This window comes from Strigops habroptila, chromosome 2 (genome assembly GCF_004027225.2).
Source record: "Strigops habroptila isolate Jane chromosome 2, bStrHab1.2.pri, whole genome shotgun sequence".
NCBI classification, from domain to species: domain Eukaryota; kingdom Metazoa; phylum Chordata; class Aves; order Psittaciformes; family Psittacidae; genus Strigops; species Strigops habroptila.
Genome location: NC_044278.2, coordinates 48,579,976 through 48,868,333, shown reverse-complemented (window position 1 = coordinate 48,868,333; position 288,358 = coordinate 48,579,976). Strand labels below are relative to the sequence as shown.

Genomic DNA, 288,358 nt, shown 5'->3' with positions numbered 1-288,358 from the left:
GAAAATGTGAAAGAACATTTTGCTGAGTTTGCTGTGTTATTTCCTTTATACTTTTCACATATACAACAGTTCCCTGGACAAGACTACAGGTCCTAAAAGGAAAATAGCAAGAGATGCATTAAAAACAGACAGGACCAGAAACTTTTTGATTTTCCTGTAGTCAGTGAAAATGCCAAACCCATTAGTCTACATCACAGCATGCCAGCCTGGATGCTGAGGGGCAGACCCCATGGCCATTCACCACCTGGTTTCTCTGCTGAGAGTCATTACAGTCGCCTGCCAGTTGTAGCAGCAAGTTTGTTTGTGCCAGGAACACCTGCCCAGGATGAGCAGTGTGGTTATCCCCACTCTGGGAATTGACTGGCTTTCCAGCTGCTTCTCTGAGAAACTGGGGTCTTATCTGCTCAGTCCCTTTATGGTGGGACATTCATTTCCTAGTGTATCTGCAATAAACCTTACCCTATGGACGAGGTGGACGTAATAATGTAAAGTCCACCTGTGAGGCATGGCAACTACAGGAATCAGATCTGGTTGTGCAGTATAATGGGTTTTTGTCTGACATGATGGGTTTTTAAGGGATGCCCAGGCTCAGTGCTGGTAGCAACTAGAATGAGTTGGGGATTTTTTTAATTTTATTGGAAATGGAAACATGCATATTTCTCAGAAACAAAAAAAACCCCACAAAAAACAAACCAAACAGTACCCACCCCCCAAAAAGAAAAAAAAATCCACTGAAATAAAAATTTTATTGAAAAGTGTTTACCAGACTCCAGACAGACTCTTCCGTCAAATGAAAAAGCCAGCTGCTGGGTAGGGAATACAGACCTACAAGTCTGTTTCCATGTTATGCCCATCTCACGCTCCTCTGAAGAAGAATCTGTTGGCAAGCAGCAGCACAAGTTTGCTGTCGCTTGGGGTGTTCAGCACAGAGCAGGGCAGCAGGAGCAGCAGTGATGTGCTGGATGGGCTATGGGACTCTGCGGGAGCTGCCATTATGTGACTAAGCTCAACGAGAAGCTTCCACAGCATGACCTTGCATATGAGTGTGCACCTCTTATACCATCAGTTGCCTGCATTTCTCTGAGGGTTTGGTGTGGGAACCTCAGATCCAGCCTTGGGTTTTGTTAGATTTGAGAAGACTACAGAATAAGTACTGTGCTTGATAAGGTATAAATTACAGAAATTCTATACTTCAGTTCTCTACCAAATTCATACCCAGAGTATTCTGAATACAGGTAAGATTTCCCAAAGCTTACAACAGACAAAGTACCATTCACTGTGTTTTTACATAATGGTAAAGTGCACTGAAGTGTTGTTCCCCATTTTTATACTGAAGCGGAAAGGTCATCTGAGCGTCAGTTTATTTCTGTCTCACACTGGAGCTATATTCAAATATGCATGCAGAAATAAACCATCATTACTCAATTCTTTAAAATTCACAGAGTTCTTTGAAAAAAGACTCAAGATGTTGTAATGCTTCTTTTAAGCTTATCATACAGAAATTTACATAAAACAAGGAAAAAAATTGTGGAATTACTTGGAAATTTTTTACAATAATTAAGATTGCACACTGTGGACTAGGAAGAGAAGAAATGTAGCTTTCACAGTCTCAGACTAAACACTGGGTCTATGCATGTCTTTTTGGCTTCTGTTTAAAAAGGCTAATTAATTAGAAGAGAAAGATGGAAAGAAAAGATTTCATAATTTAGCAACCTCAGACCAGTGAGAAAACAGCCTTTTGATTACAAATGTAGGACTTTCATTTCCTAAATGTATAATCTTTTTAGCATAAATTTTGCTATTAGATGTGCAGCCTAATGTGTAAGGATGTGAGTGGATAACTCTCTAAGTGCAAAATTAAAGCAGAACAAAAAGTAGAAGAGGAAGACAGGCCTGCATGCCATTTTTAACCCTGAAAATCTATTCCAAAACCTTTTTTGCATGAAATAGAATGGAAAAGAGAAGCAAATTTTCTTTAAATTTTCTTACAAAAATAAGAACGTTGTCAGAGCAGTTAAATGACAGTAATGAAACAACTTACGGGGTAGTGGAAGACAACAAGGGAAGCATCAGCTGTTTCTAACAACCTTTTGTTCTCAAAAAGAGTGTGAACACTTATGAAGCCATTTCCTGACAGGACACATTCAGTCAGGAAGAAATCTGTAGGAATCACATAGTCACTAACATGCAAGTGAAATCCACAGCAGAAACAAGACAGAGTATTTTCAGTGACGTGCAAGTGCAAAAGCATCATTTCTGTGTTTTAGAGTTGCAGACCAATAGTCACAGATCTCATTAGAGCGGGCCAAGAGCTGAACTAGTCCTTGGCACCAGCTACTGCAGCCTCAGGACTAGGATTTCATTCTCATGGTTGGTGTTTGAGGTAGTCCACTTTTAGACCTGTGGGATCACACATAAGGTACACAGGAAGTAGATGTACTCTTGGAGATGTCTGCCTTTAACCAAGCCAGCTTGGGTGTGCAAGGTATGCATCAAGCAGTAGCAAGCTGAGCTGCCCAGTTATCAGGCTTTTTTGATGGGTTCTGCAATCCACATTGAGCTTGATAATGTCATAATGCCCTCGTATCTGCACTCAGGTTAGTTAGCTCTTCTTGCTGAGACAGCTCAAAGTAATGAGCTGTCATCATTTTGACTTCAATATATACTGTTGCCAGCCTATCCTTTGAAATATCACCTTTTTTATTGGCCTGGTACTTCACAGGTCACAGCTTCAAACGTACATCAAGTATTTAATGCATCATCCTATATGTCCCCTTCAAAAGGCAGCAACATTTGCATAGAGGCAAACTGCAGAATCCTGGTCTCCCACCAGTACAATAGCCCAGGATGCAATATTAGAGCTTAGTTTGTTTTACATATGGAAGACTTTATAGAGTTTAAAATGTACTATACATATCTCTGTGCTGTGGTTGGATTTTATGGAAAGACTGCAGTACTAGATGATAAAAAAAATAATGTGATTCTTGAGTGGTTCAGTATAGACTAAATGTTGGAAAAAATCTCTGTGTGTAAACGAGAGCACCAATAACCCTTGTAGAATGAAAAGAAGGGCATGAAAGTCATATACAAACAATAGCAAAAGCTGCCTACCTCAAGACACAGGATGAGAAATACTGCATTCTATAATGAAATACAAGAGTCATTTCAGCCTCTTTGCATTAGGCAGCACAATAATAGACCACTATTAGTTAGATGCCATTGAAAGGAGTTTTTTCCATCACCACATTCACACATTGCACATTCACTGCACATTCACTGCAGCATCTTGCTCACTGTCCTGCCACCTTCATGTCCAATAATGAAATCTCATAAAATAGAGCAGACACTGTTTCAGACCACAGTGCATAAAACAGTCTCACGCTACCTGTGAATAGAGTCACTGGTGTCTATGGGATACATGTACAGAACCAGTTAGGTCACTGTAGAAACAAAGAGCAACTTGGTCAAAGCCACTGAAGAACTACCAAGATAGCTGAGACAACCTGTGCCATCAGCTAAGTGCCAGCCACCACCAGCTTCCTTCAGGCAGTCCCTAGCATCCACGGAGCAGACAAGCAGCTCTTGCAGTGGGAACCATGGGTGTGAAACCTCCCCAGGGTGCTGAGAGCTAAAATCCTGCCACTGGCTCAGCCAGTGCCCCAGCCTGCTCTCTCAGTTCCCTGTCAGGTAGAACTAGTTAGAGATCTTTAAACCTGTTAACAGTAGTACTTCCTAACTGTCCAGTTGTGTATACTTTAATTTCTCCCCAAAATTACTTCACAGACTACACATCTGTTATTGGAATTTACACCTTGGTGGAAAACACGCCTGGGAAGGCCATGAGAAGCCATGTATGTACGCTTGCTTTCCACTGCAATCAACTTGCTCTTTCCTCATTTTTCCTCAGCCACCTTCTCTTTTTCTAGATTCATTTTGTGCTTAACAACTCACCTGTTTACACGAGGAAGGAGAAAGGCTACAACCAGATTATTAGATTTAAATTTGCCCCGCCCTATTCAGTGTTGCAACTGGATGAAAAAAGGACCTTTTTCCGGGACTTAGCTGTGTTTATTTTTCACCACCTGCAGCAGCAGAAACAACATCCCTTGGATCTCTTTGTTTTCCACCCCCATGGCTGCCCTGGAAAGCTGTGGCCCTGTCAGTCACATCCAGCATGATGCTCAGCTTCTTGGGGAGGATGTGAGCATGTTTACAGGTCGCACAGCAGAAGGTAACTGAGCCTTGAAAGGCCACAAGTGAGGCCCCAGGTAGCAGCTCAGGGAGGGACTGGAAGATATGAAAACTTGCTCCTCTTCCACAGCTTCTGCCTTTCTCCTTATGGGTTCTTTCAGTGAGGGGAGCCAGGCCATCCATGCTGCCCCCATGCATTAAAAATGAGCTCTGTGCCTCACATTTGTCTCCCTTGTGTCTCCGTGGCGCAATTATTCAAAGTTTTCTGAAGTGTTTCAGGTGGATCAATATTTTATTCCAAAAACGAAAAGGGAAAGTGCAATGCAACAGTTTGGCAAGAAAAAGGACTATTGCTATTAAATGTTTTGTTTCATGTTCCAGGAGAGCTCACTCTCTTTACGTACTTCCAACGAATCTTAGAGATACTAAGAGGAACGTCCGTGGCCTTGCAACAACTCTTTCCCAGAAGACCAGGTGTCTTTTTTCACTTGGAGTATACATGTCTCACTAGCATTTTCAGAGTGCCATTGCTGCTAACTTTTGGGCCTAGAAACATCACTTTGGTTTTCCCGTCTCACTATAGTCTTTGTTACTTGTGCAAGGCATTGTTGCAGGTTGCTCCTCTGATACAAAGCACCACAAATGGGTATTAGTAGTGCTGGATTAAATCTTTCAGCAAACGTGAATTGTAAGCCTTCCTGTATTTAAGAAGTCAGCTTTAGTGCTAGTCAGGCTTTCCTCATGACCATCTCTTCAAACATATACTCAAAAGTAAGTTGGTATTTGTTTCACATGGTTTAGGGAGTTTTCATCTGATACCTTCATGCTGTAATGTTACCATATAGTAATTCACTTGGGCTATATTTGCTTTGGGGAGTCAAACAATCCATTTTTCACTCTTGTCCTTTTGACTGAGTGATTTGCCAGATGTGACAAGGAGAACACAGAAGTGTATAACTAGCCTGAAAGAAAAATAGATGATGTATTTCTGGTTTAATCTCTCTTTCTATTATGCTGGAATATTTCAACCATGGCATAAAACAGTTAAAGAAACCACTCAATTTTTATCTTTGAATCTTCGATGCCATCCTTAACAATCTCCATGACAGCTTCGGTCCCTTGGAAACTACCTTCCAATGGGGAAGTAAAACTATCAACCACAAGAGGAACAGGTGTGCAAAAAAGGATTGGATGAGTAAGTAACCCACAGGTTTGGAAATCCCACATTTGAAGACTAGAGCAGCAGCAACTCGTGACAATGACAAGGAGAACTGCAAAACCAAATTTGAGTATCTAGTGAGGTTACTCAAGGCCCTGATCCAACACAAGTCTGCAGCATTGCCATGAAGGGGCGGTGTCTCCCTTGTGCTTATCTGGCATTAGAATCAGAACCCAAATGGCCTCTCAACAGGTGGAGTCAGGGAAGCTATACAGCTGGAAGATTCGTTTTCCTGGTTGAATTTGCTTTAGAAAGAACCATTCCTTGCTAGAGCAGTACACACACTGTTGGCACTGGCGCCAACGCAAAAGATGCAGTGGAAACAAGACCCACATCCCCTTCTTTCGGTAGCTGTATGGATTTACCCTAATGCAAATGACTGAACAAGCCAGTAATTGGCCTGAAGTTTCTGAAATTCCTTCTGCTCTTTGTAAACTTTGATACCAGTTGTGTGACAGAGAGCGAACAGGCAGATACATATACACATATAATTATGCATACACACACACAATCTTATTAAGGTTGTAGACCTAGGGAATCCCAAATATCTTCATTTTATAATACTTCATCTAGCTCATATCATTCCTGGAAAACACAGTATCAGCCTTCAGCTTAAAATTCCTTTTTCTCTCACTCAGTTTATACAACTACTGTAATCTCTGCAGACTTAGTCTCCCATAATGAATTTTACATGATATGAATCTTTGTGTTCTCTTGCTTTTCTTGAGGGTTAATGCTGATGAATAAATTACAACTAACAGTGAAGGTCTAACTGAAGACCTCAAAATATTATTTTCGTACTCTGCTAACAGAAATGGTTCTGATACCAACAGTTAACCTCAACCGTTCTCTTGGCACCCACTTCTGCTGGTCTGTAACCACAGTCATAGGAGAAGTATGTTACTAGGGAGGCCCAGCAGTATGTAGGTGCCAGGAGCAGTATCTGTGTAATTTTGCTCAGATAAAGTAGCATGCCAAGGAAGAGGACTATGTGGCACAGGAGCAGCACTGCACCCTCAGCCTGTGCAACTTCTCATGTGAGACTCTCCACGGGCAGGAACCCCAACATCTAAAGCCAGCTTTTACTTGCATACTAGTTTAAGAAATCCGGATTTCTTAGCCTGGCTGCTCTATTCTCAATATTTTGACATTCTTTATATCATCCATAAATTTTACTCAAACTGCTTTTATATTTACTTTTCCAGAACTTATAAAACCAGTATGTAATAGTGCTGACCTTTAACTGATCTCTGAAAAAAGACATTTGAAATGCATCTATTTAATGATAAATCTTCCATGACACCACTTTGATGTATACCAGCTACCAAGTGCCTAAATCCATTTAATTTGCACTTAATCAATATCAGACAGCGTTGACTTCTAATCAGAATAACATGCAGTTCAGTGCTTTACAAAAGGCAGTTTCTGTGGTACGTAAACCATTGCATTAATGAACCAAACTTATCAGGAAAGAAACCAGATCCACATGCCATAAAAGCTGGTCATATTCCCATCTTTTGAATTTAAAATAATTAAATCCCATATCAGCATTCTGATTTTCACCCTTCTGTCTAGGATTGATGTCAACCTAGTTAGTCTAATAGCTTCATTCATTCCACCTGCTGTTTATAGCTACTCATATGACCTTAGCACACACCCTCCTTCCTGGGCCCTCCTTGCCATCAGACAGATAACTCAGGTTTTCTGTCTGAATCATACAATATTTATAGATTCATCCAGTTATACTGAAAAGCTTTTCCAAATTGTTCACAAGATTGCTTGTTGAATATTTATAGCTATGTTATTAATTCAAGTAACAATATGGAAGGCAGAAAATGCTATGACTTTAGCACGTGCAGCTATCCCAATGTACATGGCTATTCAAAACCCACAGAAAGCTTTTATTGAAGATCCAGAAGAGTCCAGTATTTGCAGTTTTATAAGACATAGTGCTTGAATAATTCTATTTCTATACTATCAGCACTGACATGTGAGGCTTCTGACTTTGTAGACCTGTGAGCTCTTGACTGAATGCTCTTCAGGTTTCTTACCCAAAAAGCATCTTGTTGCTTTCTTGTTATAATCTCCGTCTCTCCCTTTTAAACATTGGCTAGTATGAATGCACTGCTTAAGAGTTATGCTACTGTTCTGATGGTTGGATAGACGAGGGAACTGTTATGACGAAAAAGAAAGAAAAACAAAATAGTGAAGACATCCTTACTGCCCAGTTGCCTACAACAGATCACAAAGTCAGTACTACCATCACATGAAGTCTTTTTTGTGGAGAAAAGTAACAGTGCAGGCAGGTCCCAAAAAAATGAGCATAGGAAAAGATCCATAGTTAATACCTTCCATGTTAAACATACTATGTTTCCTGGTATTTTGGGGGAAAATGTTATTTCTGAATTACAAAGTTGCTGCATTCAGCAGCTGTAGCTTAAGATGAATGGGAAATTCCTTTTTTTACTCCTTAGTGCTGATATAAATTTTTCTCTCTTCTTATAACTAGTTGTTCCAACAGCAACAGCCCTTAGTTATGTGGTTACTCAGGGGATTGGGACACCTGGGAGAATGTGTAATAAGTATCCATACCCAGTTTTCACAAACAGCCTCACTCAACTTCAAAATAGATGGCATAGAAATACTGCAAAGTATATGACATATAAGAAATGACAACAAAAATAAATCTTTTTTCTAAGTTGTTTTTGTCTTAACCACAAAAGTTCCATTGCACAAAAAGTCTAAATTCCAGCTTAACACGCTGGAGGACACAAGTACAATAAAAGAAGCTCTTATAGTGACAGACAGAAAATTAATTCCTCTCATCGATAGGTATGTATCTCCACAGCAGTGACAGAAAATGATTCAGGATGTTAGCACCTCATTTTCAGCTGTCATTTAAAAACAACCAGTCCATTTACTCTACCTGACCTCCAGTTACACCAGATGCATTCAGCTTGCTTTGGAAAGATCCACTGAACATTTTGCTTTAAAGGCACTGGAAGCCTGAAAAGAAAGAGTTCAAAACATCTGAGAAACATTTCTGTCATTTGGTTTTCACGGAAGAGTGATGCAATAGTTAAAATCTAGCAACATAATGTTTAGGCACATATACAATCTGGCCATAGCATTTTGAATTAACTGCAACCTATTCAAAATCTGGTATTTTCAATTAACTGGAGCTTATTCACATCTGCAAGCTAGCAAACAGAGCGGGAGAGTGTTACAGCAGCTTAGCGGAAGCCTGCCATGAATACACATTTGGACGGCCTGGGAGAGCGTCAGTGTCACTCTGGGAATGTTCCTGGCATGGTAAAAGAAAAACATCAAAGACATTACTGATTTAAAACTGCCTCCAAGAGTGCAATCTATAGTGAAAGGAAATGGAAAAATTATCCTCAAAGGAACTGCGAAGAAAGAGCTAGTCCAGCATGATAGCGAACCCAGGACAGTTCCACACATAAAGCTAATGTTTTGCAAAAAACTCACTATATCAAAATATCGTGCAGTTTCTGGCCCAAATTCAGAAACAATTCTTCAGGGCAGCTCAGAAATTGCAGGAACCAAACCAAGTTTGGAAGGGATAGCTTGAAAAGGAAGTCTTGTCATGTGCATGGTACATCTAGCATTTTAAAAGGCTACTGTAACCTAGATACCAGCATTTAACAAACGACAAAAGACTAATAAGGTTTGAAGATGGAACCCCAAAAAGCTATGACAAGAAAAAAAGATCCACTAGAATGACTATCAGAGAGCTCTGTCTGAGACTATTCCAAACATGCCAAAATTGTACTCATGATAACCCAGCAGTGCCTCTTTAAAGCTGACATTGCCTCAGTGTGATTGATGGAATCAAAAGTTGCCAATAATTATAGGGGGAGAAAAGGACACGACTTTGATCCCAGAGTAAGCTGAGGACTACTATAGTCTGTGAAATTACTATGCATAATTCCCATGCATAATGCACAAATGCAAATTTTCAGGGAGTATGAGTTATTGGCATAGTTAACTAGAAGAATTAATTGACATAGGCTTTTGCAGTAGGAAAATCTATTTATAGGATGTGGTTTTGTAAACCATGGAAACAGCCCCTTAAATTCCTTTTGCAGTTTTTGAATGGAACAATCTATCTGCTAAAATGTATTTAAAGGAAACTGTTTAAGTATTAAAGGACAATATAGAGAGTAAATTTCTTGTCATGGTCTGAATCCTATGGCTACACAGAGCTGTGCAAGAGCCCTTCAGGAAAATACATCATACTGAATAATTCTTAGCATTTGAATATTGCTCCACAAAAATGATTTTCATGTAGAGAGGGTAAGACATTGGTTACACTCCATCTCAATTTGGCTTTACGCTTTTGGGTCATTCCCCTTTACCCTAGGCCAACCAAAGTGTAAGTCCTTGACAAAGTTGGAGGTCACCCACTCCACTAAACTACATTCACTTCAATGAACTCCTCTACGCTCTAAGGATCATGAGAGTGGCACAAAAGAGCTACAGCAAGACTAAATTTTTTACTTACTGCTCATTGCTGATCTATTGAATAGATCAATAAAAACAAAGTGCAGGTCTGGAGCATTTGTGGATATGCCTTTGATTTGTTTGCCAAATTTAAACCCAGTCCCTAACACACTTGGGTTTCCCATGTGTCCAAAAGATCATTCAAACAGCTGCAGTGTTTGGCACAGGGGCACCTTATGAGGGTGACCACATCAAGAAACGCTGAGAAAGATAAAGAGCATATGCTACAAGATGGTGGTGGTGGAGGAGGAAGTGTACATTTGGGGTACAGAAACCTGGAAAAGCCAAACAGATTGTTCTTACTTCCTGCTGATAATCAGTCTGTGCCAATGATCAGGGCAAATGCACTCATAGTCTGAATGGCAGAGGGAGGAGAGCGGCTGTTTTAAGGGACGTGGGAGCCTGGGCCACATCTTGCTTGTATTTCCACCTGGAAAATCCCAGGCAGCCAAGGAAACTGCAGGCATGGATGACTACTGAGTGGCATAGGTAGCCAGCTCACATGTTTAACAAAATAAGCCTAGACAAAGCCAATTCTTTGCACATGTGCTGAGCAACCAATATGTAAATTTCTGCATTATTTAGATCTCTTGTGCAAATGGGTACCTAAAAATGTCTCCAGTCATAAAAAAGGGCAGAAGACATAAGAGGTAATACTAACAGAAAGACAAAAGCCCCTGGTTCCCACCAGTAAATCTGCGTCTATTATTACATCTTTTCTTGATGGCCTTCCTGAAGCAAAAGAAGGAAACCAGAAGCTGCTCAGAGCAAATGGTATAATATATATGCTTTTTAACAGCATTTCTTCCACAGTTTCTAGGGCAGAGATGCTGTACTTTGGATTTAAAAAGACCCTTTTTCTCACAGTGCAAATAATACAAAACAATGGACTACAATGTAAACACACCAAGTATATTCTGCTCTAACTCACATTAAGTCATTTTTTTCTAGTCAAACTGATCGGCAGTAAAGTCCTAGATTACTAATTAGTTCAGTTGGTCTTTTCAACTATCATCAGCTGCTGTGTTTTACCTGGTATGCATCTAAACCAAACTTAGATCTGAACTCATTGACTTTTTTAAGAAAGTTTGTGTATGAATCTAATTGTGTTATTAAATGCCACTTTTTGTTCCCCAGTGGGGAGTTTTTTACAGTGTTGGGGCATTTTAATATGGGATTACATAGAAAGCGTTGCCTGAATATGGTATTGTACTAGATCTTCAGACAAAAAACACATTGTGAAATCTTTATACACATCATTCCCACCAGAAAATATTTTCCATGGTAGATGCTGCTGTTCTCCCATTCCAAAGTCAAAACACTGTTTTTAACAACAAAAAAAAAATACATATTTTTCAAACAGGTGATGAAAAAGAATGAAGGACAATTGTGTTACACATATAAGACTCCAAAGCAAAAAGCTACCAAAATCTTTAAAATTTTCTTAGTGTTCCCAATACTGTACTTAGAAAAATATTCCACTACCAAAAATTCAGAGGAAATCAATTCAGAGAACTTTTGAGATCACAAGGGCCAGAGATGCTACAACAAGTAGAAATACATAAACTGATATAACTAGTATATTAATGGTAGGATATTACCATTTTTGTACCAGCCTAATCAATTTAAAAGTGTCGCAATCAGTGTAATTGAATTATGCGTCAATAAGGTGCAATAAAATACAAATTGAATTACTGCCCAGGCTATCCGAACACATCTGCATTTCAGCACTCCATAGGTTACACTCTGACATGTATCTCCATACTTGCAGAACTGCATTTCAGGAGTATGCGTCTTCATTCACCTTTAAGCCTGCCCTCAGCCGTACTAGTTGAGTAGTCCTTTTGGGTCCTTCACAGGTAAGCTCCAGTTATACAGCCAAGAAACCAAGAAGTCTACTATGTTCTAGTTAAGCACATTATTTCAGTTGCTGACTCCAAAGTAAGCATTTGAGGAGAATCGAAACATGCAAGTGCTAAAAAGCACAATGGGTGGTAATAACAGCAGGACCTCTTCTAAAATACTGCTGCTTCTATATTGACTGGGGACCCTCAGTTCCTGATAATTGTTGCTGTTGCTCAGAACATCCAAAGGTGAATGTAGGATTTACATTATTAATAGAAGTGACTGATGTCTTTGATAGACATTTGAGTCAAGATATTGTTTTATTTAGTTTACATGCTTTTTCACCCTATTAATTTAACATGAGAACTGCTTGCGCCTTTCATTAAAGCATGAAGATGGTTACAGCACTCCATCTTCCCTAACGAATCCAATTTTGGCCTACTGAAGATACACAAATGTTATCAAAGCACAATGTTTTAGTAAAGTGAAGTTTTAGTACAATGAAGTTTTAGTACAGTGAAGTTGGTTGTCTCTCTACTTTCTATGTCACAAGAACTCCCAAATAAGAAAATGACTGTCAGCAATCTAAACTGTGATGTAACATACTAAAAAAGTTATGAAGACCAAAATTTACTTTCAGACAGAGTACTGATTCTTTCAGGAATGAGATGAATTAAATTGGTAACTTGGAATCTCATCATATCATTTCCTATGCTGTGCCTACTGGGCATGTGATATACAAGTTTATTGTGCCATTTATGCACTAATATATGATGCATTCATTTTTTTAAAGGAAAAATAGATGTATATGTAGTATCCATGGTTTCATAATATTTTCCCTTCTTTACCACATATGGAAGAGAAACCATGAGACAAAACTTACTAAACATGGCAGGGAATCCGATTCAGGCATGGGACATAAAAGAAAAGTTGCCAACAGTTGCCAGTGTTTGAGCTTTTTAGCTTATTCCCACCAAAGGGAATGCAGCGGAAGATGAGGACAAAGTGGCTGAATTCATTTGCTACATGAAGCAGACATACTGACTCCAAGCCGAAGGAGGCTGAGCGAAGACAAGAAGATAGCGATTTTCTCATATGTCTCAAACAGACAAATTGCTTATTGGCAAGAACTTGTGGATATTTGTACTGCTTCAAAAATGAAGAACATAAAGCTAGGAACCATTGCCAGTGTTGTTAACTAAAGGGACCAGGACACATGGGCAAAACATAGTTAACCCCTTTCCCAACTCTACCATCTTATCCTGGATTTCTTTAAGTCTTTCTCTGCCCCAGTTCATGAAGATGAATGCAGACAATATTGAGTCAGACAAAACCCCTTGTTACATCCCTGGTGGTTGCAGAATGGTAGAGGTGTGCACATTTGGAAAGTTGGAGTCAAGAAGCTGCTACCACTACCATCATCTGGATGCCAACAATGTTCAGCTGGATTGCAACCCCTTCCATAACACCTGCATGATGAAAGCAAGGAATTTTTTAAAGAATAGATCCTGCACGGGCAATGATCTATTAGTCATATTACAAAAATTTTAAGTGCCTTTCTAAGCACTTGGAGAAATCACAAATAAATAAACACTGGAAAATTTTATGAGTAACTAACTGCTTTTACAGAAGGGATTTCCCCCCAACCAAGATTGCTAAATACTGTGGGTCATGTTACAATAGTGCTATAGTACAGACTTTCACAGTTACGCTTCTTTCAATGATTCTTTCTATGTTTTTATGCTAATTCCTGTTGGCCATCTTGGGTCTCATTGCTTTTGTAGATAAAAGTGGGTAAGAGTTTACTCAACAAATTAATGTTTAATTTTAACTCTCTTTTCATGGTAGTTTGGGCTTAGCAAAGGGGTGTCATTTTATTGGCTTCCCCAGGTTGCTTTCAGTTTTGTTATGCTTCAATAAAATGTCTAGATACAGATCTGGGGTTTTGCTCAGTTGTAGTAAATCAAGTGATTGAACATAGAATTTTAGTAAATCTACAAAGAGAACAGCAGGAAACTTCAGGGTGGTGCAGTCAGACCCCCTGACTGTTAGTAAAAATGTACCTTTCACAATTTTCTGTCCCTGTTGACACCTGGAAAGTTAGCATGCAAACCACAGTGCATCTTTAAAGAACTGAAAATCAACTCCCAATTCCCAAACCAAGCCTTCAAACAGGCTACCTCAATGACAATAGCATTTGACACCTGGGATTTCCCTCATTTCTTCCCTCTCTTTCTGTGTCTTCTTGTGCATGTGACAAACCAAACCAAGCGGATGATCTCCCTGACTGACACGGTTCACTGAGCTGCCCAAATCTAGGGAATCCCTAACAAATTCATGGCCTGACTGGTTGGCATGTTACAGCAACAGAATGAAGGATGACGTGGTAGGATTCATCTTGACCACGTTTTTTTTTTCCTTGCACTTAGCAGTTTATGCAATACACCATATTGCCTTCAAAATTTGTTGAGCTGTAAATAAACCCACTTGCTGGGAAATGATATAAAAGATGATCTATAGCAGGAATATTAGAATGTGGGAGTCACAATACTTCACTATTTCTAAATCCCAATAATTGCAATTTTCCTATAATTCATATAACATATTCAACATAAACTATCCAGTATAGTTAGATTAACATTTGTCTGCATGCTCAAAGTTCAGTAGAGTGGTTGTGTGTGCATTTACTCCAGCCGCATGACTGCTTGGTTCATGGCCATTTCCAGGTGCAGGGTGTGCTTCATCTCAGAAGTCAGAAGGAAAGTAGGCATCGCAAAATGGGAAAATTCACTGCAGATTACTCTACAGAAGCTCCATCCAATCAATCTTGTCTTAGTGTTAGGAATGCCTTTTTCCGAGCTCAGTAAACCAGCGGTTTGAAAGTAGCCTTTCATATCTTAGAGTTATAAAGCATAACACTCAGGCACGTACCCCATCAATAATATGAAACTGCCAAATGCTAAAAGCACTTAGCTGAAATTCATGGCAAAAAGTCAATTAAAGGAGTACATACCTGTTAAGAGCTCATATTCAACCTATTAATAGATCTCCTCACAGATGTCAATAAACCAAAACTTGTTACACTACATTTCTTTCCAGACGCCAGTTGACATTAATAAGAATCTGAAAAAAAATTTTAAAGGATTGAACCAATCAAGCAAACTCACTCAACTTTTGCCATGCTTGTGAAAATTATACGAAAATAGATCACAATATTACCACCAGTGAGAAGGAGAAATGTTCTGAATGAATGAGACCTGGAGGGAAAATGGAAATTTGGAGAAATCAAGTGAAATGCTTTCGCTAGAAATAACTAGCTATATGTCTTCTTATAGCAGTCTTACTAGACATACATCTATTAAATCACTTCTGTAGGGTTTTTTATCATGAGTACTTTGATAAAAGTATCCCTAATATTATCATAGCATATCAATCTCTAAATTAAATATATGCTGAGGACTCCACTGTTGACTTTCTCAGTAAAGCCACACTGTTCTTAGCAAAAGCTTTAAACACATTGCAAAAGTGGAGCAGAAATCAAGACTTACTAAGACTTCGTAAGAAAAGTAAGATATTGTCCTTGAACATGTCAACAGTAATTGTTCCAAGTTTGTGGTTCAGCAGCTCCTGCAAAATTTGTGGAGTAAGTACTCCATTAACTGTTTTTATGGTGAGTGCTTTTGCCCTGTACTCAAAAAAGAGAGTAGGATTCCTAAACCAGTCATTTTCTTTCTTATAAATGGGAACACATAAATGTAGTATTTGACCACATTTTTTGGCAATCTAAATGACACAATGTTTCTGAAGTGATAAAGCTATAATTTTTACTCACATACATAATACGCTTTATAGCGCATTTGAAATATTTTTTATCACTTTATGCAGTTATTCTTAAAAGCCTCCTATTTATTGCACAGGGCCTACCCAGGTAACTCTTCTTTCTCACCATTTACAATTATGGTACCAAAACTACGCTATTTCCCTCAGTCAGTCACAGAATGATACAAAACAAGTGAAGTGCTGCAAGCATTCCTTTGCAAAGAGCTTGACAACTCTATACACTGCTTGAAAGTTACTAGAGCTCAGTTTATTTTTAGGACAGCTCAGTTTTCCTTATTGGAATTCCATTTATTACAGTCAAAAGAATACAATTCTGATCGCTGCAACTAATTAGCAGCTTAAAGTAAACAGAAAAAGAAAAGCTGAAAGAGAGCACTTACTAACTTTATTTGCATGACTAGGGGAGGAAAGAATTATCTAATGGTTCATCCATTTTTCCATTAAGGCCTAATTTAAGACATTGACTCATGAACATATTTTAGGGGAACAATTTACAAGTAGAAACGTGTCTTCAAATGATTTGAAAAAGAAGTCAGTTGCAACGAATGACTAACTATCCAAAAGATATGCAATTCCCTTGTTTGTCACCACCTACCATGGCAATTCATACACTTGCAGGGAGATGACACAGAGACGTTACATATGATACTTCATATATGATTCAATTTTTATTTGCTTACAAAGTTATTTTCCTTCATATAAAGAATAATAGAAACAACAGACAACTTTGCAGATGGATGAAGGAGACAAGAGGGGAATTTCAGCAGAATATAAACACTATGTTCACCTCAATGAAACCACCAAACCCCAGCCCTAATTCTGGAGGTATATTGATGACAGTTCTCACCCACTCGGTTTCCTTTGATGCCTCTGATTTTCTTATTTACTGAATTAAAAGGTGCCCAAAACATTGCACTGTGGTGTTTCTTTTTAAGCTTGAACAGAAATAGGAAAAACAAAAATTCAAAGAGGTTTTGCACACTGAAGTATCTTGAAGATGCTCCTTTATACAATCTGCCAGAACACACAAATGCAACTAAATTGTGGCTTAAAGACTCTCACCTCAGCTTAAGCCCTGGCTTGAGTATCCAATCAGAACCCAGCAGGCATCTGAGCAAGCATACCAAGGAAAATTAACTTTCAATTTTCTATAGGGGGCCAAGCGTAAGTACAAACTGTTTAAGACTTTACCAAGCAGAAGTGTCCACTTCCATTGTTTCACTTGGAAGAAAAGAACAACGAAAGCTGGCACAATATAAGCTGGCATATACCCAGGTACCTGGCAACTTGAAATTAGGATAGGTGATTCTGACTCCATAGAAGTCTGAATTCCACTTTACATGAGGTGAATAACAAAATATAATCTCCAGACCAAATGGCACGACAATAATCTTCAATCGGAAGACAAAGTATAACATGTCAACTTCTGAAATGTTAATAGCTAAACAACCTTGATGTTTGCAGCTACAAGGAAAACTGTATCTTCTGCAAGTCAACCAGCAAAATTTTAACTCTTGCTCAGACATCTGTAATTCTTTATTAGACAGTAGGTGGATTAAGCAACTTCTCCTCATAGGTTCCCAATTCATTTAAACATCAGCTAATTAAAATATCTTAATTTGAACAAAGTTTATTGTTAGCCTCTTTCTTAGGTTATGAGATCAAAAAGAAGTATTTAGAAAACTGGTAAATGACCAGGAACTTAGCCCTACCTCTCTTAAGTCCAGTCATAACTTTAAATTACTTAAATTTAAAACTTTACAGATAAGTTATTTTAAATGCCTGAAAAGTTAGAAAGTACATACAGCTTCCACTCACCTAGCCAAAAGGAATGATGTTATTAATCTTGTATTTAATGTTGCACTTCTTTACTGGAATACTTCCATCATACTTTACAAACTATATTGAAAATGTATCAAGTAACACTCCAGAGACTCAGCAAAACCAGCTTGCATAATGGAGGTTCCTTTCTCATAAAGCTGGAGAGGACCTGAACTGTGCTGTACACCTAAAACAGGAGGAAGCCTAATAAGGCTGTATACATTTCAGTTACAGATGGATATACATACATCCATATCTGTATCTATAGTTCTGCCTAGATACACATAGATACACACATTTAGTCTGCATACGTAGCACAATATAAGTTAATATACATACACCTCATGGATTTGTATACATATCACGCACATTCCCACAAACACTTGGCATTTTAATACCATCCTTCATCCCTCAGTGTGATGCATAGATTTTCTTAACCAATTGACTTGTTCTTTTTACGTGTATAAAAAAAGCATGAAGTATCTTTATCTAGTGGAAAAACAATCTATTTGGAAAAAAAGAGCATAGAAGATAGTCTTTTCTTCATATTCTTCCTTCTCCAAAGGACTGATAATACCACAGCTGTGCAGCTTCTATCTGCCTCCAGTTTCTTCCTAATTTTGCTGAAAGTCTCGAAAGTAGAGATGTGTTTCAAAGTGAGATTACATTAAAGCAGCATTTACACTACTCAGCAAGTGCTACTAACCAGCCTTACCTATCAAACGTCCCTACCCGATTTCACCCCCTTTACCAGCTTCATTCAGTATAATCAATACTACCTTGCTTCATCACTTACCACCACTCTCACCTCACAAGTTTGTTGTTTTCTTTTTTTGCTTTCCTCTCTGTCAGCATCTCCTGCCCCCTCATCTCCAGCTACTACTACTTTTGCTCTTAGCTTAAAACCTGTGGGACCTCTAAAGCACACAGCTTCCAAAGCCACTTTCCCTTTCCCTGGCACTCACTTTCAGATCTACCTGTCAGTAGAGATCTCCTCAGTGACCAGTGCCCACCCTCCCCTTATGCCATTTCATCCACCAACACCCCTGTTCCACGATCCCTGTCCCATGAGACAATGCAGTATTGTATGCTACTATGTTTGCAACTTTGGTGCCTGCGACCCCAGCATTTAGTAAGTTTGGCACCTTGTGATAGACTGAGATAGACATCTGTCATGTAGGTACTTTACTCTGAGCCTTTCCACATAGAACCCACGTCCATGAATCCTCAAGCCTGTAACTCCAAGCAAGCTTCACTTCTCCCTTGACAATTAAGGAGATCACATTGCTAACGTATGTGGAAGAGTGCTGCCTCTCCAGTGATGAAACTGAACCAGGACAAAGAACATATATAATCTCCAGACATGAGAAACGGTGGTCTTGCTTTTGTCCTCCCCGTATGCTACTTACAATCTCCAGATGCCCATCTTAAGCTCTTATTGCATTCCACTAAGACCGTTCAGTTTGTCTTTTCACTGACTTGCTATTCTTACTACTTTGTAACTAATTAAAATGGCTTTATGAGATGTTTCTGGCAAATATGCCCAGGTCTCCCATGATTCCGCTGCACACCCAAACTGGCAAAGCATAGGAGTGTATGCAGAGAGGCAGGAGGAGGCAGGTCTGATACAAAATCCATTGATGATTACTCTCATTTTTTCTAATGGACTTATGTTCAAGATTATTTGGTTCATTAGAACAAGTGAGAATCTGCCACAGTATCACTGATCTTCGTTAGCAGATGTCTGCCTTTGGACCATATGTTGGGTATAATCACTTTCAGTTGCCATTTCTGCTGCATGGTGACCAATTTGGCAACTACCTCCTCTCATCTGAGAGGCATCTGGCACAGACAAAAGCAAGCCCTGTGGATTTTTCTAGCAAAAACTGAAAAAAATTATGAATATCAAAGACTGTATCTGGAGTGTGCTGATAGTGCTTCCACAGCTATTTGCATATTTTTATTCAATTATTTAGTTTCCTGTATGCACAATCATTGTAGAACGTTCATAATACAGAAACATGGAGATATGTGGCTACACAGAAAGTGAACAACATTTTCATTGTATCAAGATATCCATCTACGTTGTTCTGGGGTTCAAGACTCCCCCCACCTGTCGCACTGTGGGCACATATTTCATGCCGAAGTTTCCACTTCATCATCACCAGAGTTTGTTGGTCTTTCTGTATCTTCTGGTCATGAGAACTAAAGAACAGAAAAAGCACCGAGGGAAACTTAGTGGAAAATTAGTAAATAATCTGATGGCATTTTTAAGTCAACACTGTGAAGTGTTAAATGTTTGTGATTAAATACATCAGAATTGTGAAACTGCTCACAAATATTCTTCACAGCCTCTTTTGCCACTTTGCAATTAATTCTCAGAATTTATAGTTAAATTTCGTTCAGTTTTGACTAACTCTTTTGATAGATGAACATAAACCAAAACCAGTGTTATCCACACTGTTTCCTTCTACTTGATCCTTATGTTCCATGTCAGCTGTTATCATTGCTATTGCACTATAAAAGCCCTGATATGCTGTTTATTTCATCCAGCAATGATTAGTAGTAAAGTGCTCTTTAAGGCTTCTTTTTTATTCTAAAGTGCTTTATGGCTATAGGACTATTCCTTTCAGACATAATATATAACTGCATTTTGACACGTTATAAGGCAAAGCTCCAATTTGTAGCAATATAAATAAATCTTCCCCTTCACTCACACACTAAAAAACTACTGTGTTGCTGGCATAGCTGAGTTAATTAGGGACTTCTGCCAACACAGCTATGCCAGCAACACAACTTACTTCTGCGTATCTCTAACCAATATGATCATTCTTCTGAAAAAAACTGTGGTCTGTGGGAACAGCTTCTGGTTAAGTTTCATTTCCTGATTGAGGCTCAAATTCTGATTTCTGAGCACAGGGATACAAATCCAATATCATATCAAATGCCAGGATGATTCTAAATCTCATGGCTATAAAGGAAAGTCCCTCAGTAGATTGCACACAAACAAAAATGAGCAGAATCTGAACTGCTGACAAGAGAGCACCACAAAGATTCACTTGTTCAGAACCTCACAAATTGCAGGCAGACTTTACTTAGCATGAGTAAAGGTGGCAGACATGCGACAACATTTAAAACAAACACAATCACAGATGTTTTAATCAAATAGTGGTTCAAATTTAATTGAAATAAGCTTAAGAATTTTCAAAGTCAATTCTGTATGTACTGCATAGATGGGAAGCAAGAGACACAGGCTGACGAGGGGCATATTAGAGAAAGAGTCCCAGGAGCTTGTTTCCTTGGCAATTTACAAAGCAAATGAAGGTAATCTGAAACTTCAAATCTTACAATATCTGCTTTATTAGACTTTAGTTTCTTGTTTCTCTCTTCTCATTAGAAAACTCTTTAAACACTAAAACCTCTATATAGCTCCTTCACCTCTTTCAAATCCCTTTCTCTAAACTCTTAGGCATATATTAAACTTTAAGCTTGGTACATGAATTAGTTCCTTGTGATACTGTCCCGCAGTGAGTATTTTACTGATCTAATAAAACCACAATGAAATTACTGTATACAACTTAATATCGCAGCCCAATTATTGATTTTTAGGGCTTTATTTCCAACCCAAAAGTGGCAGCATGTTTGAAATCCATGCAACTAGATCCGTCTTTGGCAAAGAACCAGCCAGCCATAGAGACACACTGTTCAAACATTACATTTTCCTCCAATGCTCCAAGAGCCAGGAAATGATGTGTGCATGTGGGTACATATAGTATAGGTGTCACTCAATCATCCTCCACCTCTCTAATTATTTTTATTGAACCATTGCTTTTCAAACTCAGAGATGCCAGGAGTGTAAGAAGGATGATGGCATCTCAGTGGGGACATGACGATAAAGTAATTTAGTACTATAATTTGATGTCAGTCCCAAAGTGTCATTTCTCCAGATTTAAGGGCTTGGGAGAAAGCTTAAGCATCTGATACAACTAATAACACAACCCAAGTGGCCTTCTCTGTGCTCCAGTATTAATTTCTACATTAACCTTTCTTCAATGTAAGGAAATGTTTGAGAGTTAACCTGTGAATATTTGTTCATGAGGGAGTTCACACTGTAGCCACTGCACCCAGGACTGATCCAAAAAAAATTCCCTTCATTTCAATAAAGTTGGAAGGAAAGTGCAATAGTTCGTTCATACAACTAATTGGTGGAAAAATTCGTAATGTACTATTAGAGAATGTTTCAGTGCTCACATAAATTATAAAGCATACTGAAAACACGAAGTAGTAAAGTAAAAACAATGCTAAGGAAAAAAAAAATCCAAGAACTCAGATCCCATCCTGAAATGTATTCCCAAAGAAATAGCTTAAATGCTATAAGAAACTGAAGTACTTATTTCCCTTTCTTTTAACCTTTTAAAAACAATGGAATATGAGAAGAGAAAGAAAGAACAACAAAGCCTGTAATAGGAAATTATATAGAAGGAAGAAAGTAAAGTTAAAAAAATGGACAACTGTTGAACCTTTGTGGAACTCAGAGCTCTAACTTAATTTTCTTAATTTAGTTTTCTTCTTCATTTAAATTCTCTTATTTCCAGGAACCCTTTGCAAATTATTTGACACTTTTCCAACCACTCTTTTACTCATTACAACATATTAATGTCTCTAAAGAGGCTTAGTTTTTATGTGAAAACAATTTTTGAAAGTGGCTGGATTAGTAGAGAACTTCTCAATTCGCACAACAATTACATGCACATATCAAACCATGTCTGTACCACCTACTTACTACCTAGACACAGATTATTCACCATTATTTGGCAGCCTCATGAAGCAAGCAGCTGGACTACCTATGTGATACTCAAGATATTGAAAAATAACGTATATAAAATGAGTACATAAAAAGAGTGTTTCACAAATACTCATAAGAGTAGGGAAAAAAATAGCAGAAGAGGACATTTTGCAAAAGCGTTTCGAAACCATTAGCAAAACAGTCCTGTAATTAGGGTGTGCAGCCTAAAAGACATACATTCAGGGTATTCATCTAATTATTATAACGATTCAGAATGGATACGAAACAGGTCACATGTCTCTTCTGTCTGTAGGAGAACTTACCCCAGAAAATAGTTAAAACACAAGAATACATTTTGCACAGAAAGATGGGAGCTGTAATAGCAGAAGGAAGTGGTAAGCAGTAAGGTATGTTAACTATTACCTTTTATCAAATGATTCTTAACGTATATTCAGTGCATCCATTTGGTCTTAAGGCACCACTTGTTTGTCTTCTAAATACAAGAGCTGTCTGCAAACATATGAAAACAGTTTCAATAATGGTCCCATCACACTATGTTGTATGATTTTAAATAATTTCCCCTTCTCCCATTCTAGAGCCTGTGTTGCTATTTTAGTCAAATGATTACATTTTCATACATGAGGAAAAGATTAAAGAAAACTCATATCTCAAACACCTGTTCCCTCACTCTCATTCATAATATTATATACAAATCATTGCAAAGTGAATTCTGAGTCTGGAAACTCCCATATGTAATTCTTTGATTAAGACTGAGAGTCAGACATTCTGAAATGGTCTCCAGTTCAAATCTCCCTTTATTTTATAATGCTTACAACATTTCTTCATTACTTATAAGGAAATCAACTCAAGAACAGATATCTAAAATTGGAAATGGTAATCTGCTTTTGATGGAAAATCAGAGACCAGTAGACTGTCTTCCATAGGCAACAGTAATGTCAGTCCATCCATTCTGAAGATTTACAACAGCTAGAGTGAATTAACAGTATTCTAACTGTAGAAACTGCTTCTCAAGTTCACGTAATCAGTCTGAATTCAATATACAGTTCCATGTTGAGTAAGCAAAAATAAGCTAACAAATATGCAGCCTGTCAGTTCCAATGAACCCAGACTACAGAGAGTTGACAGCACATAGTCTCTCATACAGCTAAGAAAATTACAGATTGTAGCATGAAAGATTACACATTGTTAAGTAGTGTCAAACCACATTGGCAGTTTTCACATGTCAAATGTGTAATTACATAAGGATTATTGCTAGAAAAGCACAAGATCTGGGTGATGTGAGCTGAGTGCCAACTCAGCCATTCATCTGAAAACATTTATCGTCTATATGCACTTTGGATTAAAAAGAAACGGTGTTTCAGTGAATATGATTTTTTTGTTTTGGTTTGTTTTGCTTTGGTTTTTTTGTTTGGTTGGTTGGTTTTTGTCATTGTGGCTCTGGTGCTATCACTGATGCTATATTACAGCCTCTAAAAGATAGTCGTCCAGCCTGAGAGCATCATCTTGTGAACGTCCATGGTCAAAGGTATGCATGCACAGGACCTCACCGATTCTGGCATGCCACACCAGCAGCTGTACACTAGTAAGAAACAAGACAGACCCTGCGTTAAATTTCCTTGCCTTTATCCCTGTAAGTAGAGTTGTAATTCTATTTTGAATAAGATGCTTACATTTGAGGTTTTTTTCAGTGGTGCTATGAAGGAATACTATCCACATTCAGAGATACCACAAGTAGGGGAAAATAACAGGTTGGAGAAATGGAAAAGAAGATTGTAGAGAGGTGCAACTGGACCACTTGGGGATCAAGAAGAGAAACGACGCCTGACCTCACCACTATCTATTCAGCTTTGAAGTAAGAGGCATATTTCAGGTGCTGTGACTAGCTGTGACTTTACAGGGGCCAGTAAACTAATAGGTGACCTCAGGCTGAGTTTTAATAGTCACTTGCTATAAGCAGTTGCTATTAACTCTTTATTCAATTTTAAAAATTGTGAAAATTAACCCAAACAAATTGTTTAAGTATAAATTATATATATTAGTTAATAAATTATATATATAAATTAACTATAAATTATAGATGTTGCTTTTAGGGAAGATAGATGGCTATTTCTTCAAAGAAAGAACATTACATAAATCAGAAGTTAACACAAACCAAGCAGAACCCAAGTCTTCACAGGGGTTACCAAAAGAAAGAAAAAGAATCAGATTCTAAAGAACCCTTCTAAGAACAGAAATAAACAGATCAGGCCTAGAAAACCCTAATTTCAACATAAACAACATCTGGCAGAATTTTTCAATTTTGAGGAAGGGAAGAAATCCATATTTCTGCAAAATATTTCTAGCTATTTTTCTGCTAGTCTAGTGTTAGCCTTTGTTAATCCTACCTCAGTCCTGGCCAACAAACCAATAAATACTCCTGTGCATTCCAGTATGAAGCAAAGCAGAGACTATGCCATGTGAAAGTTACAGAGAGACAGGAAAAAAAACAAAAAATTAAAACCATGCTCTTGACTTTGTCCCAGTGCTCCAAGTTAAAACGTGCAGGCAGGACTTTTTTCTCCTGTTCATTCAGTAGCTGACTTACCTGACAACAGCTACATGCAGTGGAAATCCTGGGATATTTCAAACAGCATTTGCCAGCTAACTCAAAACAAGAACAGAGAGATAGAATTGTTCCATGATTGTTTTGAAAAAGAAGCCCGACTATTGCTTTAACATACCTGTAACTTGCTTCAGTTTATACAGCGAGTATACAGCTTGTTGCTTTCAGTAGAGGTTCCAAGACCACAAGCTTCTTTAAAAATAATGCTCTTCTAAAAGGTCATTTCAGTGATGTCTTCTGTTTCATGTTGTTCCTCTGTCTCTGGACCATCACAGACTATGTCACCAAAACAGAGTAAAACTCATTGATGATGCATGGATGAACAAGTTGCTCCTGGGCAAACTCCAATACAAAAAGGAAGCCTAGATAGGGTAGAAGCAAGGACAAGTAGCTTGGGAGGAATACAGAAATTGTCTGAACACCCAGGGATCAGATTCGGAAAGCTAAAGCCCTGATAGAATTAAATCTTACCAGGGATGTCAAGGGCAACAAGAAATGCTTCTCTAGATACATTAGTGATAAAAGGAAGACAAGCAAAATGTGGGTCCTCTTCAGAAGGAAATGGGAGACCTTGTTACCTGGGACATGGAGAGGGCTGAGGTACTCAAAGACTTTTTTGCCTTAGTCTTCACTGGCAAATGTTCCAGCCACACCACCTAAGTCATAGAAGGAAAAGGCAGGGACTGAGAGAACAGAGAAACACCTGCAGTAGAAGATCAGGTTTGAGGCTATCTAAGGAATCTGAAGGTACACACGTCTCCATGGGACCTGATGAGATGCATCTGTGTGTCCTGAGGAAACTCCGGGTGAAGTGGTTATAATCCATGATACTTGAGAAACTGTGGCAGTCTGTTGAAGTTCCCACTGTCTGGAAAAGAGGAAATCTAACTCCCACTTTTATAAAAGGGAAAAAAAGAAGACTCAAGGAACTCCAGGCCTGCCAGTCTCACCTCATGCCCAGCAAGATCATGGAGCAGACCCTCCTGTAAACTATGCTAAACCACATGGGAAAAAAGGAGGTGATCGGTGATAGCCAACATGAAATTCTTTACTGTGCGGATGGTGCGGCACTGAAACAGGTTGCCCAGAGAAGCTGTGGATGCCCCATCCCCGGCTGTGTTCCAGGCCAGGCTGGATGGGGCTTTGAGCAATCTCGTCTAGTGGAAGATGTCCCTGCCCATGGCATCTAGTTCACCATGGAACTAGATGATCTTTAAGGTCCCTTCCAACCCAAACCATTCTGATTCTATGATTCTATTAAACAAGCAGTTACATATTCTTAAAGATAAATTCAGTTTTGCATTGCTCAGTAGAAATTCAGCTTCTGGGAGCCACGTGTTAGGATGTAGGAGGCAGCAATTCTGCCTGTGGAGAATCACCTATGTAGCTCAAATTTAGAGCATCTTCGGAAAACGTGTGCTTAATAGATAGTGGTCAGGTCCATATACCAAACCTCTGAAGAGTCTGAGCTGTACACAACTGCCAGAATTAGATGTTTTGATATTTGAAGAAAGCACTCATTTAGTAAAATGGGAACAAAACCCTGAAGGCAATTTAGGACAGTGATTCTTCCTAAAAGAGAGACTCTAGAAGACTTAAACAATTTGTTACACTTTCTTCAGACAGACACTTTTAGCATTATTTTTTTTTTTTTAGAGAAAATTAGATCTTTGGGGTCTGGTAAAGTAATTTGCATTTCTCAGGACTAGACCAAAGGAACTGGGACAGAACATGATTTTAGAATATTAAATTGAAGATTACCTACAGACAGAGCTGATCAGAATGCAGTATTAATAATTATATTGTTTCCATCTGAATCAACTCCAAAAGGAAACAAAACAACAAAAAAACCCCAACCCAGGTTTACTACAAGTCAGAGTTTTACACAAATTTTCACATCAGGAGCAGTGAAACATGACATTTCAGAAGCAATCTAGACTTTAATATTTTGAACAGCTGCTCTGTGAAACCGGCTTTCTTGTTAAATCTGAAAATGCCTAAACTGTCTTAACTTTCCTCAGCAGCCTCTGAAGATGCCAGAACTTGCAGCTTCTTGGCAGAAAGACAGCACCAGTGGTATTATTCCAGTTTTCCCAAAGTCAATTTCACCAGTCTCAAGTCTATAAAAGGGGCGGGACAGGGCTAAAACTCTTATTTGTCTTCAGCCAGGATTTTCAATGGTTTTAGGCAGGGATGGAAGCTGTACCTAAGTTAACACCAGGAGTTTCAGGCTTCCCTGTTGGAGACTGGTATCTTGGAAGCACTGGCCAGGCACCTGCCACTGTTTGACCTTCTTTTAACCTGAATATTTAAATCCTTAGGTAAACATAGCAAATAAAACAAATAACATGGTCAACTTCCCATGATGTTTGTCAACTACTGTTCTGTTCAATCTACTCATGAGCCACAATTGCTCTTTTTCTCCACTGCTTTGAGTATGAGCAACTTTTAGCAGAGGCTTCCTTACTCGGTATTTATAGCCCATATAAAAGCACTATTGTTCCTTTACACATGATAAAAATATCTTAAGATTGGTAATTACATGCAATTTAATGGATATTCTCAACAGTCATTGTGACTTGATAGAGAAAATAATTGTCCCATACTTCTAGCCCAAACTTGTCTGACTTTTACAAAGATCAGCTCTCATTAGTTCATGATTCCACAAGCTTCTGTAAGACCTTGATGAGACTTTTTTAAATAAAGACCCTTTCCAAACTCAACACTTTTTTAAAAGCTTTAGCATTGATTGACTTCAAGAAGTCAAAGAATTATTATAACAAACAGCAAAATGTCAGCCGCAGGCTGTAATAAAGAATTACAGAATTACAACCACTACTGACTCCCATAAGATTATTTCAAGTCTTCACATATTCACATATTCTTCACATATTTTCAATTTTTCTATAAACACAAAAGCCAGTTAGTAGTTTCTATATCTCTGTCTGATTTCCAAATTTTAGACACAGAGTTCTGCCAACAAGCTGAATTAACAAATAACAAAAAACTCCAACTCTGAACCATTTAAAAATTAATTGCTTACTTTGTTGTTTCCAGATTTGCCATAGCATCAGGGAATAAGTTTTCAGCTTGATATTAGAGTTTAAAAGCCCAGGAATTTTCACTGAGTGTTGAGACGTCTCAGAGCATCAGATTTATAAGATCTTAAAGGGAAACAATATTCATATACATTCATTGCTTTGTTTCATTGGGAAAATAAAAAAGCCTAACAGGTATTTTATGTACAGCAACCAACACCACTTCATATTTGCAAAGTCGGACTGTTGGAAGGTGATGTAATATGAATTTCAATTTATATATGCTTATTAATTCAGACTTTACTTTCACATTCTTTGTTACTTGCCTTTTGCGTGCTTTGCACGGTAACACGATAAGTTACTTAGTGTTACTGAATAAAAAAAATACGTGTGTGCATATATGTGTGTGCTGCAGGGACGTGCGTAATTTTCCTATCCACCAGAGAGAGTGGATACTCTCTCTGAGAAGTTGCAGACAGTAATTCGTATCACTTACATTAAATGTCTATGTTCAAGATAGGATGTATAGCCCTTTAAAAACGCTTGTTTTTCCCATTTACCCAGAGAATGTACTTAAATGTGTAATTCAGGCTATTTTTGTAGACCAAAAATATAAATGATACGGTTTTTCAGATAATCAGCGTTCCTGCCTTTTTTACTTCACTGCATATGTATTCTGTGTTTTTCCACAAAGTTGTTAGCAAACCTTTCACAAACAATATGTTTCTCAGCTAAAGACTTTTGCAGTCTGATTAAAGAGCAGACTTCGCATTTTTTTCTAAATCTGTTCAAGTATACTAATACCAATTAATTCATTCTTTACTTCTTTTGATATTCCCTGTACAACACAAGAAACTTGGAATTATGTCTCTATGAAACCAACATTACTTTGATAAATGAAGCATTTTCTCATTAGCAAAAAGTACTCATGCATATGATAAAATCTCCAACATGGTTAGCAGCTGCTTATTAATGGCTGTTTACTTGTTGATACAGTCATTTATGTTTAAACATGAGCCAATATATTACTGCAATGGGTAGATCTGCTCCCATGTTTCCCATTTCATCCATGCATATCAGATCATACTCCTGTTTCTTTTACCATTTACACCATTGCAAACTGGGAGATACTCCTATTAAACTCAGGCAACCACACCAGCATACTAAAAGGTTAAAATGAAAAAAGAGACGAAGCCCATATTTTTCATGCACATACATTTGCAATACATTATGGGTGCTTTATGCTTTTCCTGTTCATATTCTACATGTATTTTCTGAGATCTGAAACACTAAAGTGTTCAAAATTATATTGATGAATTATTCAACAACTCTCTTAACTGTGATTTATCTGAAAGCAGAAAGAATTCATCACCAACAGAGCTAAAGTAAACAGGCTCTTATGACTTTAAGATTAAATTACTGACATAAACAAAATCTGAAATTCCTTCATATGGTGCTTTACATGTACATCAGCAGAGAAAGATGTGGAATATTTTATTGTAGGGCCTGTAAGAGTGCAGATACAGTTTGTCACCTAAGATCATACCTTTTCTTCTTTCAGAAGCATAGTAGAAGAACTATGTATTTAAAAATTCCCTCCAGTTGTATTTCTGACAGTAAATGGTGAAACAAATTGAAATTTACAGGTATTGCTAAATGTTTCATATAAAGCAGGTAATAAAAAGGGTAGTTTATCGAGGTTCTCTTGATGTCAGTTTCCAGCAATAAGTAAAATCCATAGTACACAGGAGTTATATATTTTTTTATTTAACTTTACCTGGAGTGCACTTAATTCGCCCCTGAGGAACAAGTTACCAAGCAGTGAATCCAGTCATCCCCTGGGTCCTGTAACCAGGGGTACACAGTTTGGCTTTAGTCCTGTGCTTCATAATTAAGCATCCATGATGAATACACACACGAGAGAGATTGAAACACAGGATTCCATTGTGCTTTCACTTATTTGCAAACACAAAAAGTTTATTTTTAAGCTCAGCATTGTATAGAGGGTCTTTTCTTTCCCTTCTGTCACATGAAACACCAGGGAGGGATGGCCATTTTTGTTACGTGTGAACAGCATGGAAATTAAGTCCCAGACCAAACATTTTAGGATTCACAACAGGAGGAATGACAAAAACAAAACCTAGACAAAATTCTTCTACTGCAGTAGGAGTCTCTAACAAATTAATTTAATTCTATTGGCTTACTTTATACTTATGAGAGCATAAGGGAGTGTAGGACTAGTGCATTTATTATGCACTTCTAACCCGGTGCACATCTTTATCTATTTTATATATTTTCCTGTATGTTTCAAGGAAAAAAATCTCACACCTACGTCTGCCAGATCTAGATCTGGTTTTCAGGCATTTGAGCTGTTTAGATCCTAAGTCAAACATCTAGTGACTAGTGAAAAGTTAGTTTAATAAACTATATAGTTGTTTTCTTTTTTCTTTTTTTATTTTTTTTTTCAGCTATCTTTCCAAAGATTTCAGAATATTCATCAAAGCTTGATTTATCAAAACACAACTACCAGTGGAAAAAACAAATATATATTTTAAATGTAATTATTTGAAAATAATTTTTGGTTATGAGTGCACATCCTCACAAAATAACTTTTAAAGTACATTTCTAGTTCAAAAAGTTTGTGTGAACTTCTTCTTCTCTGTTATATTCCTCAGCTATTTGCTGAAATAATCTTAACCACATGACTTCACGTCTGTTTTCATCTCATCTCAACTCTTCTCAGACTGCCTCACCCTATAAATTTGAATGGCCTCTAACAATGGTACTTTGATCTGGGATATAGTTTTAGATACAACTGAGATATTCATCATAATAGCAGTAAGTACTGTAAGCCTTTTAAAATCTTGTACAAAATTCCACTCTTTTAGTTTCAAGATGTTACTCCATTGCTTCTTTCATACCTTTCATCTCCAGTGCCTTGGGACACATAAGAAACACATAGTCACTTGAAGTGTTAGACTGGCACATGTCCTAGAACAGAAAATAAGCTACTTCAATTTCTGAAATAAGCAAAAAAGAGCGAGCAACCTACACATTTTAGACATTGCAAAATATGGGATTTTTGTGATCTTTCTCCTCTTCTGGAGTGCATATTGGTGCACACATTTTCCTTCCTGCCAAAGCACAGATTATTATACAACAGAGGGCTTCAGAAGCAATGAAAAACAGTTTCTTATGATATTAGCTGCTACAATAGCATGCCTTCCATGCAAATATTTTCTTTTAAAGTTATTACTACAAAATATTAAATGCACATTTAACTTTATATTCATCAGTAGTCCCATTGTCTTCATGCACAGTCTTTCTAGAACTACAGACTACATCTCTTTTCTTACAGTTTTCATAGCCAGATGCTTCTCCTTAGTAATATACCCGTATAAGGAGACACTAGGAAAAACAAACAAACAAACAGATTTCTTTCTAAATGGCTATGTATGTTCAAATGTAATGCCCAAATTGACAGAACCACCTATGTTTCAGAATTTAAAAAAAAAAAAAAAAAAAAAAAAAAGAAGGAGAAAGTGTGTTTATAAGAAGATCATTTCAGTAAAATGTATCTCCAAGCTTATATACTTGGTAAATATAAACCTGTGACAAAATCTTTTTCTAGAAAGTTGAGAGTCTATTTCTGGTTTAAGGGTCTAAAATTATATTTCATTGACTCTCAAATGTCTGATTATGCTGAATAATATTCCACCCTTCAAAAAGTTCCATCTGGTATCAGCAGAACAAAATATGGGAGAAAGAGCGCTCCTCAGTATGCAAGTAAATCTAACCAAATCAGAGGGCACTCCTCAGTAAATCTAACCAAATCAGACCTTTATTATGCACATTGGTATTTGAAAGTACCTTTTTATACGTACCTATGTAATTTCAATCCTTCCAAACTGTCAGACAAAATAATTTCAAAGGGGAAAAAGGAAACCTTTTGACACTAAACAGGAAAAGTGTTTTCTAAAGGTTTTGCTGACTTTCAAATTTTAGTATTTTCAAAAAGAAACCAAAAATCTAAACCCAATTTGGGTTCTTCTATTTTTTCAAGAACATAACAAGAAAGAGACAAAATAAAACCAGCAATAACCATAAAAAAACCATTAACCTGACCAGAAAGTATTTTTGCCTTCCCTAATTAAAATCCCTGAAAGCCATAGAAATCTTAATAACCATGCTATTATTAAGCTTTTGCTTTGGACCTATTCTGGAGCTTTAATAAAGGAGTTTATTGTTCTTCTAATTAAAATATTAAAATTAAACAAGAAGTAAGGAAAGGAAAGAAAGAATTTAAATCAAGAGTTTTCCAAAAAGATTTCTAAGGGCATTTATTTTAATGTATTGCTCTGTGACAACAACAACAAATAGGGTGAGGACAACAAACCAGGATCTGTAATAGAGAGAGACTATGCAACACAAGTTAAACATAAGACATTTTGTCATCCACATTTTATTGAAAAAAAAGTATGTCACATTTTCCTAAGTTCATTAGGTTTATTGTAAATTAGCAATCCTTACAGCTTGTAGCTTCCACTTTATTTTTTTCTCTTAAGCAGCAGTCACACACAGTAACATCATTTTAAGGTGTCTTTTTCCCAAAGCCCCTTTGAATTGGTATTTATCACTTGTAGATTTAACCAGAATTTAGAACACCAAAGCACTATAATTTATGCTGTAAAGCTTGAAAGTCTTAATTTTAGGAGCCTCTAAACAAAGATTCAATTTGAATATGAAGCTGTCATGGATTTTATATTGTCTTCACTGAAATTATCTTCTCTGGAGTCGCTGTTCAATAGCTCTGACAAGGATTCACAACGGTAAAAACATTTTAAATAATTGGAAAATGTGAATCTCATTGTATGTCATACATTAGAATGAAAAGCATGAAACATCTATATATAAAAAAGCTGGTTTTACTGTAACAGAAGTAAAACAAAACTCAAGAGTTTATGTAACAGCTGTGATGCATTTAATGCACTGTTCTATCCTGTTTAAACTTGTTTTGAAATAATGTGCAGGAGTAGATTACTGTTACTCATTATTTGCCTTAAGATAGTATAAAAGTTTTTTTGACTGAAAAATGTTTCCGTTATGGAATGATATCAAGGAAAAATACTAGAACCACCATCTTCCTGTATTAAACAAAGAAAACCACGTTGAAGGCTTAGGTTTTGGGGGGGGTTTTATTCCTGGAGGTTATTAGTAATAATATTTATTAAAAAAGAACTACATTTCAGAACTACAATTTCAGAAGTTTTATGGTCTTAATTAACAAGAGCTAAAAGAAAGCACTTCACAAAAGAATGTAGCAGAAGGGTATTTTTGCTCCATTCAGTTCAAGTCACTGCTGATTTGGAAGAGAGCTTGCTTGCTTTCTTGCATTCTCTAGCTAGGATTTGTGAAAGCAAATATGAATAACAGAGGAATGCCATTACTGCAGGTTTGGAAGAGGGCTGAAAGAAGCCAAAAACACTACAAAAGGAAGCAATGCAGATCAGATTTCTGAAAGAATTATTTTTCTAACCACAGCTAGAGAGTTAACATTGAAAGCAAATGTTAAAAGCTTTGAACGGTTGTGTATCTTTACCTGGATTAAATTATACCATTGTAACAGGAAAATTAGTCAAACAAATTAATCCTGTGTACCTAACCATCACTTAAAGCAGAAATAAAAGGAACAAAGATGCACTTATTTTTTAAATGAAATATTTACTTTTAAGCTGTTGTGGGCAGCAATTTTAAGATAGTTCTGCTGGAACTTTGTTAAGACTGGTTTTGGAGCCCACCCTGTTGCACACTTCCATCACTGAAAAATACGGTGTTAGTTTACTTGGGTCTGATCTTATGTTCTGGGCTGCTGGAAACAGAGTTTCAAATGGAGTGAGCCCAAATAGGCTGGCTCAGCCATAACCAGCATCTATCAGGATGCTACACAGTGACTTCAAAAGAGAACATCACCCAGTAAACTGGCTTTCACACCTACCAGTTAGGTACTGCAGACTCCTATCTTTCAGGGACTTCATCTCTACCGAGGAATCAAAAGTCCAAAGTTAGTATTTATGCTGTCCCTGACCTTAAAGTATCCCTGGAGCACAAGGATACTGGGCATCTCAGAGGCTGAGCCAAAAATGAGCCGTTTTCAGTAAGGAGCCAGCCATACATCACCATGCAAAAGTCATGACTGTAAGAGTATTTCTATAGTACTAGACTTATCCAGGGCATAAAGTTCATCCTGATAACCTATACAATGCCATGCAGAGCGGCCAAGTTCTTTCTAAATAAAGGACGCCAGACGTCAAAGGCAGGATAGGCACACAATTATCCTGCCATCACAGCCTCTTCTCTCTCTTCTGCCTCCAAGGAAATAGTCCTAAGCAAGGACTGACTGACTGTCCTACTTCCAAAATGTCACCCTGGCCATTCAGCTGACGAGTCAAGGCTGGCTTTCCTGCCTGCCCACGTGACTTTCCATGCAGTGTCACAGCAAGGTTATCCCAGCGACAGGACCGGGAGATGGGATACTCTTCCAGCAAAGGCAGGACTCCAGAGCACAGGTCCCTCATTTTCCAGCTGTATAATCTATCCACTACCTGAAATAGGCATTCCCCACCCTACCAGCCAAATGTTCAAAACATGGTTACAACTGCATTTTTTTGTGCAGTGCTCCACCCCCATCACAGTTGCAAGAGATTCTTAAAATACAGAAACTAAGCTGTGTGGCACCTGGGAGCCACCTGTTTTCACCTGCAGGCTCCCAGGTGCCACACAGCTTAGTTTCTGTATTTTAAGCAGGATTAGGTATGAAAGACTTAATTGAGTTGCTTAGGGGGAGATAGCAAGAGAAAAGGTGCATCATGTTTGGTACAAGCTAGGTTAGGCAGATACTGGATGGTGATTCTTCAGAGAATATCAGTTTCTATTGAGCACCAAGACTCAGTTCAAGCTCTACTTTGCAAGTGAGAACAAGAGACCCCTGAATTATTGGTTTAACTGAAGTAGTTGAACTGCTTTGCTAAGGTAATCCACTAGTAACAGGGACCTGCCATGCATATAAGTATACGTTGGCTGACAGATACCTAGTAAAGAGCAAGAAAAATAGGGGTCTTAAGTATTATATCCAGATCATAATGGTATTGTAAGATGAAGACTTCAGAGTATAAATTTATAGCTGTAAATTAGTTGAGAAAATGTATGGAGGGTATAGTGGGATGACACCTCTGTCATAACTTATCAGCTTGGGTACGCAGAGTCAGATGAATTGTCTGCTGTCCACTCTGGCTACTTGGGACTTAGCAGAATTATGTTCCTCTTGTTGCCTTTTCATGCTCTACACTGTGTGAACTAACACTACATACAATTCTCACATTTTAATTGCAACTGTGGTCTTTTCCATGGAAGCATCAAAATACTGTTTTGCTATGTAATGTACCCCCCTATAGGAAGTGTGGCAGACTCTATGCATCTCACAGCACAGGAAGAACAATTAAATGCTCCTTCAAATTCATGCTATAGCCTGATTCCAATAATTCAGGTTTAAAGGGAGCTTACTCATTCAAGCTGAGAGGTCAAGAGGGTCACGTGTGATCTTTGGTACGACATTTCTCTGCAAATCATGCTGTCCTGTAAATGATACTATATACTGGCTTTCAAAAACTAGCATGGCTTTACCACCTGGTCTAAGAGGCTCACAAAACTCAGGTGACCTTTTAATCCCCAGCAGGAGAGGGCAAGCAGTAGAGCTATTAGTGTTATCAATAACTATGCTCTTTTATAATGCCAGCAATAACAGTAAGGATACTATCTTATACACGCAGGGAATTCTGGCCTCTTGGATAATTTTGCAAGGAAATTCAATCTACTGTCTTCATTCAGCCTATTTACATCATAATTTTTTAATAAAATGACCAACATTTTAAAAGAAAGCATGCGTGAGTTAGACACTCCACATGATTTATCAGCTAGGAAAGCAGCTTTAATTTAATTTCACACAAGTAACTTGGTGTCTTTAAAGCTATAATTACCTATATATCTTAGTTGCTTAAATATGAAAAACATTAAAGAATTTTGGGTAATTTAAAGGAACCACTATCTCAGGATTTCTAACAAAATGCAAAACCAAAGGGAAATGCCAGACATTATAATCCACTGCTGCTCATCAATGACCTCACGTCAAAGAGACGTATATGACATAAATACTTGCTCTCATAGATGAGGTCTCAGGCTATATCTGATCAGGGAACTTGAGAATGTTTCCCTGCTTTGCATTTGGCTCCATGCCCCTGCCAACTCCCTATCAGGGCAAAACCCGAACACACAATGTCATTCCCCACTTTCCATAGAAAGGAAACCCAGATACACAGGTCAGGCAAGATCTGTAGCAATGCATGCACCAGAACCCCAGAGCATGCATGGTGTGTCCCAGCAGAAAAGTCTAGACACAGCTTTGAAAGATTAGTAGAAGGCTGAAGAAAACGTGTTCAGTTTGTAATGTCTGAGGTGCCTGTCAAAAATGAGTTTCCCCAATATCAGCTTGTCACAAAAATCAGCCTCTCAGAATAGGGCTCCATGTCAGAAATGTCATACAAGCAAAGATTTGGCCATCGACATTTGAAAACTTCTTCAATGTCGACTATATAGTCAATGAAAAAGAAAGCTAATAAAACTGGAACACTGACCTCATGATAGGTACATCCCCAAATTCAGTGAGTTAAGCTAATTTAATTTTACCCCTTCTTTCATGTATAAAGTGAATCTCTTAATCAGTGAAATATAATCTTGAAGAAAAATAGAAGCTCTCATAATAAGCCAGTATAGCGTATAGAACAACTTCAGAAACCACAATCTGAGTCCCCATGATTTCAACTTTCAAATCGTAATATTATTTCACTATGCTGAAATATTTAGAATGTTGCTACACCTCTTTTTCAATCTCAGAGACAGTGTAGAAGAAAAAAAAGGGAACTACCAGAGAGGCATGAGCAGGAAGTTTTATTACTCTGCACAACAAATAATAACGTGGCCATTTAATATTGGCTATTTTCTTTGCATGTCAAATGACACGATGCCTGCAAATTTAGAAATTAAAGCTTCTGTTGTCAGTTTTGTTTCATTTTTACTCCTTGTTTCTAGTTATATCCTTGGTCATTGTAACTCTATTACATCTCAAGTTATACAGTTACTATCAACGTCACTCCAACACATTAAGGAGAAAAAGGCTGTTTTCTCTTTGACAGGCCTCTGAAAGATTTTTTAATTTGTCTCTTATCTACGTGCATTATTTATTAATATGCATTATTCAGTACTTAATTTGGACCAAAAGAATTTTCATGGATCACATTTATAGCAGCTCAGAGAAAATGACTTTGTCAGAGACACCACTAGCAATATCGCTGAAAAAGTTATTTTCGCTGAGCAAATGGTTAAAAATCTCAAAAACATCTGCTCAAAATAGTGATGTGTGTATTCCCAGTACCCGGATAAAACTAACAGAAATCCAGGAATAATTTACTTAGAAATCTAAGGCACATTTACGGAGCTTTAGTCAAACCAATATTATTGCCAGAACAAATATTCTGGATACATTGGTTTAGAAATTTGTTTCACTGAAAAGCTCTCTTGGAAGATTTCTAGCTACAGGCTACCTCACTTATTTGCAGGAAAATATGAGTTTTTCCCCTGCTAAATTAGAACAGCGGATAATAAGGGTCTTTCCATTCAGAACAATCAGCAAATTGACTGACAGTTCCAAAGATGGGTGCCTTTGGAAATTTTATTTCCATTTTGCTTAATTTGGTATGGCTGGTATGAAATCTGAATAAAGCCATGAAAAGCTTCCAGGAAAATCTGTAATGCTTCATCAGGTGACACTTGCAAGTTTGTAAGCAACAGTTTTAAACCTCTTTTTTCTCTTTTTTACCCTTTTGTTAGCATACTGTTGTCAAAAACACAGGGGAATGTATCCATCTCCTAAAACCCCTAAGGAATCCTACCTATTTGCTGAGCACACACAGCAGTACACAGCATTTGTCTCGTGTTGTGCATGGTTACCTCCCTTCACTTACACACACAGCAATATACTTTAGGTCTACATACATCTACACTTCACTATAAAGGTCTTTGATAGCATCAACAAAGTGCACAAGATGTGATGTGACAGACAGCCAATATAACATACAACTCAGTGATCCTTTGAAACTGGCACATGTGGCCTTACAGTTTTTTTTCCATTAAGCATCTCTGTTATAGAAGTCTGACAGATCATTAGCTAAATCAGTTCAATCCTGATGCTTTTTTCATTTCTGACCTGGGACTTTCAGTGAATTTTAGCTTGGACCCATAGAGCTCTTATATTTGAGTCCAAGCACAGGTTCAGTGGTGTGACTAAACACAGTGTTTTGGTAGTTATCCTGAAAAGGTCAGTACATAAAGGACGCGTCTGCACAGTGCAATGAGTTATGGTGCACGAGCCCCTACTCCAGCATCATCCAAACTTGTTCCAGAATTGGAAACGGTGTAGTCAGTTCACCATACTGAATTTGGCTGCTTTGCTCCTGGAACAGAGGCTGTCCTCTTTCCATGGCATCCTACAGTCCTGAAGAAAGCTGCTACTCTGCTGTGGGTTGTGGGGACTCATGGGTTTCTCTACAGACATTAGAACCCTTAGAGCCCTTTACTTCTCATTCGCAAAGTGCTCTGGCTCTGTGAAAACACTTTGACAGAGCAGTTGTATCTCTCAGACCTTGCTAGGCAAAACAGCTGAACACAAGAGTGCAGAAAAAGTGTTATCCCTAGCATCATGATCTGGACTAATCACCATAATCACAACCTCTTGCAGCACTCCTACTTTTTGTGTTATTTTCTATCAATCACAGGTATCTACAACATTTCCACACAGGCACAGCAGCTGGGAGGACACAGCATAGAATCATAGACTGGTTTGGGCTGGAAGGAATCATCTAGTACCAACCCCCCTGCCATGGGGTAGCATCATATCAAACCCTAGGCATACCTAATCTCTGTGTGTATATGGTCATGGAAGGTTGTCAACAGTTCATTGGTTTTAAATAACTGACCCCTCTGCTTCTATCGCCAGTTTTTAGTACGTGAAGCTATTCTTGATTTTGGCTTTTTGTTTGGGAAAAAAAAGTTTGGCCAGTAACAGCCCATGCTTCCCAGGTACCAGTTGGTAGAGCGACTGTGCGACTTCAGAGTAGCTTCCATAAGTATTTAATTTTGACTTCACTTTCTGCCAACTTGTTAGATAGGGCTACAGGAACTTGTACATTACCAATTTTTCCTATAAGAAGAAGAAAGAATAACCATTCTTTTCAGCCTTTTTTTGAGGATTAGGAGAAATTTAGTTTTTAAAAGTGGACCAGTTATATGTAGTAGCTGACCTTTTCCCCTGTTTATTACACAGTAAAAAAAGCATTCACCTCTCCACAGCAATCTTCTTCAAATACTTCCCTCAGAGTTTTGGGACTCCATGCTACCAAAACATGCCCTCCTCACTTTTCTTTGTGAAAAGGTAAAAGCCCTTGGTTTTATACACTTACTGTTCTCTGCCTTTGCTTTAGGTGGGGACAAGAGACAGAAGCAAGGACTGGAGCTGTTTAGTATTAATATCACAGTTTCTGCCTTAGTGTTGGCTTCTGCACTTGAACTGAAAGTGTCCAGCATCTTGCACAATGCTCTCCAGGGCTCAGATTACTAAATAAGCAGATAATACTGCTTTCCAAGAGAAGGATCTTTGTGTGCCACCTTGCAAAGTGACAGTCCTAGCTTGTTTTCCCAGATGCTGGGCACCAAATTGGCTTGTGTTGTCTCAGCATATGCAGCTACCTTACTGGTTTTGCGTGGAGCCTGGGACTAGCACCCCACATGCCCTGCCTCCTCCACCCTACCAAGATGGTCTGTGGACCCAACTCAGAGTCCTGCCCACAAATTGTATACAGTGGCTTGCTTTGCTTGACAGGTACTAATCTCTTCCTCTCACTACAGCCCCAGCCTGCTTTCTGCTCTGGACTAACATCCTAACGGAGTGTATTTCTGCAGTGAATCTCTCAGTGTCTCCACTTCCTGTCTTTGGTTTGGGTGATGAGATTGTACACACTGAACTCCCTGCAGATGAAACGAAACTGGCAGTACCTTCAATGTGCTAACGGACATTCAGTCCAAAGGCCCAGACTGCAGCTACATCAAAATAAAACTTCAAAATTGTGTGCAGTACAGCCATCACATTGCAGCACGGGCAGATGAGCCCATGTTACACCATCTTTCTGGCTAATTTAGGTACAGCCTTTTGTTACTAATCCTGAGTCCAGCCGTACTTGGCTTGCTACCCAGAATTCAATTTAGCACTTGCAGATGCAGTAGCCTGGCTACTCATTTTAAATCATCTACAACCTGTTCTTAGGGTCTTTGATCCTTACTTAAAAGTATATCACTTGTTCCTAATTTTCTTTTTTTGTGCCATTCCACATTTCATGATATTGTTTCCTTTGCCTGAACTGCCTGAAAAATCACTATATGTCAAATACTTTACCAGTAATTTAGAAAATAAAGTTTCCTTCTACTGGTTCCCCTTGGTTTAAGCAGTGTTTCAGCCTGGTCAGGTATCAGCAACCTCAAGTTTCCCTCAAAGTTTCAGCGGGACCAGACTCAGAAGTGTTTCCATTTTCACAGCTCACACCAGATGACACTCACCGGTTATTTAGAGGTCAGGAGACAGACACCCTCCTCCTTCCCAGGATGCTGGAAGGGAGTGGGTCAGCATTGCTCCAGGGGCTCTGAGGAACCCAGCACCCTTTTTGCCAGACGGTCCCACAAAAGGGGCAGTGAACCAGCGGTTACAGGTTTGAGAGTGGTGAAAAGGGAACCACTGCTGCCTTCCTGATAAGATTTCTCTCTTTGATGATGAAGCATCAAAGTAGGTTTGAGTGTCTACAGTGTAATTCAGGGAACAAACCAAACAAAAATACCAGATCTTGGGAGTGGTGGAAGGTGTTTACAACCTCACCCAAATAAAGGATCTGAGCCTTAAACTTTACCAAACGGGAGCGGGTGATGACAATGCCTCAGTTGAGAGTGTGAGAGCGCCTGTCACAGGAGCCACAAGTCACCATACCTCGCATGGGTGTCACAAGATGCTGGAGGTGACAGTGCTGGCAGACAGGCTGCCACCCTGACAATGCACTGAAAGAAATGGGTGTCTTTTCTGAAAGAAAAGGCTGATGGTGACTGCTGCATGCCAAATTCAGACTCCATCCACAAAGGCAGCACTATGCATAAAGCCACAAACTATGGATGGATCATCTGCCCTCACACAGGACAAAATACTGATTAACAGCTTCACCTATTTCAGTCTGGAGCTCAATTGGGCTAGTCGTCAAAGGCAGAAATATGACAGCCTAAAAATAGCTGTCAAAATCACAAGCTGGAAGCCAGCATAGTGTCTGGAGTTATTCAGACTTGTGAATGGTGTTGTGAGAGTCTAGGGAATTATAGAGCTAATTCTCTTAAGGCATTCTTCCAAAGGCAAACAGTAAAACTCCTGAGATAGGAAATGAAAACTTCAAATTGGAACCTAATCACTTCAGGAGTTTGAGAAAAGAGATTAATACCTTGACTTTCATTTTACAATTTGCATCTGATTAAAAAGAAGATGAATTACACATCTGTGTGACAAGAATTGATTCAGACAGTATAAGAAAGGAAGAAAAAGCCAGTTCTGTGGATTTTTGTATCTATTTTTTTCCTTATTTACAGTCACATACTGATTATAATGCAAAAGCAAGAGCTGACATGCTTAGCTTTAGTAGCAAAATGACAGTTTCCTCAGTTCATGTATCAACTTTTCTACAGCAATGTGTTTTATAGAAGAGACTGCAGCACCTCAGTTAATTATTGCTGGCTGAATTGCACCTCCCCCCCCCCCCAGCGATCACCTCTGTACTACACACTAGAAGAATTTAGAAAGTAAAGCTCCTTGTCTTGTCCTATTAGTGTACTGAGGACATCAAAAGTAAACCATAGCTTGCCAGCAGCTCTCCTTTTAGAGTTTTACCCAGCCTCATCCAAATTCTCCAGTGTTTGCCTTCCTTTTGCTTTATTAACCCAAGAAAGTTGCATATAATGCATCTGTTCACAAGCTTGAGCTAGCCAGTGATGTGCTGACAACTCATCCTGTGGCCAAACACATCTTTATTCTGCAGCAGGTCAAGCCTCCCTCTTGCAACCATGGCTGCAGTCCTCTTGGTCATCTGCTGCAATGCAAGCTCTGGCTCCCACTGCTGCCCTTCCCATGCTGTCCCCTGTGGGCACTCCATCTTGTCCACTGTCCTAAAACAGTCTCTGTGTTCAGGTTTTCTTATTTCAACAAGCATCATCAAACATTTCAGTGAAACTCCAGGATGATAGTGCTGTTTCTGCTCCACTTCAGAAAATTTCAGGAGCTGCGGAAACAAACAAGGACCTGAAAGACTCTGACTTACCATATCACTGTTTAATGTGGAGTGACCATCTTTAACCCATAGAAAATAGGTACAAATCTCTTGCAATAAGAAAATAGGTTGGAGGAAATAGCAGCTTCGCAAAAATTTAAACCTGTGTTTAATTTTCTAACAGGGAGAGTTTATGCATCTGATTCCTCTAATTAATGCCTACACACAGAGTTCCCTGTCCTACTTCCATCCAATACAAACATTGGTTTTCCATCAAGGGAGAAACCTGTGATATATCCCACAGCAAGAAGGCTAAGCACAGGGGAGGGGTGCACACTGCCCACACAGTGCAGAGTATATGAGACAACCTCGCTTTTTCTCCCATGAGAAATGTGGATACTTTTAGCAGGTGGGTTTTAATCCAGGTCAAGAATGGGGAAACAATGGTGTATTGGCCAGATATAGCCTGCAAATTCATTTCATACAACCTCTGACATATTTCTTTTCTGATTTATATATTATGCCTGTGAAAAAACTATGCAGCTCTCAGCTAAATAAATGAATAAACAGATTGATTAATAAAAGTGTTCAGTTGATTTAGGTTTCTCTGTTCTCAACTGAGTGTGTCTTATTATTTCTCTTAATTTTTCTGCTGTGCTCTCATTACTTCTTTACATCACATTATTCCTCTCTGTATTTTCATTCTAAGCTGTATGTGAACCCAAAAATATTTATTCCCAATTTATTAAAAACATTAAAAACGTTTATGCAAATTCTCCACATATGAAATCAACTTGCTATTTATAACACTAAACACTGAATAAAACAGTCTATCTTTAAAAAGTTCTAAAACCAGTCATTTTTTCTTACAACATTCATTTGTCATTGATGTCATCCCTGTCACAAAAGGCAAAGTAACTATAAATAAACTAGTCGATATCTTTCTTAAAAGGGAACACTATTAGAGCTAGCTATGGAGTGCTTGATTTTTCACTCCTGAGGCTATACAGCAGTAAGTCCCTTATCAAAGTTGTGTTTTCTGATATTTCAGTGGATGGCATGAAACTCCGAAGATCTATTCTATGGCTTGCATTTTTAATACTTTATGCACTTGTTTGCATGTAATTAGAAAAAGCCCCTTTCAGCTATTGCAGTCTGGCTATCAGAGAGGAAGTTCAAATACTCTCCTACAGAGATGTATATTTATAACACCAGTCAATCAGTGGCTGGGTCTAGGTGCAAGGGACCAGATAATAAATTTAAATGTCTGATTTCTTCCACTAGCTTTGTTACTTATGACTTTGGGCAAATTCTTTCAGTCTTCTTTATGTACATATGTATCATCATCTGTGACTGTCTGCTACTAGAATTTAACTAATACCATATTAAATATTTAAATAACATTTAATATAACAACTAATGGAAGGTTCCAGCCTGAGATTTCAAATGCTACTGTAATGCAAACAAATTAGAATTGAACTGAAAATATATGGGGTTTTTTTTTCAGCTGTGGAAAAAAACACATTTGTATTGTATCCAGAACAACACCCCATCACTTTGCATGTTAAAAGACTGGCTTTCTAACACCATGATTTATTTAGAAAGGAAGCAAATGTTCTGGATAAGAAACTCACTCTTCATAAATATTAACAGTATTAACTATCAGACAAGATAAACCCATGATGTTGTAAGTGAACCTTACTTTAAGGTCAAAGCCATCCCTCTGCCTATTGCTTGCAAAATGTACAAGACAGAGGAGTTGTACACATTTATTTTTTCTACCCTATTTCTCTCTCTGTCTTTTTAAATGATTTAACTACCCTAAGCTCAAAACATGCACTTGTAAATGAGTTTACTTTCCAGGTGGCTTGTCCCAGCCTTTCTAATAGGAGGAATTTTCTCTTTGAAGCATATACAAACCATCATTTAAGTCTAAAGAAAAATATTGGCTAAGTGATGTCAGTTTTATGATGCTGTTTATTACCACCTATATTATTGCAGTTTGAGGCAAGGATTACTCGACACTTACTTACTTACAGGTAATCCACTCAGATCACTGCTAGACCAAATGAGGACAGCACAAGGTTATACTAATTTAACCATTTTAGTTCCAATATTCATTTCATGGAAAAAAGTGAATATTGGAGCGAGACTAACATGGCTTTAAAATGCAAATAGGCTTCTTTCAGCTCTTACATAGAGAACCACGAAATGGTTCTCTTACCAACCAGCTTGGTAAGAACCAACTTACCAAGCTCCTTTGTAAGTACATGGCAATTGGGAACACCAAGCAAACCATGATTATCTCCAGTGACTGCAGAATCAGGGTCACTTCACACATCAGCCCCCAGCAACTCAGTTCAGTGAAATTAAACTGAGAATTTCTGAAAACACAGAAATGTCATACACTGAGATCTGCTCAGCCACACCAAGCACATTTCTATAAGCCTCTTACTAAATGTAATAGAAATAGTAACTTTATTTTCCCAACATTGCCAAACTTACAACCTGAGTTGTCATATAACTTAGGAGGTAATGAAACCAAGATGTTAGGACACAAATATTCAGAGCACCTTTTTCTAGTTTCCAGGACATATTTTTCTAAACAGGTCACACCACCCCTGTGGCTCCCCAGGTAGTGTCGTTAAGCACATCTTGGGATGTGTGTCATCAACATCTGCCTAGTTCATGACCTCAATCACAAAAAAGAACTAAAACCCAAGTGAGCTAGTTTTACAAACACTCCCGCAAAAGCCACAGTACACAAATCACCAGAAGATTGAACTTGACCTGTAAGTGACAAAGAAACAGAAATTTGGCATGTGCAGAATACAACACGCTGACAAAGATAGAGAGCACCCTCTAAGTGGGAGTGGGGAAACAGACATGGACTGCTAATAAAATCTCTCTCCTACCCATCCTCATGGAAAAAAATGCAACACTTAGCATCTCTAAATATTTCTTTCGAAAATGTCTATTTTCTTTAATAACTGGGATGAATGCATTACTCATGGAGTCACTGGCATACTCTCCTAGCACTAAGTCCTCTGAGCAAGCCAGACATCTTGCACTGAATAGTTTAGGGGGGCTTATCTGGAGGAGGAGGGGGGAAAGGAGGGGTAAAGAAAACTAATAACTCCAGCAGTCCCTTTCAATCATCTCCTAAAAAGGTCAAAGTGTGACTGCCCTGAAAAATCCAGGCCATGTTTAGCCTGAATTCCTCACATTTGCAGAATTCCAGACACAACAAGGAGACCAGTAAAGACAGGGAAAAACACTAACCACGTGCAATACAAACAGAAATTATCAAAACCATTGCCAAGTTTATGTCCCATGGATGCACACTTTCTTAAGTGAAATGGTTCTGATAAGCAAAGCCCTGCCAGCTAAGGAAAGCAAGGCAGCGCAAAGGAGTTCTTTGGTGAGGAACGGTATCTCCCTTGGGCTGCCAGGAGGTGCAGGAGATTCCACAAGGCTGAAGTCATCTGAGCTAAGAAGGTCTTCAGCATGGGAATGACACCTTTATTATCACCAGTTTCCAGCCTGAGAGGAAACAACCATACCATTTAAAGGGTTATCTGTACTTCTAGGCTTTTCTCCTCTTCTCTCACTCCTTCACTAAAACACATTATCAAACAAAACATAAACAAGACCCAATTTAGACTAGAAGAATCTTCTTTTTTTCTTCAAAAAGACAACCATCAGAATTTCAAACACCTTATGACTGCTGATGAGAACATGAAGAGAACATTTCACAGTATGTGGTGAACAGAAATTTTTAATTTAAAGCATGTAGCAGTTTCATGAAGAAAATTCTTTCTGGCATAGGTTAAAATGGTTACAGAATCCTGCAAAACCAGTACCAGCCATATGCATATTGATGTGACAGGAGGCAAGCTGTCACCAGCTGGAAGTTTCACTTGAAACTAAGTGGATTCATACTCTCAAATTAATGTATGTGGAGATTATTCATTGAATGCACTCAACTTTTTTATGCTATGCCAAAGAACTGATTTTCTTAATTGACATAAGTACCAGCAGACACACAGTAACATGTTAAGATGTTGGCTAAAATTCATATTTTGCATCTCAAAAAGGCTATTGAAACAATCATGGAAGATACAAAAGAAAGGGCCTGAGGTAGAGAAAATCTCTCCTAGAGGCAGACATAAAGCCAGAGCTTAGCAAGAAGACTGACAGGTGACATGGCTGCAGCACAGATATGTCAGGGGGAAAAATAGCAGGCTCATTAATCAAAGACCTTAATCCTCAGTGGTCAGAAGCTGATGCCAGATAAAGTTAAATTAAAAGTAATCGTTTGTTTGGACTTTGTCAATCATCGAAAAAAAGCTATCAAAGCAAACCTTGCTTAATTTCAGATCAAAACCGGATGCCTTTTTGGAAAGTATGTTTAACTTAAACAGGAAGTGCCAAGTCCAACATGGATAACGGGATGAAGTGTAGCAGCTTGTGAAATACAGAGAGCAGACCACATTATCGCCTTCCAGCTTTAGGCTTTATGAACCCCAGAGTTTTTGCTGGACTTTAGTCATATGCTGCCATCAACAGTTCTTATGCATTCCACAAGGCTGTCTGGACCTCCACTTACACTCCATGCTGCACTACACATTCTTTGAATGAACTTTTCCTCAGCCTATGTCAGAGGCAACTTGTTAGTTCACTAAAAATCCATTTGAAGAAGTTTAGCAAAAAATAAAAAGACAAATAAATCAGCTGTGAACCCCATGGCTCAGAACATAATTTTCAAAATATGTGTAAGTTGGTGACATGAAAATCAATTTCCTCTGGAATGTGCTTCTCCTCAGCAAGGGCTATTTCAATGCCAATGTGTTCTCTCACATCACTGAGTTTGGCTGTGATACTATTAAATGGAAGTGGCAAGATGTTTTTTTCCTCCCACAATGGATAAACCCATTCATTTTCTGAAGTCACTGAGTAGGGGTTAAGGTCTGGGGAGTTCTAATAGCATTAATATGTGTATTTTGGAAGAAACAAGACCTGACATTTTCAATGTAAAAAGCAGGGAATATTAGATTACAGTGATTGAGAAAAGCAGTTGGGAGAAGATTCTGTCAAAGACTTAAAACACAATTGCACTAAAGCTAAAGCTGTAAGTGCAGTTCTGAGAAGCAATGAACCAACCAAACAAAATAGCCAAAACAACCAACTATCAGTGGACTTGCAAGGGGGGCGGAGGAAAAGAAAGCGTCATCCCTACTGTGGGGTCCTGCCCCCTGAAGAAGGGGGCAACACAGTGCAAAACACTCCCTTTTCCTTACTTTTGGGGCAGGCAGAGGGGACACAGAGAGAACAGCAGCGGCAGAGCCACTCAGCAAGGCTGTGCCCCACACACACCAGCCGAAGACAGTTTGTGCTGACAGTGCGTTTTCTGATGGGGCTGCATGGTGCTTCTTAGAGTTACATACTCTTAACCAAATGTTCGTGATGTCACTCTTCAGACCTGGTCACAATAGGAGAGAGTGGGGGGGGAAAAAAAAGAAGAATCAAAGAAAGAAGGGGGAAATGGGAGGGAAAGGAATATTTGATGAGAATTCTTTCCTGTTATCCCTGAGCCCACAGATCTTCAGGACCACCCTCGATATAAGTGAAAACTTACCAAAAAGAAAAGAGGAAATGCTTTTCAGAGAGCAGTTGCATTTCACCTCTCAGCTTTAGGAATGCCAGGCTGCCATTTTCAGAACTTTAAGAACATAGCTTATTACTATCTATTTCCGTTAGTTATGAATCATCTTCTATTAGTAATCCATTTTAAAAAATTGTGACAAAAATCAGCTCGCAGGAAACAGCATCAGTAATATCCAAAACCAACGGCAAACTTTTTTCATCCCATTTTGAATCCTGGTTAATAAACTAATCCATACATCTATTTTGACAGTGTCATCAGACTAAGCATTGGCTTTGGGGGGACAGAGGGAAGGGTTGATCAGGGCAAGAAACAACTTTAGAGGAATGACAGAAACTTAAATTTAAAAAACAAAAATTGTAAATCTGAAGTGAGAGAAAGCATTAACAGTTCAGAGAAAAATAATTATAAAAACCCCATGCTAACCTCTGTTCTCTATGTCCAGCAGCATTTGAATTGGGCCTGTTTCCACCAGGAATGAAGGTTCTTCCATATTCCATGCGGGGAAAAAAATCCCTTCACAATTACAAAACTTTGAAAGATTATTTCTTTTTTATGCCAAATCCAATACAGAAAATCAATCAACTTCCTTCATGCATCTGAGGGGAAAAATCCTAAGCATAGTAGTTTCCTTTGGCTGAGGACAAGGAAGGAGCCTGGGCTACACAGCAGTAGGACCACCACCATCTGCAATCTGAGTGCATATACTTCGTGAGCCATTCATATGGGTTTGAAACACATGCACGTCCTACATCTTTTTCTATGCCAAAGGGCTACATGACATTTTCCATTCTAAAAGATATGTGGAAGCTTTTATAAAAAATGGCTTATTGTTAGGAAAAAAAACAAACCAAAACAAAACCAAAACCAGAAGTATTACAAGAAAGAAGTCCTGGACTAGAGAAATTGCCTTTTTTTGTGCCATGAAGTTCAGGTAAGCTAGAAATTTTCAGTTTATATTTGTTGTCATATAGTTTTCTAGGGAAACTCCAAGTCAAGAACAAGAAATGAAACAGAAACATTTGGACTATGCCTATAGCAGTAAATGACATGAGGGGATGCTCCCAGGGACTATAATTTGGCTCTGTGTATCATTCACTTCTGGTATGGATTTGACTTACTTACACTACAGCGAACGCTCTCGGAATATTTCCAGGCACAACTTGGAAGTTAACTTGGGTCCATTGCTAATAGGTGGTCTGCATGACTGTTTGGAAGGCTAAGAGTTTAACAGCATAGCTAAGAGCTGCTCCGCATATATTGGCCTCAGAGCCAGGTAATAGTCTGGGCCTGTTGAGTGTACTAGTCTAGACTAAGTGCCAGACGGATGCTATTGCTAAACCAAAGCACACTCTGCAAGCATCACTGCTAGAGCTGCTCTTTTGTTAATCAGGAGAGTCTCCATGCTGAGTTACGTTAAGCTATTCCCTCAGTCTCTCCCATGCAAACCCAGTGACTCCTGCATCTCCCAGGAAGAGGAAAAAGGAGAAAGCTCAGTTCTCTGGTCCATGCCCATGGACCCCACATGTATCCCAAGCCGCCCCTTGGCCAGCAGTTGGCCATCTTTGCTGTTCCCCTTACTCCAAGCAGCAGAAAGCACGACAGGAGTAACTAACAGCTTAAATACAAGCAGTTATGTATGCTATGGGAGTGATTATAGTTTGACAGCACACATTTCATTTTACTTTTTATACTGATGTTAGAAATTATGCAACAGCCCTCTTTATTAAATTTATTATACTTTGGTTGATGAAGCAAATGCCTGTGAAAGTTATGAAATGCCACACTGAGATTTCTTTGCAAACAGTATATATCTACATCTCTGATGGAAGTTTCCTCCTAAACTAGTTTTTCTTTCCTTTGCAGTTCCTCGCTGCCAAATAAATGTATTTCCAGCTGTATTTGTGGGAAACAAATAGTGTCATGCAATGACCAGTTAGGAAATGCACACCTGTCATAAACTAAAGAGCATCTCCTGGGATATATTGTATTCCATTCCCAACTTACTGAGAAAGGATACAATGGAAAAAATGGATTGGTGTCAACTACCAGATGTTTTCAAGCCTCTCTAATTAGGTAAAAATTAAACAACTGCTATGTTCTATGTTATAGATATTTTGCAGATGTGTAATTCACATAAACATACAGAATCTGATTTTCATTTACATTGAGGCCTCTTTACACTGTTTTGGCATCACAACATCGCTTAATATTGGTGTAAGTTATTCACATTTGCATTTCAAGTTCCTTTTATACTAAGAGAGTATAAAAATCAATTTCATCTAAGCATATCAGGATTAGACCTATAGTATGTTTGGGAAGATTTTAGCAAGGAGTCTTGAGGACACCAGAAGGAAAAAGAAGTCTTGTACTCTAAGCATTTATATTTCATGTAGAACAACTCTGCTGAGAATGAGTTAGGTTCAATTCACCTGTACTGTAGATCTTTCCAAATGTCATTGCATACTTAATTGTAACTGTGATTAATTTGCTTATAAGGAACACAAAATATTGAGGTATTTTCCTTACGAGTTCAGCACAAAACTCAGGCAAAAAAAAAAAAAATCAAGCAAATCCTGCTTCTACCAAAACAACAGCAGTTTCTCATCTTCCAGATTAAAATAAGAGGAAAATTATTATTAGACAAGGTAAAATTTTGTAAAATATTGAAGACTGAACTAAATGAACTACTCCATTCTGCTCCTAACAATGAAGAGGGAAAAACCCCCAAGTTCCTGTGTTCTTTCATAACAAGAAGGCTGGTTTAGCTAGCTGTTCACAGATATCCTTAAATAACTCACAGATGAGGAGCCCTAAGATGAAGGATACTTTGGATGGTACGTATAATTCTGCTTACAGAAACTGAATACACCTTATTTGTACCATCACCCAAAATACTAGTTACCATAACTCTCTACAGTCAAATGCACACTTCTAACCCAAATAATTACGCATTTCTTTTAAAGAAAAAATTTCCATTATATGAAGAACTTAAGGCAAGAACATAATCGACAATGTTTATCGGCATCTGTCTCCAACTATTTCAAACAACTTTTCTCATACTCCTCAGTCTTGGATGTCTGTGTTAGTACTGTGACAGCAATGCAGTCCCTCCAATAGGGACTCTGCTGCAGGAAAGAAAAACCTGATATACCGTATGCTTAAGAGAAAGAATGCCTGGACTGAAAATTATTATTGCTGCAGAAGATTAGACAAACCTGCATTCACATTGTATCATTTTGCTCTTTGAGAAGACTGAAGCATGTTTATGAATATATTTTGTTTCTTTCTGAGCATTCCTGAATCATTATTTGTCTTTTAGCCATCTGGACTAACTGGTAATTTTAGAGATGGGCAGGCATACTGTGTGCTTACAGTTGTAAGCACAGTCCTGGTAAGGACTTTGTTATTATTATAGGCAGTAGCTATCTAAATGGTATTGCATTACTTGAAAGCATTTGTCCAAAAACCTAACAAGAGAGCATGTGATAATCCTGATTAGAATGTGCTTTTTTTGTTATGTTACAAATTGCTCAGAAATAAGGAACAGGAAAGCGCGTGTTAGTCTAACTTGCACATTCAGCTATATTTGGAGGAGTTTTGTGAACTTCAGGGAAGTCTGGTCTGGATTTCTTGTTTCATTTCATGTTCATTTTGTGAATAAATTTAAAATTACAAGGAGGGATTAGCTTTTAACACACTTCAGTGTGTGAAGCATGAGGATGAAGGCCGCCACCTGGTCATGGACAGCATATGCAGAAGTAACCTCAAATATGGGCTGACAGGTCAAAGAAAGCCCAGGAGACATCAACAGTTGGGCCACAAACACCAACCCAGCAATCCAAGATACTGTATAATGTGCGTGTTACTGTAGAAATCAGTTGTATGTCCTATCTTGTTTCATGTAGTCGAAGCTGCAGTATGTCTAAAGAATGTCTCTGCCCTCCTTTTGTGCATTTCAGTCTCCATGTTAATCTGTATTCTCAATACTTTCATAACTTTTCTGTATCTTTTTTCTTTTTTGCTTACCAATTATGTCTCTATTTCTCTATTCTTATCCAAATTTTTCTTTAAGATTTTGTTATACTACTTATTAATCCGCTTTTTTTCTTCAATTCACCTTTCTTTTTTGCGAAAGTATGAGGATACTTCCATGGCATGATGCAGTGTTAACCAAATGGACTTGAGCAGGCTCTGGACTGGACAGCTGGTGTCTGGATGCATTAGCATGCACTACCACATTTGATTTTATTTGCTATCTACACACCAGAGAACTGTCAGCGTAGCTCTGCTGCTTGCAGTGCCCATGCCATGCTAGTGAAAACATTGCTGCACATCGCTGCATTAGCACACACTGAACACACCTGCTTTAAATGCTCAGCACAAGGATCACCCATGTATTTTCTTGAAACAATAACCCTTCCAATTCATTTAGTCATGAAAAACGCTCCAAGGTTGAGATACAGGTCACAGGATCAAAACAAAATACACAGGTATCTTTCCTTCTAGATCTTTCTCTCTGCAACACCAGCTCTGAACAATTCAATACAGATGACAAATGGGATGTATATATCACAGCAAGTTTTTAATCAGTGGAGGCACTGAAGAGGGCACAAGACCGACAGCTGTGTGTTTCATCACCTTTCAGCAGAACCCAGCAGTTAGCTACGATGTGTTAGTGAGATCTTGCCCTAGGGTATGTGGTCAAAGGGATCACAGGAGAGGTAGGAAGGGGCCGATGCATCCCCATACACACCAGGGAGCATGCCGAGCACCCCCCACCTCCTGGGATCCCAAAGGATGCTTCCAACCTGGCCCTACTCCCGCCCAGTTGTGCTGCACAAGACCTGTCTGAAGACAGATGCTGCAAGAGGAGTCCCACAGTATGAGGACCAACCTGAAATACACAGCTCCTTCACATGGAGCAGGAGTATTTTCCTTCATTTTCCAAATGGCCAGCAGAGCTAAATGTGTGCCAGTCTGGCAGACAGAGGAACAACTGGTCTGGAACTGCTTCAAGCTCCTCACAAAAATCTGTATCAATTAATAGCTTTGGGAAAAATCAGTAGGACTGTGTGAGATGGGAGAAAGGGCAATCTTGGTGGGTATTCAGGAAGGGGAAAGGAAGTTTACCAGCAGTGGTTAACACTGGGGACAGAGATCTCCATCTCTCCCCCCTGTCTGCCAGCCCAATCATCCAATAAAATATTCATCTTTACTACAGCACAGTGACAGCCCTCAGCCCCCACCATGGCAAGAAAGACCTTCGTGCCATAATTAGACTATCCTTACCTTCCCACACATATTAGATATCCTGATTCTCCCCGTCTCTTCCTCCTCACCATCCTGCAATCCTCAGCAAAGAAAGCACTTCCTTCCACCAGTAATAGTGCCCCTCCTTCTGTGGTCACCTCTCACACCATCCCTTCCTACACCCCTGCATTTCCAGCAGCACTGGCACAACTGGGAAAGAGGCTGTCTGACAAGTCCTCCTTGTACTATGGGAAGAAGGGAGCCAGAGCTAGGAAGGTCCTATAGGTTAGACCTGCAGATCCTGCTGCCCTACCAAAACCAGGCACCAGTGACCACCCCTCCAGCAGTGCCTCGTCCCCTTGTGTCTTCCCTCTGCAGCAGTATCACTAGGCATTTGGTGAGCACATACTCCTCAAATAGCCGTTCTTCAGCAAGAGCACCACAGGCAGTCAGCAGTCACTGTTTCCTCATTCCCCTTCATCTCTGTAGCCCACTGCTTTAGGTAATCACATCATCTAGGCAGCCCTACAGTTGCACTTCCACCTACTCCTTTTTGCAGCAGCTTGCCAAGCCCCTGACCACCCAGCCACCTCACGCCCAAGCCTCCCCAGCTGGGCCAAACTGCTGCCTGGGGGCCCCAGAACTGACTCAGCTTTTAAGATGCAGCAGCAACAACAACAACAAAACCATTTGCAAAGGGGTTTAAGTACATCTGGTTCTTTAATGAGTTTGTAACATGGCCCCTCCAACGTGACTGAGGGGATAGATTTGAGCAGGAATCAAAGGATCCCTTTGTCCCATATGAGCACCAAATACAATATATCACCAAACCTCAGCTGTCTTAATAGCTTCCCTTCACAAATATACTCTGGGCCTTGTAAAACAAAAAGAGTCATTAAACCATGGGCCTCACCTTAAGGAAGTTTACTGTTGATCTGTAATCTCTTGTTTTTTATCTCTGAGGAAAAAGCAGTGGCATGTCTGGAGGAACCTCTGTCTAAATCAGTCCCTACAGCCCTATTTGCTTACCCCTGCCGTGTGCCTCCTCAAGAGTTAAACTGCAAACAAGCCAGCTCCTACTTTCAGTAAAATTCAGAGAAAGTCTTTGTCGAGCTGTACAGGTAATCTAGAGTCAGAGCGAAAGCCACGGGTTCCAGTCCTTAGAATGAGGAATTAAATGGGATGTCTTTTTCTTGAATTTTTTTATTTTTTTAAAGCAGTCCAGTCCTGACTACAGCAATATTTTTATTTTGAATATTATCATTCCTACCACAAAGGAGGAACAGATGGAATTTATGCTCATGATTGTAAAAAAATCCAACACAATCATATTGACTAGGTCAATATTGAATTCCCAAGCCTGAATGCTATCAGTGAGAGAGGCCCTCTCAGAATTCCTCTCCTCAAAACCACGGTATTCCACAATGTGTGTAACGCTGAATGTCCGAAATGAAGCATTCAAGCATGAAGAAGAGAGGGATTTTGGAATTTAGTCCGTGATTATGAACAGCTTTCTATTGGATTGGTCATTTATCACACATCACCTCCCAAGTAAAATAGAACACTAATCTTTTTGCATAAACTTTTATCTTCATTTTAGCAATACTAAGCTTAATAATAACAAAGATAATTCTGAAACCTGTATTACTAAATAATACAGAGGAAGCAAACTACAAAAATTTAAAGACGATAGTTCTACATAAACTTGTCCAAAATGACAAAACAGGTGGATGTGTGACTGCTATAATTAATGTAAACAATGTTTGAAATTTCTAACCAAGCTACAAAATATAAAAATCTTCTTCATTAAAGGCTGATGACATCTTAAAAAAAAACCTGTTCAGCAAGTTCATCATGCACAGAACCAGAAGCAAAATGTTTTAAACTGAAGCAAATGAGGTTCAGGTTGGATGGTACGCACTGTGAGGCATTTGTGAAACATTGCCTAAGGAAGGTCAGAGACTTCTATCACTACAATTCCTGAGATGAGGTTACATAAATTTGGCAAGACATATATAATATATTCATCCAGCCTTCCTTGACTCAGGAAGGAGCAAATATTTTGTTCAGTGTAGATCATCATTCTATGTTATCACAGCTGTGGCATTAACTTTTAATTTTACAGTATTTTCTACCTAGCACTTAAGAAACACACATTGCCCTCTTGCATTTATGCAGCTTCCTTTCCTTATTTGACAGATAAGAAAATAGAAAAATTTCCTCACTGTAGCTTTTAATAAGTCTGTGTCAAAGTCAAAGATTCATGAGTTTCAGCTCCTATTGTCATACTCATTAATGGGATGTAATTGTTTATCATAACGGGCTAAGCAGAGCCAGGCTGGGTTCTAGAGGCATTAACCCAGAATTTTCTTGCTATGGTTGGTTTCTTTCAACAAAATAGAATTTAAAGCAAACTTTATTTGTTTTACCTACAGCAGCTGAACTTGCCAAGATATTCCCTCTGCCATCATCTTGACACTATAAAAGAAGTCTCAAGACACTTCAACTGACAGCTTCATGAGCTGACTGTGATGATGCTACATGACACATACAATGGAATAGGGAAATTAAGAATTCATCTTTTACAAGAAAACTTGAAGGAAAAAAATCTCTTCAAGGGATTTGTGCAACTTTAACATCTTAACTGATTTGAAATACATTTTCCAGATTTTATCAAAAGCACTCATAAAACTTCTAATATCAAGCCATTGAGAAGAAAAATTTTTTCCCTTTTTTTTTTTTTTTAATTACCTTATATTTTCTTAAAAAGCAACCAAAGTATCATGTGGAAGGCTTTGATTTCCACGTGGAATTATCTTAGAGATCAACTCAGCTGCATTTGTTTTTTAGAAAACAGAAAGAAAAGATGCACTTTCAATACATAAAGTTCCTCTGAGGAATGGTTTAGTATTTCAAGAGTCATATTTGATAGGTGTTTTTTGATAAAGTATACTAGAAACAAATGACAAAAAGCTAATGATGCATAATGCACAGGTAATGAACTTGCAGGCAAAACACTTTTTGAAAGCAAAAACTAAGAGTGGGAATGGAAGAGCTGTTAATAGGATATATGTAAAGTTCTGAGATGAGATAAGATAAAATAAACCTGAACTACTTAGAAGTGTGTGTTGAAAGCATGGACACAACCTTCACTCTGCTTTACCACCAGCATCAATTTAGAGTCCTTCCTGACCATGTGTACCATGGGAATATTGTCCTGAAAAGTACTTTGCTGAATTGAATGCTAGGAGGATGGAAAAACTCATCATTTATTATGATCTTAGCAACCTGAACTTCTTGGATCTGTCTCTTTGGGTACATTTGCCAAGGAGCGTAATGCGCTGGAAGAATAATTTGAAAATTAAGGAACTTTAAACCAACAATGACATCATTTTCCATTTTGGTTATAAAAGATATCTTAATATTTAAGATATTTGTGGGTTTGCTATTACAGCTTTTTATATTAGTACCATTCATTGTGTCATATCACATAATATATATTATCATGCACACGTTTGTATAAGTGGAGTACATATTTCAACACCTACCTTCAGCAGTTTTATCCAGGTAATGAGTAATCATTAACTATACCCAAGCTTGTATATTTGAGGGGTCTTTTATTTTCTAAATTGCCTCTATTTTAAGTTGTACTTAATGCCACTGCTTCATAAGACTCCTCTTATTAAGAGTGAGAGTACAGGGTGTTCTTAGGAGTATAAGAATGGTCTGTGTGGAAGCTGAAGTTCATATCCATACAAGGACTATACCATATCTGTAGTTTTGGTTCCTAGGCTACAGCTGACAAAGCTGAGTTAGGTATTTAGGATCTAAATGAAGGAGGAAAAAATTGGTGCTCAAAAGCAATATTCACACGGGCAACATGCTGTGGAGGTCGACCTTTCTGAAGTCTCATCCATGTATAGGACCACATATTGAAATGTCTAGAACATGTATTTGGGCACAGGAGCATTGACCTACCCCTTCAAAATACTTCCATTATTGTAATAAAGTCAGCAGCAGTGGTGTCTGCCTCTTTGCAAGACATGGTTAGAGCATTTCTCCATTTGAGGTTTTTTAAGCCACAACTCATATTTTGCCAAAGACAATCATAACCAGACATTCCTCATTTGGGGAGAGAGACAGATAGACTTTCCATCCTTCACATGGACCAGGATAAAAGGCATGTATCGGGCAAGCAGAGACCCAACAAAAGACCCCACCATGATTCTGCAGTCCAGCAGCAGGGGGACTGACCTTTGACAGGGAGGAGTTTTGGATCCCAATCTCACTTCCACAAGCTGTTTACATATTTTAGTCTAATAGTTTATTAATTCAAAACACACAAGCATTCCCAAAGTGCAGAAAAAGCCAATTAAATTATATGAATACCAGGCACCAGAGCCATGAACAATAGTACTCATCTTTAATTGCTCCTTTTGACAGTTTATTCTGGTGTGTTTGCATATATAGATTAGCTGACAACATATAGGTGCTGGCTTGAACAAGGAGGAGTGAAATGATCAGTAAGGCTTAACATATCATCAATACATGGGGCCACTTTTCAGGAAATGATCCTGAAAAGGCTTCCAGTGAGTCACTGAGAGAGTAAGCTAAGAATAGCACACGCATTAAAAAAACTGAAAACAACAAAAACAAACACACTCAAAACCAAATGAGAAGAGGCAAGAAGAGAACAAGAAAATCAGTGCAAGACATTTCCTCTTCACTATTTTTCCTTCTAACTATCTATTTATCACTAACAGAGGAACATATCAAGCGCTCAGCTATCATACATATCAGCAAAGGTCGTGTATTTTATCAAAAAAGCTAATAATAACAAAACCATGCATTTAAATAAAATTCAGACCTTCTAGGCAATGAAGAAAAGAGAAAGATTTATATTTTTTTTAGTGTACTTTCTAAAATAGATCCTAGTAATGAAAAGCTACATTCAAGCTAGTTTAGACTTAAGACTATGCCAAGAAATGGAGATAGGTGGGTATGAGGAAATAAATTTTGTTAAACAGACAGGTGGAAGAAGAAAGAGTAATAAAGTATATTTCTCCTCATTTTGTACTCTCATGAACAAACAATATCTGTGTCAGTCTCCTCCTTTATCACAACCAGTGGCAGTCGGAGCAGTACACCACAGCAAAGTTATCAGGAGTCAGAGCTGGAAAGCTCTACTCCACCCGCAGGGGCAGCAGCTCATGAAGAAGTAAGTAACCAGCTGAGGGACAGAACAAAGGATGTGATAATTCGAAACCCGCCAAAATGAAATGAGCGGGTAACATCATAATGCATTTCCTTAGGCTTTGCTGGGAAAGGGAGGACAAGAAACTAGCATAACAGTTTGCCAGCACAACTCTTCAATAAGGTTGATTGCATCTAACTGCAGTATTTTGATCTAGCACAGTACTTTATATCAGAAAGTCTCAATGAAGAAACACCAAGTATAGAAACAAGAAATCTGAGTTGAAAGAAGACAAGCCCACAACAATCAGCAGAAAACATTGTATATACTAGTTTCAGTTTATACACTCGAAGGGATTAAACCCAGTATTCTCCTCTGGTTTAGCTGTCTCAAGGGCAGAAAGAGAGAGGATTTATTACTGGCTAATCTTGAGGCAGCCTAACCCGTCATGCAGTAAAGGTTTATTTCAATAACTGGATTCATTCGTTCTTCCTCCCCTTCTTATCTACCAAGTTGAAGAGACACCCTCTTTCGTAAATGATGGTGGAAGAACCTACCAGGAAAGACACCTGAGCAGCAGTGGAGAGCTATTCCAGAAGCAGCAAGAGACGAGCACTGTTTGCTGTATTTAAGAGAAGAAAACAGAAATAAAACCAAGACCTGCTAACACACATCCAGTGAAATACTTGTTGATGACCATGGTTAAACAACAAAGTGTAAGACCTAGAGTCTGGTGTCACAAGCTCCAGGCTTAATTCTGCTACAGAACATGATGGGTGATTTGGTAACTGTAACCACGTCAATACCTCAGTTTTCCAGTCTGTAAAACTGAGATAGTTAGATCAAACTACTCTGTAAAGTATTTTGAGACCTAAGGAAGTGTATGCTATAGAGAAGCTGATACTATCTTGCACAAACTTTAATTGGGAACTGGATCTAGTTCATGTTGCAATTATTTTGGTAGGTTTGGATTGAAGGTGCCCAGTATTAGAAGCAACTGTAGACCTGGGCTGTTTGGGACCCAGCATGGTAAGAAGAAACCTCATGCCCTAAAGAGAGATGATAGATGCAATGAAATCAGGCTCAGTGCACATGTGTGTAAGGTTGCCCTACCCAGGCATGAAAAGCAGGCTACATCCGACCTTCTGATTAACTGCACAGAAGGTACCCCACTCAGCACACCACAGAGGTGCAAGCAGAGGTCGATTGTGGCTTCACAACTTTTAAGGCCAGGACTGCTAAGTTTTGTTTCCCACAAGTGCCCAGCAGCCGCACTTCACCATTTATTTCCCTTCAGGTTGTCCCTGACTGCGATCCAACATAACCAAGGGAAGGAATAATAAGGAAACTTTCACGGAGGGAACATATGCTGTTACATAAATGCTTCCATAGGCCTGACTACTGTTTCCTGAGAAAGGAAACTCCATTCATCAAGTCTGTAATAAACTGACATCTCATCAGCAGGGGAAACAAGAGGAAGGCACTTGTGAAGGGAGAAATCTGTCCCTCTACATACACGAACTGTTTTCCTTTGCATGCCTAATCTGTGAGGTGACTAAAGTTTTACCCACTAGTGCTATAATACTCACATGGGAAACATTAAGTTAAATATTACAAAATTAAAGTGTAAGAGTTATTGGAAACTAAAGCTGAGCAAAATATTAGAATTTTCATCCTGGGGGAAATTCTAATATTTCAACATTTGTTTTCTTCCAAAATTAGGATGGAAATGTTGAAATACCTCCTTTTTTTTCATAGAACGAACGTGTTCTCAGCCATTTTGACATTAAACTGAATTTGACAAAGGTGTTACAACATCTCCTGGGAATTGTTGTTAAGGCACCTTGTACTTAGAATCGTGTTAACAAGGGATATTTTAGTTGGGTTATTGAACCAAAGCCATTAAAAAATGCTTAGAGTCAGGCAGAACATTCATTTCATCCTTTTCTTCTTTCAGGTTATTTAACCCTTGTATTCCCTTTAGCAAAAGAAAAAAAATGGGGGGGGGGGGGGGAACCCCAATATTGTTCTATTCTGAAAGGGAAACAAGTTTTGCAACAGAGAAGTCACACCATTCCACTTTTAAGACATTCAAACCATGTCCTGGATTTTGTGTTAGATCCTCAGAAACGTTTTTTTGTTTTGGTTAAACTTTAAAATGAGAAAACTAAGTTTGTTTCTCATGGTGTTGCTAAAACTAATTGCTAACATGGATTCAGTAAATGGTTTCAATTGATCTATAACTGAATTTATCAAGGAAAAACAAAATGAAACAAAACCAAACAGAACAACACAAAAACAAAACGGAAAAGATCTATCTCTCTTTTTATTGTCTTCATTCCTCATAAGCTTCCTGGTTTGACTGCACACCCTTAGAGCTGATCTTCAGTCTAGGAAGTTGAAATGCTCTCCTGGCATGTTTCAACACTGACCTCCTAGCAAGTAGCATCCTGGGAACTTAGTATTTTTGTCTCTTCAGGAGGAATACTTCTTTTGTCCTGATATTGTATTGCTGGGTACTGCTTGCTTGGTAGATTACTTTTGTTATCAGAATATTGCTGGTATGTTGGTTGAAGTCTGTTGACTCATGCAGTGAAGGTAGTAAGAAAAGAATGGAAAAATCTCAGAAAAATGCCCTTATGGAGATGAAAAGGTATCTTGCTTCAATCAAATGCACACTAAGGCACTTGAGAAGAAAAAAGAGAGGACCCCACTGTTCAGATTCTTTTTGCAGGTTTAACCAAACTAGAACTTTTCCGCTTACTCAAAGATTATTCCTTGATCTTCTGATGTTAGTTTAGTTGGCTGGTATTTTCTAGACATCTGAGATATCAGGCCCTATTTATTTAATACAAAAATAGGCCTCAGATGTCTACATAGACTCACTTTTTTTATAAAAAATCCCTGTTCATATTTTTTGCTGTTCCCATACAAAGGTTAAAGGTTATGGCTTTAGTTTAAACATAATATTTTCATGGTTCATAAGAAAATCTGTATTAGTTTACATTTTTGGCAACTTTCATTATACTCTAGTGATTCCTAGAAGTCCTTGTACTTTCCTGCTGGTGAGAGATACTTTCTATAAAATAACACAGTATAAAAATAGTAATTATTAACTCAGTGTGATGTATTTTATTAAGGTGCAAAGAGCATATTTAAAGGACTAAATTTATCCAGTGTCCAGTTTTGTGGCCATATTTTCCAGTTTAAAATTATTAAGTTGTGAAAACACATTTTTTAACGAGCATTAGAAGTTTGACTAATGAGAAAGACAGGAGCTAATCCTAGTTAGCTGCAACAGTCCAACATCCCCGATGTCTGACAGACAGCTACAGTTCTGTTGACTAAGGGTTTTAAAGGGCCTATGCACTGGAGAAGAGTTATATTTTGAAAACAACTCTAAAAATTAGTTCAGAAACTCCAGCTCTCTGCTTTGACATGTTACCGATGTCGATAACTGCATAAAGTATTTTTGAAGGCTACTGAAATTGTATATTCAGTATACTTATGCAAAAGAACTTTTCATATATTTTTTTCCAAAGGATTCCTGAGTTTACACAAATGCGTAGATTCAGCAGATTCTAAATAATACATATAGGAAGACAGGCTCATATGCCACACACATGCATAGTACTGCTCAACTGAGCACCTTTCTGAGAGTGGTGAGGGTGTGATATAGAAGATACTTACATATCTGTAAAACACTCAGCAATTGGGAAAGGTTAGCCACTGATATGATGGACTAAAACTGGTCAGTCTTCACCCAGAGTGCCTGAATTTAAGACTTTGGCACTGCGGATGAAAATATGGATGGATCCAGCCCAAAGTATGGGAATTTTTTCTCAAAGCTAACTTCAGGTCCTGCATCCCTTTGCTGACTATAGGTTCAGCTACAGAAGAGCGTGTCATTTGTTCACAGAAGGTGATTAACTTTATGTCCCTGAATCATACTGTGCAGGAGCTGCTGACACAAGCCTTCTTAGGCTAAGGCAGCCTAGCCTATTGACTAAGCTAAGGAAAGCTTGTGTCTTTGCAAAAGAAGATCCCTAAGCCTTGCTGCATTTAAGATGGTATTTGTGCAGGACCATACATGCCCAGCTTCTGTATGAATCTGTGGGAAGGGTACAGGTAAAGTGGTGTTGCGGGTGGGTTTGCTGTGGCTATTCAATATCGATAAATGTATTTTCATAGAATCATAGAATCATAAGGGTTGGAAAGGACCTTAAGATCATCTAGTTCCAACCCCCCTGCCATGGGCAGGGACACCTTGCCCTAAACCACGTGGTTCAAGGCTCTGTCCAACCTGGCGTTGAACACCGCCAGGGATGGAGCATCCCCAACCTCCCTGGGCAACCCGTTCCAGTGCTTCACCACCCTCACTGTAAAGAACTTCTTCCTTATATCTAGTCTAAACTTCCCCTGTTTAAGTTTGAACCCATTACCCCTTGTCCTACCACTACAGTCCCTAAGGAAGAGTCCCTCCCCAGCATCCTTGTAGACCCCCTTCAGATACTGGAAGGCTGCTATGAGGTCTCCACGCAGCCTTCTCTTCTCCAGGCTGAACAGCCCCAACTCTCTCAGCCTGTCTTCATACGGGAGGTGCTCCAGCCCTCTTATCATCCTCGTGGCCCTCCTCTGGACTCGCTCCAACAGCTCCATGTCCTTTTTATGTTGAGGACACCAGAACTGTACGCAGTACTCCAAGTGAGGTCTCACAAGAGCAGAGTAGAGGGGCAGGATCACCTCCTTCAACCTGCTGGTCACGCTTCTTTTGATGCAGCCCAGGATACGGTTGGCTTTCTGGGCTGCAAGCGCACACTGCCAGCTCATGTTAAGCTTCTCATCAACCAACACCCCCAAGTCCTTTTCTGCAGGGCTGCTCTGAATCTCTTCTCTGCCCAGCCTATAGCAGTGCCTGGGATTGCCCTGACCCAGGCGTAGGACCTTACACTTGGCTTGGTTAAACTTCATAAGGTTGGCATTGGCCCACCTCACAAGCGTGTCAAGGTCCCTCTGGATGGCATCCCTTCCCTCCAGCGTATCAACCGAACCACACAGCTTGGTGTCGTCGGCAAACTTGCTGAGGGCACACTCAATCCCACTGTCCATGTCGCCGACAAAGATGTTGAACAGGACCGGTCCCAACACCGATCTCTGAGGGACACCACTCGTTACAGGTTTCCAACTGGACATCGAGCCATTTACCACAACTCTTTGCGTGCGGCCATCGAGCCAGTTTTTTATCCACCGAGTGGTCCATCTATCAAATTGATGTCTCTCCAATTTAGAGACAAGGATGTCATGCGGGACAGTGTTGAACGCTTTGCACAAGTCCAGGTAGATGACAGAATTTTGTAGAATTCACCTCAAGAAAGAAATGGAATTTCATTTCCTTGATACTTTTATAATCTCTCAGGAATTACTTTCTCCACCAATTCCCTTCTGAATGCTCATAACAAATTTATATATTCTAAGATTGGAATATATAAATAGTAATATATAATTTCACCCAGAGATCCAAAGCAAGTAGTACTATATCCATTTCACAGATGGAGAAATGGATAAGCAAAAAGGAGAATCAGTCTATATTCTTAGCTTTTTTATTTCCTTTCCCCGTCTTTCAGCTTGGATATATACTTCAATTTGTAGCTGTAAGGTCTACAGAACAGCCTACAGTAAAGTCAAATATTAAAGCAGATTAAACAGTGTGAAAGAGTGAAGATTATGAATGGAAGCGCTATACATTAAACTGTGCAAGGGAACACCACAGGAGACAAGCTTTCAAGGAAGTTTTGATTATTAGCAGGATAACGTCATAAGAAGCTAAGGCAAATGCTTTGAATTAATGCAGTGCACTTAACTAGAGCTCCAGAAAGCTGTACCTATCTTAGTATTTTGATCAGTAAGTGAAATGACAAAATCAAAATCTATGCTTAGCAGAAAATCATCTACCTTCCTACCAGCAGAACTTTACGTTCTTTCCATGTAATAATAATGGCACATGCTCATCACAGACTGTGCAATTCTCACAAGTAAAAGCACAAAGTCAATAGCTCCATCACTCTGAAAAAGAAAAAATATATTGATAGGCTGTACAGTTATACTAGACATTGTACGCTTATAGCCTACTAATAAGAACAGAGACCTTACCACAGATTTTGAGAGAATCAGAAGCAGACCTGAACTGTTTTAATTGGAACAATAAAAAGAACTAACACTGCTATCACTTATATTCACATATTCTATTTCACTTCTCCTATTCCAGATTCCTATTCCTTTACTTCAAATACTCCACTGCTCTAATTCTTCTTCTCCTTTTTTTCATACTTTGTCTGAACATGCTGAACAAGTTATTCTTTTCTATTGACTTCAGCCTATTAGGTAAATTCTGAACACGCCAAAATGACTCATACAGATTGAGTTAGATAATGTGTCTGGTATCATATTTTGTAGAACACTTAAATTACACATGTAGTCACACACAGACTGTGAGCTAATTTTTGAGATATATTCACTTTAACTCAAATTCATATTTCTCCCCCAAAGCATGTCCCATTTAATCGACTGATCTTTATATCTTTATGTCAAGCAACTTTGAGTACTAAATAAATATTGTATATATTTTATATCATATCAGAACCAACTGGCTTGAAAATTTCTCCAGGGAGAAATCATGGAGGGGAAAAAAAAAAAAAAAAAAAAAAGCCCTTGAAATAAAATAATTCTATGAATCTTGTATGATTTTTAATGAAGAATCTTTCATAACTATCTCATAACCTAGGTCATGTTGTATCTGAAATGATAATGAGCCTATATACTCAGCTTTGCAAGCAGTAAAAATCTAAGCCAAAGGTCATAAATTGTCAGCTCCAAAAGCTGAAATCCTGAATGAACTATTGCCATAAAACAACACTTACAGGAATGAGGGAAGAATATGGGATGTTTTTCATCTTTTACTACCTAGAGCTGAAAGAAGACTTGCTCTTTTCATAATACAACTTGTATTTTGATAGTTAAAATACTCCCAGGGCAAGCAGTCTGTGGTCAAAAGTCCCAACAGGTAGTTACTGTTACACACTTAACACATCAGCTCAGATAACTGAATATTCTATTCTTTGAGAAAGGAAAAAAATAAAAAGGCCAACCTATGCTTCATTTTATGCTTTTTATGTGTAGAATTTCCATGTAATTGAGCACGATTTCTATTTTTTTTCTTCTTTTACCTCTTTATTTCTGTAAAATGCTGTATGTTTCTGTCTTATAACATCTGGAAGAACAAAACCACCAATACCACGTGTTGCCTGAACAATTCAGTGCAGCTACTCCTTTCTGTTGCAGCTAAGGTAAAGCAACCTCAGGAAGCAAAAGCAGCTTTGGCAGCACCCAGGTAAACTATACCTGCAGACAGAGGGAGCAACTGTGGCTTCTCAAACACAAATTCAGCTCAGAAAAAGCAACAATCAAAAGCAACAGTGAAAAGAAGGTAAATGTCTTGCCTCTGCAACCCAGTTTATAATTTCTAGCTCTTCTAAGTATTGCGAGAGAAGGCCCTGTCAAATTCCCAAACTGCCAATTCTTCCTCATTACTGAACTGAAAAGTACTTCAGCCTCCCACAAAATCCAGTTCCTCTGGAACTTATCACTAAAAATACCTCTTCCATTTTGAAATTCGTTTTCTTCCCACCATTTGCAGTCTTTTGGAGTTCTTTCTGGATATTCCTTAGACTTAGTTTCTTCTTACTTTTAACCTTTCTCCCATCCTCCCTTCTGTTATTTTTCACATACCTACACGTAAGACTACAAAGACACTGTACTGTTAGGTTTTGAGTCTGAAATACTTCTGCAAAGCTATACCTTCCAGCAAAGCATTCATGCAGCTTGTAGTGTGCCCTTAACAATAGCAGTTATTAGGAGCTATATTGTGAGTGCTCATTTTCAGTTAACAGTCTGTCTAAGCTCCTGTAAACCTGTTAAGTTATAAATTACTTCACTCTGTTATTATAAAAAAGTGGTAGCACACAATTAGCAATATAATTATAGAATTATTGCGCTCCACAAATTATACAGCCAGGCCCCCAACACGTATAGCTGCAGGGCCATAGTGCAGCCAGAAGATTTTTTTTCTTCTAAAGCAACAGATGTGTCAAGATGGATTAGAAAGCTTTTTCCAGATGCATGATCTTAGGGCTTTTCTCTCTTTTTTTTTTTTTTTCTTTTGCTGTCAAATCTGTTTTATCTTTTGAAATGTCTTCTCTAAGAAAACATACAAATCAAGATATGATTAAGAGGTAGCTGAAGGCAGTGAAGTTCAGGTTAAGATTCCAAAATTTAGCAAGCCTAGCTTCCATCTTGAAGTAAGGATGCTTGTGTGGTACTCGGCTAAGAGCCAAGATGTGAGCACATGCTAGAAAACACTTGCAGCCCATCATTATAGAGGGAAGCCAAAGGCCAGCTTCCTTCTTTTCTCAGAAGAAATCTATCTGATCACAGAATATGTACCACCTGCCTGAAGAAGAACAGAGTGACTTACTGCTGTCCATGCTGCAGCTAAGGACCCCCCTTCCTCCAGAGCAAGGCCCACCAAGCCTGTCTGCCTCATGCTGGCTGCCATAAGACAATAAAATACAGCACTTTTTTCAAAAGATTTGTTAAGCCTCATTAATCAAAAAGAGTCTTGAGACAAAACTATTGGCTATTTTATATACGTGCTTAGTTAAAATGAGCAGTAGCATTTGACTTCTATTTACAGGAATACGAACACAAACACAGGTAGGCAGACTAATTAACCCACAGACTTGCAAGAAAAGTCAGACATTGATCACAAAACCTGACATTTCCAGGAAGGTATCAGGATTGCCCGAGTTATCTATTCACCTAAAAGAGTTTAACACATTACCATAGCCCTAATCACACAGCAGGAAATATCTGAAACAGGATCCAGTCTTTCCATTTAACAAAGGGCATGAGGGAGAAAATAGTAATCCTTTCATTTTTTGCCTTCTCATGGTCAGGCAGCTGCTAAAAACCATGCTCTAATAATAAAAAGGCAGGAGTCACCAGGATGGGTTTGCATTCTCCAAGAGCAAAAAACAAAAGCAACAGCTGCCGCATCCCAAGCACTTTTGGGATCTTCCCTTTCAAGAGACAATGATATATTTGGGGGATGTGGAGCAGGGGAGATAGAGCAAAAGGGACCTGTACAAAATAAAAAACATTGCAAACATGTCTAGGGAGACAACAGGTTAAAATGAAGAATGAATTCCAGGCTGCAGTGGGCTGTAGATTTACTCCTGTCAGAAGGTATCCTGTCTCACTGTCTGGGTTCAGTTTTCTACATAGCTGCATGTTATAATTAGTCTGAGAGCTATGTACTTATTTTAATGAGTAGCAAAGCAACTTCTGGAGTTGCCTATAGCTGGACTGATGTGTCAGCTTACAAATTACAGTTCTATTGCCTACACTTTGGAGTTTTAAATCCTGAAGACATTTCTCTGCAATTTGTTAAGTGTTGTAATTTTGATAATTTTATATGACCACCTTTTTACAAAACAGAAAATATATTGAAGAGTTTTACTGCTTTAAACAGGCTCAGTAGTTAAAAAGAAAAGCATTTAGCACTTCCACAATCCTTTGCAGAGTATGAGTGCTGAGTGAACAAGTTGGTGTTCAGCTCTTCATTTAGCTGACGGCTCTGTAAAGTAAGGGCAGTCTTACAGAAATGTGTACACAGATGAAGAGAAAATTTTATTAAAAGGAAGCAAATTCTCAGACTGCTGCTCTTCCGGATGTTTACTAGATTTTCTCATCATTATTGGTAATGCCTGAAGAAAAGCGGCTTCTTTGAGCATCTCTCCCTGGCAGCCCTTGCAGTAGGGTGGAACAGCCCTGCTCCCACAGTAAGCCCCTGAATGAGGAGCTCAGGAATCTGCTCTTACCCATCAAACCCTCACTGACCTTTACCTGCCCTTGCTTTCTGCAGTTTGAGCTCTCATCACTCGGGCACTCCCTGTATATATGCGATCCCTGACTGAAGGAAGAATACATGTCATGGTTATGATTGGGCCCCAAAAAGAGATTTGAGAGGTTAGCACTGTGTTTCAGCTGTGGACATCTATTTAAAAAAGCCAATCCTAGCATACCGCAGACACTTGCACCGTGACTTCCTATTTAAACCTTATCAGCTTTACCAGGATCTAAAATAGAAGACATCAGCCTCACTAATGCGGTTGCCTTAGCACTCTGCGGTGTTGAGCTGTTATTCCATCACTGCCCAGGGGTGAGGCAGCAAGACCGAGTTTTCCAGTGAGCAAACCTAGAAGGACTGCCTGTGCCACTGCCATGGATACCCTGGCATCTGCTTTCCTTCTCTGGCTTTCAGTGTCTTAAAGAGTTGTCAAAGGTCAGTAGGATTCTAGCACAATGCTCTGTGTCTAGAACAAAGAAAGAAAAGCACATTAAGAATGCATATCCAGAGCTAACAAGATCTAATTCCCTCTTAATTAACACCTCACCACTCTCTCCCCTCATCAAAAAACAACAAGGACCTGACTTCCTGCTCTTGCCAATTCTTATTAAATAATCTGGAAGCTCATACCAGATTATTTTAGTAGCTCCATCTGGGCATACAAACCACTCTCTCCAAGTCTTTGCCCTCTATATAACTTGTCTGACCCTGCTGTGAAAAGAGAGGCAGCACATCTCAGACGTGGTATAGTTCCTGGTGGAACAGTTTCCAGCACCAGTGTATCCTAATAAACACCCAAAGTCGCAACTCCCTGGTGCCTGGCACTGAGTGCCAGGGTCAGCTGTTTAACCCTGCCCAGCACCAGAAAACACAAGTAGAGCTGTGTGTGACTTGCGGTTCTTCAAGTCCTTTTCAGCATGTACCTAAGCATTGTGGAGTCTCTTTGAGGGAACAGCTATTCAAAACTGTTATTACTTTCCTTTTACAAAATTACAGCATAGAAGTACAGATGATGCACTGCATATATTATAAAGCCAGCAAAAAGCAAGAGTGGACACTCTACATCAGCAGGAGGAATACTACTTCTCTGTTTAGGCAAGCAGACTGTCCCTAAGATCATGGGGGAAAAGGCATGATCAGGATCATCTAAGACGAGGCATCTTTCCTGAGCTTGGATTGCAAGCTGGTACACAAGCCATGAACTCATTCAACTGAGGGGGAGTGACAGTGGCAGAAGGAAGGGACAGGGACAGAGAGTGACAGGGATGGTTTGCTCTATGCCTTTTAAGTTCCCACTAGACTAGATTTTCTAGTCTTTCCTTCTGGAGCAGAAATTAAAAGGTGTATCCGAAATCGTGTAATAGTTATATGAAGAAATCCCAACAGTTCCTGCTGCCCTCTGTGAGCACTTTAACTCTTCTAGCAGTAACAGTAAATAAAATCAAACTTATAATTGCAGAGTGTTGTTTGTTTTTAACACTGAAATTCAATAAATATTATTCATTGACAAGATCAATTCTACCCAAATCAGACTATTTAGTTGTAAAATTGAAAAAAAAGGTTATTATCTGCAAAGAGCTTTGTAAGGGTTTCCTATGAGGCCTTTCTCACACTGCTTGAGCCACTATTTGCTGGTCTCTGTGAGCCTGGGAATAGCCAGCTAAATCCCCACGGCTGGCTGCTGTGCAGGCATGGGAATGCAGGAGAACTCTGTACATCCTGAGGAGTTAGTTAAAAAAATAAACCTAGGTGAACTGTGATTTCAGTTTTAGCCATGCATTATATTATTCATGGCTAAAAAACTGTATCTTTTTTTTACTAATTACCTGACTTTGAGATTGTTACTTTGAGATTTTATTTCAAAATAATGAAGGTGAGAAACACTTTATTATTAATCTTTCTAATTCTTAAATGTAGTAGATATCCAACTTATATTGGAAAATTTAGGTAATAAATTAAATAGAAGCTGCCAAAACTATATTAACCTTTAAAAATAATTAATTGGTCATACACACTAAAAAAAAAATTAAAAAAAATGCTGGAATCTTAAATTCTTTTTTCATAGCTTTTATCTTCAGCCTGCAACATCAGGTATGAAGAAAAAACCAAACCAACTCCTTTGTCCTCTGTCCCCTCCCAGATTTACATTGGTTTTTATTAAAACAGAGTATAAGCAAAACCACAGTGAATTCTCTTGCACTTAGATTTTCTTGAAAGGATCTGGACGATAAAATTGGTTTAAAACACTAAAGACAAATCTACACAGAAATCTGCTAGAATCTCTTTGGCCTAAACACAGAAACATGCATCAATTAGGTTTTTTTCATAAATCTTTGAAGTGGATTAAAGTTATATTTTAAGGTCTTTCACTCCTATCTTTATTGGATATGGGCCCAAGCCAAGACCATAGGTCGAGTAAGTCCTTGCCTGTAGTGAAATTCACCAAATTCTCACACTGGGCCTTGGTATTAGCTCCTTAGAAAACCTTGGTGACCTAACCTTTGGAAATCATCGATTTACATCTAAACCTGCACTTTGAATTCACATTTTGCATCAGTATCTACCAGATTAGCATCAGATCATGCAAGAGGGTAATGTGAATGAGTTTTCAGTCAAGCTGAGTAGCTTTCACAATGACATTAATGTCTACGAAATTGGAGTTAAAAAATGATGACGGTGATGATTAACATCAGCCATTTTACATCGTTAAATCTCTTCTTTCCAATCGCAGACAAGAAACACAGTTAACGAAGTTTTGAAAGCATAATTTTGAGTAAGGGGGAAAAAACAGATGAAAATGAAAAATTACCTGAAGGAAATTGATTTTTCAATTTTCAGTTATTTCTAAAGAATTTGACAATTATTCTTCAAATTTTTCACCTTTTTTCTCTCCTATTTTAAGAATTATCTAGAAATCTTAGAAAAAAAGTTTATAAATTTGTAGAAAGCTCAATATTCAACTCAAGTCTTGGGGGAGATATATTTTCATTTACTGTTTTTGTGACTTTTTTCTTCCTATGAAAAAATTCCAAATATTCGCTTCCTGTATTAGCTATTGGCATTTGAAGTCTGTCTGTGAATTCATGTCTAGAAATGTATGAAGGGAGAAATCTGCCCTGAAGAAATTCAACTGAAGCGTACAAAACCAGAGATCAATTTAAAGCTCTGAGATGAGTGTTCCAGAAGCTATATGTTTTGATATGAGAGCGAGACCTTAATGCTTCAAAATATGATAAATTTATTTGTTTGCTCTGTCATGGCTCTTCCAATTTTTCAAAGCTAATTTGTAAAACCATTTTGTGTGCAGCCAAATTAATTTATTCCAATTACATTAGAAGAGCACAAAAGTGGGAGCTGTGATGACATAATACATTCCTTTAAAATGACAAATAGAACTGCCAGACTGAAATTCACAACTCTCAGGGAAAAAACTTAAAAAAGGAAGTTGAAAGGAGGGAACAATATCTGCAGCAGCACTTAGCAAGGATGAACGGGTTCCAGTGGGGAAATAAAGGAATGCTTCCTTTTTTAAAGATAAACTAAATCAGAGTAATTTGCTTTGATGTTAATGGGAAATTACTCTATGCTTTGAAATACTGGAACCTAATAGACTGCTATTCAGCTGCAATCAGGATGATCTGAATGAGAGGAGAGGGGTGTATGTGAGAAGTAGGAATGGGCGGAAGAGGTCATACCCGACAAAGCACAGACAGGGTTGCCCCCAGTGATGTAAAAATGAAATGGACAGCTCAGGTTCAAACCAGTTACCCACTGGATTACATGGCTATTGTTTATAACAGTTTGTAAAGATTATTTATTTAGTGCTAATTAAAAAATTCAGCTCTAAAGGGAAAAGAAAGCATATGTAAAATTAATGTCTCTGTGGAGATTGAAGTGGTCCATTTGGAATTTCAAAGGCAGGAAATTCATGAAGACTATCATACAGTGGAACTGTCAAGCATCCAGTAATATCAGCTACTTAAGGAAAATGCTCAGTATCTCAGAGGCAGAGTCTGCCACTGACTGCTACTCACAGTTAGTGGTAAGTTACTCAACAATTTATGTCCATGCACTCAACTGGACTACCCAGTATGTGAAGTGATATTATTGAAAATCTTCCTTTTATTACCACTATGTGTTGCTAAGTGCTACAACTAAGTACACGCACTGTCGTGTAGTACTGGTGAGTACACTACACACTCAAAAGACAAAACTGTTTCCAAGATTAATATCTATGTGGGATTTTTAATTTAGAAAATAACAGCAAACACACAATAATGCATAGGACTATAATGCCAAATTGTTATTTTTATTAATTAACAATCAATTTGACCCATTCTGACAACCATGAATCACTATTGGTTGATCAGTGTGGTCTACAGTTCCTCAAACGATGGAAGTGAAGCAGGACTGAATTCGGCCTCAGAGCCAAATAGTAGGATGAAACCTTATGCTACTTTTGGGGTTTTTTTTCCTCTATAATTAGCTAAAATCATTCTATTGTTGTTGTTGCCATTCTTCTCTGACCAGATCAGCTTTGGTTAAGGATATCATTCTGCTCCTTATTACACGTAGAAATGGGTCAAGAAATAAAGTGATTTTCCCTGTGTTCGTTACTTGTGCTGTATCTCAAGGCACAGCATGATCCAGAATCTATAAGGAGTGCTGTCTTCATATAGATTCTGGATTCTGCAAGATGCTAATGGCACCTCTTCTCCTCAGTGAAAGACTCTTACTTCAGGATGGTCTTGGAGTCCCTCCATTACCTCCCGTCTTGAAGGAAGAAGGAGCATGTCAGAACTAAGCCCATATTTTTCTGATGTAGTGGAACCAGACTATAAGCCCTGAATTCCTTTAGAAAACTCTTTACATTACCTGTACGCTGCTTTACTCTGATTTACCAACTACATGGGAACAATGTGTGCTAAACTTGCTTACCAGCACCATACTTGACTCCCTTCAACCCAGGTTTAATAACAAACGCATAGGCATATTTAGCAGAACTGTCTACTTCACAAGATTTAAAGAAAGGGGTTTAGGTACAAGTGCAGAAGGGGAAGATAAATCAGTAAATCATACCTCAAAGAAGATTCCCAGCCATACTTAGGGAAGCTCCTATCTGGCTGTTTCAGGTCCACTCTGCAAGAATTCATATCTAGCCTCTCCTAGCCAGAGGTCCTAGGACCCTGAATTTAGAGACATCCCTACTTCCCCAGCAGCCTCCTATATTCTAGAGTCAGATTTTCCTGCTGATTCAAGTGCTCCTTGACAACCTATCCAGCTCCATTTTCCTGACTATCCAGCAAGATTTCTTCAGCCCCAGTTTGCACACAGCCACCCAGGAACACGTGATCTAAACAAGAACACTGATGGGACTGGTCAGCTCATGTGTGTTTAAAGTCTCTCTCCTACTCTCCTTAGTCAGTCCTGCTGGCTGACTGCCTCCACCCAGTTTGGGTTGCTCCTTTGGTCCACTAGAGATTTCTAAAACACTCATACAATGTCATACAATGCATGTATTTTGTCAAGCTTGTGATCTGGGTCTCTTGCCAACTTTCTGTGGAGACCACACAATACTTTCAAATACATGGGAAACACTTTCAGAAGTTAAGAAGAGCAGTCCAGCTCTACAGGACCACACTGAAGACCATTTAATTCAGAAGCTGATTTCAATGTAGTGAATATTTTGGAACAGAATAAAAGACAAGAGCAAGCAGACAGAGATATTTCCCTTGTATATTCTACCAGTTCTTGGCACTGTATAATCTGGGACATCCTGAGCCAACAGTTGCAACAGCAATGTTTAATAGGCCAGGGTGAAGTTTTCTTCCCTGAGCTTGTCTCATTGCCATGCCTGGAAATGCTAGAAAGGCAAGCTCTCCTCCAGCCATTTGGTTTTACTGGGGTTCCCATGACACAGAAGTCAGTGAAACCTGTAAGATGTTTCAGCACTTCAGAAGATAAGTACCTGAAAGACAGACAGCTGATGAAGCTTCAGTCTGGATGAGAATTTGCTGCTGCTAGGTGGAAGAAAGCCTTTCCAGGGTAAGCTGCAAGCCTGGAATTAGACTTTAACTGAATGCATCTGCCAGCCTGTATTTACAAACCACTGCACATTCAAGGCAGCTTTCTTTGCTGCCAGAGACCCAAGAAACAGAACCCAAAAATTTTTCCTAATGAACCGATACATAATTTCATAGCATGAACAGGAGTAGCCAACCTCACCCACCTTTTCATCACACCAGAGCTGAGCCCAGCAGAGGAACCAGCCATTGGTTTCAGCCAGCCTAACACATAAAATTACAGGTGTTGGATTAAACAGCCTAATGATAATGGGGGTGTAATACACAGGATTAACAACCAATTGCAAAGTTGTTTCCGGAAGTGGGCAGCATGATCTTGTAGTTAAAGACCCATCTGATTCAGCTAATGAAGACAGTGTTGACGAACCCAAACCTGCTACTCTGCAGACCCTAAGGCAAATTGTGCTGGCTGTGGTTTCCTTGATCCATAAGAGGAGTCAGAGTCTCTGCAAGGTTCACTTACAAACAAACACAAACAAGCACAGACAATGAGACAGCCCTGGAGGGAAAGAAGCATACACATTCCCCTGAAGTCAATGTGGGACCCCATTCCCGGAAGGATAATGCATCTTTCCATTTGCATAGTAGCAAAAAAATTTGTGGCCATACAACAAACCTGTAGATGGATTTAGCAGGTAATGAAAAAGCATTAAAATTATATCCTCATAGTTCTGATGAACACTTCTGATTTAAAGGCACACACCCTTTGGGAACAATGGTGGCACCTAGACACTCACAGATAGATTTCTCAAGTCACCCTGTGGGCACAAAGCCAGAGTACCTGAAGAGCTCGCTCTCAGATTCTAACAAGACAAAAATGCAGGAGGACGCAGAGGCACTGAAGGACTTGCCTGGAGTCATAAAGGCTCAAAATCATAGAGAAGAAAAGCAACTCTGCCTCTCTTGAATTCCAGGCTATTCCCAATGTAAGCAGTCCCAGGCTTTGCACAAAATTTAAGCCATGTGAAGGAGAAAAATTGGAAAACCTGAGACTAATGAAGATAAACCATGGATAATACTGGAGAGAGTAAAGTAGACTGGATGTACACGGCATAGGCTCAAAAGGACCAAGAAAATCAGAAAGAATTGTTTCTATTAACACAAATAGATTAAATTGATATATATTTACACAACTCATCTCCAAGAACAATTGCTTAAGCACATATTGTAATGCAAACCAAATGCAAAGGGAAATTAATTGTCAAACAAAAGCTTATATAAAAAATATGAAAAGCATACATACATATCCATATATACATTAAAAGGAATACTCTAGAGCTATCTCCTGGAAAACACGTTTGAATTCTTATTTCCAGGCTAAGCTTCTTTGTTCTAAAGTCAAGACTTTAAAAAAAGCTATGCTGTGAAAAGCAAATAAAGAACTCACCCGTAATATTTGATTTCATGGGTAGTTGTAATTTCATTTTCAGTCTTTTCACACTCCTGCTAGATGGATGTATTGTCCTCCTAGCATTTATTCAACATCAAAATAGCCTAAGAGATTGTTTAACTGCACACCAGAAGTTGGGTGGAGCGCTCACCACATCTTCTAGCTTAGCTTTCAAATATTTGCAGAAGGAATCACTTGCCTGTAAGTATGGAAACTAAAATCCGAACGTATAGTAGGAGACTGTACAATACGCTCAGCCATAGAGAAGCAGCCTTTGTAGCATGATCCAAGCAACTGCAGGAGCCAGCTCACTTTTCAGAGCTCCCAGAGAGAATGGTTATAAATGGTGAGGATGGCTGCTGTTTTCACCTGAGTCTTGCAAGAACACCGTCCTTTGTAAGGTTTCCTATTGGTACTGCTGGTGAAAGGAGGAAGATCAAGGGACCAGATCAGCTCTTCATTCTGGTGGTTTATGATCAAGATAATGCTATTGGCTTCTCCAGTATGTACCATTATGAGATACTGCAGACCTAAAATAGATCTGTTTAGAATTGTATTTGGAACACCAAATTTCCAGCCTAAAGAATAAAATTGATGATTAAAGGCAGCCACAAAAGGGCTTACCCTGCATTCCCCCAAGCTCTCCATACCAAAAGGCTTTGAAGGGTGGCAATGCAAGAATGGATCCCAAGAGCAAATGATTATTTTTTAGTTATGGAAACTGTAAGATTAATTCAAAAAAAGCACAGAGAGAGAGACACTGGTTGGGAACAAATTCCTGAACTGCATCACACCCCCCCACACACATATGAATTATTGCAGTGCCCTCTTGGATATTTTTAGTTCTCTTGTTATAGAAAAACATATACATTCAGGAAAAATGGGAGGAAGAGCCTCATTTTAGAGAAAGCATGCTGATTCCCAAAAGACTGGAAATGCACTTCAAGAGTAATTTGTCTTAATGCAAATCTAAGCCATGGCTATTTATGATGCAGTGGCTGAACTCATAACTTATGGAATGAAATAGAAACATTTGTCAAGAACTGCAAACCAGTTGTTGAAAGGCGTGCATTTGTCATAGGATGTTAAATACAAATTTACACAAGTGCAGAAGGTTTTGCTGTGATGAGCCCTTTACAGAAACAGTTAATTAATGTTCAATTCAAGCTTCATTCATGGCAATTAGCAAAGCCCATCTTAGTAAAGTGTCTTTAGCAGCCAACATTTGTCATCTGGAGAATGAAACAAATAACATAAAATGGGAGTTATGAATATGGGAGTGATTTAGAGTTTATTAATAATACAAAGAACAAACCTGTTTTCTGTCTCTTCAAAGAATCATTGTAATTTGCAGATTGCAATGCAAAATGAGATGGAGCACAATGATTAATCTGTGAGCTACAGAATAACTACTATACATATAGCAGATGTCTGCTGTGACAAGGGGCACATTACCTCCATGTTTATATTAAGAAAGAAGAGGGATTCAACTGTTTTATATGGGAGAGTTGTGGGAAAGATCTCAGAAAGCCCCCTATGAGAAGGTGGGGAATTATAAATATTTGCAAGTGTTTATTCAGGTGCCAAGTACAGTACACTGGTGAAACATGGCTTGAATGCAAAGGGGAGTGAGGAGGAAAACATCTGATCTAAATGTTACTGGATTCATTTCACCGGTACGGATATTGACTCAGTTCATCTCACTTGGCTGACACCAGCTCTGAGCCAAAACCTGCATGTTCGTTAACATCAGCTGTAGAGATGACAGGATTTTTTTCCAGATTAAATCTTGTTTTAGAAAGAATACTACTAAAGGCAGTTACTTCTGAATAATTAGAAACACAGGAAACAGCTTATCTTCATATAGGTGGATAGACGTCAGGCTCTTTGGAGAGATGGCATCAGCTACCCTTCTCCTTTTCTAGTGCTAAGCTTTGGCTTTGGAAGCAGCTGGTGCCTTTGCTCTTCTCCCAACACCACCACCAGTTTACACCAGTAGCTCAGGTTGTTCAAGGAACATAAGGAGTCCATCTGCCTTTGCCAGGATGGCAAGAGGTAGGTGGGCAGCACCACTGCGTTTTGAACAAGCTGCTGCAAGGATTTGGTGCTGTCCCCTGTGGCATTGTTGGGATCCTTTTCAACTTCTGATAGGAGAATATAAGTATTGCTGCCCTAAATGTAAAAAAAACCAGATCAAACAAACCAAACCAAACAGCAAAGCAGACAACAGACATAAAGGGTAGGATTCAGCTAAATTCACCTACATTTGATTATATGTAGGTGTTCCCATGTAACCTGGCTGTTCCAGACCCATCCCACCATGCTCAAACCATCTCATCTAAACATGTGGATCTGCAGCTGACCTCCTGAACAGCTCTCTAATCTCTATTGAGCATGCTTTGCCCACATGGGACACCTACATGAAGATATCTAAATGTCAGTGCCCTAGTTTACAAACTGAATATATATGAATTTTGTCTTTATGAAAGAGAGGCTATGAAAATTAAGACACAATGCTGCTGTCCATTGAGATGAGCCTTCGTTTCTCACCTCTGCTGCTGAACATCCAGAGAGACTGAAGTTCTGGTGGTCCTGTCAGTGCTTATATCCGGTGATTACAGTGTAGGGCACTCACATCCATTCTCTTCTCTGAAAACTGATCCCATCATATAAAAAAGGGGGAGGCGCAACTAGCTATTTCTCTCGCCTGTTTAACAACTTTGAGTAATCCAAATAACACACACTTCATTCCAAAATCTTGCTGTTTAAGTTTGCCTCCTAATGAGAAATAGCTCCAGTGCCCATTAAACCAGCTCCCTTTCTTCCCAACCATTGCCTGCGGGGAGGGGACATTGGGAAGAGAATGATTTCAGAGCACACCCAGCTCCATTTACCCCAGGGACACCAGCAGGAAATGATCCCAATTAATTTGGCCTTAGGAACACTGTAATCTGCATCTATGCAGGAAAATCACGGGACTATTGTCAGCTGACGGTTCCTTCCTCCACTGCTTTAGGTGTCTGGTAAGAATTACTTTGCTAAATGATGATAAACAGGAGAAACAAAAAAAAGAGGACATTAAACTCCAATCTGATACTCCCTGAGGCATCCCAAAGCCTGGCAAGGAAGCAGGATAGCAACTGAGTAGCTGGGTATGCACAGTGTTGATTAGCTCTGCTTTTCTTACTGTTGATGGAATCAACTTCCAATTTCATTTTAAACCACTTCCAGAAGAACTCCAAAGAAAAAAAAATCCATTTATATTACAGTGTCAGAGAAAATTGGAATAGATAATGTTCAACTGGGGAAAAAAAAAGTACTAATCAAATCTGCACCTTAGTTCAACAGAGAGTAACTCACCGACTGACAAGGTAAGCATGCTGTATATTCGGGCAGAAAACATGAAATTCCAACTGCCTTCAAAAGTAATAGAATCAGGTCTTTCAGAAAAACACCTATCAAATATACACTCACTAAAACCCACAGGCATAAGCAAAACTGTATTTATTTCACAGTGGTTATTGGAATAAAAATGCAGTATCACCAGGCAGCAAAACAATGTTTGGAAGAAAACTGAGAAACGCTGTACATGTAAGATTTGTAGTATCTGATGCCTGCCAGTTCTCTCCATGCTTCTAAAATATCATTTTCAACTGAGCCCTGGCAATCCTATGTATATGTAAACAGTCCCAAATTACATGCAACGCAAAATGTGCCGGGATCAGAAAACAAAGTATTACTGAGAATGGCTTTTTCCTACAAAATACAAGTTATTTTTGAAGGATTTCCCTTAAACAGAAACTGGAAGCACAACTATAAACTCTGAATCCAGTCTCGTCTCTAATAAGAAGCCATTGGTCCTGCACTGTCATAGTAGCAACAACTAAAATTCCCTCCATCAGAGATTATCATCACAGGAAGCAGGAAAAAAGACACATGACACCCTTCTGTTTGGCCTCTGGACATCCCGCATGCATCAGACATCAGACTATGAAGCAAAGTGATAAAATAAAATCACATACAGGAGATGCAAAACACTATAGAGGAGGATTCCTTTGGAGAGAAAACAACCACCTCAGGCAACTGAGTTGAGAAGGCAACCGAAGGGAAAGTAAGCCACGGTACTGCAGAACACACAAGGAGCCCTGACAGATAAGTCAAGCACCTGAGGAATGTACAGGATTTCAGAACTATAGCAAAAACAGGACATCATTTGCTACAGGAACCATTCAGTGTAGTTAAAATAAAAGACTAGTCAGAGGAATGCAACAATCCCACTTATTCTCTGATTCATTTGCTCTGCTTGAGAGTGTGGAAAGGTGAGAGGAAGGAGAGCAAGACTTCCAGTTTGCAAAGCAGGATATAAACAAGGGATGGAGTGCTGTGGTCTCTTACAGTAGTACTCTAGTGGGCTACTATAACCTTTACTGAAACCGCAGACACAAAGGTCTACACTTACCTTCCAAAACAAGTACAAAAGATAAACCTGAGGAAAAGCATAATGAAAAACAAACCTAAGATAAATAATTTGCAAATAAGAAACATTAAGGGAAAAAACCAAACTCTTCTACAGGAATAGCCTCCTGGCATACTTCAGCCATAACTCCTTGTATTTGTTATAGGAAGAACATAGAAAGTGGCAGGCTGAAAAATGGTGAAAAAAGAAAGCAAATCTAGATGCCATTTTGCAGCTGCACTTGTCTGGAGCAGGCATTTATACTGAATCTAAACGGTATAAAGAGCTTTCAGATCAGAAAAATAGCCTCTTCTTCACAGGTGTGACAAGCTACAGATGCTGCAAACCAATCGCAAGGTCAATTCTGACTGAGAACATTCACATGTAATTGGAGAAAGGCCTCTAACCATCTACAAAACAAAGCTATGGAGCAGCCTTTCAAAAAGACTAGTGGGACTAGAACTCAAGTCTCTAAAGACAAATTTCTCCCATGCAGATGATATGGCCATGCAGGTTAACAGTGGGTTGGGCTAGGAGGATTCAGGAGGTCTTTTCCAAGCCATGTCTGTAGGTCTCCACATAATGAATACAATGAAAGATGGCAGCTGTGACACAAAAGCCACATATTACCACTTCCCAGATTTTCCTGCTGAGGTGACCTGCTTACTTGCAAGTAAGTAAATAAAGTAAATCCAGAAGGAAGTAAGGTTAGGAAATTCCTGCAAACCAGCCGTGATATTTTTTTAGGAAGCTGAAACATCAAAATTTTGATCAAAAAGAGTTACGTAGTTAGGAAAGTTTAATTTCCATCCATGATCCTATTTTTCCAGAATGCCAAATTTCATTAACTCTCAAAGTCAAAATTTGTCTTCAAAACTGCTTACCATGTCACAAGTACAGTCCCATTAACAGTAGGTTCTGGGTACCCAGCACCGTAACATTGAGCCAGAAGCCTAAGTCTGAATTTTGATGTTCAGCTTGGTCCTTCAAATCTTGGCACTGTGTAAGAAAGGCACTCCCACTCTCATGCTTGCACCACTTCAACCACTTCTATGTCCTTCCCACAAGCACATTCCTCCCTCTGACAAATTGGTGGTGGGGGTGGCGGGGGTGGCAATATTTGGATTAAACTGATCTGTCTGGAAGTGATCCAGTTCTAATCAACACTATTAAAAGAAAACCCCACTTTCTGCCAAAATTTAGCCTTAGTCTCCAGATGATCCAGCACTAATGAACTCAGATCCATTTTATGTAGCTATTCATGTATGGTCAGACAAAATGGAAAAAACAACTGCTGTCTTCCAACATATTAAAAAGATTCAAAACAGTTCAATCCCAATCATCACATTTGAAAATATGTTCACCACACTTGCAAAAATTTAGGACCACCTTTTATTTAATTATTTCCAGGAAATAATGGAAGATTTCTATTAAAAGTTAAATCCCAGGACCACTGTTAGCAGAATGCACAATGTATGAAATCCTGGTTTAATACAGCTTTCAGGAGTTAGATTTTCACCATGATCCAAGACGTAGTTTGAAACAAATGTCTGGTTATTAGTTGAACCCATTACTATAAAAGTGAGCAATACTGTAGCAACAGAACATGTGAACAGCTGAAAGAAATACAGAATCATGGGTCCTAACCAAATAAAAACCTTTCATAAAGGAAACATTCCAAAATTTATTTCCAAACAATGGTTGACTGCAACCAAGTAATTCACACCCTGTTGTGAAACAAACATTTATAATTTCTAGCAGACACTAGGGCTCAGAAGCAAACAATGATCCCCACTCTATTCCCCCTCCTTTTCCAGGCTAGTTTACAAAAAAAAAGTAGCATATATTAAGTCAAAGAACTGAACTCACTCATAGCTCTAAGGAGAGAGGGGCTTAGTAAAGGTATTTTCTTCCTCAAGTGCTATTTCTAGTAGAACACTCTTAAAAAAAAAATTAAAAAATCAAACCCCAGGCTTCAAAGCCAGCTTAGCACTTCAAAAAATCGCTTCCTATCAAAAATATTTTTGGCATGAGCTTTGGCTATTGTTTTCAGCACTCCTTCTTCCAAAGGCTGTTATGCTGTAACAGAGCAGCAACAAGTGTGGACCTCACACAGGTGACAGTGGCTGTACACACTAATTTTGCAGTTACTTGAACTTGCAAGGAGCTCAAGGACCTGAGTGGGAACAACAGCCACGTATGCTGTGTGTTAAAATAGTCACCACTTTTGCTCAAAATGACTTTGCACTTCAATGCAATTAATATTTTCCTATTGAAACTGTAGAACAATTTTAGCCATAGTCAGCAAATGAATGCTTTAAGCTGTTTAAGGTACTCTAATAATATTAATAAAACTCAGAATGTTAAAAGTCAAGGGTTTTTGCTAAACCTGATGAGTGACGATTTCTGACACTCTCTTAAGCAGGTAGGTATGAGGAACAGCAATTAAATGTAAAGCACCTGAGGGCACAGGCCTGCAAGGTCTCCACAGGCTTCCTTCTGGCTCTTCTGGTTTGCACAGGTGGCTCATTCTTTTCCCCAGCACTTCTCCATCATTAGACAACTAACCATGTGTCTTGTTTTCTCTCTGGCATTATACCCAGACAGTGTCAAAGGAAGGCAGCTCGCTTGTGGGCGATCCTTAAGCAGGTCAGCAGTTTTTTAGGTCTCACTAATCCCTGAAAAGTTTGGTCAATTTGAGAAATCTGTATCCCCATATGGAATAAAGACCAGTTTGCTTATGGGGCAATAAAACCTTAACAAAAGCAAAGTCTCTGGAGATTTTTAGCATTCTTGATATCAACGAAGAATTCAAGTGCAAATGCTTTTCATTTTTAATCATTAACATTTTCTGGTGATCTTTTACCTTGTTATAAACCCTGAGGTTGTTTTCATTATACCTAACACATTCACCTGTGGCTGAGGTACAAACTATGGCACTTCAGATGTTTGACTGCCATGAAAAGACAGTGTGATTTTTTTATACCACTTACACTATCATCTTGAATGTGCACTTCCTACTGGAAAAAACTCGTCATGTTCTTAAGATGTTAGCTAATGCTAAATTTCTCTGTTCAAAGAACAAAAGAGTTTATTGGTGCCTGACAAGACTGCTCCAATTTTACAGAGATCTCCAGAATCTGCTTCTGCCCAGTAGTAAAAGCAGAACAGAAATACAATAATAAAAGCACATTAACAACAAAGTTACATGTAAATTATTTGGTATTATGAGCTGTTCTAAAATGCCATTCTAAAACTTCTCCTTTTAAAACTTTCTCTGAAAGTTTTTGCCCAAATTAAACTTAGAGTTTTTAAAGGTAAAAATTTAAATATTTTTACTGCTGTAAATGGTCTGTAGCATGCTAGTCTGTAGCAGGATTATTTCAGGTTTCTGTATGACCATGTTTGCTGTCTTCTTCCCTCCCTGTGGCATTCTATAAATAAAGACAATTCAGTCTTAATGCAGCCCAGCCTTTGACATAATCTGTATGGAGCAGAGACTTTTCTGTCTATTTATCCATCTATCTATTTATCCATCTATCCATCACCTGTCTATCCATCCATCTACCTAATTTTCATGGTACTTAGAATAGCAAAGATTCAGTTGGACTCTTTAGTACAAGTGTGTACAGCAAGGATGATATAGAAAGTGAAAGATGACTGATGTGTTGCTTCTGTTGCATCATTCTAAGCATTACTTACATTCTGAAGTTGAGGTGGTTGCAGAAAATTGGTGATCCTCTGAAAGAATTGGCCCCAGGAGTTCGTTTTGTTTTCACTTAGGAAGCTGACAGTACAACTGCCAGGGTGCTAAGAGAGATGTCTCTTGCTTTTTTGTCTTGCTCAGAGAAAGGAAATGATTGCCTGTTGTGGTTCTGATTAGTATAACACGATTCCTCTGCTTTAAGGGGCAATAATGCCCCTCAAGACAGAGAGAATAGTTAGTCAAAGCCTGCATTTTTCCCCTGTAGATTTTCAGGATTTGTAAAATTAGGGCAACACATCTCTGGCTCTTATACAAGTCCCCTGAAAGTCACTACCACAGTTCCTCCCTCTCTTCACCACTTTGAGCAGGCAAACTGGAAACAATAAAAAGATTTTAGAGAAAAGCCATTCTGTCTCCTATCACTGTGCATAATTCCCAGATGTTTCACTGCAAGTTCAGCATCCCTGCAGGAATGAAGAAGCAGCAGTTTATGTCTGTGAAAACTCCAAGATGGACCTTGTCCTCCATGCTCAGAGCCTCCCATGACTTCTTACAGGCAGGATAACTTAATTAACCCCAAGGATAACCTTATTAAGCAAATGATTATGGAAACCTGAACCAAAACTGAGCGAACACAGCTCTGTGTGACTTGGGCCATATAGCAGCGTTTGAATGAACCTGAAGCTTCATTTTCTGCTCTTGTTGCTGAACACACCTAACCATGCCAAGACCTAGCCCACTGTTCAGATGTGCCAGAACAACCAAACAGAAGTCCAGACTCCACCTAGACCCTACCTGAGGAACCAGAAATGGAAGCTTTAGAAACTCCAAAACACAGCAAGGGACAAATGGCATTACATACAAAATTTGCACACTATAGGGAAAAAAAAATAAAGGAAAAAGATGTTTAATTGCACACACTTTTTAAGGCCTATTTGGGTCTTTTCCCTACTGATTCTCTCCCCCGAAACACTCAGCATAGAAACTAGGCTACAGACCACTAGGCTAAACACAGACCACTTTTATCCTCATTTCATGCCATCCAAAAGTTCAGCTGGATTGAGTATTATAATCTGTTTCTGGGGGAAGGAGTTAGCACAAGCACCACTTGCAAATGGTCTGCGGAAAAAAAAAGAGAGAAAAATTGAATGGATCTTGAAAATTAAATGGCTCACATTTAGTGAATAAAATACTGAAGTTCCCTCATACATGGATTCCAAAGGTAAGTTGGCTTCTTCAGCTCCATGTGTATATATAGAAATACAAAACCATACAGGGTTACAAAGCAGAAGCTATGCTATGTTTGCTTAACAAATGAAATATAGATACTTAAATTCAAATTAAACACTTAAGTCTGTTATTGTAGTAGAGCCAAACCCGTGCAAAAATCCAGAGAATAAATAATCTATATAATCCTCCAGATAAAGTAATTCAACAGAATAACTCATATCAGCTCCAAGAATTTGCTTATGCTTGTCTGCATGACTAGGTCTCCATCTTTAATTTAAACTGCAAATAGAATATGCAGTTATCTTCTGTAGGGCTTTGCAATTGCTTTTCTCTAAATTGGTTGTAGGATTCAGCTGGTCCTTCATCTGGATGGGACAAGATATGTCATATAGAGAGCCCTGTTTGCAATTTCAGTTCAGATTTTTCTAATCAATTTCTTAATAGGATTATGCTTAGGGTCCATTCAATTATCTCAGCACAGAGCATAACGTTTTCCTCGGCACTGTGTTTTACAGCAACATCCTTATTCTTGTTGTGACACAGAATAGTGCTGTTTACTCCCTCTGTATTTGTTGTTATTGGCATGCAGCCCCAGTGAGGTAACACTGAGTGTGCCCTTAAGGTAGACATCTTTTCCAAGCCAAGTGTACAGCATGAAGAAGAGATACTCTGCTAGGAAAGAGATACTCTCTGACTGCTTTTAACTCAAAACCCTCAGAAGCATGATGGGTTAGCAGTCAAAAAAGGGGAAAAGTAGGAATAAGTAGTATCACACTTGTCTGAAATCTGAAATTTCATTGCTGATTTCCATAACAAGAGGCACTTCTTGGAAAATCCTGATGGACACTGGTTGTAACTGCTCCCTCAGCCTATTACAAGCTCCTGAGGGCTGCCACAGGCAGCTTCCAGGCAGAAAACAAGCCGTGCTTGGTTTTGGTGTTGTTTTGTGGGGGTTTTTAATTATTATTTTGGGGTTTTTTTTCAGGTTCTGTCCAAGTATTTTGACCCCAAACTTGTAAGATTTAGAAAACAGTAATACTGCAGGTCAGACTTTAGCAGTTACATCAGGTGTAAGGATGTGAACGTCAAAAGCTGTGAGCACCACATAAAGCAGCCCAGGACTTTGACTTATTCCCCTGCCTGTGTGTGCGGAGCCGAGCCGAGCCGAGCCGAGCCGTGCCGCCACAGAGAGCCCGGAGCGCCGGCTGCTGCCTGCTGTCCTACGACCAGAGCCCGGGTCTCGGGGGATCGTGCCCCGGGCAAAGGAAGGGATGCTTACAGAGGAGAACAAAACACCCCAAAAGCCTAAATATACATCTGAAAAATTCCTCTACCGCTGAGCAGTCCAGCGGTGAAATAACACATGAACAGTCTGGGAGCCAAAACTCAGAATTTTTTAGTAGAGCCATAAGAAACAGGGACTTGTTCCCACTGATAAGTGTGATTTGATTTTATTTTTTTCCTTGAAATTCTTTCTTGGAACAAAGAATTCTCTACAGGGAAAAAAGTATGTATATAACTGACAGAGCTTCTCAAAAAGTTTGTTTCAATTAATCATTATTATTACTATTACTGCGCAAAGCATCATAACATTTTTTTTTTCTTGTTAACTTTAAAGCCAAACTTGATGTGGATTTTTGTCCATTAAAAAGCCAACATACACCTGATCTTTGCATATGGGGAGAAACCAGACAGTACCACACGAAGTCACTTCAGAGGTGAAGCTTGTCTTCCATTGCAGACACCTTCCACTTCAGCAAAGCACACATGTAGGTGGCCCTTGCTGTTTTCTTCTTCTCCTTTCCTTCCACTATCATCACTTCCACTAGCATCAGTTCTCAGAGAAGGAAGCTTTATGCAGCGATCAAGCACACCTCTGGGCACACACCCTTTCTCTGAGCACACTGGTAGGTGAGCTCAGCTGTGTTCAAGGATCTAATGTTTCTTATACAAGTGTGAAAACTCCCAGATAAGGGGAGTAAGAAAAGAGGGTAGCAAGGCAGTGTTACCAAAAGGCAACCAATCAGAGTTCCAACCCCACAGTACTGACCAGGACATGGGAATAGCTCTACCTTAGAGCAGCCTCCCAGTACCTAAAGGGACCTACAAGAAAGCTGGAGAGGGATTTTTCACAAGGGCATTTAGTGACAGGACAAGGGGGAATGGCTTTAAACTGAAAGAGGGCAGATTTAGATTAGGTATTAGGAATAAACTCTTTACTCAGAGTGCCATGAGACACTGGAGCAGGCTGTCCAGAGAAGCTGTGGATGCCACAACCCTGGCAGTGTTCAAGGCCAGGTTGGACGGGGCTTTGAACACCTGGTCTAGTGGAAGGTGTCCCTGCCCACAGAAGGGGGGTTGGAACTGGATGATCTTTAATGTCCCTCCCAACCCAAACCATTCTATGATTCTATAAATCGCCTAGATCATCCCTGGACATCAGCCCTCCTCTATACCCTCTTCAGACAACACCTAAAAACCATTAACTCCTAACAGGCTAAAGCAAGCACTGCACAGATTTCCTTTAAATGAGAGGCTCACCAACTGGTGTTCCAGTCCCATCGGGTCACAATCCAGCTGCCAACAGTTGCAAGGTGCAACAAGGCCTAGGGGGCTATGGTTCACCTGCTGAGGGGGCAGCCAGCCCTGGGGTAGAGAGTGGCATGAGGTCTGGGGCTGCAGAGAAGGACGCTCCAGAGTTCAGGCTGGCAGAAGGGTAGGGGAAGAGGAGAAGGCATGCTTTGTGCATATGCCATAAAGGTAGTAGTAAACCACAGTTATTGTGGGTATTGGAGAGGTTTACTCTGGGGAACTGTGCTAGCACCTTCTGTGCAAAATTCTGCTCATTCTGCCCAAATTTTTCTGACAGGATAAATGAATAGATCCTTCACTAAATGTATGTATTTCTGAATTCAAAGTGTTTTCCTAATTCACTGAACGAATGCCCAGTTGCTAGGACATTTCCAGTCACTTCAGTTTAGAAATGAAGCCGTAACTAAAGAGGGGGAAATTGGATTGTTCCTGTATTTATCTTCTAGTAAAGCAAACTCTTGCAGTCTATACTTAGCAACCTGAGAGGGCAAAAAACACGTGAAACTTTAGAAGAATTTTACGTCCTTGTGGGAGAAAGAACCTAATCCTGATTGTGACAGTATTCTGAGAAAAAAAAAAAAATGCACCTCTTCAAATTCATTCTATATATTTTGGATTGTACCTGTATATTCACTACAAAGTATAAGTGAATTATAGACAAGATATGTCTATGACAAGAAATGCAGTATAAAATATACATTAGTCAGTTAAGGCTCTTGTGTCTTACAAGCCAAAGCCACAGAATGTTCAGTCTAACTTGCTGTACCATCAGCACTAGTGGAGAAAAAAGGAGAACAAAAGGCTTTTTTCAAGTCAGAAACCCATAAATGAAGGTGCTCAGAGGAAGAGGATTAAACCTCCCGGCTGACAGCAGCAGATACAAGGTCCCTGGGTAGGCGAGACAGTGGGCTCTGGAGCAGTCTCCACTCATTTTACTCAGCTAAGGAACTGAAACTGATTATTCCAGGTACAAAACAGCAGTTTTTCCCCAGTGGATGAGAGTGAATGCATGAGTGCAGGCAGGTTTAACACAAGCACACTTGAAGCATTGCTCTTCTGGAGAGGAGAGGGTTGACCAGTGTATACACTATGCTACATGGAAGTAAGGAAAGATCAGATGCTCAGGCTAGCTACCAAGGCAAAACTCCCAATGTGAAAAGACATATTTTGAGATTTTTAACATCATTTTGGTGCAGATATGGACTGAGGTTGGCCATTTAAGCTGAACTTTCATCCTTGACAATGCAGGGGATGTTGAATAGGGCTTCCAGAAATGGACAAACAAACCTGTTCCCAAGGACTTTAAAATCAGGATGGTAACATTTTAAATCAGCTGAAACATCCACAGAATAAGACAAAATCTTCTCAGGTTAAAGAATGGACTCTTTGGAAATACCCTCCCTCTTACCCCAGTCTTTACCTACATGCACATGTACTCCAGACTACAATCGCATTAATTGCATTTGGAAACCTTTCTCTTCCAATTGTCAGTTGTTTCCCCCTCCTGATGGACCAGATTTTTTCGTCTAAAGTTACATTATATAAAGCATATACTTTCAAGGACCACTAACGATTTTTATATGACTTCCCTGCATATGCAGGTGCCCTCAGCTGCTTTCACAAAGGTGTTCATATCTCTGAAGGCAGGCAAGTTTGCTGCAAAGACTGAACACACTCAGTGTCTTGTATGTTTTCAGCGAGTATAAATTTCTTAACAATTGCTCTGCTACTATAATGGAAGAAGCTTGTGAGGGCCAGATTTTAATGTTACAATAGAATGACAGGTTAAAGACACACCTGGAAGAAAGTCTCAGTTTTCAGCAGAAATTTACATGGCCAACTTTGCAAATAAAAGCCTAGGGTTTCACATGGCCTTGTTTCAAAAATCCCAGAGAGAGTTCAGTTGTTTCCACTCCAAAGAAGCAAACCATTTCATTGTCCTCTGAGATTTCTTACATATTATGTATAAACCTTCAGATATCAAAATAAGTGCAGTAAGCCAAGCACACAAAGTAAATCATGTATATTTTGAATCATTGTCTGCAGCAAGTGACCATGAGAATGAGCAAGAGGAATACAGGCTCTTCCTTTGCCTATGGTCATGCTTTTCTGATTTCTTGAATTATTTCAAATTATTTAGCAAGGAACCAAATCAAAATTCACTGGAATAGATGGCTACGCCTATAGGATCAAGCCCTACTTCAGCATGGTCCAAAACATCTGAGATGAGGACAAGAAAGAGAGAGGAAATATTTTTTCTTTACTTCCAAGAACTTATTTCTCATGCAAGGCATAAAGAGCATTTATATCCTCCTGAAGATACTTGGGAAGCCCTGGCACAGCAACCTGAAGACCTGTGTTATTGCTTTTGTCCATCTTGCATCTGCATGAGCACTTCACTCTTAGGTGCATTGTGCACCCTGACATGGATATTTTCGGTTCAAGGGCTGGCCTAAATAAATAAAGAGCGGATCATTGAAAATTTTGGTTTTGTTTTCTTGGAAAAAATCCCACATTTCATTCCAAATCAAGCAAACACTTGGCAGGCTCTAAACCAAACATTTCAGTCAGTACTGGTGCTCCCCCAAACACACCCTCCTTCAGTCAAATAGTGAGGACATTTACCCAAGCCGTGGAAAATTTAGGTTCAATTGCAAACTCTGTGTAAGATTATTTAATTTTTATCATCTGCCTTCTGCATGCCTTGCTCTTCAAGTGATAAGGGTTGGCCAGACACAGTTCCTCCCTCCCTAGTTCACAGAGGAGAACTTTGTGGAAAACACTGGGCTGTTGCCTTGAGGAGGAGTTGGATTGCGTCTCCTACTCAGCATGTCTCACCTCTCAGTGCATGTCCTGTCGCATACTTTTTTCCTATGAATATCTGCATGTTAATAACAGATGGTATAGCACTACCAACTCACCCTGAGGAAGATCTGCCTGTAAATACCTTTTAGCCTTGTAGGTCATACCCTGTCCTTAGAGGAGCTGGGATAATGGAAGGCAGGAAGGGAGGTGAAAACCCTTCTCAGGAAGAGAAAGTTTTCAAAACTGGGCCTTCCACATTCCTGCTGGACTGGCTATTGTGTAAGTTGCAGAGATGCCTGATTCCCTTCCATTCATCTAGCATAAAACAACACATTGCTACCCAGCAAGTTCAGACAAATAGCTTGATGATGCCAAATCTGCATTTTTCCTTGAAGAAATAATCCCTCTCCACAACCCCGCTTCCAAAGGGATTAAAAAGAATCTGTCAGCCCATCCCTCCAGGCTTGCCTATACAAAAGCAGCACTCAAGAGCATCTCTTGAGTCAGAATAGTTTTCCATCTAGTAAATAAAGTATTTCTTACTCCTAATGAAGGACAACAATTCATAGTTAATATCTTTAACAAGAACTTTTGATACAGTTCCAGAAAAATAAACCTGCAACTAATATCTTGGGACTGAGAGTGTTACTGATCTTGGCAAGTCAATCTAGTGCATGGCTTTGGAGAGTAAGGAAGACAATATAGACCCTCCGGGTAGGATCTCTTAAAATGGGTGCAGAGAGGAGCAGTTCTAAGAGGCAGAAGGACAGGAGGCAGAAATTATCCCTGCTCCTCTCTGGCACCGCAATCCCTGACTGGTTCCTGAGCAGTAGGGACATTCATATTCCATTCCTGTCCCTCAGAGCAGTGACACATATGTGCACTGTAGCTCCTGTCTCAGATAAAACCCTCACCTTCCATCTCACTATCCTTATTTCACTCTGCTGAGCACAGGATGGCCCCAAAGGACAACTCCACTCTGAGGAGTGTGAAGGCTTCTGGGGAGTTCATGGCCAAGAAATGTAGAGGTGTGGAAAGCATGAAATGTACAAGAGGACAGAACAGGAAAATCAAGATGTACAGAACATAGAGAGCAGAGAAGGAAAAAATTATTCAGAAACAGTTTTGTGAGAAGAACAGATGGATGGAAATGCTAGACAAAGACTGCAGTGACTGTCCTTGGTACAATGTGATGGGGTCACAGGGAAGGAGGCAACTGGCTATCACTCCAGTCTCAGGAGGAGGTGTTTCTCACAAAAATAGTTTGGGAGCACAATAGGATGAGAGCAAACGACTTAACCACTTGCCAAGCAGCTTCCTGTGCAACTCAGTATGGAAATGAGTGGTCTTCTGGAAGGACTGGACTTCAGAAACAAAATGTTTTGGATATTACTCCTATGTCTGGCTACATCAGTGGGTGCTGCTGGGACTCCCTGTCATGGACACATGTCCCACTGACAGTCAGGGCAGCAAGAGGTCACTGGATTATCCTTCAGCCATGCCTGGTGAAGCCAGACAGCACAACACGGAAGCCTTCAGCTGCTGCATGATGTTAAGCACGGATACCCAGTTTCTGGGTGGAAGTCCCAGAGACTTTGTGGAGAGAAAAAGTTCCTTTGATAGGGATGGGCTTTGAAAGAAAATAAAATGGTAATTTGTCCAGGTAGGTAAAGCATAGGTATGCTCATGGCACAAAAAGGGATTCAGTGCAAAAATCTCCAAACCACTGTAGCTGGCTGTTGAACCAGAAGCAATATAGCTACTCCATCACAGTACTTTATGAGCACAGTAGATTTTAATCATCTGATTAAAAAGGCAAAGCTTCTTATGTTGTCCCTGACAATATGCCAGAATTGTTACCAGCTGGTCCTGATCTAGTATTTCCACACAGAACTATGCTCTGTGTTGTAGATCCACAAGGTAAACCATTTAGCTTGTGAGTCTTTTCCCAGTTCTCCATTTCATAATTTGGAAACACCCTAAGTATCCCTAATGAGGTCTCCTGGAATCATGTCCTGCTTTATGAGCCCTAGAAATCCCATTTGAAAAATAGCTTCTGAGGGAGAACTACTGGTAAAGTGTTACGTTGAAAAAGTTTGGATAAAAGAAGACCTGAAGAAAGGTCAAGAAACAGATGACCAAGGAATTTTCTTTTGTGCTCCCAGTGTCCCATAACCACAGTTTGCGGTGATCAGCTCAGACAGTGCTTAGACCGCTAAAGGGTCACAAGATACAGGCAAGTACTGCAGAGAAAAAAATATTTATATACATACAGAGCAGTATGAGCATTGGTATTGAGCATCTACAAGCAGAAGAAGGAGTGGCCATTTTTGGTCACACAGTCACAAAGGCATGAACAAGCGGTAATGGCTCATAACATAGAATTTCTGTAACTTGCACCTACCTTTATTTTTGCAGTGGTTCTTCTATGCAGTAGCAGGGGTCCTTCAGGAGATGGCACCTCACCAGCCGCAGCAACACAGTGCAGCCAGGGGGGACTGCTCAGCTGGAATTCCCTTATATTTCTTGGCACTGCAGGGGTACAGATGATCCCACAGAGCTGGATTCTTCTCATAGACGCACAGCAACAGGATGAGAATGGTCACAAGCTGTAGTAACGGAAATCATGAAAAGATAAAAGGAAAAAAAGGAAAAAACTTTTCCACTGTGACAGTTGTCAAGCACTGGAACATGTTGCCCAGAAAAGTTTTGAAATCCCTGTCTCAAAAATAGATGGGACACAGCTCTGTGCAAGCTGCTCAAACTGCGAAGCTGGCCTTTCTTTGAGCATGGGCTTGAATGAGATGGAGGTCCCTTGACACTGATCTCTGTTCTTCCCTCTGTTCTCACCAAGCACAGCTTCTCCTGTATGGACAGTACATTGCTCACCCAGTTACACACTGGTCTCTCAGACAGCTTGCAGTATTTTAGCACTTAACTCACAGTCAGCCTGTGAGAAATGAAGTTTAATTTGCTGAATCCCAAGCACAATCCATGAATGACCAAGGCAGCACTCTCCCCTCACAGTTCTGCACATAGTGAAGGTCCTGAAGCTATGACCTATGCTTCAGGCATAGCACTTTGTAAATCCAGGCATGTAAGGGTAAGCTTGAGTTTACATTGCAAACCAAGGCACTCTCCAGCCTCATTTCTTACCAGCAGCCCCTCAAGCTCTCATTGTATTCCTTGTCAATTCAATTCTCCCTTTTCATCCCAGCAAAACCAGCAAACTTTTGCAAACTTTCATCACAGCAAAAACAGAAAGTCAAAAATGAGTGCATCTGTCAGGTAACCATCACAGGCCCACAGCAACTGTGTCTGGACAGATCACAACCACTCTGGATAGAGTCCTCCACATGTACATAACAACTAATGACTCGCCTGTAGGAGAAGTCCTGAAACTCCTGCTTGCACAACTGCTTTCATCCAAGGCACAGCTGAAGCAGCAGAGGCCATGTCTTGCCTATCCAGACCCCAGGTACTACTGACGAACTGTTTAGATTTGTTCATCTCTCCATGTGCTCATAAGACTTAACATTGCCTAGGAGCTCCCCCTGAAAATGCCAGGATTTGAGCTGCTTACTGGCAATCTCTTTTCCTTCTTTTATCCCAGAACATGTGATTAATATTCACATGTTCTGCTGGATTCTCTCTAAGCAGTACTAACAGAACACTCGAAAGCCTTCAAGGCTTCATTCTTTTTGATGTGGTTTTGCTGGCCAAAACAAAACCTGGATGAAATTACAGCCTGACTGAAAGCCATAGAACATCATCCTCTTTAAAATCCTAGAACCTCCTGACATAGTAATGGGCTGCTTTGGAATATTCATCTTGATGGTTTACTTTGCAAAACAGACAGGGCAACATCCTACTTGGTTGAGACAGAAGGTGATGGGATCACTTCTGCAAGGCTGCTGCTGAACCTTCTGCTCTGCCACAAGTACTCCCATACATGCTCCTGTCTCCCATAGTAGTGGAGGTTGCAGGAACCACTAATGAACAACAGCAACCAACTCTGCCTTTCCAACTACAGCCTTCCCAAAAGAGAGATTGGAGGAACTGCATGGATGTGCTCCAGATGCGGTAGCCTCCACAGACCATGAGATAACAAGTTGGCAGTGTGCAACTGAGCTACCCAGGTAATGCCCAAGGCATCATGCTGCACTTAGGGATAGCAGCAGAACTGGGGTGCTATCAAAGCTGGGGACTTTGCTTATAAAAAGTTTGCCTTGCAAGAAAAATAAAGAAAAAGCCGAGCATTTTGGGTAGCTAGTGCAGTGATGACAGTTAATTATAGTTCTGAAAGTAGATTATGTGAATTTTTGTTTCATGCTGCATGGAACTCCACAGTACATTGTAAGAAGTCGGTTGATACGCTGGAGGGAAGGGATGCCATCCAGAGGGACCTTGACACGCTTGTGAGGTGGGCCGATACCAACCTCATGAAGTTTAACCAAGCCAAGTGTAAGGTCCTACACCTGGGTCAGGGCAATCCCAGGCACTGCTACAGGTTGGGTGGAGAAGAGATTCAGAGCAGCCCTGTGGAGAAGGACTTGGGGGTGTTGGTTGATGAGAAACTTAACATGAGCTGGCTTCAGTGTGCGCTCACAGCCCAGAAAGCCAACCGTATCCTGGGCTGCATCAAAAGAAGTGTGACCAGCAGGTTGAAGAAGGTGATCCTGCCCCTCTACTCTGCTCTTGTGAGACCTCACTTGGAGTACTGTGTACAGTTCTGGTGTCCTCAACATAAAAAGGACATGGAGCTGTTGAAGCGAGTCCAGAGGAGGGCCACAAGGTTGATAAGGGGGCTGGAGCACCTCCTGTATGAAGACAGGCTGAGGAAGTTGGGGCTGTTCAGCCTGGACAAGAGAAGGATGCATGGAGACCTCATAGCAGCCCTCCAGTATCTGAAGGGAGCCTACAAGGATGCTGGGGAGGGACTCTTCCTTAGCGACTGTAGTGGTAGGACAAGGGGTAATGGCTTCAAACTTAAACAGGGGAAGTTTAGATTACATATAAGGAAGAAGTTCTTTACAGTGAGGGTATGAGGCACCGGAACAGGTTGCCCAAGGAAGTTGTGAATGCTCCATCCCTGGCAGTGTTCAAGGCCAGGTTGGACAGAGCCTTGGGTGACATGGTTTAGTGCGAGGTGTCCCTGTCCATGGCAGGGGTGTTGGAACTAGATGATCTTAAGGTCCTTTCCAACCCAAACTATTCTATGATTCTATGATTCTAAGTCCTTCCTAAATGACTTCATCACATCACAGGGACTTCATCTGAGCCTAAGTCATTCACTCCATTGAGCATATAACATGCAATACTAAGGTGAATACTGAGAAATGTTTTAGGATTGTCCTTGCCTCTGAGAACAGGCATTAGGGGATCCACCTTGTGCTTGGAATGAAAGAAGAGGTAAAAGGAAGGCTCCAGTGCTGCTTTTCCAAAGCTACTTCCCCACAGCAGAGGGTAAGTATCTTAGCCACACCTGAGTCTGTGCAAGGCTTTGCCTGGTAATGATACATGCAATCTCCTTACATGTCCCTTAAAAACTCCAGGAAACGATGCTTAAAATAAAGTCATTCTAATGGGCACAGTTTACCTTAGATGTGAGCCATGAGGGTGCTTCTTGGAACATTGTACTTGTAAAGCCACCAATGCTTCAGTGTTCCTTTGTGTGCCTGAAGAGCACACAAAGGTCTTGTAGTGTTTCTCTCACAGCTCACACAGCTCACACAGTTGCGTTATATATGTTCTTCTGACAGCTGCAATTTCAGTTCTCCAAATGAGAGTTTCTTGCATTCAGTCAAATTAAAATGTCAATATAAGGCTTGCAATGCCATCCTGTTAACATGACTCTCTAAATGGACTGACTTTCTTTGGCAGCCCAATCATTCAGTGTTCACTTCAGAGTGTCCCGATGTTAAACATGTGACAACAACAAGCAGAAAAACTGAAGCAGAACTTAATGCCCTTAGAAAAAGTCCCACAAACAAAGCTAGTTTTATGTCTGTCCTGAAGTATCTACAAGAGTATAGTGCTCAGAAAACATGAAAGGCAGCTTAGCACCCAGACTCACAGAGAGAGCTGGGCCATGAGACTCTTTCTCTGGTTAATCGCTTTGTGGGAACATGGCCCAAAACTCTCACACTTTAAAGAAAAGGTCCACAAGCTCTGACATGCAACAGATACTTGACTTTTCAGCTGGCCTAGCTACGTGACTTGTGTCTTAGTTTACTGAATAAAACTAAAAAGCTGAAAGGCAAGGCCCATATGGATATGTTTAAGAGAAGTCTTTTCTCCCTGTCTCCCCTCTCACTGAATAGCTATTTCAAATGGGACAAGTTTGGCAGGGTTTGGGCTTTGGCCACAGAGAACGCATCCCAGCAGCCTGTTTGCTGGGTGGAAGAATCGAGGCATTCAGCATGGCTCTTGTTGATCCAGTTATAATGGATTTACATTAACAATGTGGTGCAGTGAGCAGAAACCTTCTAAGTGGAAAGGTCTGCTTCAGTTGCCTTGCTAGTGTGTTTGCATGTGCCTGTCAAATAAACAACATCTCCTGCTGGGTGATTGGAAACAAGTATAAGAAGTTCTGGGTATACGATGCTAATCCTTACAGTATAATCTCATCTCCGCTCTACAAAGACTTCTCCAATCATCTGACATGGTTACACAGTGAAGCCTATGGGTTGGCAGTGAGAGCTGGGTGCATGGCCACCCTGAGATCCCATCTGGAGCTGGGCTGAGGATGGGAAACTCCTGGGGCTTTCACCCTGCCCATCCACCTCCTCCTATAGAGTTTCTGCGCAAAACTTGCAGACAGTGAGGGGTGTTCTGTAGAGGGGTATTAGAGCCATGGAGAGGTGGAGACCCAGGGCATGGAGATAATGTGGAGCGCTAGGGCCCTGCAGAAGGGTCAGTATCACTCCTGCAGCCACACACAGCTGTGCATGGCTGACACCGAAAGCTGCCATCAGGTTGGGAGTTAGGTGTGCTCCTTACTCTAGCAGTTACAGTTGAGAGGTGTTTGCTGCTTTGAAGGCTTTGAAGCCCTGCACTGGACATGCAGTAGACTCTGTTACCCTCTTCTGATATGCAGCATTGCAGAGAGAAATGCCCTCCTTGCTGTGCCTAAACAAGTTTATAGTAACACTAGGTATTATAAAAATAAAAGAAAAAAAAAAGGGAGGGACTGTGGAACCCATTATTAAGCTGTAAATACAACTCATGTCCTGAAAACTCTGATCTTATCTAGCTCCTATTATCTTTGAGAGGCTCACAGTGGTTTACTATGTGCATTGTGACATACCTCTCCAATCAGGGAGAAGTCATCTACATTTTATAATTATGAAATGAGCTTCAGTACAGCACATGGAAAACAAACCTCTGATTGCAAAGCTGTGCTAAATTAATAATATGGCTTTATAGTCTTTGGTGCCCAAATTTCTTTCGTTGTCTTATACTGCACTCAGTTCTGTCCCACTCCACTGGGTGTGGACTGGTCAGACTTGACACTGGGTATCACTCGTTTGGAGGAAGAATGGTCATAGAAGATTTTTTTATTGTTATTATTTTCTATGAAAAGGGACAGTGGTGTTTTCTGTCTTCCCAATCTCTTTTGGTTACTTTTGTTCTTCCATTGCCATCTGCATCCCTGATGTTCTTTATCCATGTGCTTAAGCTAATCCCTTGCTATCAGAGGAAAAGACAACTACATGTTTTCCTTTCCTGCTCCCTAAAACATGGAGTAGAAAATTGCCTGAGACTAGTATGAATATTAAACCAAAAAGCTGCTGAACAGCTCTCCTCACAGGGGTGTACAAACTTCTGCTACCTCTTTCATACGCAAGGCAGATCCAATGGTCCAAATGCATATGAAAATCAGTGGGACCGAAGGGCTGAGCAGAGAAAAATTACATAAAACCAAGACCCCCACAACAACCACAAATACAACACACATCCCAGGCAGAGGAGCTGAACGCTGCCTTGCCTCATCCCAGTGTGACGTGGGAGTAACTGTTGCTCAGGGCTTACCTGCAGTGACAATTAGGTGTCTCCTCATGGGCAGCAGCAGGAGCGAGGAATTTCCTTTACAAACACAGGTATTTTTCTGGAATGCTTCCTTTTCAGCCACTTCGCATTGTCTTCATGGCACTTTCCCATTATTCTTGCAATAGGAGTGAAACAGAAACTTCAGCTACCAGCTAGAAGGGCTTGTTTTCCAGGGGTAACACTGCTGCCTTCCCAAGACTCAGCTTGTCTGGCTCTCAAGGGAGACCCTTTTTTGGTGTGTGAAGGTCAGTCTGAAGGTGTCCAATGGGCAGCCCCAGAGCCTGGTGCTTCCTATTTACTCCCAGCACAAAATGTGGTTTTGGCACAGTGCACCTGAAGCTTCAAGCTCCGTGTGCCTTAAACCACCATGAGCCATGCCCACACATTGTAACCTTTTGGGCTTTGGTGTTTCAGTGCAACACAAGCCAAAACAGCTCAGGCAACCTAATCTCCAGCCCTGAGCAACAGTCCAAGGGTCCCAGGGCACAGAGGCCTCAGCATAGATGCTGAGTATTGGGCAGCACCATCTCCAGGTGTGCTTCCCTGTCCTTGGAGAATGGCACCAGCTTCCCAGCTAACCTCATCTGTCATGGCCTGAAGGACAGACGTGCACACACACCCTCCCTGCAGAAGGCAGTCTTACATAGTACAGGACTTCTGCTGCCCCAACCTCAAGTCCCATGCAGGTGCAAACAACAGCCCTGACAGGTTTAGTCCTTTAAACAGCCACTGCAGCTGGAGCAAGACCATTACCAACAGCAAAGCCTTGCAGCCCCAGAGACCCTGCTCTCTGGGCAGGTATAATCTGCGCTGCAGATACAATCTGCGCTGCATAATCCAGGCTGAGCATCCCTTCCCCAGGTGGATTGATAAAAGAAAATGGGAGAGAACTGAGGAAGGCAGGACCTGAAAGCTGCATGTGGTCCATGATGTGCAGCTGCTGCACTGCCCTTGGTCCCCTTTACTAAGCGGGCGAATGGGAGAACTACGTGGTAGACACTCTAAGTTTAAATACCCCTGGTGTATCCCAGGAGTATTGTTCAAATCACCAGAGGACAGGAGACAGGATATGTGAGAGAGGATATATTGAAGATCACTTCTTCAGTCTTGGCTGCAGCATAAGAAAGAATGTAGGAGACATAAGGCCAGAAGAAAAGCAGAACAAAAGGCGATGTGACTGTCCCAGCACTTGTGTAGCAATGCCATTGCAGCAAAGCTCAAAACTCACACACACTCCCACGAGCACCATGGATCAGCCAAAATTACTTGCAGTGGCACAGAGGCAAGGCACAGCAGCTAGCAGGGCCTCACCACACCACCTGGGTTCCCTCCAGTGCTCCTGCTCCCAGACCACACTGTACTCCACTACAAACGCGAATCCTGGATGTTTCTAGCTGCAAATCTTGACTCTTCAAGGATGGGATAGCCTGGAGGTTCAGCAACTGGTCTGTCAGTGGTAATCATGGGAAAACAGCATTCATTCTACATAGCAAACTTTCTCTTTCCCTCTTTCTTTCTAAATTTTTATGTTAGAGGCATTGTTCCTTTTACAGGGAAGTCCTGCTGCCCAGGTGCTAACACTCATTTACCACTCTCAGCTCACAGAGTTAGCAGCAATAGGTTCTTCTAAAACAACGGTCACCCACTGACAGGCCCAGTGGGACAAAGCTGCTACCCCCGAGTTCTTCTTTGGGGTTTTTTTATAACCTCACGGCTTTTTTCACAGGCTGCAAAGTGGCTGAAAACACTGGAGCTGGGCCTTTCTGGGCTTTTTAGGAAGATTTTAGAAGAGCCTCCTTACAGCTCTTTCAGGGCTCCGTCTCTCCCTGCCATCAGAAATCAGACCACAGCTGCATGATGTCGATACCACCCTGGGCAAAAGCATAGCTGGTAACATTTAGCTGGCTACTGGGAGCTTCAGAAATAGCTTGCGGGTGTAAGGAAGAGTTTGTTCAGCATCTCACCCTTTTAAACCTTTTTTTAGGAGAAAAGCCAGATACCGCTTCCATATTCAACACTCAATCTCCCAAAGTGATCATATGATTCTTGTCCTCAAGTGAACAGTGTGTTTTTACTTCAGTAACCCTACTTGGCGGCTACCGCATGCATTTGTTGTTTTCTGATGATAAAGTGCTTTTCAGTCCAAACTTTTTTCTCTTCTTTTCTTTTTTTCTCTTTTTTCTTTTCCTTTCTTTTTTTTTCTTTCTTCCATTTTCTCTTTTTTTTTCTTTCTTTCTTGTCTCTTTTTCTCTTTTTTTCTCTTTTTCTTTTTGGATGCACACTTGTTTACTCACCTCCATGAGGTTGAAAAGAGTAACCAGGGCTCAGGTGATCTTTTCTCTTCATGATTGCAGCGTTTTTAAACTCTGAAGGAAGCTTTGATTTTTTGGTAGCCCTTTTTCAAAGCAGACCAAATTTGGAATTTTCTTAAGATGATGCAGTAAGAAATCTTCCTTCCTAGCCAGGGAGGCAAAGCACCCGAGCAGGGAACAGTTTGTCAGTGATTACTGACTGGCAGTTGTGATTTGTGTGCCTATGAGCTGCCTCGTCTGAGCAGAGGTGGTTCAGCTCCGCAGAGTCCCATCTGACCGGAGCAGTGGGGATGTCCTCATGCCCTGACCACAAGGAGGGCTTCACCTTCCAGGCACAGGGAGCTGAGACTGGTCTTCGTGCCTTGCCCTGTGCCTGGGTGGCCCTGTGCGCATCCACGCTCACCCTCCTGTCCTCCTGGCACCCGAGCATGAAGCCCCATGGCTGCTGAACACCCGGCCACCATACAGACTCATTCCTTCCCGGTGAGCAGCATTCAGCTGCCCCAGCACATGTGCACAGGGAGGAGGAAGGGGCTGCTCGTTGTTTGGTAGGATGAGGCTAGATATTTTCTGATTTTTTCCCAGACCTGATTTTTTTTCTACCCCAGATTTTGAAACAAATGCTTTTGTTTTCCAGGCCCTTTTAAATCTTTTTTATTTTGTTATTAGAGCTCATAGCTATGGTTGGAAGGGGACATAGGGAAATGGAAAAGAGCAAGCCCAGCAAAAGGAAATGGTGATCTGAAGCATCCCCTCATGTCCCCTTTGTTTAACAGAGGCATTGTTAAAAAGTTGTTCTATTTGAAAGTTTAAATAATCATTAGAAAAGCATCCAGAGTTTGGGCTAAAGTCCTCACCCTGAGAGTTAGGCAACCACCCAGCTGGAGACACTGCTCTCGCCTGCTCTAACATGCTTTTTCACTCTCTCCCAAACACAGTTCTTGAGAGAAGTGGATAAAGACAGCTCTCCTCTTCTCTCCCTCCCTCCCTCCCTCTGCGACCCTAAAACTCCAGTGACAAAGACACTTACTTACTCAGCAACAGAGGAAACAGGATTAACCCCCTGTCTTTCACAAGGAAGATTTTATCTGCCTGTCTCCATTTGCCAGTGCTGCTTGGGATTCAGCACAACCTCCCTTCCCCCTATATTTCTGAAATGCCAAAACAGGGTTGCTTTCATAAACCCCATATTCATTTTTTAATTCTCTGAACAAATTAATTAAATCCTGGTCCTGTTCATGAACACTTTTAGATCAGCTGGAAACAGAGTTTTCAATCAATAAATAAATCCCAAATTAAAAGAAACCCAAACCAAACAAGAAGAAACCCAAAACAACAACAAAAAGTGCAATTCCAGACTGGGCAGTATCCCTCTCTCACTTTCCAAAAGGCCTGGATTTCTTACAGCACCCAGCAGAGCTGAGCATGCCATCTCCTTCTGCCGTCCACCTCCCCAGGCCCCCAGGAGCAGCACTATCTCTGCCAGCCCCAACAGCTCCAGGCTCACCCTGGAGCCCAGGGAATAGCACAACATCACAGAGGACTCTGGATAAGTTTTGCTTTTCCCAGATGGAAAGGTGTGCTGAACATCTTGCTTTCCTTTCCCCAGGCTGTAACACTTTGGTGGCATTAGACAACGAAGTTATTAAATGCTCCTTCTACTGTTGCAGGGATTGCCACCCATTTTCTGTTTTACCATACCTTTAGGATGAGATTCATTTAACCAAACTTGGAAGGCTACTGTAGATAGGTCTCTATTTGGGCAGCTTATGTAGGCTTCCCTTGTATGGGCAGTGGAAAGAAAGGGGCTTTTCTAGTATCTAGCCCTTCAAAGGGGACCATCCTTCAAAGAAAAACTCAGGAGACTGTATGGATGGTGGCACAGAAATACCTGTCTCTCTGCACTGAATATAAAGGCAGCTTGTGAGGGGCTTTTCCAGATGTAGATACCACTCTTGAAGATGTTTTAAACTTCAGAAAAATTAGATTAATGCTATTCTCAGAAACAGTGCATTTTATGACCCAGCACTCTGGGCGTCTACATGCCTTGAATAGCTCTGCGGTCTCTGCAGCACTGTCTGGACACCTAGATGCCTTCCCCTAAAGCAACTGTGGCACAGCAGTAGTTCACTATTCTCAGCCATGTTGTAAAAGAGCTTACTGATGTCAAGATACTCCTTAATGCAACCGAGAACCATTTCCACCACTTTGCAGTTCTGTGAGGTTACGGCATCACACAATGGAGCTCCTCTTTTCTCTGGGTTTGCTGGGTTTTTTTTTGGAGATGAATGAAAAGAGAAAGGAAAGAGGCAGAGAGAGGGAGTAAAGTGAGGCTCAGACAACCCGTGTGTTTCCCAGAGGAGACAGAATTCCCTGACCCTCTGCCAGACCAGTGCCACGGAACAAGATGGTGCTCCAGAAAGGCTGCAATTCAGGTTTTTGACCTCGACCAGTAACAAAACACTCCCTAGACCATACAACCACAAATTCCAGCACACTGAACCACATCATTTCAACAGCAGAGAAGTTCTCCATAGCATTAATCTATGCCATGGTAGCAGCCTAGGTTCCTGATGTAGACAGCAGACCACTTGAGAGATTCCAAGCACCCAAGCTAGCAGTTGGATTGGTTTAGGTTTGTAACACAGAGCCACTCTCAAGTGCTTGGCCTGGCTCTTGCCTACACACTGAAGCAGCAAGCCCAGTGGTTGCATGAGTAGATTAAATAGGGCTAAATGGAGGCTGCTGCCAGAGGGGTGGCCAGTCCCAACCTCCTTTCTGCTATCTCTGACCCTGTCCCTTCTCCTCCCATGCCTACCACTTGTGAAAGCCCTTGAATTATACATGTTCCTTGTACAGGGCATGTTTCAGCCAGAGCAACAAGCCACAGGATTCCTCCCGCCACTCCAAGAGTTGGTGTAAGGAAAGGAATAGGAGACTGGGGAAGAGGGAGAATGTGCAACGTACCCCTCAGCGGTGGAGCATGGTTTTCAAATGGGTGAGTCAATTGCATAACTACATCTTGTTTTAAAAGACAGCAACAACAGTAATTTTTAAAGTAATATTTTCAAGTCTGAGTTTTTCCATTTTTCCCTTGGCTCAGAGGTTCCCCACCACATTTGGCTAGACTAGAGCTGCACCAATTCATCTTGTTTTTTCATTTCTGCAACACAAGAGCAACCCTCTGCCCCTGCCCCATGGGCACCCCGTCCTCGTGACACCCGCATCTCCTCTCTCCTGGGCTCACCTGTGAGTGCAGCACACCCTTCCTCCCAGCTGGAAGACACCCTTGAGGGAAGGTAATGAAGACCATCAGGGGAAAGATGTTTTTTTTCAATCCTAGGTATGAACCAGCATAGTGCAACAGGAAGTGATGGGAGGGAACTGAACTGCAGGAGTTTGCCCTGCGGCCTTGAGACCTCTGGAGGTGACCTTCTCCACCATGAGAAGCTTCTCACTGAAGCAGAAGCCCATGATCCTTTGGCTATGACAGGAAACCTGCTCCCAGGGGACAGAGTCAGAGAAAAGGCTTTGATATCCCCACACTATGGACTTTCCCTGTAAGAGGAATATTATGGCTGTATAACAGCATGTCATAGGAATAAAAACATCACAGAGATCTAAAATTGAATAGTCCACACAGATTTAACAGCTAAAATAAAACTAGAAACAACCTTTCACAGCTACATTTCCTGTGAAATATGAAAAAGACATCAAAAGAAACTATGTCACTCATTTCAGCCTCGAAAGAGGTACAACTAAAAACTACTACATCCTTAACCTGCTCGTGATAATTTTTCTCTGTCCTGTTCAAATGAAAATAACAGACAAATTATGTAGTCTTGGCAAGTGTTACTTTAATTCACTGGAATTTATTCTATATCTCTTTTCTTCCAAGCAATTATATATTGAAACGTGTGCAGACATGGTTGTCCTCCAGCAGTGGTCTTGGGTTTTGTTCTCCATTTTCCATAAATTCTATATAGACGGTAATATACACACATATACACAGATATACAGAGAAAGATACTGGCAAAAAGCAAACTCTTTATGAGGCTGAGTAATCATTAGACATCTATCACTCAAAAAGTTAAAAGCACGCAGGTGCTTCTGTATTTAAAAAGGGATTTACAATGCAGAGACGGACATCTAGTGAACAAAGTATCTTCTGCAGCGGGATTTGCACTATGCCTGGTTTTGAGGACTATTAGGGAGATTTAATTCCCTGTAGCAGTTCTGTATCAAGCCTGGGATAATATTGAGACAAGATCAAATAGTGAAGATTGCTTTTGAGAGCTTGGTTTTGTCCTTATATTCCACTATTTTCTTAATCTGGGGTGGGGTTGGTTTTTGGTATTTTCTTTTGGCAATAAGTAGACACAGAGCTGCTGCAACAAGCTACATGCAAGAGCCTTTTCCTACCACTTTTCATATCAAGATAGTATGTGGAAAAGCCTTGCAACCGCCAGGAGAACTGAGATTTATTCTGGTTGCAGTATTCATAAAAATAGCTGCCCAGCCTGACAGTACTACAATAGTCAAAGGCCAAACTCTGCCCCTTTCTACTTGGGTTGGTGCTTTTCTCTTACAACTTTACTTGGGGAATGGAGATTATGATGGGCAGATTCTTTATATGATGGATTTTAAGCCTAAGACTCAAGTAAAACTTTGGATCTTGTATATTTAAGTTGTATTTGAAAGTGGTCCTTAATCTTTTAAGCCTTTTAGCCGTTTTTGACAGAGATACTCAAGAATGTAATAAAACCACATCAATTTTTACATAAACCTTACTTCAAAAAAAGGAGCAAAAATTATGCTCATTATTTTGCTTAACTTTTTATTCCATCAGTATGGCACGAGATAGAACTTAAAGACAACATCACTGAATAAGTCTTCAACTTCATTAAAATTAGACTAATGCGTTTTTTAAAATTCTTTTAGTATGATACACTTTCCCTTATCAAGTGATAAGAAGATTTTTCTCTGGAATACTGAAGTACATTGCCACCTGCTGGCCGTAAACAATTTTGCAATTTAAAACCACCAGAGCGTGTTTAAAACAGCAACATTTAACAATGCAACATACAACTATTGAGGAAGTACTGTTGACCCAGAATTTGGCGCAATATTTATTGAAATGCAGCTGTGAACTTCTCCAAACGTCATGTTCGTTTCTGAAACTGTGTGACTCCCTTTCCTATGTCTATCATTTTTCTCTTTAACGCTAAAGCTTTGTTATTTCAAAGGAAAAGCCATATTCTTTCTCAGTTGTTACACACCTCAATTTATTTGGTTTGGTTTTCTAAAATTTGGATTCCAGTTTATTAAGAACAATACATAAAATCATACATTTATAAATATATATATTATATCCTGTATATATAAGGTTGGTTTTCCTCTAGAATGGAAGGGCAGACCTTTGCACTACACCTTTAGTTGTTTTAGGCATGGCCTTGCTCTTAGTTGATTCTCTGAGCTGTTTCCTATCAGAATCTAAAAAAAAAACAAAAAACCCCTAACACATTTTTACAATCTTGTATCAAATTTTAATTTTGTTTGCAAATATATCTATAAGAAAAAATACTTGGTATTTTCCCCTCTAAGCTTGCTTCTACCCTTATAAAATATATGGCTTTTCATGTTCCACTCTATTTTAGTGTTTTTCAATAGGCAGTGAAAAGGAGGACAACTTCTCCCTTTAACAGGTTTTTTTTTATATAAGCACAGAAACCAGCTTGTGCACTTTCTATAGAATTCCAATGCATATCACGGTAATGTAAGTGCAGTGACTTTTTAAAAAAAGCAGTCATGATTGATTGACATCTGTATATGAAAACAAAATATGTGATTATCATACAATACCCATTACAGAATATACAATCATCAGAACTGCAGATATATAAATACATTTTAGCAACATCAAAGCGACAGTTTTATCTTATACACAGCATATGCGAACAGTTATTGGACTAAAATTTTCATCTTTTCATGGTTTTATCTCAAAAGCTTGCTGAAAAACAGGAACATACTGTATTTGTAAATGGACTGCTTGACAGTGCTGTTAAGAAATTAAAGTGAACAAAGTTTAAAAAAAGTATATGCAATTCAGTTGGTATAAAACAAAGAAACCCTCCCCATTTCCCCAATTCTGGAAAATTCCAAAAACATTGTTGCTTTCCTGTGAGATGGGGGGGTACAGGTACTGGGACAGTTCTACAGAGTCTGATCATACAAGGGTTTCTGGGAGGGCATCAGGGTTATCAGCTGATAATAGCTCCCAAATTTGCCACCTTTCCCTTTGCCAATCATGCCAGTCCACCTCTGAAACATTTTTACTGTTATGACTGTGAGGTGCTGTGGAATAGAAGTGACCTGCTTGGGTGTGTGGGGCCGGCCGCTCCTGCCTGGAAGTGGCCTGGTCGGGGGCTTTGGCTGGTGGTCCTCCAGCTGCTCTTGTCCCTGAAATTTTTTCTTGGCGTTGAAGTCTCCACAAATTGTGTAAGGTTGAAGAAACACTTGATCGTTGTGAGAACATGGAGCTTGGTTTTGCTGTGCCCGGGTAGGGGGGGGGTGGCCGCTCTTTTCTGTAGGAGGGCTTGGCTGTGCTTTGTGAACAAACCACGTTTGAGTCACGCTCAGTGAGGTCCTCCACGCTGCTTAAAGTCAAGTGCTGCTCCGACTTTGAGTGTGACAGGTCTGAACTCCTATTGCCGACTTCGATTTGTGGGTTACTGCACACCCGAGACACCGCGGGAGGGAGCTGACACTCAGGAATGGCAGCAGTCGTCTGGCTCCTTCTCATGACCTGCCTGCTGGTGTCCAATTCAGAGGAGCTACCCTGCCACTGAGGAGAACACATGGCAAGGTTCCCATAGGAAAGAGAGCACTGTCCGGGTCTCAGCAGGCTGCTTTCGTAGATGTTCCCATAAGAACCTGGGGACCAGAGTAAGAAAGACAACATCAGCCTGTGTAATCATTTATGTGGCATTTAACAAGTTCGTGCATTTCCCCTGCATCACACCGTAGAAGAAGGATGGGGACTTTTATCATTAGGTTATATGACTGAAGGTGTATCAGCCTCACCACTGGCCAAACCTGAGGACATGGAGCAGCAGCCCGATATCTAAACCGTATCTAATATATTACCTAGTGACTAATACTTTGCTCTGACATAAAGCCTTGGAGCACTTAATGTCTTTCAAATGCTTGAAAAGCAGGGGTGTGTTTTAGTCTCATAGTTCCTCTGGGAGGTAGATGAAGATGGGAGAAAAACAAAGGCAGAATGAGTCAGGGACTTGCCACAACCACGTTGGCCAGTGGCAGGGTCAGCACCCAGGACTGCCAACCTCACAGCCTGTGCTTGTGCTACTGCAGCAGCCACCCTCAAATCCCCTTCCAATGACTTCTAGTAAAATATAAAACTATCTCTGAAGTAATTTTAAAACTACTTTTTTAAATTATCTTATGACAGTTTGAAATGTTGCCACATTTGTATAACCGTAGAATTATGGAATGGTTAGGGTTAGTCACCTTTTAAAAGTCCAACTCTGGACAATGTGAATTTTCCTACTGGTTTCACTGTGATTTCTCAAATCACATTTTAGATAGATATAGTCTATCTAAATAATTTTAGATAGATACAGTCTTTGCTAGATTTGGGCTTAAAACTTGAGAAATAACTGACCTGTCATTGCTGAATCTTTGCAGCCACTTTTCAGTGTTGAATGCCAGGTACCCCAGATATCAAAATGATCTTCAGAAACATCTAAATAGCAGTAAGAGCAGGAAAAAAATGATGAGTCTCTTAAAGCTATTATTTAGAAACATATAAACAGAATGGTAAAACCTTACGTAAGGTATCATTCACATATACTAGCATCTGACTTACTAGCACCTAGCACAAACACCTCAAACCTATTTGTTCACAGTTACTTACTGTTTCAGGCTCAGAGCCTGTGATGGATTCAGTGAGCTTTGGATGGAACACCTGAGTTTGTGGGGAATGTGGAATTTCCCTTAAGTCCTCAGCACTACTTAAGTCAGTTGGGAGAACATGCACAAGAACAAGAGGATTTGGTCAACTGGAGGTTGACCAAATGACAAAGCTCCCTTAGGTAGTCTCAGGGATCACTATAAGCATGCTCTATCAACCCAAGCAATGCTGCAGGTCTTATGCAGAAGTGAAGTCACAGAATAGGGATCTAATGAAATGCGTGCATCAAGCATTGGGCTGGATTATAACTGTTTCACGCCTTTTTCTGATTCCAGCTGGCAGTAAAGGAATTTCCTAATTTGTCATGGTCCAGTATCACTGTGATGCATATTAAAGTCCAAAAGATGGTTTAGGATGGTTTAGTATGATAAAACTTCATACAATTTCCTGTTCATAACAGAAGTCTGACGAAATTTTGAAACCTATTCAGAGATTCAGATGCTGAATACAGAAGATAAATGCCTACTGGCATTTATAAAGCATATAACTGAGGTAACAGTCTAAGTCCCATTAATTCCAAAGTGAATTAAGTGCCTAACCAGTACCTCTGAATTGAAATGGTTTTAAAAATACCACCAGTTACCTGCACTCCTTAGCATTAAGTTCTTAAAGTTCGGCTCACTAAATATCCATTTCAAGAAGTTGGGGGTTTTTTTAATATTTTTAAATTAAAAGCACCTTGAAGTGCCGGTGAGCTATCAGTTTAAACCACAGTTCTTTACAGGAGAAATCATTCAGGTGTGCACTCCCTAGGTAGCTATGGAAATTATGGATCCCTGCACTAGTACTGCCAGGTAAGTAATTGGTAGCAGATGTAAAGCTGTACAGCTCAGCTGTGTTCTCCAGTGGGAGGGTGTTGAGGTCATTCTTTTCAACTGGAGAAAATTTGTAGCTTGACATGTTAAAGCCTCACATTTTTGCAAAGTCTGGACCATAATCTTGTGGGTATTACAGTCCTATGGGGTAGGACTGAGAAATCAGCCTTTGCCATGCTGTCACAGACAGGCTGAAAAGCAAGAGACACGTAGCTCTATTTTCCTAAATAATAGGTCCAAGTTTTGAGAAATGCCATACCAAGAGCATCCCTGACAGCTGACTGAGCTAATGAGGAGGACTGAGCACAGACCCTTCAGGCTCAACACAAAACAGGGATGTTGGTCAGTCATTTTTCATAAGGTTATTTACTCCATTGCTCCTCAAATCCATTATCAACTAGTATTTGATAATGCAAAATTGACACTTTTCAATTACTTCAGAAACCTGCATCAGTCACTAGGAGGAGGAACACAAGCAGGATGTACTCTACCTTTTCCAGCCTGTGATGAAGAAAAATTCTCCTTTGTCTTAGGCTGCAAATGTCCAACCAGCGTGTACTGTTCAGGTACCTTGTACAACTTATCTGGGCTGAGGGCAACTTCTTCTTGCATTGCCATCAGCGAGCGCTCAGACAGTACTGGGGAGTTGTTGTCGTACGGGGAGACATCTCCACTTGAAGCTTTGTTGGAGTCTGTGGAAGAATGTCTTCCTCCTGTGGAGTAGGAACCTTCTGACCGCAGCATCTCGGGGCTCCTGAGAAATTTTGATAAACAAACTACTGTTAATGAAAAATACCTTATGTTCACAGCTACGGGTGCAGTTTAACATCAGACAAATAAAATCTAATACAGGAGTATGATCACAGCTGCTGAAATTAAAACACTTTGGAAGCACTACAGATGTGAATTCTTCATGAATAAAACTTTTGCCATGAAGTGGCCAGCAGAGGCCACTAAAAAATCAAAAGATGCTGCTGTCATGAAAAAAGATGAACAAAACCACAACTGTACAGTTCACCACAGGAAATCAGTGAATCAATTCCTTATGTTACCTTGACAATTTAGCTTGTTGCAACAGTAAATCTGAGGGCATGATAGGGAAGATTAGTTTGATGCTAAGCAGTATATTAAAATCACTTCTTCCATTCTGAAGTACTACACAGTCAGGGATATCAAAACCTTAGCTCGCCTCTCAGGCTGTGAGAAGGATGCTCTTCTGGAGACATCAGAAAGTAAATGGAGGACAAGCAGATGTATCTATTGTACTTCAGATGAGGACAACAAACAACTGGCTCTGCTGATAACTTCTACAACTTTTTACCCTTTCACCTTTAAATCACCAATAGCATGGCCTGCATTTAATTTTGACCAAAAATAAGGCCAAACACACACACCCACCACCAAAGTACAATCAAGGCTGTGCTTGACACAACTCTCACTTTTGAAATGTATTGGGAACATTGAGGGAGATTTCCTGAGCTGTTACAGTTTACTACGTGGATAGGAGGAAGCCCGTGAGCCACTGAACCTCCCAAAGAACACATAAAAATACTTTGTAAACAAACAACTTTTTTCCTATCAGACCTCCTTGATTTATATTTCTATTACTCATGTTGTTGTCTGCATCTTGATCTTTGTTTCTTAGATGCTTATCTTTTGCTTCTGGAGTTAAACACTTCTCTCAGTGACCTCACTGAATGTATCACTGAATGCGATACGACAGAGGCTCATTCTTGTAAATGTGTACTTATGGTCAGCCCTTCTCAGAGTCAAATTCAAAGAGAGCTTAAACTGAGTGAGCAGCCAAAGCACATTGTTGTTATGGAACAATAACCCTCTTTCCAGACAAATGAAATAAAACCGAAGAAAGAAAATAAAGAAAACACACAGTGGTAAGACAGGCTAGCTGCAGCACACTAATATTAATACAGAAATAATGATAAAACTTAGCACCACCTTCAAGCTCTTGGTTTTTTTTCTCTCGCTGATTTACATATTGCATGTTCCAAAACATAAAATATATACACTCAACATCATGATTATTGTGTTATTCAGTGTGGTTTTCTTCCCCACAGTATAAAAGCCACCATAAACTCTTGTGAATGAATTAACTAAGTTTACTCCTTTGTAATTCCCAGCAAGAAATCCGTCACTGAACTGATCCTGAGCTTTAAAGAGGGCCAATTCAAAAACCAAAGCTGCCATTTGGCAAAGTAGTGGTGTCCCAGGATTCACAGTGTGGTTGGTATGGTAACGCTGGGGAGTCATTAAGAAAGAAGAAGAAAGGGTAAATCATGACCCAATTATGTAATTTCCCATACCACCTTCTCACTGAAGCTGAGCAAAATGTAAGCTGATCTCTAAACAGCCACACACTTATTATTATTGTCTTTTCAGTGTGTAAAATTCTACCACAAATCTTTTTTGTCTTCTTTTTTTCGTTACTTCATCTTTTCTGTCCTCCTAAGTTCTAAAAAAGCTTGTGCAGTGTGTGTGAGTTAAGATCAGATGGGAATTTTAGAAGAACCAGAAAGACTTGAGAAAGGGAGAAATGTTGGTAGGCTTCCTATCATCATATGTCTGTCTTTCCAGCTTTCTAGACTGAATCTCATCTAAACCTCACCCTGTTAGCATACAGACATACTTGGCAGTAATGGTGACACCAATCCTACAAAGGCTTATCGCACATAAGCCTTTGTAGGATCAAAACCTAACTATGTTGCACAGGGCAAAGAAAGAGATTTACCACCACTTAGCCATGGCAAGGTAACAGAAGGAATAGGGGAAAGGGAGATGGAAATGGAAGAATATGGGAACATAAACTTGAGCTTTGTGAAACACTGATTTCATGTCTTACCTTGAATGATCTGTTATAGTCTATCTCTTCTCAAGACAAAGCTTCTGATAAAAATTTACGTGAATGGAAACTGTCAAGTCTTTGGAAAGATCCAAATGTTCAAGTTTCTAAACTCGTTTACAGTTTCTGCTGGTAAGCTGATGCAATTTATATATAACATTTTCAATTTTATTTAGAAAAAATAGTTTTAAAAAGCAAAGAAAGTGCCTGTGGATTCTGTCAATCTTACTACAAGAGACCACCAAAATGGATTGAATACTTCTGGAGATTGATCTCATACACTTGCAAAAATTGATCTCATACATTTGCAGATTTACCATGCTCTTTATGAATAAAACAGAACACAAGTTGCAAAAGACTTTGGCTTGCTTCTTTCCAAATAAAGAATGAATTCTTACATATTCCTCAAAACAAAACTTTTGTATCTGTTTGCTTTATGGTTTGAATTCAGTAGCAGAGGGATATTTACTAAAATTCAAAATTCATCTTCTGCAGGATATCTGTGAAATTCTCTACCCACACATTGAGGAAAAATTTAATTGGGAGGCAAATGTAAATATTGTGCAAGATATGCACTTGCCTATATGCAGTCTATGACTAAGGGCAGATCACAGTCTCCACAAAGAATAACAGAAGATTATGCACTATCACGTGAGAAATGAGAAGGCAAGTAAAGTATTTTCTAGTGGTTATGAACTATGTTAAGGAAAAGATTTAAAAAGTGGTTATGTGCAAAAGGAAAGATTTGAAAGCTGCAGAATGAACCTATGCTACGTGTTCAAAAATACATTTTCAGATTCCAAAACAAAAATCAACTATGCTGCAAATGAGTCTTGGGATTTCCTTTTTAACTGACATCCTTCTGAACTGATGTTATCCACCAGAGTCTACTTGCATGGGTGAACTGGAAAAATGTTAAGAATAATAATTCCTTCTACTGGGGATATTCCTACTTTTCTTTCTCAAAGTCATCAAAACAGGAAATCCTTTTCCGTTTTTGGCAGAAATCCTTTTCTGTTATATATTAAAGCCTCTGAGTAGGAAAACAATTATGTCTTACAAGTGGCAAATCATACAGAGTGTGATGGCTTGGCAGCATGCAGTAGTAATTTCCACACATATTTGAGTAACACAGGTGCCACCAACAAAAGAGATTATTACAGGATTACGATATGGTTGCTACTGTAATAGGGTAGAGGACTCAATGATTCAGGAAGCCTCTGCAGCTTTGAAAACTGCATTTACGCATACTGGATGGCTTATTGTATGGCTTCACTTTCGTGCCAGAGGTTACCATGGATTAAACCCCATCATCACCATCCAAAAACATTAAAAAATTCTGTAACTTTGAAACTCATTTACTCTAAAAGGACTACTAACCCATGATATAATCATAAGAAACAATTTTATTTTTCTGTTAAAGATACTTCATCTTACAGCTGGAAAACCCAAATTCCACTGTCATCAAGCCAACATACAAAAAAATTGGGAAGTCATTGACAAAAGCACACTTCATAATTGCTGCCAACAGTGATTAGTGCTTTACTATGAACAACTTCTATAAACTCCCTGACACACCATTCACAATGCTCAGCTCTTAAGAGAACTGAAAGATGAGAAACATCTGACTTGTCCTCCCCTCTGGGGAGGAAAAGAGATTGTGTTTTCTCTGTTAGATCAGAGTGAAGAAAGCATTTGTAATGACATCAAAAGCAGAAATGTGAGGGCAATTGCAGAAGTAAGACCTTCAGAGCAATTAATATGATATTAGTCTTGAAGTTGATTCCATACTCTATGCTATGCAACTAGCTTTTCTGATGACGATTGTCTCAAGAATATATAGTTTTCTGTTTCACAGATCCGAATTTGGATCTTGAGCACTTGACCACGAAATTTCCAAGAGTAGTAAGGATGTATTTTGAACGCTCATTTTTATCAAATCAAGACAAACATCTCTTTGTTGTCTGCAGCCTCACATTTCTTACAGGAAAAATAACCAACAAATATGTAGCCTCAAAATTGAGATTATGCTCTGAAACAGATACATCTCTTAAGAGCATCACACTCCTAGCAATAACACAAAGCAGCATTCCCTCTAATTGCCTGGAATATCTTAACCAAGAAGTTGCAATCACAGTGAAAAAATATCTCATTAACATTAAGAATAAATCACTTACATGACAGTAGAGTAGAAGAAAAATGACAGATAGTAAGGTTTTCCTATCTCAGTGGTACTTCATCTGCCCATTACTGAAAATACAATAAATTGGTACTAGTGTAGCTATACGTTTCCTATTTGGTTTTGTAACCTTTTCTTACATAACTCTTTTTGTCAGTTGCAACCAGCTTTGCACAAAAGATCCATTTTCTCCTGTAGGTGTGCATGCTGGCTTAAAAGTAAGGAAGCTCAAGGAAAGGTCAATTAACTTAAAGGAAACAGGATCTAACAATAATCTGTTACACCTACAACAATCTGTGACAAATTTATGCTCAATTGATATGTGTAGCCACATGCGAGATACAATTTTATGTCTTTACATTATATAGACACTGAAATCCAGCATGACAGCTTTTATTAGCTTCAGTTAGAAATAATATGATCATTCCAAACTGAGGGCTTAAAGAAAGAAGTCTCTCCAGACTTTACCATATGCCATGTGATTTGCAGTTTCTCTGCTAATTGTGGTCTTGGCTAATGGCAAATGTAAAACAAGTGTAAAAGGCAGCTAATGTACCTCTAATTATCCTGCATTTGTTGTGATCTAAGTATACATATGGTTACTTGTCAGTCAGACATAAACTAACTGAAGTTATTTCATGTCTGTGGTATCCTAAGAAAACACACAGAGACAATTACCACAAATCAGATGATCTGAGATAATTTGCTACTGCATGCTATGAGCTCATGTAGTTAAGTCAAACTAATAAAATCCTTTACAATACATCATATATTCTGCACATATTTTTGTTTTGAATTTTTATAATTGAAGAAAGCTTTTTCCTCCATGTGTTAATTACACTACTTCTTTTATACCTCTTCCTTTAAAGCCAGGCACACTATTACATTACCTCCAAGTATAGAATGCTGATGGGGAGAGGAAAAAAAAAAAAAAAAAAGTCATAGCTAACCAACTGTACAGATTTAATTTTAATTATGTTCTGAATGCACTAGGCAATTTCCACACACACAGGAAGATAAAGCCCAATCTGTCCCAGAAAGTTTAGAGTCTAGGAAACCTCTTACAAATTACTTAAAGCAAGTTTGTCAAATTTTGTGATTTTGGGATCTGACATTGGGATTCACTAGAATAAAGGCAATGACTGTTTGTCCCATAAGAAAGCCAGGAATCCCGTTAATCCTAATGTACAAACTCACAGTGTTAAGGCACATGGGTGTAGGCATATATACATCATACACAAAGTTGGACTATGTTATGTATCATAATTTCAACAGTGACCAGTGTGATTCTTTTTCCTCTTCAGATCTTTCACAAAGCATACAATTAAATAATATCCAGAGAGTTTCCATAACTCTGTGTTGTGGTAGTTGACTTGTTTACAATGTCCTACATGTATACAATAGGAAAAGAACAAAGAACTGGTCAAAGAGCTAGCTGTGATTGCGTTAAGGCACTCTAGGGTGTGTTTCAAGAATAGTGTAATACATGCCTTCTGTTACTGAAGACTACAACAAATCCAAGACATGAACCAGCAGATCACTAGAATACATCCTGTCAGATAATAGTGCACTGAATATTTGTATGTACATGTCATTCTGTTCTCTGCAGCAGAACGTCATCTTTCCTCTGAATCGGGAAACGATTTGTCTTTACAAAACACTGTACAAGAGTCATAATTTCTTTGGCGGAGTCTGTGTAATGTGGAGGATATTTCTACTCCACTGTAGACAGTGCAGAAGAGCTGCGGAAAACTAGAACCTTCTGAACACTTCCAGTGGGAGATAGAAATTCCCAGCAGAAACAGGGAAAAAACAGATTACTCACGATGACTGGGAAGCTTTCCTCCTCAACAAATAGTCCACAACATCTGGATCAGTCTCTAATAGGCTAATAAGCACTTCATTCTGTAGGTCAGGGGAAACCTATGAAGACAACAGAAAATAGTTAGAGATTAATAACCTTTGACATACATTAATTTTGATACAACGCTAATCTAAAAGACCAAGTACATTTACGAAGAGTATAAAAAAATAACTATTCAGAAGCTTCCACTTAAAAAGAGAAATTTCACGTTACAACAGGTGAAGTAGAACTAAACATCACTGTGTACAATGTCAAATGCTGATTACTCTTGAATAACCTATTGGTATCCAGTTGGGTATTATGTCTGATAGCAACAGCAGGATTACTCATGTATCACAATCTCAAAAGCTTCAGTTAAGGTCCTCATCTCACATCCCCATTCAAAGATCCGGGAATGTTTACAAATTTCTATTCCAAGCAACTGTCCTTATTTTGAAATAATGTGAAATGTAATTACACAGCAAAGAGAATGTTTCTTCATATATTCTGTGGCATTTGACTTATATCCTTCTCATATGGAAGTTTTGTGGTAATTATTCTACCTATGAAGTTCTTACATTGCTTCATTTCAGTAAAGCTGCCAAAGGTTAACATTTTTCTAAACAATGCCTTATAAACAATTAATGTTCTGGTATCCATATGGCCAAATCCTGGGATTTGAAAGCATTTAAATTCCTGCTTATGCTCATTCAGAACTCGAGTAATTACAGAGTTCATCTGTCTATAACTGAGGTTTACAAGTGGGTCCTGTTGGATCTCCACCCACTCTGGACTTTGGATAGTAGAGACAGGCTCAGACAGAATTTATCTCATCTTTGGAGTCTGGCCTTCTGATTTGCAAACTCTCTCTAGTGCACTTTAGATGGAGATGAACCTTCAAAATACTTGATAGTTTAAGTTGCTGCAGGATCCAGCAACATCTCCTGGGCAGGCAGCAGGAACACGACTCCAAAACCTGCCAAAGTAAACTCTGTGCTTTCAACTGCATTTTACATAAGCCTTATAAATCCTTAAGTGAGTTTGCCTACATCATGATGGAACATTCAACTCAACCTTAAAAGTAACGAAACAGATGAAACCATCTGAGAAACTTGAACTAACAGCCCAGGTTCACTCATGACGGAGCTGGAGGCAAGACAATCTCAGCAAGGGGTCATCAACTGTACAATATGCTTCTGGATGCAATTTGTCAGAGCCTGAATCTCTTGACCTTCAGGTCACACTGCATGGGCCATTTGTTCTCCCTGACATTTCCTGGGAAATAGGAATAGAATTACTAATAGATTCCTCAGGGGAATACCTCATTTTGGGAGGTATTTAGGGAGTCAAGTTACAGAAAAGGCATATTTCTTTAAAAACGGAAATAATTTGAAAATAACTGAAGATATGCATCATTTAGTTCAAATTGATCCAAAATCTCTATGGAAAACTCCTGTGACCACATATTCCTTTTTTGAAAATTGTATTTAGCCTCTAAGCTGGAAAAATACCTTACTGATGGTCATTGATATACCAGTGTTTAAATAAATTATCTTCTCTTCATAGGAGTACATATTTGGAAACCTGGTGTGCTGCAACTTCTGTTTAGACAGTCCTTCTGTACAGTACCATAAACTCCAGATAAACTTTGAGGGTAAAGCAGAACCCATGTCTTTCTGTATGTCTATTCAGCTTTATATTAAGTTGATGAACTTGTAAGAATCTACTGAGAAGACTTTGTCAGAAAAATAAAACTATATTTTCCATTATTAAAAAAAAAATAAAAATAAATAAATCAGTCTTTCATTACCTAAAAAAGAATCTGAAAAAGTTCCAGCAGGAAGTTCAGTTCCAACTGAAAGCATCTGCAAAACCCAAACCTAACAGTTCTATTGAGATATAGGACTTTTATCTGACAGAATAATCTATATTAATCTATGATACTTAACTCAATTTGTACTGATGGTTTCCTTGCTAGATATCTACTGGGTTTTGGGTTTCCTCCTGTGCAGCAATTTACTTCAGTTTAGCTAGCTAACTTGCAAATGTAGAAATGCTATGCATGTAATTATAAACTTACACTCAGAGAACTACTGGTATCTCAGAAAGAAGTTACAGAGTTTTAATAACTATTATTGAATTAATTTTTTAACTGGCAGTTGTGGCTGAGTAGATGGATGAGAACTTGAAATTCAGTGACAGAAGGGAAGCTAAGGCACTGCTGAAATAACAGCTGTTGAGCACATACTGGGACAGACCAGAAGCCTCTGGGGTTGTCAAGACTCCAGCAGAGTAATAGACATTCTGAGATTTTGAGGCTGGGTGCTACATAAGTCATAGCTATTGAGACACAAAAGGGTAGAGAGACCCTTGAAGTGCCTCCTTTGTGCTGACTCTTGCTACTGATGTGACACAGACAGGCAGCATGTGACAGCCCCCGCAACGGGGAGGCCAAGGTAGCTTTTAACAGTAAAAATAAGAAATCTCAGTGCTTCTTTGAAGCAGGCCTGGATTTGGGTGCTTGTAGATGAAAATACATGATCAAGCTGCTCTTCTCTATCCTCCATGCCAAGTCAAAGGCAATGAGACAAAGTGGGGTTGAATTGTGCCTCCCCACATTCAGCTACTGGGCATAGTTCAGAGACTGGCAAAGAACAGTCCTTTGTATATTCCCATAAAATGTTTTCATGTATTCCTAAGACTCACTGAAACAGACAAGAATTGGATATGAAAGGCCTTAACCTCAATGAAGCAAGGTCAGAATCCATCTTCTATATGAAATCCACATGTTTGCATATTACTGATGTCAATAATAGTTGCTTAAAAAAACAGTCCTGGGTTGTCCTGACAAACACAACCTTCTTAACTCATCAATGCATCAGAACCATTATGATATTGTGGTCAGGGAGCCACAACACATCCGATCTCCTAGGTTTTATTTCAGAAATGTTGTTCTAGTTTCAATGCTGAAGCCAATCAGTTTTATAACCTCTCCATACACAAAAGTAACAGGGGAAAAAAAATAACAAAACCCAAACACAAAACCACCTTAGCAGCAATACGCTGTATGTTATAGCTACAGCTGAATACTTGAGTCCAGATGTTTTCCTTTTGTAAGTAGCATAAATGTCAAGTACAAACAGCAGTTCTGGTTTGGCCCCATTCCCATGGGTTTGGAAAACGAATTGCTGCTGCCTGATTCCAAATGATCAGTTTTACTACAATTACATGTACAAGTCTTTTCCTTTTGATGCATCTATTACCAAATGATGCACTGGGCTAATTGTCTTCAGAATACGAAGAGTGTCTCTGTGCTGCCAAAGAAAACATGAAAAAGATGAAAGACGACCCTGGTAGAAGCTTTATAAAACATGAACTACGAGCAATTTGACACAATACTACAGATCAAGTATCATGCGAGTCTACACACTACTCCAGAAAACAGGCAGACCTTGCCATGTTGTTTGTTAAACTATGGCAATGGGAAGAGGGAAAATACCCAGAGACCCTCAACTGGTAGACATTTCTACACATTTCACATGCATGTATTTCAGCTTTCAGGAGGGTGTCTGTGATAGGTTGGTTTGTCCTTCTCTCACATGCAGATAGCCTCTGATTTTGAAATCTGATTCTAATCTTCCTCCACAATCTAAAAAGCTACTCTGGAAAACAAAAAAAACCCTCCTTTTTTTCCCCCCACACTTTGTTTAACTTTCCAATGAAAACGCAAGCACTGAAGAGATAAAGGAATAAAGGAAAAAATCTGTCACAGTTAAAAGAGACCATATGTAGGTTAGACTAACACTAAGCCCCACCTTTTCCACACTGAAAGTCAGAATGTGTGTCTAAGTATGATGTGCTGAGATGTAGTTGTGCTGTAAAATGTTCTTAAAGAGAAACAACAAAAGAAAATATCAAGTATTATTTTTAACTTGCTAATGTCATCCACACACTGGGCCAGCAGACCTTCGCACAAGAGTGCAGTTCTATTCCTTTCTTTTCCTGCTGTGGAAGGAAAATTAGCACCTGACGTTTCCGCAAACAGTGAAAAGCATTAAAAAAAAAAAAAAAAAAATACTGCTGAGTGTCTCACTGGAATAAGAATAAAAATAAAGCAAAGGATACAATGAAAGGCAATACAGTGTGATGGAAAAGACGAGAAAACCACAAAGAAGTTCATCTGAGGCTAAGACTGATAGGCAGGGCTCATGACTGCTTTCTCATGCTCTTTTCCCTGTTGAAACCTGGTAGACACCTTCCCCTTACAGTACTATGTGGCCATCAGTCCCACATGCCCACAGTCCAGGCTTGACCACCTTCTCCCATCAAGGTATCCAGCACCCAGCTTTGCTGGAGCACTGAAGTAGTTCCACAGTATTCTTCCTCTTGCTCTGGGAACTGATGTCCTCAGTGTATCATACACTGCTGCTTAGTTTCAAGACACAACTATTTTCACCTTTTCTAGACTACTGGTTAAGACATGTATGCCTCCTAAAATGAAGACAGGATAGTGCCCATCACTAGGTCTGACTGGCCTCTGCTACCTGAGGGCAGGGCTCTCTCAGGCACAAGTCATACTGAGCTGACCTATAATTCTGTAGACAAAAAGAGGAAAAAGTAAAGCCACAGAATGAACTGTTCAGGTAACTTCTAAGCACAAGGAATGTGATTTAACTAAGCCACATCTTAAGTAAACAACACGTGCAAGTTTAAAGTCATCATCCTTTTTATGAACTTCCTCACTTCAGCAAGAGAACAGAAAGGAATTGAGGAACAACCCAGATTCATGTTTTACTCCCCTTATCCAACTGACAAACGATAAAGCTTTGTCCTTCCTTCCCACCCAACCAACAAGAAAGTCTTCGGTATGGGAGGCTGTTCCTTAACGAAGGATCTCTTACTCCCTGCAGAAAAACTGTCTCTCTGACTTCCAAAACCAAGAAGTGAAAAGTTTATTTTCAGTCTTGTCTTCAAAACTAACGAGCAATGGTGGTGCATTGTTCAGTGTACAAGTGAATAGCCAACCCCATCATTTACACAGAAAAGTTCTAACGAAGATACTCTTATCTTCATAGAAACCATCCCAGGCAACACATTTTTAACACTACAGTTTCCTTCAAAGCACTCTCCTTGACAACAGACTACTTTTTCTACTAATAATAATTGACCCAATAATATTTCTACCAATTATTCCTAATTATTTTATGAAAAAATTCTTCATTATGAAGGTGGTGAGGCAGTGGAACAAGTAGCCCAGAGAAGTTGTGGCTGCCCCATCCCTGACAGTGTTCAAGGCCAGGTTGGATGGGGCTTTGAACACCTGGTCTAGTGGAAGGTGTCTCTGCCCACAGAAGGGGAGTTGGAACTGGATGATCTTTAAGGTCCCTTCCAACACAAACATTCTACGGTTCTATGACCCTAATTTAATGCAGTTTCCTCAGTTTATTTCCTCCTAGTCTACTCTAATACCAGCCAGGTATTTCCTCATTTAACTTAAAAATGCATACGAGTAATGTGAAGAAACATCCACCTACCATGAAAAGGGCTTCATAGTTTTCAATCATCTTTTGTACAACAGCTATGATAGCAGTACTCTCTTCAGCTCGAGCGGAGCTCTGAACTGAGAATTCCTTGTCTGTAGATTTCTGCTTGTGCAACAAATTAGGGCCAAAGATGGTAGCCAGATTAAGTGATGTCATTTTGTTCCCAGTAATCTAGAAAACAGAATATAAATGAGGTGGGGTCTTCCAGGGTCTAATATATACAGATATGTATATACGCACATCTACACACACACACATACACTCTCTTTCTCTCCCCCCTGATTTGGCAGATGCTTCATTCATCAAAACCAGAGTGCTAGTCAAATAAAAAATGAACAATCCTTAGAAATGTTGAAACACCCTGTTTGGATATCTGCAACAAGCACTGTGGATTTTCTGGATCCGTTTTCAAGTGGATTGGAAGAGCAGAAGGTGGAAGTGCTGCCTGCCCTTAATTCCCCAGAAATTTGGCAGTGACATACTTCTGAACTCAGGGAAACCTCCCTGCTTCACCACCTCAAGCATATTACTGTCTTTTAGGAGCAAATACTGAAAACTGTTAGCTTCCTCCAGTAGCACACATGATCTGAAAAAGATACAGTGAAGAAAACCATACTTTTGAATGTTTAAAGAGTTTAGATAATAAGCAGCATGCTTATTATTTTCATTAGTATGTTCCTGCCCTTTTGCTTGTTTCCTAGGACATGCCAAATGTTTACTTGTTGGGTGGATTTTCGTTTGGGGTTTTTTTGTTTGTTTGTTTTGGGGTTTCTTTTTTCTTATTTTCCTGCTTTTATACCTCTGCTCAAAGAAGCGATAGTGACCTGATTTTGGAGGAAGTAGAAGGCTAGGAATACATACTAGACTAGCCAGAAATTATCTGAAAAATGTCATATAGGTTATTAAATGAAAATTTTCATCATCGTATTTGTGATTAGACTACTTTTTTTCTCCTTCTATTCTTTTAACAGAACAAAAAGCAGGGGTCATGTGTTTCCTGTCCGTGTCCCCACTTGGTTGCTATTCTGGGAATGCAGAAGATGCCAGCAGTTTGACTATATGACTGTAAGTGAATTTCAGCTGTTGATGCAGTATTTCTTGCAGGCTTTTTTTAAAGAACAAAAAAATATCATGAAAGTTGCTTTTCATTTGTTTCAGTTACCTTTGAATTAATTAATTTAAAAAAAGGACAGAAAGATGCACCAAAAAGAGGCAGTAAAATTAGCATTTGAAGAAATGAATGGTACAAAACTAATCTTTTCAAAGTAGTATTTACTTATTTTTTATTTGGGGATTTACTGAATACTCTAGCCAAGCTTACAACTGTGCACTGACAGCACCTGGTTTGTTTTCTGAAGAGCTCAACTATACAGCATAGGGATGACAGCAAAAGGAGCTTGTCCTTTTATTGGTGGGACTACTGGGCAATCTTGGAAAGACATGTGCACTATGTAGGTGCATGGGCACTCATAAAAACCATGTTGGCTCTTTGTTTAGAGACTCATCTTAGCATGACCGTGAGTACAGCACGTTCCCTTATTTGTGCACCACTGTGCACCTGGCTGTTTTTTGGGTGACCTGCCTTTTAAACACTGTCAGAGTACTGAGCCACCAAGGATGCACAGGCACACAGTGCCTCAAGAGTGCCAGGGGCAGCCTCCGGCTGTGCCTGGATCTGCATGTGCAGGCTCTTTGTAGAAACAGTGAGTCTTTTCTTAAGGGCAGCCTCAGGGCATCCCTGAAAAAAAATGTTGTAAACATTATTAATAAAGTTAGTCATCCATCTTCATCTTTGTGATAGAAGGGCTTTTGAAAGAAATTGTGAAGAGGGCCTGTGTGTGAAAGCCTGGTTGTTTTCCTTCCAGTGATAGCAAACAGTCTGATAAAGTACTTTCTCCTGCCCAGTATGCCTTTATTTGTTTAATTATTCATGAATAGCTTAATTGCAAGCAGAATACTGTATTATCTATAAAAGGTATCCAATTGCACATAATATTCCTGATGCTTAGAATACTGCCAAGACAGCTGACATAAATTTGGCTTGCCAAAATACCTGTAGCAGAGCTGATGTACTGTTAAGGGGAATGAAAATGCCTTTAGTACAACTGTCGGGCCGAACCAACTCTTTTCAGCAGTATTCTCTAGCCCTGCAATAAGATCCTCTTGGGCATATTCCTGAACTAACCAAGAATTCTTCGCGGGACCATAGAGACCATGACCTTAGCTGTCTTATACATGTTTTTAAGTGCAGTAAAATTGTTATGAGCTGCTTTTTTAAAATACTTTTATTACAGTGGTGTAGGTGTTTAATCAACTCCTTGCTAAGGGCAGAAATAAAAGCACTTAAAGTTGATTTTAAAGTGAAATAGGCCTTGAAGTCACATACAGCACATTGGAAGTTAGGACTTGAGGCAGAAATTCTGCAAAACTCAGTCTCAAAGTGGCAATTGTTAAAACCAGCCAACAGCAGAAGGTGTCCAAATTTGACTGAATTCATCAGGAAGACAAAATTCCATCTGGAAGACAAAATTCTCTAGGAGTTTCAGAAGAGTCTCAGAAGCAACCTCAGAAGTAGTCTTTACTGCTATTTAGATGACAGAGAAGTCTTTCCCACAGATAAAGTGGTGCAATTTTGCCAAGCAGTGACAGACTGTATCCATCACACTCGAAGCTAACAGATTCACCACCTTTGGCAGAGCAGTACCCTAGTTCAAGCATTTTCCTAGTAGAAAATGGGAAGCCTGGATTTTCACATCTTCTCTAGTGTGAATGGTGCAGATACACACATGTGAATGTTCAGAAGTACAGCTCAGCCATCCAGCTATGGGTGTTCTTGTCTCTGCAGTGTGGGTCACTCCAGCCTCTCACTGAATTTGGTCCAGAATGCAACAGAAGGAACATAGCAAAGATGGACCCTGACTCCAACTAGTGTTTAAGTCTGTCAGTTGCAAGGACACAGCTGGAGTTCTTGTCCTTTATTTTTTATTCTTCATTACCCAGTTCACACAAGGAAGCTAAAGGGAGCCAAGAAATGAACTGCTAAGTCCAAAGGTCATGTAAGAAAGCAACAAGAGAGAACAAAAAGAGAATGAAAATGCATACTCTTGAATGCCTGTCACTTTTTGCTATATTTTGTCCATAGAATATAACAGGATAAAAGAAGGGGGAGTAATGGGGAAGGATGAATAACATTAGAAGTTAACAACAAGGTCTACGATGCTGTGAATCTCCCAAAGGAACTGGTAGATGCTTCACTAATTAAGTCCTATAAAAATTACAGTTTCACATCCCTAAGAACACAGTAAACAGCTAAATGGCAAATCTGCCGGCAATAATATGAAATCTCTTCCATCTTTCAAGGGTATGTCACCACCGTGTTTGTTTCGCAGCTTTAAATATCTCATTTCAGATCACGAATAAAGCAAAGTCAAAGGACACAAGTGACCAGGACTTACCTCTTGGCCATCTTTGTCTGTGGTGTCTTCTGCGTGGCCAGCCACTGTGGAAAGGAACTGCAGCAGCCGGTGTAGGGTATCGCAGTTACAGGGAGGTAGAAGATAAATGAGAAGCTGTAAGGTGCTTAGCTGTTCATCTGGCTCTAATACTAAGAGGGGAAAAAATACATTCTAAGAAAATCACTCCAACTAGCCTGAAAGCAGAACAAATATACTGTTACCAGCCCAAAGGAAGGTGTAAGAATAGCTTTGTTTAAGGATCTTTACTTACAAGTCAGAAGAAAAAGAGAAACTCTAAGGACATATCAAAAGTGTAACAAATACCATTATAGGGTTTTTGCCTTGGTTGGTCAACTTTTTGCTCACAGGGTCATAGGATCTTTTCTCAGAGAGCAAAATCCATGTTGCACACTCCACCACTGTCACTGCACACAACAATTCTGCTTAATTATCTTCTTACTAAATTTATTTAGGTAGAGCTACTGGTATATACGGGACACTGTTGGGAAGCATTGCAGTCAGGTTTACGCTTTAGCCATTTTAAATGGGTTTTCTTACAATTTCACATCTCGCAGAAGTAACAGAGAGACTGGAAAAGCAATTAGAGATATGAAGGATGTTCTGCAACAACCATCACTTTAGCCATCTAAAATGCAATGGTAGCCAACGACAAAGCTGGGACAAAGGCAGGATCTCAGACATAAGGGCTAGAAAGAATCTGAAGAACACATACCAGGCAGCAGCTTAAGCTTGAAGGGTCCAACTTTACTTTTCTCAAACCTGTGATAGTCTGCACTCAGGTCTTAGGCAACACATTTGGGAGTATTTCATAGGGTGGCTTTGAGGACCGTTAACTATGATGAAACTTGAGCTTTTGAAACTAATTTTTGAGGCCAGACTGGAATTTTGGCCAGTGAACAGCTTTAAAAGCATTAATAGTGCTAAGATACCAGGATTCAAATGTGAGTCTGTCACCTGCTACTGCTGAACCAATGAAAAGGTCAGGATTTAAAAGATAATACGGATCATATCCTATATATACAAATGCAAAAATAGGTATAATAAGTTAAATCTTTGTTGTTCTAGTTTTCTGGGCTATACTTAACTGGTAAGAAAACCAAGGAAAGATCTCAGCAAATTTATACTACACAAATATTTGGAGCAAATAAAGGCTAGAGTATTAAATGTACAGAAGAATAGAATATGGTTAGTAGAGATCGAAGAATTCAAACAAGTAAGCTTTTGAAGAATCAGTAAATCAAGATGCTGTAGAGCTCACAGAGAGTGTTGATGAAAGGTGTGTAAAGTTCTCTGGTGAGAAGTGGGTCAGGCATGTCACGCAGAAATTCCTTTAACAAAGCAGCAACATCATGAATGCTGTGCTCTTCGTCTAATACAACATCTATGCCGCGGTCAAACTCTTCACGTAACTGAAAGAGATCATGACACAAAGACACAGTCACTTATTGTCCCAATTAGTACATTCCAACACAGAAAATCTTTTCAGATGTAGATCTGTTCATTTTCACTTTCAGGTTTGGATATGACTAGTTTTCGGTCAGGTCAAAGATATAATTAATGTCTAATTGCTGCTTGTTCCATGATACATACGGTTTCTACTGACTGTAATAAAATACAATCATTTCTTTCCAGAAAATATATGGAACTCCTTTACAAAAAAATATGCCCAAGTAAATATATTTTTTTGCAGAACTCTGAGATTAATATCAAAGGAAGAAACCAGAGCAAACAAGGAAAACAGCAAGAAAAGGCTTTCTTGTACCACCTTCCTGCATTATCCCTAGATTTTAGGACCAGAAAGACTAAAATTACATTTTGTAACATTTACTTTTTTGTATAAAAAATTAATAATAAGCAATGTTAACATCCACCAAACTCACATTTCTCTCGTTATTTAGGACAGTATTTAAGCATAAGCAGTAAGCAGCTAAGTTCACTAAGACTTCATGGCATCTTTCCACACACATCTTGTTCTGCCTTCCTAATTTAGTTATATTCACTAAGTGAACATCATTAGGGTGTTAACAAAAAGCAAGCTAACATCATTATGAGGTATGACTACTTTTTCCAGCTACAGTCCTCAGACAAATTCTGTATAATTCAAAGGCATCACACTTCTCAAAGGCTGAATAAATCCTTCTTCCACACCTGCCTCATGAAAAGATTAAAAAAAAAAAAAAAAAGAAAAGGCTGCCTCTCTGGAGAGATTTCCCAGGACCAAGAGTAGAACAATTTCTTCAGGCTGAGAGCTCCACCTTTTACTCTCTTTGATTTTGCAAATAGTCAAGATGTTTTAAAACTATTTCCTATGAAAATTTTGTATCTTTGCTAATATTCTGAGGTATCATAATCTCACATACATCTTCTCAGAGATTAATTATATCTAATCTCAGTAAACAAGAGGAAATCTGAGTTATCAGCTTTCTTACCAGGATTATTACAGACATATCAAAAAGAAGAAAGAAGGTAAATTACAAGCAAACTATGTGTCTGTGATAATCTGTGGCAAATCTTGATCATAGGCAAATCTATCTTGAGTGTGTATAGTGTGGAGGAATGCAGAAAATCCCATATTTTCAGCTGAAATTGTGCTTTCATAACAGGTGTGAAAGGTATTTTATAAAAACTGCATCCTCCCTTCTAATCTATTAAGGCTGCTTTTAACATCATTAATATTAGTCATTACTAATAATGAATAATCATGCTCTGAAGACCAGAATTTGTTCTTTATCTAGCATTATGCTTCGCCCTGCTGATTTGTGGTCAAGGATTTTTCCATTGCCAACTTGGGAATTTCACTCCCAGCTCAATTCTACTCTTCAGACTGGTGGCAAATGCAGAGCACCCCTGCAGAGCACCAAATTGCTTCTGCACTTACTGCCCAAAAGCAGCTCAGGGAACAGATTAGCACTGCATCAGAAATTTAGACTTCCCAAATAGCTGTCTAAATCATAAATTACTGATACAGACTTGAATATGGCACTTCTGATCTGATATCCTGTGCGGCCTACCAAGATGTCCTAATTAGCACAATATCAGAGCCACATTTCAGGCCCAGGTATCACAGCTGTTAAAAAGTGTACATTTCTAAGTTTAAACTTTAGGTGTCTCAGACTTCATTCACAGGAAATACTTTCAGAATTTTCGAAAATACACCTTAAGCATCCACGGGTGCTTAAGACATGAGAGCTGAGGACATCTGTGTTGGGAGAGGGGACGGGACTGCGGAGCTCCAGCCATGTCGCTTTTCAACCTCAGGGTCTGGAGGTTGCTTTGTTCTACGCCCCACTGAATGTTAAGGAGGTGGTTTGTAATAGACATACTTGTTCTAGATTTTCTCTTCCCACTGGCACATGCATTTACTTATGTATTTATTGCAACAAACCATAGTTGAAATAGGACATTTTCTAACTAGGGAAGGAAGGGAAACAAAACTATGCCTACTTTCTACACAAGAAAAACTAATGAACAGCTGCAAAAGCACACCAAAATCTGAGTACTGGGTTTGGCTTTCAATGGTTCAGAAAATGAGTGGAATTTTAATTGAATCCAGACTTTCCCATGTGTTCATGTTGACAGCATTTATTATTGCAACTGCAAGAGCCAAGCTGATGCTTCCGTGTTGTTTAATGAAATATATTAGTCTATGTAACAGAATATATAAATACCCAAATCTTTTAATTTCCTCAGCTTTTGAAAACACAGTAAAAGAAAAGTTGGTGAAAGTCATAGATGTTCAAAGTAAGGCTTAGTTTACAAGTAAATGATACAAGCCCTCTGCTTTTTCTCCAGAGGTATGATGCAACTGTACTCACCCCTGAATGATAATATATGTTTTGACATTGAAGCTTGTAATGCAAACAGCAGGCGACTTTCTTTTTAATACTTTATCTAACAGTGTTGATCTAACAACTGCCTCTGAATGTTTTTAGCTTTGTGCTACACCAGCCACTCAGCTAAAGAATAAGCTACAAAACAGTAGGCTATAGTATCCTATCAGCCAGAATCAAGTCAGTTTAGCTATTCAAGGTAACCTTCCAGAGCACCAAACATCATACTGTATAGTCTTTGCAACAAAGAAATATCATTTCCAGGATCAGATGAAGTCAAGCTTTCTTTTGCTTTTTTCCATTTGATCGTTTTGGTATTCCTGGCAGGGGTATTTTCCTGTAACATTTTATCCCCTCCCTAAGCATCATGCAATCATTAAGCACTACTCTCTACTGCTCTAATTCAATGTGTATTTGCAACTTATGGGAATAACAATGTAATATCTAGGGCTGAGAAAACACCAACTTCTGACTTTTTCTCTGGAACCTAACCGTACACTCTCTTTGCTTTTCAACATCTGGCTGAGACTAGCACTTGGATGGGTCTGCTCTGACCTTCAAGTTTAACAGGGGTAAAAGAAAGGTGATATTTGGGAGCAGCAATCTGAGGGTCAAAGAGATTGTTCTGTACTTGCATATTTCTTCATACTGTGAGTTTTCCAAAAAAGATTTACAGTTTGGGTTTACTTTGAGAGCTTCAGCTGGGATGAAACTAGCAGCCAACCTTTTTTTTTCCCCTACAGTGTAACCTTTGGAAAATTTCATCACTGTAGTCTATTTGGATCTCCAACTCTGTGCTACTTCAGAGCAAAACATACAGAGATTGTTAACCTGCTGAGAACTTGACAAGTATTTCACCAGATGTAAAAGATGGCTTGTTCTGCACCACCAAAAAACCCCAATAATGTCACTGACACAGAAAGCCTGAATTTCAGAAGGTGACAGATAGGAAGGAAACCACTTAACAGAATGGAATCAGGTTTGTTTGTATCATAGCTGATGAGGGAAAAGTGTATCCACTCACCTGTCTTACTCTCTTTTTTGAGCTTCCAACTCTGAATATTCCTACTGTCTGGAGACCTGCAAGTGTAGCACATCAGACAACTGTTTTATTGCTTAGTTTTCTGCCAAAAATTGCATTGAACGAAAGCAATTTGGGCTATGTGTGTGTATTTAAAAGAATAAAAATCCCACATTGTATTTATCTACAAACCTGTACGTACAATGCTGAGGCAAAACTCAGTTGTCTAGAAATAAGAAACTATTCACTGCAGTTTTTAAGGGCCTCCCATCACCTATCTTGAAAAATGACATCTCCATGACCTCATAGCAGCCTTCCAATATTTGAAGGGTGCCTACAAGGACGCTGGAGAGGGACTCATCAGAGATTGTAGTGATAGGAGAAGGGGTAATGGGTTCGAGCTTAAACAGGGGAAGTTCAGGTTAGATATAAGGAAGAAGTTCTTTACTGTGAGGGTGGTGAGGCACTGTAATGTGTTGCCCAAAGAAGTGGTAAATGCTCCATCCCTGGCAGTGTTCGAGGCCAGGTTGGGCAGAGTCTTGGGTGACACGGTCTAGTGTGAGGTGTCCCTGCCCATGGCAGGGGGGTGGAAGTAGATGATCTTAAGGTCCTTTCCAACCCAAACTATTCTATGATTCTTGTGATGTCATTTTGGTAGAGCCACTGCTACTCTGTGAGGGACGGAGGTGTGCAGAGAGCAAGGCACTGTTCCACATTGGGAGGTGACACTTGCAGGACTGACATCAAAAGAAATAGGCAATAAAATAACTAAATACTTTGGCACCCTGAGCTGCGTCTTTGGATACAGGAAGCAGCTGGTTTTTGGGGTTACCCATTTGCTCTGCGGTGCCCGTAAACACAAAGCGGAGAGCTTCCTTCAAAGAGACATAATTAGGGCACTCAGGCTGATTATGAGAGGGAAGAGCTCCACTTGGGAGTTGTGTGCAGCTTACAGGATAGGAACAGCTATTATATAATCCTATAATGGCTTATAAAGAACTACTGTTGTACTTCAGACAAAGCTCAGAAAGTGTGCCTCTTGTATCATTTAGATATTGGGAATGACTGTTGCCTGATATTGCATAAGTAACCAGTTCAAACTTTCTTCTAGCGCTGTGGGGATACTAGAATATCGAACAAATGATTATATGGTTGTTGAATGGACATACATTGCCAAGTAACAGAAACTGAAAAATTTCAGAGTAAATGCCACCTTAGAGGTGACATGGTTTTTAGCAATGAGAATGTGAGTGGAAATGTTAAGGGGCTCAAGCAGTTGTGTACATAGTATCATTTTACAGTTACACATTTTTTGTCAAAAAGAATCAAATTGTCTATAAATTGAAAAGTTTATGGTCTAACAAAGGCTACTCTGCAACATTCATTTTCTCTACTGATATACAGGAGACATAAAATAACCTTGCAAAACAAATGCCTGTTGACAGTAACAAGGCTACACTTGCTTGTTAGAGATGTGTAGCTTTTCAATGGTGCTTGGAGTTGCAGACACTCCTCACAGAAAATCAGGTAGGATTATGCCCTTTAGTTTTTAGCCTCAACATAACAACTCTCCTCAAATATTCTTCTACCTTTGGTTAAGAGAAAATTGTTTTGATGAAGTAAGATTTAATAAACTCAGGAACGTAGGCAGGGAAACACCTGAGATGGATATATTCATATTGGGCAAAAACTGGATGATCAAGTGACGTGAAATCACAGTATCCAAAGGATACTCAGCTGGATGGCTTTTTTGGCTGACTTAGACACTTTTATGTTCTCCAAACTCAGCTACCCTTGCTTAAAGGAAGTAATTCATCTCAACTTAATCATCCCCACACTTACTTGTCAGCCATGGTATCTAATCTCTGTAAAATGCTAACAATGACTCTTTTTTGCAGTGTTCATTTATATATTTGTAAGCAACATGGTTTTCAATTATGTATTGTAAAAAATTGGCATTGTTTAAATTGCAGTCCTCATCTGCAAAAGCCTTTCATTCAGAGTCAGTAAATGATTTCTTTTTGATCAAAATAGGCATCAAATGCATCATTTGGTGTTGCAGCCACCATTACTTAATGGTTTATTTATTATCTGGCCATGTAATAGCTCTGTCTTGCTGCGGCCAAGTTATTTCAATTCTCATTAAAAATCTTTACAAGACTAAGATACATTGGGAGAGATGTTGAACAGATACCTTGATTAACTATTGTTTCTGCATCACATAAAGCTGGTGGAAGGTTTGTGTCTAGATGATCATGAAGACATGAGAAGAATATTTGCAGAAACTTGTAATTCCTTTCGGAGAGAGCAGGCCTGAGCCTGAGGCTGGTCAGGAGGACTCAAGCCAGGGGCAAACTGAGTAGCCAGCCCATGAGCCTTGTAAAGAACAGGAAAAAGCTTCTTGAAGCTTAATATAATTTAATGGGATTTTTTTCTTTCTTTGAGCTTTTATCTTCAAACGATGCTTCTAGCTATGTCTTGCACTGTAGTATAAGCAGTTAAATTAACTTTTACACCTTAATATTCATTGGTTGCTAAGAATGACTCCAGGCTGACTGGCACATTTTAGACTTTCATTCTCAAGTTATGGGTAAACCTGTGGGGTATGAAGAGCTGTTCCTGCAGAACTGAGCATTCCAGTTCAAGGTGAACAACCTCCAAGAAATGTCTCTTCTCCCATGCTGTATGGGCCAGTTCGCAAGCTTGTAGCATAGATCCTTAATTTGGGAAGGTGTCATCTATGTGATTATTTGTGAGACAATATCTTTAGCAAAAGTGAATTAGGAGGCAAATTAGGAGGGAAAGCTATTGAGTTTCAAAAATGTCCTTGCAATTGGAAGCACATGCTTGCTTCTCAAAATGTGCATTTATTTATATTATCGTAAAAATATATCTGCCACTCCTGGGAAAATGAAATATTCTTACCATGCTTTTCCAAGTGCTGACAGCAACTATCCACAAGCCGGGGAACCTGCCTGTAAATAGGGTTCAGGCTTAGTTTCTTATCTCTTGCCTTTTCTTTCTTGCTCTGGGCTTCTGCAGGCAAAGAGAGCTGCAGAGCCTCTAACAATCGTGACTGATTGTCATCAAGATCTGTAATAGAGTCCACAGACATCGCACCCTGCAAAATACACACACATAGAACAATCAGTAGGTCTGAAGATATATAAACACCACAGGACCTTATCTAACAAAGACTTTTGCCTATCTGCATTTTAAACAACCTAATATAAAAAATACAGTTTGCTACACAGGTTTTGTAAAGTAATTAAGTTATAATACCAGTGTAATGGATGGGAAAATTACAGTGGTAGCAATGCTATAATTACCATACCACAAGGAATACAAATCAGATATTGAAGAAACTAGATGCTTTGCACTCTCGTGGCACAACTTTTCATTGTTGTTAGCTTGCACATACTGCAGGACAAGGATGAATCATGGTCCATGTGCACCTCAGCAGTACAATATTTACGTGCATGGAAATACATATACACGTTTTTAAGCCTGACTCCCTACCTCTTCTGTAGCTTGGGACATTGTATCAGTGAAAATGATGCAAATATATTTACAACCATACACCATATTCAGTTAACTAATAATACAAATACATACAACCACAGAGACTGAGATAATCCCCATGTTATCACAGACCAAATATACACCAGAGAAGTAGAGGGGTAACGTTTTAAAGATAATTCTACTTCAAGTATTTTAGAATCATTAAAATTCCAATGAAAGGTTTGAAAACTATGTTTGTATTACAGCAAGACACAGAAGTTCAAGCAGTCTGTAAAGGATAAAGCAGCACAGGCAGCAGGAGGTTTATGGCATATTTCAGCATTCGCTCTAGAAAAACAAGATTTTTTTTTTTCAAACCACAAGATTACTGTCACCTCAGAATGACCATTTTCCTCAATTTTTATTTCATTTACCAGGCAAAAAAATTTTAGAAGATATCAAGACTTATAAATAATAATAAAGCTAAAATAAAAAACAAAAATCTGTAATTCTCATTAAAAATATCTACTGTAAACTATTTTCTTTCTGAAACAACTGATACCTTTTATTATAACATAAAATGTACTGTAAAGGGATCCAGCATGTCATCCTAAGAAATCATGAAGAAAATGTAAATTCCCATTCAAAATTTTGCTGACAAATCTAATTCCTTAAAAGCACGCTGTTCCTCTGACAGCTATTTCACAGACTGCTGGTGAGATCTCTATGTCTATTAAATTTGAACTGTACAATTGCTGGGGAATTTCAAGCTCTAGACAACTGAACTTTACAGATATTTGCCTCTCACAGGCACCTCATACAAAGTCCACTGAGATTTCAAATGAATTACAAAAATTTTAGTTCAGAATAACTTTTTTTTGTTTTTTAAAAAAAGCACCTAACATCAGAGATATTTCTGTCTCTTAGAACTTACAGAAGACTTCTAAATACTTCATTCTGTTTTATTCGTATTTTTTTTGACCCATATCTGGAAACAATTACTACAGCCTTTAGAATGCAACTTTGATCTTGATTTCTGATGCGTCTCAGAAGTACATTTGCTTGATTCCTTTTACTTTTTCCTGTCAAAAGAAAAAAAAAAAACCAAACCCCAAACCCGAAATCAAACAAGAATCTCTGGCTGTGATCCATGTGTGTACAATTTCAACTGGGTTTGTTTTTTTTTTTTATTTTATGAGTTTGGGGTTTCGGGTATCAAAATTAGTCAACTGACACTGAAAACCCTAACACCACCCTCACTGCTGCAACTCCCAGGCAGTTCCTGTACGCCAGGTGCCCTCCTTTATGCTCTGCCTTTACTGGTCCTTCCCTTCCTGCAAAACATCCTCACCTCATGAATCATTATTATCACAGAGTCGCTTAAGTCGGATTCAGATCCCTAAAATAGATGTAAATACAGTCAGTTCGCCATTATCCTTGGGCACTTAATCAAAGTTGTGGATTAACTGGCACACTGAGCTGGCTTTAGGAAGAGTGACCTTGAGTTCAGTGGCTAAAGTACAGCACTGCTTGGCAATGCCAAGTCCAGGCCAGCCCTGATTTTAAATTTCAAAGTGCACAGGAAAACAATACCAACACACTCCATGCATCCAGTTCAAACTCAGCCAGACCTATCAGTTTTGGCTCAGCCAGACCTATATGGCTGCTGAGGAATGACGCAGGAGGTGATGCACACTGCTGCCCACTACTCCAGGACTATTAACACAGACACAGTGCTACGGTGGACTGCAATGCCCAGCAACCAAAGAAAAAGCAAGTTCCATCTACTAGGCATTACCTTTGCACATAACGGATACCAGTCCCTGCTCCACCATGACAAGATGAAAATCTAAATACACTGGACAAGTCATAAGCTAAGTACACAGAAACATGAAGGAAACTTAAAGAGAGATGGAAAGAGCAAAAAGAAAATAAAGGCCAGAGGGACAAATGTGGAATGAAGACTAAATTAAGCTTTTTTTCACTTTTTAAGGATTATAGAAGGCTTTTCACTTTTGAAAAGATAAGGAGTATTATAGAGTATGCATGTGATCAAGTAGTATCCATGGTACTTTTGGATCCATTTTCACTCAATATGTTATGCTACTTGTATACTAAAGAAGTATGACTAAGCTCCTGCTACTTGAATAAATTTTGGCTGCATAATATATATTAAAGTAATACATTCACAAGGAGTCAGAATATTCTCTATAATAAACAAACAGAATGTGCTTTGCTTGATGACCAGGGAGGGTCTCAACTTCCGACTGCTGGGGAAAAATCCTACACAGAAAATGCAGCAACAGTGATTTCTGTCTAGCTCTTGGAGAAGAGAGAACCACAGCAGCCATACCATGAACTCTGCAACCAGCATTGCTTTATATCCCTAACTGAAAGCCTCAGCTGAGTGTTTGAAGACTCACTGGAATACACAAAAGTGAATGATACAGTTGCAAAGAAGCAAACGGTAGTGATAAACAATCCCTCCAATTTAAGAGGACTGCTCTCCAGTTGTCTATGCAGCATTTGTGTGAGAAACTGGTTGTATCAGTTCCATGTACTTACTTTTTTTTTTTAAGCATTTGCCGTAGTATAGCTGAAAATAAACAGTGAAAGACTGCCCAAGAGATAAAAGATAAGTGCAAGCTTCCTTATGATCCCCTAAAAAAACTCAGGGAAGTAGACTAAGTATACAGTGATAAACAGAAGTATAAAGGCCAAAGACAGACAAGATACGGGACATGAGTTGATATTAATGTTAAATAACTGACAATTCATGAAGTATATTACTGAACGACTGAGGTTCATTTCCAAGAGAAAATGCCAGCTCCCTCCATGTCACACTGCCCACCTTCGTCTACTCTTACTTTTCTGCAGCTGAACCATGTGCTACTGCATCTTCATGACTATGGAAATAAAGGTTCAAATTCAACACCCTGAAAGCTGAAATACTGGTATTGTCAAAAAACACCCAAAACAAACAAGCAAAACCCCTCCCCAAGCATCTAGGAACTTGGTCCTGATGGAGCTTGAGCCCTTGGATATAACAAATGATCCAGGTTCCTTCTGCTTGCTGGCTGGTCAAATGCATGTCAGAGATCTCACCACACGTGAAAAGAACAGCAGATGACCCACATCTGGACACGTGAATTACCTTTGCCTCATATGAAAACAGGTTCTGAAGCCAATGGGTATATACAGTGAACTTTTCTTTCTTGTCACTATCTTCTGAAAGAAGGTGGCAGGTTTCCCTTCACATTTACATTCAAGTGTACTTTGCACTTTTATTTGAACTTCCTGTTCTGGACAGGTCAACAGCTGTGTGTTATGCACATGTAAGAAGGCAAACATCTTCAAATATCATGCCCTCAGCTATTTGCTGACACAATGCAGAATGCAGACATTTCAAACTTCAGCTGGCAACTAGAGGGAAAGAAGGCAGGTCATGGGGCTCTTCGATCTTCTCTTACTTTGCAATTTACTCCAGTTCTACTCTTCTTAGCACCCTGGCTTGAAAGGCCCTACATACCATGTCTCTGAAGCAGGTTTTATGCTAGGGATGAAAGAAGGTGAGGATCCTAAGAATATATTTTATTTTCCAAGGTCTGTTCTTGTACCCCAATTTTTTTCTTAGATTACTTAACAGGAGGTTTTATTGCAAGTATTTTATTATGCTTTTTTTTTTTTTTCCCCCTCCCTTCATTGCAAATGAAATCAAAAACCAGTAACTCTAGAATCTTTATCCCATGGTAACAAAAAAATCTACTACTGTTACAAGCTGCAGTGCTGGAAAACTGGAAAGCTCAGAGCATACAGAAATGCTGCAAACAAATGGTCTACCAGGTACCTATCTTACATGCAGGATTAAGATTCAGCCCAAACCATGACACTGTGCTGCCAAAAGCATCTTCGTACCCTGTATGCAGAAACATCCTTCAAAGAGCCTGGTACAAATTTACTCTGACAACTTCTTACCACCGAGGACATGATCAGAATTAGACCATGGGGATTTTTATTAACACTAGGATAGGGATTAATAGATTTATTTCCAAGTTTGTAGAGCTAGACTAACAGAAACATATATATAAATATCAATTACACAGGTTTGGTTCTTGCCCAGCTGAAAAAATTGGGTTGAAGATGGATGGAATTTGTTATATCTAAAAGACCTAGACAGGAGGTAGATAAAGGGAGTGAACAGGAAGACTTTTTAAAAATATCTTTCTACCACTTTGCTATCTGTAACAGACTTGGACAGATCATGTGATCTTTTCCCACCAGCACCAGAGCAAGATTTCTACAACAGTTAGAATTTTCTGGTATTGACCAGGCTAGCTTGCACCAGAAAAAAGAAATCACTGTTTGAACATGACAGAAGAAATATTCCACAGCCCACAGATACAACAGGAGTTTTTCCTGCTCCAGCTAGACCCTTTGGACCTACTGGCATGCACCATAATGTGATAGGTCTACTTACACGCCTCCTTGCTCGTGGCGCTGGTTCGGGTGTGTTAGGAGAAGTAGATTCATTTGGTGTTTCTGAGGTTGAGCTGAGAGATGAATTACTGCTTGAAAGTTCTTTGTTCTGCCTTTTAGTTCCAAATGGCAAGAGAAAGGCCACAAAATCTGAAACATCTTTTTGCTCTTCTCTCTGAGAGTCTTGCTTGAGCTTGTAGGCCCGGTCATTAGCAATCACTTGGGACAAAGGCATTCCAAAAGCCTGGGGAACAAATTCTGCAACAACAACAAAATTAATATTTACTGAACATCTGATATTTATTTAGTACAAAAAGAATTGAGTATTAAGCTGTTAAACAGAAAAACAATCCAAAGGCCCTTTAAATATATAATTATTCCAAGGAGGTAGTGGACTGTCTAATAGTAATAACATTCAAATAATAAAATGATAGTGGAGATGTGCCAGGTAATTGTAGCCCATGGTATCTGAATCCTTTTTCCAGTTGGATCTTGCAAGATATACCACACAGAATCTTGGAAAAAATCACTTGGGAGCAGATCTAACTAAGATCTTAACTTTCACTGATAGCAACTGGAAGTCAAGCACCTTTGGCTATATCTAGGTCGTGCAGAGGGCCATCAGAGGCTCTGGTAACCTAATCCTCAGACTGGGGAACCTAGCTGGACCATGCCACAACTCTCTCATGTTTCAGACCACTTCACTAGATTTCTTTCTCACAAATGCTGCAGGGCACCAGAGTCAAGGGGTACAGAAATGTGCATGGGACTCCCTACAGGTCAGGAAGGTATGCGTCTACTTGTAAATGCATCCACTATTCAGACTAAGCCTCCAAGGATATGGTTTTAAATATATATAAGAACTATACTGCTTTAACATACTGGTAGATTAAACTAATTTAATAGTGGTATATCAGCATAAAGGTCCTTTGTAACAGTACAAATATATATAGAGAGACACACAAAAACATGTGAGAATACAGGTTCCTCTCAATTAACAAAAAGAACATCATCCCATCCCACATCAATATAGTTGTAATGTACAAAACCAGCCCATGCTTCTGGTCTCAAAGTAAAATGCTCAAATATTTTACAAAACAAGAAAAATGCTCTATCAGCCAACAACAACTAACATTGAAGTTTCAAATCTAGACCTATCTGAGATTAGAAGAACCAAAGCCATTGGGCCAGACTGCCAACTAGAACTTTTTGTGCTCAACGGAATGAAAAAATAACTATTGACTCTATTAATGCTAGTGAAAATGGCTGCAACTTCTACTAGGTTCCAGCTTCAGACCTGACTGTATCAGGAATAAATAAAGCACCAGATATTAAAAGCAACTTTTTCTTTAATGTATCAAAAAAGGAACAAAAAAGAAAAAAAAAAAAAAGAAAAAGGCAAACAAACAAAATCCTTACTTTTAGACAATAGTCTAAATGATTAAAGGCTGAAGTTCCTCGGGGGACTTAAAGTCTGACTATGGCTTTGATGACACTTTCAAATTTTATCTAGACTTGCATTACCATTAAGATTAAAGCAAGACATTGAAAGGAAGAGTATATTTTATGAATCTTGAATGAGGACACTACTAGCCTATCACACTAAAGAGACAAGGGTCTGTTGTTCTGATTTGGTGAGAAAAATCATTGCTCTTTACAAGTATGAGCTGTTAAAGCATGAACTAACTTTGGTGGCCAGACAAACTAAATCAGGAAGCAGAGCCTCACATATCAAGCAAGTCTGGAAGCAACCTATGAGCAGAATGACATCTAAAACCATCTGCATTTAATTTAGGACAAGAAAGAACATCATCACATGGGTATCAAACAATGCAGGGATTGCCAGTTCCAGGAGTCCAGAGTTAGACCCGTCCCTCCCATACCTAGCAGAATGAGCCTATAAAATTATGAGAGTATTAGTATTTAATGTTTTCACTGTTCTGAATTACCTTCCCAATGAACATTTAAGACCACAAACTTGAAACACATACAGGCAACACGTCTCTCCTTCTGCCGTTCTAACTGAGTATTTTTGTTATACCTCCAGCACCCTTATTTAACCGTCCTTCCACAACATTTCCTGAGAAAAGCCACTGAGCCAAATGAAATCCTGAACATTAAATATTCCTCTGATTTTTCCTCACAGCCACTCATACTTCCAACTATGATAGGACAGCAGTATGTAGCCCAGTGATGCCCAACAGAATGCTGATGCCATTGATCCTACAAGTAGGATCTCAGCACTGCTTCACTGAAACAATTACATTAAAATTACCTTCTCCCTGACTTCATTATGTAAAGGCTGGTATTTTGAAGTAGGTGTTGCTCCTCCTTGAAAACTCTCAGGTATGGGATGCCAGGTTTTTAATTGCTCTTACTCAATGTGCCTGTGGAGTAGCGAAAGGACTCTGAGGCTCTACTCTAGGCTGCTTTGCTGTAGGCCTCCTTCTCTGAGGACATGAACCACTTGCCCGATTTCTCAATGTCTGGCAGAGATGAAGAACTGGATGAAAACCAACTGGCTGATTTTCAGCCTAAACAGAGATGGAAGTGATGCTGGCTGGCAGTGCTAATTATGTTAAAGTATTGGCAAAAGCAGTAACTTTTTTCTCTTTTGCTGAAATTAAGAGAATTGGTTGCACCCTCTGCAGACTGGCTACAGCCTTAACTTCCCACCAAATTTAGTGTGCCTGTGGGTGGTGGTGGTGAGCATGTTTTGACCACCACTCTTCACAAGTATTCAATCCCAACAATTTCCTTTCTGGACAGGTAATGTCATGTCCATTAAAGTGAATGCTAGATCTTTTGATATTTCAGATTCACAAAAAAAAAACCAAAACAACAACAAACAAACAAAGGAGTTGTAATTGTGCAATGAATTTAGCAACCCACTGATGAGAGAGAAAGGGCACCGACCCAGACGTGTAGGTTTGAGGCTCTGATCTCCTAATCAAGGTAAAAGTATCAACTGACTATTTACTGCTGTAGACTGGGGTTCACCTCTGCTGGAGAGGTTTTATTTGTATGAAGAAATGTTCCTTAGAGCAAAGGCTCAAACTTTGGTCTGTGGTATATATACTCAGTGAATGACAGACCTACTAAGTTAGTTACTCTCTGTAGACCAAATAAAAATTCGATCACTTACTCAATTAGAAGAGTGGGCAGTTTAAAAAGAAATTTTGCAGAAAGCACCATATAAAAATACGAAACAACCTGGCAGGCTGGGCAATCAGCTTGGAAACACAGACTCATATCCTGAGCCAGCAGCAAATAAGGACTTGACTTCTGATCCATTCTGGGTTTTAGTATTTACTGGCAAAGGAGACAAGTTGCTATTTTGGAGAAGTCATAATTTCTCTTACCAGAAAGTCCATCTTGCAGCCGAGGCAAGTTTCTTAACAAAAATTTTTATCAAAACTGGTATGTTCCCAAGAAATCTTTCTGTGGTGGTAAATCAGCATTTTCTAATAAAAAGCAGCATGCCACAGAACAACTCCCAGCCAGATCAAATAAGAGTTGCAGTGATCAGAAATCCTTTTCTTTGCTACTCAAATGAGACATCCAGGACATTGACCCATACAGTTTGTTTACTTGGCTTCATGCCACCCTATCTAAGTATAGTTTCAAAGACTTCTCTGAAGTTTCAGCTGGTGAAAATTCTGGTTTCCATCCCACAAACCATAACGGTCTATTAAGAACCCGTGAGGTCTATTATCTAGACCCTAATGAGGCTTTCAATGCTGATAAAGTGACCAGCACACAATACAGCAACTTTGGATAGTCTCCCTAGCACTTTAAGTGCTGGGTTTATGCTGCTAGAACCCTGTGACCAAGATCTACTGAGGTGTTTGTACTACCTCTATTTAAACGAAAGGGATAGAATGGAAGACGGCCCAGAGTATATCGTGATTTAAAAGAAATATTTAAATAGGGAGGGGTCTTTAAACCAAACTCTCCAGCCATCCAGACTGGGTGTTTTGTTAATGGAAATTAATTACTTTGGGTCCATGGAGAATGACAAAAGCAAGAAAATAAGGAAAATGGAAACCTCGATCCATAACGGAAATAGCAAAACTCCTTCCATCTGACAACTCATCAAAACCCTGCACTGACTCCAAAAGACTCAAGACAACACTATGTTCTCAGCATCAGTTCTGTGGCTGAAACTCTTTTCTCCAGCTAGTCGGAGCTCACTGACCTCCAAGGATTGATATAAAGCCTTCCCAATTACTTAAGCATTTTCTGTGGGTATGTCTTTGTTTTTTGTTTTTTAAAAATTAAGAGGTTCTTTAGCACTTTACTACAAAATATGACAGTGTTGCTTAAAAAAACCCTTTTGTACGCGTAGAAAGCATGAGAAACATTTTCAAAGTTCTTTAAAAAGCACAGTGGGGTACTGGAAAGGCTTGAGGGGAAAAAAAAAAAAAGCAGCACATTCTGATAAACTGTGATAAAAAAGAAATTTCATCTGTTGAGCTCTTTCCTTAGGCTTCACCAAGGCATACTGACATCACCATAGGCTGAATTACTGAAGAACAAATGAAAACATTGAAAAATACCTCTAGATTTACAGAGAATGGCTGGGAAGTAAACATGGAAGAGGTTTTCAAAAACTCTGAACTAAAGAAAAATCAAACACTTATTGCTGGTTCTCCATATACCACAGAGCATATATGGAAAGGCCACAGAGGAAGGCCTTTTCTCAGAAACTCCAGCATATACAGCAGCTCTGCTAAGGCCCCACGGATTTACATTCCACATAGAAACATCAGCAAAATGGATGCTTCTCAGCTGCTCAAGAAATCACATAACAAGTGATTATTATTTCTGAGCATGTCTTTTAGTTAACCTGTAGGGTTTACTGGAACCAAGGCAAAATGGAGCTGATTTACTGACAAAATCTTCTAGGAGAAATCCTTTCTGGGAGGTGCCTCTCCCAGGAATGCCTGTGTGTACTTTCCAAGTAGGCATGCTTATGCTGACCCCCGTACCACTGGCAGGAGACAGACAAAAGGCTCCGCTTCTGCTGCCGTCAAAATTAAAAGTGGATTTGTAAGAGAACAATACCCAGTTGCCAGCATGCAGAGCATCCTGAGAATTTCTTATTCCAAGCAGCACTGGCATTTTACTGCTCCTCCAGCCTGAGTACTGTTTCTCTGCAGCTAAAGCAAACGTTTGGAGACATATGCAGACAGCACGATTGAGCGTCATGATGGCCATTAATAACACAGAGGCTGGGTAGCGAAAAGCAAAGACACTGAATGATGGAAGCTGAAAATACTTCTTAAATATCTGGGTACAGTGTTTGCTCTCCTGTTTTCTCTGTTTACGTCCAGCAACTTTTGCTATATCGTGCTCTGGTGAGCCACTCAGTGATGTAAAAACAATTGAAAAAAACACTTGGTTTAGAATTTTTCCCCTTTTAATGAGATGTCAACAGATGTACTTGTCAAAAAGGGCAAAATAAAAATATGAATCTCATTTAAAGTGCATTCAGTTCTACTTCAGTGTCTTTGTTGGCCTTCAAAAGTATAACAGCTTGCTGAAACTCTCACTTAACAGATAGCTTGATCGACTGATCCATCTAAATAAAATGTCATGTTAGGAGAGTAAAAACTCCACAGATTTGACTGAGTCCTAAAATATGATATTAGATCTCCAAACAGTCCTAGAAGAAATGAGTAACATATTTTTTTGGTTATGCTTTTTAAGCACAGCCACCTGGTGGGGTGGGATGAAGAACGGTCTTGGGCACAAACTGGAGCAAGGTGGTAGCTCCCCAAAGAGAATAACTCCAGAGGCCTACACCCTAGGGTAGTTCAGTGCATGTCAGTGCAAAAGGAGAGGGTTTGTCAAGCAAGACCAAGGATTCAAGTACTCCCTGTTCTTTCTCAAGAACTGCTCATGCCTCATGCGCCCTGCAGCAAGGCCTCCACCATGCTTCCCTCATGATCAGCACAGTGGCCTTTTTTCCAACTTTTTGGCTTCCTGTGCCAGGCACATCTCAGTGATCTTTGGCTGCAACCCACATACAGAATCACATGCTGCTGTGTGATCATCAGGATTAACCTTTAGGAGCCTATCTATTAAAAACCAACTTTTCAGGTAGGATGCATTCCAGACAAGACCTAACAACATGGCCCCCTCAGTTGTTACTTGTCCTGCTATGTAGGGGTCCCCCACATAGCAGGATATAGGAAACGCATTGGGATATAGGAAACGCAAAAAGTTTGGAACAAATTACATACTCTTCAAACTGCAACTGTGCTTACAAAAGTGATGCCGAAGGGACAGAAACACTGTTTGACTTAAGGCAACTCATCTGTATAAAGTGCTGTGAACCTGTCTTCCCTACTTCCCCTCTGGTGTCCTGCAGCCTAGTCTCGCTGTTTCCTTCTCATCTAGACTAGTTAACAAAAAAAACTCCAAAAAAATCCTGCAAAAAAAAACTTTCAAAGCACAAAAAAATAAAAAAAAGAAAAAAAAAGAAAGAAAAAACCCCACCAACCCCCCCCCAAACCACGAAAGAAACAGAAGGAAGGCATTCCTTTTGGGCATGAGGACTAGGCACCTGCCCAGGTGGATAAATAAATGCTTCCAGCCTTTTGTGTGAGCACACACACATAGAATCATAGAATCATAGAATGGTAAGGGTTGGAAAGAACCTTAAGATCATCTAGCTCCAACCCCCCTGCCATGGGCAGGGACACCTTGCCCTAAACCACGTGGTTCAAGGCTCTGTTCAACCTGGCCCCGAACATCGCCAGGGATGGAGCATCCACAACCTCCCTGGGCAACCCATTCCAGTGCTTCACCACCCTCACTGTAAAGAACTTCTTCCTTATGTCTAATCTAAACTTCCCCTGTTTAAGTTTGAACCCATTACCCCTTGTCCTACCACTACAGTCGCTAAGGAAGAGTCCCTCCCCAGCATCCTTGTAGACCCCCTTCAGATACTGGAAGGCTGCTATGAGGTCTCCACGCAGCCTTCTCTTCTCCAGGCTGAACAGCCCCAACTCTCTCAGCCTGTCTTCATACGGGAGGTGCTCCAGCCCTCTTATCATTCTCGTGGCCCTCGTCTGGACTCGCTCCAACAGCATCATGTCCTTTTTATGTTGAGGACACCAGAACTGTACGCAGTACTCCAAGTGAGGTCTCACAAGAGCAGAGTAGAGGGGCAGGATCACCTCCTTTGACCTGCTGGTCACGCTTCTTTTGATGCAGCCCAGGATACGGTTGGCTTTCTGGGCTGCAAGCGCACACTGCCGGCTCATGTTAAGCTTTTCGTCAACCAACACCCCCAAGTCCTTTTCTGCAGGGCTGCTCTGAATGTCTTCTCCGCCCAACCTGTAGCAGTGCCTAGGATTGCCCCGACCCAAGTGTAGGACCTTACACTTGGCTTGGTTAAACTTCATAAGGTTGGCATTGGCCCACCTCACAAGCGTGTCAAGGTCCCTCTGGATGGCATCCCTTCCCTCCAGCATATCAACCGAACCACACAGCTTGGTGTCGTCGGCAAACTTGCTGAGGGCGCACTCAATCCCACTGTCCATGTCGCCGACAAAGATGCTGAACAGGACAGGTCCCAACACCGATCCCTGAGGGACACCACTCGTTACAGGTTTCCAACTGGACATCGAGCCATTTACCACAACTCTTTGCGTGCGGCCATCGAGCCAGTTCTTTATCCACCGAGTGGTCCATCTATCAAATTGATGTCTCTCTAATTTAGAGACAAGGATGTCGTGCGGGACAGTGTCGAACGCTTTGCACAAGTCCAGGTAGATGACGTCAACTGCTCTGCCCCTGTCCATCAGTTCTGCGGCTCCATCATAGAAGGCCACCAAATTGGTCAGGCAGGATTTCCCCTTAGTGAAGCCATGTTGGCTGTCACCAACCACCTCGTTGTTTTTCATGTGCCTTAGCATGTTTTCCAGGAGAAACTGTTCCAAGATTTTGCCAGGCACAGAGGTGAGACTGACTGGTCTGTAGTTGCCCGGGTCTTCCACCTTCCCCTTCTCGAAAGTGGGGGTTATATTACCCTTCTTCCAGTCATCAGGAACTTCACCTGTCTGCCAGGATTTTTCGAATATGATGGACAGTGGTTTAACAACTTCATTCGCCAGCTCCTTCAGGACCCGTGGATGGATTTCATCAGGTCCCATGGACTTGTGCACGTTCAGGTTCTTAAGATGGTCTCGAACCTGATCCTCTCCTACAGTGGGCCTAAGGTCTTCATTCTCACAGTCCCTGCATTTGCTTTCCAAGACTTGGGTTGTGTGGTCAGAGCATTTGCTGGTGAAGACTGAGACAAAGAAGTCATTAAGAACCTCAGCCTTCTCCAAATCCATGGTAGCCAGTTCTCCTGATAGCTTCTGGAGAGGGCCCACACTGTCCCTAGTCTGTCTTTTATTTGCTACGTATCTATAGAATCCTTTCCTGTTATCTTTTACATCCCTTGTCAAACTTAGTTCTAGCTGGGCCTTAGCTTTCCTAACCTGGTCCCTAGCTTCCCAGGCAATGCTCCTATATTCTTCCCAGGCCGCCTGTCCTCGCTTCCACCTTCTATAAGCTTCTTTTTTCCCTCTAAGTTTCCTCAGCAGCTCCTTGTCCATCCATGGAGGTCTCCTGGCCCTCCTGCTGCACTTTCTTCTAGTTGGGATGCAACACTCTTGAGCACGTAGCAGGTGATCCTTGAATATTGACCAGCAGTCTTGGGCCCCCCTGCCCTCTAGGACTGTATCCCATGAAACCTTACTAAGGAGGTTCCTGAAGAGGCCAAAGTCTGCTTTCTTGAAGTCCAGGGCAGTGAGCTTGCTGCATGCTCTTCTCACTGTCCTGAGGATCTCAAACTCAACCATCTCGTGATCACTAGAGCCAAGGCTACCCTGGAGCGTTACATTTCCAACCAGTCCCTCCTTGTTGGTGAGCACAAGGTCCAGCATGGCACCTCTCCTCGTCGGCTCCTCTATTGCTTGAAAGAGGAAGTTGTCTTCCACGCAATCGAGGAACCTCCTGGATTGCTTGTGCCGGGCCGTACCGTCCCTCCAACAGATGTCAGGATGGTTGAAGTCCCCCATGAGGACAAGGGCCTGCGAGCGTGAGGCTGCTCCTATCTGTCTGTAGGGCGCTTCATCCACAGAGTCCTCTTGATCAGGCGGCCTGTAACAGATCCCCACCGTAATGTCCCCTGTTGCTGTTTTCCCTTTGATCCTGACCCACAAACACTCTGTTACCTCATCACCCGTCCCCAGACAGAGTTCCATACTCTCTAGCCTATCACTGACATACATAGCAACGCCCCCTCCCTGTCTGCCTGGCCTGTCTTTTCTAAACAGCCTGTAACCTTCCATTCCGACACTGCAGTCATAGGAGCCATCCCACCATGTTTCTGTGATACCAATGACATCATATTCCCGTAGCCTTGCACACATCTCTAATTCCTCTTGTTTGTTCCCCATACTACAGGCGTTTGTATAGAGGCACCTTAGCCGAGCTCCAAATGGAGCCGACTCAATGGCTGGGGCAGCTGGAACATCTCTACATCACTCCAAGCACTTATTACAGGTGCTGGCAACTGACCAGGAGTGTTGGGATGGATCAATGCTCCCCTCCCCCAACACATCTAGTTTAAAGCTTTCTTGACCAGCCTGGCAAGCCTCCTACCAAAACAGCTCTTCCCCTTCTTTGTCAGACCAGCTCCACCAGCCTCCAGTAGATCTGGCCTCCCAAATGGAGCCCCATGTTCTAAATAGCCAAACCCCTGACTATGGCACCAGCATTCTAACCATTTATTAACCTGCCAAACACGCCTAGCTTTTTTAAGGTTCTCCCCTTTGTCCTGGAGAATTGATGAAAAAACTATCTGAGCTCCAGAGCCCCTAACCACCTCTCCCAGGGCTCTGTAGTCCTTCTTAATGTTTTCCAGGCTACTGCTATCTATATCTCTAGCACCCACATGGACCACTAGAAGGGGGTAATAGTCAGCAGGACTTACTAGAGCAGGCAGCCTCTCAGCAACATCCCTGATCCAAGCCCCCGGCAGGCAGCACACCTCCCTCGAGACTGGATCAGGCTGGCAGATGAGTGCCTCTGTGCCTTTCAAAGTAGAGTCCCCTACTATTATGACCCTCCGCTTTTTCCTGGAGGCACCAGTAGTGATCCTCTTTACTGGTGCATCAGCAGGATGCTCATTAGGTGCGGTGGGTGCTTTCTCATTAGCCCCCTGCAGAACCGCAAAGCGGTTCTGGGTGGGGACATCAGATTTAGGAGGAAGCCCCTTGCCGTTAATTGTCCTCTTCCTCCTTTTTTTGTTAGTTTTCCTCGTGACTAATTCCCAGCTTCCTGGGTTGCTGCCCTCCTTCTTTCCTATATGAGCAGTGCTAGACGTTTGCAGTCCCTGTGCAGTTTGGGCCTGGAGCAAGCAGCCCAGCTTCCTCTCAGCTGCCCTGGCATCTTTTAGCTCTCCAACAGCCTCCCGCAGCTCAGCCACCTGCTGCAGGAGGACCTCCACCAGGGCGCACCAAGTGCAGCCCTGTCCATTGCGCACCCTCGCCTCAAGAGACCAGTCGAGGCACTTTCTACACTCCGAGGTCTGCGCCGCAGCCTCCCCTCTCATCGGCTCTGTCTGGGTGCCTACGCTGGCCACCGCCGGGGCAGAGCTCCCAGAGCGGGCCGTGGTCCTGAGGCGAGTGCTCACCAGCCCGCTCGCCCTGCCTGCACCAACTGCCGCGCCACGCCCTGACTGACATGCCAAGCTCTGTTCGCCGCGCTCCTGGTCACTCACGCTCCCTGGGGTGGGTTTTTCCCCACTGAGGGCTGGTGCCGTCACTCCTGGCGCCGCCCCCTGTGAGTCAGCTGCTCGTGTGAGCTAAGCTGCCGGCTCCTGGGAAGTCCTGTCGAGGACTTGAGGCTCCCTCGGTCGCTCTTGCCGCTCCGAACTGAGGCTCCTGGACGCTGTGCTTCCCCCCGCTCCGGTGTTAAAGGCATCCTCTCTGGAGATACTCACCTCACCTCGGCAATACTCACCTCCACACACATCCACAGTGTGGAGTCTTTGTTTTGGACTGGTTGCCCAGAAATGGAAGATACTCTTTATAAAATAAATTGAAGAAATGCTTTTTTTAAAAAACACCATGTAATGGACCAGAATGTTACTTCCAGCTCGCTGTGACACACACACACACACACTGAGGGAGGTTAACTCTGACTTTGGGTGACACGGTGGCCTCTGTTCAGGGAAGGTGGTGGGGCTTGGCCATGGTCTGAGCATGGCAGGCTCATCCTTATGGAGACCTGCAGCATAAGACCTTGCATTTTACTTTCCAGATCCAGCTCGTCACCTGAAAGCTGGGCAACACTTTCCCTTCTAACTCCTGAGGCTGAGAGAGATGCTGGTGCTGCTGCTTCCCATAGAAAAACAGCTGCCTTTCACCTACTGTGCCAGGCTAATGGTCCGCATGTCACAACCCAGCACCTTCCTGGTTGCTCATCTCCTCTACCATCATGGATCAAGAGTCTGCTCAGCAAGTATCTGTGGGGCAGATGATCTTTAATAACTCAGAAGGGCAGAGAAGCGTACACCAGAAACAACCATGGACAGAAGCCCTGAGAAGCAGGGGGCCATATGCTGGTGCTATCTGGGCTATTTTTGCCTAATGTGTTTCCTGTTGGAAACAAATAAGAGCTGGAATGGTTTTCTTTTCACTCTGCTGACACAACTTGGCGGGAACGTGACTCCTTCCAATTTCCTGGTGCTCTGTAACATTAATGACCAACCTGACACCCATGTCAATGCAGACGTCCTAAAGGAAGGAGAGAAATACACAGGTTCTGCTGTTTGAGTAGTGCTGGGTTATTTTCCCCTCAAGATTTGGTCCAATAACATTTTATACATGGAGAGCATATGTAAGCCGTCTTTATAAATGAGAATAAGACAGTGGAAGAGGAGAGAAAGAGGATAAAAGCAGGAGGGTACATGTTTGAAATGCCTGAAGTGAAAAGAAAAAAAAAAAAAAAAAGAGAAAAAGGAATTAAAATTAAGAGAACCAGCACAGTGATTTTTTAAAATGCTTGGGCATAGTTAACCAGAAGATATGAGCAATGCTGGAAAACAGGAAGTAGAAAAATATATACAAGGATGAGTAACTATAAAAGAGCTGACCTTTGCTGTGGGCAACTGCTGAGCCCTAAATGGGAAAGTGCACTCATAAAACCCATTGGAATAAAAACAGAAAGTATATCCTCAAAGATACTAACTAAACGGAGTATATATGTTATCATACACGGTAGACACACAAGTCTCTGAACAGGAATGTAGTAGCAGAAAACAGTATTATCTATAAGTGCTTAACCAGTGCAGTTGTGTAATTATCAGAAACAGAGGTCAGCTGAAATAAAATGAGGCTATAAGGAATTCACAAAACAATACAAGCCAATGTAAGAAAAATTATTGTTTGAAACATCTTTGGCAACAGAGAATTTAGAAAAATAAAGAACAACTCCAGGTTAAGCATTTGCATCACTAAAGGAAACTATCACTTCTCAAGGCTCTGCACCAAAGAGGCATTGGAGGAGTTCTGGAAGTGCAGTTGCAAAGATCCACCATGTTTGGGTGACACAGCAAAATTTGGTCTTTGGTGAATTATCACATCAGTTTATTATTGCTAAAAACTGCTACTACAATGAAAAATATGAGAATAAAATGATAAAATGTATTTAAACTCTCAAAAGAGCTTCTAAATAGAAACTTTCAAAGGATACTGTTGTCTAAAGTTGTACTATGCATGGGGGAAAAGATAGAAGCCCTCAGACCATCAAAAATTTGTGAGAGACAGAACATTTTAAAAACAAAGAGCAAGAAATGATATAGAAGAGAACACCACAGACTGCCATGAAATCAATATCTGGCAAATGTAATGATAAGTAGGGAAGGTTTTACACAGAACTATGTTGCTTTGCACTTTCCACGGTGTGGAAGACTATGGGAGAAAAAAAAACCAAGTAAACTAAGCAACATAATGACAGATTAATTACACTGCAGCCAAATGCAATGCATTTACAGGAGCAGTATAAAATAGATTTTTCTCCAAAGGTAGAAATGTTATAAGATCAGTAAACCTCTTCCTGAAAGACTCCTTCTGCATGTGGGCTCAGTCCTACATCAAGTAATTCTCATAAGAAATGAAAGATTTGATACAAGCAATGCAACATGGGAGGCCGCTGGATTTATCCAAACAAATGTGGCAGGGGACTTTCAGCTTTAGAAAGGTTAATGCAAATATTTTCCACAGACATTTTTAAACGAAGAAAATAATAATCCCATGTATGAAGTCATCGAACAAAAATTAAAAGGAAAACATTTTCTTCCTGACAAATATCTAAAGCAATTTTCAAATGAGGATGTTCATTTTTTCAATAAAATTTTAAAGTTCCATCCTGCCAAACTTGATTACAAGCACAAACATCAGAGTAACCAAATAAATTCTCTTGTTACAAATTTGCAAGTTTGTATGTGCCTGTGAAACTGCGTTGTACTAATACTTTTCCAGGACAGAAAGTGAAGTTGGATGCACAATTGCCTACATGCAGAAAACTGCAATTTCAGCAGCACTTTCCAGGTCTCAACATCTAGACTTAGTTCAAATGGCTGCAAATTACAGGTCAAATCCAGTGGATTAGGACCCAGCCCATAAAGCTGATTAGTGTCTAAACAAAAGAGTACAACCGTACCTGTAAATCCAAGTCACATGGAGTCTATTAAAACCCAACTGATGAGTAGCCCTGAAGCATTTACATATTTTAAACAACGGCTATTTTCCTAAGGTTAAAAAAAGCAATGCAAACTAACTGACTTGCTTGATTAGGGCTGGGTTTATGTGCTTTGCAAACTGAACAAGGAGAGTGCAAATGCTGGTAAACAACTGGATCTCACATTCTGCACTGGAGAGAAAGATCAATGAAGAAAAGATGCAGTCCTTTAACTCCTCCTTTTCTCCTTTAACTCCTCCTTTTCTCCAAAGAAATAATCTCTCAGTCAAAAAGATCTGGGTTATACTAATGACAGAGACAATAAAACATGTTTTTCAACTTTGAAATAAACACCTAGGCAGTACATCAGCTCAGTTACATTTTCCTATTCCAGAAAGTACACATTTAAGACTAAAGAAATCTCATATGCAAAACTAAATACTCGAGCAGTAAATATGTACTCATTTTATTTTACCTTTGTCTCTGTTCTTCTCCTTTCCTAACGAGTCCAGTTTCTTTCTTAATGATTTCTTCCTCTTTTGTCCATCTGTAAGAAGGGGAAATAACAAAAAAGAAAAAGGAAGTAAATGAAGAGAAAGACTGCTGAACAAACTGCTGTACAAGCTGTAGGAACATGGAGTGAGATGGACATGGAAGGAATTGGGGTACATTTCATAAAGGCTAGGGACTCTCACAGTGCTTCAGCACAAAGGACTGTGCTTTGTTCACCCATATGCCAAGGTTGTACTAAGGAACCAAAATGTAACCCTCTGCCTACTGCTGGGCACATCTACACATGTGGTCACACAGCCCATGTGGCAGAATGGAACGCTGATTTTGAAGGCTTAACAATGGAGGTTTGTTGCTGGATGCTCTTGAAAACAAGTACCCTAAAAGGTAGCGATTATCCCTCATCCATGGTCACAAGAGCATGATTCAGGTGTGGAGCTGAAGGTACTATTTGGAGGAGGAGGATTACTAACCTCCAGGATAAATTCTGCATATCAGTCATACCAGTTGGGTGATAGCTGACCACTTTCACATGACCCATCTGATCTGAACTCACACTGGGAGCTTGTTGTTCGGTACAGCATGTCCAGATTGGTTTAGATGGATTAGAGTCTCAGAGAAATTATTGTTCTGACACCCTATATTTAATCCAAGTTTTCACTGAGGTATTAGGGACCAAAGATTTTAAACAACAGCATAGGCAGGTTCATTCTTGAAAATAATTACGTCAAAATGTTGGCTATCATTATTTCCTTCAGCAGAATCTTTAATAATGAAAAGTCAACAAAACTGAATTTTATTTATTAGATCTCAACAAATACCACGGATTAAGGCATGGGCCTGCTTTAACTTGTACCTTTTGAAATTTTTAAGTTCCAAAGCAATATAAAGGGTCTAACATAGGGACTAATGCTAACAGTAACATAGGCACCACTCTAGCTAAAGGTTAATGAACACGTACCTTTGCCTTACTAGTTTTGTAATATGACAAAAACTCAAAAACACATCATATCTATATTCCACTTTTAAAGTGAGAAGGTCACCAAATACTCTGCCTCAACATGTTTTTGTACTTAGGTAAGCCAGTGATTTCTGTGGTCTTTTACAGTAGGGAACATACCACAGAGGAGTGAAGTAGATCTTTGTCAATTAACACTTATCTTTGTAATTAGGAGTCACAAGAGAAGACAAACTGTTTCCCCAAAGTTTTCCCTCATCTCTTACTGAAAGCCATGCCTACAATATTACTCAACAGAGAGCTGGAAAAATTCTGACTTTTTCATAGCCAGTTAATATCCTTTCACTTTTAAATTAACATTTCTTTCTACCTTATGTAACTGTGGTTTGACCAATTCCACTCACGCACTTGTGCCCTGTATTTATTTAGAGCATATCTATGCCCAGCACTCACTTAGCTGTGATACTCGCTCCCTGTCTTTTGAGGTAGATTGTCATTTTCTGGTTTTGTTAATTCCCTTTTTTCCACACCTGCTCCAGTGAGAATTCATCTCTCTGAAGTAAGGCTGACTAGAACAGCTATGGTATTCTTCAAAGTAACGGTGGTAATTCATGGTCTGATATGGTCTGTGATTAGATTTTCCTTTTTCGTGGCTGTATGACAAGTTCATAACTCAAAGTCATACTTTGATTAATATGCCCAGTCTTTTCACACCTTCTGACATTTCCATTTGATAAGACTCAGTTTATTACAGAAATTCTTTCACCTTCTGGCAATATGAATAGTTGGTAGCCTGCTTACATACACCTGACAGCACCGCTTGTTTTTATAGGATTCCCTACTACCACTGTGTTCTGACTTTACATAAATATTTATATAATTGCTATATATTTTTTCTATATTATGTAGATATTTCTATACATTATTTCTATATTTTATAATATTTTCTATATTATAAAATACTTTCTAACTTCTTATTAATTATATACTGCTTCATAGTAGCCTTTTGATAAATTACTTACATTTCTTTGGAGTCTTAGAGCCTTATTCTCCAAAGATCCACCTATCGCTACTTTGACATTCCACTGAAGTCTACCAAGATGTGAAAATGAGAACCAAAGTCAAAACTGGATGTAAAATACAGTGTTTTGCTATTATTACCTAGACAACAGCAACTTCTGGAGTGTTTTAAGTGTTGCATAGCCAAATTCAACAGAAATACAGGAAAAATGAATGCTATTCAATATTGAACACAGGAAAAAATGGCATTCATATTCACATGGAAAATAGGTTAACAACTCCTAGGGCCAAACTATCAATGCTTTCCCATGAACCTTGTTCTAAATGGGTGATTCTCTGCACTCCAATAATGAAGTAATTCCTCAGTAAATTACAGGCTGAGACAACATTTGTGCGTTTGGCTCTGCAAACCTTGAATTTTGGATACAAGTGATATTCAGGTCCAAAGAAATATAAGAAGCAGGAAGCAGTTCTGGAGATGGACAAACCAGAAAATACAGAAGAGTCCACTCTGTGGACTCCTAAGCAAAGAAAGAAAACACAGAGTGACAGAAGAGAGAGATCTTGGGCAAACGGATGCAGTTCCACTGAAGGCAGTGGAGCTATGACCATTTACACTTAAAGTTTACCCCACTGTCAAAAGAAAGGGAGTTGCATATGAAAATAAGACTGAGAGGAATCCCAGTGAAAAGCTAAAGCTTAGGAGATTTGCCAAGAGGTCTGAGGTCAGTTCCAGTTCTCCTCATTCTCAACAAAAGACGTGACTAATTACAATCTACGTTCTGTAAAAATAAATGTTTTGAAATGACTGTTGATTCAGGTTATATCAGGCATGAAAACTGCTGAAATATTCATAATGTGCTTAAAGACTTATGCAACTATAGCAATTTTAAATCTTAAATTATTATGAACACAATTCATAACAATAATGCTTAATACTATCTGCAGTGTGTTTTGAGAATATAATTAATATTCAAAACACTCTTGCAAAACAGGCAAAGCATTATCAACTAAAATAGTATTGTATCAGGCCAAAGTGCTATTAAATATGGACTGCTATTTTAATTTGCAGTTTGGAAATGTTTAAACCTCAAAGCGATAAATGCTGTTGGGCTTTTATCCAGCCTTTTGTGTATATAATTATCACTTAATGTCTTCTTTCTACAGATCAACAATATACTGCTCCTCCAACAGTTCCACTCAAGAATATTAGCAAGACAATAGACATACTGAAAAGACAGAAACTGTCAAAGTGAAGGAAGTTACTTTTTTTTCTTCTTTCTTATCCTACTCAGTTTTCTGGGGAAGAAAACCCACCCAGGCAGCTGTGCAGATCAGGGTTTTTTTTGTCAGGGTTTTGTTTGCTTGTTTATTTCCAGAAATGAGCTTGGTTTGTTCAATGCTTACTAATTTATATATCTGCTGCATTTTTCACTGCAATGCATACATCACTCTTTGGGCATCTATATATTAAGACTAGCATGATGAATATTTAAAAGACCAAGAGTCTAGAATCAAACTCCTGAGTGCATATTAAATTGCTACATGACCTGTTTTTCCAAAGTCATGAGCACTTCCAGGTTCAGTTAATGCCAAAAAGACTTTTCTATTTGAAAAATTAGGTCATCTTTTTATGAATTTGTCAGTGAACCACAGCCTATAGAATACAAGAGTATTTGCACTGATATACTGACTTTGGACAAGAATTGAGAAGCTTTAATTCTGAGGGTCTCATTTTTGAAATTTTGCGATAAAGTTGAAATTCAGCTGCATTGTCACCAGTAACACTATTTAATTACCAGTTACATTCTCAAAACGGAGATTTTATATAGCCCATTTCACAGCCTAAATTTCACTCTAAGTGAGACCGTGATTCTAAAACTAGGTAACGAGAAGTAATTTTCATGCTGAGGATATGTAAATTTCAGCTTTAAATTTAAAAAAAGGAAAGAAAGAGAACTTCGTATTTTTTCATGACATTGCTCTGTGGCTTTGCACAAGACCACTTACCAACACCACGTATGACTTGAAGAGAGAGAGAGAGCAGGCTGAATCCTGTCACTATTATGTACTTCCAGCATTGCTATACTCAATTTTACACTTATGGAAATTCACAAGTCTATTTGGTAGGTACAGGTGTTGCTTTGCATAAGTAAAAGTATCACAAAGTAGGTATAGGTGATTTGTTCAATTTGTGTGGCACACCTGGAGTTAACATTCAGGAACTCTTGGCCACCAGTTTCATATTATGACACTTATTAGCCACTATACTGCGAAGCCCTAATCCAACGTTTTTCATAATTAATATTATATGCAGTAAAAATTACAACAGCACCTGAGCTTTCTAAGTCTGTTTTAGGACATTATTATAGTATTAGGCTTCAAATCACAGAAAGTACCCTGTCAATAAGGTTGAAGTGAGCCTGTAACAAAAATAGGATTCTTCAGCACTTTCTTTCCTTATACGTGGGCTTGTGATTATATATAAGAACGGATGATCCTTTTACGTTACTTACATGCAAGTACACGTTTTTGCTAATCAAAACTATAATTCATAAATTTATACAGAGATTTTAAGCTAATTTAATTCAGTAGGTTTTTGAAAAAAGAGGTCTTTTGTTGCTTACAGGGTTTCTGAGTAAAGAGAACTCCCCTCCCCATCTATTAGCAACTTCCTTTGCTTACGAGAATGGTGTTTATTATCCATTTGGAAAAAAAAAATTGTCATATTCTACAATTACAGGTTATTTTCACACTGTATAAAGAGAGTAGCTATGCAAGAGATGACTATCATACTCATAGCTCATTTATCAAAACAGAAGTGGATGAAAAAGTTAACACTTTTCTAAAATTTCTAGAATACTTCTTCATAGTAGGTATATTCATGGCCATTTTCCCTTAATAGCATTAGTAATGGATCTAATTGCATCTAAAGAAAAAAAAATTATTTTTGAAAATGTAATCCATTCAGTCTTGAAAATTACTGCCCGTGGCACCCCAAAGCACCAAGACCATGAAGCACCACAAAGACCCCTCTTAAGAACTTGTCAGTTCACTTCACTCATCGAAAGCAACACATTTCCCCAGTGCCAGCCTCCCACACTCAGCCTGTGAGCTGAATACCAAGCATCTCTCTTGCCTGTGCAAGTCATACATCAAGTAACAGAGACTCTTCAATCAGAAAACATTGCTAAATTCTGTTGACAGAGAACAGTAAAGACAAGACTGTGCTTCATTCATTGACAGTTGTGTGGTGTTTGTGGCTGAAGTCATTTCTCTGGGTCACGATACAAAGCAGATTTGCTTCTGAATGCACATTTGGAGCTGCTTTCCTGAGGAGGAGGGTGCTGGTTTTAGTTAGCCATTTCTGTGACTATAAATGTCCATCTTGAAATATTTATTTAGATTAACTTGTTGAAATGCCCAGTCCTCATGCAGTAACTTCCAAAGCACTGCTGGCTGCAGCACAGATGGAGAGTAAACAATTTCAACCACAGAACCAGGAGCTACAGATTTTGGCAGAGAAAGCAATACAAAACCAGAAGAGCTGAGCCCACAGGTCACAGAATCATAGAATACTAGGTTGGAAACCCTTCTAAGGGCAACAATGAGAAACTGGGTGAGGTGTGGGGAAAGCTGACTGCACAGGAAATTATGTTCTCTGCAATACAGTGTATACAAACATAGAATCATAGAACGGTTTGGAAGGGACCTTAAAGATCATCCAGTTCCAACCCCCCTGCCATAGGCAGGAACACCTTCCACTAGACCAAGTTGCTCAAAGCTCTACCCAGCCTGCCTTTTATATACCCACCACTCAATACCACCACTAGAGGAAACCCACAACCATCAGACCAAAGTGTACTTTTTGTAGAATCATAGAATGGTTTGGGTTGGGAAGGATCTTAAGATCATCTAATTCTAACTCCCCTGCCATAGGCAGGAATGCCTAATCCTAGACCTTAAGGTCGAGAGTGAGCGATACCTCACCCTAGAACATGTCCCCAAGGCTCTGTCTAACCTGGCCTTGGACACTGCCAGGGATGGACCATTTACCACTTCTTTGGGCAGCCTGTTCCAGTGCCTCACCACCCTCACAGTGAAGAACTTTTCATTCTCTTCTTCCTCATCCCTCTTTGATAACCTGTGGTTAGTGCATCTTCTTCAGATATAGGCTTCCATCTCTCTGGGCTAAGCCATAACTGATTGTTGAAACGGAAGATGGAGGGATTATAAAATCAAAATGTGCAGGTTTAAGTGGTGCAGCTGCTGGAAGTTTAAATTCTGCATTACACACTATCTCTTTACAACAGTAAGAATTCAGTCATGCTGGTATATGAACTAAATTATTTACCTAGGAAGTATTCATAAATTGCCGTGGAACCTGCCCAGAAGGCAAAACTGCTAGAAACCTCACCTGCTTCAAAAGACCTGAGTTTTACTAATCAAATAACACTTTACAATAACCTTTTGTGATTCTGATACAATACGTAGTTTGCTTGCCAGGTATTAATAGATTTTCGATGCTGCACGTCAATTCCGAAAGCAGAGGTGATATACCAATTTATACCAGCTGAGCACATTACCAGTAGACTGCCCTGTCTTTTAGGGAAACACATCTAAAATGTGTAGTTCCAAACTAGAATCAAATCTGTTAGAGTGAAAAATGCACCATTTCTAGTGAAGCTTATTCTCAAGGTCTATTTCTATCAGAGAGTCATGTCCCAACTTGCTGAACAAAAAATGTTACGTGTTGGAAAAACAGCAGGATACAGGTACAGACTATAACTGTAAAAAGATAGGTACAAACCCTTCCTCAAAAAAAAAAAAAAAAAAAGAAAAGAAAAGAAAAAAGCTTACTTTAGGCAATGCTCTAACTCAGATATCAAATGTTACTCAATTCCTGTGGATAGAAGAATCATAGGAAAACACATTTCAGCTCCACTTGCCTACATCTTCCCGAATGTATACAAGGTTTTAAAGAGTCTCCAAGTATATACATTAGAAGAAAATAACTACTTCAGTGTTTTCAAATATGTTCTTCCATGATTCTTTGTCGTGAGGAACTTGAGTGAAAACTGGTAGGCAAGTGCAGTGGACTGTACTTGAAGGATGAGAACCAAATGTCAGTAGCTAGGGGATATGGGATTCAGGCTCTGGAGCAAGGTCAGGTCTGCAAAAGCCACAGCCAGAGTCAATATTGAAAGTAAAATAAAAAGTCTACAGATATACCAAAATTAGAGGGACCCACCCCTATACTTCAGGGTAATATCTGCTACACTAAGACTGATTACAGGATTCAGGAAACAATAACGTGAAGTAGCAGGTTCAAGACGAAATACAGACACTGTATTTTTTAACACTGTAGCAGTATCTGTAGTGTGGCAAGAGTTTCCTTACACTCCAAAGGTAGGTAAGTTCCTAACTTGAACAGATTATGGTACATCTGGGACTTTGCTGCTGGGGAAGTTCGGTGTGTACCTCAAGGGGATTTAATTTTAGGGGAAAACAGCCAATGAACTCAATTATATGCTGTTGCCTGCTATATAATACTTCCATAGCCCATCAGCTAGATGCCCATCTCCACCACTCTGGGCTTTGAAAAGAAGATATGTGCTGTCATGATCATCAGCAGAGAATAAAATCACGGGAAAGTTGGCAGCAGCAGCAATGGGAGAATACCAGAACTGTCCTCAGGTCACCATCAACTGATCCTGACTTCCCTCCAATCATCACCCCAACAAAGAATAAACTTTGATGAAACCAGATGAGTTCAGCAGTGTCATCGGCAGGCAACAATCCAACACTACACACCATCTCTCCTGCCCTGAAAGACTCTTAGAGGAGATGAAGCCTGACATCATAGACTGAATGAATTCAGCAAAATTTATAGGGATGGTCCATGGATTAAGGAACGATATCTGTCTCTCTCTGTGTGTGAATATATACACATATATATTTATATGACAAAATGCGACAGTATATTGAAAAATGTGGGATCTGAGCATGATGTGAATGGTATAGAATAAGAGGTGGATACTGTCCTGGGTTCAGCTGTAACAGTTATTTTTAATCCTTCTCAGTAGTTGGTGCAGTGCTGTGTTTTGGCTTTAGCCTGGGAACAACGCTGATAACATACCAATGTTTTTAGTTGTTGCTAAGTAATGTTTACTCTGACCAAGGACTTTTAAATCTCATGCTTTGCCAGTGAGGAGGGGCATGGGAAGCCGGAAGGAAGCAGAGACAGGACATCTGACCCAAACTAGTCAAAGGGGTATTCCATACCACAACACGTCATGCCCAGTATATAAACCAGGGAGAGTTACCCGGAAGGCCCAGATCGCTGCTTGGGTTGGGCTGGGTATTGGTCGGCAGGTGGTTGAGCAATTGTATTGTGCATCAATTGTTTATTGTTTTCTTTTTTACTTACTCCTTTTAGTTTTATATTCTCTCATTATTATTGGTGGTAGCCGTAGTGGTTTCGTATTATACCTTAGTTACTGGACTGTTCTTATCTCAACCCGTGGAATTTACATTCTTTTGATTCTCCTCCCCATCCCTCCAGGAGCGGGAGGAAGAAGGGGGAAGAGCGAGCGAGCGGCTGCATGGTTCTGAGTTACCAGCTGAGCTTAAACCACGACATCAGTATTTACAGGTATATCTTACACTTCTGGCACCAACCACAGCAATTTCACTGAAACCATGCCTTCGAAGAAACTTTAGAAATTAATTCTTCTACTTAAGGCAAGAAGAAACCCCCATTAGAAATACTTCCCTAATGCACTTTTGAAAGGAGCAATACACGTAAGAGAACAGAAATAAACCTGATTTTCAACTGAAATTTTTAAAAGACGTATACCAGAAGAATGCAGATGTTGAAGCAAAGCTCTGCCAAGTAGAACATAGAAATGGGTAGACTACAATGTCAGTATTGTAAATAAAGATTCAAAAGCTTTGCACATGGAATATATTTATTGGCATTTATTCTTTGGCTTTGAATTGTAATAAAGCACAAAATCTTAAGCCACTATAGAATTACCACACACTTACATGGATTATTTGCAAAGCATAGGTCAGCAAACCAGGTCAGCCTGGTTTACCGTTCAGCAACAAAGGGCTGGTACGGCATCAAGTACTAAAGACAAATTTGGCAAACTACAGTCAGAATACCTCTGTTACACTAGTGTTCTCATATGGATTTAGAAAACAAAAAGAATCAAATACACCTATTTTGCAAAACATAGTGTTTCAGAAACTCTGTATATGCATTTTGCTTCCTAACACTGGTTTGTTCAGGCTATGAGTCTGAACTTTTCAATACAGCCAGTGGTCATGAGTAACATTTCAAAATGGATGCTGAGATTTCCACATGGCACACTAATACAGACAAAATACTGACTGTATTTATACATACTTACAGTCAGTTATTTCAAGTGTATTATTGAGGAAATTACATTAGCTAGGATTTTTCTTCATGTCTCAGAAGTAATTTCTAAGTTCAATGGGACTTCACATGGAATGAATGCACGCAGCAGTCTCTGGATCTGGATTTATAAGAGCAGTACCCTAAACCCACAACAGTCAGCATTTAAATAATCAACTGCAATAATAATGAAGACCTCTGGTCACGATGCCATCTCCAGTAAGCATGTCTCATGACATCTGTATACAGAAATGTGAATCATAATATTTTTCTATTTATCTTTGGAGTTTCAGAAGATCTCTTCCCTTTGTTGTGATACCTACTGAAAGACTCCTGCCCAATGAGCACAGCAAAGCATTCCTTCAATGTCCATCCCTGTCCCCACTCTCTTCCTGTGTCTTCACAAAACACACCTACACAAAAGGTTGATTCTTAGAAGTTACATAAATCTTTCTTATAAAGGTGTTGTGTTGTACACTGGTTTTTCCATGTTCACATTAACAGTGCCATTGATTTCACCAAGAAGCCTATCATCTTCTACTTCTGTTTTCTATTCATATAGCACTGAAGAAAATTCATTCTGCTTCTCAATAAAAGCTCCTAGCTATTCACCGAAACCCAAAGTAATTATTAAAAAGACAAACTTTTGTTTGTAGCGAGTTTTGAGTAAAAACACCTGCTTTTAAAACTATTAGTTTCTCTCTACCTGACAGAATAGATATGCTGAATAGTTTTCCTGATGTAAACAGACATGTAAAACCTGCTACGTGATACAAGAAAATCCTAAAAATCAATTTGTGGAGCATTAGTCTTTTATAAAAAAATGCCTCATAGCAAAATTTAAAAAGGAACACATCACTAAAACTTTTTTTAGATAATAAATTATTTCCCCTTTTCTACCATTAGAAAAATTACACTCTTGCAAGCTTTATGTATTTCCATTTTGTTCTGGTCTCAATGTTGAGAAAAAGTCAAATTTAAAAAAAAAAAAATCACAAGAAATTTCTGCAATTTTTCTTACTATGAGGAAAAAAAAAAAATAATTATATTTTTGGCTGCTTATCTCCCTGCCTGGAAAAGCTCCTGTCACCTTCTCTTTGACAAACTCCTCTGTAGCAGAGTGCAAGGCTGCATGTTCTTCCAACCTCTACCCTGCAGCAGCTGGGAGTTCTCCTAGCTTAAAACATTCAGTCAATTGTGGTTTTTGGTTTGTTGGGTTTTTTTTGGGGGGGGTTTTCCCCTCAGACTGGGAGAGATTGTTTTTATTTTCCCAGGAGGAAAAAAAATCTCAGAAAAATCCATATATCCATGGAAAATTTGAATTGGAGGGGTGGGGGGGAAGCTGTCACCTAACAATCAGCAAAATATAGAGTTTTCGCATCTGACCGAGTCTGACGCAGGCCTGATACAGTATAGCCAAGATTTAATAATGTAAAGGAACAGAATTTAGCTCACAGTCTTATTTGTCTTTAATGTAATCTTCATCAACAATGCAATATTGAAAGAAAATACATGGACTCATGGGATCATGTTAGAGACAGTATTTATATGAGAAAAGAATTGGCAGAGGTTGGTGTTAAGAGGGGTGATAATAAGCCTTTTCACTTAAAAGATGTACTGATGCCAACTCAAAAGCATCCAGTCTGTAATTCCATAGGTCCACAAAGTGTAGGCTACAGTTTACTTAGATGCTTTCTGTCACAACAGCCTGTGAACTATATAACATGGTCAATGATTAAAAATAACGAGCAGTTTGGAGCCCTCACAAAAATGCAAGTCCAGATAAAAATCATAGTCACCCTCAGCGTTAAGGAAAATGAGTAATGAAATACAATGACAAGTAATGCAAGCAAAAAACACATCCAAAAAGCTGTTCTCTGCCAAAATAAGCCAGAAGCAGAGAACACATAATTCTGAATTCCCATTTTCATTCAAAGCTTAACTGGAACATATTGGGGGCAAAGTGCACCAATGAACAATAAAAATTCAGAAAGCCCAACTATGCATGTTTCTCCCATTTCAGAGATGAGGTTATCTCTGCACTCAGTCTGTAATCACACACTTATCCAGCCCTGCTCCTTCAAATTCATCTTACTAAAGCAAGTCGTACAGGAGAGTAATGCTCACTTCATGTGAACAGATGCACAGCATCACACACCTGGTGGAACTGGCTACAAAACTTGCATGCGAAGATGTACTACAGCACATGTTCAAACAGCATAAGCAGTATCTTCCCTTAAATGACTGGGACTACATTTATGTTTCTAAACCTAACCTTAGATTATATTCATTACAACTAATTGAATGAACTGAGAACAAGATTTGGCAGTAAAATGAAGTATTACCTTCTCTCTCCCCAGATGTTCCAGTAAGTCAAAAAAAAAAAAAAATCCCCCAGAAACTCAAATACTTGCTGTAATTACTGAAAACTACTGTGTATCACCTAGTTGCTGTTAACAACAAGAAACTGTGTGGTTATATATTCTTGTCATAGGTGGCTTCAACATAGTAAACAGAATTCTTAGTAAAGGCAGCTAATCTCTTTTATTACGCTTGGTACACTTGCTAAAATAGCTGGGTAACATGTTTATTGTCAGTTCTGGTAAGTAAAGACAAATTCTGTCTCAGCTTTGGATTTTCACTCCAAATAGTTAAGAAACATTAAAATAAACCCAAAGGCACAAAGTAAATGTATGCAACACTTGTACAAAGGCATAAATATACTTCTGTACATAGTGCATGTTAAAATCAAAACACTACATCAACATAACTTTAGGATTGTGACCCAAGCCAACAAAAGTGAGATAATTCAGGAGAGATGGATGCCCTGGCCTTAGCCCAACCCACTGCACGTACTGCAGTTTGTTGCATCTGATCTGTTAATAGTCCCAGGCCAACACATAACCTCAATATTCAACCTTAGCTACATCAGTCTTGTATTTTGAAGATGAGACTGGAACAAATATTTCACCACGTCAATTTGAAGATAAGGGACTGAGCTCTTGTACTAAGAGTCCTCCTATCCTCCTATGCAAACTGAAGTTTGATAGTACCCCTGTAATACTCAACTGAAAGATGGTTAATAGTGGAATTCATTATTATTAATTATAAGAAAAGAATGATGTATGAAAAATAAAAATATATTTTCAGGGTTCTTGCCCGGTAGAACTTATAAACTGAGTGAGCCCAGGCCTCTGAAATCTGACCTAGTGCACACAGACAGAAGATCTCATGTTAACTTTCTCGCAGCTGAAATTCTGAAATAATTTAGGAGGTTAGAATCAAATGTTTAATAAGGAAAACAATGAGATTCTGGGAAGGGTTAAACCTAAAACAAAGTCAATACCTAAAATACCTAAAACCTAGACAATATATTCCCCTTCCTGACTCAAATTCTACTGCATCCACATTAAATTAATTTTTCTGAACTTTAATAGGTAAAAGAATTCAGCATAAACTTTCATTTCTTTCCCCTTTTTGGGGAATATAAGGGAACACCTTTTTCTAGGTAGTTTTCCTCTACCTCAATGCCTCATAACTGACTAGTCCTACAATTGTGTCCAGCACAAGAACCCATTCTGATTTCTGGTCCCTCAAGTCCTTTCAGTGCCTTCACCTTCCCCATCTTCAGAAGTCACTTTGAATGTGTCATCCACTTAAGGATGAACATTAGGATATCAAGAGGGCTCATCAATTCTGCAATCTTGAGCTGACAGATCTGCTGATGCTACCTTAAGATGATAGATCTGCTAAACTAAGATTAAACACAGCTATAAAATGATCCACTCTTTGAGCCCATATTCTTATTATAGGATTCAGGGGACATTTAAATCCGCAAATCAGTGGGGCAGGGGGCAGCTCTCTAAGCCCCTCAGTGGTTAACCCATCAATACACATCCTGGGTCTCTCTCACTGTTCCCCTGCCCCCCAGTTTGTGCTGAGACTAAGGTCTGGTGGCCAAAACCACTGCACAGGTGTGTACATCAAAACAGAGCCTTGATTCATAGCTGGAGCTATAATGCAGGAGTGCAATAAAAACACAGGTACTTGTCCTAGTTGTAACTGCTGCAATGACCATCTTTCAGCAGAAAAAATAAACGTGCTTCTCTTTTTATTTTTTATCATCAGCAGCCCATGAAAAGTACTTCTTTCCAGCAGGTAATTTCAAACATGCAGCTGCAATATTTAGCTGCGGCTGTAAAACAGTAGTCTCCAGGCTGATACATATGAAAAAGCTTCACAACTTTTGATGCCTTTATGAATAATTATAGGCTGTCCCAAGCTTGTCAAAACAAATCAAAGCAAAGCTAACATACAAGCAGATATGTGCTCTGTGTGCCTGTTCTCTCTCTTCAGTGTCTGAAGCCAGTTTTGAGTCCAAGTTGTACTGTGTGGGCAATGGCAATGAACATGCCTTTACAACACCTTGCTAATTTAGCCTGTTAACTCTCAGATGCACCATTGTCATCAGGCAACTAAAAAGGTGGGGAGAGAAAAAGGGACCAGTTTGGTCTGTGTGCTCTCAGTTGCTATGCTTCAATCATTGCACAAACACTGTGTGACAAAGACTGGTACCTACCAGTATGATTACTTGCCTACTGGTTTCTTCTTCCTACAGAAGCTGAGACTGTGAGGCAGGCAGCCTGTGCTCCCAAGTGGCAGGCAGCACATGAATCAATAACAAATTATCATCTACCCACAAAAGGCAAAATAAGTAATTACAAGTGGCAATATGTAGCACCATTTTTGTAATACAGAATAGGTTACAGCAGTTTTGTGTAAAAGAGGAAAATCTTCTTATCTACTTCTTCCCCACCATCTATTAAGATCCCTTTCTTCCCCACTGAACCAATGTCTTCACTCCCTCTTCCCAAGGAGTTCCCACTGATGCCCTCTCCCAGCCCTAGCAGGTAGGGTTAGACAAGAATAAGTGGAATGTTTTCTTCCAAAAGCCATTTTGGGCAGTGCTGCGGTAGCAAGCACTATTGTGGCACCTCTGCTTGATAAAAGTAAAAGCAGTATTAAACAGACATAAGTAGCATTATAGCTGTTTTTTGGCACTTCTCCAGGAATCCCCCCAGGTTTGTCTATAACTTTTTAAAGAAATTCAATGGAAGAATATCATATACACTTTTGAGTAGTCAACAGCACTTACTAAATTGTTTTCCCAGACCTGAATTCAGGCATCAGTGCTTCCCTTTATCAAGAACCTCATCTGTATTTGGCTATGGAAGAGGCAAGAGGAAGGAGGATGGAAACTCCCTGGGGGAAATTCCTAGCCCACAAGACTTCTACGTGCTCATAACTGTAAGTCTTCTGCTATTCACAACCCTTCCCCAGAGCTCTGGAGATTACACATGGTGTGATAACAGCACATGAGTTTTCTATTTTGCTGCACAGACACATACCTGTTTCTTTTGTATCCCAGGACAATGCAGGCAGCTGGATTGTTATCGCAGTAATAATGTAGTTTACCTAATTATACCAAGATGCTTACTGTGCAGTAACGTTACCTGTGTGGCTACAGCATAGGACAGTATTACCAGCGAGAAATACAACTGACCAACTTCTGGAACTCTAAGAGATTTATTCATGTGAAAACATCAACTGTTTTCCAGCCCTTCCAACACATGAGTTTTCAAAGAAGAAATTAGTATATGAGAAATCCAGGCCAAATGTATAAAAATTGGCCCTTATTTTTACTGAGATGCCCTGCCGTTTAGCATGAGCCACTGTTTACAAGCCTTTGTCCAGTTTACAGTCTGAAGAGCTTAATCATGGGCTAAATGAATTCTAAGCCAATTTCAAATAACACTTTCAAGGACTTTAATGGGATGGCCAAGCCTTTTGTAACAATTCTGCTACAGCATGTCTACTTGTCTGAACACTGGTGGTACCTACATATTTTTCCCTCTTCTCTGATAGATATTTCCCTAATTTTCACAACATAGGCTTAGTGAAGTGGGACAGGACTGTGAAGGAGGAGAGTTATAACCATGAGGTGTTTAGGAAACTGATCTGACAAAACCTCATTCAATATTTTCTCTGCTCAAGAGATACCTGGAGCCTATGAACAGAAGAAAATGAAGAACTCTTCTGCTCCAATCTGTTTTACTTGAAAAAGCTACCTGACTTGAGTTACCATATTTTGCGAAGACATGAGCAAAAGCTTCATCTTTCTCACTACTTACATACAAGGTCACACACAATTAGAAAGTCATCAAAACAAAAGCACACCTAAAGTGAATTTCATTACAGGTTTTTTTTTTCTCCTATTATGAAAGGAAGATTGACTTTCCTGAAATGAGAAAACCACAGTATATTCTAAACAGCAATTGTAAAGAATTGTCAACAGAAATGTACTGTTGTGCCATTCAGAACGTCAGACAGCAAAATAAAAATCTTCCACAGAATAACTGCATTGGTAGAGAAACTGTAATGCTCTGCTCAGAAATGATAGCCTCTTGCAACTTAACACACTAACCCAGAGAAAGCATAAACAATTCTTGGTCTAGTTGCTGGTGGCAGATAGGGGAGTGACATGGGAGCTGAAAAAATATGTTGATTACAGAATCTGAAAGACAGGTATGAGATAGAAAAACAAGAGAACAAGAAACAAACCTGAAGTTATCTCTGTCATATATCTAAAAATAGTAATTCTTGATCAATTTGCATTCCTTCTAATTGTTTACTGCAGTGCAACTGTAGGATATCTTAAATCACATGCCGGTTAAATAAATTCCTGTGGGAGATGGTCCCCTCTCTCTGATCACAGGACATTTAACAAATGTCAGTAATGCCCTTCATAAAAGGTAATGGCTACAACAAGAGGGATTACAATATGGGGCACTACATTCTATGCATTCCTCTATAAATGTGGGAATAGCCAGCTCTGTCCTAAAAGTGCTAACCAACTGCACTTGCTGAGACAAAGGGAGCTTCTAAGCATGGGAGGACTGAAACATTTATGAAGAAGCAACCAATAATGGCATGACTGTGATTGTAAAGATAAGGGAGATGCTTCTGTATTCTGACTTAACTTCCAGCAAGCACGTTTGGCACAAACACTTATTACCCAACAATTAATTTTTACTTTCCACAATACCTATGCCAGTAAATGTAATTACTCAAATGCCTGCAGGAAGCAAATGCCCAGCAGGCACGAGCATATTCTAATGTTATTCACTCACAAGTTACGAAAAACAGTCAAAGAACCACAAAGAATCCCAACCAGTTTTCTGTATTTTCTAATTCACGGGTTGTCTCACTGACTTCTGCTCCTGAATATTTTCATGTGGCATTCTCTGAAGTAGAATAGAGCTGGAAAGCACACCTCAAGATAGACAGAGGTCCAGAGAGACCTTGACAAGCCCAAGAAGTGGGCCCGAGTGAACCTCATGAGGTTCAACAAGGCCAAGTGCAAGGTCCTGCACCTGGGTTGGGCACCCCTGGTATCAATACAGGCTGGGGGATAAAGGGATTGAAAGCAGCTGTGTGGAGAAGGACTAGTAGGTACTGACGGATGAAAAGTTGGACATGAGCCAGCAATGTGTCCTCACAGTCCAGAAAGCCAACCATCTCCTGGGCTGCATGAAAAGAAGTGTGGCCAGCAGGTCAAGGCAGGTGATTCTCCACCTCCACTCTCATGAGACCCTCACCCGGAGCACTGCGTTCAGCTCTGGGGTCCCCAGTACGAGACAGACACAGACCTTTTGAAACAGGTCCAGGAGGGCCATGAATGTCAGAGGGCTGGAACACCTCTGTTATGAGGAAAGATCGAGAGTTGCAGTTGATCAGCCTGGAGAAGAAAAGGTTCCAGGAAGGCCTCATTGTGGCCTTTCAGTACTTAAAGGTGGCCTATAAGAAAGATAGGGAAAGACTTTTTAGCAGGGCCTGTTGCGATAGGATGACGGGTAATGATTTTAAACTAAATGAGGGGAGATTTAAAGCAGGAAGAAGTCATTCACAATGAGGATGGTGGAACACTGGAACAGGTTGCCCGGAGAAACTGTGAATGTACCACCCCTAGAAATATCCGAGGTCAGGTTGGATGAGGCTCTGAGCAACCTGATCCAGCTGAAGCTGCTGCTGCTTATTGCAGGGAGGTTGCACTAGATGACCTTTAAAGGTCCCTCCCAACCTAAACTATTCTATTATTCTATGAATATGTGTACTCTATTGTCTGGTATGGTATTACCTCCATGTAGGTATATTCACCTCCTACTGGAACTGCCAGTAGCAGTTCAGACTGCCAGAAAATATTACAGTGCCCTTAATGATCCAGGTCCTCCCATGAATGTCCTGTAAAATTGTTCTCATATTAAACATTTTTTGAGGGACCAGGGGAGCTGTGATGGGGCTTGAAGATGTTGGTCGTATCCACCTCACTACAAACTGATAGATTGCTGTAACTGGTAAATTGGATTTCTTTGGTTTTGGCAGGAGTTTTCTGCAGGTTGTAAAAATCTGATGAATGTGCAAGCTGATGTCTTTCACATTTGCTCTTTTCCACACCACTATTTTCACAGGCTGGGCAACTTCTTTCTGCTTAACTTCGGACAATAAAAAAACTGTTCCTGTGGCATCACTGTGTATGTGCTACCACACAGTACTTCTGCTAATAGACAAAGATGAGAATTCAGTGGTCCCTTGTTATTCCTTAAATAAGTATGAAACAACTGGAAAGAAACAACAGGAAAGACAGATTTGTAGATGGCACAACAGCTTGGTGTCCAGCCTACAGGAAACTTCCACATTGCCTTTAGTGAGGTTTAGATCTCTTCTACAGAAACCTCAGTATGGATCTACTATGTGCATGTTTCCTGCATCAGGATTCTGATAACTGAGCTTCACTGTCTGTCTGAACTAGTGATACTTGGTTTGCTCCAGAGACAATAAAATATAGAGTGAAAAAGCCAGTTTTATGGCATGATCTACCCGCTATATAGACGTGTACTTTTGGTTGTCAGGAAGTTTCAGAAAAGCCTTTCTCTCTCAACTGAATATGAAGACATACCAGCATGAACAGGTCTGATTTAGATCATCTACCCTGTAGACATCTGTCCATGATCAGATGATCACACCCCAGGTGGCCTGAATTGGACATAGAGTACAAACATCTTTACCAGTCATTTTTACTTAGTTAATAAGTAAATAAAATGTTTTGCTTAAACATTTATGTTTAAGCAAAAATGAAATAGAAGACATTGTCTGTGCAATAAACAAGCTAGTGTTTTTTTCCTTTTATTGCTGTGATATGAAGTCAGTGGCTTAGCAATCTAAACAGAGACAGTTTATCAAGCCCTTACCTTTGGGGATAGTAATCTGACAGCCCAGGTCACAGTCCTGCTGCAACTGATAAAAAGCCACTTCCTGCAGCCGAGCACGCTCCAGCTCCGACAGACTTTGAACGGGAACTGACTTCAGCCGAACACTGCGCCCTGACATGCTGTTCCAAGTGAAATCACCCTACAGGAAATCAAATGGAAAAATAAAATGCATCATATGGTATGCACAGTTTAATAAACAGAATCATCTCTTTCACTGCCAGGAAAAACAACACAGGTCCTCTTTTCTTAAAGGCCATTTTCTTGGACATCTCTTACCTTTCAAATATCTTTGTTTTCCTAAGAGCAGCATTCCTTAAAAGGAGCACAGACATGCAAAACAAAAAGTCAATTCTGTCTGAAACCATTTAACCAAGTACTGTTGCAAAAACATTAGGATTCCAGCAACCAAATGCACAAAGCAGGAAAAAAACCCCTTGTTTACTTTTCCCAGTTTGCACTCTTTGTACAGTACTCAGTCATCACTTCACTCCTTTCCCCACACAGTCAGACATGCAGGCCTCCACTGTCCAGGTCCATGGACAATCCACATCTTATCTCCCTTGACTTGCTAATCCCACTTCACCAAAACGCTGAGAAAGTACATGGGCAGATACCCTTCTCTTTTCTGACATATCCCATCTCCTCCTTACGACTATACAGTGTTTAGACCAAGACTGACTAAAAGACAAGGTATTTCATGTTCTTGAAAAGCCTAATAACAACGTACGTGTTAAAATTTATACAGGAAAACAACATGAGGTATGGTACATCTCTGTAAAGTACCAATTATGCTTGGAAAGCAAATCAAAAGCTTTAGCTGTTCTATCTCCCACCTTTGATAACATATACAAAAAGCCATTCTCTTAGCTAGTATTTAGCTTGGGTGAGTGAAGTAATCATCAAAGAGAAATGCAAGCACACAGACAAGCTTAAAGGCTGACAATTAACTTCAAGATTTGCAGAATTAGTCAGAGCATCAAAGAGCTCATTTTAGCACTACAGAGAATGAAAGAAGAATTTGTTTTTCATTCTGTGTTAAAAAATAAACATCAAACTTGTCAGTAGGTATAACCTGATGAACCTGTAGATAATGGAACAACTCTGAGCTGTAAAGACAAATCCACCAACCTGTCCTTCTTCACAACATGACAGACTTACAATTAACTTCACTCTCCAGTGCTCGTTTTCAGTTTTAAATTTCAATATCTGTACCTTCACCACTCCACTCTTTTCACATACTCTTTTTTTTCACCATTCACGTACAATTCACCTCTTCTGCACATACATCTGCAGTCAAAGGGCATCCATTGACTTTAAAAGACCTTGTCTGAAGGTCTTTATTACTAAAATCAGTAAAATTTGACTTATCAGCTATACATCCTGCTGTATGTAAACATCTTTGGGCACATTTTCATATATTTTGCGCATAGATATATATGTATGTGTACATATAAGTGCACACATAAAACCTATATATACATTTGTGTATACATACACATATATACGCATACCTATGATTGCATGTGTGTATTCACATATGCATACAGAACAAAAATCATTTACAAATATGCAGCACCATCTAGCAATATAGATCAAAGGAATTACACATTAAACAAGGTTTCTTATGATGCATGAGGTATGTTTGAGCTCGTCAAGGAAGTTTTTTTCCCTAGTAGTTTTTGTAAGTCATAAGGCAACCACAATAGATAAAGCTGTTACTCCAATGTGAACAACTGCCCATCTGTACGCTCAGTGCACATACTATGCTCAATGTCTTTATGATATTTATGTATACATGGGCCACACATGCAAACTTCTGCACTAGTCCAGTGTTTAGCTACAGGAATTTGTTCCTTTGTTTTTTTTGCCTCTACACCTCTTCTTGCTCTTCTAGTGCCTTACTGTTGATTAACTAGATTTAGTAAACTCAAAGGTTTGCACGGAGACACAAGCTGAGCTGAAACTTTTTTGCAAAACTGCAAGTAAACATTTACATTTTTTAAAAAGCTTTGTCATTTATAGATAAAAATGATGGAGAACAGAATCCACAACCAGACAATGTATACTAAAAACCCAATTCCTTCCCAACCCTAATAATGCAAAAGAAACTTTACAAGTACAGAAGTACGCATTCCAATCCTCATGAACATATAACGTAAAAAATGTTCCACAGTCAAGATGGTAGAGAGAGAGAGAGAAATACAGGTATTTATGGTAGAGTTTTGGGGTAATTTATCATATCTATTTCTCCAAGATAAGTATTTTCATAAACAAAAGTATTACTGACATGTCTACCATAAAAAAATTTCAAAGAGAAATATTCAATTTTGAAACAGGAATGTGAAGCAAAAAGGATACTCATTAGAAAACGTTAACAGAGTATTTATACTGTTTAGGACATGGCAGGGAGGTTGGAACTAGATGATCTTAAGGTCCTTTCCAACCCTAACTATTCTATGATTCTATGTCCTGTTTTCCATAGAGCACAAAAAACAAGGGGTGCATGGGGCTTTTAGGAATTATCACAAGTCAAATAAACGTTCCTTAACTGAATTTTGCATAGACACATGAATTATTGCTCCTTTTTTGGAATAAAAATGACCAAGGGCAAATCTAACTCTGGATGTAACTGCATTCTCAGCTTTATCTCCGAGTCAGCTCTGTAACTGCATGCCGTGAGCTGTACCACCGCAATGCCCAGCTCAATCATTAGCCCTACCAACTGTGGAACTCAGAGAAACAGGGCTCATTAGTCCTATCAGTGGAACTCAGAGAGACAGGGCTTGCTAGCTGTGGTACAGCCCTGCATTCGTATTCTGATTTGGGGACCCCAATAAACCTCTTTGCACAGAGCTGTGCTGCTTTATATGAGTAGAGCAGCCAACTCGGGCCTGGCTCAGGAATCATACCCAGGCTTACTGGGTAGGATTCCTTAACTTCACCTTAATATGGGAGCAGCCCATCTAATTTTTTTTATTTTTTTTTTATAGGAGGTTAAGGGTTTAAAACCAAGGGAAAAAAAAAGCACCCAACAAGATTGTAAGAGCTGTTCCTTCCAAACAGGTTGTTTATTCTGGCAGTCTGTAAGCTCACAGTATGTCCCTTAGCTCACCAGGTCAGGTCTGCCTGGCTAAAAGTGGTGGGATGCAAGCTCTGCACCTTCCAACACCACAACAGGTCATCACACAGCAATAAAGAAAGTGCAATCACTCTGTCCAGTTGCTCTACACTAAAGAAGACATTCTTCTCTTACACTGGATGGGTTTGATAAAAATCTCTGCTAGGTCACATTAACATAGGTTTTTACTATGCTAATGAAACACACGGCTAATTAATTAAAATATTTTTTGAAAATCATGTGTTAGAGCCAGTGGAATCTCCTAATCTGCTAAAGAAGTGAGAGGCTCAAGAAATGGAAAAGTCTGTTTTAATTGGCAAACAAATATCACTGTCTTCTATGAGCCAAAACACAGTATTTGACAATTTAATCTATTCAGAGACTCCTATGTTTTGCATGACAAGCTAAACCAAAAGTCTCATCTTCCTCCTAAAGCACTGTACAATTTTACATACAGCCTGAAAATTACTGCAAAATCAACCAGGCTTGGGAGAGGTCCAGAAAAGTCAAGCTGCCTTGGAGAGCAGGTGCTGGTGCAATTACATCAGTCACATCTGTCTTAAGCTATTCTCTACTCTGTGAGGCTACCAAAGGAGGGAAAGGACAGGACAGACACAGAGAGTACTTTCTGTTTCTCTCCCGAGATGAGAAGGAACATTGCAACCTACTTCAGCTCCAACATCAGCCTGACATATCTCCTTGCAGAAGCTTAAGAAGAGCAGATGATCTTTAAGCACAAAGTGACTTGGGTTTTAAAGTTCATGCCCTGCATATGTGTTCAGACATATATACACACGTGCTTCTCTATTATTTAGATTGTAGATCAGAATATGACGCGCAAATGGCTCCTTCATCACCAAGAAGGGGGGAGGAAATAAAGTGACCAGCCTGATAGGATGCAAACTGCTAACCTGATAGGATGCAAAGGGTGCTTTCAAAACTGATTTTTACAAAACCTTCACCAGACTAAAAGCCTTCTCTGGATTCTTCTACCAGCCAGTTGCTTCTTTTCCCTCACTATTCTCTGGCTTCAGCTCCATTTTCTCTCTGGCCCTCCCACCAACATCTAACATTTTTCCTCCACTCAACTGAGCAGTTCACTTATCGGGTAAGTAACTAAAATACCACAGCAGATGACGTGGCAAAGGAGATGACTGATTAACTGCACATTGTGCCTTTGAAGAATCTGCCTGCTCTTCCAGTATTTCTTGTCCACAATCATAAGCACATTTTTAATAAGATGCAGACAGCAGTTTTACTAATATTCTTTCAAGAATTTTTTTTTTTAAATCAGTTGGATGTTCAGTTGCTCCAAACATTAAGTGGTACACCCCGACTTAAGTAACTCTATGTGCTTAAATTACTCTTAAGCATGTGTAAGCTATTCTTGTGTATCTGACCTCTTTCTCCTGAGCCTCAATACACAGTCCTTCACATGTCTTTTCTTTCCTTTGTACAACATGGAAACCAGTTGATAAGTACTGCAAGGAATCCTGAATGTAGATGCAAATCTATGGTGATGACAGACCTCTGCTGAACTCTGCAGAGTTTTAAGCCTTCCTGACTAATGAGGATCATGCACAGGGTGGGAACTAAGAACCCACACGCACAGCAGTTTTAGATAACACAAATTTTAATGCAAGCTGGAGAAATCAATTTTTATGTTACTGCATTATTGTTATTGTTAATGACTTTAGTCTGTACTCATATAGGTAAATGCCATTATCAGATTAGCTGTCTATTTTTCATTAGTTTTTTGCTCAAATCCATTTGAAACACTGAGATCAAAACCAATTATCTCTACTTGTTTGTCTCCTACCCTAGCAACACCTAGCTATGAGCTTCTATTTCGATGGGTCTCACTGTAAAACAATTCAGGGGTTTTGCACACAGAAAGATTATATTGCAGATAACATAGGAAATACAGCAATACAATGTCTAAATTCTGTTTGCTTAATTACTTCTTTAAGCTTCATGAAACCAAATATTATTGCCCCTTTATAAACTTTTCACTTACTCTGGTCACTTATTTCAACTCTCTAAAATTATTTCCAGACTCCTCAGGCATAAGCTCTCGCAACTTGACTGTTGGTACAGATAACCTCTCTCTTCTTCACTTCCATGGTGTTGCTGTTACTATGAACGAAAACCAGTTCTGCAGTGAAAGCCAGTCACCCCAGTACAGTTATATAATCTATCATATGACATCAATGTGCAGAATACTGTTTCCAGACAGGATGAGAATTGAGGAGAAAGGGGCAATAAACTATGTTAAGTATCGCTCTAGCATTACATGCAGCTAAGGACTGCACCTCAAGTCCTTTACTAATCCATCCTAGATAACCACCTGCAGATTAATGAAGAGTTAGGAAACAATTAGATGGTATGAGCGTGCTACAGCCTGACTCTCTGCCATTCTATTTCAAGATGCTCCTCCCTAGCCAGCGCAGCCCACGACAAGCAGCGTACTGGTTTCCAGCTGGCACTACAAAGTATGGCAACCTAGGATGCTCTGGCATTACAGAGTTGCTCCCAGGGGACTGCTAGTATTACAAAAGTTGACAAGTCTTTCACATTAATGAAATGGCATCTAAATGCAAAGACACACAAAACTTGTTGTGTGACATCGAAGCATTCAGAGGAAGCTACTGAACATGGATGCACGAAGTATGAGGCCCCAACAATTAATCTTCATTAAGAAGATTGACTTCATTATGGTTATCTCGAGTAACATCCTGTTCCCCTTGACGTCAATAGCAAAATTATTAATATAATGCCTCCACTAGGAGAGCATAAGTACCATCCACATGATCCTGTGTTACAGTTCAGAGCCTTGCACTAAAGTTGCCTTATCTTGTGCTATACCGTACTTATGTGTGTAAAGTAATGTATGTACAAAAAAAGCTATTAGTTTTGTCAAAAAGGTGACACTTTAGAAAACAGCGGTTTAGATATCAAAACTATTTAATGGCAATCAGTATAGCTGTGGCATTGCCAGAGACAGACACTTTCTTCCCACTAGCACCCTGGCTCATTCCCCAGGCTGGAAATCCATGTGCTCGAGACCAGTACCACAAGACAACCCCTGCAGGACACTGGAAAGCTGGTATTCTCTACAGGGGAGGCAGAATTCACCCCCACAGCAGGAACACTTTGATCTAGCACGAACCTGTGTGCATGTAAAGATACACATTTCAGAATATTACAATGGTGATTTCCATTTATCAGGGAGTGGAAGTCCTTCTAACTTTAGTCTAAGGGTAAACAGGGAGCGGAAGAATGAGCATGCTTTCACAGCAGTATTAAAGTTACTAAAATAAAGGGGTAAAATATTTCCTGTTCTTCTATAATCAACCTCTCCAAGTTTTTCAAATGCCTCAGGATACTATTTCTTGTTTAGAATATTTAAAAAGCATTCTCTTAAAAATATTGATGTGTAACAGAGATGCATTTCATTCCTTTTCTGGCATTAATAAACATGAATTTTGTACAAAGGTACTGCCTAGCAAAACATCCTAACAGAGCGCATCCCTAACGTACCCACTCTGTACTGAAGTGAACGATTTTTATACGTCCAGAAAATCAACCTCCAGAAGTTAGAAAGCTCCATTAAAATGCATCAAAATACATGTTCAGATTTTCTGAATTTCTTACTTCAGCAGATATCAATATTTTTTAATTAATTTTCCAGAAGCACCATAACTAGAGCCAGAAGGGGATGAGTACTTTTTTGAAGGTGTCAAAATGGAGACAGAACACCTTAAAAAGCCTAGACGTAACTGTAAAATTCCAGTTTTAATTTTGTCAGTCTTCAGGTAAATACATTGCTGTGTATTTTTGCTAATAAGAGAGAATTAAGCCATACTGCAACACTCTGAATTTTGCTATAGATTGAGACTATATGCACAGCTGTCACAACCATGACAGCATGGAGTAACAAGCTTAACTGCAGCAACTAAACCATCTGAGCCCACAGTAGTGGGCTACACTACCACAACCAAAGGTTTCATCAATCTCAACATGAGAGATCTGGGATAGCCTGGGTTTATTAAGAGGCGAATTCTTATCCCTTTTATCAGTTCCTATACTACGTATTTTGAGAGGTTGGTGATACATTTTTCTCAAGTGTTAAAACAGTCTCCTGTTTCAGCAGGAATAACATGAACTTCCTAAGCTAATGGCAGCTGACTCAAAATCAAACACAATAGCTGCACCAGTATTATTTCTAGTGGCAAAGCTGCCTTAAATAGACTCTGCTTCAGCTTCTGTGACCAACACAAACATGCTCCCAACAGCCCTCAATGCTCAGCTGCTCCTGAAGCTGAAAAACGAACCACAGCCTGTGACACACTGAAGAATGGCACATCTCGTATCCTCTCTGAGTTCTCCTTTGCCCCAAGTCATCGAAAAGGTGGGTTCCATCCCAAGACATCCTTGCTTGATACCACTGGTTGCAGTATCCATTTCTGCCATGAATGCCATCCATTCTTATTACACTCTTACTAAATGTAAGGATTTTCAATGAGATTTCAAATATGAAATAATGCTCTTCCTCCTAAGCCTAACAATGCTATTAATGTTAAGCATATGAAAGAGAATAAGTCCGAAACTATATGTGAAATGCATTTAAACAATTTGGATTAAACAAATATAATCATATGTCCTATTTGTAGCTTAACTGATGTAGTATATATTGCCCTGGTGAAACAATAAGGATCTCCAGTAGCACAGCACAGAAGTTAACCATTTCTGCATACAATAAACATTGACGTTACTGCAGGCAATGCTTTAAACAGTTATGCGTGGCATCTATTTCTATTACGTTGAGTATAAAAGAAAAAATGACATTTCAGAGAGAAGAAAATGACCCGCTATTTGAAAGAGAGAATGCACTCACTGTCATTTCCAAGCATGCAAAAATCATATCAGCCTGAGTATTATATACAAGGCTAAAAATACATATCAGAGTACTTTAGTTTACCTCCTGGATTTTGAGATTTTAAGATACATGCAGATCATAATACCTGTCTTGAGCCCACCGTCAGAATCTCATCATGAAGTAAAATAAAATAATTAATCCCATAACTCCAAGAACTGGGATTTGACTAAGAGTAAAGCCTTTAATTCAACACAAACCCCTATTCATTTGTTTCAAGTGGTTCAAATTGGTATCTTATATAAACTGATATTACTTACAGAAAAGGGGTTTGGGTCTAAGGAAAATGAGATCTGTTGTGCATGTAGAAAATCGCCATTCTGACTGCTTACATACCAGGTCTGGTTGGAAAAGAGTTCTAGGATTTTTTTCTTCTTCTGGGGGTGGGTGTGATTTAGTTGATAGGAACAAAATGCAAGACATCTCTAAATATTTACATTTGGAGGCAAAGTGAGAGCTCTCAGTTACTCAGCTAAGACATAGAGGACTCAGGAAGAGGTCTGTACTACCCGGCTTAGAGCAAGAGCTTGCACCAGTGCTTAACTCCATCCCAGGCAAATATCCTAATCAGGAGGCTAGTGACTACTCTAACATCTACCCCCACTACTATACTGAACCTTGGTAGAGATTGTCAGCCCCCTTGTTTGCAGAACAACTGCAAACCATTATGTGAATGGTGCTCTCAGAGCTGATTTGGGACACCTCCAGCAGTAACTGCCCACTGATTCCATAGTGGGACTGTGCGTGCTCCCTCACGCACATTTTCTCTTTCACAATCTGGGCTGAAATAAAGGAGTTGTAGAGGCATTTTCTTATTTAAGGAAGTTTTCTTTGAGTTATGAGTTTATATCACCAGCCAGCAGCGTTGCAGGTGATAGCAACACAGAATACACATGCCTCTAGGCACATTTAAAACATGCAGCAAGTAAGCAATTAGCTCTTCCGGATTAGAAGTTTTCACTTCATTTGCTACATAATCACTCCATGCTTCCATTTTGGTTTTCTCACACTATGTTCATGCGTGCAAACACTACCCTGTCCTACACAGTGATGCCCGGTAGCCTATGGCAAGAGTGTACCACTAAGTGAGGTGCAGTGCTCTGCCAATCTACTCCGCTTCACTAGAACTGTGTTTCTTGCTTTGTTTTGTTGGGTTTTTTTGTGTTTTTTTAAGATCTCAAATATCAAATTCCACCCACATTGGCAGCTGTTTTGATGACTGTCACTTTCCTGAAGACCCTGCAAAGACAATTCTCTATGGAAAACTTCAGAAAATACAGAAAGTCTAATAATTAGGGAAAATATGGTGAGTACAAAGAGGTGGCTTTGCACTCATCAACATTATCATTACTTTTCATTCACATAATTACTTTTCCTCTGTTTTCTGTGTACTGAAACAGCGCGTGCTGTCTTCTTGCAGTGCACAGCAAAGGAGAACCAGCTTATTGAGAAGCCTACTTCAGCATTTTTTATAAAAAGTATCCTGCTTGCATACATGAATCTGCTGACATTAAGTTAAATATCAAACAAGAGTTCAAATAGTTTTTAAAAAAAACATCTCAACTACACTGGAACTATACAATCTACTTTGAATGCATATATAGCTATAAGTCAGATAGATGGATCAGGGTACAAACCTGGAAAGACCACTAAAAGAGCACCTTGATGCTCGCCATTGTCTATTAATACAGAGGCTCATTAAAAAATGTGGCATTCTAAAGCAAGAAATGTAAAATGGAGCCGCACAAATAAAACCACTGCAACATCAATTTTCAGGAGAAATGTACATTTTCTAAACAGCCCCTCCAATCTAAGGCACCCGAAGTTCAAATCGTGTGCCTGCCAGACAGCCTGCAACTTCTTTGTTTTTATGCAGCACATTTACTTTGGACAGGGAAAGGGAAAAATAGCCCATAAAGTTCCCACTGTTATGAAAAACAGAAACAATTGCTAGAGTTACAAGCTCCTCACAGACTGAGCCAGAAGATGAACAGCTCTTGGTCTCTACTTTCTTCTACACAGCTAACCCGATTTTAAAAATGCAACAATAACAGAGACATGGCCATAAAACCTGATGCTTACAGAAACCATTATTTGCCAAACTGAACCTATGCAGTTGCCGTGCCATCAGCCTTCAAAAACCATTTACCCTCAGCATGTTTTGCTCACAACTGCCTGGGTTATATGCCCTTCATATGCCCAGAGCATACAGAAAAGGATAAACTTTTAACTGCAGACTTCAAAGCAAGCCATCTGACAAAGCCACTCGAATACAAATCAGCCTAAATTATGCAGTTTGGTTTCAGAATGTTAATGCCACTTCTCATTCCATAGGTTCATTACTCCCAGTCCAACTATGAAAACAGACCAGGTCATGAAACTGGTCTGAAAATAAACAGTATTTGAGGGTTCTTTGTTGATGGATCTCCAGAGTCTGGTAAGTGGTTGGTAGTGCCAGCTTTTTCTCCCACTGGATCAAAGCTACCTTTCCTCTTCAAACTTAGCTAAAGCATGAAAATGATGTCACCTGATGTCACCAGGAATACCACATTCAGCGCTACGCTCTCCATCACAGTTACCCTTACCCCACCACATACAAAATTATTCAGTTTCCTTAGACATTAACTAGCTTCTCTTGCATCTTCAGTGCCCTTAGTATTCGATCAAACCAAATTTAAATTAAGGACCTGGATTCACCTATGCTGTTTCATAAAACAGAAATAAGTGAAGAATAATGTCATCGACCTGAAGCTGCATACTGAGCATCTGAGAGAGTGCCCAGCTGGAGCAGCTGTGGCTCCCAGGACACCTTTTGCTGCCAGACATCATGAATCTTAGGGGGGAAAAAAACTGATCTTTTCCTTCCTCTGCTTCAAAGCAAGCCAAGAGGCCAGCCTAGAGGAAAGCCTGATCACACAGACAAGTCATGACTGGGTTCCCTGCGTCTTACACCAGAGGAGATATCCTGAGACAGTGCAAAGAGTGGTGAGGAAGGGACAGCTCTCCCCTCAAAAAATCCTCCTCCCCTGTGACTCTGCAAGCTCAAGATGAGCTGTAACTGCCCAAACTCTCCCTATCAGAAGCTGAAAGAGTGATGGATGCAGCTGCCATGGCTCCTTGGAGCACAGCAAGGAGTGCTCTGTGGCTTCTGCCTGACCTTCGCACACAGTTACTTTGAAGCTTTTTAAAACAACTTCCAAAGCTTTCTACTGAAGCAGGCAGGCCAGCTATATTTATAACATGGTTTTGACAACAGCAGCACAGAGACTGAGCAGTTTACACAGTGTGCTGGGGGAAAAACAATCCTTGATAAAGGCCCTGCTTCATAAATAATGTCTGTCATGTTCACAGTCCCCATACAGAATGCTGTCATCTATAATGTGTGGGCAGGGAGCGTAGGAAATTTGTGAAAAACAAACAGTGAATCACCAGTGATTCTGATGGCAGCTCTGTCCTGTGTGGCATTTCACCAAGTCATCATTCAGAGCAACAACTTCTGAATTCTCAGCTGGCACGCCTTAGCGCTTCATCAGATTGCTCACAGAACAGAAGCCACGGGATAGAGTTCATGGGAACAGCAAGGGAGATTATGCAAATAATTTTCTTTTCATGTATCCAACCCAGATGCTTCATGCACTGCTAAATCAAGGTAGGCTGAATAACCTCCCACCTGTTGGGTACAAGAGCCTGCGCTCACAGCTCAGTAGTGCATGCAGCCCTTCCTGGCTCGACACCTTGGTCACCACTGTCTGCCCACTAGCAGCAAACACAGACATCAGATATCCCTAATTTCAGAGCCTTATACAAAGCCCAGGGAAATCAATGCACAGGCCTCAGCATTTTCAGTGCTTCTTAGATCAGACATCAAATCCTCCTCACCTCCATTTCCAGCCTCTTTCCACAAAACTCTCCAGGGCTGAGCAGTGCTAAGGACAGCCAGTGTGTTGCACATTAAGCATCATACCATACCAAACTTCCAAGGAAACAGACTTGTCGTAGCTGCAAAGAGAGCTGAATAACCTTCTCGGAAAAGTACTGTCACTGATTGTGCTTACATCCCAACATAAACCCAGAACACTGAAGCTAGGTTTATCATTCTCTGTCAAAATGCTGTAGTCAGAGATCAGTGGCCTGCTAGTCATCTCCTAATTACGCTGTACATTTGTAGTTCTTGCAATTTTTCATCAAAAATAAGTTTCTTCAGCCCATATATCCCTCATGCCATTATCTTTTGAGTTTCCTCTAACAAGCAAAACTCTGCTATTTATATAACTGGAAACAGGGACATGGTCCTTCATGAACAGACTCATTCTATATCCACCTGATGAAGGAACTGCCATTTCCAGGCTCTGCACAGCAGCTGCCCTGCAAGCAAAGAATCTAAAAATCACGAACCCTTTTTTGGTGGCCTGCAGAAAGGTAAAATAGAGTGGCTGTGAAGAACCAGCTAGCCTGTCCCCCTGTGTTTATGAGCTCTAGACATGGTTATGTTCCTTTACCTTGGATAAGAAAAATATAGAACTATATCGGAACTACAGATTCTAATTACTTATTAGAACTATAGGTTGACAGCAAGGGTTTCCTTCTCAGAAACTGAGCAGTCTAGCAATACTTGTTGAGTTCTGCTTTGAGGCAGGGTGCTTAAGGTTATTCGATAGCTAGGAGTGTTCTTTGGAAAAAAAAAAAAAAAAAAATACAATAAAATAAAATAAAATAAAATAAAATAAAATAAAATAAAATAATTCAGGGTCCTTTGGGATACACTGTCTCTACATCTCGATGATCTTATTTTTCTATCACTTCTATTAGCTACCAATACATCCGGGGAATTATTTTTCCCCGTTTCAAACTTCTTTTTTCAGTAATGTACAGCTCTATATTTAAAAATATGCTATTTTGGGATGAAATTTTATAATATTAAAGTGTTCACAGTTTGTGGAGAAGGTATATAACATATGCTCTTATCTGCAATAAAATGGAAAAAAAAATCCCAAACTTCTGTTGTCTACTCTGAATTAATTTCTTCCCAGTGCATTCAAAAATAATAGTCATAAAACTTTAAACTGATCTTGGCCTAAACTCCCACTGAGAAACAGTTAAGTGATTCTGATATTTTAACTTCTCCTTTCACAGATAAGCAGTATGGGATTTTTCATTTGTTTCCTCATGATGCAAAATTGCAGCGACTTGACTCTCACTCCAGAGGAGCACAGGATTAAGAGAACCAAGTTAGCAGGCAGCTGACAATTCCACTGGCTGATCACTTGTTACACCAGTGACCAATGCTGACCACAAAAGCCTCATGGGACCGTCAAAAATAGCTTCAGAAACAGAATTGACATAAAATCTATTTTTTTTTTTTAGTGAGGAAAAGAAAAAAGAAATAAATCAGGGTTTTGTCTTAAAAAAATATTTATGAAAGATTGGTTTTCCATGGGGGGGGGGGGGGGGGGGGGGGGGAAGAAGATGGCTTGGTCAAAAAGTTCAAAGAAGTTTGCAGCTAGGAAAGACGTTTTCAGTCCACATCACTCTGGTGTGCCTCATGGCAGCTGCGATTCAAGTGCCTTGCATGCTTGGCTACCATTCACCTCATGAGCAGGGGTTCCTGTGACAGACTCCTTCCTTCACCTTCATGGATGGCACTGCACCACGGAAGTCCCTTACAGCTCATTAAAAAGAACCTGGGGTATATAAAACCCCTGCAGAATAGCTTCCAGGAGACACAACAGAGCTATTTTGAATAAAAACACATTCCATTTTTGTATTTCCATGAAAAGTAACTGAAAACTGCTGACTACTTTCGCCTTTTCTGAATTCCTTCTCAACTGTAGCAGGGAGCCCAGCAGACAGACTGGACATCCACAATCATGCAAAGTTATATACATTAAGCTCAGGTGATACAGTTTACTCAAAAATAAATGACAGAAGCACAACAACCTCTGTTAGATTTACGCTTGATGTGACCCGTGAAAATAAAGAAGCGGTAGCAAGTTGCGTATGCAAAAAAAGCACTTTAATTATATCTGAGCTGTCTGGTCCAGTAACCACAGAACACCCCATCTGCTCCAGAGACTGTCTGCCTGTCCCTCACAAACTCTAAAAAGCAGTAGGCAAATAAAAGCCAGCTAGATATATTTAACTTGTACTTTTCATCTCATGATTTTAAGTGCTACATAGTAGCAGAAACTGATGACTCCAAAAGAGATGACGTAAGTACTCTGAAAAGTTATATTAGGGTCTAATAAAAGCCCATGCAGTGAGATAGATTAAAGAGAACATACACCATCATCCCTGTTTCTAGAAAAGGAAAACCTGGGAAGGAATTGCAGAGATTTCAGTAAATTGATGGAGAGTTGAAAGGCTACCCTGGAGGAACCAAAGCCAGGTTTGCTCAGACATGCTTGTGCTGTTGCTGTAATCTCTGAATAGCAGAAGAGTATGCTCTATTTTCTCTCAAAGACTTTTAAAAAACAGTCAAACATATTCTGGGTCCCAAAAACACTTAACAGCTTTGTTTTTATAAAGCTGTACAGCAGATTTTCCCTTTATGGAAGTTCTAAAATCCACATGCTACAAGCAGCATTAGGTTCAGCCCATATCTCACCGGTCACTGAATCACAAGGGCAAACTCCCATCTTTGGGCACGTTTAGATTTCCCGCCGGTAGAAAGGAGAGGATACACAGAACTATAGATTCAAGTGATGTTTTGGAAAATGGTGCATGAGATTTGAAGAGAATTCAGTGAGAAGAGGGTGCAACAAGGACCTCGTCCAGCCCTCAGAGGAAGCAGCATGGGCAGGAGCTCCCCACATGCACAACCAAGGCTCCAAGTCCTGTTTCTGAAACTCAAAGCTTAAAGAGCATAGGCCCAGCTCCCAAAGCATTTGAAAAGACACGTCTCCATCCAGTCTCCAAACGAAAGGCAAACATAAACTCAGAGGCAGACTGCAAACCTATTTTTAGATGAATGAGCAGCATGAAAGCTTTCCAATGTCCTCTTCTTACCCCCTTCTTCTATTTCTTCTCTTCCTCTCCCTTCTCCCCTATATGCTTTTGCTGGTGGCTGCCAAATGCTCTCTGCTCCTATTCAGAATTTTTAATGGCAATCTAGCAGACATCCCCAATCCAATTATTTTAATCTGTGTTAAGTGGCCACAGCAGCTGTTCACATCCTTTTATCGACATTATTAATACTTTAATTAAAATATGCATTAGTCAGTTGAAAGACTCACATAAACCTCTTTGAATTTTACTTTTCAGTATCAATTGAGGAAACGCTTAGTGAAGAAAAGAAGGAACCAAGAGTGTAGGTTTTAAGAGCTGGTATGAAGCTCTTGCTAAAAAAAGGCATGCAGACACAGGAAGTCAAAGAGCTTTCACTGCAACATCCTTGTAAAATCAACAACTGCTTACCAGGTTACGTTTGCTGCTGGGTCTCATACTATTGCCGTGCAAAAAGCTCCCCAACCTACAGACACATAGCAGCACAGCATATTGCTTTTGAACTTCTATCAAACTCTAACAACATCAAATATCACAGCATTTCAGCTTACTGCCAAAGTTTTCTGGTAACACAGAGGTCTAGAAAGCAAATTAATTTTGAGGTTTACGGGATCTAAAGAGTTCTTATCTGCATTATGCCCTTTAATGACTTAGAGGAGATTATTTGATACAGCTCGTTTATAATCACAGAGTATATTCAAGCGAAAGTCATGCCATAAGCCTGTATTTTGAAATAAGAGGGATTATACACTTAAGTATCATCGTAACGTGCTTCTAACAGGCTGTGGATGAATTTTAGTTGATCACCTTAGATGTGCTCTTTTTTGTCCAGATCTCCTGCACTGGAGAGGTGTGCCTACCATGCACCAAACTTCCGTGGAAGTTACGCTCACAAGCTTCAATGTAATTACATATATGTTCTCACATAAAGGTTCAGCTCTTAGGAAGAGCCACCTTGGCAAAGCAGCAGAACTTCACAAGCTTAGCTGCAGTGTGACAATTTCTACTAGCTGACATTGTGGCTATTTGTTCAGAACCAGAGGACAGAAAAAAAAAACCCTGATATAAATAAAGCCCTTTTAAGAGCCTTTACTCAGGTCTGAAGAATTCAACAGCTGCATCCCATTCAAAAAATGGAACAGAATAAATATCCTCAGCTACAAGAATGACTTTCCAGGGGCCAAGTTGAAAATTGGGTACATTTCTAAAAGAATACATTGAGTTTAAAGGCATTTGTAACACTCTCACATTTCACAGTATTTTTACAAGTTAACTTTGTGGCATTTTCTTTAAAGGTTTATTCCCAAGGAAGTATATGAAATGTATAGGTGAATCTCAGTGCACGTATTTATGTAAGGAATACATAAGAAATATGTAAAGCTCCAGCCATTGCAGAGAAAAGCCTGCAGATGTGCTCTCTGTGCTTTTGAAAAGTGAGAATGTGAGAAAAAGAACTCAAATGCACTTTTTAATTCTATCTCATTATTTTAAAGCAATTTTCCTCACTCTGCTTTTCTCAGGACCCAAGTGGTTCTTCCTTGGAAGCATTCAGCTAAAATTCCTGGCATTAGGAAAACCACAGGCAGCTCCCTGAGCTGCTCCTTCCCCAGGGGTAACTGGGCTGTGACAGGATGGAGATGGCACATTTCTGCTTGTGGCAGATACCTAGGGTAACACCATCCCGACTGCTCTCACCCCATCTGAACCTTGGCAGTTGTGTCTCTAGTTACCCACACAATGCAAATGGAAATTTGCTTTGTAGTATTTTCTCCTAACACAGCTCTGGGTCGTACGGAAGCATCCAGTATTTTACATGACTGACAACTGACAAAACACATGACTCTGGCTGAATAAATTATATACACTGTACACAAGAGATGTTTTGGTAAAGATAGATACAAATACCCCATAATGCTTGCAAACAGAAGCTGAGGGAATAATAAAGAATGATTCATCTGTTAAATGTGTAACTTTATATTTATTATCCCACAGAAGGCTATTTCCCTTATACTTCTCCATTCAAACCTTCCACTGAATAAACATTAAACATGCTTTTCCTCTATGACTTCTCACACAGAATTAATGAAAGAGTATGTTACTGGTGTTAATACTTTTTTTATTATTACCCATACATCATTCATTACAGAATGAATTAGCTTATCCTTGAAGGAATCCCTTAGAATTTGTGAAATTTTACCCTTTCCATTTGACACAGTAATTAAAGTGCAATGACAAATGTGCAGAGTAATTATGGATGTTTCAGATTCTGACAGATGAGCTGTGGCGTAGACCAGACCTACAGTGGGACCACTTCCAAAATACAGGCATCTTTAACTAGACATTTGAAGTAGCACTTCCAACCAGTGGTGAGAAACAGGAACTTTCGGGGAAGCAATTAATTTCATTTGTTTTACAGAGATAAGAATGAAACTCCAGAAATGCCTTTTTCCCCACTTCCTCCCATGCAGGGAGGGAGTGTACAGTGGCTAGCTCAGAGGTGGATGTCTATACTGTGGTTATAGTGCAGATGTGTATGAGATGAGCTGAATTCCTCCCTTAAATACCATTTTCCCTGGCTACTGAGCACCACTAAGTTTCCTCTGAGGTGACCTTTGCTAGCAAGGCAACAGAAACACGATGAACATGCTTATCAGTGACCATCTCCACAGCTGCTTGATAAAACACAGGCTTTTGTAGCAAGCTTGCCACAAGTTTCCTGAGGCCAAGCATTTGTTCAGCAGCAGCCCCTCCCACAGTCCTCTAGAACAAGTGGCTCTGACTGAGCTCAGGCAGACCACCACTACCATCACTGCACCAAACCACCCTTACAGAGTCCAGACCGTGCTGCAGATGAAGCTACGGCCCTTGCAATGTTCATAAAACAGCTCGAGGTTATTCTTCGTTTTATTAATTGCATGCTCAGCAGTGCAAATGTCAGCTGCAGATGAACCTGCCTTTGCTTAGCTCGTTGCCTGCTGTAATTCCCTGAAGTCCAATTGCCATTTATAGTGATGGGGCTGGGTGGAGCATCCCTAGGAAGAACGAGATCACAGGCTGCATTCCTCAGCTGCTGCAAGAGTCTTTTCTCTTAGGAACTGGGCATAGGCTGTGCTATTATGAAACTAGCAAGTTGGGTGCATTTTTTTATTATGCTACTACTGGTTTTCAACTAATTTGGTGCCAACCTCCACAAGAACAGTTTCCAGCCTACAAAAGTTCACCCTGAATATTGTCTCAATGAGTTCAGTTACTGAGGATGAGAAGTCCCACAAAAATGAGTGGCAGATGTGCAGTAACTTCACTGAAAGTAGGATCACGCTTTTTTTTTTTTTTCCCCTCTACAGCACAGAGCATGAAATGCCAGAAACAGCAGTAACATACTCATCATAAACATTGATGTGTTGAACTTAGAGTTGTGATGCGCTATGGTGTTATGTAACTTACTAAGTATTAGAAACCAATATAAACTGACAATGTCTTAGACTTCCCTGCCTTTTACTGTCTCCTCTCAAAAACACATCTATAACCCAGAACAGGAAAAGAGCCAGGGTTCTTTCAAGTCCATTAGAGACTTCGTTATTGCGAGTCTTTCCTATACAGAAGCCATTCAGGCTACAGCAGATTACAAGGAGAAGCATGCAAAAGACAAATCCAAAGAGCATCCATAGATGGCAATGATATAGTTAATGCTGTTCTCCTCTCCCGTCTTTTCCAAAAGGCTAAAACTGCCTTCTATCTGAAACCAAACCAGGAGACAACAGTACAAATACCATCCACAGTTCACATTTCCAAGAGTACTATGTTTAAAAGCAAATAATCTCCTAAAATGCTTTCCAAAATAAGCTCAATTTTTTTCTACTAGTTAATAATTACAGAAGAGTTTTCTCAAGTTTTCTGATGGTGGGAAAGAGAAGTACAGTTAGAGTACTATTTTCTTGTAGAGGACTGAAATAACACTTTTTCCAGATTTCCACAGAGATGTTCAGTGGAAAAATGCCCAGTATCCTGAAACACTTCTCTCTGGAAATTAATTTCACTCTTTTCTTCCCATATAGTCTTCTATGAATGTGCAAAAAGCACACAATAAAACAATATGTAGTCTTTAAAAGCACATTGAAACATTCATTTCTGATATCTGATATGTCTACATGTGAGGACCAAGTTTATTGCACAGTATTGCAAACCAATAAAGATTTTCTACCAACCTAGAAAGCCCTAGGGTTTGGTTTGAGGGTTGGGTTTTTTTTATATTGTTTCCTAGCATTGCTCCTGATGAGAATCAACAAGTTCTACTTATATTAGCTGTTTTATACAAATAGTTGCATAAGAGAGGAGTAAACTCCTGTATCCAAGCCTTAAGCTCTAAGGTAAAAGACGAAGATGCCAACTATTAGAGCGTGACCACATATCTCAAGTTCTCATTTATTTTCAATTCATCTGGTAGTTACAGAAGTAATTCTAGGAGTCATTCATCATGTCTCCTGATAAAGATGCCTTTACAAAATGCACCTAGTTGTTTTTTCACTGTACCATGGGTGAGAGGATAAGAAGCATTTCAGACTGTGCAAGATAAACAGTCTCTAAAACCTTAGATTAGCTATATAAAAACTTTCTCAGAAACCTAGGGGAGAGTGAGAGGGCAGGAGGGGCAGAAAGAACAGGAAAGGAGAGGTAAGAGGCACTGACCCAGCTCATTTATCTCATTTATTCTCACTGGAGAAGATAGCAGAAATATGTTCCAGACTAGCTAATAGTTTCAACTGTACCACCTCACACAACCAATTTAAGTTTGCCTTGCGCTTTTTGCAAGAGGAACTGTTATGTGATAAAGGTTACTGAACAATGAGCTAACCATCCACCCCACCACACTGTCGCTGCAAGAGACACACAGCTCCTCTCTTGAGGGAGAGCTGTCCGAGGTGGGTCTGTAGCCACAGCCTTCAGCTCAAGCCAGTGTCCTTCCCTTTAGAGATGCTCATCTCCACCCTTGGGACTCAGGAGTGAGCCAAGCAGAAAGTTGTAACGGCACACAGTCAACCTCAGTTGTCACCAGTTTAGCTTTCTAACCATGTTTTCCTATTTTTCTTCAATGCTTTTCTCTGATTCTACTGCTTTGTGGTAACTACTCGCCCTTCTGCCCCTTTAGCTCTGCAGGACTCGTAGAAAAGGAAAACAATTGCTGTACAATACAAAAGCAAAGGAGAAACTAAACATTAATATCACAATACAACAATAAATCAGAGGGATGAGGCAGAAAAAGGACTGTCATTTAACTTCTGCTTAATACCTCCTTGTATTACAGCACATACAGTATTTCAGATGCAGCATTATTTTAAAAGTGATCACCTTTTGTAAGCTGTATATTCCCTTTTAACCTGCCTGTGGTAAATTACTTGAGGCAACTCTAGAAAACTGCTGTCCAGGCTGTATCCCAGGAAAGGCTTAGCCCAGAGGGATGACTGTCCTGCTTCAAAACAATTCTGTCATCAAATAGCACAGCCTCTCACCAGAAAACTATTTTGCTGTATAATGCAGCCCTGGGCCAGCCATACGGACCTGTTCTAGACAACACCACAGATTGCCTTTGCAACCTTCAAATAAAAAAACAACAAAACCAAACCAAAACAAAAACCAAACACCTAAAAAAACCCCAAAACACCAAACAAAAATAAACAAACAAACAACAAAAACCCACCAAAAAGCCCCCCCAAAACCTATTTAAAAAAAAAATAAAATTTTGCCTTTACTAGCACAAGATGCACAAAAAGCTTTTGTTAGTCTACTATCTATATATCTACAGCTGCTTAATTTCACATTATGCTGGCATAAAATCAGCACTATTATGCTTGAAATAGATACAGGAAAATATTTTATAACAAAATGCTTGAAAGGTCAGCTTGTAGTACACTGCTGTTGAAGAAAACATGTTATTAATCAGGATGTTACCACATGGTTTTGAGTATCTTGTTTCATAATTTAGGACCCATATTTTGAAGGTAAAAAATTACACTATTTGTTTCCCTAGATTTACCACTAGATTTGCTCATTCCAGTTCGAATTAATAAGCTTATTAAATCAGTTGGCATTTGTCCTCATGGAGACACAGTCCGAATCTGCTCCTTCACTCTCAGTGATACTACACACCTCCTCACAGACTTTTCTTTGTATAGACAGTACCTTCTAGATAGAGAATAAGCTCCAGGGAGCATTTACCTCGCCAATAGCACAGTGTTACTACCTAAAGCCAAGGATGGAGAAATTATTAGCTCTGCTGACAGCCACCATAGATTTTCAAACTCCACAAGCCAAGAAACATTCATCTAAGCCATCTTGTGTGTTTTTACGCTGTGTTGGATCTAGACCTGTTTTCTAAATCTTGGTCTCTGCCTCCCCAGTAAAACAACGCAGGGGAAACCAGTGCTGCACACAGATACAGCTGGGGTTCTGCAGAAGCTGTAAGGGTATTAACATAAAATTTGAAAGCAGATAGGTGTGTGTGCTTGCATATTCATATTCATATCTGCAATGCAAAGCCAGTTTAAGAGAAAGATACCACACATTTAGAAAAGTTCATTATCAAAATAATGTTAACAGAATTAGAATACCCAGTTGTTACACGTTGAGAAGCAGGAAAAAAGGCTATCACAAGGATGAAGACCTTGCAGCCTCCTCCTGTGCCCCCCACTTCCCACCCAGGCTGGGTTAACCCGATGCCCCTGGGTAAGATTGGGCAGCCTGCAAACTTCTCACTGTGCCCTGCTAATGCATTAGCAAACGCAACTGAAATGAAACAAAATAACCTACTGAAACTTGTAACACATTGTAACAAGTTGTTACCTGTTTTAATTTGCTACAAATCTAACAAGTTTCCATACAAAGGTACTAACCTGGTCTAAGCATAAAGACAGCCATGTAGTTACATGGTCTTTTACAAGGTGAAGTGTTTTCCAGTGGGTTAAGCGCTAACCTCATCTTGCTCCTGTGATAGTGAATATTCCCGACTGCTCCTGTTTGTACAGCACTGCATTCTGAAGATTTTTAGGAAGGTTTGAGAGGGCTGGTGGAGACAGATCTCACTGTCCTCAAAGCAGGTGCCAATCCTTACTGAAGAGCAAGCACAGCTTCATGTACATCAATGACAGATGCTTATTCTTACAAACATGTATCAGAAAGTGTGTGACCCTCCGGGTTGTCCCTACACTTAATGGGACACACCACAGCACCCACCCCACTCAGACAGGACTGATGGGGAAGCTGCAGGTCTTACCAAGGCTCCCATATGACCCACCCACCTGGCTCTCTTTGCAGGGAGAGGGCTGGTGTGCAGCCGGACCATGCCCTAGGATCCATGCAAAGGAGCCAAGATGTGACCTTGGTCTGGTGGTACAGCTGCGGCCTCCAGCAGCTACACACACAAAGGGAAAAGACTTATGTCTCCAAAGTCAAGGAGCATGTACGTGACCAAGCTTACAAAGCTGAACAAGTGACAACACGTTAACAGCAGTGCAGTTACTGTGTTAGCACTGTTAACTTGCAGCTAACAAAAGACCCCGTGCTAGCTTATGAATGTGATCAAAGTTTAAATGACAGTATTTAGAAAGCATTTTACCAGTCAAAGAGCACATGTATGGTTAGCTACCTTAGCTCAGCCACATCTGCTAAGCTTCAGCAGTCCCATGATGTTCCCAATACTGAGCCGTATCACTGCTGGTGGTAAGGGACAGTTGACCAAAAGGTTCTCTTGCTCAGGGCTCAGGCTGAGAGCTAAGGAGTCGTGTGATTTCAGCTCAGGATGGGGAAAACCTCAAGCCCATAGCCAGAGGCTGAAATTTATATTCACAAACTACACGTGCCTGGGCTCATGCCCTGGCAGCAACCCAGCTGGCAGAGAACGGCCTTAATCCACACCATTAGACTGCCTCCCTCTGCAGAGTGGCCATGTCCGAACGGTTTGTCATGAATAATTCCTGGCCTGGGCTAACGCTATACTCAGGAACTGTTTCAAAGAGTTGGTCTGGACCTAAACTACATCAGAGACATTGGTGACAACCCAACAGCACTGATGATTGAAACTCAGCCCAGAGGATGCACTCTGATATGGCTCAATCTCTCTGTGTGGACAAAGAGAGCAGGAGCAGGAGGTAGAAAGGTAGACATACCTGCAGTCATGGCACTTATGAACCTCTACAAAAGTTACTCTCACTCTACAATATGCCCTAAGTGAGAGAAGACATGAAGCTGTGCTGTCAAGAGTGAAGCAAGGGGAGACCAAGAAGCATCTCCTTGGTTTTCCTTCTGCTACCATGGTTGTGCTAGACCTGTGCTGCCTGCTGCCTGACTGTGGGAATGCAAACGAAAAATGAACAGGTGACTGATCAGGTCAATTCTTCAAACTTGCACAAGAAGGTATTATTACATTTTGTGGTTTACTTTTCCTGCCCAACCTATGTGAAGATTTCTGTAAGAGTGAACTTGTGTGCAAACCATGTAGTTGCAAAATTATAACTAATGACAAAAAATAACTAATACTTATCACTAATATCAGTGCTATACCATTAATTAACATTTAGCTACGTTAGGCAAGTCTTTGCAAGGTACTCTCAGTTCTACTGATAGGGTCATGCTACTCTTAAAGCTGGCACCAAGCCCCACCCGAGCACCTAAATTAAGGCCAAAAGACAGAAGACGCAGTATCTGAAGTCAGGCAAATCTGTTTCTACAAAGCTGATTTATACCTCTTTTTTTATTTTTTTACCATCTGATATTGTTGTCTTATAGAGCAGACAGTAGGATTGCCTCTTTAAAATTACCTAGGAAGTTGTACACTCCAGTTAACACAGAAAGATAAAGCTACCAGTATTATTTACAGGTAATGGTAAGGACTTCTTTCACCTCTTGCCAACCCACACCGCAGTCAGGGGGACTTTATGTCCAAGCAGTTACGCACAAGATGACATTTGCTGTTCGATGACAGCCAAATCAGTAAATCTCTCAAATTTGGCTGTTGATAGTCCTTAGCTCTGCAAGAGCACGGTAGCAGTGCTTCCCTCATTGCACATTTTTAACCGGATTTTTCAGCTCGGTATATTCTATTTTTTTCTATTTTCATACCTGCACAATTTTTCTGATACCAGAACAAAAACAACAAAGAAAAAGACTTGTTCTGACACAATGGGTCCCTGATGGCTACAGTTTCCCAGTTCCTAAGAAGAGATCCCAATTGTCACTGAGCCACTCTCTCCAGTTCTTCTGAGACAAGAGAACTGTTTGACATTTTCAACTTCTGAAAGGCAAATGAAATAAGCAGGAAGCATAAGAAGGAGCTGCTACTGCCTATTTAATCTTTGCTTTATCCCACAGAAAACGACTTCTCCAAATGAAAAGATTCCCCCCACTCTTTGGCAGGATAGTAAGTGATTACTCCTTAAGAAGCAAGAGCAGAAGGGATATTCTCACTTACTTCAACAAGGAAGAAAGAGGGGATCAGCAGCATTTAAAACACTAACAGGCTCTGTGTAAGTGGAACAGAATGGGAAATTTAGGCTGCATAAGGATTTTCTTCAGAATTTAGTTGTGCCAGCAAAAGAAGGTACTAAGGTACTTGTCATTTCTCTGAGAGTTAATGCAGATGAGCATTTTTCACTTTGTGATTTTACCTCAACTAACTCACTACTATCCAACCAAACTACTGTTCATTTCTTTCTTCTGTTTCTTAATGCTCATTAACATTAATATCATTAACATCAACTGCTAACTAAAGAATGCTCACAGAACATGGAAATTGTAAGTCATAGAAATATTTGAGTTGATTTATGCTATTGTATTTTTCATGGCATGAAAAAACAATTGAAACCTACTATGCCTTTCTCAGCATTTCTGCAATGTTCTTTACTGAGACTTTAATACAGTTCATAGTAAGAAAACTGAAAACATCACTAAAAAATTAGTGCATTAGCCTAACTTCTATCACCATGAAAATCCTGGATTCTTTTGTCCTGAACCTTAACACCAGAACAGCAGAAACACCACGTCTGGCTAACAAAATATCTCAGAAACCAAGAGCTTTATACATGAAAATTGAAATTTTAGTAAGAAAATTTTATTTTCTGAAATTATTTGTGAAAATTATCAAAGTTAAGCTTGTTTTCATAACCTGACATAATACTATTAGCATAGTACTATTAGTAATATTATTTGTGAAAATTATCAAAGTTAAGCTTGTTTTCATAACCTGACATAGTACTATTAGCACAGGACATGACCTAAATTAGCTTACTTTTCTTCAACTCCCAGCTGTGATGATCCGAATGATGGAAGACCTCAGGGCCTTATTTTAAAGGCATAAAGTCGTTAAGTGCTGGGAAATGAAAAGCCTTTCAGAACGTGATCCGAATGCAGGAATTTACCCGTCCACTCTGCTCCTTCTCTTCATTGCGGCAAGCGATGATGTTCCCTGAATGGAGATGTGGGTGTTCACTCTCTGGGTAAGGCACAGGTGAGAGTTCCATGATTGCTTAAAACTGTGTGCAAATAAATACTAATCCTACTCCTCCAATACCAAATTTTGAATCTGAGAAATCTTTTCATTGAAAACCTATTATTTCTTAACGCAATGAGAACAGGACAGGTTCTTACAATGGAAATAAACTCCTCCCAGTTTCTTAGCTCTGCTTATGACAGCACTTTGAAAACATTGACCTCCTTAACTTTGATACACACTTTTGCAGAGACGTCACTTCAGATAATACTTTTAGAAAGAAAACCACACCACACCATTATAATAATAATAAATGATTTGTGAATTATAAATTTGGCACAAAATTCTATACTCTGTGAACAAAATTACATTAAGATAGATGAAACAGCCAGGAAAAGCAGAAAACTGTAACTATGGCGAGGGAGTGGTGTTCAAGGCAGCTCTTAGGTAAATATTTTAATCAATTTTGCTCTTGAAAGTCTCCTGTGAGGTCTGCCAAAAAAAAAAAAAAAAAAGAAAAAAAAATCTAAAAAATGATGAGAGCAAAAACAACACAGCAAGAAGGGATCATGCACAGCTCAAATATTTTTGCAGATTCTCCAGTTGCTAAAACGAATTGCTGGTTTTTTAAGGCCATGACTGCTCCCACATTCCTCTCTCAGAATCTACTAAAGCTGAGCTGTTGGCAAGTATTGCTACGTTACTTTTAAATGACATTTAGTGCTTTTGCTCTTGGTACTCATGAACTGGGCTTCAAAAATTAAAGGGAACTGCCCTCAGAGATTGCAGAAATGGAGACCAAATGGAGACCAATGGAGACCAAAACCAAAAAAAGTTCAAACATTTGCATTCTGTCTCAAGATAAATTCCAAAATCCAAAGGAATTTTATCACCAATTTTCTGTTCCCACCAAATACTTCAGAATGATCCAACTTCCCAAAAAGACTGCCTAAGATTTGTCCTTGATATCTATGGATTGTTTATTTTAATTCAGTTTCAGATGCTAATGTATGAGCATCGTTGGGGTTTTTTTTCTGATATAACAATAGGCAAAGCAGTATTTGTTTTTTTCTTGTTACAGATACTAAAATTTGAGAAAGATAAAAGGCTGGATCTTTACCAGTTGCCTTCCTAGGTGAAATATTTGCTATATCAGTGAGTATTAAAGTCATGTCATGACTACAACAGCAATTCAGTTCTCCGTTTTGTTAAGCTTCACAGTCAATCTTCTTACTTTGCAATGCGACATCAACCATACCATATAACAGAACTATAAAGTGAAATTCCAAAGGAAACAATAAAGATTTAGCTGATCTGTAGGCTAAAGACTCCAATCAGGGTTAATTTTAGCAGAACTCTCAGAAATGCCTTTGTCTGATCATGAGACAGTGCCACTGGATCTGGGGAAGGAGCCTTGACACTGAGAGGTGTCCTCTAGCAGGGAGGGACTCCTTTAGAGCAAGGGCCCACCTAAACCCTCCATGGTTCTCTACAGCATCAAGTGCATGTGGCTGGCTGAGCCAGCAGTTGGGGAGCCAGAAAAGAGCCACAGTGCAGCGCTGCACAGACACGTCCGGCATGAGTAGGGAAGTGTTAGCAAAGAGACGCCCATCATGGTGTCAGAGTTAACACAGGCATGTGACAGGTCTGCGCCATTATTGCTCTGAGAAGATTATACTGCTTTCATGAATAACAGAAGAAAAAGATTATAACTGTAGATAAAATCTCACCCTCCTGAGTCCTGGAATACTATTTGGTGTGCCATGGTGTGATCTGCTAGAGTTGGCAGCCACTCCACGCCAAAGGGCAGGATTTCTTTTCCAAACTCCTCCAATCTTATTAATCTTTCAATAGGAATGAAGTAGAGAGAGCAACACTGTTATGACTCCTAACGCTTCATGTAAAATTCAGCTACTAACAACTTCAGACTGAAGGCAAATCTGCCAGTCAGCAAAACATTTAAGTACATGCTTAGTTTAAGAACTTTTCTTATCTGTTGTGTGCAACTATTCTCTTGAATATGTGTGATTGAAGTTGACCTGTTTAGCAACTCATCTCACCCATCTTGACATCCTTGACCTAAAGTGCTCGCTCTTTCTGTCAACTACAGTGAGGTAGGAGACAATTGCCTTATGCTTAACTAGTAGATGGGAAAGCTCATGCTCAAAAATTCCTACCCATAATGGCTTACTAATAACTCAGTGAGAAAAATCTGTCACCACTATACTCGTTACAGGAACTCAAAGACTCTCAGCAAGACCCACGACAAGTGCTATGTTACTTCAGAGTAATTTTATTTTATAACACCAAGGTAAACAAAACACATCTTACGGTTTCCTTTTGTAGCTACCCCTCATCCAACACATCCTGGTTTTTGTCAACTTCAGCTAGGAGGTAAAACATTTTCATCCATCTGACATGCTCTTTCACTTAAAAATACCTGGTAGCAGGAAGAAAGTGATTAATTACTGAGTTACATCAGTGTCAACCACCTTCCAAAAATGTAAAAACCAGAGCACTGCAAAGTGAACCTGACCCACTGGGTCTTCAGACAGAGAAGATTAATTTCAAAGCAAGTTCAGAAGAGAAACTGCATCAACTATAATGATTACCTTCAAGTGCCAGTCCTGGTTTATCAGTCCAGGAAGTTGTTCTGAACATGGAAGTTCATGCAGCAAATAAAATTCTGGGTTTGCTGTATTGCATGACAAAGGAATTTGCCTAAAAATTGGCAATGTTCATTGCATTTGTATTCAGGCAACTCCACAGTCATAAAGCCCATGAATCCCTTTAAATGAAGGGGAAAAAACAAAACAAAAACACCCCAGAAAACAAAAAATCTTGTCCAGTTTTAGGGAGTACTTTTTGCCTGTACTTATTCAGAAAGTTCAGATGTGTTGAATATTTGGAAATAGGTTATCTGTGTAAGAGAAAACTTGATCATTACATTAGGAAAAGAGAATTACAGATTTTGGAAACTATGATATCTGCTTTTTTTTCCTGCTTTAGTAGTGCAGCTAATACAAAAATATTTCCCATTCCTCTAAAACCAGATGGCTTTAAGTTTTAACCTTGTTGACTTCAGCAGCGAAGTTGGAACAGAATTGGAAACACAGAGGTTTTCATTCTCATGAAATGGTAATGGTTTTTAAATTTAGTTTCAGCTCACATCAGGTCCACAACAAAGCTTTCAAAATGTGTTACAGCAGGAGGTTCTGCGTTGGGGAAGAGGATGGGAAAAAGAAGAAATATTTACTGGAATGCCTCCATCTGCCTTAGTTTCACTTAGCAAACTCAGGACTTCTCAAAATTTGTGACTTTGGGTCAGTGTATCCATGTAGGTGACTCTAGAGAGGAAACTTCAGGGCTTCCAGACTCGTGGCTCACCTGAAAGACATTCTAGCAGACCCTGTGGTTTTAAGATCTGTATATTTGACTTGCCATAAAAGAATCAAACTTTGTATGCTTTGAGAATTGTAGGCTTTGTCACATAAAGTTTGAGTGATTTTTGCATGTTCATTGTCCTATCTTTTTGTACTGCTGCATGCCATTCAGCACTCAAAGGATATTGAAAACCTTCTCTAGAAAATGATTCCATCATCGGCGTTAAAACTGACTCAGAGTGTAACAGCACAATCAAAGGAGTGTTTGATCAAAGCCAGTGCAGTGCTTTGCTTTGTAGTCTGTTCTTAGTCAAGGAAATATGCTAAGCTGTTGTACCTGCGAATTATTGTCATCTCCTTTTCTTCCTTGGAGGAAGGAATACCTTCTTTGGAAGCTATTAACATCTTTGAAACTGTACCAGAGCCTGATGAGACCCCAGGTATCACATTTCAATTTTCTTTTGCTTTTCTCTGTATACACAATCCTCAAAATCTCCATCACTGACACAGACATTGATTGCCTATGAGTGCGCATAATAGGGGCATATTACTCCTGCACTGGTGCTTACATTTGTTATAAGAACACCCAAATGCCAAGCATTTAAATATGCTGCATCAAGGCACCTGGAAAATGAAAAGATCCAAGTGCTCTCTCCAGAATACAAGTCAGGAGAAAGCAATAGAAACTCTTACTTGCATGCTCCATAGCTAGAATTCAAGCACAAGGGAAGACGCTATATGAGGCAATATTCTGCATGGACAGATATGGCACTGCACAGTGGTGTACAAACACTTTTCCCTTAAACACCCCACGTATTTGACACATTTCTTTTGTTACACTTCTATTGTGTTATTTTCCTACTTGGAGACGGAGGTATATAATAAAAGAATATGCTTCCTATTTTGAAGAATATAATAGTGTTCTCTTGTGATTTGAAAATATGCAGACCATCAAATGACAGAAAGACAAACTTTGGTCCAAAAGCTTCTCTTGTATGGTCTGGACAGTGTAACAAGGACTATCCCTGAGAGACTATGTGTCACCGCAGAATACATGATTAAAACAACAGTGAGAACAATATCATGGGTGTCTTTTTCCACCTGCGCATCCATCCTATGGCTACGATTCAATGGGAGCTGGCTACATCACCAACCAACATTGCCATCAGTCCAGTAACATCTACAAATGCAGAGCCTACCACCGCTCCAACACATACTCTTGATGGCACTCCAGCACCAGCTGATGCAATTTCCCAGGCTATTCCCAGTTACACCAGCAGTACAGCACCAACCAAGCCTGCCAATGCCAGCTCAAACACAACAACTGCAGGCAGGTGAACACCCAAACCTGCCCGAGCAGCCTCAGCATCCTGTAAATCCCAACCAACTGATGCACCCTCGGCCAACTGGTTCCCCAGAAGCTGGAGAATCCTCACCTATCCACATACCCCATGAACTTTCTGCCCCATCTGCTCCCCGACATGTCTCTGGAACCATAGCAGCACACTGACAAGAAAAAGCAGGAGGAAATAATAAGAAAGCTTTTCCTCACCTCTCCCCTCAGCCATTACAGCCGCAGAGTATGTTAGTTGCATCAATATACCTCTCTGTGCAGTCACACTCTTGCCAGGTTGGAATTGGTTTACATACGTTTTTGTCAGATTGCAGCAAAAGATCAAATTTTAAACAAATTAAATTGCAGTCATCTGCAATTAAACCAGGCAGAATCCTGCAGATTTCTCATATCAATACACCCTTCAGCCTGTCCTGTCAAAGCTTCACAAAATGGAATTTCAGTAGAATAAACACGTATTACTAAACTGTGCAATACTGCACAAAGGGAAGACTACATGTTGCAGGACCTTGCATCCTACAGGAAAATGTAAACATACTAACATCACAGCCTTTGCAACAGATAGAGTTAATAACATGGCCTTTTATTTTCAAAAGAAAGGAAACATGTAATATAGTACATGCTCGCTATGTGACACAGAAGTCAGGAAGATTGTGTAACAGCTTTTTCTAATAGGGCAACAAACTTCCCCAATTTTTAGCTCACTGCTTGTCTTCCCATTTTATACTTAAAGCTCACTAATGCTTTTACTTGGGAAAAAGCCACAAATCTCATTTCTTATTACTACTGGAAGATAGACAAAACACAAACTCCATCACCATTGCACAAGAGCTCTCTGTAAGGCTGGTTTTAATTTCATTTTTTCCTTCTCTTTCAGGATTAGAGAGACCAGGAAATCAGAAAAAAGCTAAAGTATTTTAGGCATTTTCACTTGCTTTCAAAAATCCACCCATCTCCTGTGGTCAGAAGTGCATGCCTCCTTTCTCAGTGCATTAACCTTCCTTTCTCAGTGAACACTCCAACTGGAAAAACAAAAGTGTGTAACTAGCAGAGAATAAAAATACTTAAAAGAAGAAAAAAGGAAAAAAGGAAAAAAAAAAAAAAAACCCCAAACACCCCCCCCCCAAAAAAAAAAACAATCTACCAAACCAAAAAAAACCCCACCAAAAACCACACGTTTTTGTTGAGCTTGGGATTTAAATATGAGCTTGAGGTGTTACACTTTGTACCAAAAATAATGCATTGATCGAGCAGAATAAGCATGCTATCCCAAAATATGGTCACACTGTGGTTTGAAGAGCTATGATATACCAAATGATAAAGACTATCTTGTAACTTTCATCTGCAAAAAGGTACTTCAAAGATAGACATACCTAATAGACATATTGAACTTGTACTGCAATTGAATTTGACTTTAGACAGTGAAAACATGATATTGCTGAAAAGTATCCTGTGCTTCCAGTAAAACCAGAGAATTAAATCTCCATGGATTGTTTCTAATTTGTTTTTACAAAAGATCTGAGAACACAAGGCTGTTTCTTACTCCTTCCCTTACTAACGAGATAAGAAAGAATACAGGGTTTTTTTCCCTGAGGGAACTGAGAACTTAGTAAAAAGAATTTTATTAAAATCACTGGCTTGACTCACTCTGCATCATGAAAGAGTCTAAACCATATATATTCCTGCGAAGTCACACTCACAGGGAGTTATTACCTATAATATCCTTAAATGAAATTTTACAGGATTATACCATAAAAGTTACCTCTATTAAAGGCATAGTGCCATATCACAGGGTATACCTGCATCCTCAACAAACATACCTAAGGGAAAGGCAGGAGAGAGGTATTTGCTACCAATGTAGAGAGGACTGTCACTGAGCTGGCATGCTGGGGGAGGATTTACCTCACACTTGTCAGAATTCGCTTTCCCGAAGAGCGAGGAAGACAAAGAAAGAGGCTTCAATTCTTTCATTAAAAATAAAACCCTCCCAGGCTGACTTGGGGAAGCCAGCACCACACTGCCTGCCAGCCTGCTCTGACAGAAAAACTGCTACCAGAGCTCTCTCGGAGAAGGGAGCAGAGCTGGCCATGGCAAAGTAGTGATTCAGCCACCAGTCATGAGCACAGGCTGTAAAGAAATCCCCAGAATGGGTCCCAGCAGTAAGCACAGGCTGAGCCTGGGCTAGGTAAGCCCCGAGTGCACAGCTCCCGCTCTGCTGCTGGCCAGGGTTTTACCACTGAGCACCCATACCCCTGCCACACCACACAGACACTCCTCGAGAACGACACTTGCAGAGACTGTACTTCCAGTTCCTTAAAGATCTCTACCCTTTCATTTTACTTCATTCAATAGGAACAAAACCACCTAGAAGTGAGGGGGGTTCACCTGAGCTAGCTGTCTCCATGACAAGCTTCCTAGAGAGGCGCTGCCATCAGCAGCATCTGCATGAGCTGCTTATATAGCCTGGCTTTAAGTCTTGACTTTAGATCCTGGCATCAGGCTCTAGTCCTCTTCAGCATCACTGACAAAATCCCCCTCCAAGGCATAATCTTTTCTGTTCTCATCTCCCCTATGCATGATGCTAGACTACTAAAGATTAGCTCTTATTAGCTTAATGGTCAAGGCAGCATCTCCTTAAACCAACAGAGTCAGAATTCTACTACCAACTCACTTCTTATCCAAAAATATTCTATATTTTTAGAATGCATAATTAAAAAAACAAAAAACAAAAAAAATATTTTACCCTTTTTTTCTTTTTCAAAGCCAAAGAAATTTCAGAATAACAATCAACACCTAGAAAGAGAAGGGGGGGGAAGGGGGAGCTTTAGTTGACTCCAAACCAACTAGTTGGTTGCTTTTCTAATCAAAGCAAAGCCCAACCATTACATTATGTTGCCCATAAACCGAGATTTCTCTGCATATTGACAATGTCCTTCTGCATGGATGCTTGCACTAGCGAATAAATGGTACTGAACACTTAAAAAAAACCCTGTATAACGAGTGACATTGCTTAAAAAGAAAGGATTTTGTTCACCATAATGCAGGGCCCCATTATTAGACAACTCCTTAGTGTCCACTCCAGCCCTAGGAAGCTACACACAGCTTGTCTCCAAGTCCAACAGAGAAGAAATAGGGAGAACTGGAAAAGAGCTATTGCAGCACTTGGAATCGTGCACTTCATTTCATCTGTAACTCTACCATGTGGGATTGTACCACCACATAACACGACACAAAAAGAAGAGTTTAAAAAGGAGGTGATCCTGCCCCGCTACTCTGCTCTCGTGAGACCTCACTTGGAGTATTGCATACAGTTGTGGTGTCCTCAACACAAAAAGGACATGGAGCTGTTGGAGCAAGTCCAGAGGAGGGCTACGAGGATGACAAGGGGGCTGGAGCACCTCCCGTATGAAGACAGGCTGAGAAAGTTGGGGCTGTTCAGCCTGGAGAAGAGAAGGCTGTGTGGAGACCTCATAGCAGCCTTCCAGTATCTGAAAGGGGCCTACAAGGGTGCTGGGGAGGGACTCTTCCTTAGGGACTGTAGTGGTAGGACAAGGGGTAATGGCTTCAAACTTAAACAGGGGAAGTTTAGATTGGATATAAGAAGTTCTTTACAGTGAGGGTGTGAAGCACTGGAATGGGTTGCCCAAGGAAGTTGTGAATGCTCCATCCCTGGCGGTGTTCAAGGCCAGGTTGGACAGAGCCTTGGGTGACATGGTTTAGCGCAAGGTGTTGGAACTAGATGATCTTAAGGTCCTTTCCAACCCGAACTATTCTATGATTCTATGATCTAGTCACCTCCCTTGAGCTGGTTTCCCTGTCAGCCCCTCTATCTCAAAGAACAGCTTGCAGCTATGAATGTCTATACGAAAACCACAAGAAACACAGTTCACATGAGGAAAAATGCAGCAGCAATGGGGGAAGCAAAATTACATTTCCACAAGTGATTACTTGGGCTTCTTCTGTACATTGCCCAAAGTCACTGGGAGGTAGTCAAGCTACCTCAAATTGACTTTATCCACCTAGGTGGCTCAGCATAATGCTATGCTGAGCTGCCAGCTCACATCCTGCATGAGCAGCAGTGCTGTCAGCATGATGCTTGGCTTCTCATGAAGCAGAGTAGTCCTGGAGCAGCATGGTGAAGTCTTTCCAGACAGAGCACATAGGGCTACCCCCAGAGGCAGCAACTGGAGAAAGCTGACTTTATAGAATTATGGAATGTTTAGGGTTGGAAAGGACTTTAAGATCATCTAGATTCAACCTCCCTGTCATGGAGTTTAGCTCCATGAAAGTGCAGGAAATTCAGCATAGCAGCAAAACGTAAAAGAAGGGAAAAACGGAGGAAGATAAAAAAGGAAGGGAAAAGTATCATGGGGGAAAAAAAAAAAAAAAAAAAAGAAACCCTGGGAATAATAAGCAGTAATGGACCAGGCAAAACTTTGAATACCAATTAAGAAGTTACTAACCTTTAAGCTCAAGCAGAAGCAGGAACACTGAAATTAAGTGGAAAATGTTCTGCTTAATTTGTACTTAAAGGTAATTTGCAAATTAGAATCAGGCTAATTGCCCTCATTTGCTTCTGAGAAACAAAGTGAAACTTTCAGAGAAATGAGAATCAGGAACTGGCATCAGAAAAAAGGAACATACAAAACTAGTTCATTTGAATGAGACTAGAAAAAAGACTAAGACAACACTCTGCATGTAGACCAGTGGACCTAAAGGGCAACCAAAATCTTGCATACCAACACTTTCAGGGTTCTCTGTATTTTTATCTGTTGGCTCATTGGGAAAAGATTTCCAAGGCCACAAGTGACAACTCAGAGCCCCTGCCAACTGGGAAGCATGTTGGCACATTAACCGTTTGCAAACACAAAAAATGCCTATCTCTGAATCCACACTTCTGAAAACCTGTCCCCCAAGACAGAGATTTTGTAAGAGGAAATCAGTTATCAGTTAGATGCCTATACGTTACCACCTTGCAATGATTTAGAGCTGACATTTATGATTTCAGAAAGGTCCATTTTTATGATTACCCTGACAAAAGCCAAGAAGTGGCAATTTAAGAGAATGGTAAGAGCAAACAATCTTTTTCCTTTACATATAGTCCACTGCCATAGAAATCCAGACCACTATTCTAATGCCACTTGTTCCAGAACGTATTCACCATTTTGAAAGCAGCATTTCCCAGTTTGTGAGCTCCAGCCTGACAGAGAATTATTCCCTCACTTCCTGATATATAAGTAAGGAAAAAACAAAACACAAGCTCAACTTACCATCAAGCAACTCACCCAATAGCTTTGCTACACACCTGCATTTAAGTCCAATTCCCTCACCTCTACCTTTGCTGTACAGCTTTCATAGAGAAAGAGAGCATATGGGCATAAAATATTTTCATGGAGCAGACAACCTGAGAAAAGAAAAATCACCTGCATCTTACTGAGCTCCTTTTCCTCCAGCTACCAACTTACTGTTGGAGAGAAAGGTAACGTCTATAAATACACAACATGTTTGGCATAGCGCACTGATGGAAATCAAGGCAGAGATAATCAATGCCTGGAAAGACTTCTTTTCTTTAACCACAGCCAACCGGCTTTTGCAGGAGATAATGAAGTGGAAAAAAATCCTGTAAGAGAGTGAAAGAGACAGACTGGAGAAGAAAACACAGAGGGGAGAGAATGACAAGAGAAGAATTAGGGAAGCCTCAGCAAATTGCAGGGAGCATCACACTAGCAAACTGCAATCTGAGAGAGGATTCTGTACCCTAAGATACAGAATATCAAGGCAGGCTAAGACAGTCAGAAGCACTAAGCATCCCACTAGATACAAGCAAAAAGGTAGATGGAATTTTGGGGAAAGCAAAGGAACACCAGTGTAAAGGAAAGAATACAACAGAGAATGAGAGCTTACAAAAAGATGAAAATCAATGTGAGACCATAAGAAATTAATTGAAATTCAACTAGAAAGCAAAAAGTTATGATTTCCCCTAAGGGATTAATATCTCTGTTTCTCTTGATGCAAGTTCACATGCAAAGACTATTTATTATTGTTGCCTAAAAATTCCAGCAAAGTACAAGTATTCTCAAGTCTAAAGCATCCATGGGAAATATCTCTTCCTGACAGCTAAAATCAACCAAATTGGTACATTTCAAATATCATAACATTACGAAAAAGAACAGCATGAAGTGGCTCAGGTATTTTTTTCCCATCACTTTTATTCTACCATCAAAGCCATGTAAAATGACTGAAAAACATTCTCTGAAAAACAACCAAGACAAGACATTTTTTAAGCCCCACAGGGATTCGCAGCAACTCAGAACTGTTTGTGGAATGTAGCCACCCTGGGAGGCTTCATCTCTTTGCCGAGCAAGAGTGAAGAGAGCCCATCTAGTTGTCTATAGACAACATTACCTGCAGAAACATCAACCAGAAAATTATCTCCCAAGAAATGTATCATGCCATTAACTTTGGTGAATCTGCATGTTACCATATGTTAAAGAGAAGAAAACTTCCACGGAACTTAAAAAAAACCTAGGGCTTAAAGTCCAACTTAGACCTTGTAAACTGGTTAAGTCCTTGATTAATGAAGAGAGAGGAATGATTTTGGAGGCCGCTAAGGTATGAATCACTCCCTGAAGCTAAGCAAGTGAACAGCCCAGAGTTACAGCAAACACTAAAAGCCCCACTGGAACAGACTGCTTTGAAAGAAGCAATTAATAGACCTTGACTGCAAGGTCAGGCACCCTCTTGGTTCCTTCCCTCCCAAACCTTCCCAACCACGTGGGCAGCCCAGAAGTCAGCAATGGTCCATTTAAGTGCAATATCGTAGGTAAGGTCAGGGCCATGGAGATTTCTAGACACAGGGTTTCACATGGCTTAGTCTTTTAATTTTATGTCTGTGCAATGAGTGTTATTTTAAGACCAAGAAAGCTTCTCCTGGAGTTAATGAATACGGATCAAAAAGCATGACTGCTAGAATTATCAGACCATATTTTCTCTCACATCTAGTTATGCAAAGCATGAACACAGACCAAGCATGGCACCAGAGGAAAAAAAAAACAATTTTAATGGTCAAGACTAAATGGGCAGAATTGATCGGAAACATGAAGAGCAAGGGTAAGGAAGGAACAAGAAACTCACACCTCTACGTGGAATTTCCCCAGCCCTGGGGAATGCCAAGGAGTGTGGACGAAGCTCCCCTTGATCATGTTTTAGAGAGACAGGTAAGGTACTTTTTCCTTTGCTGAGAAGCCGAAGATGGACGTAGCTGCTTAAAGCATGTCCTCCTTTATCCTCTTCCATGGATACTCAGACAAGATAAAACTGGTGGCACTTCAGCACTCACAAAATGAGAGAGGAGTCTTCCAGAGGAGAAACAGTGAAGGAGGAAAAGTTTGTTGACATTTCAACCCACAGACAGAGGAAGACAGATAAATTAATATCTTCATTCCTCCTCAGCACAGGGCAAGATGTGTCCAATAACACTCCCACTCAGTTACCAAATTTTTCCTCTTCTAAACTGTAACAGATGTGTTCTGTGCCTCACTGAACTTTCCTAATAAACACACAGCTCTCTCACCAGAATATGGATAACTTATCTCAGTAATGTTTCTGGCTTGGTGTAATATGCTAATCTATAATGATAATAGAAGTGTATATATCCCTGCCATCTTCAAAGCACTGCACAAATACTAATTAACCGATCAATGACCACTGCACCAAGGAGCGCTAACATGGGATTAATATGTTCATAGGTACACAGGCAGCTGATGTTTGTAGTCAGCATTTAATTTATGTGCCCGATTTCACCTTCCAAGAAAGGTTGCTCCCTTAAGGCAGGTCATCTGTCTGCCTGCAAGGGAAGGGTGAGAATCAGGAAGCAGTGGCTGACTCTGTGCCAAACCCTGCCTGACAGTGGAAAAAGCCACTTCAGAAACGCCTGGAATGGTCCCAAAACCTTCCCAAGTGAAGAGAGAGAGAAAATTTAACAACTTAGGCGGGATAATGCCGGAGGTGGCTGACATTTCAAGGAATAGCATACTAAATTGGACTAGTAAACGTCTGGATACAAAGCAGGTGTGGGACAAGCCTGGTGGTGGTGGTTACAATTTATTTTGCACCGGAGTACCTTGCAAGTACCCAGAGGGAAAGTGGAGAATGATATGAGTGCACCCAAGCATTCCCCTCCCAAGCCATCCAGCATTCCGCATGTTCAGGCTGTCAGAGCTGAGGAAATCCATTACCCATGTCACCGCCTAGCCAACGTGCCAGATTTACCACTTTGCAAACCTGATAATCTGGCTGATGGATCCTGAAAGGTAACAGATACAGGCATTACAGCACTATATGGCTAAACACCTCCTGTTATTACACGCCTGCAAGCACATGTATACATGTGAAATAACAGAAAGACAAAATAGAATGAAGGACTTGTCAGAACTGTGAACGTAAAAAAGCACTGCTGTAAAAAAGTAACAGCCCCTACACGAGTGCTGGTGTTACATTAAATGCTGAATACACCTCCTTGTAAAACTGCGTGTAGCTATCAATATTCCTGGCAGTGTAGATCATGTAAACACTTAGAAACAAAGGCCAGGCCTCACTGAAAACTCTCCAAATGTCTTTGGGTTAAGAAATATTGCAACCCTTTGAGCTGCAAGGTTGGACTCGCATTTAACACTCAGGGATATCATATATCAAAGAGAGCTTCTTCCTTTAAAGAGTTGAGTGCCTTTCTTAGAAAGCTACCAGAACTTCTTTCCATCTTTTTTTGGCAGTCTCACATCACCAAAAAGTATCACATGCAGACATTAGGCAACAGAGATAACACTCCATAACTCTCCATATACTGGACTGGGTCCTGGATAACAAGACCTACTGCAAGTGCTCCAAATTGGGTTGGAGCTGTCAAAAGTTTCACTCTCAGGTTATGACCACAGCTGATTCAACAAATTCAAAACCAACTCCTTTTAGCAAAGCATCAATTATTTGATAACAAAAGTCAACATATCTCAGTCACCCCCTTATCTGCAACTAACTTTTATAACTACATTCTTACGTAAGGCTACAGCTTACTCTATGACTCTCCAGGTTTCACATGCTACATAAGAGCTTCCTCCAGAGGCACCAGCAATACAGCACCATGCTCCAACATCCCACGCTGCATTCCCAAGTACCAGGCACTCCCCAGGCATATCCGTCTCCATCAGAAGCCCCTGCACAGGAGGATGGCCGCAGTATGACCTCGACACTGCCAAGGGGATGTTTCTTCATTGCATGTGACCAAGGGATGCTCAAGGGAGTCCTCAGGGAAGGCACATCCTCCTCACTGCACAACCTCTCTGCTAGCTACAAGATAAGGAGTCCACTGCATGAAGCCATGCTCCTTAGGTAAGGGAGCTGGTTAGAAGGGGTCATACTCACCAGCATCCATCCAGAAGCTGTCCACAAGCAGAGCAGCCCCTCAGCATGCCTCTGAGCCTGCTCAAACTGTCAGCATTTGTACTGACACCTTGAGCATTGCCTCACTGACTTTTCACTCAGCCTCCTCCCTCTCCTGTCTGCTGAGGGTTTAGCTTCTCTCTTTGATGTTAGCCTCAGCCTTGGACAGGGTAGCCTGCATGGAGCCAGTGAGGACATGCCTCTCCCAGTTGATGCTGTCATGTTCACTGCGATAGACCTGGGTCCTACAGCCTGCACATACTTTCACTGCTTTTGCCTTTTTTGGTTGTTTTTTGGTTTTAAATATACCAACCTTTTTACCTTTCAATTTAGATCTGTGCACTTAGGGATTTATTAGCACTAAACTACAGCACAGAAACCCAGTCACACTTATATAGTTTTATAAGTCGCTCCAGAGAAATCACATGAACTCATTAACTGAGTAAAATCAGTACAAACTAAATCAGATTTTCTGCCTAACTTATAACATGTAGTAGTGCCTCTGGTGACCTTGTGCACTTACCTTACATACTAACATACACTTCAAAACACTGAGGGAAAAAGCCTATTCTATTATAATGAGGTATATCCAAGCCAGGTCAGCTTCTCTTTCAAAGACACAGAATTTTGCCAGCTAAATTTAATGTTTACAGGCAATTTTGAATATGAAGCATCCTCTAGTTAATAGCTGAGCACCTGTTTTCATTGAAGCAGCAGAGAAAACCATTTGCTGGAAAACACGAACCCATTCTGTTCAATTTCCCAAATGACAGCTTTCTGTCTTTAAAAATGTTGAAGATGAAGACAGGAATGCTGCTTTTTGACAAGAAATTAATATCATCCATTGCATAAACTGGGCTCCAGTTCAACTACTTTGGTCTGTAATTCTATCAGTATGAAGGCAGAAAAAAAATCATTGTTTTAATGCTATTTTGAAAATACTTCATAGTAGTTATTTCTAGCTATTTAGTAAGGATTAACTGTCAAGACAACTGCCAACAACTTCCCGTCATTTTTTATCGGGGGGGGGAGTGTGGTGGGGTGTGGTGGGTGTGATAGGGTAGGGTACAGGGGAGTAAAGAGAATAGTGCTTTTCCCTTATATTTTGTAGGACAAAAAATGCATGTGTAACATCCATGCCCACAAGGCTTTTAACTAGAACTAGCTTAGGTTACTAAATTAAACATCTCAATGTTCCTAATTTTTTTACTGATACCAGTGATGACCAATTAGTCTGACGAACTGCAAGAAACTTCCTTTCACTTTCAGATTATACCAACATGTAACAAACTTCAGTTTATCTAAAGAGAAGTCTGATGTGGTTGGCTAAATGAGACACTAAAATATTCCAATCACTCAGTAAATCTCAAAGTTTAGTTGTTCAGACCATTGATTGACAAACACGTAGCTGCCATCAGCATTCACACGCTCCAGTCAAGTGCCCAAGGATCAGAAGGCCAGAAATTGTGTCAAAAAGCAACAGCATACCCAGTTTTGGAATAATTCAAATAAATACCTGCATGTTCTCCCATGCCAGAGCACAATCCGCAGTATCAAGTGGGAGGCTTATCTGAAATGCAGTTAAATACAACTGAGGGGAGATAACATTACCTTCAAAGGTAAGGGATGTTTGCATAATGTGTTTGTAATTACTCCCTATCACATTATCTCAACAAATTTATGCCCATTTCAAAACAATACAAGCAGAAAAATGTTAGCATTTTCTGTTACATGTAGTTCTTAATGTCACAGTTGTTATCCGTCTCTCAGGAAATCAAGTATCCTCCTTTCATCTACGCATCAACAATTCAGTGGCGCTGAAAAATTTCCATTTAGTGTGACTTAAAGAGCAGAACCAAAGCACATTAACCAAGTACAAGAAGTTCTGCTGATGTCCTGCTACTAACACAGTGTTATTTAGTAGTCATGGGATACTGGACAAGGGCAGTCAGATGCAGCAGAAGGGGTGAGAGCCAGCCTGGAAGAAGTCCAGACAGAACTGAAGAAAAATAACTTTGAGTAACTGAATCAATGAATTTGACATGAAAACAAGAAAGGAGATGGGCAGCAGTTGGATTAGCAGAGAATCAAGAGTGCAACATGCTTCTTAAGATGAGAGAAATGAACGCAGGTTTGTATCACTAAAGGGAAAGATGGTGAGATGTAAAGGAGAATCTTGCAGCAGGATGACCCTGGGGGAGCCAGAAGGAGTGAGCGTAAAAGAGATTTGGAAATGGGGTTATGTTGGCGGGACAAGCAAATGAGTTAGGGAAAGAAAAACAATGAGCCATCTCAACATCTAGAGAAGGATGCAGGTGGAGAGGGTTGTAGGAGGCAGAGAAGAACAGACAGGACACAATGGGTAGGAAGACATTCATGTCACAGATTTCAAAAGTTGCAATTTTCTCTTGGAATAAATACTGGTTACTAACACAGAAATATCTAAAGTGAGATCTTTCTGTCAGTCTTCCCTTCAGATACTTCAGTTATCTCTCTCATCTTACATGAATCCACAAAATGGCTTACTGAATGGCCAGAAGGTAGTAACTAGTCCTCTACTGAGTTTAAAAATGCATAAAATTGGTAGCAAATGTTTATTACTTTGTCATCCGTGCAAAAAAATGTGCATGCTTCATGCACTGCTTCTCAGCAACAAAAGAGCAGTGAACTTCTTCCAGTTAAATACCTCAGTGTCATTCACTTGAAAACCAGCTCTTAGTTCAGTCATAATTTTTTAGTTAAGTGCACAGTGTAAAATTGTCATGAACTGTATCGAAGATAACTTCTTTAAGAAAAAAAAAACAAAACAAAACAAAAAAACCAGGCAAAATGAAAAATAGGATTCAAAGCTACAAACCTGGGAGCTCTGGTTATGAGTTGTTAATGCTCAAAATATTAGCAAGGACATCTGTAACATAAATCTTCCTTCTAAAGACCTAGTAAACATGTTTGGTTCATGACAACAAGGCTTTAAAACTAGTGTACAAATTGCAAAACTTTTATTTAAGATTCCATAATTGTTCATATTTATGTTCCATTTTATAAAGATGCCTAATGATTTAATATCTACCTTTTAATTAAAATCAGTAATTTTTACTCAGAATTAATTCTGATCTTACACAGAAAACCCAAGGTAGACAAAGTGCTATATGAGTAGCCTAAGACTTTGTAGCCTAAGACTTCCAGTGAGATTTCAAAAAGACCAAAAATATAACAACAAAAAACCCTACCCTTCACAATATTAGACAAATTTTTCCCCTGAAATTCAGCTGCAAAATGCCCCCAAATTCCACTAGCAAAACTTAAACTACCATTAAATTTAAATATGTATCCTTTGATGAATGAAAGCTCAGGTTAAGACACTTTTTATATCTTAAACTAAGTGTCTATACACTCTGGGATGTGAAGCGTAGTTTCCACTCCCAGATGTTAGCAGCCAGGTGGGTCCTGAAAAGTTACAAGGGTTAAATTCTCTCCCTGGACAGCAGTTATTGGAGCATGTCTATGCCAGGGCTGGTTCTGCAACACTGCTGTGGGGAGGGCCAGCAGAATTCCCCTCCTGCCACAAGTTCGCAGCATCTTTCATTTGCTCTATAACACATCATCATTTCTACATTACAAAAAATAACTCCACAGTAACCAAAGAGAGTTTTAAAAACTTTGAAAAAACTAATCACAGTAGGAAGGAAGGGAGAGGGTGAGAAGAAACTAAGTTACAAGATGAAGAAGGCTTGGCCCAGTGACATTCACATCTAACAAAATTTCTTCAGGCAGAACAAGGAATGCATTTGTTCCTTGAAAAGTATACTTTTCAGAGATGCCTGAATCCTTGCTTCCCGGTATGTAAATAATTTCTTCTCTGCTGTCTCCATAAAGATCACGCAGTCTTGCAAATGCAGCTGAGCTAGGCAAATGAAGAGCCATTTCTCAGCTGAACTCATAAATTACTTATTGTTTTAATATACTGGAAAATTGGCAGGAAGCGGGGGAAGGTACGTCAGTTACACAAGACTTTATACCATCACTTATCCTTGCCTTCCATTAAAAAAAATGTTAGTTGCTGTAGCAACTGTCAAACCACACTCTGGTTCCTCTTCCTCCAAGATACAGAACTTCTCCAAAACACTCACATACAACACAGCCCTCCCCCATCTGAAGGACAGGTTTCTGGCACTTTTGCGTTGTTTGTAAAGAAAGAGGCCCTCCAAGGAGCTGACAAATCCTTTGCAGGGCTTTTGCTCCAAGGTATGCTTCCGTAGAGACAATTAAACCGAAATCCTTAAAATTCTTATTTTTTTCTCTGCCTCTTCCTTTTATCCATTCTTTCTCTGCATTACAGAGAACATTACTCCGTGCAGCTTTTTTCACCACTACATTTTCCAGCAGCATTAAGCAAAATGTCCACACATTTGTGAAATGTCACTCCCTCTCTCATTCTTTCCCTCACGGTAAGGCACAGGCAACAGGGACAACGCAACGTAACACGCAACACCTCTAGGTCAGGAAAGGCGAAGTCAAAGACAGGTCTCCTACCCAACAACTAAAGAGACAACCCCTCTCCACAGCCACTGCTGCTCAGTCATGTGTAGGGCATCCCTGCTCTGTCACCAAGGAGAACAAGCCTTCTCTCAACTGTCTGGAATTCTCCTCCACTGGACAGATTTGAATAGGGGCAGTGGTGGGGGGAAGAAAAAAGAACCATTAGCATAAAGAGACCCCTTGAGAAAGCTGTCAAAAACATGACAAATCACACACTACTGAAGAAAATCTCATGAGAAAGTGAAAACATATTCCTCCCCTTTGTGCAGCATGCCAATATTAATGATAAGCAAAGATCCCTGGGAAGCTCTTACATGTTCAAGGGCACTACCCAGGGCAGGATGTTTGTACAGTAGAAGAGAGGTCCTACCCACCCTCTTACGTCCCTCAATCCCCAGCAGCTCCATTCTATTTCTAACCAGAATTTGATGCTTAAAATATTTTCATGCCTAATGTTTTCAGTTTCAGAGAAACTATTAACAGAAACAAACCTGTTCTCATACCTAATGGGATGATTATTTTTAATTGCTGTTTAGAAAAGAAAGCATTGCAGTATTGCCCAGACTGTATTCTGGAATATATACTAATTCTACGCTTTCAAAACAATTTCAGACTTGGATATACTTACCTTTTCCTACCACAGTAGTTTTATCTTAATTTTCCTGTGAGGTGTCTTGTAAACTGGGGGATTAATGGTTCCACATAAACTTATTTTTAGTTCTTCTACAAAGATACAAGCTACCCTGCCACTTCACCTTGCAGTTTGTTTCTTCAGTGCCATAAGCATCACCTTCGTTCCTTTCTACCAAGCCACTTGTTCTTCTGACAGGGCAAGAAAGAACTGAAAATGCACAATGTACTTGTTCTGACTACAGCAGCAGAAAGCACTTGGGCAGCTATGGGAGGAGAGGTTAGCGTGTGTGTCCATACAAAACTAATTGCAAAGTAATATGCAGAAGCATACCCTGAAAACAGCTTTCTGTGAGCATTTACAGTGGAAATAGCTGCATACTGGCCCAGCTACATTGCATAAACAAGGTCACTTGACTCCTGGGAGCAGAGACACACAACCACCAGCTTGAACTACAAGCTTTGAACTGATCTGCTCCCCAAGTTAATTGCAGGGAATGATTGCTGCTAAGTGAGGAGCACTGGGGGATGTCCTTACTCACTCCCAGCTCTGCCCACGAAGAGCAGTAGCTGAAAGTAGGTATTGGTGGCTGATCTTCTGTCAAAAATCCCAAACCAGATGACATTTTTTTTTGCTACACTTAAGAGATTGTTGGACTGTTGCCATACCCTAGTTCTTCTGATATTTCTCTTTTGCATCTTGTGTAAGCTTTGTTTTCTTGTGCTATAAGCAGCTTTGCTTTCTTGGGCTTCGTCTTCCGTTCACACTTCTACTGACTCTCTTTCCCCACATCCTTTATTATTATGGTACCCCATAATTTATCTAGACTCATGCAATTGCATGACAAGGCCTCAAGCTGCCATGCGAATGAATGCTCCCAAAGGAAGTGCAAGATACCATTTGATTTCTACTACTGCTTAACATCTGTAGGTCTTCTGCACAGAATGAAGGAAGCCAGCAGCTCCAGGCCACCTCATGATGTTTTGCATGTCAGACTTAGGGCTGAAACAAAGAACTCCAGAGCTATAAACATGGGCTGCTGTAATTTGCACTAAGGTTCCCAAACCAGAACGGTGAGATTTATGTCCAAAAAAGGTGGGACAGAGTAGGGCCTCATTAACTACAGTGTGCTCAACTATAAAGCTAAGCAAGCAATTCCATTCCGTTAATTTACCAGCTAAGGTCAGTCAGGAATCTCACCAGGAATCTCATTATCCCAAACATGAAAAATGTAAATGCTGTTACAAAACCATATGAAGGCACAATTTCACACATGTGAGCAGGCTGGATTGAGAAGTTACTGACCCTAGAAATTCATTACCACTTTATAGCTGGCAAATCGTAGTTGAGCTAGCTGTTATTTAGCATCTATGCTTCGTTCTTCAATTGATTCGAGTCACCTCACTGATGTACATTAAAGAAAAACAGAAGCATTCACACTATGTGTTATGGTGTGTTTTCTACTATGGCCATAAACCATGGGCCATACAGCTGTAGGCACATATTAAACTGCTCCAGCAGAACATGCAAACACACACGTTCTGTGCTAGAATGATACACTAGGCTGATGTCACCTGGATTCCTTCTGCCTTTGTATTCACTTTCCATCTTCATTTTTCTGTGACTCATCTTGCATGTGTTTGGGAGAAATGACTTTCAGAGTGCTGCTCACTGCCTACTTGCACATATATTCGCGTTTCAGCCCTGAGAGAACCTTACGTGCACTGTACCCTCACAAGAGACACAAGCAAGAATTGTCTATGCCACATAGAGGCAATTTGTTGTAATTTGTCTAAAACCAAGGATGACAGGAAGATGTGTTCTCCTTGGCACAGGCATACAAAATGGGGAGATGCTTTGCTCGTCATTGTTCAGCACCTCCTGATGATTACCAAGGCTTCACCTCAACAGTGGGATCGTACATGATGTCAGCATTTGAGCGTTACTTAAGCTGCCCTGAGTGACAGTTCTTGCAAGGGTTTATACCTCCAGCTCATGCCTAGACAGCAATGAATGCATTTGGGACTCCAACACATCCTTAAATAAATAAATCCTAATCATCAAATAAATAAATGACACATAATTAGCATTACAGCCATTTAAAATTTTTTAATTACCCCTTTTCAAATTTGTGCAGATTACAGAAACTTCTTCAAATATAGTATTTTAAGTATGTTAGCCAGCTGACAGGACACTAGCCATTGAGCAAGAGGCTTCTTAATATTCCGCTAAATAATTCCTCTATTATCTACAGCTTTATGTTTCATGTTACACTATGAGCTGTATCATCCATTTTTGCTACTCCAATCATATTCTGACATAAACTTATCTCCCTTTCAGTACCATACCTATTTAATCTGAATTCTTTTGTTTTAAAATAATAACATACGCGTAGCTTTGCTTCGTCAAATACCAGAGTATTTTACTAAAAGTTATTATGAAAGAACACATGTTCAAGCCAAATTTTACCCACAGATAAACAATGTGACATTTTAAAAACAGAAATTATAAAATGTGGAAGAGGAACTACTGAATTTGGCTACAGAGAGAGATTTTTAAATACTTCTCTTTAATGTTTTTTGTAACTTCAGATTTTTAATTTGCAAGACATTACCTCAGTCAGCCTGTAAATTTCAAAGTGAACCTGGCCTTTAGAACAAGCAAGTATTTGTTAACATTTTCTTCTGAGTTTTTCTTTAGCTACAAACCAAAAAGAACCTTTTATCCCACATATCCTGCTCCTGGAGCCAATTGTTAGAAACTCAGCACCCTTTGGATGAAAAAAATACAGGGACTAGGGGAGAGAGAAAGAAGGTTGTACCCATTTCCTGCGACAGGAAGCTTGAGTGTATATGGCCTGATAAAGGGAGGGAAAAAAAAAAAAAACCACCTCTCAAATGTCTCAGTCTAGTAGCTTGGCTACTTCTGAATATGTACCAGGATACAGCAAGTTCCTCCTCCCAAGAAAAGCATCATGAGTCATACACTATAGCACATGCACTTGAGTTTGGTTTTGTTTGTTTGGGTTTCTTTAAGTTTCTACACAAAAAGTTTTACAGCATTAAAGAGAAGTAAACAGCTTCAGGATAGGGTAAGAAAACTTAAGAAAGCTCAAACTAGGAAGGATATTCCCATATAGCCATCTGTAATGGTCCCCCCCCCCAGAAAAAAAAAAAAAAGGCGAAGAAAGTAAATTTCTTGAGAAAGAAGGATTATTTTTTTTTCCTTTCATTCTTTGGATTTTCATTCTCTCCATTTATATGAGGAGCTACTGTTCCTTAAAAGAGGTGATGCACTGCAATTGCACAAATAGCTTCTACTCCATCTCCTTCAAACAGTCTGTAAAAAACAAACAAACAAAACAACCCACAACAAAAAACCCAAATCCAAATAAAAAAACCTCCAACCTCCTCCCCTTATCAGCTAAAAAGTTTATAGTAAAGAACATAATTTTGATCCCAAAAAGGCACTTTTGTAATTGCAAGTAGAGCAGCATGCATATGAAGTCTGACAGACACCCTCTTGCAAATATCAACTACCATTAGAATATAGAAGCATTTATCAGGAACTTTCAGGAATTAAAATAAAAACTTGTATTTCAACAAAGTGCAATATAATCACATTTTAATAATAAAGTCAACATTATGATGGAGGAAGCCTCTATGAGACTGCAAGATCTTGAATATTTATTGAAGAGCTAAAGAACAGTAATGGTGAAATAAGTCAACTCTTTCTCTTTAGAGGAAGGAATCTATCTCTGATCCATGTTTAAAATGTAACTATAACATCAGTTCCCAAAATATCAGTCTTAATCAAGAGAGAATTTCCCCAGTCAAATTTAATTTGGTACTGTGAGAAGACAGAAAGATGACTACATCTTCTGTTATACCATGGCATCTACATATGGATTTGCCCATGTTTGTAACTGCACATAAGAGCAGGGAAGCTCAGGCTACAATTTAGATCCAGTCTGCCCAAACATTTGTCTGGATTACTTGCCCTTTTGTTTTTTGCTGCTGCTCCATCTTCTGGAGGCTTCACAGTCCCACACAGCTGGAAGGATACCTCGTACATGACAAAGTGCCAGCTCCCTCCCTCCTCATCAAGTCCATAGCACACATCTGCTCAGGTCAAGTGCGTGGCAGCACCTGTGACCAGTGGGTCACAAAGCAAGGGCTGCCTCAGCATCCATCCCATCTCACAGCAAGGCACATTCCCATCCCATGACGAAGATGTTGGTGTCCCCCACTGAATTATTAGGTATTCACCCATAGCAAAATGCCTGTGCTTTGTTACTGTGATGGAAACACTACTGGTCATGCAACAAAAACGCCATAACAAGCCTTGGAAAAGACGAAAGATAAGGCACAACCGAGTTACAGAGCATGAATATGGTGGTAAATAGTTTGACAGTTGCTAGGGGAAAGGGCAGAGAGAGGACAGTAGGCTTGGAACAGAAGGAGGAGGAACAGTCTTAGAGACACTTCTGAACTAGATTCTGAATACAGAATTTGACCAGTGCAGAAAATATACAGGTGAGCAATGCGGGCAACCACAAACGAACAACTGACAGGCAATGTTGGTATACTCAAGTATGATTAGCGTTTGTTAAAACATGAAAGGAGAAAGGAGGGTGAAACAGCACTATCACTATACAAACAATTAATTACTGTCAAGCTCTGAAGTCACTTGTGATGTCAAGATGTGGACTCCCATTCGTATATGCACTCAAAAAAAAAAAAAAAAAAAAGTAACATGTTCTGAGCATTGCCCTGGGAAGAAATCTTCCAGAGTTCAGAGAGGAAATGACTTCATCAAATGCCCTTACTAACCACGGTTCCAACAGTCTTAAATTCACTATGAAGCTAGATAGGATACATAGCAAGTCCTGCCTTTTCTTAAAAACGAACCTCAGAAGGAACACACTGCAAATAAAATTAAATAGAAACTTACTAGTCAGATGCATGTATATTGCTCTATCTTGCCAACACAGACAGATAAGCACCAGAAAAAAAGCTGCTTGTGAGAATGAGCAACGAGCTTACTTCCAGAAATAACATTACTTCAAAAACTTAAGCAGAACTGCTCTTTCAGCTGCTTGTCTGGATTAAAGTCACCCTGAATTGACACTGGATTAACTCACAATTCACGTGATCTTTACAAAAATTGTTTTGTTAAACTATGTCTGCATGTACATATATGTATTTAGTGTATTATACAAAATACACCTGCAAATGTTTAAAGGGGTAATATTTTTCTGGTAATTCCCTGCTACCCTTCAGACTTTTAGCTGCTGTTGGCATCTACTGCTCTTTCATGTTTCAATTGCAATTAACGTTACAGTTACCATTTGAACTACTTTCAAGGATCAGGTCTTTACAAGTGGGTTGTCCAAATGCTTACCGACAATGGAATCATTAGTAATGACAGTCCCTGCTGCAAGGAATAGAATTTTAGAGCATTTTTCACATCCGAATAGACACATGCCATCCATGCAAAACACTAATCTCTGAACTTGCCTGCTTCGTGACTTCTGAGTCACACTAGCCTAGCATCATACTTGAGCTGAATTTCCTGTATAAACATGACCAATTCTGTCAGACAGAGATATCGGCAGAGACAGCAGAGCAGAGTCTGGTCTGTCTGTAAACACCCCACCAGAGTAAGAACAAAAAAAGCAGCAGCAGCTGGACACAGCTGGGTAGATGGAAGAGCAGAGGAAGTGAGGCTGTACTGGCCAGCAAATCAGGCAAAGCTTAGGCAGAAAAGAAAGCATTTTACTTATCGTATCTCCAGCTAACACCATCTACCATTGCTTCCCTGTTCTGTTCAGAACTGGATGATTACTATCATTTTACTTAGATTTTCCATGCCAGCACAAAATCAAGTCCAAAAGGTTTCTGAGTACCCAGAAGGCAGCAATCCAAAGTGACTTCCATCCCCAGTTAGCTTTGATGAAGCAACCCCATTTAATGAAGAGCTATAACAGTCTCAGATTACAACAGAGTGATGTTTGTGAGAACTGTTCTCTCTTTTACTATATCAGATTGTCTAAAAAGCTATTGCATTTCATAACCAACCTTTCATAGTGCTGACGGCATGAACACATATATACTCTCACATAACCAATCTAGAACATTCCTAAATTCTTCTCTGAGGAGAAAAGAGGAAAGGGGGGAAAAAAGGAAAAAAGAGGGAAAGTCATCAGTAGGGAAAACGCATCTTCAGAAGAAAAGCTGTAACAAGGTTTTCAGTGCCATCAGGAAAGACCAGCAAAGAAGGAAATAGCGAGAAGCATGGCAGCATCCTTCCAGACACATTTCAGAGCCAGCAGGCAGACACACTGACGCTGAGTTATCTACCTGTCCCACCATCTGTCTTTAACACAAAGGGTCTCACTTAAAGGGCCAGGAAAATAATAAAGCAAAGAAGCTGTGCCCCTAGGAGGAATGAATCATCAGAACAATCAATAACAGTAATTCAAATAATTAATTATCAGAAATATCAACTTTAAATTACTCAGCTGCGTGTTCACATTTTATCTTTGTGTCCATGTATAGACTTTTTAAAGCTAAATTGGGAAGGAGGGTGAGGAGAGAGATTTTGCGTGTTCACATTTTATCTTTGTGTCCATGTATAGACTTTTTAAAGCTAAATTGGGAAGGAGGGTGAGGAGAGAGATTTTACCTTAACATAAAATGTCATGTAAAAATTTACTTTGGTAGTCAGCCTTCTGGACTGATTAAACTACATGCAAGTCAGTTTTACAAATGCGTAGCTCTGAAGAGATGTGCTTTTACAACAGTTCGATAAACATGCTTTGTAAACATTTATGTGAGCTCAGCATATAGGCAAATTCACAAATAGACTGGCTAATTCCCTTCTTCTTGATGACCATTGACCAGAAGAAGAAAAAGAAGCAATTTTTTTAGAATAGTCTAGACAGTTCAAAAATAGCTTCTGTGCCCTTGCCAGGTACAAGGGAAACTGAAAAAGTAGGAACTGCAGTACTTTCTAAAATCAGGGTGTTGTTTTGCCTGTATTTTTCATCTACCCTTAACCTTCTGGATTTCAGCAAGGAGATTCACATCTATGTAGCTCCCAAAGAAGGCCACCTCACCCCAAGCCTTAACTGAGGAGTATCACTGACAGGTTTCCAAGTGGCCTTTATACAGTGCAAAATCCTGAACATTAGAAGAACTTGTAATGCAAAGTGGCAAGAGGTTTCAAAAGCTGATACATCTTCAGGGTGTTATCTCATCCTTTCTCCTCTGTTTGTTTCAATGAAAAAATTCTTTTGCTTGTTTGTTGATGATGATACATGCTCAACCTGGGGAAGGAGTTAAAAGTAGCAACAGAAATCGCGTTCCTCTTCCCTGTGTTCATTTTTCAGAGAAAATGGTAAAGAAGAGTTGTTTATTCTTTCAAGTCAATGTGCATGTTCTGTGCACTCAGGATGACATTCCCTCAGTGGAGATGTGTGGGGTTAGAAAACATCAATTTATGTTAAATAATCTTAAAATAGAAGCACATACAGTGGTTTTAGACATACCAGGTAATGCTTTCACATAGTCTGGTTTTGCCTTTTTTTCCCCCCCCAGTGGATGGGAGATATATTATCTCATGTTTTAATGGATGTGGTCATTTTCTCTCTGTGGCCAAGTTTACAAATTCTTGCAGGTTCTGCTCCCATGTTTGGGGACACTACATTTCCCTCAAGATCCCAGATCTGTAAGAAATCTGTAAAACTTCACTCTACCAGTGACCCTTCACAAGCCTTAAGTGACTGGAACTAGAGGGAGTGCAAGGAGAGCAAAGGTCACTGCAGGAAAATTTATCATGCAATGATCTAGGATGTTAAAGACTTCAGTTCCTTAAGCAGAGTGCTAATGCTGCATACACACACTGTATCAAATAATAATACTGTGTGTAAAATTAAACATTCTGGTATCACATTGACAAAGAAACAAAGAAGGAAAAAAAAAAAAATATTTTGACACAATAATCTTCCCCATGATCCTGACAAGTTACCTATTCAGCCAAGTATGTAATCTAAGCACCCCCTATAGCGCTGCTGCACTTTTTGTTGCTAGTTCCCAGAGAAATTGCATTTTAGCACCTGGTACATAGGTCTGCCACAGATCACCTTTTCTGCTTCAGATCTCAAAATTCCACAATAAGTATAACTGCTCAAAGATAAGAAATCATTATTTGCATCCACATTCAACTCAATCATCTCCCTGCTAGATGTCAGACTGCAGCAAGTCAAATGTCATGACACCTTTCAGACAGACCTGATGTTTGCAGCAAGATGAAGCAGCCCCCTCCCACAATATAGCACTCAGAATGGCAGTTCAAAGGCTAAGAGAAGCTTCTGATAATTTGGAGTTTGCACTCAGAATCAGATGTATCTGGCAATTCAGCATCAAAACCAAAAAGCAGATGAGGTATTGAAGTGCTTCTTTTGCTGTAACAGGAATAGCGCAGAAGATGAGTACTGATCATACGCATGGTTCCATGTATTTCTAGGTTTTCATGTCAGTACTTCATCTAAGGTCTGTATTTTTTTTAGTCAGATCTGAGAGTTTCTGAAGCACTGCTCACTTCTAAACTGCATGAATTGGTTTCCCCGGAAATAGCACTCAGCTGGAAAAGAACAAGAGTCAGAAAAGTAAAAATTGCAACAGGGATTAAGAGAAAGAAATCCTTTGTGTTTACATTTTGAATTTATGAAGCACTTTGTTATCTTCAAGATCAGCATACCATAAGAAAATCTTCTGAAAAGAAGCCAATTTTGACAGCCTGGTTTTCCTTTTATTCTTTCATTCTACCGTCTTTCCTACCTCTTGGTCATTCCTTCCCATCATCTGTACCTTTAATCCATACTCCTCTGTTCACATCGCCTTACAGAATCGCAAGCACTCTGGCCACACTGACACTGCATGCTCCTGTAGATAGGAACCAGTTCAGTTTTACATAAAGCCGACCTGAAGCAGTGGAAGATACATGTTATCCAAAAACTATGCTAACAGCCAGTCATCATTCCCCAAGAAGGGTATGCTAATTAGAACATGAGTACATTTTTGCAACTTTTTTAAAACATAGTCCCAAGAGCATCTTGAGTTTTCATAAGGAATAAAATCTCCTCCTTTTTCAACCAGGAAAAAAACCAAGCTTTTTTCAACAAGAACTTTAAATCTATTGTTGCCTTCAAGTAAGGTTTTCTACAGCCAAGGGCATAACATTTCTTCACATTGTTATGGATGCTCTAATTACGACTGTAGCAATAGCCCTAGAAATACAATAGGGACTCACAGATTATAGTATCCAAATTAGGTCCTTTTTTTCCCCTCCACTTGTTTGGTGACTATCCCAATTAAGGCTTAATAAAGTTTACAGTTAATGTCCACCTGAGGCTACATTTACAACAGAAGATTTGCATGTAAGTGAATGCATCACAATTCCAAACAGTCAACAGAATTTGGTTGATAGATCTTTTGCCATTTTGCAGTGAACTTTGAACTGCAGTGAAGTTCATGTGTTTTTAAGCACAATTCATCATTTCATGATAGAAATCTCAATTTCACATTTTATTTTGCCTCTTAAAGCAGGGCTTGGAACTCAGCGCTTAACAGAGAAGTTTGGAAATACGTGAATGTAGAAGAAAAATGAAGAAAACAAAAACAAGAAGAACCAACAAGTACATATTTTTCTAAATCTATCTCCATATTTTTCAATCCATCTAATGATTTCTTGGTGCTCCAGATTGGACAGTCTGAATGCAGAGGAAGGAATTTTGCCAAAATTTAAAACAAAGAGGTATGGCAAGCTATAAGAAGGATGTAGATACATGCATAGCTTCCTCTCTGTCAAAATGTGGACTGTGCTACACTCATTTGCAGATCTCTTGATTTAAAAGGCAGCTGGAAGTAAGACTTTTCTAGGATTTGTCAGTTGTGGAATTTATTCGCTGTTGGTTTGGCCATTTGTGAATCGTATGGATATTCTTCCAAGCACTGAGAGAGGAAGCAACTGAAGGACATCTGTTATTACAGTGTTTGAATGGTAAAGCTCTAGTGTACTACATCTGAAAATGGAGATTTATACATTGGATGAATTTTGCCATGAAAATCAAACTACATAAAAATGCAAGAAAGCACATATTATGTATCTTGTAGCATACAAGCAGAAATATACATCACTACAGTCGGGGGTGGGGGGTGGAGGTACGAAGAAGAAAAAACCCACAAAAACAACCACCACAAGAAATCACACATTTCATTATCAGACTGTGGTTCTGCATATATTTATGTCCAAATATACCCTTATTCTTGACAAACTAAACAAGGCATACCCATTCAGGAAAAGAAGTTACAAGTCACTGCAATACTGGAATCTATAATCTACTTCACAAAGTTTAGATTACTTTTACTAGGGTGAAAATAAAATACAGTGCTTTACAGGCCATTACAAAAAGAAGCAAATAACAGAGGGGAAAAAAAAGTTAAATCCTGTCTCTCTGGTTTTAAACCTGCTAAGCACTGCTTCCTGCAGGACCTTCAGATCAGTCTTACAACATTTCACTGTTTCATGAAGCGAAACTGCAGTCTGGCATAGCTGCATAATGAAGAAAATAAATCCTTAACTCTTGCCATCAAAAACCTAACCAACCTAACATCACACATACATATATGAAATAAATATCTGTTCAACATTCTTTGAATGAGCTACCATTTCAGGGCTGAGCGTTGTGGCTCACAATCAGCTTCACTTCAAATTTAGCTTAGTGCATGGATTCAACTGTAGAATATTATGATCAGTTCTACCTTTTTGAGATGATGGGTTAATTCTCTTTGAGTAATACCTCTTACATAAATGTGGTTCTCAACTTCTTTGAAGTCCATGGTCAAGTAACTCTTTCCACAAAGCACCTAAAAATGAAGTCATTGTGGATAACAAGTTGTGTTAAATATAGATGTAATGTGAAGAATGTCACTACATAACAAATAAATTCTAACAAACATGCACTTTAAAGGGATGGTTCCATGTTCTTCCAACCTATCCCCTATTCCACAAGATTCTATATCCGCCTCTCAGAAATATAAAAAAAAAAAAAAAAAAAAAAAAAAGAAATAAACCAAACCAAAAAAACCCACAAACACACACAGCTGGGGGGGGGGAAATAAAAATAAAAAAAATTTCTAGTTATTTGCAAAGTAGATTCACTGAGGAGTTATTTTGGATTGACACTAGCACCACATTTTCTTCTGACATTCTATAGTCTACTGTATTTAATCACAATATTTATATTGGATAACTTTGATATGGATCAGATAGCATGTCACAGCTCTGACATTAAACTCAGTGTAGGCTCTTTCCATTTCTTCTGTGGATAGCAATTTAGTCATCAAAAGTAATATTAAATAAGATTTTAAGACAGCAGATGGCATCACTTAGTTATTTTTAACTGTTGTACATTGACCATTTACTATGCAGCATAATCCATTTTTGCAGATTAGTAAATGGAGCTCTATGGACAAGCGTAGAAAAGGGACATAAAATACAGAATAAGATATTCCCATTTAACCTAGTTGGTTGCCTTGATCTGTATTGAGTTTCATACAGGCATCTTAAAAGAGCCCAGTTTCCCACAGCTATGGCTGCCCTTCTTTGATTCACCAGATACTTCTGAGCCCCTAAGTGACCCTCCTACAAGCCACCAGCTGAAGCCATTCATTCCTTCACTAGATCAGCAAGAGCAATGGCTGGCTTTCAGAAACCTGGCAGATGTGTGAATTCATAGGCTTTTCCTCATCTATTCCCACTGGGATCACTCTTAGAGCTACAACATGCCATCAGGCACAGAATCACAAAGTATTCTCAACCACTATTAGAGAAGCTGCCCATTCAACAAATCAGAGCTGACAAAAATGGTGAATGCTAGAGGCTCTTTGTGCCCATTGAGCATCACACAGGAAACAACAGCCAAGATGAAAACGAACCTCTAAGATTTGTGAGTGGCTGCAAAACAAGATCTGCAATTCCATCTTTCTTTTGTAATTACTTTCTCAACATTCCTTATATAATATAGAGAATGATGTGAAAAAAGGTAGGAGGATAAATTCTCTTTGTGTATTCAGATGATCTACAGATTTTAAAAGGTAAACCATAAAAACAAAGGTGTCTGCACAGGCTCAAACTGCTGTACAGAAAATGGGAATTCAGAGAAGGCAATGTACCCAGTCATTTTTTTGAACCCTTTTCAGAAGCATAACAAAAACATTATGTTCTATTCAGGGTATTTAGAAAGTGGCTGTCACAGTAGTCCTTAAGTGTTACAGTAAGAGTTCTTGATCAGAAAGGTGTATTTTTCAATGTTCCATTCAGTTAGAGCGAATGCAAGAATGCAGCGTGGGAATCTTGAGCTTAAGATGCCGTCAGGGAGCAGTTGGGTGGTTTCCCTTTAGCAGGCTGCATGCCAAGGTTTGTAAATTCAAAAGTGGCAGCCCATGGTGCAAACCTAGTCCAGTGTCAACCCTGCGTTGCGCTGACCCCTCGTAAGAACCATTCCTAACTGACCCCTCCTGATCCACATCCTATTCCAGAGAGTGCAACGGAGAGCAACGGGAGGCTCACCTCAAACCTTGCATAGCAGAGATGTATGGGAAATGGGGGAAAAGCCATATGGAGAAGGGAAGAAATAAGCCAGAGCACAGGAGAAACACTCTCCTCCTCACCCACACATACACAGCTCTGCTTTTCTTTACCCATTCCTAACTTCTTTTCTGGTCTTGCCTTTTTAAAAATCTATTCCAAGAGCCATGCTGAATGTACTATCTGAACTCAGAGATGGCAGCCTTACAGAATATTTAGCAATTCTTTGCGGGTTTGCTAACAGTTTATCCTCGCTTGATGAATAAGTGCAAACACCCACCAGTGTGCTTGCTTAGTATTTAGTGTTCACTGAATAGCAGCTAGGACCTTAACCTGAACGTCTTCTGTCTGCAGGAGGAGATCTTCAATGAAAAATTAATTATGAAAACCAACAGAGACAAGCAATTTATGAAGAAGCTGTAAGATTTCTTCATAAAAGAAAAAAATTGCTACAGATAATACTGAAAACACTCATTAGAACTAATGAGGAGGTTATAAAATCTTTTCGTTTTATGTCTTTGTAAAGACCTGTTTACTCCCTTGGTGTTCAGATCAGCACATCAGCCGTACACTACCAAAGCATTCATCCTCTCTCTGCTCTCAGCCTACAGCAGAAATCAGCTTTTTTGGGTGCTCAGAGCATGTCATTTTACTTCTGAAAAGCAAACAGAGCTCCAAGAGCTGTGAGGAACAGAGGAGGGAAGGAGTCAATCTCTGACACAATAAATTACAGAACCATCCTCAAATCTTTTTATGGAAGTCACCTTCTCAAGTGTTGGCACCATGTGCTTTAGACAACATTTCCTACTCCCCTCCCCATGGTGTTTGTTTTGGTTTTTTTTCCCCAACCTGCTAGCAATACAAATTGAATGTCATTTTTTCCTCTGTAATAGGAAGAATTAGACATATAAATCCAACAATAACGTGAATGCAAACCAGCAGCACCATTATTAATGTCATGGTAATTGGCATTTATACTCATTGTAGCCATATGCTTTCTGCTGAGTCAGTTTGAAATACATATTGATCCAAAAGGTATTAGACAAGAAGACACAGGACTAAATTCCTAGAGGTCACTCCAAACAGTCAGTAATGTTATCTACAGTGAGTATCACTACAATAATGGCAAGAATTATATGATAGTTGCCTACAGTAGCAGAGGTTAACCTCAAGTGATCTTACCCTGTCCTATCTTAATGGCTGCAGCTTAACTAAATATACAATATGGACACAGAAGCTAGAAACCACAAGGTACTAACTCAGGAGGTCTGTACTCAGTGTCACAAGTGACATGGGGCAGACTAGAATTTTTAGGTGAAGCATATAAATTTAAATATGAGGCCATATCTCAACATTACTTAGAAGATTAAAGTTATACATAGAGGTCTAGCAAGGCTTTCTAAAACAGAAACAAGTCAGTTGCCTAAGCCCTGTTCCAATCAGCAGCTATTAACTCAGCAGTCTGCTTAAACACTGTAAGATGCTATTGAGGAGTTCTCATACAGTTATGCGCCTAGGCATTTCCAAGTATCTGGCCTCTAGGTACATGTGACCTGGTGCTCTTTAAACTTCCTCAATACTGAAGCCATTCTGCCCTATTTGATGAATTCTGTGGAAAACGAATCTCATAATCAAACTATATATTATATTCTTCATGCAGAGATGCACATACATGAACAGAAAAAAAATGTTTTCTAAAATTACAGGGAAAGTTCCATAGACATGCCTACATTATTTCACATATGTGGCAAAGCAGCCACAGCAAGGTTTTGAGCTAACATATATACATAAAACAAGGTATTCTCCCCACCTTAATTCTGGCACGGATAAACAGGTCTCCAGAACTCCACTAGTTCCTACGATGAATCCCTGCAGGATTCACTTCATTATTTGCCTTCCTGCACCTTCAGAACTATTTCCTTTCCAAATTCTCCTTCCCCATTCTTGTAGACTAGTCTTCCCAGCTAAATTCTGTGTTTAAATAAATAGTGAGAATGGATGGGTTCTCAAGCAGGTAACAATCTACTTACACTTTTACCCCAATCAGCTGTCGTCGTTGGTTTGCAGTGACCTGTGCAGCAAATGCTGACAGGCTGGATATCTCTTCACATCCTTTAATAGGGTGCAACTCTGGAAACATGAAAAATTACCTCCTCCTTTCTGTCTTCTGCAGTGCTTTTAAACTGGTGGTGGGAGGAGCAGAAAGTCTCCCTATCTTGTCATGTGAGAAAGAGCTAAAATTCCCATCAGAAGTGACTCACCAACATTAATCATATATACACCAGATTGAAAGGCACTCAGAACATGAAGCTTGAATCCCATCCTCAGTTAAGCAAATGAGAAGCAAATTGCTCAGCACTATCATATTAACTACCATATCTGTACAATTTTGTACAATGGAACTGATGAATAGAAATTTATTGTTTCTAGCACTGAACTCTTATAGAGAAGTGCTGGTGAATGTTTTGGAAGAACAAACAACTGAGTAATAAGCAACTTCCTTTATTCTGAAATGAATAACTATTGGTGTAAAGATTTTTGTACACAAGACATTCACTTCATTTACCACCTGGTTTATGCATTAGAATAAACATCCTTATTGCTTAACCAAGCAGATGCACATCAGAATTTTCAGTAACCAAATTACACTGTAGTTTGAAATATTGCATCTTCTGTTTGCTTCTCACTGAGAGTATTGTGAGTTTTTATTCAATACTACTAAATCCAAGCACAAAAATCCAAAGAGCACTGTTTAGATTCAAGACTACAGCTAAACGTTGGCAGCAAGGGGGGTTGACTAAAAAGAAAAAAAAAAAAATAAGAAAAAAGAAATCCTACCATCTCTGATATGTAGCTTGAGAATGAGAGATTTTCTTATTTAAAAAAAAGACAACAAAGTCACATTTGTAAATATATGCATCCTACTGAATCTACAAAGCAGGGAATTTTCCCATTCATACCATGTATGCAACAGTGCTCTATGTTCTTCGTAAGGTAGAGTCAGGCTTTTTTGCCTTTCTGGTGTTTTTAGCTTTATATAATATTAACTATCCAGCTCTCACAGGACTGCAGTCAGAATTACACATGAAGAATATTCTATTAACCATAAAAACAACAGTATAATTATAATTAAGTGAACTACACTCACCCTGTTTTTCAGAGAACTATTTTAATGCCCAGGAACTAGAATATGATCTATCACAGCCCTGTAAATTCAGGATAAACCACATGTTGCTCTGACATTACCTTGGCATAAAAGAAATCAAGGCTTCATTGCAATAAAGTGCTTGAGCAATTGCCAAGTTAGCAATTTGTATTGGCATTTAATTATAGTGTGTTTCCTGAAGCTAAGGCACAGCTTTAGCAAGAGCAAGACTACTCTGAGCAAGAGACTTACTCTGTTCAAATCAACACCCATCTGACAAACAGTTTTAATATGTAGCAACATGTGACACAAAAAACTGGAAGGATGTAAATGTAGCTCCTCAGAGAATATTAAAGAATATCCAACCTGGAAATTAAAAGTATTATTATTTACAGTGGTAGTCAAGTACATCTTACTTATGTTTTGCAAATATAAGAGCACACCAGTCAAATTTCCTTCCAGATAGATGCATGAATATGAGTCCTGGTCAAACATTGGGATCTGCTATACTTCACGCGTTTCTACACCTCTAGAGAATACATCTGTAGGACTTCAAAGCATCAGTCTGCTCTAGCTTCTCACATAACAAAAGAGCTTGCCGCCTTGGGTAGATCACCTGTCCTACTTCTGGTGTTCCCTGTCCCAAATCTTAAAAGTGAGTAAGTCTCCAGGAATGAGCAAAGTGACTATCTCATCCCCTGTGACATGGAGTATGGCTTGTTGCGTAAATATGCTGCCTCAGAATTAGGCTACAATGACTCATTTTGTGAAGGCAAATTGCTGGTGAGCCCTCATCCTCTGAAAAAAATCAGTGGCTTGAGTTGGTCATCCAAAAGTTGAGGTACCACAAACTACTATTCACTTCTGATACACCTGGGTCTCCCTGTACACCATTCAAGAAAACAAAAATCCAGAAAGTAGAATCCCAAACTGATCATGATGTCACATTTAAAGGATCCCTAGTAATGGCAGTAAATTAAATCGGCTAGTGAGAAAAAAGGGGAAGCTACCCAGCAGGATGGAGCTGCTATAGCATCCCAGTATAGACTCCACACCTTTTCTCCCTGTTGTACATGCACACGAAAACAACCTTGCCCTAAAGGAAACTCACATCAATGTTTCAACAAACGTTAGCAGGAGCAGTACCACTCTCATTTCTTCGGCTTTCACTCCCTGTTTATTGAAGTTTTTCTACTAATGTTTTAACTTAAGACATTAAACCTTTTAATCCTTAAAAAGGATTGACAGAAGGAAAGCCTTTCCACAAGGGCTGAGCAGAGCTTGACTCAGGTCCACAACTTCTCTTATGTGGTTTCTGAAGGTATTTATTTTGCAGATTCAGCCAGTACTTAGTAAAGCAAGAAAGACAGAAACATTTTGATTTTCAGCGACTGGGCTTTTTCACAGTATTTTTAGCAGTCTTCTGACATATTCAAAAATCAGCACTCCATAGAAAGGGTTAGAGACATCATAAGTTGCATAAGACACTGAAGAGTAAGTCCAGTTCCTCTGGGTAAAGAGGATGTAGACTACTTATGCAGTAAGTACAAGGAAGACAAGTGATGGAAGTGGTCCCGATTGCTACTGATGGTCTCAATGCCATGTTATTGTACTCCAGTGTACAAAAGTGCAAGACCTCAAAAAGTCATATTAATAACGTAGAAAATTTCAGTCTAAGGAATATCAGCTTGTCACAGAAGATAACATTAAGAGAAAATCAGAAGAAGGTAAACCTTTGCATCTTGCTAGATTTTCAGACCATAAAGCATGGCTATGTTTGATTTTATTTTAAAAATTAAAATCTCTACTCTCTTCTCTGCCGAGTAGTAGAAACCAAGTGGGAATAATACATTGAGACTTATGACTAGTAAGAACAAATCAACTATGATTAGTTTGTAAGCTAAGTTTGCAGCAACGTATACAGCATATTGAAACCACAGAGCCACAGAGGGTACCGATCTACATTCGTGTGACATATCTAGCTTCCAGTCGCTCCAATTTACACATGGGAAGACCAAGATGAAAGGTTTGTATTAGATGCTTAACAGGGACTGTACAGAGGTGCTTAAATTTACGCCAGGGAAACTGCCCAAGCCTCTACAGCCCTTCTGGATGATCAATGAAATGTTAGTCCAGTCAACTGTCCATACCTCAGCCCCACCACACCACCCTAAGGTCCACACAGCAGTGATTGAGAAGGTGGAAATTTCAGATGGTGGTCTCCCAGAGGTATATCTAAAAGGCTATGTGCTTCCAGGACAGAGGGCTAACTACAGCTTTCAGCAGTAAATAGGCCATGCCTATTTAGAAGCTAGAACATGGCCAGAACACTAAGCAGATGTGGGAATATCTGCTTAGTGTTCTGCTTAGTAGGAATATCTGCTTGGGGGAAGAGGAGGGCTGTGGGGGAGGGGAAGAAAGAAGGGGGGAGAAAAACACCACAAAACCAAACACAAAAAATAACCACCACCACCAAATAAACCCCATTAGCAATCAGTGCAGGTATAAGATAAGAGATCCCTGATCTTAAGCTATTCTCTAACCTAGTGTCTTGTAGCTTTTCCGAGAAACTGGAGATTGAGCCTCCTGCCAGACCACACTGGAGAATAGTGAATCTGAGTTTTCTGGGTCTTGCGCAGCCCTATCTGGCACACTAGCAGGTCTTCATTATGACACTTGCTTCTTCCTTTCCTTTGCATAGTAAGCCTAGACACGCACTCAAGGCTGCAGTTTACCCTTCAGAAAAAGCCAAATATTTCAAAAGTCTGTTATGACTTTGCAGCTAGACTCTTCCCTCCCTATTTTAATTTAGCCCCAAGGAAACTGTTTAAGGTCAGAAAGGAACCATGTAAAGGCAAGAATAGAAATCCACCACCAGTCTCAGATGTAGACCACACCCTGCTGCTCACCGCGCAAGTATGAGTGCATCATTTGAGATCCAGGGCTAAATCCTTTCTCTTCTCCAAATGCTTTACAGCAACTGTTTTGACACAGGCTGGAACAAAGTATGCAGCATTTCATGCTAAACTTCAAGTGCATTTCTGTAATCTTATGACTCTGATTCCTCTTTTGTGCCTGTTTAGAAACATACTGAGGTAACATACACCATAAATAAAACAAATGTCTTTGAACAGGCCTCAGATGCTCAGGAAGTCCTTTGCAGTTTGTGGTTTAATCTGTTTCCTCTCGAGTTTAATCTGACATGTTGGCTTGTTCAGATTTGTGTGGTGCTTCAGATATTTTCAATTAGTCTTACTAAGACTAACTTCCCTCCCATTTAGACCAAATGGGAATTTTCATCCATGTTATCTGGACTTTTTGAATATATTAATATGGGAAAAATAGAAATGGGATGATTTGAATATGGATGATCAGAAATAACAAGGTTACCTAAACAGAGAATTCAAATGAAATCTGATTATCTTGGAGCCAACAGGAAGATTTTATCTTTTACACTTACAATTCATTTCTAGCTTTGTTACGCACACCAAAATACATGCTTGCCTTTGCTTCTACTTAACAATACAGGAGTCTCAAAAATTATGTCCATAAATAGGATTAATGATCAGACTTGACTCTGGTGTAACAAGAAGGAAACAGAAGGATCATGAAGAATTGTAGAAGCAAGTGTTGAATATCTGAAGGGAACAATTCATGGGAAGCTAACAAGTACCAAATATGAGACTGAGTAGGAAAGCGACAGAGTCACAGTATGAGAGCTATGGAGGAAAAGCAGAAAATATAAACAAGACGACTGCAGAATGAAATAGAGCGTCAAGAACAGAGAAAGAAAAATTCAAGGCATTAGAAAATGAGAATTGAAACAAGCAATCAGATGGAGGAAGGCAGAAAAGAAAAAAGGTCCAAAAGAGTCACGAATATTTTTTTAAAAGCACGATTGGAAAAGAATAATGTCATATTCAAAACTTAGCAGCCTGTCAAATTTTAATTATCTTTTCAATTACTAATTAGGCCTTCTTATTGATTCAATGAAATGACAAACTTTCAAGAGTTTTAATGTTACTCTCCCTCTCCCCAGATCTGCTTATCACAGTGGAGAACCAGAATTCCACCAAAGAGCATAATGGGGCACTTACTGCAAGATAATCTCTGCCCCTTAATATTATAGGAACCCTGAGTAGACATCTATCCTAAATGAAGAACATGGCAGAAATTTCAATGACATCAGTGGAGTAGGATTTTACATGTGTTCATTTATTTTTTTGGGGTAGTCTTGATTGGAGTAATTACTTCTCCAGCCACATGAGCATCAAAACAGAATGCAACCAACAGGCATTAGAAGGCACACAGCCACATTTTGCACAGCAGTGGTATCTGCACACAACCACGACAAGTTACACACGCGTTCATTTGAAGCATCTGCATTTTTATCTCCTAGCTCTCCAGAAAGCTTTCCTTTTAGTCAAATAAGAGATGGAAAGACACTGGCTAGCCCAGAGCCAGCAGTGTTACCTTTGCATCACCTTCTCTCCCACTCTTTGCACAGCAGCCCTAGGAAACAGGGAGGGGGTAGAAGGAAAGCCAGGCATTTACCCCACAGCCTCAAAAGCAGCAGAAGTGGTTAGAGCAGGACAAAGCTGTTACATTGAATGCTGGAAACTAATGCCTGGACCAAAGTGCAAAGGAAGATACCTGGAGCCTTGTCCCTGCTCCTTTAGGGACAGTACACAAAACATGCTATTTACAAGCTACAGAGAAAAAGCCATTTGCACTCCTTTCACTTACAATGCCTTTCAACTACATGTGTTAAATATTAAAAAGATATAGATTAACGTGCATTGGCCATAGGAACATTAACTCACTTTTGTATTACTGATTTTGCTGATATTACTTCAACAAGTAGTTTACTCATTTCAGACAGAGTCTTCAGTCTTTTTGCTCAAATTCAGTACCAACATTTGTGCAATACACACCACAGTGAAACCATGTGCATCAAAAACTGGCCAACTGTCAGCCATGAGATTCAATATACAGACAATAGTGCTTGCTCTGAAGCAACCTAGGAAGGCACTCTTTAACTCTTATTTTAATTTTAGTACTTATGGCCAATTCTTTCAACAATTCTTAACACTTAATAAAGATGACAGTGGGCACAATTTCTTTTAGTCAATCTAGTACTAAATATATATCCCATTTCAGAAAAGACATTATTACAGATTAGGTATAATTAATATTATGTTGAAAATGGACAAAATTGAATTTAATTGATACTGTATATCTGGAGAACTCTGATAAGCAAAAACTCCTGTTCACAGCTCTGTGAGAACAGAAGGTTTTCTGTATATGACAGCAGCACACAAAATGCACCAGGAGCAAACAGAAAGATAAATTGCTGCACTCTAAAAACGCTAAGTCTGAAAGAGACATGCATCGACTTCTGTGCTTACAGTCACTAAAAGGCAAGGACAGATTTTACAGAGCAAAACTGGGTTTGAATCTGTAGTAAAAATGCTCAGAATACCTGAAGTTTTGCTGGAAACAAGAGAAAAGTTCCAAGGCAAGCAAACTTCCATGTTTACAATGGAGAAAGCAGCAGTGAGAAAATTAATCTTGTGCATTAATCTTAGCATTCCTCACAAGTGACTCAGGCCTGCAGAAGAAAACATTCCCACTATCTAGTTAGAAAATGTCATGTTTCCCACACGGAAGGGAGTAGAGCAGTGCTGGTTTTCCTTTTACCCTGATGAATCTGTTTGCAGACCCTTCTGCTGTTCGGTGTCCCAGATGAATAGGAAAATAGTTTCCATTTACCAAGAAAAATTAAACTAGCCTTCACATGTATAAGAAGCTTGAGTCAGAGCATTCCTAAACAGTTATTTAACGATTTATAATTTATTATAATAGTCCTTGGTAAAAGCATCTTAGAACCACAAGCAGCAGCAAAGTAGAAGAGATGCTAATAACTCCGTAGCAATACATGGTTATGCATTTAAGAGCTATAAATACACACTTTACGTGGTCACAAGCGTAAAAAAAAAAAAAAAAAAATCACCATCCAGCAATGAAGAACAGGAAATACTCTTGGTGAGCTGGAGGAGTGACAGAGGTCAGATAGCCAACTGCAGTACCTGAACCATCACTATTTCTTGTGCCTGAGCCAAACATCTCCTTTTTCCAGTGAACACCTGGTTCTGCCAGAAGCTGACTGTACGCAGTTCTCATTCACCTCCCTAAAAGCCAACGTAGCTACCAACTGGGAAAAAGTACATTCCAAGGGTCAGGTTTGCAAAAGGGACCATCATTCCTGATGCTTCATTCTAAACCCTCAACACTTGCAACAGAAGCAAGAGAGTCCCACTGGGAAGCACAAGTAGTAAGGGGAGTTACGACCAATCGCTTTCATAACCACCAAGTAAGCCGCTGCTCAAACCAGCCCCTGAGAAGCAGCAGATGTGCATGTCCCAGATTATGTTACTTCAGAGTGCTGAATGACTACACTCATCACCTGGGACAGGCTTGTACAACACCAGCTCACAGCCCACTCACCCTCCTCGGGATACGAATGCATGGAAATTGCGACACATAGAAGGGGGAGCAGGAGGCAGCTTATGCCACAGCTGGGTGCTCAGGGTGCCTGCCTGGGGGACAAGATGTTCATCAGCATCACTGCCTTGCATCCACATCCCCCAAGTCTCACAGGAGGCTCCAGGTGGATTTGAAGATAGGATTGGCAGGACAAGCAACTGAGCACTGAAAGCTGGTTTAGAGTCTTCATAAAACATACAGGACAGCAGGCAGAAGATTCAAAAAATGCCTCCTGTAAAAGCAGGTAAAAAATCCCAAAAGCTTAACCACTTGCAAAACAAGAAGGAATCAATATAAGGAGGACATGGAGCTTTGGAGCAAGTCCAGAGGAGGGCCACGAGGATAATAAGGGGGCTGGAGCACCTCCTGTATGAAGACAGGCTGAGGAAGTTTGGGCTGTTCAGCTTGGAGAAGGCTCAGGGGACACCTCATAGCAGCCTTCCAGTATCTGAAGGGGGCCTACAAGGATAGCAGAGAGGGACTCTTCATTCAGGACTGTAGTGATAGGACAAGAGGTAATGGGTTCAAACTTACACAGGGGAAGTTCAGGTTACATATAACGAAGAAATTCTTTACTGTGAGGGTGGTGAGGCACTGGAACAGGTTGCCCAAGGAAGTTGTGGCTGCCCCATCCCTGGCAGTATTCAAGGCCAGGCTGGACGAGGCTTTGAGCAACCTGGTCTAGTGGAAGATGACCCTACCCATGGCAGGGGGTTGGAACTAGATGATCTTAAGGTCCTTTCCAACCCAAACTATTCTATGATATGAAGCAATTAAACTATACAGAACTCTTATGGTAAGCAACAGATTGCAATTTATTAATCTTTAAAGTATTTCCCAATACAGTTACTCAGCTGAGCTTCTGATTTGTTTTTATTAACGTGACATGAAATTTGAATTCAGAATTCTTTTTCTCTATGTTTTATTTATACACATGGGAACCATTTACAATTCAAATGAGATTTTTCACTGTGTCCCTGAATGAAAATTACTAGTTCGGTCTGAATAGTTTTCCTGTACCAGCTTAGGTCCTTTAGTAATTGCATATTCACAACATAATGTATTGAGAAAGGACTGAGATTACTGAAAATAATTGTATTAGCATCCAAGAAAAGCAAATTATAAAGAGCAAATATTTCGAGTTTTTAAAGCCAAGTGCTCCTATTATGAATTGTATTTCCAACTTTCTTCCACCTTCCTTTATTATTTTATTATATTCTACTGGAACAGAGATTATGTACAAGGATATAAAATATTCTTCAAATGTTTACCCTCTCTCTCTTATCTTGCATGTTATGTCACTTGCCCCACTTCATAGCTAAACTACAAAGTTGTAACATAAAAGTGGAGGCAAAGTAAGCTCGAGTAATACCACCATAAAACATGCAATCCTGCTGTTTCAGGGATTTTTTTTTCTTGAAACTCAGGAGTTTTTCCACTTCTTGCACTACAGTAAGGGGTGCAAGACAAGGGGATGGAATTTAGGTTATTAACGGATTTCCCCATTTATCTCTTGAATCTCACTGTGGTTTACAGAATCCTTAATCATGTTTAGGGTTTTCGTGGTTAGGGTCGGGGGTTTTTTTGTTGTTGTTAAGTTTGGCACAAACAAGAGCAAACTGTCTTCAAGCCATGACCTATCAGAAATTTGGGGGGGGGGGGATGGGGGAAGGGGGGAAGGCTTTTTACTAGCCAAGTGTCTATTTTAATCTGTCAACAGGTTACAAAAAAAAGAAGAAAGTGAGATAGCATGAAGAATTGTAATATTTCAACTACATTAGACTGATGAGTTTCCAAGGTGATTTTAAAAATGAATGCTTTCAGAAAATGTGTATATTACAGACTTTAAATTATGTATGTGTAAATGAAGGACTATAACATTTATTTCAAGAGAGAATACAACACAGGAAGGTTTCTTTTATGTTCTTCTAATGAAGTTACCAACTTCAATAACTTCCTTCTCCTTCCTGTCACCAGGTCCTCAATAATTCTGCCAAAAAGTAGAGCCAAGTAGGCACCCACACATGTTCATTTGCCATTCATTTTTTTATTTTATCCACAGCCCACTAATTATCCTGATCTGCATATATATATATTCAATAACTTCTCAAATATATAGCACATTGATGTGAACTTGGGGAAGGTTTATATTAAACTTTGTAAGGCAATGTATTCACTTGATCAATATGTCTGACAGGCTCACTAAAAGATTGCACTGGAAAGATATTATCCAGCAATAGGAATCTTAAACCTAGTTAAACTGAACCCAGCAGGGCAGAAATGGAAGATCTTTGTTCAGCTTGGAGTGACTGACTCAATAGAAAAATAGAGAAACTCAAACCATTGAGAAGTGATGTGCTACAGAAGTCAGTAAAAGAGAAGGAAGACTATCCAGTTCTCCTGACATGTTACACTGGCCCTGGGATGAGAGACTCCACCTCAACTTAAAGTAGTACAACAGCCTGTAAGGTAGAACAGCTATAATTTAAGATTTGTCAAAATGCCATTATTCTCCATAGAAAATTAAAATCTTGGGTTTCTTTCATCCCTGCTTTAAGCAATGAAATAGAATGCTTAGAATTCTAAAGAAACAATCCTTATACAGCTCCTGATCTAAAACTGCAAACTTCTGAAAAGAACTCTTCAGGTATCTTTCATGCCGTCAGTTTAGTTAGTAAGATACTGAAAATCTAAGAGTATAAATATTCTACTGAAGTCAGTGGGACTACAAACACTGAATTCAGTCACACAGGATTTCATCTTGATCTTTAATGCTGATGCTCCAGAACTGCCCATGTAACTACATTCATGGTAGATAAAGATGAACAATATAATCCACATCCTTTATCACTGTAGTTAATCATTACTCATGTCTTCCATTCAATAAAGATCGACTTCTTGATCTACAAAATCTCCCAGTCACCTGTCAAAAAATTACCCACTTGCTCCACTGCTTACTCAGGGATCTCTCCGAGGAGTCATTTGACCCGCTCCTCATTGATCTTGTCCCTTCCCCTGAAATATTTTTTTTCTAAACCATCTAATCTGCCTGGGTGGGCTCTACATTCTCCTTTCCTCATTTCCTCCTCATGAACTTCTTGACTCTCTTCAATGCGTCTTCTTCCTCACTTCCTTTAGGCCCATGCTAGATCCTGGCAATGTATTAACAAAAAAGGACAGATGCATTAACCTCTCAATCCCACTATTACATTGCTTCCCCACCTTTTACTCTTCCTACTCGAATAGCATTCATTAGTTTTTGTCTGGTTCCTTCTCAGCTTGAAACACAGGTAGATCAGGCAGCTGCTGCAGCACTGACCCTGAGTGAACTCTGTGGCGAGATTACAGCCAAAAAGCCTGGGCTCAACACGGCAACCCCATAACGAATATGAGTTGGGTCAATTTTTAGCGACAAAAGGACAAGCCACTTTTCACATCTCATGGAGTAAGAGCATTTGTAATGGACAAACTATTTAATAGCCAATATGCAGCAAACTAACATTTGAGTTTATTTTCATGTAACTTGCTTACATTTCAAAAAAATAAACTCTTCAGGAAAGAAAGCTCAGAAAAGAGTTTAGGTCTTGCTGTCACTTACACCAGGAATTTTCAGAGCATACATCTTCTACCACTATTAGCTGCTTTACACAGTCAGAGAAATATAAGTGCATTGCAAGAGACAACCAACCTTACATTGTAATTGATGGAAAATGCAGCAGAACATATGCATGTACATAACATATGCAGAACATAACAACAGAATTATCATTTATTTTCAAATATATATTTCCATATATATTTCAAAACCCTGCAAAGGTGTGAGTACCTGAAAGACAAGACGAGAGGTTCCCCTTCAATCCACAGTTCTCTGTATCTTTTCAGCCATATACACCTGCGTGAATTACTGTGACCTTCCCATATGAGCAATCAATAATTGACAAACATTAAAAAAAACTTCTTGAAAAGCAAAGCTCGGGAGGAGATGGAGACTCCCTGCAGCCACCCCACCTGGCGGCACGAAGACAAAGGCCACTGCAGCCGCTAGTCCCCACCACCGCAAAGCTAAGTGAGACATTCCAAGCCAGTGGCTCTTGTAAATATTTTGAATGTCACATTCACATGGAACACAACCGGGCAATTGAGTGCACCACCATTATGGAGGTCACTCAGAGAAGATGCAGGTTTTATTAGAGCCAATGCTTTCTGCTTCCCTGCTTGTGAAAACTCCAGGGCTAGTGCATAGCCAAATTTTCACATTTTTCAAGTTACAGAGCATCTGGCGTATAGAACATCCTCAAAGTCAGGCAGCAAACAAACGATTTATAAGCACTTCTGACAGCACTAGCCCAAATAAGCTTGTGGTCATCCCTCAGCTTTCCTCAAACTGTACCAAAAGAAGTCACTTTTGTTTCTCTTGAGCAAGCGGAACAGCTTCAGACTGATCACATCCTTCTGCCCTTCTCTCTCTTCTCAGGTCTTGTTTTACATTCGCCCTTACATACTGCTATTTAGGCCACACTGCTAGAAGGCCATTTTCTTGGCCTGCTAGCTCTACTTTTCCCTCTAAACCCCATACACCAGTAAATCAGCCCTCTCACCTCCCATTTCTGCCTGGTGCCATCTCCTTGTACCTACTTGGAAACCTGCACATCCCTTCCCTCATCTCTGGCCAACTACAGCAGCCTCCACATGTTCCAACTTTCTAAACTCTCGCAAGTATGCAGCTAGCATGCAAGGAGACTGGGGGACCTGAAGGGAACCAGGTCATCGAGAACTGCTTTAAAAGATGATTAAGCAACACACATTTCCAGCATAGCTGCTCTGTTCATGCATCCATCAGTTTCAGGGAGATAATACAGCTGAAAGAGACAAGAGTGTATTCTGGCTGAGAGGCTGTCTGGAGAAGGAATTACAGAGCAAGGACAGGACTCTCCCTTGGCACTGGACCTCTGCCAGACAAGGCAATGGGATGAAAGGACTCAGCCTCTGAAACTTGCCCGAGGATTAAATGAGCTTCTTCACATTGTGTACAAATGTAACTGTTTTGATTGTGGTTTGCCATCCTACTAGACTGTAATAAGAGTTTTTCTCTCAGCATAAACCAATTACATCAACAGCCAAACACATCGTGCATGCCCAATTCCTCCACAAGCTTCTCCTCTGTGTTATACACAACGGTCACACCAATCCCTCTTCTTACCAGGAAGGCAAAACCTTCCTGTCCCACAAGCAGGTCAGCATGGGTGGGCCACCACAGCTGGATTCTTGCTGGACATCAGCATGGTTTTCAGTCAGGTCAATATAAAAAGATATTCTTATTACATGTAAAAACTAAGTGTGACAAGGATTCCTCAGATAATTTTTTTAAGTGAACAAATCTCATTCTCTTCCCTAACATGAATGTCATCAGTAATGTCTTCTCAAAGGGCTGGGTCCCACACTTTCACAAAGAAAATACAGAGCATGAGGAGAGTTGTTTTGTACCTTCTAAGAATATTTTTGCAACATGTCTTTTATGTCTACATGCAAAATTTCTTGGCCCTGAAAGGCGCATAGAGCTTTCCAGCTTCGTTTATTTCATAAACATGAAAACAGAGTGTTGAGTTGCAATCCAGCACAACTTAAGTAGGAAGCTAAAAGTAGTTACAGGTACCACATCTGCTCCTGAATCTTACTAATTTTTGTTGGTTTACAAGCAAGTTTGTGGTTTGGGTTTGTTGTCGTGTCGTTCGTGTGTCATCGTGTCCCCCCGCCCCCCACCTTAATATGAGTGAAAGCTCCACACTAAAAAAAGAGGAGACTTACACCTATAAGCCACTCAAGGAAATTGTTATATAATAACAGATCTACACTGGCTTTTGAAAACAAGAAAGACCAATTCTCCTTGTGTCAAAGCCTTCTGGATACCAGCTCAGTTTTTGGTGTAAGGTAAAACACTATGGTGCCAACAATAGAGACAGATTAGTGCAGAGCCAAGCTTGTGTATTCTTCTCTGGACTGCATGCACAAACTGAGCACATAGTATTGATTTCAACCCTGGGACCATGCTTCATAGCAGATCACTGCAGTCATGTCAAGTAGTCATGAGGCTCATAAACCAGATAAAGATGTCAAATGCCATATGAGTTACTACTATGCTGGCTATGGACAGCATGGGCATGCTGCAGATTCACAAACTGAATGACTAGGTTGCCCATTAGGCCCACATCATGGCAGACTAGGGCATAATGCAAGGACTGTACAGCACACAAGCCAAACACAAGAGCTGCCAGGCTGGAAAACAACTTTGCAGAAGAGGTCGTGGTTCTGGTGGGCAACAAGCTGAACATGAGCCAGCAATGTGCTCTTACAGCAAAGACCAACAGCTTCCTAAGGTACATTAGGCACAGTGTCACCAGCAGGTCAAGGGAGAGGATCCTTCCTCTCTACTCACCCTGGATGAGGCATACCTGGAATGAGGGGTCTAGTTCTGGGCTCCCCAGTACAACAGAGACAGGGACTTACTGGAGCAAGTCCTCCAACAAAGGGCCACAAAGATGATTAAGGGATGGGAGCATGTCTCATGCAAGGGAAGGCTGAGAGAGCTAGAGATGAAAAGCCTTACAAGAGGGTCTTATCGATGCGTAAGAATACCTGGTGGGGGGAGGAAGAACATACTCTTCTATGTGGGTGCCCAGTGACAGGACCGGAATGCCACTTAAACGTAAGAAAAAACTTTTACTGGGAGGGTGGTCAAACACTGGAACAGGTTGCCAGGCACTCTGCGTAGCCTCCATCTCTGGAGAGAACCAAAGCACATCTGGACACAGCCCTGAGCAACCTGCTGTAGCTGACCCTGCTCTGAGCAGGGAGTTGGACTTGATGATCTCCATAAATGCCCTTTCAATCTTAACTATTCTCTAATTCTGTAAAAAAGTACAAAAAAAAAAAAAAAAAAAAAAACAAAAACACAAACCCAAGATAACTTTTAATCTTTCCCTGATACAAGTCATATTAGACGGTACTTGCAAAACTGGCAAGAATGCATACAGAGAAATATGGGGTTTAAGCTGACAGTGCCATTCATTGAAGCTTATCAGTAGACTCAAGTGAGTTATTATTTTCATTCTCCACCCATCCCAGAGGAAGGAAAAACTGTTTTAAACTCATAAAACTTCTTCTGTCAGACAAACAAACTTTTATCTACAGTAGTTTACCAACCAGCTGAGAAAATAAGCTGCAAAATGTCGTTTAGAAAAACAAATCAGTACATTGTGCTATTTTTCCTGAACCTTCACAGTCAGTCATGGATTTTTAAAGAGTATTAACATGATAATTAGTACCTTGTTGAAATAAAAAGTACCTGTTGTGATAATTACACCCCACAGAATATTCAAAGATATTATGAAAACAAATTTCTTCATAATTCAAAAATGATAGCACACGCTTTTTCATTATGCAGCATAAGAAAGTGTGCTGGCTGCACACTTATGTTACGTCTAAATGTGGCCAATAAAAATTGCTGGCAAAAGCAAGAGCTCTCCTTTAGAGGACAAAAAAAAGATTAAGAAAGAATATAATAAAAACATTTGCCCAAGTAACTCGTTAACAAACTACCCAATAAATGAATAAGCTAATAAACCTTTCTGTTTAAAAGAAATCCACCACACTTAGATTTTATTTTACTTTATCATGCCAATGATGATGCTGGCTCAAAGAATTTATATTCAAATCTGAATGTGAAGTTGCCCAAAACTGTGTGGCTAGGGAAGGAATCCAAGGAAACAGTCTGGTCTTTTACTGCAAATCAAAGAAAGCAATTCTCAAAATAAAACCTGATGTTTTCTAAAGTCAGAAAACGATAAAGATAAGCCAGACCACTTCTTCCTTTGAGGAGCTGTCATTTGTCTCACTGTCTTAAAACTCCTCTGGAGCAGAGCAGTATCTTCCCTTTGGACTCAAGGTTGATGGGCAGCTACATTCAAAACCTACAAATATTGGCATCTATCTGATGTCAAGACTCATCTGGGAACAGCACTGCCCTAATCAAGTTTCTTGCTTGCCCTCTTGCCAGGATGCTTTTTCACAAAAGTTCTGTCCCAGCTCAGTGTATCCTGACCACATTTTCCCACAGAGAGGGATTTGAATGTGCAGAACCAGTTAACTGCATACTCCATGACAAATGTGACCTCACTGATGCCAAAACAGCATCTTGCAGAAATTTACTCAGTGTTAAAGAGAGGACAACATGAAAAAGATAGCATGAGTCTTTATTCCTTCAACCATCCCAGTGTTCCTTACTAACAGAGGTAAATAGGATGAACTCATCACTTCTGGCAAGCATTTATCCACAAATGGATTTAGCTGCATCTTGTATTGTCTATAAAGTGGTGTGGCATGTTAGTAGTTAATACTAATAAAATATTGAGGAGTCCTATAAAGTGGCAAAGGTTGTTCTGCCCTCCATGTCACAATGATTAGAAATGAAGTCAATGCCCAGTTAAAGAGTCACTCACTATTCAAAGTCTAATAAAGCCATTTCTAGAGGTAAAATGAGACAGACACCTGAGAATGCTTAAGCAGTGCTGGAGTGTCTGACATACCAATAATATTTGGGGGACAGGGAGAAGAGAAGGAGACTAAGGACTTTTTCAACTGACTCCAGTGAGAGAAGAAACAACTCCCATTCGTGTTACAGGGATTAGGATCAGAGTCCTGCAGACAGAGGTATGCTACAAGCCACACAGAAACCAAATATGTGTTTTAAAAGTTCCACATAAAATAGGAGTAATGCCAAAAATTTTATCAGGATAGACTTTTTTTTACTGCATTACATTTATTCATAGGCAGATCACAGCTCACAGCCTGTTACCAATGCTAGAGAGGAGCCTTGGCTAAGCCAAGGCCATTCCAGAGGAGTTTCAAAGATGAGAAGATGCATTAAGGGATTTGACTTACAGGAATGATTTTAATGTTTTGCTAATCTAAGTGATACTGCATTAAACCCATGATAATACCTAAATTGTTAAAATTAAGAACAGTGAAGTGAAGCATGGTGCCTGGTGGGAGGAAAGTTAGGTGTAGTGTGCAACCTAATCACAAGAGCTTGAAATGGGAAAAGCCAGACTTGTAACGCACACAGGAAAGCACGAAGTTGTCCTAAAGCAGCAATCACATTTTTCATTTTGTTCAAACGCTCTCAGGATTTGCCTGCTGCAAAATAAGTCTAAGCTAAGGAAGAACTCCAAAAAAGACAGGCAAATGAGCACTCTACCACTCAGTTCCCCATAGCAAACCATAAACACTGAAATCCAAAAAGCCTCCATTGCTTCATTCTTTAGCAATTCATGGAAGTCAATTACTGAGTATTTGTAAAACACTCTTCAGATCTTTCTTTGAAACCCTAGCATGGCTAAGTTTATACAAGAATACACCACACACTCCCCAATCATCTGAACCACTTTTAAGACAAAGAAGCCATGAAATGTACCAAACCACCAGCTAATTTCTATGGAGCGTTGCATTTCTGCTGCTTTTTCTCATTTCCATTTCACACCAATCCTTTTTATATTATTTAATTCACTTCTTGAAGTACTTATATAGCACCTATACCCTTAGCTATCAAGCACCCTTCTCATATAGCCTTAAAAGGACTTGTTTAGGTTTGCAGGGGGAGGGGGAGGAGAGGGGGTTCCTTTTGAGTGCACTATGTCAAGGTTGCTAGAAGCCAGCAGATCCTAGCTTCTCAACCCGTTTTAAAAAACAAACTATGGAAACAGTCCACACACTATTTCTCACTAAATTCAGGTTTGTGATTCTACTTGTAGCAAGAGAGAGAATCCGCATTTTGGTGAGAAACAGTATGTAAAGTGTTCTATAATTTTCACTTTAAAAGGAGGCAAGCATCGCTGGCTCCATACAAACTTGACATATTCGGCACACACACAAAAATTTAAACAAGTCCTTTTAAGGCTGCATAGCTTCTATCTGACCAAAAAAAAAAAAAAAAAAAAAAAAATTAAAGAAAAAAAAAAAAGAAAAAAAAAAAAACCCACCCAAAAAACACCAACCCTCACATATTTGCTGGACTGGATTGCTCGTGCTTCCCAGGGCTTTTCTCTATTCCTCTGTGAGAGCCAAATCATGCTTTGTCCCCATACACATGGGGACAAAAATGCCATCTCATTCCTCGTCAGAGGGGAAGGGATGGCCGATTAACATTTCTTCTACTCAGCAGAAACCTTAAAATAAATCTACAAAAATATAAAAAAAAAAAAATAAAAAAAAAATAATTAAAACTAACTACAAGTGGTAAAAAAAGGAAAGTGGGAAAATGGAAGTGCATTAAATTATTGCACTAAAACTACAAGCTATTTTTCTGCCCCAGTGACACTAAAGCTCAATCTTTGTTTTCCTAATGCACTTGACTACCAATCTTTGTTTGCTTAAGTTCCACATTTCCTGACTTCATGATATTAATGTACTTTAAAGCCCAGAAGACCAATTGGTGCAGAGAATTTTATGTCTTTAAAGTGATCTGCCCCATTGTAAATATATTCCATTTAATAAAAAAGTCTAGAGATGAAAATATCTCATAACTTTTTCAGTTTTTATGTCCTACAGCATATTTTGTCTCCATGGATACTCAAGGCTCTATTTTTCACTTATTCAGAGCAGAATATGAGCCTTTGAACAGATATACACAATGTTAATAGTCCTTACACACAGAAACCACCACAAATTCCTCAACGCAAATCTTGTTAACTAAAATGGTTCTGAGAAAAACATTACTTTTTGTAGACCCCACAAGTCCTGGGCAGAATAGGGATTTCCTATTCCAGACAACACTTTAGAACAAAGAACATAAGAGGAAAGTGAGCATCATCTGACTAAGAGGTTGTTCGAGAAACACCCTGCTTCCATAGAAGAAACTCTGCATTTATTTATGCCTACTTTATGATTAATTTGTTGTCATTGCTGTGCTTTAATGGAAAGAACTTTCCTTTTCCATTTATTCTCTTAATACATTAATTGACAACAATCACACCCTTCTAATCTTCCCTTTCACTAGGCTAAGCAAAGTTATTCTCTTCCAATCCTCAAAATGATAGTATCTCTATTTCTTTAAAAATTTCTTACAATTCCTCCAGACATTAAGTTATTTATCTTGAATGTGGGGCAGTGGAAACATAGTCAGATTCCCATCCAAACTACACCAGTGCTCTTTGCGATAGTATAAACGCTTCCCTTTCGCCACCAAAAATGTAACACCTGATATATTCTACAAGGCTTGTGTTCAGAAAAGAAGAACAAGCAAGCAAAAACAACAGCAAAACACCCACACACACACTTTTCAGAAATGCAACATCAACCAAAGAGCACTATAAAATTATTCTGTCACTTTCTGGCTATGGTAAAATTATGCTTCATTTTCCTCCCATCTTCCATTCACCATTATCCCTTGTCTTTCATAATGACTTCCTTGTGCTAAAGTCTTTTACACAATAGACATCAGAATAATCAGTCTATAGGTGTCCGAGCCACATTCTTGCTTCTTTTCAAATGTATTTCTTACTCTCCAGTCCTATGTGAGCAGCTCTGAAATGACTGATATTAATCCATCAAATGCTTGAGATCAGATTTTAAATTTTATGTGTCAGTCCCCCATAATATTTTGAGATGATGTCTAATGACACAGCCAATGCAAGACTTGCAAAGAGTAATACATTTTACAAGAACAATCAATATAGCTAGGGGGAAGAAAATATACATAGGACTTGCGGCCTTGTGCCATTCTTGCTGTTATTTAGGGATGGCTATTTGCATGGTTCTCAGGATCAAGGAAGACCAGACACCTAGGTTTTATTCTTAAATCATAGATTCCATTTTTCAAGCCCTCACACAAATTATCTTGGTTTTAACATAGCACATCCAATGTAATCACTCTATTGAAACTGGAGGTAGAAAACATATCTAGTTTTGAGATAATATCTAGATCATTTTTAGGCATAATATACCTTTAATGCATCATAGCTTCATTTCAGTCCTTGTTCCGATGTCTGAAGAACATCTTCTATTTGCATCAATTTCCTCTGTAAAGAGTTCAGCTTGACTTTTGACAATTTTCACAGAAGCCTTTAACCTCCAAGCCACAGCTTTCTTTGCAGGATTTCTGCTTACCCTTTATTCTGAAGCATTTAATCCTACATTTGCATTTCCAATAAAACATTTTATCTGTGGTTCTGACACTTTGGGGACTTTGTTGTTTTAGTTTTGTTTGTTTGTTTGTTGTTTTTCAGTATTATGTCTCTCCTCATCTCTTTAGTTTATTAGTTCCCTTAATTTCTGATTGTATTTTGTTCAACTTCCTATTTTAAATGGATTAAGTGGCAAGCATTTGTTCCAGGACTGTTTTCATAGTCAGCTCTTCCATAAGGCCATTCCTATATGACAAAGCTAAGCCTGAAACACAGTGATCTTTTCATCCAATAACTATTAGAAGAAGAAATATGCTGACTACGACATCCAGAAATGTCCTTCTTATCATTATTAATAGCATCGTCTCCAAGAAATAAAAGTTTCCCATAGACATGTATCTCCCAGTAGTATTTCCTTCTCTAGCAACATTAAGGACCTCTAGACCAAAGCTGACCTTGGCATCTACAGCAGACTCCTAATACCATCCCATTGCACCTCACATCTTAAACTTGCCCAGGAAATTTAAAGCAGGGCAAGTGCACAGGTCTTTGCTCCACCCCACCAGCTAGGACACCTTCCAGGCCATCAGTAAATTAAACAACGTTCTCACCACCCCATGAACAAGCCGGGAAGCACAACTAACATTGTTGCTTATTTCATCCAGAACTTGCTCACAATCCATTTCTAAACTACTCCTATTGACAGAAAAATGGAAAACTTCATAAACTTCGCCAGGATTTTTAAAAGTTTGTGGACCCCTTCTGACAAAAAAATGTCAGAGAATTAGCCAATCTGACCTAATGGAAGATTCTTACCTAGATTAGACAGATGTTTACAGATGGACAAGTCTGAAGATAATTTAATCTTGAATTGGCACTTCAGAAGCACCTCTAACCTTTACAGTGTAACAAAGGCAGCTTTAAGCAACTTGAGTGCAGTTGTATTTATTAACACTCTGTGTGAGTCACTACTTCAAGATGCCTTCTGCTGTCCTTAAAATCATATGGGCATGTATTTACTTCAAACATTTTGCTAAGTGCTACTAAAACTTTATAGTCCTGGGGAAAAACATGTAGGAGAGAGCTGGCACACTTACACTTCAAACAATTATGTATACATAGGTCTGTCCCTCTTTTTCCCTATTCAAATTCATTACAGGCAAAAAAAAGCATCTTTACTTAATGCCATCCTTAAGATTTTATCAGAACAAATCACATGTCCGCCCACAAGACACAACATATCTTTGGTGAGTGTGCACAGCACAAACAGCCACTGCTTAGCACAAAGATTATTTTAAATCTTAAATGCAGCCACGTAAGAGAGGACTAAAGGCAATTTGAATGAAAAAATGTATGTAATCTTTTAAATTAACTCAGTTTGTAACAGATTTTCTTTAAATAGTACGTACTGTTCTGGGTCTTTTTAATCTTGTATTTTCTGTTTTCAAGTTCAGCAAAACAGAAATAGCACCGGTGAAGCAAATGAGGCAGAGGAAGGAGACTGAAAAAGTTCACATTATTTCATAGAATGGTGTGGGTTGGAAGAGACCTTAAAGATCATCTGGTTACAGCCCCCCTGCCATGGGCAGGGACATCTTCCGCTAGACCAAGTTGCTCAAAACCCCATTCAACCTGGCCTTGAACGCTGCCAGAGATAGGGCATTCACAACTTCCTTGGGCAATCTATTCCAGTACCTCACCACCCTCACAGTAAAGAATTCTTCCTAATATCTAATCTAAATCTATCATCTTCTAGTTTAAAAGTACTCCCCCTCATCCTACCACTACACGCCCTTGTTAAAAGTCCTTCTCCATTTCATTTTCTGATTTCTTCTCGTACACACAGGCTATGGACTATGCCTCAACACTGGGCTTTTCATGTTGTCAAAATTATCTTTGTCAAATAAGTATATTACGTTCCAGGCAGAAGTGCAATTTTCCCATTGACAGTGTATCCCTAACTATTGCTAGGGAGATGTAAAAGTTGCAGGCTTCCTTCAAATTCAGCTATCCATACAAAAATCAGTTATTATCACAGTAGTGTGGTGCAGACAAAAGAAATTTGTTCATATGAGAAAAAGGTTTCCCTACAGTAATGAAGATCACATTCTCTTACTATGGTTTAATACGGTAGGAAGGTATCTCGTAGCTTCTTTCACAGTTACTATTCCAAATGCCAGGAGTTCTTAACCCCGCCCAGGACAATGCTAGGGGTATTGGTACAAGGGTGGGGGCTGCAAGGGATCAGTGCTCAGGCTGCGGGCTAGCTTCCAGATGCAAGGGCAGTGGGGTCTCCTCACAAATCATAGAATCAACTAGGTTGGAAAAGACCTTTAAGATCAAGTCCAACAGTTCCCCCAGGACTGCCAAGTCCACCACTAAACCATGTCACTAAGGGTCTCATCTACATGTTTTTTTGAACACTTTCAGGGATGGCAATTCCACCATTTCCCTGGGCAGCCTGTTCCAAAGCCTGATGACCCTTTCGGTGAAGAAATTTTTCCTAACATCCAGCTGAAAGCCTTCTCTCTCTCTCTCTCTCATCAGTACTTGGCCCTTTTCCTTCCTTGTTCATCCCCCATTACCTACAGTTTCCTATGTCCCAACTCCAACATCTCTCTCTTCTCTCCCCAAAACCAGGAGCCTTGCAAAACACACATCAAGAGAAACTCCAGCAGAATGAGAAAGATTAGGTATGGGATCATCTTCTCTCTTCTTCTCTGCCTGCGGAGGCAGCAGATCCCAGTCTCTGAGAGGATGCTTCTTCTGAGGAACCACAGAATAAAGCTGATTAGGGCATCTATTTAAAAGATGAGAAATAAATAAATAAAGCCATGAGTTGAAAAGGTCGCCAAGGGCGGTATTCATCTAAATGGAGAACACTGCAATGTTGATGTCAATTGCTAAGCTCGGGCTCCATTTATAGTTGTGGTGGGGGAGGGATCAGGACAGAGGACATTTCACAGGACATGATACAAGCTCCCGCCACTCAGCCCTCCCAGGCAGCTATTTGTTTCTACTGCACATAAGACCACACCTGAAGAAAGCAACAAATGGAAAGGACAGTTTCTAGGTAGAGGCACAGAATAAAGATGTCCATCACAGCCAAGGGCTATCTCCCCTTCCTCAGCTAAAACAAAATGAAGAGGGGAAAATCTTGGATAAATACTAGGGCAGCAAAATTACAGTTTAAGCTAAAAGCTTATGTTGCCCCAAGAATAAATTTAGGCAAATATGAAAAGATGACTACCAGTCACAGAGCTGTGGGAGAGCCCTTCAGCTGAAGAAGTGAACCGAGAAAAACCTGCTTCTGAGACACAGAGGCTGCTGTGTTTATGTAAGGGATTACACATAGCTGTATGCAACAGAAAGGGGCAGGGATCCACAGCCCAGGAAGTCCCCCATGTCTCACATTCCTAGATACTGGCCAAGTTGAATTTTGCTAAGTTTCTCATATATTTTCCTTCCAAAGAAATTTTTCAAGCTTCAAGCAAGTATGAAGAATTACAGGCTCAAAACCTAATTTTTTTAATGAAAAGTTACATCAAAACAGAACAAATATGCCTCTTTGAAACCTTCAGGAAAGGATCAGTTCCCTAATTAGCCAAGATGATGAGTAATAATTGTGCTAGCCTATTTCCAGAGTGCTTTTTCTGCTTGCTATTGCCATTTTTTCTGAAGAAGGTAGTTCTCAAGGGAACAATAATTAATAGGCTCAGTCAAGAGATCATTTCCTCTGGTCCCTCTGCAGCGCTAAATCGCATCAGTTTCCAGGAAATAGAGTAAAGTGTGAGTGCTAAAAACAATTAAAGCCTACTACAAATAGGTGGAAGATGTGCACCAAATCAATCGGGGGGGGGGGGGGGGGGGGCAGGGAATGCAGATGTTTAATGGGGCTCCAAAAAAGCTATTCTTTTTTTTTCCATTGTATATTTTCCTTGATGTTCAAGTTACACCTACATAGATTTACTAAGACTAAAAGTACATGATTCAGAGATCATTTAGGAAGTCATTTAAATCCATTTAAGAGGCTATAAACCTATGGAAAGTGTAAGTGAGCCAGGAAACTACCAAATACTCTTGACACAATTGCGAAAAAATGGGACTAAGAGGTGGCCTATAGGATCATCACAGACTCTACCCAGCACAAGGTCAAACAGCAGGCACAGTTTTGATCCTGAAGCAGGGAAGAGGTACACAAGCATCAAAAAGAGGCAAAGAAAACAGGCTGTCAAAACTATTCTACTACCTGAAAAAATTTTGGGTAAATTGTTTTTATGCATCAGATCCAGCCTATGTGCTGTATAAGAGGAGGTACCCTTCTGCAACCACAGCTGCAAATAAAAGTCAAGTGCATCAATGTTGTTACTATAAGTTCACCTATGCTTTACCAATACATACATCTTGGCCCTTAATTTTTTCTCCAAGTTGGTATATTTTGCATTCCCAGAAGTAATGCAATTACCTCTGCAGCTGTCAAAACTGCAACTTTCTTTAATCTCAAATTAAAAAAGGAAGAAAAAAAAAAAAATTTGTGGAAAGACAAAAGATACCACTGAAAAGGGAGTGGTTTTAAGGAAAAGAATTTCTGAGAAATAATTGTGCAAAACTCACAGGTGAATTCTCAGTAACACCAACACTAGCTAGCCAACACTAATAGTCACAGTTAGGTATTATACTAGCAAATTTAACCTTGCATCAGAAGATAGCATACTGCTCTCTTTTTTTTTTTATAGGATACAAGAAATGCCTGTACTCATAAAGGAAGCATTTCAAAAATGGATAACTGAACTTGGTCTTGGCAAGGTAACTTAAGCATCTTCTAGCAAGAGAGAAAGACTTCTCTGTTACACCCTCAAGAGGCCAGCCAGCAAGCTTTGCTTGCTATCTTGTGTGGTGGCAATGCTGATGACATTTGTTAAAGACCAATCATAATGTGGTGATTGGGTAATCTTGTGGATAACCTCAAGAGAAATACTTCCAGCAGAGAAGAAATAAAAGAATGGTATATACAAACTTAGCATTAAAATGCACACAAATATGTAACTGATATATTGTAATATACAGAGAGACACACACACACACAAGAGAAAGATACAAAGCAGACATGCTTGTGATTACAAAGGTCTCTTTTCCTATGGAAACACCTATACAAGGTACTCTCAGACACCATGCACATCAAACACTGGTGCACGCTGGCCAAAGAGGAGGTGGTCTTGCAGCAACTGGCTCTTGCCAGTAGGATGGAGCTCAGGAAGACACCTAGATAAACCATCAGCAGGACTGCATCTAGAGTGCCCACACAATGAGAACAGCCCTGTAGCTCAGGGCAGGTCAGTGCAGTAGGGCAGGAATAGTCCTGACCTTCAGTCTTCACTAGATTCACTTAGTTACAGCCACTTGAGGCTGAAAGCACCACTTGCGGGGCTGGGACCATCCGAACTGTGTGCAATGCAACATGGACAAAAAGGACAATCCCAAATGCAAAGAAACCTCATCATCATATATAATACAATGAGTGATGGGGAATATACAGCCATTTGTTTTCCACTTCTGCTTCAAGAAGAGAAGCCCTGAGGAGATTCAAAGAAAGTTCATGTAAAAGCAACCTCCTTTGCTTGATCAATACATTCAAAAAGGTGCATTTCTTTATCTACTTATTGGGAGCCAGACTGAGAAACTGCACTTAGAGTTAAATATCTGCCTGAATACCTAAATATGCACTGTGATGAGTCAGAGTATTTACTGTTGCCTTGCTCCAGTCACCCTTTTTAAGTTGCATTCACGCTTGCTTTAAAATGGATCCACAAAGATAGCTAGAGGCCACTTCAAGTGGAATTAAAGAATATGAATAGCAGGACACGTTAATTCCTCAGGGTAACTCCATTAACTGCAGGCGCTTACACCAAAATAAATGTGACCCCCTCTATTCCCCCTTGCTTTTGCATCCTTAATAGATAAATATCAATTCTACTCAGTTAACAGAAAACTGAATAGTATTACCACTAGTTGAGGAAAACAAAAAAGGTTGTTTCATGCCAGAAAACAGCAAGATGAATCACCAAGAACATAACAAGGTTATTTGCGAAAACCAAGGACATATGTACACATTCCTGACACTACTACCTCTCAAAGCACCAAAATGCATTAAACACTTTACAGAACAAGCTAGATGCAAGCTCTGCTGCTATCAGACGATCAATTTGATTTCATCAAAAACTATGGAACTGGCACACTCAAAAAAGGACAGTATAAAGGTTACTCTAGGAGCTGGATGGTTGCTCAAAAAGGGATACACTGTGTTTCTGATTTGTAGTTAATTAAAATAGCTCTAAGATGACAAGATATGTTTCAACACATCAGCAATTTGCTTTCAAATGTTCAACTCCACCTGTGTGCTGATTGCCAGAGAAAATAAATATTTGTAATTTGCCTTTTACAGCAAGAAACATTTATTTTAATGCTAGTCTCTCTAGTATAGAATATACCACTGTAGCAGTTCATACAAAGAAAAACAACGTGCAGTACACATTGGAGATGATTCTAAAGAAAATTCACAAGACACGCTGTCTTAATGAACTCAAGAACAGAAACAGGATTCAAATTTCCTCTAATCACAGGAGAATTACTGAATTCCTGAGAACTAAAAATACTGATAAAAGGTGTTTGACAAAAATCCCATGTTTTCAATTGTAATAATTATATAGGACATAACAGTATACAAGGCAGTCTAGGGAAGGAAAATACCGATTATTCCACAATTTGAGTTTTCATTATAAGATACATTACTGGCTAGATTACTTACAAAAAAAGTTACCCACAAAATTTCTTTTCATAAAATCTAAAGCAAATCTCAGAGGTATAAGTTAACCCACTAATGCCTGCATGGAAGAAGGAGGTACCATGTAAGATTTTCTTGTGTTGGGGAGTGCAGGGGGACACATGGGGCTACACATGCAGAATGATTCAGTGGAAGAAAGGCCATGTATAAGTGGGAATGGTAAGAGGAAATGGATAAAAACTGATTTTAAACAAAGACCACATAAGTAATTTCAAGAACACTGAAACCATCCTCGCCCTTGACAAGCACCCAGGCAAATGCTGGGATTTTCAGAAATGATGACTGAAATCTGTTTTCAGTGAAGATGAAGTCTGTTTTACTTCAGACCTCAGTGTGGGCAAAGTTGCACCATTTCAGAAAACTTCAGATAGAGCATTTCTAATATATATTGTAAACAAAACACGCATCTGAGTAAAATGAAACCTTGACTTAGCCTGGCCTAGAACCCTTAATTGAGTAGTAGTGTTAGGTAAGAGATCAAACATACAAGTGTCTCAAACACACAAGACTAACACACACAATGTGATGAAAATCCATACAAGACAAGGGAGGAAACAGAGAAGGAATCATTTTAACATCAGTCTTCTACATCTCTGCAGCTGAAGCCTTCCAGCACAAGTGAATTTGAAGGGTTGAAACCCCACCTTGCAGAGTGAGACCAGCAAAATCAAAGGAAATATAATTAATAAAGGATAACAGCACGAAGATCTCAGTTCTAACAAACCTATCTTGGAGAATGTGGATTAACAAATTCAGTATGAACACAAACACACATGTAACCTGGGAGAAGTGGAAAATCCTGCTATTTCCTATGACTTCTAGTGAAGGGAACATTCTAATTTGCAAAACCTTACATATTAAAATAAGTAATTATCAATAGCCAATTGAAATATATTTAACACCAAAGATGTATTGAAGACTAGAAAAATAATTTAAAAGTGCAAATATTCTACCAGAAACAATACAGGATCAGTTGAGCTGATAATGTGCTCTGCAGTTTTTATGAAATTGCTGTGGATGGACCTACTGAGCATCTGTATTCCACAACAGTTCATTTTCTCACTTTCTTGCAACAGACAATTTAAAATAACTTTGAAAAAAGCAATAAACAAAAACCACACTCAGGAACATGTTACTAACGGAAAGCAATTCCATGTGTTTCTTTAGTTGGAATTCCTTTTTCAGGCATGAATTCTACATAAAGGGAAAGCAATTTAAATTGTTGGTACAAAAGAAGCCAAAAGTAAGATACAAGTAAACTCTGGTTAATGTTACATGCAAGTTAAGGTAACAGGTACCATATTTATTGTCACAGATAATAACCGTAATGACTTCCTGGCAGCAAAATTTCTTGCCAAACACTTTGGGGTTATGTTTGAAACAAAGAGGAAAAAAAGAAGAGAAGGAAAAAAAAAAAAAAACAAACCCAAAACCAAAACACAACCCCCCCCCCCCAAAAAAAAAAACAAACCACCAAAAAAAAACCCAAAAAACAAAAAAAACCCACAAGCAGCCAGTAGCTTGCTGCTCATCAGATGTGCTCTCTGTGCACATTTCAACTACTCTCCGTTTACTCTAGGGACAGAAATACTGCCCTTCACCTTTTTCAGCCCTGCAGAGAGAAAAGGAGTTGGAAGAGTACTGAAAGGATTTTGCTGCACAGTAACAATTACTGGGTATTTTGTATTGGCAACACCACATGAGAGAGAAAAAAGGAAACCCCACTGCCTGAAGCTTCAGCTGGCTAAATGTACAGGACTGGCTCCCAGCAAAGGCATATTTTCAAATTCAGCTGTTTAGACCTAAAAGTCACTGAAAGACAATAAATTTGAGAATCCAAAGTGTCATCATCGTTCTTTTTCCATCACTTCACAGAAGAGGTCTGAATGCGACTATGATATACTTAAAGGCACAAAACTAGGTCTTGCTTATCTGGGTTTGAGAAAGCCTGCACCAATGCAGATACAGAATTAGATGACTTTACATGGATGATGGAAATGCATAAATGAAAAGTGATACAAAATCGTGTGACACACATTATGGGAAAATTCAAATTCATCCTAGTGCAGGAAGGGCCACAATCAGTTGACTCTAATTCACAGGCTTGTAGGCACACTATGACAACTTTAATTTATAGCCAGAAATACTGTTCTAGCACTGAAGGATTTAAATACTCTCCAGCCATTACGTACTCTCTTCAGAAGTAAAATACATTATTCTGTTCAGCATCACTGATGACAAATTGTCTAGAAAGACTGAAATGGAGACTCCCAAATCACTCATATCAAGGAATGCTTTCAAAGACTACAGTGCAATCAGATAATTAAAGATTTGCAAGGACTGCTGCTGATGCCATGAACTGCCCATACTGGCACAGCTGTTTTCCATTAGGGAACTTGCAGAAGGAAGAACTTCCCTCAAAAAATAATTAGCCACAAGGTAAATCATCAGCTAATCAGCAATCACAAAGGACAAGAGCATCTCAACTGTAAATAAATGTAAGCAACTCAAATTCGCCTTGTTGAATTTAGTAACAAAAACATTGGACAGAAATGTACAATTACAGACGAGGACTGCACAGTTTGCTCTGGTTTACCCCTTTTCTCCTCAGAGATTCTGATGGAGATTAATTCTGCCCTGTTGCAACATTTTTATCATCCTCAATTCCCATAAATACAGAGTTTGACATTGTTTCACATGGGCTGTGCAGTCATGCATGACAAATCCTAACTGAAAAGCAGATGCATTCTGGAAGAAGACAGGTAAGGAGTCAATAAAGTTCTTAACTTTGCATTTAATTAGTCTGCTTTCCTGTGGGCTTAGACTGAATTTCAGATTTATATCAGTCTATATCAGACCTCCTGAATACATTTCACGACAAGGACATGCAAAAAATAAAAATTCATAAATATTTATAGAGGAATTCATATTGACGCTCATGATTAACTCCGAAAACAAAGTTCATCACTAGTGATTTCATTTCTTCCAGCCAGAACATCCAAATACAGGTTCATGCAGCCACAAGAAAACAAAGCAGCCCAAAACAATGCACCACTATGATCCTTTCCTGAAAAAAGAAAACTGTGTGCCCTGAAGCTCAGCAAACTGAGCTCACTTTCTGCTGAAGAGGGACTATGAACCACCTCTGGAAAACCCAGTGGCTTCAAATGTGAAACTGCCAGGACACACCAAGGATTGACATGTCCTATTCCTGAGCTGAACAGAAGTGTTAAGATATGCTGCCTGTCACCCAAAATGATGCTGAGAGCTATGCAGGTGTACATCACAAATATCTCCAGTGAAAATATGTCACCAAGATACACACACCTTCTGAAGACCTGAACATCTTGCATCCCTCTCTGGAGGTTCCTGAGGTTCACGTTTACTTCTCCTGAGTTAAAACAACCCCCACCACCCCTGACATTGCTCCTACCCCTACCTTTGCAAGAACACTGCAGAAAGCACAAGAAGTAGAAGATTTACCAGCTGCAACTCTGAAAGACATCCACCCTCCAAGTAAAAAGCTGAGTCATACTCTTTATCTCCTACCACCTGTTTCTAACATTTGTCCAGATGTGCTCAGATGCTGCAACAGGCGATGAACCCGAGCATGAAAGCACTCACAAGTAAAGACCACTGAAACAGGCATCTGGGAGAGGAAGAAACCAGCTAATCAGGGGGTTCCCCAATTACTCAGAGATCTCTGCTTGCAAACCAACCAAATCTCCGATATTCTGCAAAAAGTGTCTCAGTACCATACTCTGCACTAAAATAAATCACTCACTTTAAGATAACTTTCACAGAAATAGGGAATATTTCCAACATTCAATATGTGCAAGCTACAAAAGCTGACATTAAAGGGGTACATAATCAAAGCATGCAAATATTAATGACAGCCTGAAATGATAGAGGACATGAACAATTACCACAGAGGGAAAAAAGGAAACATGGAAGGCCACAGTGCCAGTTAAAGGATGTTTTGGCCAGAGGGTCACTGGAATGCGAGACAATTTGCCAAGGGAAACAGAGGGTGTGGCCTCTGCACAACGCTGGACTCAACATCTGTTTCAAGAGCTGGGACATATTTCAGCAAGAACAGGACCTGGCTGCAAGTACCTATGGTTTTCTTCCCACACAATTTGTTTATGGCTTTGGTTTTGATACAGACAGCACTCTATACTACGCTCATTTGAGACCCCACCTGCAAAGTATAAATATATTTCAAAGTTTTTAAGCAAGCTTAGTATCCATTTATCAAACCATGATCTTAAAATTCTTTTCCACAGCTTGTGTTTAAGCAACAAAGTGCTTTGCAAGCCTCAGGATATTTACTAATAGCGCCAGACTGGAAAAAAAATACAGTAATCTACTCAAATGAGAATTTCAGCCCACAAGAATACTGAATCCATATGCCAAGTCATGTATAGATGCGCATAACAGGAGTTTTTACAAACTAATGGGCAAGAGAAGAGCATAATCAACATGAAACACCACCTAATTTAGGTCTCTAAATCGAATCTGACAACCCAGACAATGCAATCAACTAAATATGTAAACCTTTGCAAATATTACAACCTCCTCAACACCAAAAGAAAGTAACTTCAAGTTTCAGGAGATACAGATACTCAGGCCAAAGTCTGGGTGCTACACATCCGGTAGCTATAGACATACTTAGCCATTCAAGATGCCTGATTTAGAAGAGAATTATCACCTACAGTAAACAAGACCAGTGAAGACTGGCTCTAATCCTGTGGAACCACACAGCATAGTAGCAGTCATAAAACCATAGGATCACCTTTGTGGCAGCCTAGCAAAGGCAACTGATAATCAGATTCAGACAAAGTAATGCAGAAAAATATGATGTTACTTAAAGGTAACAATTTCATTATATGATGAGATACCAAACAGCCTCCAGTATAATTTCCAAAGATTCATTCACCTGCTTCAAAAATGTAAAGCATCCGAGTGCAAAATAACAGCAGACTATCGTACAGTAGTTATGATCAGCACTTACTCTTCCTGCATACCTGAGGGCACCAGAGCTTGAACAAACCCAAACTTTACTTTTGTTGCCCTTAGCAACTGAACACTACCTGCTATCTATTTAAGCACTGTTGTAATATTCAATTCCCCATTTGCAATTCTGAACACTTTTTGATGTACTAGAGGATATATTCAGGAAATCCTTTTAACTGTGCACTGTCAATAACACTCAGATAGTAATCATTAGAAAGAAAAATATTACTTATTTTCCTTTTTGAGTCAGCCATGCCCAATAAGACATGGGTATCTCCCAAGGGAGCATTAAGATTTGACACCCATTTAGAGAAACTCAGTATGAACATATGGATTCATCAGCCAAGGCATGCTACAGAAAGGTTGTCAGATTCTTTTTGTAAGCAATACAATGCATGCACACCTCCTTTATTCCCTAGACAAGAAAAAGCCATTTCACTGCATGGAGTAAAATGGCTTTCTATATTCTCAAATGTCATAGAAAGGCAGGAACAGCGTGAAATTTGAACTCTGAGTACATCTTTTCCAAGCCACTGAGAGTTCAGCTGTATTTCTGCTGCAGGTACAGGTATTCCACTTGAACAAGAGCAGCAGTCAGCCCTTGCACAGATATACTACTCGGTGAATAATACAGGTACTTAGCAGACAAATTAAAGAAGTTCAAAGGTGTTCAAAAGGCCCAGTAAACCTGACATGTGAAATACATTGTTTCTTTGATGTAATTTTTATTTGAAATTTAAATTCTAAATAAATGAAATTTTGAAGAGCTGTGGCCAGCAAAACTACTTTACCATTTTTAAGTCAACAGAAAGCAAGTAACCTCCTTCTTCACAGTACTACACAGACACTCTGACATAAAAGGTAACTGATTAGCATCTGGAGATAAAAGTAGACCCAACTATCTAAATATATCAGTGACCTCTATCATCTTCCATTTTCATAGTTTCACTCTTCAAGCTGAAAGAAGGGTAAAAATGTGCCTGCAAGCTTCAAAAAGGTTCTGGAAAACAAAACTGAAATACAAACCATCAGCCTGCTAGGGAAATATCAACCACATGAAGTCCGAGATTTTTACTTCAGGGTAATTCTGTATCACACCACCTTCACACCTGAACAACTTCTAAAGGTTAGCTTGTGTTTCCACACATTTTTTTTTTTTTTTTTTTTTTTTTTCTTCAGAGAAGTATGTCTGCAGAAACATAAATAATACAACAAGGACTGGAGAAGAGCCTTCCTCCAAAAATCACCAAAAAAGGACATGACAGAGACCAAAATCCTCAGTTCTCATCCTGCACTTCATCTGCATGGCTTACCTTCCTTTTAGGTACAGGTTGCTGATTCTGGCCATGCATGACCTTGCTGCTCAGGCAGACTCTCTCAGTATCATGAGCCCAAAACCTCATCCAGCCAGCAGCTTTACAAAGGAGTATTACTGGTTGATTAAATGCCCCCTTGGAGAAGCACAATCACATGAAAGGGAAACTTTACCTCCTGCTGTCTATGCACAGGGCAGCCACTTTCTCCATACTTTAGACCACCTCTATTCCTGGCCAATATCTGTGGGCAGATTAATAGGATCACATTAGTGTGGCTCTGCACCTGACCTAGCAAGCCTTGTCACACCCAACCTGCATCCGCCCTCATCTTTTCTCCTGCACACATGAAAGGAAGGACATTCATATGCATGTGTGTGTGGAGAGCCCCAGGAATACATCAAGCCCTGCAAAAAATATTACCTGATCTGAATTGAAATTTACTTCCTGCTACTTTTTAAAAGCCTATGTCACACACAAGAGCTCTTTGCTTCCTGTCTTCCCCTCATCCCAGCTCTTCGGTGTTAACTCACATCAGCTTTGCACAGCGGATAAAAGCTGGAGGGACTCACTTAAGATTCCATCAATCCCAATCAAAGCTTGACCTTGGTGTTCACTATTGAGCGACAAATAGTTCTTGTTTCCTATATTTATATAGGCTCTTTAGAGATTAGCAATAAAAGCATTTGCAAAAGTGTAAGCATGAATCATCACTGACACTGAGAATTTCACCCAAATGAAGAATGAAGGATTAGGCTCAACAGCAATTGGAAATCATATTCCTCCAGCAAAACATCCAACTTGTCTGAGGTCAGCGTAAGAACCTGATTAATAAAATCTGAGAGTTGGAGCCAGAAATTTGACATTTAACCATTCCTCTACTGCTAATTGTCTCTTCTGTAGCTTGCTTATCTGATTAAGTTGGAAGTTTTCTTCACCATTTCCTAAATTGAAAACAACACCTACAGAATGATTTAATTTTTTAAAAAAATTTAACTCTTTAAAAAGTTAACTCTGTGTTTGACACTCGGAATATGAGAAAATAAGCAGCTACCTCCTGTAGAGCAGAGATTTTTAAGTTTTAGAGGCTGGTGGGCAAGAACTTATTCTCATGTTGAGCGCTGCCCATGTCCCACAGCCTGTCCTCCACCTCACCAAACCTGACTGCAAACATACATTATGGCTGATCTGGATATGCACTGGTCTGGTCTGCTCCTGTACTGCTTCTTGCTGACAAGCCTGCTGGGAGGAGAGAGAAACCAGACAAATGGTCTAGGTGAAGGCAGCACAGTTAGTAGTCCTATGAGATAAATTATTTGCAGAATGTACTACAGTCACAGTAATAAATGTGGTCAGCTTGCAGCATGTAATTTTGTTAAAATCTGTGAGCGGCTGAAGGCTCAAGTCATCAGGCAGTGTGTCTTGAGACCACTTTTAAAGAGAGTTGCTTGCTTTTCTGGATTCTTACAAAACACAAGCAAGCCCACAGTGGGATGTCAGTGTTTGGGTCCTCCTCATGAGATTTTTACAGTTTCTAGGTTACAATTTTACAGTGTCACCACCAATCTCACTATTCTACTTTGAATTATTCTGTAATCTAATTGTTACATTCAGCATTACCACAATTAGAATACTGGAGTAAAATCATCTTTTTAACTCCCTCTAAGCTCCAGAAGGCATTCCAAGGTTCACTACTGTCATAGTTTCCCCTGCAAACTGTTTCTTTTGTTTCCTCCATCCTTCCATGCAGACTGATGGATTTAAGATGGTAAGAGCGAGCCGCAAGTCTGCATACCACACCAGCAAAGGGTCAGCTGGGTGCAGGCTGAGCCAACACACAAGGCAAGACAATGAATGCCCCAAATACTGCTGGAGGCAGGGAAAAGCCCTTCTTTTCCCAAAAGACTCTGACATCTGAATTGGAGGTGACCTCTTTACCAGCAATAGATTTGGAGGCTTAAACCAACTCATAGTTGTGTCCTCCAGGGACCCGCACATCCCCTCCACTCTGGCTGACAGAATTCCTGGGTTTTGGCCCAAAGAAGAGTCTCACATCTTCTCTTCAGATGAATTCCCCACAGTACCCTACAGGTCATGGCAGCCACTTCCAAAGCCCAGCTCCTACCCATTTTCTCATATTCCCTGGTTGAAGACAGCCAGAGTTTCCTCATCAGGGAAAACATTCTTTCCCTTCAGGGAAAGCCCTTGTGGTAAATGTTACAAGACAAAACAAGATCAAAGATGCTACATCAAGATCAAAATGGCTATATCCATACCAGATCATACTTCAAGCTTCCTGCTCTGGACCACTAAGGGGTTGGTTGAGCAACAGCCAAGGCTATTTTGAGTCTCTTCTTCCCATATGTAAAAAACTACATTTCAAGTTACCACAGAGCTCTCAAAATAAAGTGACTACAATATTGCTTTCTGGTGTTTTAGCCAAAATACATGAGGCAGCTTTTTATTCCCCCTGTATCTGCTGCTAAGATTAAAACAAAATAAAACAAAACAAAAAAACCCACAAAAAAAAAAAAAACCCACACAAAACCAAAAACACTAAACAAAAAAAACAAAAAAAACACCAACAAAAAACACCACCACCACAAAAAACCAAAACACTAACACACCAAACAAACCCAAAACCAACAGCATATGAATTTAAGAACCAACAGGAAGAAATATCAAATCAGGAAGGTGATCATCCCTCTTAATGAAATCATCTGAAAAGCGTTCCTGGAACATTTGGAGGTGTTAGTATCAGGTATAAACACAATAGTACCAAAAATAGCTTACAGTGAATTCAGCTGGTTAGTGGGCAGGTAGAAGTAACTTAGGACTAAAAATTAAAGGGTACAGCTTGCCGAACCAAGGAGCTGGTACAGAGGACCCAATGTCCAATCATACAAATTTCAAAGTTCACATTCAAGCTGACTCTATCTTAGTCCTGAAGCTCGAATACCCTCCAGACATTGGGCAGCCCAAGACGTACATTCCCCAGTTTCAGCATTACCTGAATGAAAGCTGTTTCCTACACTCCAGGACTGCCCCAAGGCATGAACCAAGGCACATGTGGAGAATGAGATTCCCTTCAAAAGCACACTGCTGATCAGAATTAAGATGCTAATGCAGATGCCTCCTTACGCACTTTAATGAAAATCATGAAACTTTAATTATCAGTCTTGAAAAGCAAAAGAAAAGCCCACCACAGAAATCATTATAATTACTTCTGCCAACAAATTAATTGCTATTAAATACTGTAACACTGTATAATTTTTATTTAACAGTTATCAAAACAATCGAACAACTTGAATTGTATTTACACCACGCAATTATTCAAAGTTAATGAGAATGGTACTAAGTTACATTTAAGCAATAATTACCAAGGCCTCAATCCAACAAAGCTCTAAAGTCTTAGCTTATCTTCAGGTCAACAAGCATTTGTTTTCAATTAGGCTATTCATAGACTTCACATTAAGCATATCCACAGATAATACCCAGCATCCAGATCCATATTCTCCAAACAAACCATTAACATCACCTTCAAAAACCAGTTACCTCCTGGATATATCTATGTGTTGTTACTCTATTATATTTCTTTATTATACCTAATATTTATTTATACTTCCAAGGCCAGGTTTGATGCGGCTTTGTGCAACCTGGTCTAGTGGAAAATGTCCCTGCCTATGGCAGGAGGGTTGGAACTAGATCTTTAAGGTCCCTTCCAACCCAAACCATTCTACGATTTTCTGAATCTATTATTGAAATACATCTTAAAATCGTAAAAATATTTTATGTTCAAGTATTATTCTTAGGTGCACAATTTTCTCTTTGCTGCAATATACAGCAATCAAAGAACGGTAGTAATGGTCTCCTGAGAGGGCTGGCCATCCTGCTTTTTCCTTTGTGTGCCTGCCAATCTGAAGTCACTGCACTATCTGCTGCCACTGCAGGCAAGAAAATGGACTGATACCCAACTGACAGAAACAATAATGTGTTTGTAACTAGTAGTTAGCATAGACTGACAAGCACAATCACAGGAAGTAATAAAAGTTTCATGAAGCTAGCATGTGATGTGACTGGCACTGGTCTCCTATGTATCTAAATATGAACAGGACAATTACCCTATTAAAAGAAGAGGTTCTGATTCATTTGATGCATAACTAGCTTCCAAGTGAAATCACTACCACTTCTCAGTAACAAGAAAATTTCAGATGGTAAATGATGATGAGGGCAGGCTGAGAGAGATGGGGTTGTTCTTAGAACGGCCTTCTAGTACCTAAATGGGGCCTACAAGAAATCTGGACAGGGACTTTTTACAAGGGCATGTAGTGACAGGACGAGGACAAACGGCTTTAGACTGGCAGAGGGTAGGTTTAGATCAGATATAAGGAAAAAAAAGACACTGGCACAAATTGCCTAGAGAAGTTGTAGATACCCCATCCCTGGAAATACTCATGGCCGGGCTGGATGTGGTTCTCAGCAACCTGATCTGGTTGAAGATGTCCCTGCTCATTGCAGGGGGTTTGGACTAGATGATCTTTAAAAGTCCATTCCAACCCAAACTATTCTATGATACTCATACATGATACAAAATATATTGGCTTCTATATAACTATCTTAGCCAACATGCCATTACCTCTAAAAGCTGTACCATTACTACAGTGGCTGAATGCACTAATACCTAAAGTTGAATGGGTATAAAAGTATTTACAAACTTTACCCCTGAAAAAAATAAAGAAAGAAAGAAAAAACAACAGGCAACTTCTACTCTGAACTGTTCACGTAAGGTTTAAACAAGCATAAAAAGAAACTTAATTGCCAATACTGAAGGAATCAAAGCAAACCGAGCATCACAGTGTATCCTGTATGTGATACACTCATCAACCCATCCCGGCAACACCAGCAGCCGAGCTCCCAGGACCAGAAAAGCAAGCCTGCTCTGACAATTCCCACGTAACTTCATGCACAGCAATAAAATTACTCATTATTTACACGACTGTGAACGAAAGCAGCATCAGACCTCGCATGCCATTACTCCTGCTAGCATTTATTTATGCCTTCAGGAGAGGAGGCTGCTGAGGTGTTTTACTCAGCTTTTTTTTTTCCGTCTGCCCGAGCAACCGAGAAAATGCTCCTAATAAGGCTGGTAGAAAGGAAGTGGCTTCTCAACAGCCCAAGCTCTTTCGAAGGAAATAATAAAACATGGTGCTATTATCCCCGACGCGGTAGGAGCGGTGCCGGAATTGGTTACCGGGAGCAGCTCTGCCACGGGGGATGGTCCCGCCGGAGTCTCGGAGGAGACTCTGCGGGACGGGGCTCTCGGAATCCCCCGGGAGCTTCCCCGCGCCTGGGATCTCACCGCCCGCTTTTTTATTATAAAAAACTAATTTTCACGTTGTCTCCAGCAAAGCGCCAAACTCCCGTACGGGAAAGCGGAGGGAAGGCTCCGGCTCAGCGCCCTCCCCTGCACGCCCATCGCCGGGGCACAGCTGTCTCCGGCCTACCCCAGACCCGCTGCTCACCCCCGGCGGCGCCGCGGGACGACTTCCGCGCCCCAGCGCTCACACCGACGGACGGACGGACGGATGCGTACACCGCCTGACACACGTGGGCGCACGGTCCGCTGCGGCCCGTCCGCCGAGCCCCGGTCCCCCGCACCTTCTTCCCGCCTCGGCACTCACCGCATAGCGCAGCGGCTTCTCGCTGAACACAGAATCCCCCATGGGTGCGAGTGGGCGGGCGGGCGGCGGAGGGGCCGCTCCCTCCACTCGGCGCGGCGGCGGAGGCTGCAGCGGCGGCGGCGCTGGGCGCTGCTCTGCCCTCGGACGGCGGCAGCGGCGACGGCAGCGCGGGGCTCCCGCCCGCCAGCCTCAGCCCCCAGCGCCCCTCCTCGCAACTTCTGCCTCCACCCCGCCCGCCCTCGGCTGTCCCCTCCCCGCCGCGGAGCCGGCAGCCCCTCGGCGGGGCCGGGCACCAGCAGGAGGAGGAGGAGAAGCGCCGCTGCCGCTCCCCCGCGCCGTTGGGAGGGCGGCGGTTTCAGTCCTCCCGCCCAGCGCCGGTGACCGCCCCGCGGCGGGGCTGCTCTCCCGCCCGCAGCGCTCGGACCGCCCGCACCTGCAGGCCGACTCGCGGGGCTGGCTGTGGAGAGGGACAGGGCAGCACCAGGGTCCCGCGCCCGGCAACGACCGTCCCGAGCTGTCCCCATTGCCAACTGGGCGAGGTGCCGCGCTACGGCGCCGACCCAAGCCCCCGACCGCTTGGGAGCGGTGGCTCTAGTGGTCTCGTCCTTTATCCCCAGGAAAAAGCATCTGACCGGCCCCTGGCAGCACCGGGGCCACCCCGCCAAGCTCCAGGTGCTGCCAGCGAGGTCCTAAAGGTTAAGAAGAGAGGAGCAACTAAAACCGACTTTACAATACGTGTCTTTATAATGCGTGATTTGGGAGGCCTGGCTCATGATTCTTTAACATGCAGGCTTTGGAAAATGAAATGCTATTTCACGACCTATTAGTAATTTTATGAGTATGTATCTACACAAACAGTAGTAGATGAAACAAATTCTGAAGGAAAACTGTATTCTGCTGTGTTAGAATTAGTCGTGACTTGCCTGGAGAGACCACATCACTCTGCATCAACAGAAGTGTTTAAAAATACATAAACTTCCCTCAGTTAGGCATGACCTCAGCAGAGCGAGGCGAGGGACAGGCTAGATGATATCCTGAGCCCTCTTCTATCTTTTTAATGATTTTTCAATGCTCTGCACAAATCTTTACTCCCCCATTTACTCTCAGTTGTTCTCTGAGGAAGTGGCCTTATTCTAGTCCTGCATGACGTGTATGAAACTAATGAGTTTTACTGTTTCTGACCTACAATCTAGGCAAATGTATTACCAGCACATTGCACTATCCATAAACAAGGGTAATGACATTCTTTCAGGGAAAAAGAAAGGGGGGGGAGGGGAGGGGGAATATAAAATAACTCAAAACACATGCTGGAAAGATAAATCGGTTGAGTCAAAGTTTTTATGTGTTCTGATGATGAGGTACTATACCCAACAAGCTTCCAGTTATGATCTTCCATGGATCTTAATTCCTGATGCAGAAGAAATCATTTTTAAGAGTTCCCATGGACAGGCAGGTAATTTTCAGTTAGCTTGGCATGAACAAAGAATACAGTGTCTATATTTACCCATACAGCCCATTTTTATCTCTCGGATTAACAACCTGTGTTACCTCCCTTCCTGGTAAACAAGTCAGGGTAGGTGTTTGAATTGCAGAGCATGCACTGGAAAGCAGCATCCAACAGCAATAAACCTTACTTAATTAAATATTTCAAATCATCAGGATCTCCAAGCAGGCAGGGGAAAAATAAATAAATAAATAAATAAATGAAAAAATAAATAAATTCCAAAAATCAGGCATCCAAGTGCCTGATTTTCCCTTCTGATGTTCAGCTTTTCATTTATTTCAAGGAGATGTTTTTAACCCAAGAACTCTACAGATATCATATGCTCTGATTCCAGGTGTTTCTTCCTCTGCTCTGCAGGTGTGGTGGTTGACCACAGAAAGCCAGAGAAAGCAAGCAAACAGGACTGGGGAGAGGCATCCAGGATTTCTACCCTCAAGCTCCACAGCATCACCACCTTCTTTTTAGCCCTATCTTCTTGAAAATGGTCAATGAAAAAAGCAATGGTAAACATCAGAAAAGACTTAAAACATGGGAGAACATATTTCAATAAACACCCCAAAGTGAAAAGAATAGTATGGAGATCAGAAAACCCCTACTGGAAGGTAGAGAAGAAAAAGACAGCAAAGGGAGAGATGCAAAACGTTGAGGTAACAGAGTAGTTTCGGAAAAGGGAGAAAACCATAAAGGCAGGAAAGGGAAGAATGCCCTAGAGGGAGAAGGCAAAGAGGGGAAGGACTAAAGGTGAAGTTTTGCAGGTGGAACTCGTCTGAGCTAGCAATCACTGCTATTGTAAAGGAGAGTCTGGCTCTGTAACCCTTCTCACCCCCCACTCATAGCCGCACGCTGCCATCGCCGCCTCCCTTCCCTCTGCCCCCGTGCTTGTCACAAACCGACACAGCAAACTGAGCGTGCAGCTTTCTTCCCATTTAACAGGCTGAATCAGCTCTTTGAGGGAGGAGATGAGTGCCAGAGCTGGCACAAAGGGAAGCGGCAGTGCATCTAGTTGGGAGGAGGGTACTGGGGGCAGAAGAGGAACGTGCATGGAAGTGCCTTTGCAATAATGACAGGTTCTTACCTTGGTACAGCTAAGACGAAAAATAAAGAATATGCAAGCAGGAAAGCGTAGTAGAACTTTTCACAGTGACAAGGAAAGAGGCAGAAATTTATCGCTTGGCAGGGGGTGCTCTTAACCCCCAAAAATGAAGGTTTACTAGATGCAATTTTTTCTGGCCACACAACATGCAAAATAGGGAGAAAAGACTTTTTTAAAGTATTTTCATTTATAAAATCTTAAAGGATTTGATAAGTTGCTATCAGAAATTTCATAGTACAGTTCAAGCTTTTCGCACACCTAGTAACAGCATTTAAAACCAATTGCTAATTACAGAAGATGTTTTCAAAGGTCAGACCTTAAAACAAAAGCTTTGTGGATTTTGAAAACAAATTATTGTGGCTGTGACTAGAAAGCGTGTTTACACTGTATGTAGGGCAGCCAAGGAATCTATCTGACTTCAAATTGCACAGGGTTTGGAGCACATCTCTGGTCTTCAAGGAGCAGTAACGGACTGAGCTGCACTGCTCTGTTGCTGTCCGTAGTCTGTTAGCAACTATGACTAACATACAGATCTCTCACAGCAGTTCTGACTACCTTTTCCCCTTTTATATTCCTTCCTTATTCACATTCATTCATGATTCCTACCAGGTGTTCCATTCAAATTTCCTTCCTTCATTATTTACCTGATAATGGGTACCAAAGGAATGCATGCAGCTCACTTTGGGAAGTGTAAACCTTCCAAGTCAGCTTCTCTAAACAGGTGATAACAGGCCAGGTTGGATGGGGCTTTAAGCAGCCTGGTCTAGTGGAAGGTGTCCCCTCCCACGGCAGGGGGTTTGGAACTAGGTGATCATTAAGGTCCCTTCCAACCCAAACTGTTCTGTGATTCTATGATGCAAAGCATAACAGTTAATTTCCTGCATATTCACTCCAAGGCTACTCAATGAAAAAAAAACAACATAAACCAGACACTTTTCAGTAATTAATTTTAAATAATTTCTATCGTAGGAGGTACTAGTTCCTTGCTTTTTTTTTTTTTTTTAATTTTTTTAAATGCTTTCCATGATTCCCATTGTGGTTGTTCAGTTAAAAGGCTGTAATGTATGTTTTACACCTGCAAGTGTAGTTTACAATAAAACCTTCATTCCTTCTATTTAACATTTGTTGTTGACAACAGCAAAAACCAAACATTTCAGCTAAAATTTAGTTGCTTCCAACACAGCAGCTAGGAAGTGTGTAGGAAATTGAATTTTACTGTGCTGATCTGTAATGAAGCCAGGTTTTGTTTCTCCAGTATTACTCTATGAACTGAGTGCTTTCTCAATACTAATTGCTATGAAACAAAGAGAACTAGCTATTCAGTTGCAGACAGCACACAATTATGAAACTGGGGAGAAGTGACTTCTCTACTTGTCTGCCGTGACTCCTGGAACTAGTGACTCAAGCTGTCTGATGTCACATCAGATGAGGTAGGAAAAAGTTTCCAAATCCATGCTGTTATGGGAGGGAAGCCAGCTTGGTCCTTATGGCAGTAATGGGTTTGTCTCACCTAAACATAAACATCTACAATCTCCATCTTAGCTTACCACCCCAGGCTCTCTTAGTTTAAAGGAAGAAACGGACACATTTGGTGGACAATTTTTGTCATTCCAAGTAGACATCTAAAATAGGTCACGTAAATTGAAGCGCCTACTTCGCTCCGGTGGGAGTCCATGACAATTAGTTCAGATGGTTGCCCTTCAGGCAACTGCAGTTAAGTGAGAGGAAGCCCACCTGGGAGCCCAGCTATGGGATCAGCCTTTAAATCTCACTTTGACTTTCAGAAAAGTCATTAATAGTCTCAGTGTCTTGATTCTTTTCATTCAGGAAAGCTGGGACTCCAATACTTAGCAGGGTGAAAAAACAGACGACATCTTCAGGTGAAAAAGCTTCAAGCAAGCATGAAGGTCTTGTTTTATTTGAACTTTCTAATAGCACATAAATGCAGCTTCCACACACAGCTAACTCCAAATCTGGAAAAGGCTTGCCTCTGTGGCTGCTGAACCAGGGCCAAGAGTGATACTGGCAGCACACTTCTTCCTCAGGGAATTAGCACTTATCTTATCCTGGCCAAATGTTCATTTGGTCATTGCAAGTTACAGTTTACGTCTATTTTCCAAAAAGAAGAGAGAGAAAAGATGGCAGACAAGTAAGTCAAATGCATAAAGCTCTATAAATAAAACCTAGAAACTAAGGAATCAGAATTTAGGGATAATAGCATTGCAAAGATCCTCTGTTCAGAACTAACTTCTTTTTTTTGCTACCTATCAAAATATGCTGATAGTTTCCCACCAGTTTGTAACAGAACTAAGGGAAATAGTATTAAATGCCCATGAAGAATGAAGTGCCATCTCACTGGCACAGCTGCTTTTTCACTACAGTGACATAAATCTTCTTAGACAAAATAAATCCTATTTAGAAAAAACTCCATCGCTGTGATTTCGTACATGTCTGAAACCCCTTTATATGAGATCTAATACGCTAGAAGCGCATGGAACTCTTACAGCTCTCAAGGAGCAGTTGCCCAAGTGCTGTTCATTCCAGTGGAGAAGCAGAGACAAAGCAGCTTGGGTTTCCCAGACACAAACACCCATGTGGTGGTGGATCTGAACCTCTGAGGACCTGCATCCTGTGCACACCCATATAATGCTCCCACTGCCCAACTCTGTGAAGCCCAAGACAGCAAACTGGACTCCAGATTACAAACTCCAACTGGTAAACTGTGCTCTGCGGTGGGGTAGGAGGAGCAGTTCTTCTTAGGAATGGCATCAATAAGCACCTAGAGGAGGACCCTCCACTCCACTCTTCCCCATGCCCTCTGCCTGTGGTCAGCAGCAGCAATTTTCAAGTAGCCCCAGGGGGAGGTGAGACTCAAGATAACATGAGCACTCAAGCATAAGAAACAGACAACTGGGGGAGCGATCACAAAGGAAACCTTTTCCCTAATGAAGGTGTGTTAGCAAGCATCCAGGAGTGTGTCAGCACTGGTGTGTCACTCAGGTGACCACATTCATCCTTTTTTTTTTTTTAATCCAATAAATCACTACACTGTTTAATTTATAGGCCACTGTTTATACACTGTATAATTTATAGGCCAATGATGTCCCGTGTGTGACTGTGCACATTACTGCACTAACTGATAGCTGCACTATCAGTTAGCAGCAGCTTGGCAAAGAAATTTAATCTAAAAGTCTTGTATTTTAGCAGAAGGTTAAATTACTTCCCATCCCTTATGTTTGCACATTGTTTTCTACTTCAGCGTAAGTGAAAATTTGCTAGAATACCTATAAAATAAAATGCCAAACTACTAACTTGCAAATCAAAACCATGATCCTATCACATAGCAGAAAATAGTTTTTCAATAAAAATTAGCATTTATCCTGTGGGTCACTAGAATTCACTTGGGTTTTAAAGCTGCAGAAGAAACTAACAGTTATCCTGCCTCCTCAAAAGCTGCAATTTAAATAAAATGGGACCACTCACTGTTTCATGTGAAAAGAAATGACAGTTTCAGGCCTTTTTTCTTTTTTTTTTTTTTTTTGACTTGATTTTCCTTGCTGACAGACCAAGCTGAAAAGGCAGACAGGAATAAGGGTCAAAAAATGAAGGGGGGGGGGGGGGGGGAGCAGGGAAAGAAGAGAAAAAAAAGAGAAAGAAAATGTAACTTCCATGTTTAGAGTTTCAAAACAACTTAAGGGGCTTAAGCATACAAGCAAAAATCTCAGTGAAGTCTCATCTCTGTAAATGATACACATCTGGGAAAACAACAATTCATAGGAAGATTTTTCTAGTTCCTGAAAGTGGGTAGCCCTTCACGTATTTCCTTCCTTGTTTATCTCCTTGTAACTCACATTCACTGAAAACTGCATTACTGGGCTGAGCTCTCACAAGCAATTATCCTTCTCCCTGAAACATCTTCTGAGAACTGGAGAGGGAGAAAAGCACAATTTTCTTTCATTACATATGACTTTTACAGAAATTGCAGCTGTATAAAAAAACCTTAAAAAACACTAACTTGAAACAAATCAGCTATAGATACATGATTTGCTCGCTCTGACAAGAAAGAGAAATGCTTATCAACAACTGGCTACAAGCATGGGCTTCTATCTAAATTTACCATCTGAGTATTTGACAAGAATTTGGGAGAGGGAAAGGCTCTTTCACAGACCTAAAGTTTATTCAAAATTGTTTCATGGATAGTATTGGATTGTTAAAATCCATTTAGCGTGCAGAGTAATAACTACACAGTAAAACCTCCCAAGAAGTAATGTGACTACTGTACATTTTGATTTAATGTTGTAATTCAAAAACCAGTATTTCAGTGTAAAAGCAATTATTTCAAGACTGGAACAAGACCAAGCCTCTTGTGACCAACAGTAATAATGTTCATAATGTTAACAAACCTCTTCAAATGAAGTCATTGTTTAATACATTTCAGGCTGTATGTGAAGTGGTTACAAACATCATGTTTTTGTAGTTGTCAATAATTTTGGGATCATGTAAGCAGATGGATCTTATGTTCTTCTGTTCTGGATTTCAACTGTACGTTAAGGGTCAGGATATTACTATTCATTGTATTCACTGGAGCTGGTTGAAAAGCTAATGTTGCAGTTGAGAAGAAACTTTGCTTTTCAAATTTCTACTTTCATGCAATTGAGTCTGAAGTTGACATTTTAAAACTTCTTGTGAACTGTAAATTCCTATACTTTTTTTTTGAGCAAGAAGACGACAAATCGTGGAGTAGTCTGCTTGGTTAGCAATGAGCCTGACAGAAATTCCTGTTTGCTCTGAGCCCTGGGAGATCGCTCACACAAACTGCACTGGGAGTGACAGTCCCTGGGAGGCATCCCAGTACATCTCAGCTCCAGGGGAGGGAGGGAGCCTGGGATGCCAGAAAACCAGCCTAGGAATTACTGTGGAATCAGGATTTTCCACGGTCCTGTGATGCCCTGAGGTCTTGGCACTGGCAAGCTGCGGGGCTGTGCCATCTCTGGCAGTGTGGAGCCCTGGCAGGCAGCCTGCCCTACAGCCTGAGAGCCCGCTGAAGAGTGGCTGTGCCAGGCAGCCCATGCTGGAAATGGAAACACAGAAGTTTCAGGATCACTGGATCTTGGTTTGGATCACTGGATAGACTTAACCAAAGACATACACACTCAGTCAGTCCCGGGCGTTGGGCTGTGGGACAACCCAGGAGGATTTTCTCACAGTCGTAAACTCAAAGTCTCCATTCAGCCTGCTTGCAGGCCAGCAATAGTTTTCCTGGGTGGATTAGAAGTGGATTCAAGGAGTTACAAATGAAGTATTTTGAGGCCAGTGGCTTTTTTCACTGCAGCAAATTTCTGCTCATTACTGTGACGTTTCTTCTTTTGTATTTATAAAATGGAATCACATGCAATAACCTCATACACTGAGTTCCTTACGAGGTATTTTAAACTTGTATGTATGGCTGTCCACTGAGTTAACAATGAGTATTTTTATACAGTGCTTTAGCAATTTAAATTCACAGTCTGGTTCTGCTCCGAAGAACAAGTATGGTTACAATTTCAGTGTCTAGTTAGGATTTCACTGTATGAAGTTCTGAGGGCTTCAAGCAGTAACGAGACTTACTTGAGCATCATTTTCCCTGGCTATAAGGTCATTGTTGTTTTGTCCTCAAGGCTGAAGAAGCATCAAAGCATATTTGTTTTCTAGTAACACACTTCAATCACCTAATGATCCAGGCATAAAAGTTTCCCTGACCTGTCATGACAAGTGAGAAAGAATATCAGGGAACTGACTTCAGCACTCAAAGGAGAGATGGGGAAACACAGAATCTTAAACACTCTGGATGACTTACCCTAAGCCTGAAAGCACTGTAAAGTATGTAGGGATAAAAATAAAACACCAAACCAAAACAATGACAACCATGTCCAAGTGTTCCAGGTGGGATTTATCTTCAGATTCACAGCTACCTGTCAGTATCTGTGCATGACTAGGTGTCTTGGTCCCAATTATAGTCACGGAACACCTACTCCATACCGACAACAGAGTCAAAAGAGTGTGGGACTTTTCAATCTATAGCAGATACCATGTTTCATCTGCTGAACACATTTCGAGACCCAGCTATGTGTGCCCACCGGTATAAGCTTCCATTGCAGACACATCCACGTACGGAGTCCTACAACAAGTTTTGCTACCCAAAGGAAAGAATGACTCTGTGACAAACCTTTTGTCCAGCTGGCTGGATAGCCTGTTTCAATGGTCACATGTTCCCAAAATATTAACCAAAATGCACAGAGGTTGGAACTTGCAAAAGATTTGCAAGAAGACCTGTCTTATACGTCCAAGCAAAACGGATTACTACCTTACCCAAGAGGATTCATGGAGTAACTCAGTACTTAGAAGTACACATTGCTGAAAACAGCCCAGTAAACACACAGGAAAAGGTGTATTTATTGCACTTTTGTTCTTCCCCGCAGCAGTCGTGACAACAGCTGCACCAGACGTGACTGCTGTGCCGTAAAGATGGCATCTCACTCTCACAAATTAGTCCTCACGCCAAGCAAGCTGTGTTTAACTGAAGGGTTATAATATGTTAGTGCTCACAACTGCTTCCCAGTTGCATCCAGCAAAAGGCTAAATCACCTGATGCTTGGGCATCTGGTGCTCTCTATTACCTGGAAACTGGAGCCCCAAGGGCAAGCACTGTTGAGAAAGTGATTTTATAAAAGCAATGGGAACAAAAAAGCATGATTCATATAAGACATGGATCGTCGTCCAAGCAGCTTCTCTGCTTGAAGAGCTATATTGTTTTAAGCTGCAGGATCCTTTACTGATGTAAGTATACTGAAGCCCTCAGAGCTTGGATGCAGTTATTCCAGTATATCCCAAACTGGGGCTATTCCCTTTGCAGGGTGGGAGGTGGGTGAAGGCAGGGCACAGCCTAACAGCCTCCCAGATCCAGGGATCCAGTGGTCATATAGCTGCGCCACTGAGCGATGACACTTATGCTAATCTGGGAGGGGAAGATCCCCCTGGGCAAAACAGCTTGAGAAAGGCTGGGTTGTATAAAAATGCTGGCCTATTCTCAGGCAATTGTTTTGGAAAAAGGTAAACTATGAATTGAAAGCACTGCAGCTATTCCCAAAGAATCCCCCACCAGCCTGCTCTCCTTCTGCAATAAGGACGCCCAGTTTCTTTGTAGTTAAATTCTTCTCAAGTGACTTGTATTGCTTTAACTGTCCTGGTAAGACTCATAAAAATGTATGTACAGAAAAGGCCTTGGAAAGATTCACAGTAATTTTACTTTTGCTTGATAATACCAGTGACTTCAATCATGCCAGCATAGGGGAAAGTGGGAATAATGCAGCAGTGAAGCAGAGCCATGCTCTTCCCCCTTCGTCTCTTCCTCCCTCCTCCCCTCCTCTTTTTGTCCTTCTCCCTTGATTGAAAAGTTGAGAGGAAATCTTGGAAGCAGTCCTGGATGAGATTTGTGCTCCTAAGCAGAGCCAGAATGCTGTAAGCCAAGCGCTGGGCCGACTCTCCAAACTTTTGCTGTTTATATTGAAGCTTATATTCATTGGCTGCAGGAGTTTGCGACCACTTCTCCCCACACAACAGCTGGGAGGGATCAGAGCCCTTGTGACCTATCCACCCGTTCACCTCCAAACAGACCAAGTGTACACATGATGCTGAGAACACCAGAGAGCATTAAGGAAAAGGAATTCATCCACACAGGACAAAGAATCTCAGCTGTTTACAACTTTCCGTTCTCTAATGTTTATTACTCCCCCCCTTATAAAATCTGCCTCCATCTGTGGTACCTTGTAGCGACAGAGTTAATGAAAACCCAAGCCGCATTCCAAGGATGGCAATACAGAACGAGAGCGACCTCAGCATTGTTTTGTTAAGATCTCAAATTGCCAATATGGCAATGAAGTAATGCACTCTGTCAACATGTAGTATGCTCTATAAATGGGATTGCCTGTTCATCTGTTAGTAAAACAGGCAGAAAAGCACTATTTGATCAGCCTTAGAGCAGCTGACTGCTTGCTTTAGCTTCTTCCTTGAGATTTATTTGAAGCATGAAACTGCTGAAAGTCTCCAAGAAATAAAAAAGCCAAAAATACATCAAAAAATAATAAAACATATTTACAAATAGCCCTCACTTTGTGTGTCTGGTCTTGAGTTAGCATTTCTTTATCGGTAGAATTAAAACAAAAGTTAGCTAAAGCACTGAATGCTGAAAATTGTCTTCCACAGACTTTACTATTAATTTATAAGACCGTTATATCTTTTACAAACAAAAGATTACTTTATTAGTTAACTTGGAAACTTCAGACAAGTTTCATAAATTTATAGAGAGCTCCCAGATTGAATTTTGCTGATCCAGGATTCTTAGGAGGAGTTTGTGGAGCCAGACTCGCCATACGAGCTATTTCTATAAGCCTCAGGTAAATATACACAGGGTTCGTGTTGGTAGAGAAGGTATTTTTTTCTCTTCTAAAAAATTTAAGTTAATCTTAAGCAAAAACAAAAGTTCATTCAGTACATTTCGTATTTGTTGTTTTTGACCCATTTTGGGAAGCATTTTCCTTCCACACGTCTACACTGTTCCTGCTTCTCTCAAGCACACTTTAACTCTTTCATCCCTTTTAGCACTCTGCTTCATTCTCTGCTGCTCTGGTCTCTGAGCTAGAAACAGCTAGACAGCACAGCTGGAGGAAAGGAAACAGGGATTTCAGGTATTTCCTTCTTCTCCCCAACTACAGCATTCATGCCTTCCCTTTTCTACATGTGTACTTTTAAACGAGTCTCATAGAATGTTGGTCCTGTATTGCAAAATCCACTTAGAAGTGTAAGTTTTCACTCACGTAGCTGAAGTCCTGATGAGGATCCTATTACAGGGATCAAATGGATATATTTCATTTCCTTTTTTATTCAAAATTGCTATGGCCATCTATAACAGCTTTATAAGAATATCACTCTGTCTGTAATAACAGGGTTCCCCAATTTTCAGTGTATGTAAAGCTGTAATTTGTTAATAGCTCAAGCAATATCTCTTCCTTAAGATCTCAACAGCTCAAGCAATATCTCTTGCTTAAGATCTCAGTTTAATGGCAATCTTTCAATGAAATGTCATGTAAAGCTTACCTACAAAACTCAGACTGAAGTACTCAAACTCAGGAATCAAAGGATCTGTAGCTTCCCCTTTATGTGTGCCTGGCAGTGAGGTGGGAAAATGTCCCTCCCTCTGAAATTTGCAAAGCGATTCAGTTTCTTCCCACTAAATTATGATATAGGATACTCGCTATAGGTGAAGGTTTGTTACTAGATTGGCTAAATCTTTCTATGACAGACAATGAGAGAAAATATAGTGTTAGCAAATAAAGATTGAAGAAATGGATATGGCAATACAACAAGGATGACCAAACTTCTTGATTATTAGCTGGAAATGAACACCTTCATGTGACCAAGAGCCTTCATATGACCAGTGCTCCCAGTCCAAGGGCTTCTTGGAGCAGGCTCCAATGCTTGTTGGAGCAGCTCTCGGAGATGAAGACACAATGGCCAGAAGCTCCCTCTGCTCCTCTCTGGGATAACTAAATTGCACACACAGCTGGGGACTCAGTTGATCCAACAGTGTTGCCTGAGCAACCCCTGTTGGCTTAGCTCTATTCACAGCCAAGTATGCAGATCAATCCCTGTGCTAGTATGACTTCATGGCTGCCTTATGATGAAATTATGGCATTTGAACTGTCCCATGCGGATTGGAGAGACTGGCTACATGCCCACAAGACACTCCAAAGTAAAGCAGTGCAATGTTCATGTGTGGACAGATCCAGGCAGGTTGTCTGAGATGGAAAAAATAGGTTTTCACTTTTTGTTGGTACTGGTGAGAAGGCAGATAACAGTATTTTGCTGCGGATGGTGCCCAGGCCTGGTGTTGTTTTACAGATGAACACTCCAACAACGAACACAAAACAACAAAGTCATGCGTGAAAACCACCCGTGACACAGTCTTCTGCACCCTCAGGCTCCCAGCTGTACCAGCACAAGAAGTTCTCTTGTGATATTGGGTGAATCGTCACTGTCCTAACAGAAATTACTGATCTCATGAGTCCACAGAGAGAAAAAATTTTATGCTGCTCCTTATTTAATTTTAAGCAAAAGCATCTTGGCTTGCTTTAATGGTTTACACTGATTGATAGATGGAGAAGATTCAACTGATTTCTTGCTTGAACCATAAGCAGCCAGCTTTCACACATCCTGGTCTGTTGGCACCTCTGAGACCTACCGGCACAGTACAGTGATGGACAGATAGTTGTACTGACCTGTTCCATCAGTCTAGAGGGATCCAGAAAATGACGCCTGTATATTTCTGTGTACTGTCTGGATTACTGCAGTAAATGGGATGATTTTTAGCCTGCTGTAGTTACTCTATCAAATTGAAAATGAATGCTATTGGTATTGGGTTACTTTAATTCAAAACCTTTATGAAACACCTGAAGTGCAATGCAAATCTCCTTCTTGCTCTTTAATCACAGGCTGCTGACAAGGGCTGCAATTCAAGGTAGCAGCTAACTACTTGCATTGCTTTGAATATGTTTCTACTCCAAAGACTGTTCATAATTTTAAAGCTCTGTATATGATTAAATATTTGTCTAAATCTAATTATAACATGATTTTTTTCCCTGTGATTATTTACAAAGCCTTACAGCAGTGTGGTGAATCCCACAGTGATCCCTGAAAATAATAACCATGGGATTCTTCCTGCTTTCCTGTGGAAAACTGCTCCTGAACCAAAGGCAGATAAAGCTGCGCACCTCTTCGTGCTATATCTGCTATATGAAAGCTGTATCTGCTACCTCCAGGATGACTTCAGGTCTAGCTAAGGGTCTCAGACGGAGAAGCCATCTCTCAGGCATACTAGTTCAACTGGACAGAAAGCCATGGCAGAACTTCACCCAGGAAAACCTTCCATATTGCCCACTCTGCCCCTCTATCGTGACCTTTTACCAGTTCCTCTGGATTCATCTCCAAAATACCATCAACAAGCAGAGTGTTTCGCTTTGCACTGTGAAGTGTGTAATCCCTCCACAGGTTCAGCATAACAAACGCTGCAGGAGGTACCAGAGCATGAACCGCGGTGACCACTTGATTGATGGAGGCTAAGAAGGATGTGGCAGTTCTGCTCTTCAAGGGCAGTCATGACACACAAACCTATCCTCTGTCATTTTTGGTGGGAATCCAACCAAAGCAAAGGTGGGGGAACTCTCAGCAGAAGGGAGGAGAGCGCTCTGTGTCTGCAGCAAACAACTGGAGCCACTGATGTCCCTGAGCCTAAGCTGCAGCAGGACCATAGGATTCCTCTGGAGCTCATGTGTTACTCGGAGCCTTTTCAGTTTATTTTCTTAACAAAGCTTTGCAGACTTTTTAAGTGGGGGAAGGGAGTCAGATTTTCCCCTCACTCAGTTTTAAGAAATCAGACTAACTTCTGTAAATGGATATAAGAAATAAATCTCTATTAGAACCTGCCAGTCCCTTAAGATCTGAGATTTGTGGCTTTATTAGCTGACTCAGGATCATGCAATGTTTTAACTGTCACATTTATTTTCAGTTTAATATTATTAAATGATCAATACCATTATGGCAAAATTGGTTCTATTGCAATTAAACAATATTAGATACATATAAAGGAAAATAAAGTAAGTGAATCAATATTCTTTTGATTCAAATTTATAAGTTAAATCCAAATACTTAAATGAACTTGACCGTGTCTGCCTGCAAGTAAATTCTTACTTTTCCCTACAGCACCAGAACATAAAGGTACTGCCAATATGCACAGGGACACTGTGCATTATACAAAACAGCAGTACATTAATGCTTCATGTTGTAATGGAAAATCTCAATTTAAGATCTGAAGAGCAATAATGGAGAGGAGGAAAACTTGTAGCTACCTTTCATAGCATAGTTGGCGAGAGTTTTTTTCCAAGTGAGTTCAGGGAAACATATTGAAGAATAACATTTATGACACTTCTCCTACTCAAGAGGAAGAGGCACAAGCCCATTGTTCTCCTTGCAGTTAATATCCAAGTATCAGTTAATATCATAGAATCCTAGAATGGTTTGTGTTGGAAGGGACCTTAAAGATCATCCAGTTCCAACCCCCTTGCCACAGGCAGGGACACCTCCCACTAGACCAGGTTGCTCAAAGCTCCATCCAACCTGGCCTTGAACACTTCCAGCTTCTCTGGGCAACCTGTGACAGTACCTCACCACTCTCATAGTAAAGAATTTCTTCCTAATGTCTAATCTGAACCTACCCTCTTTTGGTTTAAAGCCATTCCCCCTTGCCCTATTCCTACATGCCCCTATAAAAAGTCCCTCTCCAGATTTCTTGTAGGCCCCCTTTAGGTACTGGAAGGCTGCTCCAAGGCCTCCTCTCTTCTCCAGATGGAACAAGCACAGCTCTCTCAGCCTGTCTTCATAGGAGAGGTGCTCCAGCCCTCTGACCATCATTGTGGCCCTCCTCTGGACTCACTCCAGCAGGTCCGTGTCCTTATTTTGTTGGCTGTTCAAATTTAGGTGACTGATGTGCCCATGTCGCTGAGGGTGGAATTTGTCTTAGTGGACTACAAGAAAACCAAACAAGTTTCTCACTTAATAAGAAAGCCCTGAAAATCTACAGTATTTATATGATGTCAGATGATAAGTATATGCTGCTCTACACTTCTCAAACACTCCTGCCATTGAGACCCTGTGCAGACTCATGATGCGCTTAACCCATCCAGCAGTGGGCTGCCACCATAGGAGTGCTCCTGCATCTCTTTGCTTTCTTCATGTCTGTCCACAGGCTTCTGGTTTAGTGGCTGTGTGGTAAGGATCCTACTCTGAAGGAAAATTAATAGACTTCTGGTGGATTAATTTTCTGCCAGATCAACTGCTCCTGAGGTTGCTCAACTGCCATACCTGGTTCAGGGGAAGTGGGAGGAATAGATGATTACAGGTTGCTTTTCCAAAGTGATCTCCAATTAAAATGGAGTAATTAAACATTTTGTGCAACAGAACACTCACCCTTTTAAAACCATGCATATTCAGGGCTTATTATGCAAAAAAGCGGTTACATTACCTGTTTCTACAAAAGGAGAGGCCCTATCAGCATTAGGAAGTATTTCCCTGTGCATAACTCCATTGTGGAATTCACTGTCAGGACTGTGAAAGCCATAAGTGAAAATGGGTTTAAAAACCAGATACATTCATGCTCAGCCATCAGTGCCTAATAAACAAAATTACTCAGATTATTGTCTAGTTCAATAAGACCCTAATTCACTAAGCATCAGGAATGGGAAAACATACCTCATATCTTATGTTTCTTAATTTTTCTACTGTCTTCTACACTTTCTTTAATCATAAATTAATCATAATCTTCTGCCTATCACAGAAAACAGCATTATGGTGTTAGGGATCCTCTTAATCTCAGTCAGTGTACCAGTTCTTATACTGATGTACCTACGTCTAACAGGAGTCTGGCACCTTATCTGTGATCAATAAGTCCCTTAGAAGAAAATGCAGTGCCATCACTAGATTTCTTGCCATGCCACTAGACACGGTCTAAAAATGCTGACCTCCTCTATGAACAGTTGCTCACAAAATAAAGCCTGAAAAGGGGAGGTTTGAATGAAGCTGAATGCCTTAAAAAAGGTCTCACTAAGCTGGAAGGGATGTAGTCACAAGTTTCAGTACTGCTGTTCACCTAAGCCACCATTCCACAGGATATTAACCTGCCTTTCACTCTAGAAACCTGAATGCCATAAAAACAGATCTGCAAATGAAAGCAGGTGCTTAGCAGTCCTCTTGAAGAAGGATGCTTTCCTGAACTGGGGCCAGAAGACTGGTGTAGACTCATGCATTAATGCATGAGCATGAAACGTGGTCCTTTGATGTACAGACTCCCATTAAGAGAACAAGACCTTCTGCAGGATGGCTTTTCTGACTTTCATTTGAACTTGCCAGTGATGGGAAGAAGTGAAGCTGGGTGGAGCGTTGTCTGACAGACACTCCAACCCATCAGAAACATCACCCACTGCCTGCAAATCCCACCTGAGCACCGAATCCCATCTGACCTCCATGCACAGCCGGGACTCTTCCGTCTCAGTGAGACATGACCACAGGGCAGATGGTTCCTGTGCCTTCCCTGGAGCAAGCTCCACACCGGGGAACAACAGCACGCAAATTAGGAGCAGCAAAGCTTTTACAAGGATGTTACAGAGCTGATCACAGAAGACACAAGGGGAGCAGGAGGAAAATAAAGGATAGAGTCAGCAGACAGCTTTGGCACTCGCCGACCGGGAAGGAGAAAGGCAGTCCTATATTTAGCAAAACAGGCAGATAGGCTCTCTTGAGAAATGCTCATTGCTTTGAAAGGTTAACACAAAGCAACAGCCTCCTCCAGGCCCTTCTGCGGAGGCGACTGTGGTCCTCACATTCCCCCGCTGTCACCACCCTCTCCGCTCCCTCGCCTACCAAGTGCTCCGGCTTGTTGCAGAAGCCTCTGTTCGCCCTCCTGGAGAGCCCTGCTCATTTACTGCTGCTCTGAAATGCAACACTCATGCACATCTTGGACGCTGCCATTTATGAGCACAGACTAGGAAGGAAACCTAATTGTCTGGCAATTTTATAACTGACCACTAAATTTAGATTATTGAGGTGCGTTCTCCAGAAGCAAAAGGGCATTTCCTTAACCCATCACACTTCAGAGTTTGCAAGTCAGATAGATAATTGTGTGGTCTGCTGAAGATACACTCCTGAACTCAAATCTTCCTGTTTGTCTCCAAAGCCGTTTTTGTTCTGCCTAAATGCTAAGGATTCAGAAAAGCTGTACAACACGCACCACAGCTTTACTTCTTATTTTCCACTGACACATTTTCCTCCACCCCTCCCTGGAGCCCATGGCAGTGAGGCAAAGGGAAGGCAGAAAACTGCACAAGATTTCCTTTACTGCAGGGAAAAGAGTTTCAAAGAGCCACAGGAGATGGAGATTGCTCTCCCTCCACACATTTTGGAGCAGCAAGAAAGGTGTTTTTTGTACAAGAACAGAGACACCACACAGGGACAGGGCTCCTGATTGCTCTCTTCCCTTTTGCTGCCATGGCTGGGGAGGCTTTAATGTTGACGTTTGGCCACGGGTGTCCCCGCAGCAGGGGAGGATTGAGGCTCAGAGGGTGAGGTATTCTGCCCTATGGGATACTCACTGCCTGACAGACCTGTACAGCTGTGATCTCTGCCTCACCAAGGCTTAGCACCATTACACAGACATATCTTGCTCACCCAAGCAAAGCAAAACATGGAGCTGGTTGGAAAAACCTTTACCTGCACACAAAATTTTGCTTCTGTTCCTGCTCCTAATGTAACTTGTCAGTAGAGAATCTCAACATTTTGTAACTTGTTTTTGATTTAAGGGGTTCTCCTGACAAAAAGTCATTGGTTTGTTTTGTTTTGTTTTTTTACTATGGCAAGCACTTTTTGAGATAATACTGTGTTTCAATGAAGCCCAGTTTTTCCATAGAAAATAGTTTCCTTAGATCTACTCCAAGAACTAAGCTCATTTTGAGCACACCAAACTCCACGAGTGATGCAAATCCTCCCATTTTTTCTGACCAGTCTTACATATTTTCCCTAATACATGGCTTGGCACACCCTTTTTGTATTGGCTTTTCTTTGGTCACCTGAAGTAATTCTTTTCTTTCTGTTCTACTTTTAAAAATACCAACATTCTGTTTTAAAATATTCTTAGCTGTCCTCTTACACTGTGTATTTCTGATTCTACCTGCCTTCTCATGAAAGCTGGCCTTAAGCCTAAAGTCATTTTTCCTAACTTTTAGGGCTATCCCTGTCCTTTGTTCACTGAAGAGGCTTTTTATTTGTTCCGTGTTTTTCCACAGAGTATTCCTGATGTTGCCTATGTTGT

General features: G+C 40.0%; 1 protein-coding gene and 1 long non-coding RNA gene across 2 annotated transcripts; both read right to left on the bottom strand.

Moving 5' to 3' along the window:
* Positions 1–104,879: 104,879 nt before the first annotated feature.
* ARHGAP6 (Rho GTPase activating protein 6) lies at positions 104,880–270,168 on the bottom strand. Its single transcript, XM_030477470.1, has 13 exons — positions 269,813–270,168; positions 171,545–171,704; positions 152,801–152,872; positions 138,578–138,834; positions 133,525–133,720; positions 130,603–130,658; positions 127,007–127,157; positions 125,728–125,876; positions 122,264–122,443; positions 116,712–116,809; positions 110,342–110,604; positions 108,727–108,807; positions 104,880–107,975 (listed from the first exon to the last, which is right to left on the bottom strand). The coding sequence occupies exons 1-13, from the start codon at positions 269,852–269,854 to the stop codon at positions 107,269–107,271; spliced, it is 2,412 nt and encodes an 803-aa protein (XP_030333330.1). The 5' UTR covers positions 269,855–270,168; the 3' UTR covers positions 104,880–107,268.
* LOC115604393 lies at positions 243,399–257,369 on the bottom strand. The gene is made up of 3 exons (XR_003990263.1): positions 256,109–257,369; positions 254,026–254,030; positions 243,399–243,409 (listed from the first exon to the last, which is right to left on the bottom strand). It is a non-coding gene; the product is annotated as an uncharacterized LOC115604393 (long non-coding RNA).
* Positions 270,169–288,358: the final 18,190 nt, after the last annotated feature.

What these genes read in the sequence shown, in the direction of transcription:
- ARHGAP6 (XM_030477470.1), bottom strand. Translation starts at nt 269,854, where the DNA reads ATGGGGGATTCTGTGTTCAGCGAGAAGCCGCTGCGCTATGCG. An exon ending in TCAGATTACTATCCCCAAAG is followed by an intron (nt 152,873 to 171,544) that starts GTAAGGGCTTGA and finishes CCCTTCTTACAG; the next exon opens with ATGGACAAAAGAGGAAGAAA. An exon ending in ACTATGAAGCCCTTTTCATG is followed by an intron (nt 116,810 to 122,263) that starts GTAGGTGGATGT and finishes TTGTCTTCATAG; the next exon opens with GTTTCCCCTGACCTACAGAA.